At 43.6% G+C, this 288358-nt stretch overlaps 6 protein-coding genes, 2 long non-coding RNA genes and 1 pseudogene across 16 annotated transcripts; 5 read left to right on the top strand and 4 right to left on the bottom strand.

Annotated features, from left to right (window-relative positions):
• Positions 1-50690: 50690 nt before the first annotated feature.
• Positions 50691-58683, top strand: LOC142071373 (uncharacterized). The gene is made up of 9 exons (XM_075126178.1): positions 50691-50722; positions 50810-50880; positions 51012-51104; positions 52519-52646; positions 53678-53824; positions 54951-55022; positions 57223-57390; positions 57473-57569; positions 58448-58683. Exons 1-9 carry the CDS (start codon positions 50694-50696, stop codon positions 58681-58683), a joined length of 1041 nt encoding a protein of 346 aa, XP_074982279.1. The 5' UTR covers positions 50691-50693.
• Positions 58684-64876: 6193 nt separating this feature from the next.
• LOC142071372 (zona pellucida sperm-binding protein 2-like) lies at positions 64877-67104 on the top strand. Its single transcript, XM_075126177.1, has 7 exons — positions 64877-65258; positions 65895-66012; positions 66091-66257; positions 66331-66431; positions 66513-66640; positions 66767-66817; positions 66902-67104. The coding sequence occupies exons 1-7, from the start codon at positions 64989-64991 to the stop codon at positions 67102-67104; spliced, it is 1038 nt and encodes a 345-aa protein (XP_074982278.1). The 5' UTR covers positions 64877-64988.
• Positions 67105-67182: 78 nt separating this feature from the next.
• On the top strand, positions 67183-71113 carry LOC142071384 (uncharacterized). The gene is made up of 4 exons (XR_012667418.1): positions 67183-67298; positions 69731-69833; positions 70080-70187; positions 70803-71113. It is a non-coding gene; the product is annotated as an uncharacterized LOC142071384 (long non-coding RNA).
• A 4725-nt stretch (positions 71114-75838) lies between these two features.
• Positions 75839-79898, bottom strand: TTC32 (tetratricopeptide repeat domain 32). 2 transcript variants are annotated; one of them, XM_048845596.2, is made up of 3 exons: positions 79585-79898; positions 78020-78186; positions 75839-76932 (listed from the first exon to the last, which is right to left on the bottom strand). In XM_048845596.2, the coding sequence occupies exons 1-3, from the start codon at positions 79731-79733 to the stop codon at positions 76805-76807; spliced, it is 444 nt and encodes a 147-aa protein (XP_048701553.2). In that variant the 5' UTR covers positions 79734-79898; the 3' UTR covers positions 75839-76804. The 2 variants fall into 2 exon arrangements, with proteins under 2 accessions (XP_048701553.2, XP_048701554.2); XM_048845597.2 differs by having other exon boundaries at positions 79621-79895.
• LOC125634609 (uncharacterized) lies at positions 79571-89166 on the top strand. Of its 3 annotated transcripts, none has more exons than XR_007355973.2 (4): positions 79571-79700; positions 85619-85722; positions 86796-86898; positions 88106-89166. It is a non-coding gene; the product is annotated as an uncharacterized LOC125634609 (long non-coding RNA). The 3 variants fall into 3 exon arrangements; XR_007355974.2 differs by having other exon boundaries at positions 86796-86902; XR_012667548.1 differs by lacking the exon at positions 79571-79700 and adding an exon at positions 81823-83022.
• Positions 89167-96132: 6966 nt separating this feature from the next.
• On the bottom strand, positions 96133-178782 carry WDR35 (WD repeat domain 35). 4 transcript variants are annotated; one of them, XM_048845586.2, is made up of 28 exons: positions 178623-178781; positions 177538-177655; positions 161956-162027; positions 160328-160420; positions 158363-158491; positions 156841-156974; positions 154663-154828; positions 153594-153739; positions 150869-150994; positions 141318-141503; positions 139813-139845; positions 137676-137736; positions 129431-129575; positions 127782-127851; positions 124566-124619; positions 119780-119889; positions 118295-118505; positions 115353-115433; positions 115090-115226; positions 108034-108237; positions 104563-104709; positions 102369-102501; positions 101591-101701; positions 99782-99946; positions 98167-98307; positions 97541-97697; positions 96624-96864; positions 96133-96303 (listed from the first exon to the last, which is right to left on the bottom strand). In XM_048845586.2, exons 1-28 carry the CDS (start codon positions 178644-178646, stop codon positions 96153-96155), a joined length of 3546 nt encoding a protein of 1181 aa, XP_048701543.1. In that variant the 5' UTR covers positions 178647-178781; the 3' UTR covers positions 96133-96152. The 4 variants fall into 4 exon arrangements, with proteins under 4 accessions (XP_048701543.1, XP_048701546.1, XP_048701545.1 ...); XM_048845589.2 differs by lacking the exon at positions 99782-99946 and having other exon boundaries at positions 178623-178782; XM_048845588.2 differs by lacking the exon at positions 124566-124619.
• Positions 178783-179425: 643 nt separating this feature from the next.
• LOC142071674 (U4 spliceosomal RNA) lies at positions 179426-179505 on the top strand (annotated as a pseudogene).
• A 10592-nt stretch (positions 179506-190097) lies between these two features.
• LAPTM4A (lysosomal protein transmembrane 4 alpha) lies at positions 190098-209084 on the bottom strand. Of its 2 annotated transcripts, XM_048845595.2 has the most exons (8): positions 208848-209084; positions 199357-199477; positions 197284-197360; positions 197074-197196; positions 196168-196263; positions 192795-192893; positions 190817-190907; positions 190098-190266 (listed from the first exon to the last, which is right to left on the bottom strand). In XM_048845595.2, exons 1-7 carry the CDS (start codon positions 208950-208952, stop codon positions 190833-190835), a joined length of 696 nt encoding a protein of 231 aa, XP_048701552.1. In that variant the 5' UTR covers positions 208953-209084; the 3' UTR covers positions 190098-190266; positions 190817-190832. The 2 variants fall into 2 exon arrangements, with proteins under 2 accessions (XP_048701552.1, XP_048701551.1); XM_048845594.2 differs by having other exon boundaries at positions 190098-190907; positions 208848-209083.
• A 2733-nt stretch (positions 209085-211817) lies between these two features.
• Positions 211818-246908, bottom strand: LOC125634605 (uncharacterized). Of its 2 annotated transcripts, XM_048845590.2 has the most exons (10): positions 245948-246908; positions 239288-239347; positions 236120-236213; positions 234037-234105; positions 231811-232050; positions 229736-229810; positions 228803-228901; positions 217698-217804; positions 214692-214821; positions 211818-214174 (listed from the first exon to the last, which is right to left on the bottom strand). In XM_048845590.2, exons 1-10 carry the CDS (start codon positions 246284-246286, stop codon positions 214119-214121), a joined length of 1269 nt encoding a protein of 422 aa, XP_048701547.2. In that variant the 5' UTR covers positions 246287-246908; the 3' UTR covers positions 211818-214118. The 2 variants fall into 2 exon arrangements, with proteins under 2 accessions (XP_048701547.2, XP_048701548.2); XM_048845591.2 differs by lacking the exon at positions 239288-239347.
• Between the last annotated feature and the right edge of the window lie 41450 nt (positions 246909-288358).

Genomic DNA, 288358 nt, shown 5'->3' with positions numbered 1-288358 from the left:
TGGCTGGAAGTTAAAGCTAGACAAATTCATATTGGAAATAAGGTGTAAATTTTTAAAACGGTAAGAAGAATTAAGCATTGGAACAACTTACCCACAGTCATGGCAGATTCTGCATCACAGACAATGTTTAAATCAAGATTGAATGTCTTTCTAAAAAGATATATGTTTTAGGATTATTCTGGGGAAGTTCTGCGGCCCGTGTTATATAAGAGGTCAGACTAGGGGATCACAATCTATGAATGTTCAGTACAAATTGCAGCCCTTAAAATTCTGGATGGATCCAAAAGATACAAAGTCAAAATAAGAAAAAAAAATAATGTTCCAAAGATTTTTCTGGAGAATAGCCAGTCACCAATGGAACTGGAGGAAACCCTATCATATGAATCATTTAATAAACAGGACCAGTCTGGACAAAGCACTGGAAAATATACCATAAGGAACAATTTTGTATTGGCAGGGGAACAAACAAGTCTTATTTTGTTCGTCTTTTTCATCTCCATTTTCTATGGGCCTGATCTGCAAGGGATCTCACAGGTCAGGCCTATGGCCTGTAAGATTGCTTTAAAGCAAAATTAATAAAAGTTTTATCTAGAGCTGCAGTAGGTTAGATACACTATTTGATTTCATTCAATAAGCCTCAGAATGTCTCAAAGTTAATAAGATCTTGTCTGAAAGGCCTAAGAGAATGCATTATATGCACTTAATACAGGGCAAATGAGCAACCATCTCTGCTTTGGACTCCATATGGGCTCAAGCCTCAATATCCATATCTAATATTCAACAAAGATTAAAGCTGTTTGGATCCAGGGGTTGGGTTCAAGTTATCAGAGAGACAAGGTCCAGCTGCGAAACTCTGATCTGGATTCAGACTACCACAGACTCTGTTTGCCACCAGGAATTTGGTTTGTAAGATTATCTAGTCAGAAAATACTGGCAATGTGTGTGTTCAATAGTAAAGTCATTCCATAACTATGGGACACTCTCAGCAACCCAGTACAGAAGCAAAACAAATACATCAAAGGATGCTTGCTACAAACAGCGATAAGAGGTTTTGGCAAAGGAGAAAGGTGAGAGCAAGAGATACTGAGTTTTCTTCCTAATCACCATCTTATAAAGAGAACTAAGCACAGTTCTAAACTCTTCCCTCTCTTCATGACTCATACTCAACTCTGTAACATGTAACCTTGACTGGAAAGGCAAGTTTGGGCCTTTTAACATAAGCATACTTAAGTTAGCGTTATGCCAAATGGCTAGAAAAGGGGGACAAGGAGACAGGAGATCTGGGATCTATTCCTTGTTCTCATCATCACTCACTGTATATATTTCAGCAGAGCTCCTTAACCTCAGTGTGCCAGGTTCCTCTTGCATAGAATGAGTGTAACAGCATTCACCTTTGCAAAGCTCTTTTAGATTCTCAGCTAGAATCACAAAGTACTATTACAAACAAAAGGAAAGGAAAGGAGTTGCTGAGATGGTGCAAGTGGGTATAAACTGGAAGCAATGGGATGAAAGTAACCAAAGGGACATTTTAGGCTAAATAGCAGGAAACACGAAACAATGAAGCCCATTAGACTGTGGAATAGACTCCCAGAGGGAAGTGCTGGCAGCCCCCTCACTTGCGTAATTTCAAATAAGACTAGACAAAGCACAAAAAAATATACTGTAGGGAATAGTCGCGGGCTATGCTTTGGGGAGCCGGGGGGGAATGGGCTGGATGACTTAACAGGTCTTTTCCATCCCCAAATTCTGTTAATTTATTATTGGCTGTTGCAGATTATGATGTAACGGCAGCCTGCAGTGATTGGCAAACCAAAGGGAGGTCAGAAGTAATTTTTTGGATGCCTTCAGCCTGGTGCACGTCCCAAGCGCTGACCGCACTCATTCGGCATGTTTAGCCACCTGGCAGCCCCACTGTAGCCAACCTAAATATTTCATATAAAGTTGAAATGAAATAGCAAACAACCATCACTCTCAGAAATGTTAATTTTTTCTAGGATTTCTTTTTGCAGACAAATCTAAAAACAAGAGATTGAGCCGAGGCACTTACTAAGCGAGCTCCAGACCCAGCAGATTCCATTGGAACTGGTGGAACTGCTGTTGGAAACAGTTAAGCATTAACAAGAGGGGGGGGAAATACACCTGTTGTAGTCGGCTACCAGCTCAGGCTTCACCTAGGGTGACAGATTGCACCTGATCCAATGGAGCGAGATACATTATAAACATAGGCTAGAAAAAAAGTCAGGCAATTTCCCTCTTTATGGCCATATGTCGGCCCAAGCTGCTCAGGTCTCTCTCACACTCCCACCTCTGTGCCTTTCTTTTTTCATGGAACCCTCTGAAATAAAACCAACAGACAAGAGCAGATGAATCTCACACACACACACCCCCCTCCTTGGAAACCTCAGGCTAGAATTTACACCCGCATCAGCTCCCACATCGGTTTCAATGGCTATTTACAGTACTAGGGCCCTTTTTCACCCACTGTGGGCCAACCAATAGGTGGCAATGTAATTTACTCACATACTTTTTACTGGCTTTATATATTTCACCCCTATGCCGGGAACACTTTTCTAGACTTCCTGCGGGGAAGAGGTAAGATGAGCTATTGCTGAAGAGGAGACTAACAGGAAAAATAGACTCCGAAGGTACTGGAGGAAGGGAGAGTGAACGGCTGAGGAGAGAGGTTGAATCAACTGATTGGGGGAAAGTGGCAAAATTGATCAACCAAGGGAAGCGATAGGACGAATGGATGGACTGGGATGGAGGGAGAAGAGGTGTATTAACAGAAAATTGATGAAGCAAGGAGGAAACTGCAGAGATAAAATTGATGTCACATAGTCAGAAACGTGTGGAATACAATTGATGAAGTCTGCTGGATTACATAGGAAGGCATCTACTTTGGAGTCTTAACCAAATGTTATGCAAGTTTTATTACAAATTTTAGTCCATGTGGCCAAAATTGAGCCCATGTGGCCAAAAGCTGATGAACTGGAAAACATTCTGTCCCCAACTGTCTGAACTACACTTTGCACCTCCCCATATTCTGGGGCAGCCCAGGAGCCTGCTAGGCCCCTGACATATTTTAGAGCAGCCATGAAGCTGCTCTAACTTACAGCTAGCTGCAATAGCCCCCAGAGGCCTTTGCATCAGCTGAGAATAATCAGGAGTGCAACAGTTCTCCAGCTATGCTGCCTCCCTCAGCCATGCCCACACCAGAGGGCATAGAGCTAGCAAAGCTGGCTCTACATCATCTAAAAAAGTTGAGATCCATTGTGTTTATGTCCCCTTTACAGTCTGCAAGCAACAAGGAGCTGTAGGGCAATGGAGAACCACCCATTCTATGAACCTTGCCTAGCCCCTACTAAATTCCAGATTTCTATCTTTCTTCTTCAAGTCAAGAAAGATGGAGGCAGTGAAGAGGATAGCTGTTTCCCCCCTTTCCAATGTTAGCTCCATACCTGGCAAAGTGTCCGTATCTTTATTTTCTTTACCTGTGGTTTTATTTGTCAGCCCAAGCATGCAACATCAAACATAGGCTTTGGAAAAGCCTGTTTTCAAGGAGCAAACGATACTTTAGCTCAATATTTTTATCGCTGAAGAAATTAAACAATGGATTTGATTTCAGTGCCACATGCAGCAAGTGATGTGGGTTGAGGGATCAAATGGTGACTGGTACAGACAAAATTAATTATGTGCTCTGAGACCACTGAATCAGTAGGAACAGCAGCTACAGGCTGGAAAGAGCTGATCTGCACTTAAACATACATGAAGCAGGAAACACAGTGCAACACTGGCAATGAATAAAAAGAAAAGTTTCATTTTTTAGATGTGGGATCTTCAAATAAACACATGGCAGAACCACATGTATCAGGATTAGCCTGCACGTGCTGATTTAAAAAAAAATTACTACTTGCTTATTAGAGAAGTGCCCCTTCTCTAGAAGTAAAATTCACATGAAGTTATGACCCTGACTAAAGTACAGAGAGAGGTTGGATCCAGGCTTTTAGTTCTGTTCATTATACAGAAAGGCCCACTCCAATGTTGGATCCAGATCCAAACACCCCAAAATCCTGGATCCAGATGCTCCAAGATTATGATTTGGGCCCATCTCTAATATGTCTTGCCAGTGTGGAATCAGGTAACTATGAGCAGGATACATTACAAAAGACAGAAAAACTGAGCTTGAATGTGAGCTGTACAAGCCCTCCCAGAACTCTGGGTAATTACTTGCAGGGCTAGCCTGTGCTGAAAGCAACTTCATTGAGCCAGTACCTGAGCTAGCTAGGATTTGCCGGGTCGTGCAGCAGCCACACCCAGTGATTACAGTCTAGACATAGCCATTGCCATTAATCACCATGGAACATCTTGCAAGATATTTGCTCGATCCTGCTCCCACTGAAGTCCCATGGAAGTCTCTGATTTTTGTTCTATTGGAAGTCCCCTCCCTTTAACAGAAAGCTTCTGTATAGCCAACAATGGTTTTCATTGCATTACAAAAGCAAACCTGAAGCATTCAACATTCTATAATAGATCACTGCTCTGTAAGATGGCATGCCAGTTAGAATCCTCTGTTCTATACATTACATAGTCTTAATGTGTGAGATCTAGTGGCTAGAGCACTGGACTAAGACTGGAGACACTGATCTATTCCCTGCTCTGCCACTGGTTTGCTGGGTAACCTTGGGCATGTTGCTTTGCCTCTCTGTGCCTCAGTTTCTCCATCTGTAAATGGGGAGAAGGACAATTTCCTCTTTTGTAAAGCACTTTGAGAACTACTGGTAAAAAGAGTAAGGTATTACTGGATGTCTCCTGCTAATGGCTATCCCCCAGCAACTGTAATAGTCTGCTACTTACAGTTAGCAGAATTCTTCCTTAGCTCAGGCTGTAGCAGTCTAGGTTTTTAGAGCTGAAGATCCTGCGTTCCTATCCCCACAGACAGGCATGCTGTTTGGATGCACATACATGCAGTTTGTTATGCTTAAACAGAGCTTCCAAAGAGGAATGAGAAGCTTTTTATTGCAGGACAGTCCTGGGATAGGAGACTGAATGTGAATCCCTGTCTGTTCAAGAGTTCACAGCTAATTCGGTTTTAAATTTTATTGACCATATAAGGGACAGAGGAAGAAGTGCTAAGAAGTTTGTATTCTCATTCTTTCCATATCTGAGCACACGTCCCATAGACATTCGGACTCCCATTCCTCTTTTTCAATGTAATTCTCTCATTCATCAGCGCACTGTGCTGAAGTCTGTTTTACATTTGATAATTACTTACATACCATCTTTGGATATAAATCTCTCTGGTTCTTGTTTTTGGTGCATCAGGGGAGATAGACTCTCCCCCCGCTGTTATGCCCCATGCGAACAGCATACCCACTGTGAGCCAGTTACTAGTGTCATGTGATCAGAGCCTGCCACCTAGTGCACCCAGATGTGTACTGGATCTAGAGTGTTAACCAAACCGATCAGGATTTACTAACCATGGAAAATCTGATTTTTCTACCAAGTGTTTTCTTGGTGTGGCTGGGAAAGGAACACTCGGCCACCACCAGTATTTAGCCTAGAAGAAAACACTGTATGAGCAAAAGAATGGAAGGAAATGGGAGAAGTAATAAAACATCAGATACATTAATTAACCTCATAGACCCTATTTTGCTTTACAGAAGAGTTAAACTGCATGCATACCATTCTCTGGCCATGATAAATCAGTCAGGGAGATTCTGCAACTGAGTCAGGAAACTGAGCCTACTGTGTTTCTTGGGTCATCTGCCATAGCCCCAACAGTCAGGTGCAGTATCTGGCAATCAATAACAGAATGTCTAAGGGCTCTTGTAAACTTCTGAGCTTCCCTTTCCATTATTCAGTAGGGGCTTGATTTTGGTCTGGGTCAGGAAGGAAACACTATTTCACACAGCGTGCAGGGAACCCTGGTGTATTAATTTACTTGGAGTAAGTGGGCCAAAAGGTGTTAACAGAACCCAATTATTGTCCAGCATTAAACAGTGTTAAACAAGGTTTGGTATACAGAGAGCTCAGCCTGTTTGGCACCATGGCAATCACACCCTTAAAACGATCCTATTTATTAAAAATACAGAAAAGGGAAAGAAACAATTAAAACATTTGAAATGTAAAGTATTAAGTCAGGCTTTCATTTGAACAACGTTACTTCCTCCCTTTCCCTTTAGCTGGAGAGAGTTTTTAGAAGGAAAACCCCACCCCCTTGTTTGACAGTCTCTTAAATGGTATCAAAGATGGTAATCACGGTCCTTTGGGGGCAAAGAAAAGAAGCGAGTTGAGATAGGCGAGGGCTGTGGTTGTTGCTGCTACTGGTAAAGTCAGATCTCATTTTATCTCACACGGTGTTTGGGATTCAGCTGGAGCTAGCCAAGGTGGCGATGTTATCGGAGTCCCTGCCTTTGGCCCATCTGGTCAGGACATCCCTCCAGATTAGGACAAAGGTCGTGGGTTTCCAGGAGGCATGAGGGTGGCAGCCTTGATGGGGAAGCTCGCTTCAGTAGCCTCTGTCTGTTCTTCCACCTTTTCCTCCCAAAGGGAGTGATGGGTGGAATAGTCCTTCCCTTTATTATTTGTCCACCAATTAGGCTTAATAATGAACACCAATTTGGGTTCATTAATTTCTAGTTCCACCTCTGTTTTTATCAAGCATGATTTCAACACAGTCCATGAGTAGGGTCCTACCAAATTCATGGCCACAGAAAACGCATCACGGACTGTGAAATCTGGTCTCCCCGGTGAAATCTGATCTTTTGTTTGCTTTTACCCTATACAATACAGATTTCATGGGGAACACCAACGTTTCTCAAATTGGGGGTCCTGACCCAAAAGGGAGTTGCAGGGGGGTTACAAGGTTATTTTATGAGGGTCGTGGTATTGCCACCCTTCCTTCTGCGCTGCCTTCAGAGCTGGCTGACTGGAGAGCGGCGGCTGATGGCCAGGTGCCCAGCTCTGAAGGCAGCGCCCCGCCGGCAGCAGCAGAGAACTAAGGGTGGCAATACCCTGCCATTCTTACTTCTGCACTGCTGCTGGCAACGGCTCTGCCTTCAAAGCTGGGCTCCCGGCCACCAGTCACTGCTCTCCAGCTGCCCGGCTCTGAAGGCAGCGCCACCGCCAGCAACATTGAAAAAAGGATAGCAGTACTGCAACCCCCCTACAATAACCTAGCGACCCCTCCCCCCACCCACAACTCCTTTTTGGGTCAAGCCTCCTAAAATTACAACACTGTGAAATTTCAGATTTAAAATCGCTGAAATCAAGACATTTACAATGTTTTTAATCCCAGGACTGTGAAATTGACCAAAATGGACTGTGAATTTGGTAGGGCCCCCTATCCATGAGTTATATCAGCAGGCCTTTTTGTTTACAGTAATCCAGTTTGTCTCCCTTTCAAACCTTTTGCCCCCCACCAGCATTGTTATTATAGGTTATTGTGTCATTTTATGACCTTTCACATACTTTTTACAATTGAGCTCACAATTAGAGTAAATTTGTAGGTCCATTTATCACAACAGTCCATTGAGTTCTCTGCTCAAAGGCAGTCAATAAGTCAAATATAGTTGCTTGATTGTAAAAAGGGCAGGATAATTACATGACCTATATCTGTTCTTGAAGTACTGGCAGCTCCCATAAATAAAATGACACTTCATGCTCCAGGGTATGAACCAGCAGTCCAGGGTAGACTCTGGTTAACTGAGTTTACTCACTTCTAAACTAAACTCCATATTCCCCAAATTTGGTCAGTTTGCCCACTTTTTTTTTTTAAACCATTTCACCACTGGTTAGCACTGGTTCCTGACATACAGCACTGTGCAGTTGGCTAGGTGCAATATATCAGGGATGCTCTTTGCCTTCCTCTGAAGCCTGAGGTAAATGGATCATTACAGGTGCAGCATCTGCTATTTCACTTCTCTGCATTCCTCAAACACCAGAATGCTTTGTAGCCTCAGTCCCTGCCCCTCAGCACCGGGCTGTAGAGACTTCTTTCACTCCATATCAATGATTGCAACCTCTTAGCACCGGTCCCTAATTAGCTCCCTGATTCTTTTCAAGTCCCATCTCAGCACCCATCTCTTCTTCCCTGCCATATAGCTCCTAAACCCTTCATCTAGAGAAGAACATATTTTATACCCTTTGCTTCCCAGTTTTTGTATGGTCAACCATTTTTTCCCAGAACTTGTGCCTTGTACCCCACCCTTACACTATGCTCTTACACATCTGAAACATAGAATCACAGAAGATTAGAGCTGGAAGAGACCTCAGGATGTCATCTAGTCCATCTGAAGGTCCATCAAGGTCACCTGAAGTTAGATACATTCCAATTAGAAATCAGGGGCACATTTTTTTTAAACATTGAGTTAATTAACCATTGGATCAATTTACTTTACCAAGAGATGTGGTGGATTCACCAACACTTGAAGTATTTACATCAAGACTGAAGGTCTAAAGATGTACTCTAACTGAACCAGAAGGGTGGATGCAGGAAATCCCTGGGTGAAAATTTATGTCCTGTGTTATGCAGGAAGTCAGACTAAATCTCCTGCATGATTAAAATAAGGCCTGGCCTTATAATCTGTGATTCTACAGATGCTAATAGTACAATATATTGCAATCTATTCGTGTATGTATCAATCTGTCCTTTCCCAGGGGACTGCACATTGACTTGGTGAGAAGGTTTGTGTGTTTCGATGACCCTGAGAGATATGCCAGCAGGATTTTAACTCCTGGTAGGGCAAACCATGGTGGACATATCAAAGTGCAGGGACCAATCAAAGAGCAGCCCACTGGTCTTCCAGGTTGGGGGTTGGCCAATAGGCCAACAACACCCTATCATCATCAAAAAGTTATAGAAACACAACAAGGTAGATATTCCAGCAAACAGCACAATGGACTGTGGATGGAGGAGCCTTGTTAGTGCCCTAAGTGATGTCCAACTGCAATGGAAGGATTCAGACATATGTCTTGATTAGTCATCTGTGATACTCTTAAGACACCAGCACTAGACCAAAATAATTGGGTTTGTACCAGACAAGTTTCATACCCATGAACTCTCTTCCCAGTATGAACTAGCAAAAGGCCAGTGCACAAGGAAAAATCCCTGTGAAAGCTTATTTTTGTAAGAATTACGCAGTGACATTTTCAGCAATATACACTGTGTTGTCAAGTTACGGTTAGACAAGCCAAATATTTGTGTAATTTCTGAAATAAAAATATGAAAGCAGCAAAATTTAGACAGACTGGCTTTTGTTAAAGCTGCACTCCAAGAATAATAGAAGTTTATGTGAATTACCAACAAAATTGTTTTGGGGAAGAAAGTTGCTTGATATTCTAGGCAAATTCATTAAGCCAAAGTTTACATGAAAAATATTCCTGTAGAGGCGGCCCTATAGATTTATGCATCTGGTATGTACCATATGATGCTGATCACTGGACCTGTCTCAAGCACTCTGACAGAGTAGCCTACAATTTCTGGGGCACTTGTGCATTTTCCAACAGTTGTTATGATGATTTATGACTTACATTTATTCTATACACTGTGGCACACTTACAACTAATTTGAGGTATATACTTGCAAGAGTCATTTCACCCACCCAGATCATGGCTGAAATGCAACTACTTCTAGGGCAAAATATGGCAACTGTTATTGTGTGCTGTTCAAACAGAATACAGGTGTTTAGAACAAGAAATAAATACCATCATCTCTCCAGGTATTCCTACGGCCCCAGCAGGGTAGAATCCAGGCACCTCACAACACCCCTGCGAGGTACAGCTCTGCAGCAAGCCTGGAAGTCCAGGTACAAGCTCTCAGGGTCAGGTTCTGAAGCAGCCCTGCCATGTGGAATGCCCTGGGCAGGGGACTCCAGGGTTTCCACACTCCTGAGCCAGCTGGCTCCCCACATTGGTGAGCCGGCTGCCCCTAGAGTCGGACAGCTTGACGAACCAGCTGGCCAGGGAGCCCTGGGGACCATTGCCCCAGAGCTGCAGACTCTGGAAGACCTGGCAGCTGTTGAGTGAACCTGACATGATTCTTGTCATTTTCACTGCTGCCCACCACTGAAGAGCAGTAGGGAAATGTTTCACAGCTTCTCTTAAGTGGTGGGCAGCAGTGAAACTGATAAGAATCATGTGTAACCCCCAGATTTTGTCCCTGTTACTTGGGAGCAGGCAACACTCACCTGTGTGCCTGGGCGCCTGATGTTGTTGATATTAAAGGAAATCCTGAGTATCCCAGTGGTGAGGTTGGGTAGGTGGGAATCCTCTATCCACCCCTCTGCTGCAATCCCTTTACTCCTAAAGGAATTTAAAATTGACGGTGCCTCCCCCTGGCTGGCCCCTGTATACACTCAGTGGTATGCCTTGGGAACCTCGAGGAATAAACCTATTCTAATAATAACCAATCATCTGTGGCATGGATCTAATTCAAAAATACCAATTATAAATAATATACATCCAATATACTTAATTAGAATTCACATATTTTACTTAAAAAAAACTTAAAGAAACAGGATATAACAGACTACGATTAAATGTCACTACTAATTTAAATCCACAGGGGTCAGCTGAATGAAAATCAATTAACAAATACAGTATACAGTGATAAATGAAACTTATCTCACTGGCATTTACACTGCCACCATTTACCCCACCCCGGAGCGTACACTCCCCTGGATTTTAGAGTCCCAGACACTTGATTGCGTGGGTGCGCTTGAAGACCTGAAGCTGGAGACAGCGCTCTGTTGGTTCTGTGTATCAGTCCAGCCAAGGCAACAAGCTGCACAACCCCTCTGACGATTGGACCTGACAGCAGCTCTGGGTCCTGGTTCAGTGGGAAGACCACTCTGCCTCTCTTCAGACTCAGACTTTCTGCTGTGCCCCTTCCCTTGCAAGTACTTTCCCAAACCAGAGTGGGGGTTACTCACGGTTCCTTCACTGCAGCCCACCTCAGTCAGTCTAGGCACAGCAATAGTCTCTCCTCAGCTCCAGTGAAGTCATCAACCTCCTCCCTAGGTTACCAATTCCAGCACTTCACCACCCTACTAGTGAAATAGTGTTTCCTAATATCCAACCTAGACCTCCCCCACTGCAACTTGAGACCATTGCTCCTTCTTCTGTCATCTGCCACCACTGAGAACAGCCGAGCTCCATCCTCTTTAAACCCCCCCTTCAGGTAGTTGAAGGCTGCTATCAAATCCCCCCTCACTCTTCTCTTCTGCAGCCTCTCCTCATAAAATCATGTGCCTGAGCCCCCTAATCATTTTTGTTGCCCTCCGCTGGACTCTCTCCAATTTGTCCACATCCTTTCTGTAGTGGGGGGCCCAAAACTGGACACAGTACTCCAGATGTGGCCCCACCAGTGCCGAATAGAGGGGAATAATCACTTCCCTCAATCTGCTGGCAATGCTCCTACTAATGCAGCCCGTACGCCATTAGACACACTGTTGAGTCATATCCAGCTTCTCATCCACTGTAATCCCCAGGTCCTTTTCTGCAGAACTGCCGCTTAGCCAGACGGTCTCCAGCCTGTAGCGGTGCATGGGATTCTTCCATCCTAAATGCAGTACTTTGCACTTGTCCTTGTTGAACCTCATCAAATTGCTTTTGGCCCAATCCTCCAATTAATCTAGGTCACTCTGGACTCTATCCCTACCGTCCAGCATATCTTCCTCTCCCCCCAGCTTAGTGTCATCCATAAACTTGCTGAGGGTGCAATCCATCCCAACATCCAGAACATTAATGCAGCATTCAGTCAGGTCCATAGGCATTAAAATTGGTGGTGATCTCTCATTCTCAGACTTTGACTATGCACATGAGATTCTTCTAGTACAGAGCGCTGACAGGTTTCGCGAGGCACTGCAGCAAATAGGAGAAGGAGTTTGTGATGTTACACTCCATATTCTTTATGGAAATATGCTTAGGATATGGATAGGACATAACTAAGGTATGTTTTATGCAAGATGGGTCATGTGAGATATCGTTGAAAAGGTTATGATTTACTGAATGAGATTATCCAATTTGTATGCCTGCGTCATTTCTGTATCTAAAGTTAGGAATATGGAGTATATAACTATTACAACTGAGTGTGCATTTGGAAGACACCCACCAGACAACAGGCCATCGGATTTGATGGGCCATTAGGAAGAAACAACAAGACTATGAAGATGCTAATCTCTCTCCTTCCTGGGCGGTAGCAAACACTACTAGGTCAGGTGGTCTTGTCACCTGATACTAAACATTATCTTGGACTTCTGTAACTTTCCACTAAAAGGAAGGGAGGGGGGTCAAGTTTGAGAAACAAAAGATTCCCACCTTATGTAAATCTTATTTAAAGGTGGGGAGGAGGGAAAATGGGACTCTCCTCCATTCTTCTTAGGTAGGCAAAGACTGCTGAAAGTACCTGAAGGGACAAAGAAACCAACCTGAAGGGAAAGGCAGAGGTCCAGTCTGTAAGAAAATAACGAACTCTGAGCTACAGAAACCCTGCATCCTGCCTAAATTCAACATTTAGGGGGAGAAATTACATTTTGTAACCTGTTTCTTTAGTGAATCAAGCTTAGTTGGCGTGTTTCGTTTTATTTGCTTAGTAATCTGCTTTGTTCTGTTTGCTCTCTAACTACTTAAAATCTGCCTTTTATAGTTAATAAAATTTTGTTTTGTTTATTATTAAACCCAGTTTATGTAATTTCTAACTGGGGGGGGGGCAAGAAGTTGTGCATATCTTTCTTCACATTGAGGAAAAGGGCAAAATGTTATAAGCTTGCACTGTGCAGATTTTTCTATACAGCACAAGACAACATACCTTTGGGTCTGCACTTCAAGGGAGGTGAACACTGGAGTGCTGGGGCAAGACCCTTAAGCTGAGTCTTCCCAGAGCTGATCTCAGTGTCTGTATCTTTTTGAAGAGTGGTGTGGTCCTGTCTGTGTGTGTGCTAGAGGAGGCTTAAGAGCCTGGCTCAGCAAGACAGGGTAAAAGGGGGCCCAGGCTGGCAGAACAGGCAGGCTCAGCAGTATCCCAGTACATCAGATGGCACAATAAAGGGGCCAACCCGTCACAGAGTTGTGTTTTGTGATCAAAGACAAAGCTGCAAAACCTAGGAGCAGGTCCATCTGCAACTCCAATCTCTGAATAATGCAACCGTCGAAGTGGTCTCCTTTTGCTATTTGGGTTCTGTACACACCAGTTCCTCCAGTTTTCATACAGAGGTTCTTCACCGGATTGGCATTGCAGCATCTGACATGGATCATTTACAACTAATATGAAATCAACAGCATCTTGCCACATCAACCAAATTCAGGATCTAGTTGACCAGTATCTTCTCCCTACGGCTGTACAACTGAGAAATACCGACACTATGCCGCTCAGACTGGGCAATGCTGGAGGCTTTCCACACAAAATGCCAACATCACATATTGGGCATAAAGTGGAACGAATTTGTAACACAGACGTTTACAGTTGCTCCAGTCTACAAACTAATGGTGGGAGGGATAGCTCAGTGGTTTGAGCATTGGCCTGCTAAACCCAGGGTTGTGAGTTCAATCCTTGAGAGGGCCATTTAGGGATCTGGGGCAAAAATTGGGGATTGGTCCTGCTTTGAGCAGGGGGTTGGACTAGATGATTTCCTGAGGTCCCTTCCAACCACGATATTCTATATTTCTATGATTGTCCACAGCTGGTGTGTTACGCTTTTCAGACATGTAGCCAGAATGCCACAAGACATTCCAGTGAACGCCATTCTCTGGGTGGCCTGTAAAATCCAAGATAAAATTGCATCAACCGAGAGGTGGAGGCAGCCCAGAGCCAACCCCCAATTACATGGGTGCATCAAGTCTGTTCCAATGTTGGACTTTCAGCCCATCAAGCCCTTGTGGCCACACAGGAACGGACCAAATGATCACTGATCGCTACAGCCAACCATTCAGCTCGCATGGAAGAAGACCTTACCACCGGTCCATATACAATTTATATTTAGTGGAACCAACTTTGTGACAAAGAGGAGACTCCACAGATAAGTGTGAATAACTACAGTAATCCAGTATCCTAACAAGGATACATTTAAGGAGTATCATCATATCAAAATGAATATTTCATCTCTGCTGTAGTTTATGGTGGGGGAGGGAATCAAGCTTGGAGTAACAGATATGCTTAAACAAACAAAACAAAACAAAACCCCTCAAGGTTTACTATAACCCCCAGGTTCTTGGCGGAATCAGCTGCCAAAAATCTGTCCTATCTGCAGAGAAAGCCAAGGAAGCTTACTCCTACCTGTCACTGTCTTTGCCTTAATCCAGCCAAAATATAACTACTCTTGATTGGTAAAGCTGCATACAAACCACTGGAGACAGACTATCAAACAAACCTTTAGACAGCATGGAGACTGCCATGGCAGGATCGGATACAAAAGACAGATCCATATATTGTATTTGTAACAATTCGTGCTACCTAATTTTATTTAGCATGTGCCTAGCCGTCTAGCCAAGCGATGGCATCTTCAGTGCGTGATGTAGTTCTTCTAGGCCATCGCTGACCCTCGTCAGCAGGCATTCCTCGACAACGTGCGTCATTGTCTGTGTTGCGCCACAGCTACACAAAGGGCTGTCACGAAGGCCCCAGTGATACTAGTTGGCTGCACAGAGACCTTGCCCGGTCTGGAACCTGTTCAAAAGGGATCATTGGCGATGGGGCAGGTCAAAACCAGGTGGGAAAATTGTGGGGTCAGCGACAAGGGACTGGTTGGGGATTATAACAGATATCCATTCCTCTCACCAGAGCGTTTCCGCTCTAACATCCTGGCTTGGCAGATGAAACCATAATGGGCGACATGACAGCAAACGTGCAGCCGGTGGTTTAAAAAGGTCACTGTGCAGCAGCAGGCTTGGGTTGGCGTGTACTTTCTCCAGTAACTTGCCAGTGGCAACCTCTCGTCTGATATGAGGAGGAGCAATACTACTCAGAACTGGAAGCCACGGGAGTGGAGTCAGAAGCAGGGTGCCGGAAATGATGCACATGGCAGCATGTAACTGCGTATCCACCAGTTTGGTGCGCGATGATAGATTCCAAACTGGTGCGCAGTACTCCACCACTGAATACGCCACTTAGTAATAGTTTGAATCAGCAGCAAATCATAATGATATTTTTTTCCCTTCTGGGAACAGGTGTCCGGATATATCCAAACCGACCTCTCCTCCGGAGCTTTCATCCACTGAGTGATCAACTGGTTTCTCATATTGCACTGGTTATTGCCAGTGCTTCCTAACCCACCTGTTTCTCCTTATCTATGATAACATTGTGGTGGGTTGGACCCCCCTTCTGGGATGCCACCTGATGTACTGGGATTTCACTGAGCCTCTCCTGCTCCATTGGCCTGGGTTCCCACTCCCTGTTTTGCTGAATTAGGCTCTCAGGTCTCTTGCAGCACACACACACACACACACACACACACACAGACAGGGCCACACCCAGCTGCAGCCACAGACTGAAGTCAGCTCTGTGGGAGAGGACTCCCACAGCATTCACATGCACACCCCTTTTGGGAGATAAACCCAAAATATTACAGTCTTCCACTGTATAGAAAAATCTGCACAGCACAAGCTCATAAAAATCTGCCCCCTTCCTCAATGTGAAGAGAGATGTGCATGACTTCTTGCCCCCCTCCCCAGTTAGAAATTACATAAACTGGGTTTAATAATAAAAAAATAAGTTTATTAACTACAAAAGGCAGATTTTAAGTGATTAAAGGCATAGCAAACAGAACAAAGCAGATTACCTTAGTAAATAAACAAAAGCCACACACTGAGCTTAACACACTAGAGAGGTAGGATACAAATCACCAAATTCTCACCCTGAGTGATAAACAGGCTGGCAGATTCTTAAGGCGCAAGTTGCCTTGGCTTTCCCAGGTTTTCTTACACAGGCTGAAAATCCTTCCAGTTCCCACAGTTCAGTCTTTGTTCCTTAGGTGTTTTCAGGTGTGTTGCTGTAGGGAGAGTGAAGACCCTTCATGTTGTCATTGTCCCTCTTTTATATCTTCCCCCCACTTGCTGGAAAGCTTTTTTGGTGTGGCCTGGGTCAAACAGTTCCCATTGTGTAGAGCTATCTCTGAAAGGTTTCTATTGTACAGAGTTCCTGAGGTAATCAATATATGCTTGTATGCATTTCTTCAATAAGCCACTAATATTATTTGGCCTCATCCAACGTAGAACATTTGAAATACGGAGACATGGTCAATATTCCCAGCTTCAGATACGATACATGCATACAAACTGGATAAACACATTCAGTAAATCATGACTCATGTAAGGTATCATTGGAAAGATTATCTTGCATAAAGTACATCTCAGTGAAGTCATATCCATATCATAAGCATATTTCCATAAAGAATACTGAGAGTAATATCACAGATATCTACTCTCCCAATGTCTCATTGTGATATTTCCACACTTATAACTGCTGTTTGTTGCAGGGAGAATTGGGTGGCTCAGGGGATTAGTAGTGGGATATGGAGCTCTTCACCTTCATGTTGCCGTGTCAAACCTGGCCAAGGTCATTGCTGTTTGACGAAGTGCCAGTGACCTCTGTCCAACTGCTAGGGGAAAGGCCTAGACATCACAAGCCAGAGCCACAATTCGCACCCTTGCTGTCATCCCCAAGAGAGATATCATGGATTGAATGGGTCCAGAGACGAAACTACAACGGTCATCATTAAAAGCCATAAATTTACCAACGGTCACCACAACATGGTATCTGAGAAAAAGAAACAGACTGTGGCCACTATTGGTAAATTATGACATTTTAATGGTGACTATTGTACCAGGTCAGCCACACTGGTACGGCAGCATGAGGAAGTACGCACTACCACTACGCTTGCTGCACTTGTTCTGTGGATAACAAAGGAATTCAACCCCCAGGGCTTTCAATCGGTCGTATTTCATTAGCACTAAATGCACTAAAAAATAACCATATGAATTACAGTCATAGTTCAAAGTTAAGTTATACTGTTCGTAGAGTCAGTATATCTTGTAGTGAATGGATCAGTGCTCATGCTCTGGAATTTGTTGAAGGGCTATAACCTGTCATTTGTCTCTAGAATAATCTAGGAAACTTCTGCTACAAGGAAACGAAGGAATAATCTTGGGTTGCAGAAATCCCTCTCTATTGAATCCCTCCATTTACCTACTCTCTCTGCCTCTGCTTCCATGTGAGAGAGTTGAGTTCTGGCACCTTCATTCCATCTTCAGATCACATCATGGGAATGCCAACCCCTTGGTTCTGGCATCAGCAATTATAACATTTCCAGACAGTCATAAATACACAAATTAGCCTTTTCTGCATTTTAACGCATAAAAACAACAGCAGCTTCGAAGCCCACTGGCATTAGCACTAAGATTAACTACTGCAACCTGCCATTGCTGGCAGAGCCAGACTGGCCTCTCTGTTTTCCCCCGCCTTCTTGTAATTCTCTGTCTTCCTGGAGCAGAGCTAACTGCTGCATCCATTCGTGTCACCACAGAGCAGTCTTGGCAGATGCATGCCCTTAGTCTGGGATGATTTTTACAAGCATCATTTTCATATTTTCATTGTTTGCCTGGCTGGATATTTATCTGTTCTAGCAGTTAAACATACTGAACACTCTGTCAAATAGTTACATATTCCATGCTGAATTGCAGGCCATCAATATACTTCCAAACACCGCCCTGGTCTAACTCTGCCAACTTCTAACTTCAGCGCAAGACCAGGAACGAAGCCGGTGCATAACCTTCTAAACACCAGCTTTTGAAACAAGCATAACAGCAAAATCACAGGTAATCTCTCTTGCACTTCGTACACCTATGCTCTTTTACACAAATAGGGTATGCTGTTGTGACCACCACTCAGTGGTTTGCATCTCAAAGCTACAGAGTCACCGGTGCTCACATGACAGGCCCATCTTTGCATGTGGTTCATATTTTAAAGGCTGAGAGTATTTAGATTTAGCTGGAACAGCTCTCAGGCTCTTGATGGCATGGGAACCAGTGCTGTTTACAGTGCTCTCAATCCCTTTCCCTCATTTCAGCCACAGATCTAGGCTAAGGTTAAAGTTCAGTTGAACAAAGATAGGGGTCCTAGAACCAGAGTTCATTTATTTTCTTCTCGACTCGGAAGCAGCCCTTCCTTGGTGCTCACCCTCCTCCTTGCCTGACGCAGCGAGTCCCCCTTCCTGTTTAGAACTGGTTGAAAAACAAACAAACAGTCATTTGACTTTTGTGGGAAATTTTGAAAAAAAAAATAAATAAATTTTTCCTCAAATTTTCCCTGAAGATCCAGGAGAAACACAAATTTACTCAGAAATATTCATTAAAAAAGGCCATTTCCTTTAGAAAAACATGGCAAAATTTTGCCCAGTTCTACTCCAGTTTCAGCCATCTATAACCACTGGAGCTAGGCATGCCACTGACAGTCTTAAGAAGCCAGTTTTTGCAGGGTCATGGCTGAAGTTAAGGAGGGAATAGATGCAACTAGATTTCAGGAAAGGATTCCCTTTTCAAATGAATACGAAAATTCAGAATAATGGGTTAAAGGAAGTAATAGAAGGAGGCACCACTGATGTTTTTAAGGAAACACTAAAAACATGTTTTGCACTTATTTAGCTTGGGTTTCAAAGTACTTAACAAACATTAACGTAAGCCTCACAACCTTCCTACCAATGAACACAAATTCATAAAACAGGCCAAACCAGTGGAAGATGGCAGCAGAACTTGTGGAATGAAAAGTTTTCAGCAGAAAAAAAAAAAGGGTTAAATCTACACAAAAGAGAAATCTTCTGCTCTGTCCAATCCTTCAGTCATCCCTACCTCTCCTGACCCTGATAATAGTTTGCTGAGACTCACTTGTGAAAAGTAATGAACCAGGTCCTAATGGTGGTGGATGCCTAGCTGGGTTAAAGTGCAGTTGTCATTAGAAAGTTGACAAAGATTGACAAGGCCTTTGCTGTTTCTCATCAGTGATTCCATTTCAAATCGCTTCAGTTAACAAAACAAAAATATGATTTTTCTAACTTCTAGCTTTTCAAACTCCACCAGGGAGTTGATCATCAAACTGTCTTCTTTCTGCCACTTACCTCATTCTCAGTAACAAGATATTATATTCAGAACCAAGCTGGCAATGTTGTTGGTGATGCATTTGGAGGAATAAGGTCCAGGTCACACTTCTGGAAACATACTAGTACTGATACTCCTGCACGAGGGAAAAAATAGAGCTGGTTGGCAAATATTCCTCACCCCCTTGGAAAATGTCAACTTTTTGATGAAAAACTGGAAACCAAAATATTGTGGCTGAAAACTGAAACCTTTTGAATCTGACATGCCACTATAATCCTTCATAGCAGTTGTTGTTCATTATAGACTGGGCTTCCTGGTTGAACTACATCTCCCATGATGCACCATGGTCTCCCTTCTTGGTGAGAGGGAAGCAGTGCATCATGGGAGGTGAAGTTCAGCTAGAAGAGAATGGGGACATGCAGCAAGTGAACTAAAACTGACATAAAAGCACTGCAGCAGCAACCTTTCTTAATCAAAATATTTGGGTTTTAGTCAAAACATTTCAGTTTTCGGGCATGCAGGTTTTTTGGATGGCACCATCTGAAGTGGGAATTGCATAGCCAGAACTGCCCCATCTCCACTCCCAGAACCTAGACACCAGTAGGTAGGAAAACCTTTCCACGCAGAAACACAAGGCACCCAACATCTGCATGTGGACTGAGGGAAAAGGGAACTACTTCCTAGAGTGGGGACATCATCTGGTAGCCAGACACCGCACCATTAGCCCCGGCCATTAGAAATCATCTCTTTATCTGTATTTTGTTTGGAAGGCCATGAAGATACGACGAACATAAGCTCCATGAGTTCAGTTCCACCGCTGCTTTTCAGGATAAATCTTCATTTTCAAGCCACACTATGACTAGTTTTAATGTAAGCAGCTCTTACTTTTCTGCTGGTTCTCTTTTCACAAAAGCATAAACAGCAGCAAGTTGCTCATTTCATCATGTGACAGCTGGTTATACCTAGACAGGTCCTGCCCTCTGTACAGAGTACCTGTCACTGCTTGGATGGAAAGGCTGAAGTTACAGAAACCCTCCCCTTGTCCATCTCCTCTTCTGTATCCCCATCCACACTGGGTTAAGTTTTGCACAGTCCAGCTCCTAGAGGCACTGTTCCCATGCACCTCCCCATCCCCCACACAGGCCACCCCTGCCTGCCTTTCGGGCAGAGCTCCTTGAGAGTTAAAGGGTTTGTAAAAATAGTTCTCTCTGTCTGCCCCACTTCTGATTCATGGTCCACTTAGGTAATGTCTCTTTCAGTTACATGGAACAACTGGGCCCCCATTGACCCCAGAGACATTACATCTTCATAAATAAGGGGAGTTATATTCAGAAATAAATCAAGACAACATTTAAAACATGTTACAGGGAAACAGTAAAATGCAAGGAGACAAAAAAGCATAATCAAAATTCAAGGATTCAGGCCAAATTCTTCATAAAAATAGCTCTTCCAAAGACAGAGTCTCAAACGCACACTGGATTTCTCTACAGCATCTTGGCTGACTCATTTTACGCAGACTGGGGAGTAACAGTTTCCTTTCCTAGCCACTGACTGACAAACATGGCTAAGAGTAAGCAGATATAGCTCAACCCACTTTGATCGATTGGGCTACTCTTCACGGAAACAATGCATTTCCGAAAATGCTACTGTACATCAAAGTTTCATGGTCAAGAAAACAGTCAGGTTTTTGTTTTTTTTAAAGCACTTTGTTCCATAGTCAGTTCAGCACCTGCCGGTGTAACATATACACTCAAGCAATTACAAAACAGACATCTGCTCAGGATGTTGCTCATTGGATTGATATCTTCCCTTTGAGATGTATCTGCAAGTCTTTTTAAAGCTTCCACATGCTAGTCCTGTTCCGTCTGCAAATCTGGGACTAGCCAATGGTTTGTCTGTACAGATCCCTCATGCTGACATGGATTTGGGGGGATTAGACTAGATTCCACACTTGGGGCAGGTGGGCTCATCAGCCTTGGCAGCCAGCTCAGCAAGGAGAAGGAAAAGTCCAATTTCAAACCAAAGGTGTTGGGTTTGTACAGCTGACCTGTAAAGCTTGTTCTACAGCTAAGTTCATGTGAACTGAGGTCCATGTCAAGTGTACCCCAGAAGGCTAGGATGTTCCCTACAAGTGACATACAACAGCGCTTCCTGACTGTTATAACTGGGCAAGGGTAGCTAAAGTTAAAGAGTGTAATGCAGGTTTCTCCAACTGAAGACAAAAAGTTGAGGGAGGCTAGGCTACATTGATGGTGGATATATATGGAAGACGACCAGGATGGAGACCAAGGACTCGGTACATGGACCTGATATCAGTGGATCTCCGAGAGACCAATCTGCAGAACAGCCTGGAGTATAATCATGAGTTTTGGAAGAAGGCTATAAATGTCGCCAACTCTGAATAAGGAAGTGGCAAGCAAGATAACGACGACTGTAGATTCTGCACTGAATCAACTGTTCTAGCGGGAAAATTCATCTCCTAGGCAGAAGGCTCAAAATAGATTTGATGTTTTAAGATTAAGGCTAAGTGGGACATAAGTCCTGCAATGGTCCTTTGCACAGGAGTGAGTTTTACCCATAGAGATTGGAAATCCAAAAATTGGTCAACAAACAACAGATGAGCTGTATAGACCATGGCCAGAGTTTCAGGGATAGCAAACTAATGTTTCTGCATAAACCAAGCCCTCGTAAGGAACAGGGTCTCATCTAAATTACACCAGTCAGAGAAACATGCCACAGAACTGATGCCAAACCACAGCATTTAGTATTCATTATGAATCTCAAATATAGGCTGACCTAACTCCCATTAAAGTCAATGGTAGCTTCTAGAGATTGGCCCAAGATGCAATGAAAAAAATTGAAACATACAACAGTTGCCAACAACTGGTAGAGATCCAAGTCAAACCCCACCTCTATTGTCCCTGTTATGTTCACGGCATGCACACAGAGAAATATTTTATGCTTTTAATCTTTCCAGAATGTTGGAATATAATGCTACTTCTCAGAAGTCCGAACCTGAACCATCCAAGAACCCAAAATGAGAGAGACACAAAACAGCTGCTCCCTAAAACAGAGAGGCACCACTCACCCTAGGCTGGCTTTCTGCAAAATGACTACTGAGGACAGTTCACATGCTTCCCTACAGAGCCTCCTGCCCTGCAAGCAGGACCGGGAAACCTCTTAGAATTTCAAAGTTACAGCTTGTAACTGTCCAACACAACATGATCCTCACCCACTTATATGTGTCCATTCCCCCTGTGAAGAAAAAGCCATTTTGAACAAGTGTGAGCTGTACATTACCCTTTAAAAAACAAAAAGCCAACAAGCTTGACCTGTGGTGACCATGAAGAGATGGACATCATAGAGCCAACGACTCTCTGCACCGAGTACCCTTCCACTCAGCCCAGTAGCTCGGCCTCGTGCATGTATTTTATTTTAAAACTGAGGCAGCTGCACACAAAAGGAGTATGGCCTTCAAGCTCTTGGCCAGTTGCTGGTATGGCCCCTGCTGTAGAAAGACATGAGCACCCCGGCTGCTTTTCCATGTTGGTTGCCCAGGCTATATGTTTAGCCTGTGTGGATGTGTAATGACCCGTGAGACAGCCTGGTCTCTAAGCCATTGCCATTAAGCTGTGGTGGCTGTGGGTTGCGGCTTCGCTGCACTGACGCTAACAGGATGGCTGACACTCTTGCTCGATGGATGTAGGCTTCTTCCAAACCTCAGACTTTGAAACAAGACATTGGCAAGCCCGTTTAGAAAAATGATTTCATGCGTGTACACATTAAGCCAAAGAACACAATACTTGTCCCTTTGGTGTTTATTTTAAAATAAATTATTCCATGTTCTCTTTTCTATCAGAACATTAAACACGACGCTGTGCAGGATTGTGCTCAGAAGGCTACAGACAGCTGTACTGACGAAAAGTCAGAGGCATAATACTGACACATTATGCACCATGGCACATACTCAAGAATGGATTCCCCTGTCTCTTCAATACTAAATACTATGAAGCTCAGTGCTGCTCCCTGGGAAACAAAGATCCTCAATTGCTAGCTGATTTACAGCATTGCTGAGTTTCTCTTAATGTACACAGTTTTCCTACAATTCTGTTGTATTTCTGCTCTATTCACTGTATGGTTATTTACAATAACATGCCAGCTCTGGGTAGAAAGGGGTATGTCACTCAAGGAGCTTCTTCTAGGAAGCATGACGTGATTTGAAAAATGTGCTTATTCAACACGGATGATGTGCACAGTAGTTATTAATGTTCACAAGAAACTGTGAAACTTCAGCTCCGTTGCGGTCACACTGTGATTGGTTCTGCATGCTGAACCAATGTTTTCACCCTCAGATTAAAATCTAGATATTAGCAACACTCCTGCTGAGGTACAGGTAGTTCTCAGAATATCCTTTCCAGTTATAAGAAGAACATACATGGGCATTGGAAAAAGAATTTCTTTTATCTGAGTTGAACTTGGACACAGACTGTGGAAGGAATTTTAAACAAGGCTTTATTTTTTGGTCAGATATTTCATATGGACCACGTCTCAGTCAAAAGGGGATCAAAAAAAGACAAACTGTCCAGAAAAACAAAGCAGCCCAGCCAGTTTCACAGATATTTGACCACGAGACAGTCCCACTTTTGGAAAAACTTATTCCGGAGCTTGTCAGCCACGCCCCAAAGCTGCAAAGTATGCCCATATGGGACCAGGGCTGTTGGTTCTACCAAGAGAGAAAATGAATGGAAAAAAAGATAAAGAATACCAGGAAATGGAGCAGCAAGGAGTATCATTAGGCCAATGCTGAAGTTATTGCAAGTGCCAAATTTCTGATTAAATGACTGTGATCTTTATAAAGTCCAAGCTGTGCAAGGAATGCTTAGTATACATGCCTGGGTGGAAATTTACCAGCCCAATGGGTAACATGCAAGGTCAATTTTAATAAAACATTGCTGTTTAAATATGAACACCAAAGTTGCCAGACAGTCACAGACATACAGCATTGGAAACAGAATGTGTGACCTTCAGCTTCAAATAAAAGAATCTCTACTTGGCAAGTTACCATGAAGGAGCAATTCTAAGAGTTCAGACAATAGAGGGATTTGCTAAGCACCTGAACAAGTCTGATATACATTCCATCTCTAATAGAGGTCAGCGACACACATAGGCAGGCAAGCAAGCAAATCACGTGATCTCCCTAGTTAAAGCAGAGTTGCACTTGGTTCAAGGACAAAGTATCAGGAGTTCACAGAAATTCAGTCCAACAGTTAGTCCATGACCAATGGCTGTAGATGTGACTAGGGCCAGATTAATTTACCGCGGGCCGAATGCGCCTGCTGCTTCTTTTCATCCGGCCCACAGCAAGTCTCCATGCTGCAGGCCAGACACTGGTCCCTGAGCCTCGGTGCCCCCCCCTCGGGGCTGGAGCCATGAGCTCCAGCTCGCCGATGTGCCCCTGCAGCCCCTAGGCGAGGGGCGTTCAGGAATCTCTGCGCACTGCCCCCACCCCTGGCTCCACAGCTCCCATTGGCCGGGTACTGTGGCCAACGGGAGCTGCAGAGGTGGCACCTGCAGGCACGGGCAGTGTGTACTGCACAGAGTGGCCTGGCCCCTCTGCCAAGGGGCTGGACATGCCAGCCACCTTGGGGAGCAGAGCAGCATGGAGCCAGGGCAGGCAGGGATCCTGCCTTAGCCTGGTGCGCCACCAACCAGGAGCTGCCCAAGATAAGTGCCTCTCAGCCAGAGCCTGCACCCCGAACCTCCTGCTGCACCCCAACCCCCTGTCCTATCCCTGGCCCCACCCCAGAGCCCAGCCCACCCTCAGCGGGAGCTGCACCCCCTTCTGCACCCCAATCCTATGCCCCAGCCTTGAGCCCACTCCAATCCCCCAGCGCCCCACAAAATCTAATAGCCCTGAGCCCACAGGAGAGTTAATCCGGCCCTGGATGGGACAACCCCATAACAGCATACATACAGGCACGACAGTTGTCAGCAGGAATCAAAGATGAGAGCTTCAGCACCAAAAGCATAATCCCCTACTGCTTGAACAAAAGGAGTGTCTCCACTCTCCAGCACGCCCAACCAAAAGAGTTCAAAAGCTATGAGTCAGACCCCCAAATCATGAGATTTACAAAAAATAATCTCATTATTTTTATGTCAGTTGGGTTCCTTTCTATTTACCTTCTGGATTTTTACCCTCCAGGGGACATTTCCAAAGGCTTTCTACATGAAAAAAAGAGGGCGAGAAGTTTATTATTTTTTAATTAAAAGCTGAGATGTTCATATATTCACCTGACTCCAGGAGCTGGGGGTTTAAGAAACATACCAAAAATCAAGAGACTCACAATAAAATCACAAGCATTTCCAACACTGTGTCCATTGGCTATGAGTAGTTACCAGGTTGTTAGAGTCGCTGGGGCTAAACATTAGAGACACGTGTGATCACACATACACGCACACACACACTAAGCCAGAGAATCATGCACATAGATACCATGAACATACAGCACCAAGAGCAGAATGCACAGTATTCCAAGGCCACTGAAGGAGTACCCCCACTAGCCTAACAAAGGAACCATCAACGTAAGGAAGTCAGCACTAGGTTTGGCCATTTTACAAACAGAGTATTTTTGTTAGACTGTAAAAATACATAACAGGCAAAAGAAAACCACACAATCTATGAGTTACACTGACAAAAAGGAGATAAAGTACAATGTGCTGGAAAATAAGTGTGTGTGGCGCACACACACACCCACACACGATTATTTGAAAATTCTTAGGCAATCTCTCAACGTCACTCATAGCCTGCATTTTATTTGGCGTTCAACTCACTATGAACCATTTTTTACATCAGGTTTTAAAGCAGAATACCGCATTAAAAACATCAAGGATACAATACGGCCCTATCTATTTTTCATCTGGTAAAAATATTGAAAAAAATGGATCTGGGGACAGGAACTTAATTACTTCTTCCAGCAAAGGAAATATGTTTACATATACACATATCTCAGTTTGGACCTAAGCCAACTCCAATGAATTCAATGGGAGTCTTTCCATTGACTTCAGTGCGCTTTAGATCAGGATCTCATTTCTCTTGTAAATATAACAAAGGTGCTAGACACCAAACACGATGGGCACAAAATACCAGAAAAGACCGGAGAGCGATCTGGTCTCTTTGTGCATTTTCACCATTAATATCAAAGGCAGTTTAGGTGCATGTATCAAGTGAAATAGTGACATCAGAACTACTTATGCAGCAGAATGGGAAGTACAGTAAAGTGTCTAATGCAGGGGTGGCCAACCTGAGCCTGAGAAGGAGCCAGAATTTACCAATGTACACTGCCAAAGAGCCACAGTAATACACCAGCATCCCTCTATCAGCTCCCAGCACGTCCCAGCCACAGGCAGCCCTGCCAGTCAGCACCTCCCACTTCCTTCTCTGCACCTCCTGATCAGCTGTTTTGTGGAGTGCAGGAGGCTGGGGGAGGAACGAGGGCATGGCAGGCTCAGGGGAGGGGACGCGAAGGGGTGGAGTGGGGGCAGGGCCTATGGCAGAACCAGGGGTTGAGCAGTGAGCACTCCCCGGCACATTAGAAAGTTGGCTCTGGGGCTGGAGCTACAGGAGTTGGTGCCTATACAAGGAGCTACATATTAACTTCTGAAGAGCTGCACATGGCTCTGGAGCCACAGGTTGGCCACCCCTGTTCTAATGGTTAGGACTTCTGGGTACTTATTGTACATTTGCCAGTCTCTTGCTGTATGGCTTTGGACAAATCATGTCACTCAGTTTTTCCCCTCTATATAATGGCCATAGTGTCGTAATGGAACAGCTCACTGGGATTTTGTAAGGATTAGTTTACATTTGTCACAAGCTTGGTCATCCCCAAACAAAAGCCACAATATAAACAATGGTGTTACACTGGTCTTTAGCAATGGGGCGATACATTTATTCTCACACAACGGCATGATCGCCTTTACTCCAAGACCTGGCCTTCCAGAGAGAAACAAATGTACAGCACTTTGTTTCTCTACTGCTCTATCCATGTCACCTTTAATTACAAAAACATATATTGCAAATAAACTGATGTGACCAAGTAAATCTGTATCTGATTTATGGGCAATTTTAAGGGAAATAGACCCTATAAAAATGTATACAAAATGTGTAGTCTTGCACACAGGGTCAGATAGACAGTTTAACAAGGAAATAATTAACGTGAAGTGTGCCTCACGAACTGCCAGGTAGATATTTTGATTGCCCAGATTTTCACTAAATTCAAAGCTGAAAAAGGTTATAGTTTTCCAAACATTCTTTAACTCTATCAAGTGGGTCAGTGCACTGCTGCCGATGACAATATATTTCATCAGGGTTGCCAAAAAACTGTTTAATTTTAAATGATCCCTGTATTGCATTACTTTACATGAGTGGAGCCAACTTGCGGGCATGATCAATTTTGTCGGGAAGGGAGTCTATTGCCAATGCTTTTAACCCATCCAAGGAACAAATTTCACACTGTGTTTCTTTAAAATAAATTTTAAGAACCCACAAATAATAAAACAACCCCTATTCTAACCCTCTGGTTGGAGGCCCTTAAATCAGTGTTGCTTTTCCCAGCCTCACCATTCAGCTCAAGCAGATTGAAGCCTTACAGGGAATGTCTGTGTTGCCAAGAGCTATTTCCAGTGGACTTTGATCAAGTGATGCTGTAATCCCTGATGGGAAGCATACTTCATTTATAAGGTATTCTTTGGTGTCATTCCCAAGGAGTATGCAGGCATACGTGTTTTGTGAGCAGAAGAGATCTCTCTCTCTCTCTACTAAGCAACAGGACAGCACTACCATGCTCAACCAAAGTGCACAAGGTTGGCTAGATGTGTACACTTTCAACATTACTCATTTATATGGTCTGAACATGCTTGTATGGTCTAATCAGATAGACAGAAGGCCAAGTCTCAGTCCTAGGATTTCTTCAGACATTCCCCTCAATCCAAGAGTGATGATTAACACATCATAAAAGTCTTATTCTCTGCCTTTTCCAGGGATGAGCGCAACAATAAGTCATTCTGGAAAACATTGGGATTCACATTAGAGTGCGATTTCACTGATCATTGAGATGCTGGTTATCACAGGAAAAAATTATTTCTGAGTTTTATGACATGATTAAGGTCAATTACCTCCTTTTCAACGGAGAAGCATTTGAAGAGTGTAAGGGGCTGTAGAATGATTTAATGCTATTGGGAGAGGATGTAAGTGAAAGTTCACATTTCCAAAGAGAGATTTAAAAAAAAAACCCAACAATTACGTTCAAGTTCAGTTTGCATCCCGATACTTCTTCCTCTTAAAAACTCGTTCACTTTTCCCTACAATGCTGCTGTGCAACTTACAGTGATATAGCTAAAAGGAGTACTTGTGGCACCTTAGAGACTAACCAATTTATTTGAACATAAGCTTTTGTGAGCTACAGCTCACTTCATCGGATCTCACAAAAGCTTATGCTCAAATAAATTGGTTAGTCTCTAAGGTGCCACAAGTACTCCTTTTCTTTTTGCGAATACAGACTAACACAGCTGCTACTCTGAAACCAGTGATATAGCTGGCTCTTTTGAAACCTCATCAACTTCACCCTAATTTACTGGTCACTGAGGTCTAACATACTTTCCTGATCAGCTTAATAAATTCCACTAAGATCAGGCTAAGCCTTCAAAGTAATGGGAGTGCATATGAAGAACCAGGTGCGCAGATGGGAAACAATGACAGAATGCTCTTTTAGAAAGCAAGATGTCCTGGCCTCACACCCTGAACCTTTCCTGTTCTGCATTTGTACAATTTTCTAAGTGTAAACAGTTTCTAAAAATACTGTTTATAGCACTTAATCTTTATCACTCCCCTCTTTTTTAAAGAATGAATCTATATGTATCGATATACAGGCACACACATGCAGCACATTCTCAGTTTAGGTAACAACATGCATTATAACATCAATGCAGAAAAACTTAATAGGATCCTATGTACATCTGTTTTCTAGAAAGTAGGGTTTTTTTTTGTTTTTAAAGGAAAGTTTGTTTCAATTTCCTATTTCCTTAGTAAACGATTCTTACTGATTTGAAGGAAAATATTAAATGCACTGCTTCAAGGGTATTTTCAATTAATAGATATTTTCAGTTAATTTCCTTGATTGAGCTGCCTGTCAAAATTATATGGATTGTTCCTTCAATCTACATTTACAAACTGATTCAAGAAGGTTTAAAAGACACCAGATGAAAGTTAAAGGATTCTGATGTAAATCAACAATAAGATTAGTGTTCCGATCCCCTTTTGACAGGCAGGCTGTGCCACAGCTGAACGGATTAATGTTTCAATTTCTCTTCTGTTTTGCTTTAATATCCCCATCGCAGTATGAGTGGCAGGTCTTGTGGTTCTGTAGAAGGGCACTCTTAAGGAGATAATGAGATATTTCCAGATCTTAAGGTACCATAACTCCGCAACTTGCATTTAGAAAACGAGAAGCTAAGTTTTATACATTGGGAAAGCGTTAAATGTATTTAAATATCTGAAACCGAGGATAAAGCTTGAGGGAGTTTCTCAAAAGTTGTTTATATATGATAGAATAGAAATCTAAACAGAAATCAGCTTGGAGTACAGAAATGTTATTGATTTTGTTATGAATCCTCGTTTGAGACCCAGCAAATTATTCTTTTTAGAGTTGTTCTATCATCCTGTTTAAAATGTTCCTGGCTTCCTTTTGGTAGTTATGCTGAGTTTTTTCTAATTTTTGTATCAGAGTGTTATAGAGGGCTCTGTTGGATTTTGTTTTCAGCAGACACGTTTCAGTTTTTTAATATCTCCCTATACTTTAAAATCAATTCTCAAGGAAAAAAAAGACAACAGTAATAGTTCTGAAATAAATTATGTTAATCTGTAGTATTCTTGTTCGGAGGGGGAACATTAATCTTGAAACATGTTGATCTACTGCACTATGTTTCTTTCATAGCTTTGTTTTAGATATCAGTATATTCTTTAAAGCTGATTGCAATATTCAATAAAATGCAGTTTTTGTTGTTTTTCTGTCAGATTTCCTATCTTTTCCAATTTATTATGAATCATATTTCTATATGTTACAAAAATCTGCATTAATGAGATAGCATTTCTTCCAAGTTAGTCAATAGCTATTTTAAGAAAAATATAACAAATTATGTTGCAACGAGTTTTTCATGTACTGTACCTGGAAAAACAATTTATTCCACCTAAAAACATTTTATCCTTTTTTAAAATTGTGCTAGATATTTCAGAAAGTATGCTGAAACTCCTGAAGTTTATATTTTGTAAATGTCTTACATTAATTTGTATTGAACCGCACAGCTCAAGATATTGTACGTGGAGATACGCAGTATCTGATTTTTCAGTAGGTAGAAATGATAAGTTAAAAATAATTTTGTGGCCCCTCAGCAAATAACATATCTAATGATTACATGACTCTTTACTGGGGGAAAAAAAAATCTCATATTGAAGGCACATTCTTCTACATGGAGAATTTGAATATTAAGGCTCTGACTCTACAGCTGACAGCAGACTGGCTGACTGCTATGGGCACACAGAGCCTGACTCAAGCCTAAGATCCTGATCCTTCACTGAGCTCAGTGCAGGATGGGACTTAGGGGCCTGAACCTGTCCTGCTGGTACCCTGCGGAGCTTTGGGTGCAAAGGAATGTAGGAACAAGCGCTTTGGGAATTTGTATTATTTAATTAACAAACCTCTATAAGTTACTCCCCCAGCTGCTTTTTTTTTTTTTAAACAATTGTTGGGACTTTGTTTGTGAAAAGATATCACAGAAGACATTCTATTTTCTTTTAACCTCCTAGAAGATTTTAGGACCCTATTTTCCATCATTGCTTATGTATAACAGCCGCCACAAACTGTGTTACCCAGTTCAGCATGGCACTTAAGCATGTGCATAGGCTTACTGAAGTCCATTCAACTACTCAGGTGCTTCAAATTAGGCACATGCTTAAGTACTATGCCAGATCAGGGCCTGAAAACACAATTAAGTGTAACGCTGACAGACCCCGGTAGTCGGCATCAAACGTAGGAACTCTGGAGTTTAGTGTGTGAGCCTCTACTGCATGAGCTAAAGGCCAACTGGCTCTTAGCTAAGGCTGTAGAGCAGACTCATTAATCTCCAAGTGGTCTCAGTGCTACTAGAGGGGACAGAACACCACATTCAGGAGGTGTGGGGGTTACAGAAGTAAAAACCAAAATCAAGCAAGCTACAATAACCATTTGTGCAAGAGCAAAGGGTAGCCATTTCAAGAAACATAGGGCCAAATTTGGAGGTGCTTGTAGGGAAACCTAAGACTAGAGAGAGTTTAGAAGAGAACCAAAGCCTTGCCTACAGGGGGAATAGCCTCAGTGCAGCTGCACCAAATGCTGCATCGAGCCTGATGCTAAAGTGTAGAGACGGGCATGATGGTCGGCGCCGACTGAGCTGATCTTAATTCTTGCTTCAAGTGAGGGCAAACCCTGTTTCATTCATTTAGTGTAAACCCCATTTTCCCTCAACTACCAGGCCTTGCTAGCTCAAGGCTACTTCTGAGCACCAAGGCTTCAACTGAGGAAGGTTACGCCTTCTTCTATGGTAGGTCGGTTCTAGCATCTTGGACTCACCCCCCTTGGATCTACACAAACCCACTTACCAAGAAGCCTGATTGGTCTTGTCCACACTAGCATTTTTCTTCAAGTCTCTCCCTGTTGCACTACCAGCAGTGCAGCTCAATGAGTCAGAGGAATAGAGGGAGCGCTGATGCAAATAGATGGCTAGTGGCCATTTGTTTTAGCTCCAGTGCTATCTACTGTCTCTAAACCATGTTAGTGGTTAAAATGCCAGTAGCCAACAGCAGTGAAATTATTCGTATGACAGCATCATTAGAGGCACCAAGCGAGAACGGATTGCCATTGTACTGTGCGTACACATCATAAGAGACAGTCCCTGCTGCAAGGAGCTTACAGTGTAAACAGGCAAGAAAACAGGTCGGAAAGAAAACTTACCCACAGTCACTGGCAGAGCTAGGAATGGAACCCAGGATTCCTGACGCCTAGGAAAATGCCCAAACCACTGGACCACATTGCCTTTCACTGGTGGAACACAGAACGGGAAGATTTCACTAGGAGGGTGGTGAAACACTGGAATGGGTTACTAGGGAGGAGGTGGAATCTCCTTCCTTAGAGGTTTTTAAGGCCGGGCTTGAAAAAGCCCTGGCTGGGATGATTTAGTGGGTGTTGGTCCTGCTTTGAGCAGGGGATTGGACTAGATGACCTCCTGAGGTCTCTTCCAACCCTAATACTCTATGATTCTATTCTAGGATTCTAAGCGCTATTGTAAACACAGGCACTGGATATAAGGAAGTCAAAGCTACTGTTGGTGTCTAACACCCCCTTATAAAACACCTCTGAACGTGACAGGAAGGCTTTTTAACAAGACACAGCATGGAATGTTAAACGGATACCAGAGAAATTGTGTCTGTGTTTGTACAGCACCAAGGACAATGGGGTCCTGGTCTACGACTAAAGTCCGGTCCCTGTGCCAATCCAGTATCCCTGGGGCCAGTCCCCCTACTGCAATCACGCTTTGATTATTTATTCACAGTGGAACAACTTCAACAGGAGAGACTGAGGGAGCCCACATCCAAATCTCTTATAGCTCAGCTGTTAGAGCGCTCTCCTGAGAGGTGGAAGACCCCTATTCAAATCCCTTCTCCCCCTCAGGCAGAGAGGGGAACTGAACATGGGGCTCCCACATCCCACTGGGCTAAAAGTTATAAAGTGGGTGCCTCCTCCTCTGGCTGGATTTTGAATGGGACCCAATCCGGTAGGTGTACTCAGAGGCCACCTACTGGGTTGGGCCCTGCACATGACTTAGCAGGCCCAATGCCTATCTTCTCCTGGTTAGTGAATTGCTCTGGGATTAAGGTAGGAGAGAGGCATCTAGACACCTAAAGTGGAGCAGCCATGTGCATGCCCCAGGGCCTAAAACATAGGCCTGTAGGGAATTTTTACAGCAGAAAATTAGGTGCCGAGTGAGTTTAGGCAGCAGTTAAGGGGAGTTTTGTGGATCACAGTGGTACCGTATACAGGGATTTAGGTGTCTAACTCTGGAGTTTTAGGCACCTACGTTTCTTCATGGTTCACACCCATAGTCCAATCATAGCTGTGCCGTTCAGTGGTCTGGTGAAAATTAGTACCAAGATGTGAAGATTGTAAAAGGGTTTTTTTAATGTGCGCGTGCACTGGGTTTTGTAACACAATCTGCTAATGGTCTGCAAATATTCTCCTGATTCTGCATAAGGGCATATAGCTTAGGAAAGTTTGTAGGCTCTGCTGTGTCTTTCCTAAAGTTAGTGAAAGCGCTCGGGAAGAAGGCAGGACCTGCAACAAAAGAGAGAGGAGTGTTCTGCAGCCTAGACGAATCCACTACACAACCCCTTCTCCATCCAGCATCAGCAGAGTATGCTTGTTCAAGACAGTACTCCAGTGTGTGCATAAGTGCTCTGAAAAGGGATAGATTTAGGGAGGTGCTTAGGTGCTTTCTTGATTTGGGCCTGGAAGAAAAACAGCCCATGCATTATAATTCATAGCCATGCGGAAGCAGAGTTAAGGTTGCACAGATCCTTACTTTGTCAAGACCTGACTTTTGATTTCTTCATTTTGCAACCTTAACATTCTTGTAACACAGAAGCTTTTTAAATGTGGAATATAGAATTAAACTGGATGAAACACTAGAGTTTACTGTAGGAGACCATGCTACTTTGTCGAGATAATGTAACAGTCTTCTTTCTCTCTAATTCCTATGGGTCAGATTCTCCACTTACACAGTTTTCACACCAGGGTAAAGCCAGTGACAACAATGACTTTACATGCATCTGAGAGTAGAATTAGGTCCAATGATTTCAAAAGAAATCTGATGAGATTCAACAAGGACAAGTGCAGAGTCCTGCACTTAGGAGAGAAGAATCCCATGCTCTGCTACAGACTAGGGACCGAATGGCTAGGCAGCAGTTCTGCAGGAAAGGAGCTACGAATTACAGTGGACGAGAAGCTCGATATGAGTGAACAGTGTGCCCTTGTTGCCAAGAAGGCTAACGGCATTTTGGGCTGTATAAGTCGGGGCATTGCCAGCAGATCGAGGGACGTGATCGGTCCCCTCTTTTCAACATTGGTGAGGCCTCATCTGGAGTAACTGTGTTCAGTTTTGAGCCCCACACTACAAGAAGGATGTGGAAAAATTGGAAAGTGTCCAGCGGAGGGCAACAAAAATGATTAGGGGACTGGAACACATGACTTGTGAGGAGAGGCTGAGGAAACTGGGATTGTTTAGTCTGTGGAAGAGAAGAATGAGGCGGGGTTTGATAGCTGCTTTCAACTACCTGAAAGGGGGTTCCAAAGAGGATGGACCTAGACTGTTCTCAGTGGTAGCAGATGACAGAACAAGGAGTAATGGTCTCAAGTTGCAGTGGGGGTAGTTTAGGTTGGATATTAGGAAAAACTTGTTCACTAGGAGGGTGGTGAAGCACTGGAATGCGTTACCTAGGGAGGTGGTAGAATCTCCTTCCTTAGAAGTTTTTAAGGTCAGGCTTGACAAAGCCCTGGCTGGGATGATTTAATTGGGGATGGGTCCTGCTTTGAGCAGGGGGTTGGACTAGATGACCTTCTGGGGTCCCTTCCAACCCTGATATTCTGTAATTCTAGAACATAAAACTGAAGGGCTCCACATTCTATTATCAGTGCTTAAATACCAGCCACCTAGCACAGAGAGATAGCGCACACCCTAAACTAGCTTGTCTCTATAGGGTACGTTATACACAATACAGATCGCTCCGTTCTTTGACTTTGCTGATGCCAGGAACAGAATACATTTGTCAGTCATTTGCAACGTACTGATATTTACAAATTTTCAGTGGGATGTTAGAGAGAAATATCTGAAGAGACACATTTAATTCCAGGGATACCACCACCTTTTCAGCCATTAAGCTTCTCCAACACCACCCGTCATGCTAAAAGGAAAAAGACCACCTTGGCAAGTGTGATCCCTGAGCAATCACAGGGATGCTTTTTAAGCAACAAAATATACATCTTTGTTTGGGGGCTTGCTTAGAAAAATAATTTTCCCCTTTACAAGCCAGTCCAAGACCCTTACATTAGGTCTGTATTTTATGTGTAATCATGGCAGAGGATGGAGGGTACAGTAGTTTAAATGAGTCAGGGCTTGCAACATAGTCCAAGACTCTACATCTTGAGACTCTACTGTCATGCTGAAACACAGACGAATCACAGGAGATTGTGCTAACAGAATGCCGCAGACTGTTTGCCCTCACACTTAACCACTTTGTGCTTCCTTTCATGCAGCAACCAGCAAGCTTATAACAATGGAGTTTTTGCCTCTGCTCTTACATATTATTTTACTTCAGTTTTTCCTTGCAGGGTTTGGGGTTTTTTTCCCCCTTTTGTAATGAACGTGGTAGTTATGAAAGGTGAGCACTTGAAAACAATACAGACTGGAGCCTTCAGTTCAGCCTCCCAATGGCTACTTCAGGGAAACGCAGTGATCTACACCTATGCTATGTGAGGCTCACTCTATTACGGCCTTCCAGCTCGAGAGAAAACACAGGCTGCTTGTGCAAGCACAGGAGTGAGAGTTAGGAGATCTGGGTTCTGTTTCCCAGCTGTGCCACGGACTTGCTGTGTGGCCTTGGTTCAGTGACTAGAGATTGCTAAATCAGGCACCTATCCCACAGAGCCTCGCCTGAAGGTTCCAGGGCAGTGGTGTCCGTGGCAAGTCTCTGCTAGCTTGACTCCCCTGGAACTGTGGTACCACCAAGACACAGGAGGTGCCACCCAGGACCTGAGCCAGCGCCCAGACAAAAGACAGTAATGTAGCTGGCCCTGGCGTCCTGCAGAAGCACCCAAGTCTGAAAACGCTGGCCTTTGTTCTCTCTGGGCCTCCTGCCATGTAAAATGGTGACCGCGTGCTGTGTAACCCTTCTGCCAGGGTCTCAGCAGCAATAAGGGACGGGTTCAATATCTAGGGGCTCCTCTTAACAGTACAAGACAGAACCACCCCCACCTAGAAACCTGGGAAAACTAATCATCTCTGGGTTCCTATAAGCGTATGTATACACTGCAAAAAGAACCCACAGCAGTAAACGTTCTCGTTCAGCTGGACCAAAGCCTCTGAAACCCAGCAAGGAGGGGGTAGATCTCAGAGCCTGCACTCCACCCCAGGTGGGAACATCTACACTGCTATTTTTAGCTCCTTAGTGCAAGCCCTGCAAGTCTGAATCAGTTGACCCAGGCTCCGAGGGTATGTCTACACTGCAACATAAACCTGTGCTTGAGCCCAGACTCAAGCCTAACCCCTCCCCTTGTGTCTACACTGCAATTGTGCTAACCCAGAGTTCAGACCCAGGATCTCAGGGCCCTGCAGGTTTGGAGGGTCTGCATTTCAGTTATGCCCTATTGCTTTGCAGTGTAAATGCAGCCCCACTTGACTGAGGTCCCGTGAGTCAGATGGAAGTATCCCACAATTCCATGGGACAACTTTCTTAGTCCTCTCTATCCCAACAATCTGCAATCCACTCTACTGAAAACAGAATCCCCCACCCCATCCCTTTATGAATGGCAGCAGCTCAAATCAGTGTTAACCCCTTCTTTTCTGATCACCAATCTGCAAACACACTATCAGAGAGCCTCCTAGGTTTGCAACGGAGAGCGAACCAATCGAGCCTTTTGCAACGTGAGCTGCTTCCTGGTAATGTGCTGGCTAGGCAGTAAAGTTTTCCCACAGTACCCTATGGACTTAGGGCTAGAACGGCCACATTTCAAAAAGAGTGGGTGCCGGGGACTCTGGGATATGGCTAATTTGACTCAGGTCTGCACTCTGCAATTTGGAAACCACAGCTCTAGGTTCAAGCATGGGTTAGAAAAATCTTAATGTAGGGTTAAGATACAATGTAGACACTCAAGCCTTCCATGACTTTTCAAAGATAATTGCTAATGGCTCATATCTCCTCAGTCAGCTCCTGGGGCATTCAAGGATGCATTTCATCCGGCCCTGGGGACTTGAAGACATCTAAGTAAAGTTAACTTGTTCTTTCCCTCTTTTAGCCTCTGATCCTACCTCATTTTCACTGGCATTCACTATGTTAGACGTCCAATCACCATCAACCAAAGGAGGTGCTGTTGTCATCATGAATAGGTCGGAATATGAACAAGAGGCTGCTCGGCAGCTCTCCAACACCACTTTCTACAAGCCATTACCCTATGATCCCACTGAGAGTTACCAAAAGCAACTACAGCATTTGCTCAAGAAACTTCCTGAAAAAGCACAAGTTCAAATCCGCACAGACACACCCCTGGAACCCCGACCTGGGATATTCTATCTACTACCCAAGATCCATAAACCTGGAAATCCTGGGCACCCCATCATCTCAGGCATTGGCACCCTGACAGCAAGATTGTCTGGCTATGTAGACTCCCTCCTCAGGCCCTACGCTACCAGCACTCCCAGCTACCTTCGAGACACCACTGACTTCCTGAGGAAACTTCAATCCATCGGCGATCTTCCTGATAACACCATCCTGGCTACTATGGATGTAGAAGCCCTCTACACCAACATTCCACACAAAGATGGACTACAAGCCGTCAAGAACTCTATCCCCGATAATGTCACGGCTAACCTGGTGGCTCAACTTTGTGACTTTGTCCTCACCCATAACTATTTTACATTTGGGTACAATGTATACCTTCAGATCAGCGGCACTGCTATGGGTACCCGCATGGCCCCACAGTATGCCAACATTTTTATGGCTGATTTAGAACAACGCTTCCTCACCTCTCGTCCCCTAAAGCCCCTACTCTACTTGCACTATATTGATGACATCTTCATCATCTGGACCCATGGAAAAGAAGCCCTTGAGGAATTCCACCATGATTTCAACAATTTCCATCCCACCATCAACCTCAGCCTGGTCCAGTCCACACAAGAGATCCACTTCCTGGACACTACAGTGCTAATAAACAATGGCCACATAAACACCACCCTATACCGGAAACCTACTGACCGCTATTCCTACCTGCATGCCTCCAGCTTTCACCCTGACCACACCACACGATCCATCGTCTACAGCCAAGCTCTGCGATACAACCGCATTTGCTCCAACCCCTCAGACAGAGACAAACACCTACAAGATCTCTATCAAGCTTTCTTACAACTACAATACCCACCTGCGGAAGTGAAGAAACAGATTGATAGAGCCAGAAGAGTTCCCAGAAGTTACCTACTACAGGACAGGCCTAACAAAGAAAATAACAGAACGCCACTAGCCGTCACCTTCAGCCCCCAACTAAATCCCCTCCAACGCATTATTAAGGATCTACAACCTATCCTGAAGGATGACCCAACACTCTCACAAATCTTGGAAGACAGGCCAGTCCTTGCCTACAGACAGCCCCGCAACCTGAAGCAAATACTCACCAACAACCACATACCACACAACAGAACCACTAGCCCAGGAACCTATCCTTGCAACAAAGCCCGTTGCCAACTGTGCCCACATATCTATTCAGGGGACACCATCACAGGGCCTAATAACATCAGCCACACTATCAGAGGCTCGTTCACCTGCACATCCACCAATGTGATATATGCCATCATGTGCCAGCAATGCCCCTCTGCCATTTACATTGGTCAAACTGGACAATCTCTACGTAAAAGAATAAATGGACACAAATCAGATGTCAAGAATTATAACATTCATAAACCAGTTGGAGAACACTTCAATCTCTCTGGTCATGCAATTACAGACATGAAGGTCGCTATCTTAAAACAAAAAAACTTCAAATCCAGACTCCAGTGAGAAACTGCTGAATTGGAATTCATTTGCAATTTGGATACTATTAATTTAGGCTTAAATAGAGACTGGGAGTGGCTAAGTCATTATGCAAGCCTATTTCCCCTTGCTTTTTCCTACCCCCTCCCCCCCCCCCCCCGACGTTCTGGTTAAACTTGGATTTAAACTTGGAGAGTTGTCAGTTTGGATGAGCTATTGCCAGCAGGAGAATGAGTTTATGTGTGTGTGTGTGTGTGTGTGTGTTCCCGGGGGGCGGGGGGGTGAGAAAGCCTGGATCTGTGCTGGAAATGACCCACCTTGATTACCATGCACATTGTAGGGAGAGTGGTCACTTTTGATAAGCTATTACCAGCAGGAGATTGAGTTTGTGTGTGTGGTTTTTGGAGGGGGGTGAGGGGGTGAAAGAACCTGGATTTGTGCAGGAAATGGCCCACCTTGATTATCATACACATTGTGAAGAGAGTGGTTACTTTGGATAGGCTATTACCAGCAGGAGAGTGAGTTTGTGGGGGGGGGGGCACGGAGGGTGAGAAAACCTGGATTTGTGCTGGAAATGGCCCAACTTAATGATCACTTTAGATAAGCTATTACCAGCAGGAAAGTGAGTTTGTGTGTGTATGGAGGTGGGGGGGGGGGGGTGAGAAAACCTGGATTTGTGCTGGAAATGGCCCAACTTAATGATCACTTTAGATAAGCTATTACCAGCAGGAGAGTGAGTTTGTGTGTGTATGGAGGTGGGGGGGGGGGGGTGAGAAAACCTGGATTTGTGCTGGAAATGGCCCACCTTGATTATCAGGCACATTGTAGGGAGAGTGGTCACTTTTGATAAGCTATTATCAGCAGGAGAGTGAGTTTGTGTGTGTGTTTTTTTGGAGGGGGGTGAGGGAGTGAGAGAACCTGGATTTGTGCTGGAAATGACCCACCTTGATTATCATACACATTGTGAAGAGAGTGGTCACTTTGGATGGGCTATTACTAGCAGGAGAGTGAGTTTGTGTGGGGCGGGGCGGAGGGTGAGAAAACCTGGATTTATACTGGAAATGGCCCAACTTGATGATCACTTTAGATAAGCTATTACCAGCAGGACAGTGGGGTGGGAGGAGGTATTGTTTCATGGTCTCTGTGTGTATATAATGTCTACTGCAGTTTCCACGGTATGCATCCGATGAAGTGAGCTGTAGCTCACGAAAGCTCATGCTCAAATAAATTGGTTAGTCTCTAAGGTGCCACAAGTACTCCTTTTCTTTTTGCAAAACAAAGAAGTTATTAAGCACCTCTGCTATTTGCACATTTTCTGTTATTGTTTTCCCCCTAAGATGTACCCTACATGGATGCCAAGAGGCAATACTTTCCCACTCGCAAGCACTGAGTCTGTGCATAACAAAGGAAAACTTGTTAAAAGGGAGAGGGAATGCAGCATTAATTTGGGAAAACACCCCAACAATGATTCAAAAGCATGCAAATAGAAAGTAAACACCCACTCCACAGCACCCGAGGCAACAGAGCTTCCATGGTGAAAGTCTGACAGACTAATGTCCCTTTAACCCACCACTGCCTTTTTCCATCTGCTGCATCCCATTCACCACCAGTTATCCGAGGTCAGCCAAGTCCCAGAAACCAGGGGTGCATTCAGGTGGGTTCACATCCTGCTCCTGGGAGGTGGGGAGTGTCGAGAGATGTCCCTGCTTCTGCTGGTGTCACCTCTGCTTGCTGCCTCTGCCACTGCCTCCTAGTATCACGGCCATCTCTGCACCTACTTACCCCTGCCTTTAGCTGCAACACCATGTACAGAGACTCCACCGCTTAGCCCACTTTTTAGTGATTGCAGTGAGCAGCGGGGGACCTCACTGCAGCTACATTCTCTAGATTGCTTTTCACCAGAACATGGTCCAGGTCTAAGTCTTAGCCCCCTAGACTAGTTTATCAGTGGTTTCAGCTATATTTTACACACTGGAAAGGAACAAGGACTCTCAATTGAGAGTGATCAGCTCTCCTTTTAACACTGGAGGAGAAGGATCAAAAAGGACCCTTTAAACAGAGTCCACACATTCCCTTCACTCATCCTGCACCACACCCTATCACTACCCCCTGCTTAACAAATGAGGTGAGTTTGGGTGACCCCCCCCTCCATTAAGTACAGTTCTGCTGCCTTTTAGTCATACAAAAAGGATAACAATGTTGCATTACTCCTGCATCCGAGGCTTAAGTGAATTTCAACCCAAAACTGATCGCTTTGGTAAAGCAGGTATGTCTGCAAATCACCTAGGGCAAAGTAGGTGTTATTATGCAAATAGAGTCTGCTCCTGAGGACTTTTCCCCCAGTTTATCTCTAGGTGGCAGAGGAGAGCTCATTCCAACCCTGTCTTATGTAGTGTAAGCACTAAGAGTAAAATAACGCTGTTTGTTACAGATGGTATAGTGTCATTTCAATTCCCATGCAGCCTATCTTGCAAACCATGGTAGGGATTCCACCACTGTAAATGACTCACAATGACATGCACAGTCCAAGTTGAAATATGCTACTATTAGCCTTCAGAAACTGCCATTTTATGTGCCAAATTTGCCAGCTCTAGTAAGATCCTGAATGCAACACAATCAATCAGTATGGTTCTACTGCCGGGTGCAGAGCAGGTGTGGAGACACCATGAAAGATGGTTCCAATCAGTTACAGTGGAGAGGGTTTCTGAAGGTGCAGAAATCAGCAATGGAGTGGAGAGGCAAGGGCTACCAGGGAAAGGAGAGGAGAGGTCTCTGCGGTTGGCATGAGTAGCAGTGGATCATATGGTGTCTATGCAGCCCCATCACCACTTAGGGCCTGGAGAATCAGGGTTGGTCATTCTCCCTTCATATTAGAGTTTGGAAGCACGATTTCATGTTCCGATTGTCTGGTGGACCCAGCAGCTTCCACGCTTGGCCTGTCACACGGACTGCCCTCATATGGTTTGCTGCTTCACAAGTTGGAATTTAACATGCCACCCTACAATACATTGTGGGGTGCCTCACAGCATGCCTTAAAAATACACAACATGGTGCTGACTTTTGAATGTGCTACAAAGGGCGGTAGAGGGCAGCCAGGGCAAGGTACCACCTCCATACAAACACCCATCTCTTAATCCTCCCGTTGGGCCTCCCTCAGTTTCATGGAGGCCTGGGATCCCTTCCAGGCAGGGCTCAGATGAACCAACTAGTGGAATCTGTGTTTAATCTTTCACTACCTGGATGGATCTTGTGAGGCCTCCAAAATAACCCCAGTGGCCTCTCAGAAGATCTCCCTGGCAAGGGTTGTCAATCACCATCATACCCTTCTGTGGGTGACAGAGCTTCCTCAGGTAGGCCTGATTTAAATTTTCTGAGGCTATAGAGAACCCAAGAGGAACACTTTGAAAGAGGCATCACTGGGAGCAGGATAGGCATTAGTACTCCATATGGGGATGGGGAATGCTGCAGCAAAGCCTTTAAAATGCATGGAGTGGATCTCTTTAAAATTAAAAGGCCACCGGCCCTCAAAGCTGAGGCTTCAAGGGCAAAGTTTCCATGCAGTTTACTGATTTCAGCATGAACGTCTCCTGAATGAAAACCAGTTTCACTCTCCCATTTACTAACCAGCACCTGAGAGGATTCAGAAATTCAGCCCCAGCATGAAAGAGGGGGTCGAGCCACAAAGTTCTCATCTGAATCCCTAAAGTGCAGGGTGGTTTGGGCCAGAGTAGCAATTGGAGTAAGCTGCATATTTCAAGGGATCATCGGACGATGGCTTTTCTCAAAAGAGAAGAGAGACACCCGATGGAGAAAAACAAAAGTGCACCCAGAGAATAAGTGAACCACAGGAACAGAAAACAAAGTTCATGGACAAAGAAGTCATGCACCCAACCTCACCTCCAGTGGCCCAGAGAAATGAAAGCCGCTTGAGAAGAGGTAACTCTGCGTGACCTTCTCTGCTGCTGGAAGTCTTGCAGCCGTGTGAGACTTCTGCAGCCTGCCTTGAGCTGCACCAGAGCCTGGCTGGACACAGTCAATCCCACAAGGAGCCACTGCAGTTGGGACAGTACAAGTTTGCTGAATTATCAAGGCAGACCTACATTGTGGCTGCCTTCCCAGGAAGGAGACAGGGGCAAGAGGCCCCAGAACAGGTATAGAAATCCAGGGCCTCCATGTGGATTTGACTGACCTTCACATTCTTGCATGGCCCTGTGAACATTTCTCAACCTCTCTCCCCACATTCCCTTCACTGATCAGAGCACTGTGCACAGGGCTGGCCTGGGGAGGATGGGAGGGTCAGCAAGAGGATTCTTTGGGTTCACTCAAACATAACTAACTCATTTTCTACAAAAGAGGGCATTATAAAGAAGCAGGGCCCAACTCTATTGTGCTGGGGCCCATGCTGTCAACAATTTAAAAAAAATCCACAGGCCAGCTTTCCACATAAACTGGCCCATGGGGTCTGTGAGGTTGCTAAGCCTCCAGTCACTGGAAAATCATGCTTATGTGCTAGTGAATCTTAGCACTTTTATAGTAGCATTTTGCAAACTTCAGCTAATAATTCACCACAACCCTCCTCTGAGGCAAGTACTACTGTCCCCATTTTACAGATGGAGGAACAACCAACATCTCTCCACTCTGCTTCTTGAGACATTCCAGAAGGCTAGAATAGCGCCAGGCATTGACAGAGCTAGCACGTGCCCACCCAGGTGTACGGGGACTGTTGCCCCCTTACTAACACTCACTGGGGCTGTTTTAGTGGCTAGCTCCCAGTACTCAAAGGGGGAAGGGTCGATGGGCAATCAGGACCCTGAGACTGACAGTCCCCAGGAACAATGGGGAGAGGCCAGTGCTCCAGGTCAGCCTGAATGACAGGGCAGGCAGGCTAATCAGGGAGTCAGGAGGCTCCCATGCTCTGTGTGAGCTGGAATTGCCTGGGTCAGACAGAGTGGGGCCGGGCTAAGGAGAAAACAGGGGCCGAAGCTGAGCTGGGGAGCAGAGCCGTGCCAGGGCCAGAGGGACCAGAAAAGCAGCCCAGAGAGAGCAGACCCTGTCCTGGGAGCAGAGCTTCAGCAACCAGAGCCAGAGGGACCAGAGAAGCAGCCCACGAAGCAGGTCAGTGCTGGGAGCAGAGTCACAGAAGCAGCCTGCAGAGCAGACCCTGTCCTGAGAGCAGAGCTGCAGCAACCAGAGCCAGAGGGGCCAGAGAAGCAGCCCAGGGAGTGGAGGAAGAGCAGCAGCCGTGCTGAGGCAGAGTGGAGCTGGAGCAGTCCGGGGCCGGGTGTCATGAACAGCTGGGGAGAGCGAGGGGGGACCCTGGGCAGCAGGCCTAGCACAGGGAGACGCCTCAGCCAAGAGGCTCTACAGGCCAGACTCAGAGGGAGATTGGTAACCCTGACAGGGCGCGGCAACGCTGGGAAGAAGGGCCCTGCCACCTAGAGCCTAAGAGCGTGTGGCTACCACCAGAGCGAGTGTCCAACTCACAGCATCCCTGCAGCACAGCCAGGGCCGGAGAAGGAGGCCTGGGACTTACAAGGAGCAGACTGTGAACTGCCCTGACATTCCAGAGACACTGTTTGTGATGTTCCCTGCCACAGAGCAGGGTGATGTGTTTCCTTTAACCTTTCCCATTTTTCGTTATTCTTTTTAAAATTAATTGTTGATTAAATAACTTGCATTTGCTTTAAATGGTATGTAATGATCCGTGGGTCACAGAAGTGCCTAGTGCAGAGAGAGTACCCCAGAGTGGGGACACCCTAGCCCCTGTCCTAGGTGACCACAGCAGGGTTGGGGCTGGAGCCCCCCAGGAATCCTGGGCCCAGCCTTGTTGGGGTTACGAGGACTCTGCCGGACAGGAGAGAGGAAGGGGAGTCCTCGAGGGCAGGGAGACCTCTGGGTAAAGGAAGTGGGAGCGAGGTCTCAGATCCTTTCTGAGCCCACTTCACTGGGGTATTGCAGAAGCCAGGAAAGTTCCCCACAATAGCGGGACTGTTCCCCCACTTATACAGGCACTTACTCTGTAGAATAGAAGAGCAGCAAACACAGGCTCCAAGTGGCTGATTCACCTCAGCAGCCAAACAAGCCTCTGCAGAAGGAACTATTTTGAAAACAAGCAGCAGCCACGTGATCAGAAAGTCATTGAGGGTCAGAGTTCAGAACCAGTGACAAATGCCACATAAAAACCAGAATAATCCTCATTGGTCTCCGGGGGTCCAGGTTGTCTACCTTGACCTCCATCTTAGCGCTCTCTCTCTCTATACTTTGTTAACTGATAATATTAGTTTGTCCGGAGTTTAAACATTCTGTAATCCAGACTCATGTCAGGGACCTGGGGACAGGAAATATAGAGCAGTCTTCTACCAGCACTTCTGAATGCTCTTCAGAGTAAAGACTACATATTTCTCTATGTCCATACAGGGCCCAAAATGTTTTGGGCACCACTATAATACAAATAAATAATAGAGAGAATTGTGCTCTCACTCAGGCACTGGACTGGGAATTGGATCAGGGTTAGATTTTACACAAGACGTTTCAGGGCCCAGTTCAGGAAAGCTCTTACTCACATTCTTAAATCCCGTTGAAATCAATAGGATTTAATTACATGCTTAATTTTTGCACTGAATAGGGATGCTTTCTTGACTAGGGGCCCATATCACTTTGTGCCTGTAATAAGGGGTTAATAGTATCTCCCTACCTCACAGGGGTAATGTTCATTAATGTTTGTGAGGTGCTCGGATACTAGGGGTCATATAAATACCGAGATACGTTCCGATTATTATTGACCTTTGGGACCAGATGCTGCCACTCTTGCTCCCAAGTAGTAAGTTACTCCAAAATAGCCTAAACAAAACAATTGGGGTCTATTTGCAAGTCAGGTAGTACTCAGTATGAGGAAGGAGGACAGAACCTGATCCATAGATTGCAACCTCCTTTTCACAAGGACTTCACAGACAAGCATGAAGACAAACTATCTAGCATCCTGTTGGCACTATGAGACACCTCCCCACCACCACCTGCCTGAAAAAACTCCACCCAACTAAATACCAGAGCAGAAGGGTTGGGGGGCGGAAAGACTACAGATTAAATAGATGCATCATATTCCAACATACCCTGCAGGTCATGAATTCAGGCTCCGATGGACAGAGGGAGGAACAGAGCTGCTGTTCCTGCAGTAAGAATGCCAGGATACTAGCATCTTGGAGAGTAATAGCAAAACACTTGAGCCAATCACAAATGCTCTGATGGGGCATAGAGGGCATATATAAGGGCTATTAGTCATCCAGAAGAATTTTGTTTTTCTAACCTCTGTTTCTGCCTGTCACTGTTAGGAATAAATTTGTGCTCCTGCCAGTTATTTGACATTACACTTGCTTTGGATGATTGCCTTTCCCAAATATTAATAGTAACTCATTATGGACACAGCATTGGTATTTAGTTAGATCAGACCAGCTTATTTTTAAAAAACAACTATTTCATATAAGAGAACAGATGTTTTTAATTTACACCAAGAACAAAAACAAAGTCCTATTGTTCAGTTACAAGGAATACAAACATTGATGGCTCTTTAGAAATTAACACCAACAGAAACTTTTTTTTTAAGCCCCTTGTTACATAGGTCCCTTTGTGCCTAATCCCCTATATTAATGGCACATAATTGTTATGTTTTGTAATACAGATCAACATGAGTGCATCATTTACAAAGACAATAGAAAATTGCATAAGCATAATGATTTAAGTACATGGTAGACAGACAAGGATATTTTTACAAATAATTAAGTAGGGATATAAACACTAGCAATTAGGAGCATAAACCACTCACTGGCTCATGGGGATCCATAACAGGATGTCTTATACCTTTCTCTGAAGCATCTGAAAGTGACCCTTGTCCATTGACCATTGTCACAGAGAGCAGACTGGAGTAGATGGACCACTGCTCTGATGCAGAATAGCCATTAGAATCATAGAATATTAGGGTTGGAGGAGACCTTATGAGGTCATCTAGCCCAATCCCCTGCTCAAAGCAGGACCGACACCAATTAAATCATCCCAGCCAGGGCTTTGTCAAGCCGGGCATTAAAAACCTCCAAGAATGGAGATTCCACCACCTCTGTAGGTGACCCATTCCAATGCTTCACCACACTCCTAGTGAAATAGTGTTTCCTAATATCCAACCTAGACCGCCCCACTTCAACTTGAGACCATTACTGCTTGTTCTGTCATCTGCCACTACTGGGAACAGCCGAGCTCCATCCTCTGGAACCCCCCTTCAGGTAGTTGAAGGCTGCTATCAAATCTCCCCTCATTCTTTTCTTCTGTAGACTAAATAACCCCAGTTCCATCAGCCTCCCCTCTTACTGTTCTACTATCATTCCAGTTCCACTGTATTTTCTTGTGTCTACACCCACTCTTGAAATGGCACACAGCTATGGCAATTACCTGCCCACGACTGGATTTCATGCCACCTGCCCTCCTTTGTTGTCTGTACAGCGCAAGTGTCATGTAATGGTGGGTGCATTTAGGCCTCTGAGAAAGGAAACCCTTTTGTGCATGTACGAGAGAGAATTTTATCTAGCACAATGGAGTTACCTTGTAGTAGCATAGGAAGTTAAATAATTATTATACTTTTATAGCACCTTTCCTCTGGGGATCTAAAAACTCTTTGAAAAAACTCCCCTGAGAGGTAGGTGTTATCATTCTCCCCATTTCACAGATGGGGAAACTGAAAATTGAAGTGATTTGCCCAATATCACACAACCAGAGCTGGGAACAGAACCCAGATCTCCCAATTTCCTGCTTTGTGAGTTAGCCACTACACCCTACCCCCCCCCCAACTCCCATCACTTATTATGCCACCACTTTATAGTAAGACACTATTCTATACAAGAACAAGTACATTTAATATAGCCAAAATCTTTACCCTGTAAACAGAAAAAGAAACTAAGGTTAGTCACTCTGTTATATCAGCATACGGAATCTTCCTGATGGTGACGAGGATACTTCTAAATTCACTCCATATTGAGAATGCGCAAGGAATATAGAAGCACGTTTTATACCTCAGGGTGGATTACACTATCTCCCAGTAGCACCACAATTGCCAGATATCGTGCTCTCTGCTGCCACCTTAGGGCTACATTTATTTTAACATGGCCTAACAAAAGCTGAGAGAGAGAAAGCATACAAACAAACATGCAATATTAGTAATAAAGGGCCCAAAAGCCTACCCCTTTGTTACTCCTCTTCTTGCTTCTTCACTGGCTGCAGATTAATGCGATGAATGTGCGGTGCATGTTTTGGCCAGCTCGCAAATGCGTGCTGCACAGACACCCAATGGGAAGGGCTATGTGCTGGAACTCATGGGTCATGCCTCGTAACTCAGCAGTATCACTATACTCATGCCCCACAATTCCCTTCCTGCCCCTGGCTTTTCCAGCATACATAGCAAAGAGTGTGAATTTGGCTTATTAAATCAAATTTCAGAGACCCCTATCTTGTTATTGCCAACTAGCCCATCCCAGGATGAGCACTGTTCTACTCCATACTTATCTCTCCCAGCCTCTATGGTGTTGTAGTATACCAGAGCACCAGGCTGACTTAAAATGATGCTGAGGGACGTAGTGAAAACTACTCAGTGCCTTCATTTTAACCTCTCCTATAGCAGGAGCACAAGGAGGGACAATTCTCTAGGGCCAAAAAATATTTACTTAGGCAATCTGTGCGATTCATTGTTGCAGAAGGAAAGAAAGTTAAACACTGGTTGAAAGGATTGGACTTTTTTTAAGTATTTTTAAATCACTAAGAGCAAGTCTGGTTGAGAGAGTTACCGAGTATTTCCAGCTCCCATTAAAGTCAGCGGTCAGTGTTAATTTTCCAGCTGTATTATACAATGTGAAACTCAGTTCCAGCCCCACATGGAAACAGAGTTTTAGTTACACCGTCCCTTTCAACTCAAAGGACTCCAAAGCACTGTACACATGAATCAGCTCATTGACCACTGAAATGCAGCCTTTTCCGTCATTGTTCCCCCATGGGTCAATGGTAAGTTCGCTTTCTCCACCCTGGTTTCCTCAGACTTAGATTTACAACATGACAGGAAGCCTCTCCGAAGCTGCTTATTGCAACGTGAACAATTTGCTCTCCCATCACACCGACATTTTCACTCAAAGTTAAAAAGCTGCAGGCTCTTACGTCATACTCACTGCTGTAGTATCTGAGCACATTCATCTCCAGCACAATTCCACGTACAATTGCTTTGGTGAAGAGGCACTGAGGTGAATCAGTGCAGGCAGAATTAGAATAGACCCTGCTTAGGCCCAGAGCCTGCAGTGAGCTCGATGTGGGCAGACCCCTCTGCTTGGGTGGAGCTCATTAAATTATTAGGGCCTCAGGCACTACTGAAGGGAAAAGGGTCCTGTGGCCAAAGCACAATACCGGGAGACAGGTAGGTCCCCACTGTGCCCAAGGATTCTTGTATCTCTTTATAGAAATCATTGAATGACAGTGTGTGTCAGTTTCTCACCTACATAAAGGGAGTACACCTACCTCACAGGACAGTTGTGTGAATTAATCCATTATTTTGGAAGTGCTTGGAGATGGAAGGGGAGGTAGACATGCAAAATGTCATGTCCTGGATGCAAATGGCCTTCCTTTTCTCCAGCATAAAAAGAAACAATTATAAAACTGACCTCCTTGTTTAAAAAAAAAAAATCTAGTCAAATGAGTGAATTTAATGCTCAAGGATGAGGCCCCAGCTGCATTAAGGGGGGTTCTATTCCCCCAAAATGAGGGGGAGACCACCACTATTATTCAGATTTTACACTCTAGTTCAAAAGAAAAAAGAACATTAACCTTATTGTACTACCTCAACCCCCCTTACCTGCCTATATATATTTTGTCCCCCACACACATACACCTGGGGAAACCACAGGTGAAACTCATTCAGGCCACTGCAAAAGTCCTGGTTTTGACTTATCAGATTGACCCCACATACACACTTCCTGAATTCCCCTCCCCAGGTAGCAATCCCATTTCCACAGGGGGATGCTGTTGTACCCAATAATCCAACTTCTAATAAACCATCCTCTGTCTTCTCTATAACATATTTAGTTTGGCTGATCACTGACCAGATCCACACTTGTCTGACTGCCTTGATTACAGCAGAGCATTTCAGGAGGGAGTGAAAAGTTTTCATAAAAACACTCGGCTGTGATCAAACAAATCAAAGGGCAAGCATGACTGGACTCAAAAGCCAAGGGCAGCCGTCACAGAGCTGCTGTTATCTCTGGCATTGCTGGGTCACCAGGATATTTAGCAGTAACATGAAAAACCCCTGGGGAAATGCTACATAACTACTCCAGACCGAATGGCAAAACAATAGGATTTGCAAGAATTGCTTCTAATGGCCTGCTCCGGGTATCAATGCCTCCTAGCACACTAACCTTGCAAACACCTAGTTGTGGGGAGTTTCTCTTCTGCTGCCCCAGATAAGGTTAAAGGCTCATCAACAACTCATACAAGAGGATTCAACACCCCTCCAGCCCCCAGTACAAATGCCTGTTCCCGGAGTCACAGTGTGGGTCCAGGAGAGAGAGCGCCCCACACTCTAGAACAGGGCCCAGCAGCAGTTCCCCCCTTGCCATTCCTAGGGTGGCTCTGCCTCCAGGTGGAGCATGCCAGAGAGAGGAGGAGCTTTTGCAATCCAGCCCCACTGCCACATTTATCAGGGCCGTGGGAAAGCATGGAGGCTGCAGGCAGATTGCTCTGCAGGTAAAGGGACTCTGATCCCATACCCCTACCTGCCTGCTCTTTCTGGTCTGTTTGCTCTATTCACCCCTGTACCGGTCTGTATTGCAGAGTCTCGCTGCTCCTTCTGTGGCTCCAGCCCGGGCTAGGGAGGACTCGAGTGGTGCAGGCTGCTCCCCCAGGTTGGTGAAATGAGACAACAAGAGATTGTCAGAAACATTTCCCTTTTCTCTGCGGGGGAGGCCTGGGCCTTGGTGTGCCTGCTCTGCAATCTAGCCCCCGTTGCTTCTCTGTTCCTCTGCCCGCACCCCAGGTTTTATAGAGAGCAGCTGCCCTTCCAGGATCTTTTGGGTGAAACTGGACAAACGCTTCCTGCAGGGAAAGTTCTTCAGTCTGGAGCTCGTGGGTGAGTAGCAAAGTGACAGATCTCAAACCAGGGGTGGACTGGGGAAGTTCTCAAATTGCCTCTAAATTCAGAACCGGTGTGTTAGCTGCTGAGGGACTTTCTCTTTAAATGTTCGCTGGTGACTTATTTTAAAAAACTGGCAGGATGGTGGGACCAGAGTGATGTGACTTACCAAGGGTCTAATAGCTGTGGCCTTGGCCAATATCTGTACAGATGGGTGTAACTAACAGCTCCAGGAACCTTCTCCTTTGTGCCTTACATCTAATGTAACTAAGAAACAGGTGGAAGGATGGTCCAGTGGTATAGGTACTTGTGCAAGGCTTTGGAGACCTGGGTTCAATCCCCTACTCTGGTGCAGAACTTGGGTAAGTCACTTAGTTTCTCATCTACAGCTAGGGACAATACTACTTCCCTACATGACAGGGGTGTGAGTTTGACGTGCTCAAACTCTCCAGTAGTGGGGACTGTAGAAGAACCAGGCATGGCAGCTAGTTAAACAGTGTCTGCTAGAACCAGCATTTCTCAAATGTGGTGCATGTGGCCACCAGGGGCTTTTCTTGCAGCCACACCATCCTGGGCTGTGATGGGGGGGTGTAGTGGCCACTCCCCCTCCCAGGTGCTCCTGGATACACCACCTTGGTGTTGGTTTCTAGGGCCACCAGCAGGGGTTGGGCCCAGCCCCCATTTGGAGACACCTGGGGCACAACACTAGAGGAGTACTGGTGAGTTCCCTACCTTCCCAGGGGCAGTGGGACTCAGATTTGGCCTTCAGTCCCGGGGTGGTGGGGCGGCAGGCTCCAGCTCCATCCTCCAGCCACGGGACTTTGGGCTCCACCCCCACTCCCACCCTGCTGCCTCCCTGACCCCCCATCCAGGGCTTAATTTGTCCCCAAACTTGCCAGAGATTAGTAAGTCTGCTGTGAAAAGTGATACTTGTATGTTTGTTAATCACTTTTCACAGCAGACTTACGAGCTCCCAATAAACAAATTACAATGCTTTGGATGTGTATATGTGCATATTTATTTTTTTCCTAACGTTAATTAAGTATTTTAGGAAATATTGTCAGAGCGGCCACCAGCAAAAACTGTCCTGAATGGCTCCTCAAGGCATCTGAGCTACAGGCTGCTATGTACAGAGAACTAGGTTCTAAGATAATGTAATAGGTGAGTCTTGTGAAAGTACAGGGCTGTCACATTCACCCTAATGGTGTGGTCTTACTGGCTTCTTTAAGGAACATGCTGGCTTGACCAATTTAGACCTACCTTCTGAATGGGGGTGAGGATTGTAACTCCATCTAAATATCACGTGGAAAGTGTGACCTTGATGTACCTGAGTCAGATGAGTTACTTAAGCTTTTTCCACCTATATTATGTTTCTTGTCAATAACTAGATGTGTCCTTTCCTTGTCATTAGACCCCTCTGGTGGCACAGTCCTGCTTGATGAGAAATTGGCTGCTCGCTGTGGCTATGTTCTGTCAGTAGATGTGTGGGGCAATCCTATCTTCCGGGCTTCTGTGCTTGGCTGTCATGTGGCAAACAAGGTGAGGCCCAAAGCCTACCTGGGAGGCTTGGTCTCCAAACAGTCACTGTAGGAAATGCGGACTGATCACATAAGACTGTGATGCTATATGACTTCTCAATGGGGTATGATGGGAACATGAGAAGTCGTGCTGACTGCATGGAGGAGGGAAGATTGATGCCTCTGCACACCACCGGGAGGACGGGTCAATTTGCCTGGCATGGGACTTCCTCTGCTCCAATAAAATGACACTCCAGATTGTTGTTGCTAACTGGCTGCCCATTCAAACTTGTCTTTGCTGCTGCTGGGGAGTCTTGAAAGTCTCACTGGAAAGCAGTAGACTTGTAGGCATCTGCTGAAAAGGCCACCAGGTGTAGGTCAGTCACAGGCTTGTGTGATTTAGAACCATAGTAATAATGAGGGGATGAGGTACTTGCCATACTTGGGCTACAGTACATCACCTGCTTAAGTGCTTGGCCTAGAGCTGGGAAGTCACAGAAGCCCTGGGCTCAAGTAAAGTAAAATGTTCTGGTTCAATCCCACTCTGCTATAAAACAGGGTGAAATGGTGTGAAGAATAATGGGCCAGCTTTGCATTCTACTAAGGTCTTTGCTTAATTGTACTGTAAGTACTGATTTCTGACAAAAAAACCTTTCCCTAGATGGGAAAGGATTTCTTCCATTGGGATAGCTCTCTCTGTGTACTATCCAAGCGGAGATGAGGCACCAGTAGTAGTCATCTTGGTGAAGCCAGTTGAGGTAAATGCCAGGTGGGGGTTACAGGGTTTACCATGACTGGCTACATCCAGATAAATACTACTAGTGACTCATCTCCACTTGGACAGTGCAGTGGGATAGTGATCCTGATGTAAACACCCCACTCTTGTAAGTGAAGACAGCCTATGACTGACCCCAATTTTTTAAGTGTAACTTGCTGTAATACTCTGAGTCTTGTGGCAAGAATACTAGTTACTGCTGAAGTCGTTTCTTAAATTACTAGAAGTCGTTTCTTAAATTTCTAGAAAACTTACCTTGTACACTCTGTTTCTTCTAGGCAGATGAATTGTTTTCTCTTACTATAAACGTAAAGGTGTCCTCCTCTCCAGACATGAGGCAAGCTGCAACCTACACCTATCCTATGTACTGTACATACTCTCCATGGGCTCCAAGAGAAATTGTATGTGAAGAAAATTATATGGAGGTAACTTATCCATCAAAAGCTAAAACATCGAGGCTCTATGCAAATCAATGCAGTCTCTAAGTTAAGACACGTGTGAGCAGTTTACTCTACCCTAACAATATCCTGGGATAAGGGAAAGCTCTCAACTTGAGCAATAGGGACATCTGCCAATTTCACATATGTACTAAAGACGAAGTGCGTCCGCCAGAATGCTTACTAATAGATTAAAATATGTAAGGTTCTGTATCTTGGGTATTCCTGATCTGTGACCGGTAACACTCAATTCCTGCTGGGAATGCCATATTTTGTGCCACTGTAGTGGGAATCGAAAGCCTCAAAAGCATCTCTGTTAAATCCCCAGTTATACAGGGCAGGGAGCCTTAATGCAAAAGTGCTGCAACATCTAGTAAAAACCTGTTACCCTTCTTGGTTCAGGAAGGGTAACGTTTGGGGGTAGACCCCTTTATTTTACAAGACTGAAATTCTGGTGCATCTCAGGGATTTTATCAGCAAGGAGGCCAGCCTCCTGCTGGATATGTCAGATGCTATGTTACAAGCATCCAATTGCCACAGTAGAATCTTGCACCAGTCCCAAACATGAGCCAACTTCGTATACCTCTTTTTATATTCTGGTTACATAATTATCTCAGGGGCAAGGCTGCAGTGATATAGTAAGTCTTCTAGGACTTGAGATTGTCCAGCCTCATGCTAAAATGTCTGGTGCCAATGGTGAGCACTGCACCACACTTACGGAGTGGCAGCTGTTTACTACTAGTGAATCCAAACCTTGACTTCCTGTCTGGTAAGTGATGGCTAGCATTGCACCCTGAATGTTTAACAGCAAAAGCATCACATGCACTTTGGTTTAACTGGCTGGATCCTGAGTTCCAAACTCATGCAGTCCTCTACAAACCCTCGCTGTACTCTTTAAAACACTATAGAGTTAGCCAATTGTTAATTACTATGAACTGTGTGTTCTTAAGGGGAAGGCTATGAAGATTGTCACTAACGTCCTGTAAATGTAGCCTGATCAAATGTTCCATATGTAACTGAGATGCTAATAACATTCCTCCAAAGCTCCCTGCCTTCTCAGTACATATAAAAGCATGCTGCAGCTCATGTTTGCCCATCTCTGCTCCACTTCCAGGTGTCGGTGAAGAGTGATGTTCCTGCAATTTCAGACGATGACACTGCAATATGGATGTCAGCTCTGCCAGAGGTATGGAGGAGCATGTTTTCTAGTGGCTTCTCTTTGCTCTGCATCATCATAAATCAGTGGTTTGGGTGACGATGCTGTCATTCTTGGAATCTGGCTCAATCTGTGTCCGCCTACAAGCTCGACTAGAAATGCATATAATGCAGAGGTTCTATCAAACATAGATGCAAGTCAGCCTTCCAGGAGAGGAAAACTTTCCTAGATGATAAGGGATACTGATCAAATCACAGCAAGCTCACTAGACTGCGGAGGAGAAAAGTGGATGCAGTAACAAAACCTGGCCACTTATATTCTAAATGTTACTCCTTAAAGTAGTCTGGCATTTGATCTCTAGGCTGCTTCAGCAATAAAAGCACACTAAAGTAGTCTAGTTACCCAAAGCAGTGTTTCCCAGTGACCCGTCTATGGACTGGGGCTGGTCCCTGAGATCTCCCTGACACAGTTTAGGAAGGCAGCAAGCTGGTCCCTGGTATCAAAAAGGTTGAATCACAGTGTCCTAAAGCACTAAGGGCTTCTTAATTGTGGGGACTCTTTCAGGGCCACAAACATAAGTTTCCTCCAAAGGTAAAGACCATATGGCTTCTCTAGGAGATGCCTGCAATAGCTGCATGCTGCCTTGCCTTCATGTAAGGCATGTACATTTCTGTCCTAGGATAGGCTAGCAGTGTCCTCAAGTCTAAATCAGGGGTCGGCAACCTTTCAGAAGTGGTGTGCCGAGTCTTCATTTATTCACTTTAGTTTAAGGTTTCGCGTGCCAGTAATACATTTTAACGTTTTTTAGAGGGTCTCTCTCTATAAGTCTATACATTATATAACTAAACTATTGTTGTATGTAAAGTAAACATGGTTTTCAAAATGTTTAAGCAGCTTCATTTAAAATTAAATTAAAATGCTGATCTTACGCCACCGGCCCGTTCAGCCCGCTGCCTGCCTGGGGTTCCGTTCACCTAGGTCAGCAGTGGGCTGAGCGGGGCCGGCGGCCGGGACCCCAGACCTGCAGTGGGCTGAGCGGCTCAGCCCGCTGCTGCTCTGAGGCTCCGTCCGCCGGCTCCCGCCCACCAGGGTCCCGGCTGCTGGCCCCGCTCAGCCCGCTGCCAGTCTGGGATCCTGGCCCTGCCCACGTAGAGTGGGTACCTACCTTCTCCCTGGTTCTAGCCCATTCTCTTCCTCTCTCTCTCTGCACTGAGCTGAGGGTGGGAGTGCACTGAGCACAGCGCTGGGGGTGAAGGAGCAGGCTGGGGGTTGGGGTGCAGGGTCTGGCCAGGAGCTAGAATGAGGGAGGGGGCTCGGTTGGGGCAGGAAGTTTGGGTGTGGAGTGCTTAGCAGGGCAGCTCCCATTTGGTGCGAGGGGTGCAGGTGGAAATGTGGGGGGGGGAGGTGCAGGAGCTCCCATTTGGTGCTCAGGGTGGGGGTGGGAATGTGCGGGGGTGTGAGGAGGGTGCAGGAGTCAGGGAAGAGGGCTGGGGGCAGGTGAGGGGGGTGCAGGAGTCAGGGCATGGGGAGGGGGGCTGGGTATGTGTGCGGGGTGCTGGAGTCAGGGCTGGGGTCGTGAGGGGGTGCAGGGGTCAGGGTAGAGGGCTGGGTGTGCATGAGGGGGGTGCAGGGGTCAGGGTAGAAGGCTGGGTGTGCGTGAGGATGGTGCAGGGGTCAGGGCAGAGGGCGGGGAGTGTTTTGGGGGGTGCAGGGGTCAGGGCAGGGGGCTGAGGTGTGTGTAGGGGTCAGGGAAGAGGGCTGGAGGTGTGGGCTAGGGTTGTGGGGGTGCTCCCAGCCCCCTGCCCAGAGTGGCTCATGGCACCCCCTTCCCCATGGCCCCTTCCCCACCTCTTCTCTGCCTCCTCTGCGGCTCCGCTTCTCCCCCTCCCTCGCAAGGGTCATCAGCTGATGGCGGCAGGGAGGGAGAGGAGGTGGGGCAGGAACCCAGCACGCTGGGGGAAGAGGCAAGCGGAGGGGGAGGGCCTTGCCTGCCCTGCAGCAGTTGCCGGCAGGATCAAGCTTCTTCACTCTGCCCCCGCTCGGCCCGCTGCCAGGGCCGGTGGGTGGGACCCGGCAGGCAGGCAGCAGCGTGCCATTAAAAATCGGATCACGTGCTGCCTTTGGCACACGTGCCATAGGTTGCCGACCCCTGGTCTAAATCTTAATGGCAGAATAATTGGGTCACATGTCCACCTATATCTCATCTCATCCAACCATGTTTCTCTTTCAGGTTCAAAAAGTGGAATACCAGGTATGGCAACTGATCTTTCTTTCTCCTTCAGGGAGAAAGAAAATAATGGTAAGCGACGCAGCCAACCTGGGTTACAGCTTCAATAATACACTGGCTCGAGTGTTCCTGCGTGCTCCATATTCCAGTAATGAATCTAAACTTGCAGTGGTGAGTGGTATGTCTTGTGGTGGGACTGAAAGGCACTGTTTCCAGTTTCTGTCCAGCAACAGTATTTCTTAACTTTCCATAGGTTAATGGTGTGAATATGAACTCAGTCAGTTCCACTTCCATGTACAAGCAGAGGTGGCTGCTTCTCTTGATTGACACAACTGTCTCATGTCCTATCGGTAGGTATCACTTCACAATTTACCAAGCCTACCAAAAAATAGTCACTTGCGCAAGCTAGTAGAAAACTCTTCCTTCAGGCCAAGCTGCAGCTGGCTCTTCAAGAGAAGCAATGTAAAAACAAACCTCTCCTAGATGCGTTCCAAAGTACGATTTGCTTAATTCATTTTTTCATTTCTCCCTCATTCCTATATACACCTTTACACAAAGGCAATAAGCCATCAAAAAAGCTACATCAGACTGTCCTTCAACTGAGTATCAAGACCAGAAAAACCCTATTTCTACCACCGGGCCAGGAGTCCTATTTAGATAATGCATATGCAGAGTTATAACACCCGCAGAAGGTGGGATTTCTTGCATAACATAAGGGGTTATATTTTGTGCCACTGCAGTGGGAATCGAAAGCCTCAAAAGCATCTCTGTTAACTCTCCAGTTATACAGGGCAGGGAGCCTTAATGCAAAAGTGCTGCAACATCTAGTAAAAACCTGTTACCCTTCTTGGTTCAGCAAGAGTAACATTTGGGGGTAGACCCCTTTATTTTACAAGACTTAAATTCTGGTGCATCTCAGGGATTGGGGGGTGCGGGATATAGAGTGGGTTTAAGAGGGAGAGTGGGTTTAAGAGATAGGTAAGTAACACGGCTAAGGGGTATCTTTGTAAGAGTGGTAGTAACTCATCTGAAATGATCAGACTACTTTGAATGCCATGCTTCTAGGGAAGGCTATAGAAGTTCTTGGTGGAATGGGCTGGGGGATAAAGAGGAGGAGGAGGTGGTGGTGGCAGCAGCCATTGTAGAATGAAGCTCAGTCCTGTTTCTTTGGAAACACAAACTCTTGCACTGAAGAATGGTTTAATCTTCTGATTATCTGAATCAACAGATGGCACCAGATTCACTGATACTGCTATAACTTGGACTGTGCCAAGCATTATCCCTACACTAGTGCCTCAAGAACCCACCTTCGTGTCCAAAAACATTTCAGTGGGAGTCGATGGCCAAAGAATAATGCACCCTGAACAGAATTATATTCTGGAACACAACAAGACACACATTCAAATGACTGTCCCCATTGGAGCAGCTGGGGGCAGATTAAAGGTTAGTGAGAACCTATCATAATTTAACACCCTCTGGAGACTAATAAAGGAGATCAGAGACTTCCAAACAGGGGTCCATCGAGCAGTTGCTGGTGGAGATGTGTTGCATGATGCAAGCTTCTTCAAGATATTAAACTGGATTAAAAGACTATTAAAAATCTACTAAGGGCTCAATCGCTCTCTCAGTTTGAGCAAAGCTGGGGTGCACTGGAGAAAGGTATCAGGAAGCCAGTCCCTCAATCTTGATTGCCTGCCCAAATATAAGTTTATGCCGAAGCTGCCCTCTGCTCCAAGTGCAATGCATATGATGCAGCAAAGAATTTGCCATAGCCGGTCCTCACTTTTCCATTCCCCCAACTGCCTTCCCCATTATGCTGGGCGGTGCAGCTCTTGCACAGGGATGGAGCTGATGTAGAAGGCAACAGAGCCAGCTTTTAACTAGCAGAGGTTCCCCTACACAGGATTAGAAAACAATCCTAAATATTTTTAATACTGCTGTGGATCCACAGAGGTGATATAAAGAGTTGACTCAAAAAGGAATCCTACAAAAAGAAGAAACATGGACTAATTGCTTAGGAGGAGTACCAAAGAATAGCACAAATATGTAGAGACCAAATTACAAAGACTAAGGTACAAACTGAGTTACGCTAATCAAGGGACATAAAAGGCAAGAAGGAGAGGTTCTTTAAATATGTTAGAGAAAGTGAAAGATGAAGGAAAGTGTAGGTCCTGTAGTTAGCAAGGAAGGATAGCTACTAACTGATGACATCAAGAAGGTTGAGGTGTTTAATGCCTATTTTGGTTCAGACTTCACTTAAAAGGTTAACAGTGACCAGATACTCAGCACTATTCATAATAACAAAAAGGGGGAAAGGGATGCAAGCCAAATAGGGAAAGAATATTTAGATAAATTGGATTACTCAAGTCATCAGGGACTGATGAAATTCATAGTAGGGCATTTAAGGAACTAACTGAAGTAGTCTTGGAACTGTTAGCAATTATCTTCAAGAACTTATCTAGATGGGTGAGGTCCCAGAGGACTGGAGAAAGGAAAACATAGTACTTATCTTCAAAAATGAGACAAAGTTTAGAAAACCTGACCTGTAAGGAAAGTTAAAAACACTGGGCATGTTTAGTCTTGAGAAAAGAAGACACGGTGGGAGGGGAACCTGATAATAATCTTCAAATATGCTAAGGGCTGTTGCATAGAGAATGGTGATCAATTGTTCTCCATGTCCACTGAAGGTAAAACCAGAAGTAATGAGCTTAATCTGCAGTAAGGGAGATTTAGGTTAGATATTAGGAAAAACTTACTAACTGTAAGGGTAGTTAAACTCTGGAATAGGCTCCAAGAGAGGTTGTAGAATCCCCAGAATAGCAGGTTTTTAAGAACAGGTTGGACAAACACCAATCGGGGATGGTCTAGGTTACATGGACCTGCGTCAATGCAGGGGGCTGGACTTGATGATTTCTCCAGGTTCCTTCCAGGCCTACATTTCTATGATTGTTTGAGGAATGGGAGAGGAGGTGGGCCCATGAGCCCATTCATTTAAAATATGGTCCATGCTGAAGTATGGACCCTTGGAGTAATAGTTCCTTCCTTCAGAACACTTTCCTCTCAAGCTTTCTGTTAGCAAAAGATCTGGATCTAAAAATTAATTAAAAAGAATTATCTTGTTAACAGTCTCTTAATGATGTATTCTTGCCCTGAAAGGGCCTAACCAGGAAGCAAGGGTGAGTGCAGCATTACAAAGCAAGAGGGAAGCAAGAATGTCTCCTTTGGATAATCTGCCAATTTACTGTTCTGTCTCCGTAGTTTAAAAGACCTTGCTAACCCTCCCTCGATGGCCTAAGCAGCTGTTAGAAGTACATCCTGACACAGCTTCACACCTTAGATGCAAGCTTGACTCTACACATGCCATGCGTACAATCTATGTGTTTTAGGCATCTGTCTTGACTTGCACTGGATTCTGAAACGCATCACTAGAATGACAAATTGACTGGTGAGGGGGTTATTATCAAACAAAAATGCACATGCAAAGAATGGTTCTAGATGGCTACAGAAGGGACCTAACAGCCTTTCTACAAGACACTGTCTAAAACTCTTAATGGCTGTTATAAATTTGATATTGATGAAACTGCTAATCACCTGCAGCAACCTAACTTTGCAGTGCGTCTGCAGGATACAAACTGTCTTGGTGCAAGGTGTAGCAAGCCAGCTCTACTCTGAAAATGATGACCCACCCTAGCAAATTACCAGGGTTAAAGGACAAAATGGGAGACATCCCTCCAATCATAATGGAGGGTTGGGTCAGACACTATGACCTAGAGCACCCAGAATGGGGAGCGGGACCCAGCCCTGTGGGGCAGGAGCCACCACTGTGGGGGTGTCAAACACAGAAAAGTCATGGACAAATGGGAAAATCAGGCTGTCTGTGACATTTTTCCCCCACTGTGACAAACCTGCAGCCGTATCCATGCTCAGTACTACTTGGTATGTCTAAAATCTTGTCTCCTAGAGCACTGTAGCCAATGGAGTCCATGGAGTAATCTACAGTATCAACTTATTCTTGGAGCATACTTGGACAGATGTAGATTGGCATATGACTAAGTATACTGTGATCAAGCCCATCACTACACCTTTCATGCCTCGAATACCAACAGTCATCAACAGTAAGTCACTCCTCTGGCTAGATCAATAATAAGATGGTGCTCTTTTTTTTTTTTTCTTTGTCTCTGAGTTATTAGTGTGGCCTCTGCTGTGAAGTTGTATCAACCAAAATACTTCACTTAACTGGGAAGTTTAATTTAGTTAGCTAGCTAGCTCTCAGGTGAAATGAATGTCTAGATCTAAATCTTGATAAAACTAAACAATTCTGTTACACACAGATATTCCCTTATGGTTAAGATCTGCAAATAAGGGGCAAAATGGAGAATAATCACTAGGGATTTGATGTGAGTTGCTGATTTGAACACCAGATTCTGCCACTCTAAGACCTTGTCTACACTAACGTGATAAGTTGATCTAAATTACTCTATTTAAGCTACGTAAGTTACGTAACTTAAGTCGATGTAGCTTAGATCTGCTTACAGCTGTAACTACACCGCGCTATGTCGACAGGAGAGTGGCTCCCATCAACATACCTTCTGCCTTTTGTTGAGGTGGAGTACTGAAGTCGACCAGAGAGCACTCTCCCATCGACTTATCGTGTCTTCACCAGACCCATTAAATTGACACTGCTGCATCAATCACAGCCGCACCGATTTAGCCTGTAGCGAGGACAAGCCCTAATTCCATCAGTGTCTTCCATTGAGCAAAGTGTGACTAACCTACTGCAGGGAAAGAATGTCTGCGGGGTGCATCAAATGAGGAGGGATGTCTCATCGTCCCACTCCCAACCTCAAGCCTACACTCATTAGTTTGGGAGTAGAGTGCTTGCCACTCAGTTTTCAAAAGCTCCTCTCTTGTTACATCTGTAGACAAGCTATGACTCAACATCTTCATAGTTACCTGGATAATTTATTTTTAAATCAAAATGGTGCTTTAATATAGTAGCACTACCTTATTATCTGTTTAGTCTAGATTCCCTGCCTGTCGCTGGACTCTTATAATAGATCTCTAGAAAGTAATTACACTCGCATTCCTTCAAGCGTGTTGTATATATTTAATCTTCTATAGCTTGGGGTGAAAATTCCTGTGTAATCAGAGTATCTCAGATCTGACTAAACGTTAATAATAGAGCCATTAAGAGCTAACCTCTAGATAATCTTGCTTGAGCACAGCAAAATGGGAGGCTTCTAACTGTCCTACAGTACTAGATAAGCATTTGCAGTAACTATATGCTATCAACCTAACAGATACTCTTCCAGAGAAGAGAATATTTGATGTTGCATTTGGATCTTTTCTTCCTGACGTCTCTCTGGTGACAATCACAATAGGAAATGTGCCACTTTCCCCAACAGAGGCAGAGCATCATGGGTACAAAGTTTATGAAATTACTTTCCCCAATGGAACAAAGGGATTTAACTTAGAAGTGCCTTTTGATGATCCTACTGTTCTGAAGGAGGTAAGATAAGGTGTCTATGCTGTTGTGCTCAGTAGGAAACTCTTCTTCCCATCCCACAAATTTAAGATCTTGAAACTTTCAGGGCAAAAATTAAAAATCTCAAATACTCATGAACCCCAAATGCCTCACTTTCATTTCAGCCATTTTAGATGTACCGTAATTTAACGTAATGCTACATCTACACTATGAGCTAGGCGTGTGATTACCAGCTCATATACGTATGCTTACGCTAGCTCAATGAGAGCTAGCACAAGTATAAATAGTAGTGTAGCTGCACTAGTGCATGGCTTGGCTGTACCGCTTATGTACCCATGAGATTCAGGTGGGTTTGCACTCGGCATGGTGAAGCCATGCTGCTGCCCATCCTTCTGTGGCTTCACTACTATTTATACCCTCGCTAGCGCAAGTATGTGTATGCTAATTGGGAATCACACCCCTAGGTCATAGGGTAGACATAACCGACATTTAAAAACAAAACTTTTTGACACTTCAAAACACTTTAGAGTCAAAATTCATTGAAACCAACCCTTTCCTGTGAACAGCTCTGGGATTGGTGAATCATCATTTTAACTTCCAGCAAAAACCACCTTGTTGGATAATTCCCAACCAGCTCTGCTATGATGTGGAAGATCATGACACATTATGACTGTCATGTGAACATGTTAGGGCAGCCATTGTTCAAAACCTAGATCTGGCACCACTAACCACCAACCATGCAATGTCAATGAAGGTATCACTCTCCTGACCTGAGTTAATATTCTGTTTAGAAAGTCTTGAGCAGCTGCCCTGCCCCGTATAGGACTATGGGCAAAATGCAACTTCAGGTGTGATTAAATGACCTACAAACTATGGCGGCTTCTGATGCTTCTGTTAACAGGGATAGGACTCATGCATACATTGTTCAGCAGCAGGATCTTATTCAATCAATTAAATAACTGCCTGTTGGGATAGGACTGCTTAACTTAGAAAAACAGAGTGATCAGTTTTTGCAATACTGCAATAAATCTTGTCCAACAAACATCCAGCCATTCATGAACCAGCTTTTTACGTAACGCAGTTCAAACTGTGACTTGAGCAGATGCTAGACAGATTACAAGAAGACGTGGAAGCCTGGAGCTGGGCACGTTTGCAGCACAAGTTTGTAAAATAGCATGAGTTTAGATGGGTGATCTAACCTCCTTGTGTTTGAAAAGGGTGGTAAAGTGCAAACACTTCAACACAATCTTGGACCAGCTCATACAGAGCTGTTATATGAAGCAGTAAGATCAATGACATTTTCTGTTGTGGGGAACAAATACACAGCAAATACATTCTTGTTTATGCTGGAAGCAAATGCTGCTGAAACCTCACTCTCTCTTCTGACTTTCTTTTCAGTATGTGAATCGAAATGAAACAAAATATACCCTCCGTGTTAACTATACGTTACATGTGGGTCCTGAAATGAAACCATATAATCATCCAGCAGAAGTAGAATGTGTGGTTGCTGATATTGGTAAGCTTCCTCCCGTACTGACTGATTGAGACTGGTATAGTATGGGTAGGATTTTCATTGATGCCAATGGAAACTAAATTAGGCCAATGATGAGAGCTTTTTGGAAAAATCCCACTCAATAATTGCTCATTATTGGCAATATGGCTAGCTCACTGCTTTTCAGATGGCAGCTCTTCTTCATTCTGTCAGGGCTAATTATCTGCCCTGGAGACCCCATAAGCAGTAAAAGCTAGTCATGGGTCAGGCAACATGTTTAAAAGAAATGGCTAGCCAAATCCAGCGAAGACCTGAAACTAGCCAAACCCAGACAACTTTAGTATCACTGCATCTACCGGTAACACTTTTCAGATATTTACATTAGGACAAGCTGAAATCGCTTTTACGTTCAGGGTAAAGTTCAATTGGCCCAAACACAGCTCTGTAAACTCTAGAAATGGCAAAATTGCACAAAGTAGATCAGATAGTCAACTACTAAGACCTACTACTTGACATTCTCTCCAACTTCTGGGTTTTACAATGTGCCCGGCTACAGATCCTTCTGACTGTAGTGCCTTTATCTTAGAAAACATGTCTTGAGTTGAAGTGAAAGGAGGCTGAGATAAAATAAAGCCCAATTAGTCTTACCAAAGTTGGAGTTTAGCCGGAAGTCAGTCGGGCAGTTGCTAATCAACTGGGACTTTTGACCATATCTTGGATGCAATACCTTGAAGGCTAAAATGATACTAGGTATCTAATACAATCTATAGTTTCAATACAAACAATTTCTCCATGGTAAGAATTAATGCCGTAACTAAAACTGTGTGTCCAGTCTACATCCTGGCTTCTTTCACAGAACTACCAGAAGCAGTTGGTTACTGTGATAAAGAGAACCTGTATCTAGCAGTTCCCATTTCAGCTCTGTATCAGTACTGGAACCTGTACATTGGTAACGAACTTCTGAATCAGCAAACTGTGCTCTCAAATAGGTATCTCCTGACTACCAATTCTACCCATCTGGTGTTGCAAGTACCTCTGTTTACTATGGGGATTATCTATGAGGTATGTAGACTATATTGTAAGGCTTTGGTATCTAAAAGGTTTCTTATCAGGAAGGAAAGGCATTTCACTCCCAAGCTTGTCTTGTAATGTTACAGTAACCATTTCTAATGCGGAAAATATCAAGGGGAAATGACTTTCCAATAAGTAAAGTAAACACAACCACAACAAGAGATCTGACTCCTGACCTATGAATGCAGTGGAATCATTTACCCAGTGCAATGGCTCAAGTGGTCCCCATACATGTGAAGCAAACACAAAATTTGTCAGGTGTTAAGGCAGATGACCTGTCCATATTGGGTCAGGCACCATGTTTAAACATGATTCTTGCTAAAGAATTCCTTCTAACAGAGTGACTAGGCTAAAGTTGCATTTAGCCCATGTAAAACTCTAGATTATAATACACATCTAGGCTACTCTACAATAGCCAGTCAAAACATATGCAGCTGGTACCATGCCTAACTAGTCTGCACTCGTAAACTTGACTTATGACCCAGGTTGGACCAGGCTTAAGTCTTCACACTTGTCTCAAATGTTATATCTTTGCTAGTGTTTAAAGTAGCATCAAACTAAAGAGAGCAGTCTCTCTCTGATCAGTAAACTATTTTCACTGGAGAAATATTGTCACTTTCTTTACAGGAAGTGTCCTTTCAAAGACTCAAAACTAGGTTTGATCTTGCACTCAGGAAAGCAAATACTCTGGAGACCATAAAAACATTCTCTGTGAGCTGCAATTTTAATTCTTCAGAATTTATAGGTAAGCTATTTAGGTCTTGATCTACGAAATGGAACTTGATGGCGTTCCTGAATCTAACGGCCTCTCTGACTTTCTTAGTGTGCTACCCTAATGGAACTGTAACAGTATCTGCCCCAATGAAGACAATTCCTTCCATTGATATGGGCAAAACAAAACTGAAAGACAGTACCTGCAAGCCCAAAGACTTTAATGAGGAACAAGCCTTCTTCCAGTTCCATGTCTCCACTTGTGGCACTTTACTAAAGGTAAGCAACTGTGAAGAGTGTTTTTTCACTCTCTGAGTAAACTCAAATTCTAATCAATTTTTGGTTTGCACAGTTTGAAGGTGATCACATTATTTATGAAAATGAAATATCTTATGAGAAAAAGATTCTCCCAGCATGGGGACCACCTAGAATCACAAGAGATCCAGATTATAGGTAGGACTCCTACTCACTGACTCCACTAAGCATAGTGATGGTGCCTGGAAAGTGTCAATAATAATAATTCTGTTATTGTAGATTGACAGTCTTGTGTTACTACCCAACAAAAGAGAGACTGATGCATACTGCTATGGTTAGCAATCTACCTACAAATGGATCCCCTCCTTTTGGCTATGGTACAATGATGGTGAGATCAAATGTTGCAGGTAATGACTCTTTTTTTTTTTCCTCCAGTTTATAACATTTGTGTGACTCTAGTGGTGGTAAGCACTCTTATCTCAGTGCTTTAATTCCTTCTTGTAAAAGACCATCCTTAACTTTATCTTCTGTAGGACACAGAAGGACCAGACAAGTTCTGAATATAATTGCAAGGGTATCCAAAGGTAAGTTTCCTTCTTTGAAAACTAGGATAGTATCAAATGAGTCTTAAATTGATTAACAAAATCCCCAAACCCATTCTTTTCAAGATGAATCTTTCATGGAACTTTATGAACCAAATTTGACAATAGTTAAACCTTCCTTGGAGCCCATATTTTTTGAGGTAGAGCTAAAAGATGAGGAACCCAATGTTGAATTACACTTGAATAACTGCTGGATGACTGGGTCTTCAGACTTCAAAAGCACGTCACAATGGAACATTACTGTGGATGGGCAAGTAGAACTAGCTTAAATGACAAAATTGTTCATCAGAAGCATCTTGATCACTTCTAACTGTGGTGTTGCTCTGATCTCTCAAATAGCTGTGGGAACGAAAACAACAAATCTGTTACAGAGTTCTATCCAGTATCTGCTAGTAGAAGAGTGAAACATCCCGCTCACTTTAAAAGATTGGCAGTAAGGATGCTGATACCTCTGCTGGGACAGGTAAGATTAAGAGAAGTTAGAGAATCTAGGCTGTGAAATGATACCCTAACACTTGTGTGCTCTAAACTGAGGAAATTTATACTGAGGAATAAACTTAAAAGTGCTATCCTAACTTCCTCTCTTGAAAGAGGCCCAATTTATGCACCTCAAGGGTAACGCTGAGCTTATCACTTAGCCAGCTGAGGAACTGCTGACAGACCAATAAGCCTGACTGGTGTGCACTTCAGTTTTGCTGGTTCCTCTGAAGCCAAAATTTGCTTTGCACAGCTTTAGTGACTTAAAGGAGTTGGCGGATGTGATTGCAGAACCATTGGCCATTATCTTTGAAAACTCATGGCAATCGGGGGAGGTCCTGGACGACTGGAAAAAGGCTAATGTAGCGCTTATCTTTAAAAAAGAGGAGGAGGAGGATCTGGGGAAGTATAGGCCAGTCAGCCTCACCTCAGTCCCTGGAAAAATCATGGAGCAGGTCCTCAAGGAATCAATTCTGAAGCACTTAAAGGAGAAGAAAGTGATCAGGAACAGTCAGCATGGATTCACCAAGGGCAAGTCATGCCTGACTAATCTAATTGCCATCTATGACGAGATAACTGGCTCTGTGGATGAGGGGAAAGCAGTGGACGTGTTGTTCCTTGACTTTAGCAAAGCTTTTGACACGGTCTCCCACAGTATTCTTGCCAGTAAGCTAAAGAAGTATGGGCTGGATGAATGGACGATAAGGTGGATAGAAAGCTGGCTAGATTGTCGGGCTCAACAGGTAGTGATCAATGGCTCCATGTCTAGTTGGCAGCCAGTATCAAGTGGAGTGCCCAGGGGTCGGTTTTGTTCAATATCTTCATAAATGATCTGGAGGATGGCATGGACTGCACCCTCAGCAAACTTGCAGATGACACTAAACTGGGAGGAGAGGTAGATACGCTGGAGGGTAGGGATAGTTTCAACAAGGACAAGTGTAGAGTCCTGCACTTAGGACGGAAGAATCCCATGCACCGCTACAGACTAGGGACTGAATGGCTAGGCAGCAGTTCCGCAGAAAAGGACCTAAGGGTTACAGTGGACGAGAAGCTGGATATGAGTCAACAGTGTGCCCTTGTTGCCAAGAAGGCTAACAGCAATTTGGGCTGTATAAGTAGGGGCATTGCCAGCAGATTAAGGGACGTGATCGGTCCCCTCTATTCGACATTGGTGTGGCCTGGAGTACTGTGTCCAGTTATGGGTCCCACACTACAAGAAGGATGAGGAAAAAAATTGGAAAATGTCCAGCGGAGGGCAACAAAAATGATTAGGGGACTGGAACACATGACTTATGAGGAGAGGCTGAGGGAACTGGGATTGTTTAGTCTGCGGAAGAGAAGAATGAGGGGGGATTTGATAGCTGCTTTCAACTACCTGAAAGGGGGTTCCAAAGAGGATGAATCTAGACTGTTCTCAGTGGTAGCAGATGACAGAACAAGGAGTAATGGTCTCAAGTTGCAGTGGGGGAGGTTTAGGTTGGATATTAGGAAAAACTTTTTCAGTAGGAGGATGGTGAAGCTCTGGAATGCGTTACCTAGGAAGGTGGTGGAACCTTTGAGGTTTTTAAGGTCAGGCTTGACAAAGCCTTGGCTGGGATGATTTAGTTGGGGATTGGTCCTGCCTTGAGCAGGGGGTTGGACTAGATGACCTCCTGAGGTCCCTTCCAACCCTGATATTCTATGATAGTGGCACTTGCTGGAGTAAACTAAAGGGCTGGTATGGAAATATAACTCATACAGTTTCTGACTTTTCTTTTTTTTAATAGGATCAGACTCTTGGTGCTTCAACTCAAATATCTGGCACAAAGTCAACCAGGCAAACCAGCATGTGCCATAACTGCCATATGAAATATCACTCAGCTCACTTGCATCTGTTCCATCCCCTCCAACTGTCCACTTAAATGCCTGGCTAGTGGGGAAGGCAGAGGAAAAGGTAGATTGGCAGGATGCCTAGAATGCTAACCTGTGCCTCTGGCAAGCCTGGTGAGAGAAGGAAACGGGTGACAGTCAAGGGTTGTTCACCTTAGGATGCCTTGCCAGTAGCTCTTCCCATTCTAATCTGAGTGGATTCTAGCACTGCTAGTAGCTGCCTCAAGTAACCAGGCCAAAGAACAACCTGGCCATTTCAATCTCTGGTAACATCTCCTGCGCTCAGTGGAAACCAATATGAGACAGTTTTGGCATGAGCTTCTTAATAAGCAGGCAGCCACACCTGGCACTGTAGATTCAGTTTCTGTACAGCCTCTGCATGGCTAGTGGGTTAAAACCTCCTGTCTCAACCTCTCTCGTACAAAAAGATCCTTAACACAGAACTACAAATCCAATGCCAGCTCCAATAGACGTTTCCCTTTTAAGTTTGGTAAGTGGTAGGTGAAAAGCAAACAGATCCCTTACTAACAAGAAGTTCTCTCTTGTCAGGTGCACTTGCACTGCACGGTCACAGTCTGCTCTCCTCCTAAGGTGTCGTCTGGCAACATTTGGACCTGTGGAGGCCGCTGTGACCCTACCAGGAAGAGGATAGGTATGTTTACACTGGGGGCATTTGGCCATGCTTAAAATACTCTGGCCTAGATTTTTAAAGGTAGCAAGGTGCCTAAATACCTTTAAAACTCTGATCCTCTATGCTAACTGGCTCCTGTGACCTTGAGCTGATGATTTAAAACACTGGTACTTGACAACTTCAGAATCTCAGTAGATTTAAAGCCAGTCAGAGTACAGTATCTATGGTCCTTTATTCTGTCAATAACAATCTTGTAAAACTTTCCAGATCAACACTCTGAACCATATTCTGGTCTCCATGGTTATGTATTGGCTGGGCCAGTCTGGATTGTTGATCCTGAACCAACTGAGGAGAAAAACATATAGACCAAACTAGGTGAGAACATTAGGCCTTATTGCCTGTATTCATCTATACAATTTACAACTGGCTTGTAGCCAAACAAACATGGGGCCTCAACACTTTTAACTAAGCTTCAGGCCAAATTTACACAATGTCTCCATTTAACTGGAGCAGAAAATGCCACTAAAGAAAATCAAGACATGTACATTTAGACAGACCTCTCATTTTAATGGAAGAGATATCTTAATCCCCCAGACTGAATTGAAAATTTCAACCTACAGTTTCTTCTGTCTCGGTGAAGGACTGGCTTCATACAATCGTTCTCTGGAGCAGCCAGACTTCATTGACCAGTTGATCTACATGTGTTTACAATAGGGTTTAGAGACCCTGAATTTAGTCGGAGCTCTGCTGGGCTAGGTTATGTACAAACACTTAGGCCCTGCATCAGATAGTGAGACAGGGCTAGCTTACTATCTGTTCTTGAAGGTGATCAGAACTATAGCTTTCTAGAAGTGAGACCAGACTCTCGGACCCATGACAGCACTGCAAGGCTGATGAACTGCAAATTACTAGTATATCAAGTGCCATGTTTCCTCTTGGAAGAACTCTACAAAAATCAAGCAACAAAATAACATTTTTCCTCTCTTCCAGATGCTGACACGTAACTTGCTGGCCCCTGGACTCCTCCTGTGTGTGATCATGGCTGCTTTATTATTATTTCATAAACTGATTTTCATGAAGGGTAAAGAGCAAATGTCAAACATCAGCTAAAAGTATTGCTTCAATACACACAAGCTATTGTAAATGAGTAATTACACAGAACATGTGCCGAACAGGATCCCCACGTTTATGGTTTGTTCCCTGTAAAATTTAACTGGCTGTGCTCTCCTCTCTCAATACAAACTCGAAGCCTGGATACTGATGCATCTAGTGCTGGCACAGGCTTAATATAAACTAGATACTCAAAGAAGGGATCTCCCTTTCCTGTACCTGTCAGTGTACAATAACAGCAACTGTGCAAAAGGGAGAATGGATTCCTATCCTCACTAAAACACCAACTCATCCACTATCGAGTTCTCTAGAGACTGTGTGTGTGAGAATAGACTTGGATATACCTTTAAACTGGCTGTCCAGAAAATAAATCAGATTCAGTACAGGCTACAACTACACCAAGGGCTGGGGCTGGTATTTCCAGCTCATTTTCACATACTCGCACTAACTCCCATCAAGCTAGTGAGAGTGTAAATGGCAATGTAGTCAAAAAGCTGGACCCAGTACATACCCATCAGTTTTAGGCTGTTTTGTACTTGACAGGACTAAGTCATGCCACTCCTGTTTATGCTATTTATACTCACGCTAGCTCACTGTGTATACAAGCTGGGAATCATAGCTCATAGTGTAGATGTAGCATCTGACTAGTTATCCTATAGCCTTTATAGCTGACCACTCTGACTCCCCCTTGAGGGGCTGGGGGGAGGCTATGCATTAGATGTACAGTAATGGGCACATAAGCAATTCCATGAAAGTCTGCTCCTCATGAAGCAATTAACTGGACTTTGAATCATCCTAGTATCTGATCAGACTCCTTCACTCCAGTGAGAATGGGAAGTAGCCCACCTCCATAACTTGCAGAGGGGGAGCAAACTCTGCCTAAAGTCAGGCAAGGACAAGGGTCCTGTAGGGAAAACCCTAATAGTTAAACTTGGGGAGGGAGTTCAGACCAGCTACACAATGCCCGTGCTGTAAGGAGCAATGTGAGAACTCCCTCTGACCTACCATATTGGAGAGTTTTCCCCATATACTATAGGCACTCTTCAATCTCCAGTAGGAGTGGGAGTCTTGGCCTAATTCTGAGTCAAGTCTCCTTTCCCATAGTCTCACTGTAGTAAAAAGATCTGGGTGGTATTGAGTGAAGTGTTGCTTTCCTCTGAAGGTTGGCAGCTCCTGCTGCTGCAAGTAGTAGGCATCCTTCAGCCTCAAGAGACCATGGGTCTGTGCCCCTGAGAGGTAAGGGATTTATTTAGTTGGTTTTATGACAGCCGTGAACGTGGCTGAAGAGACGTGCTTGAGAGAGACAATCTCTCCCGCATCTGTCACATTTAAAGGTGATGTTTCAACCCTTTGGGCTCTGCCTTCTGCGAGCTCTTTTCTCCTCTGATAAGCTGGATGGCTTCCTCACAACGCCGGAGACCTTTGTTAAGCTCTTGTTTCCAAAGGCTGCGGTCTTGAGTGTGATCTTCCCTTTGTTCAAATCCATATCCATTTCTTTGAGGTCTTGCTTGCACATATCCTTGAAATGCAATTTTAGGCATCCTTTGGGTCTTTTTCCAGATGCCAATTCGCCATAGAGGATGTCCTTGGGGATGTGCCCATCATTCATTCAGGACAGTGGAGGCATCTCTGTTTGAGGAGTGTTGGTATGCTGGCCCGTTTGAGCACCTGAGTGTTCGTGACTCTGTCCCTCCAGGAGATTCCAAAGATTCGACGAAGGCAACACATATGAAGGCTGTTGAGCCTTGTTTTCTGATGAGAGTATAAGGTCTATGTCTCGCTCCCATACAACAGTATACTGATAACACATGTATGATACAGATCGTTGTGTGTTCTGTCAGCTTGTTGTTTTGCCATACCCTCTTCTTCAGTCTAGACATTGTTGTAGTGGCTTTTCCCATGCGGATGTTGAGTTCTGAAAGGTTGACTGCGATAGTGGACCCCAGCACAAGAGTGCTATCTGACCCTCCCCATTTTTGAGACTCAGGACCAGTATTGCACACATTATTCCAGAGCAGACTCAACTAGTAAGTAATGGTATTATTCACCATCCTATTCCATATGCATCCTAACATCTGGTTTTGTATTCTTTAATGATAGCTGCACACTAAACAAGAGGTCTCTGAGGTATCCATAGTCCTGTTAATTTATCACTCTGCAAGGCTTTGGTTAAAAATCTTTCCCTCCAAGATCCACCAACTCTGAAGTTCTTTGTCACTTTCTGAGTTTAAAAAAGCAGTTGGGAGAGGAAAACATGCACCACTCCCTTCTGGGAAAAGTTAACTGCACATCAAAAATGAGTGTAGTAGGGTACAACAGAGGTCTATGATATTACTCTTTTCCATGTCTCTGACCAAACAAGAGAATAGAAAGAGATGATTATTCCAGATACTGGAAGAAACAAAACATTTTGTAATGCACTGAAGGGACCAAACACTAAGTTTATAGGTAGAGAATCATTGGGTGAGAAGATTGTTATTCATTGCTGAGATAATCCCAGCCCTGGGGAACAGACTTAAATAGAGGTCGGCTAGTAAAGTAACCTGGCCAATGTGACACCTGCCTGAGGAAAACAGGCTTTTTGGGGCTTGTAGAAAACCTTGGAGAAGAGGTTGTGGATTATTAATGTCTGAAATGTTCCTATCCAAGAGAGACTGTGCCAATCCAGGCATGTTAGCAGCAACTGCCTGTTGGATTTACTGGTGCAGCACCGTGACCATGAAAGGGGAATGCCTAGCCAGGGCTCTAAAGGGAGCAGCCAGGATCGCTTCAGACATTCTACAATAACTTACAATTTTCAGGCAGACACATCTAAATCTGGTGAAGGTGTAAACCCCACAGTACCATATACCTTTCTATAGTGTATTGTCTAAAGATTACATTGTGTTCATTTTACAAGTTGGGAGAGATTTTGAGTTATATCTGGAAACACTAAAAATAAAATTTTATTGTCCTCTGCTATTTTTATGATTCATAAAAGATGAAGAGTAGCAAATATTTCAAACCCAAGGAGGGTTACAATGTGTATCCCTCTACTTCAGTTTACGGACAGGGAGAAGGGTGGCTTCCTAACACCATTTCTACAGGCCCGAATGGCTGAAAATGCCACACAGCAAGGTTTAATAACTTTAGATTGAAAAAGCAGACTGGGTTAGATTGACTGGCAGCCAAAGACATCTGGATATCTTATAGGCTAGAGATGCCTGAAGAATTAAAAAAACAAAAACACACAAATATAAAAATACATTGACCAGGACATCTCTATGTCTTGTTGAGAAAAGGAAATACTGTGGAAAAACTGCTGCGTAAGGTTGTTCCCAATTCAGTGAAACATTCCTACGACGATGACGCAGACAGTATAAAAACCAAATAGCAGCATCTATAAAACGAAATGGTTGTGGGAGAATGAGCAGGTCTATCAGAAAGGTCCTTGTGTTTTTGTTTCCCAAAACATACATGATAGGACTCTTCAGGTTTTTTTTTTCAGTGCTTGTATGTTGTGTTTAGAAAGGACAGTGTCATGGTTCGGGGTGAGATGCACCTGTGATCTCTTTGCCTGCTCTCTCTATAGACACTGTTTCCCACTGATAGAGTGTCTTTCCAACTCTACCTACACTTCTCCCACAGAGCAACTCTACAGTTCACCCTATTTTAGACTGGAGCACCAGCCTACGACACCCTGTTCCCACCCTACTCATGATTGCAAAGCAAGTGGTGCCTTGTACTCCTTTGCAGGCCCTCACAAGTGCACCCTTCGCCTGACACATTTTGCTACCTTTACCTCTGAGTGGAATTCTGCAGTTCTACCAATTTTGGACTGGATCCCAAGGTGGCAGCCACCCTGCTTCCAACTGCCTTAACACAAGGCACTTGCAAGACCCTTCCCTGGGGAAGCCTGTGATCACCAGCTGGTTAATGTGACTCAAAACAGCTCCTTCCAAACAGCCACTGCCTATTCACCCACAGGCCCACAACAAGCATTGAAAAAGGTTACAACACAAAAGGTCTGCATTCCTATCTTGCCTAAACTTACCCCTTTTCCCTCAGACCAACTACCTCTCTTGCATTCTCTTTCCTCCACCCCCTCCAGTAGCTGCTGACCATTCACCCCTTCCTTTCTCCAGAGCGTGCTTGATAATTTGGATTTGCAGGCTCTGGTCTTAGCAAAACAGCTGTGCAACTTTTGGCTCATGCCTGGGAAGAGCATCTTCCTTATTTACTGGCCTAGTCGCTGGTTACTTGAAATTGTTTGCCCAGAGCGGTCTTGTCTGACCACTGTTTTGTTTTCTGCTTGCTCTTCCTAATAACCCTCTTTCATTCAATCCACATAGACAGGCACAATAGCAAGCACCTAAACGGAGGTACATATATTATTTTTATGAATAGTCTATCACCCTCATTTGCCACAGCCTTTTTGTCCCCGTTATGAAATGTGAGTCTGCCGTAGGTAGAAAGCATTCCTCCCCAACACATGCTTTTCATGGGGAAATGAACACAACTAATGGCTACAGGGAAACTAATGGCTACAGGGATCTTCATTTGAATACCAAAACTGAGACTCTTGAAAATTTGGACCCTACTGCCACAGTATGTCTGTTTCTCCACCTGTAAAAAAGGTTTGGTGGCATTGTTAGCCTAACAGGTGTGTCATAAGGCTAAAACGATTGTCTGGGAAGCACTATGGGATTGTATGAAATTGTGTGTAAGGGGTGTTTCACCCCATATCTGGAAGCAAATTCCGTAATGAAAGTGGTAACTGTAGATAGAACACAAAGCAATTTAAGGGCTAAACCCCAGGCCCTTTACTTACCCAAGTAGTGCTGTAGAACTTCCCACTGACTCTCACAAGTCATTCCAGTGATGTGGCCTTGCATTTGTAAGGAGCTGTGAGATCCTCAATGAAGCAATATACAGTATAAAAAGAACCTTAAAGTGGTCTTCTTTATTCAGAATACATTTGAAGTTGATGCCATGCTTGCAATTAAAAACTTTTTTTTTTAAACCAGAATTTTATTCCTGTGCACAACACAATGGCATAATAGACCCAGAGTTCTTGACTTGAGCTGCTGCTTCTATAGTCTAATCTGACCGAAAAGATGCACCAGTTTGCACTTACCCTTATAGCTAGTTAGATCATGCTTGGTTTTTTTTATGTAATAAATTAATTTTTTTTTTCAATAAACAGGAAAAAAAGCCAAAAAGATAATTGCTATGAACAACTCAAACAATTACAATCCTTGTGGTTTCCTGCAGATGATACAGAAATCAATACAATATATTCATTTAGTATACACTCAGCCATTACAATAAAATATAAACTTTATCCTATACTCTCCCTCCATAGCCCACTGCCTTTGTGATGGACATATTGGAAATCTATAGGCAGATGTTATACTCCAACCTACTAACATATTGTAAAACAGTTTTAACAATGTTAAAGAAATTATTTCGACTAAACAGCTAATTTCAAGTACTGAAACTTGCTATAATTTGTCTATTTCCTCCACAAAAGACTTATTAAATAAATCTGTGCAAGAGTATATATAAACATTTCTTTAACAATCAGACTTTAGTAGTAGTTACTGAACTTCCACCAGCTTTGTATATATTATAAAATATTTCAACACAGAATGACCAACATCATAGACAGGTTTAACATTGTGCTTTTGTTCAACACTGCAATTACAGAGCTGTTCAAAAACTATAGTTTACTTGGCAATTATAGTACATACCTACTTTGATTATTTATCTAAAACTAAGAAAATTTCGTTTCCCCAGAGCAAGATAAAATGTAAACAATCTTGTGTTTTATTCATCAAAGACTAAAATCTCAAGTCGACTAAGTGTTCAAGAAAACATTTTTTATGGAGCTAGTGGGATTTTTAATATGTCCTTCTTTGTTTTTCTTCTTTGTCAAGAATAGTCTGTTTTAGACTCAAGGAAGCATCTTCAAACTCAGGGTTTAATGCTAAAACTTTCTTGAAATCTTTCAAAGCCTCATCATAGTATCCTGTGACAAAAAGAGAAGAAAATGTGTATTACTTGTTTCTGCATCTAAGCTATTTGACAAACAAACCTGAAGAATGATTCCTGATGGTTTTACCAAACAAAACTCTCAACTTGAAAACAACAGGAGCTGAAGATGTTTAGTACTTCACAGGAGGCTCTCTGTCTTCTCAAGATCAGGCTCTGTATTCTAATTATTCATATTAAAGCATAATGGTTCTGATAATGCCATTTGATTATAAAACATGCAATAGTAATACCACTATGCACATCCGCAGAATCACTGTTAGTAGTTTTGTCTCCTTTCAGCAACATACATGAGTATTTTAGATTTTTTTGGCTTTGAAAACACTTACAGAAGCTATAGAACTCATGAAACTATAGAATGATGGTGAGACTTACTGGGAGATGACTGAATTTTGCAAATTGCTGAGCAAATTGAACAAAACAACAAGGATAATACATAAAAGCGTACTTTGATCTTTCACATTAATGGTAGTTTAATTTAAATATAATACCTTTAATGTCTTTATTGGTTTTTCACACTTAATATTACTCAAGTGTGGTTTTATATCTGATAGACAACCATGGTATACTATCAGGAATACATCCATTGAAAGCAATGGATTTCCCCAGTGCAAAAAATGTTGTTTGAGCAGAATCAGGGCCAACAACTCTATCCCCAAAACTTTATCCAGCAGAAATAAACTAAATGACAGAAACAAATTAGTCTGGAGGTCTTTTTACACAGATTAAGTTACATTATGAAAGGCTAACACTTATTTGGTGGGTCACTTGGTTTGTTCAGCATCCCAATATCATATAAACAAACCTGCTAAAAAAACAAGTTTCTTGTTTATTTTTAAAGCAATTACTTTGGACAGTGATTTAAGGGGGCTGATTTCCCACTATTTTACAATGGTATAATTCCACTGGCATGAAATTGGAGTAATGCAAGTTAAAGTTCGCAGCACATTAATAGTATTATGTTTATCATGTTAGTGCTTAAGGGCCAACCAAGAATGGGGCACCATAAGCAGTCTGCAAATGCAATATACTAAATTAGAAAATGAACAATGTTTTTTCCATACCTAGCCTGTACAATATTAATCCTCGGTTATAATATGGGACTTCAAAATCAGGTTGGGTTTGTATGGCTGATGTGTAGTCATCCATTGCTTCATAAAAGTCAACCCGCATGTACTTGATTTGTCCCCTGTTGTTGAATGCAGTGGCGAGATCATGGGTGAGGCATTTCCTTGATTTAAAAGAGAGAGCAGGCACTGAATACCTAAAGAATCAAAAGTCTGGTCTACATCACATACCTTTATCAGTATAACTATGTCGGTGAGCGGTGTGATAAATCCACACCCCTGAACAATGTAGTTAACCAACTTAACCCCTCATGCAGACAATGCTATGTTGGTGGGAGAGCTTCCCATGCCAAATAACTACTGCCTCTCGGGGAGGTGGATTAACTACACTGACAGGAGAACTCTCTCCCATCAGCATAGAGCAGGGGTTCTCAAACTGGGGGTTGGGACCCCTCGGGGGTCAGGAGGTTATTACATGGGAGGTCACAAGCTGTCAACCTCCCCCCCAAACCCTGCTTCACCTCCAGCATTTATGATGGGGTTAAATATAAAAAAAGTGTTTTTAATTTATAAGGGGGGGTCACACTCAGAGGCTTGCTGTATGAAAGGGGTCACCAGTACGAAAGTTTGAGGACCACGGGCACAGAACATCTTCTTTCAAGCACTACAGCTAGGACAGCGCAACGTTTTAAGTGTAGACATGCCCACAGATACCCAGGCCAGAGGGCCGACTATGACATAGGCGCCGAATCCATGGGTGCTTCAGGGCTGGAACACCCATGGGGAAAAAATGAATGGGTGCTGAGCACCCACCAGAAGCCAGCTTCCCCTCAGCACCGGTCTGCCGGCAGCCCTGCTGAGCAACTCCTCCCCCTCCCTCCTAGTGCCTCCCTCACTGTGATCAGCTGTTTCCTGGCAAGGGGGAGGTGCTGGGGGAGGAGCAGGAACAAGGCAGGGCGGGGGCATGGGGTGGGGCAGGGGGAGGAAAGCGGGGGGCGGGTCTGGGGGGTTGAGCTGGGGTTGAGCACCCCCAGGCCGGGGGAAGGCGGTGCCTGTAGACTGTGATCATCTAGTCCGGCCTCCTGTGTAACACAGGCCACAGACCTTCCCCCAAACAGACCCTTTCAGGGAAACACCCGCTCTGGATTCCCGCCCCGCCCCTTGGCCTGCCCGCCTCAGGTCCCTCCCGGTTTGCGCCTCGTTCCGCGCAGAACACGCCTCCCCGGGCCCGCGGGTGCGCAGCGCCCCACTGGCTCTGCCCTGCTGGGGGAGGGGGAGGGGCGGACCCGCACAGCTGGGAACGGGCAGGACTCGGGGGCGGGGGAGCCCCGGCGAGGGGGCGCTCCCGGCCCCGCCCAAGGCAGGCGACTCCCACGCCCCGCCCGCCGCAGCCTCGCGGCCCATCCCATTGGCTGCTGGGCGCGTGGCGAGCCAGAGCTTCCTCCCGCTCCGCCGTCGAGGGGCGGAGCTGCGCCCCCTGGCGCGTGCCCCGGTTAAGAACCTGCCCGCCCGCCTCCCTCCGCAGAAACGCCAGCCCCGCCCCCGGGCTACTCCAGACACACCTGGTGGGGGCGGGGCCGGCCGACGAGCGCACGCACCGCGCGATGAAGCGGCTGTATAGCTCCTCCGCCGGGCCGAATCGCTGCTCCCGGAAGTGCGCGTGCGCGGCCGACAGCAGGTCCGGGGGCGCGCGAGCTGGCTCCTGCTCCATGACGGCGTTACATCCCCATAGCAACCGCCCAGCTCGCCCCAGGGTTCGGGGGCGGCCGCGCCGCGGGTGTCGCTCGCGCTACAGGGGCAGCGCTCCACGTCCGGCTGTTGGGGGCCGGAGACGTGACGTCACGGCACCACCCGTCGTTGCGCTGTCAGGCGCCTGCGCAGCAAAGGAGCTACCCATAATCCACTGGGCTCCCGAGCCGCCCCTTACCTGTGGCCTCGAGCGGGCGGGCGCCTTAGGCTTGTCCCCGACCTTCCCACAGCCTGCGCGCCTCCGCCTTCCCGCTCCTTCGCCCCGGGCCCGCTGGGCGCTTCCCGGCCTGGGCCTGGCCCACAGCGCCGCTCTCTGCCGCCCTCCCCGCTAGGTGCACGCAGGCTCGGGCCTTTCAGCTCCGAAATACCTGTCCCGCTTGTGGGGGAGGCTGAACGCCTCGACCCCCCGTCACGGGGTGGGCTCCCCTTGGGGCGTCCCACATCCCCTCCAGCCCGCGGCCGCGCTGGGGCCCGCTCTGTCCTTCCCGGACTCTCCCCGCCCTGCTCATCCCCACCCCAGCCAGGGCAATAGCAGTGCCAACTTTCTACTCCCCGGGGTGGCCAACCTGAGCCTGAGAAGGAGCCAGAACTTACCAGTGTACCTTGCCAAAGAGCCTCAGTGATCCGTCAGCAGCCCCCACCCCTGCTCCCAGTGCCTCGCGCCCACCCACCGGCAGCCTGGCCGATCAGCACTGCCCCCTCCCTCCCTGCAGCTCCCGGCAGCTGTTTCTTGGCGTGCAGGAGGCTCTGGGGGAGAGGGAGGAGCGAGGGCACGGCTGGCTCAAGGGAGGGGGCAGGAAGGGGTGGAGTGGGGGCAGGGCCTGTGGCAGAGCCCGGGGTTGAGCAGCGAGCTCCTCCTGGCCCATTGGAAAGTTGGTGCCTGTTGCTTCAGCCCCGGAGTCGGTGCCTATACAGGGAACCGCATATTGACTTCTGAAGAGCCGCATGTGGCTCCAGAGCTAGAGGCTGGCCACCCCTCTTCTACTCGCACAAAACCGAACACCCTTGCCCCACCCCTCCTTTGAGGCCCTGCCTTTGTCCTGCTCCTTCTCCAAGGCCTTGCTCCTGCTTCCTCCATCCTCTCTCCCTCGGTTACTCACTCTCCCCACCCACAGGCACTTGCTCATTTTCCCCCAGCTGACTCAGGGTGTTGGGGTTCAGGAGAGGGTGAGGGCTCCAGCTAGGGGTGTGGGCACGGGCATGGTGCCAGAAATGAGGCATTCAGGGTGTGGGAGGGGGCTCCAGGCTGAGGCAGTGGGTTGGGATGCGGGAGGGGGTGAGGGCTCCAGCTGCAGATGCAGGTTCTGGGGTGGAGCTGGGGATGAGGGGTTTGGGGTGCAGGAGCGGGTTTTGGGGGGAACTTAGGGCTGGTGTGCGGGCTTACCTTGGGCGGCTCCCAGTCAGCAGGGCTAAGGCAGGCTCCCTGCATGTCCTGGGTCCGCGTTGTGCCGTAGTTCTCGGCTAATGGGAGTGGGGAGCCAGTGCTAGGGGTGGGGCAGTGTGTGGAGTCCCGTAGCCCCCCTACCTAGGAGCCGGACCTGCTGGGCACTTCTGGGGCATAGCATGGTGTCAGGACAGGTAGGGACTAGCCTGCTTTAGCCCTGCAGCACCACCAACTGGACTTTTAATAGGCCCAGTCAGCAGTGCTGACTGGACCCGCCAGGGTCGCTTTTCGACCAGGCATTCGGGTCGAAAACCAGACACCTGGCAACCCTATAGGGCAAACTCATGCACTGTGCTACATCAGATGTGTTTTCCCATAGATTACAAAAAGGAAAGAGAAATAAGTGCAGTAGAACCCCGTTTATCCAACCCTCCCTTATGTGGCTCACTGTATTAACCAACCAACCAGCCTTCTCTTTGGCTATCCCTTGATGCGAGTAGTCTTCCAGAGTATGCACTGGCACAGCGGATCCTGTATTCAATTTCTTTGTCAATGCTGGCTGTTTGAGAGAGGTGGCTGCCCAGGTGTGGAAAATAGTCCACATTTTCCAGGGGGTCTCTGCCAGTGGTGATTTGTGGAGTACGAAGAGTAGTTTGTGCAGGTGAGGGCTGGTAGAGTACCTGGGTTTTCCCAGTGTTGAGAGAGAGACCCAGGCTCTGATAGGCATCTGCAAAAAGATTTAGGGTACTTTGCAGGTCAGCCTCTGGGTGTGCGAGAATGACAGAGTCATCTGCATACTGAAGGTCAGTGATGCCAATTCTAGTGATCTTAGATTTTGTTTGGAGATTGAGGAGTTGACCATCCATATGGTACTCAATCCTGATTCCATCGGGAAGGTGGTCACGGATGAGAATCAGAATCACGGCAAGGTAAATGGAGAAGAGTGTTGAAGCAATGACACCAATGCGAATGATGAATGGTTCGATCCCTGAGCTGTTGCACAGAATGGTGGTAGTCATCCCATCATGGAGTAGTCTGGTGATGGAAATGAATTTCTGTGGAAAGCCAAACCTACACAGCACCTTCCATCATGATTTATAGAGTCACAGGCCTTGGTTAGATCGATGAATGCCATGAACAGTTCCTGGTGTTGCTCTCTGCACTTTTCCTGAATCTGTTGTGCCACAAAGACCATGTCAGTTGTGCCTTGGGATGGCCTGAAGCCACACTGTTATTCGGGGAGGAGTTCCTTGGCACGGGGGAGAAGGCAGTTTAGTAGGATCCGGGCAAGGATCTTCCTTGTGTTGGAGAGGAGGGCAATACCTCTGTAGTTCCCACACAAAAATTTGTCCCTTTCTTGAACATTGTAACAGTGTTGGCGTTCTTAAAGTCGTGTGGAATTTCTTTGCAGGCCCAGATTTTGTCTGGGAGTTGGCAAAGTCTGTGCTGGAGTGTTGTTCCACCGGCTTTAAAAGCCTCAGCTGGGATGCCGCCTGGGCCTGCTGCCCTGTGACTTTCTGTCTGCATGATACCCTCAGAAGATGCGGGATCAGCAGGGTGTTCCATTGCTGAGTGTTGTGGAATAGGTTCAATGGTGTCTTCAGAGACCGTGGACTTGGGGTTTAGTAGGCTCTCAGAGTGCTCCTTCCAGCGTTGTTTAATGGCCACATTGTCCTCGAGGAGAGTGGAACCATCCTGGGAATGTGGAGGTTGGGCCTTTGGAGCTTGGCCCATATATAGCTTTTGTTGCTTGAAAGATGCTTCTCATGTCATCCTGGTCTATGAAATCCTGGATCTCAGAGGCCTTCTCTTGCCACAGCTTATTTTTGATGTCTCACAGCCTCCTTTGGACTTCGGCTTTGAGCAGGTGATAAGCCTTATGTTTTCATTGGTTAGAGGAATCATTTTCCAGCTACAGAATGCAGTTTTTTTCTGTTGAATTAATGCTAGGATTTAATGTGGGGAAACCGGTGCACAGGAGACTTGACAGGAGGAAAACGCCAGTGGCAAGGAGATCCAAGACAACCAGGGGCAGCCCTCATCCGCCTTCACGGCCACAGAGTACTAAAAGGTCCTCTATATGTGCCTGATCCACCATTGGGGTCTTGTGAAGTTTGGACAGTGGTTAGTCAGGAGCTTCGCCTCAGACCTGCTCACCAAGGACCCTAACAGAAGTATGAAAGCTCCAGACAATGTAGCTCTGAGGTCTTTAGGCCACGCAAGCCTCTCCACCATGACAAGGGTGTGGTCCACCAGAGAGGAAACAAAAAACAACTAGCACACGCAGGTCCAGAAGAAGGCAAGCTCTCCTGTGGCTGCTAGATGGCGCTGCAGCTTCGCACTTTCCTACCCCCCAGATTATCTGAATGTTTGATTATCCAATTTGGTCTTGGTCCTAGTTAGATTGGATAAATTGGAATCTGCTGTACTAAGTTTTATTCTATAGTAATTGACTAAAATGAATTTAACTAGCCTTCAGCTTCTGCCTGAGGAAGACCATCCTTCACACATACCATTCAATCATTTATGAAATTGATCTGCATTATCCTCCACCATTCCCTTTGAAAAATAACTAAGGAATCATGATTTAAAATCCAAGTATAATTTATGCAATAAAACATAATGAACAGTAGATGGCAATGGTATGCAGATGTTCAACTGGCTATTTAAATAATCCTGTGTTGTGATATGAGCAAAATGCAGCTACGTAATAGGAAATTGAACTCTGAAGGGATTAGGCCACCACCACCACTATGCTACCATATGCAATGGTCGGAGTGTGGGATAAGAGGTGGGAAGAGGAGTGCTTGAGTGTTAAATGCCAAATCCTTGTGAATTAAAACCAGTGAGCTGTGGTGGCAGTGTAACAGTGGGAGATTATTTAGATTATTAGTATTACAGTAGTGCCTAGAGCAGTGGTTCTCAAACTTTTTTTTTTTGTGGACCACTTGAAAATTACTGAGGGTCTCGGCAGACCACTTAATGATCTTTCCAAATGTTGTTTGTACCGTTAACTAACTATTGTAAAGCGCTTTGGATAAAAGCGCTGTATAAAAAAAACCTTAATAATTTTTTTGCAAAAAGAAAAGGAGTACTTGTGGCATTTAGAGACTAACCAATTTATTTGAGCATAAGCTTTTGAGAGCTACAGCTCACTTCATCGGATGCATACTGTGGAAAGTGCATCCGATGAAGTGAGCTGTAGCTCACGAAAGCTTATGCTCAAATAAATTGGTTAGTCTCTAAGGTGCCACAAGTACTCCTTTTCTTTTTGCGAATACAGACTAACACGGCTGTTACTCTGAAACCAATATTTTTTTTGTTCTACAAATAAAAGCACACAACTCATATTTTAATAGCAGTAGTCTTACCTTTCTAATGTGATGGATATGCCCTCTCTCCCCTGCCGCGCAGCCCCCGAGCTGCGGCTGGGAAGGAGGGGGGTTTCTCCCTCTCTCCCCCACCACAGCAGTCCCCGAGCTGGGTCTGGGATGGAGGGGGGAGGTGTCTCTTCTTCTCTTCCCTGCCGCGGCAGCCTCCAAGCCCTGGAGCTGGGGAAAGTTGCTTTTTTCTCTGGCCACCGCAGCTCTGCATGTCCCAAATTTCCCCCACCCCCTCTTCTCACCCCACTTCCCCCTCCCAGCTACCCCATACTCCCCCCAAGGCCACCACCTCACCTTACATGTGCGTCTTTTCCAGGGTCCAGGCACCTAATTAAGTGGGTGACCCTTCATTCTCTCGTGTGCGGCTGCCCAGATGCGCACCTTAGAGGGAACTACCCACGGACCACCTGAATGGCGCTCGTGGACCACTGGCAGTCCACGGACCACAGTTTAAGAACCTCTAGTCTAGAGCAGTGATGCTCAGCCTGAGGCTCATGAACCACAATTGCCTCTTTTAAAGTGTCTCCTCTGGCTCTTTGCAGCCAGTGGCGGATTAGCCACTGGGCCAACGGCCCATGCCCATACCCTGCCTGCTCGGCGCTCCCATTGGGGAGTGGGGTTGGGGTGTGGGGGCTTGCCCCTCTCTGCTTGACCGGCACTTCTGCCAGGAAGTAGGGGAAACCTCCCCACCCCAACCCCGCTGCCCGGCAGGAATGCCAGGCAGGTGGGGGAAGACCCCGCACCCCGACACCATTTCCCTATCAGGAGTGCCGGGTGGGGGACGGGGCGACTGCAAACAGAAAGGGTGGGGAGGGGGCCCTACTAACCCCTAATCCACCTCTGTTTGCAGCACATAATATTAAAACACTATGAGATTTAATTATTGATGAATCTAAGTTACTAACCAATCAGGATGCTTTTACAATTTAATTGTAGTTGATAAAATAATAATAATACCTGGGCAGTCATTTTGCTGTGAGAATTATATAAAATAAATATTTCCCGTCATACTGTTTAAATCTGAATATATAGTACTATAGGAAATGAAACAACGAATTCACACCACTGTGGCTTTTTTAGGTACTGCTGATCACTAATTTGGCTCCTGAACCACTGAGGTCTGAGTATCACTGGCCTACAGATTACCCCAGAAGACTCACAGTCTAATTTGAGACAAGGCACAAGTAAGTATGACAAAAGGAGGGAAAGGGGGATAGAGTACTAAGCATAGGCACTGCCCCTGTGGGTGCTCCAGGGCAAAAATGGTGGATGCTGAGCACCCACCGGCAGCTCCCCTATCAGTGCCTTCCTCTTCCCACCGGGCCTCCTGCCCGGCAGTGGCCCTGCTGATCAGTGCCTCCCTCTGCCCCCCCACCCCAGCACCTAAACTCCTGTCACAATCAGTTGTTCCGTGCGGCGTGCAGGAGGTGCTGGGGGAAGGGAGGAGCAAGGCCAGGGCACGCTCGGGGGAGGGAAGAGGTGGAGTAGGGGCAGAGCAGAGGCAGGAAGAAGCAGGGCAGGGTGGGGCCTTGGAGGAAGGGGTGGAGTGGGGGTGGAGCCAGGGGGAGCACCCCCTGGCACATTAGAAAGTTGCACCTATGGTACTAAGGAAATGAAAATGAGATAATGCAGTTGTTACACACATGGTAACTATTGCACAACATGATGATTCCTGAAGGAACCAAATCTTTTATTTAAAATATATATATATTTTTAGAGTCATTGAGTTTAAGGTCAGAAAGAATCACCAGATTATCTGATCTGACCTCCTGTATATCACAGGCCACCAGCACCACCTAGCACCCACATACTAAACCCAACCACCAAAATTAGATCAAAGCGTTACAGCCCAAAGGAGACTAGACCAGGGGTGGATAAATTGCAGCGCTTTTAAAGTTAAAGTGCGGCCTGCAGAGCTCCCCACGCTTCCCTCCCCATTCTCCACCTACCAGACTTGGGAGCAGGGAAGCTCAGGGCTTTTGTCCTGCTGTGGGGTTTGGGGGTTAGGGGCTTCTGCCTAGCAGGAAGGAGGGATCTTGGGGCTTTCAGTCCCATGAGGCATGCCTTCTGAGGTTTGGGGCATCGGTCCTGCTCCTGCTGAAGCTCCAAGCCCTGGTAAGCACCTCCTGTGGGGCTGAAGCCCTGAGACCGCCCTCCCCACAGGGCAGAAGCCCTTATCCCCACTACCACACTGTGGGGCTGACACCCTGGCAGGCGCCTCCCATGGAGCTGAAGCCCCATCACTCTCTTCCCACAGCACTGAAGCCTCAAGCCCCAGCAGGGCAGCTGGCCGACCCCACAAGCTCTGGGGTCTGAGGCAGCCACACAGCGGAAGTCCGGGATGGATGCCAGCAGAGGTGGTAGGTTTGTATAATTTTTGGTGATGCCCAGAACAGGTCCAAGTCCTGCCCCTCCCCCCATCTACCTGAGGCTCTGGGAAGGAGTTTGGGTGCGGGAGGGGTGCAGGCTCTGGGCTGGAGTTTGTGTGCTGGGTCCAGGCTCTGGGCTGGAGTAGGGGGTTGGGGTGCAGGAGGGGATGTGGGCTCCGGGAAGGAGTTTGGGTGCAGCAGGGGGTTTGGGGTTCAGGCTCTGGGAGGGAGTTTGGGTGCTGGCTCTGGGCTGGGGCAGGAGGGTTGGGTGCTGGATGTGGGCTCTGGGCTGGGGCAGGGGTGCAGGAGGGGATGTTTACCTCAGGGGGGCTCCCCAGAAGCGGCTGGAATGTCCCCGCAGCTCCTAGGTGGATGGGCCAGGGTTCCCGGCCAATGGGAGCTGCGGAGCTAGCACTAGTGGCAGGGGCAGTGCACAGAGCCCCCCGACCTTCGCTCCCCCAGGAACTGCAGGGATATGCCGGCTGCTTCCTGGGAGCCACACAGAGCCGGGTAGAGAGCCTGCCAGCCATGCCAACCCTCCCTCCCTACCAGCACCAGCAGGGGGCCTGGTCTGTGTGCTGCCTCCTGTCCCCGACCCGCACCCCCAGCACCAGGGGGGGTCCCAAGCCACCCCCTAGCACCCTCATGGGTCACCCCTCCAGAGCACCTGCAGCCCCCCAGCCCAAGTTTTAGTTGAGAGTATATAGTACAAGTCATGAACAGGTCATGGGCCATGAATTTTTGTTTACTGCCCACGACCTGCCCATGACTTCTGCTGAAATTACCTGGGACTAAAACATAGCCTTAATCATTACGGTCACATGCTCCAAGTTTAAGAAAACGAGGCCCAAACCAGTTTCTTAGAAAGAAAGGACAGACCAGCACCCAGGCAGGTGTTAAAAGAGTATTGCCTGCTTAAGCAGCCATTTTCTGTCAGAGTGAAGGTGTGAATAAGAAATTTACATACCATCACAGGGATGGTTCAGACCTCATGTCCCTAAGGGACTACTTGTCACCTGCAGCCCAGCTGGGGGTAATCTTCAAAGAGGGGAGAGTGTCACACCCCAAGGCCCCCCCCCTCCTCAGGGGGTCCCCTGAGGGAGGCAGATCAGCATTGTATATTGCTAACGCTGTTGCAAGCATCGCAGGGCAATTTGGGAAGGGTCAGAGGTGTGAGTGGAAGATTTTTTTTTTGCAGGCTCTGAGGGGGGAAGAAGAAAGAGTAGAGAATGGGTTACCTCAACACTGCAGCTAGCAAGCTCAGTCCGACGATAAGACACTGGCCCCAGTCCAAGGTCATGGCGCTAGAGGAAAAGTCTGAAGCTGCCTTTCTCTCTCACCCAGCCACAGCCAGCCATGAAAAAAGAAAAAGTACACTGAACCAGGGCTGCAGAAATGGAAAACACCAGCGAGATGACGAGGCGGGGGAGCAGAGATTTGTGTCCCTCGAGCCGTTGTGTTTTGGGAATGCGGAGAAGACCACAGAAACCCAGTTTGTACTGGCACAAAGAGCACCAGGAACAGAGGTCGCGGAATGGAACACCCCCAAAGGAGCCCAGGACTTAAAATCCTCCTGAGAGCTGGAGCAATTCGGAGATTGGCAGCGGATCCTGGATGATCTGTGCACACAGGACAGAACTCCCTCCCACCCTCTTCTTCTTACGTTACACCCAGGCTTGGCCAGCCTTGGGTAGTGCATGAGTGAGTATGAAAGTGGGTTATGGCTTGGAACACTAATGCTTTCTTCCTTCCTCTGAGTGACGTGGGGAACCCCTCCTCCCCCAGCACTCTCCGCTATTATTTTATTATTTTATCAATAAAGCTTTAAAACTCAGTTACGTAGTGTGCTCACTCATCTCCTTCCTAAAGATCCTACGGCCTCAGCCTGATCACCTGACACCCCAGGCAGATTAGTAACAGAAATCTGTCACAAGACTAGTGTGAGAATGAGAGGCAGTGGCCTCCAAATCACCTCTTTCCCCCTCCATCTCTACTCTGGCAGCTACAATGCTCGAAAGACAAAGAAAGCATCATTGAACGGGGGTGGTTCCTGGCTGGAAGACTTTTCAGCCAGTACAGATTGCTGTAAACAAATGGTGAGACAAAACCTTTTTGCTTTTAAGTTCACTTAGCTTGTTAAGTTAGGCATTAGCTTGCATTTTACTCCTTTTGTAACCAGTCCTTTTATGCATCATTACTTGTAATCACTTAAAATCTATCTTTCTGTAGTTAATAAACGTATCGTATTGTTTTATCTTACCAGTGTGTTTGGATTAAAGTGTGTGGGAAATTCCATTTGAGATAACAAGGCTGGTGCATATCATTCTTTATTGATGAAATGATGGTCTTTATGAGCGCCTCCTGCATTGTTCAGTACTGTGCTTGACAGTACAAGATGAACATTTCTGGAGGAAAGTCTGGGAATAGAGAATCTGCTCGTGTTCTTCTGCAGTGTAATTCATGAGTGGCTAACTAGTAGCACTCAGTGCAGTGTAGTGGGAGCAAGTTACATGCTGGAGGCAGTGTGTTAACTGGCCAGGAGTGGCTGTTCACCAGTAAAGCAGTGTAAAAGGCATCTCAGGTTGGAGAACGGAGGAGACACAGCTATTCAGCAGTCCAGATTGTACCCTGGGTAATATCAGACCCTCCCTGTCCTATGTCCCATCTCCAGCTGTGGCCATCCCTGATACTTCAGAGGAAGATTTAAAAACAAAACCAAAAAACCACCAAATACATGGGAATAGGGGAAATTCCCTTCCTGAGCTCTGCAGATCTCTGGCTGAAACCCTGAAATGCTAGTGCAGAAAACACCTTTGAGCAAACATCCAGGGGCACAAATAGTACAACTTCCCCACCATCACTGGCCAAAATTTCCTTTTCCTTCCCACCGTTGATCTGAGTGCTGGCTGGCTGCTGCTCTCCTCAGAGGGGACAGCATTTCAGTGGTGCTACGTGTGTATTTGGGAAGATCTGTAGGATAGCTCGTTTTGACAGGCCCTCTAGAGAAACAAACCAAAAAAAAAAGGCATTTATAAGTTTGTCCACTTTGATGCTACTTCTTGTGTCATTTTTGTTGTATCTTCACAGAATGACATGGCCTTATATAACTCTGAATTACACTGTTAAAGAAACAAATTAAATCAGTATCTATACCTCGAAAACCAAAGAAAAGAGAGCTCATCCAAGTATCAGTGTAGAAAATCAGATTTTTATTTCATGGTATATTTTTCACATATAAAGTTTTTCCATACAGGAGGAATAAACTACTCAAAAGAACCAAAGATTTAACTTATGGATATTACAAAGGTAATTTTTCACCCAGAAAGACAAACCAAGAGAAAACAAGACTCCTGACAAGCTTTCCTCAAAAATATAATCCTCCTTAAAGTGAATTTAGTGCTTGTGAAAGATACCAGACTGACAAGACTGAACACTGAAGTGCTCTATCTATTTGAAGAACATGCACAGCTGCAGTGCAAGCTTCCCCACACTCTGCCTGCAGTGTGGCTCAATTCTACAAAGTAGGAAGGATGACAGACTAATTCAATCTCCATATCCCTTCAATCGCCATTCATACTGCCAAACAAGGATGACAGTTATGACAGTGTGATATGAACACATTATCTGCCTACCAGTTGATTGAGGCTGCTAATTTGTATCATATAGTTCACTAAAAGCTGTCAGCTGGTAGCTGGTTTCTGTTATTACTAACCATGGGTGATTCAGCCTGGTTATATAAGTGTGAAACAAACAGTTAACAGATCCAAAAGAGAGAGAGCCCAAGAATTCAGATTATAAACCCTAGTTTCTTGACAGATCACCTCTTAGAGGTCCTTTGTCGATACTGTACTTGTAAATATGTGTTTAGAAAAAAGTCTGCAGCATAAATATTTGGTTCTAACTATAACTAGACTAGAATATTTTCATTGTAGTAAAAAAAAAAGTTATAGGAAAATGTACAAAAGAATGATATCAAGGTTATAAAGGCTGCTCCTTCAATATTGGTCCCATCTGGAAATTCTTTACTCCAAGAGTCCATTTGTGTATTTTGGGAAAACCAGTGTTTTTTCTACTGAATGTATATTATAAAAATGAAGAATGAAGCTCCCATAACTAAGAGCTTGTCTACACGGAGCAGTTAATTAACAGCAAGCTAGGGTGTTACAATGCATTCATTGTTCTGCACTAACTCCACATGTAGACAAGCTTACTGTACACTAAAAGTGCCTTTGTGCACTTTAGCCTAATACATTTTAAAGCGCATTAAGCTTAAACACCCCATCGTGGCGAGATTTTTGCCTCCGTTGCCCAAAATGCTTTATCAAGCTGTAAATGGGAAAATCTGCAGAAAAACCTCAGAAGGGGGTTAAATTCAGAAAAATTATAAAATTGTTTAATTGGAGATAAAATGAGTGGGGGTAGTGTCCGGAACCTTTGACATGCTTAGAACAGTGATTAGATTTAAAAATAAAGCTTTCATTAAATAAAAATTAATAATAGCTTAAATTAGAAAATAAAGTAATGGTGGCCATAGGGTTATGTAATGTAGTGGGAAATCCCATAGGAAGACATGGGAGCCCACAGAAATGAATAGGGATGATGCAATCAGGGCAAGGTATTATATCACTTCTGATGGGGAATGACTCAGCAAAACCCCATAGGAATACTAAAACTAGACAAGCCATTTACAACGCACACTTTGCTTCTCTACAAAAGAAAAAGGACACTAAACTTTCTAAACTACTACATGCTACAAGGGGCCACAGCAATGGTTCCCTCAACCCACCTAGCAATATTGTTAACCTATCCAACTATACTCTCAGCCCAGCAGAAGCAGCTGTTCTATCTCGGGGCCTCTCCTTCTGCCCCTCCACCCCCACGAACATGATACAGTTCTGTGGTGACCTAGAATCCTATTTTCGACATCTCCGACTCAAGGAATATTTCCAAAATACCTCTGAACAACATACTAATCCACAGAGGTCTCCCTACCAACACTACAGAAAGAGGGATTCTAGATGGACTCCTCCTGAAGGTCGAAACAGCAGACTGGACTTCTACATAGAGTGCTTCCGCCGACGTGCACGGGCTGAAATTGTGGAAAAGCAGCATCACTTGCCCCATAACCTCAGCCATGCGGAACGCAATGCCATCCACAGCCTCAGAAACAACTCTGACATCATAATCAAAAAGGCTGACAAAGGAGGTGCTGTCATCATCATGAATAGGTCGGAATATGAACAAGAGGCTGCTCGGCAGCTCTCCAACACGAGTTTCTACAAGCCATTACCCTATGATCCCACTGAGAGTTACCAAAAGCAACTACAGCATTTGCTCAAGAAACTTCCTGAAAAAGCACAAGATCAAATCCGCACAGACACACCCCTGGAACCCCGACCTGGGATATTCTATCTACTACCCAAGATCCATAAACCTGGAAATCCTGGGCGCCCCATCATCTCAGGCATTGGCACCCTGACAGCAGGATTGTCTGGCTATGTAGACTCCCTCCTCAGGCCCTACGCTACCAGCACTCCCAGCTACCTTCGAGACACCACTGACTTCCTGAGGAAACTTCAATCCATCGGCGATCTTCCTGATAACACCATCCTGGCTACTATGGATGTAGAAGCCCTCTGCACCAACATTCCACACAAAGATGGGCTACAAGCCGTCAAGAACACTATCCCCGATAATGTCACGGCTAACCTGGTGGCTGAACTTTGTGACTTTGTCCTTACCCATAACTATTTCACATTTGGGGACAATGTATACCTTCAGATCAGCGGCACTGCTATGGGTACCCGCATGGCCCCACAATATGCCAACATTTTTATGGCTGATTTAGAACAACGCTTCCTCACCTCTCGTCCCCTAAAGCCCCTACTCTACTTGCGCTATATTGATGACATCTTCATCATCTGGACCCATGGAAAAGAAGCCCTTGAGGAATTCCACCATGATTTCAACAATTTCCATCCCACCATCAACCTCAGCCTGGTCCAGTCCACACAAGAGATCCACTTCCTGGACACTACAGTGCTAATAAACAATGGTCACATAAACACCACCCTATACCGGAAACCTACTGACCGCTATTCCTACCTGCATGCCTCCAGCTTTCACCCTGACCACACCACACGATCCATCGTCTACAGCCAAGCTCTGCGATACAACCGCATTTGCTCCAACCCCTCAGACAGAGACAAACACCTACAAGATCTCTGTCAAGCTTTCTTACAACTACAATACCCACCTGCAGAAGTAAAGAAACAGATTGATGGAGCCAGAAGAGTTCCCAGAAGTTACCTACTACAGGACAGGCCTAACAAAGAAAATAACAGAACGCCACTAGCGGTCACTTTCAGCCCCCAACTAAAACCCCTCCAACGCATTATTAAAGATCTACAACCTATCCTAAAGGATGACCCAACACTCTCACAAGTCTTGGGAGACAGGCCAGTCCTTGCCTACAGACAGCCCCGCAACCTGAAGCAAATACTCACCAACAACCACATACCACACAACAGAACCACTAACCCAGGAACTTATCCTTGCAACAAAGCCCGTTGCCAATTGTGCCCACATATCTATTCAGGGGACACCATCACAGGGCCTAATAACATCAGCCACACTATCAGAGGCTCGTTCACCTGCACATCCACCAATGTGATATATGCCATCATGTGCCAGCAATGCCCCTCTGCCATGTACATTGGTCAAACTGGACAGTCTCTACGTAAAAGAATAAATGGACACAAATCAGATGTCAAGAATTATAACATTCATAAACCAGTCGGAGAACACTTCAATCTCTCTGGTCACGCAATCACAGACATGAAGGTCGCTATCTTAAAACAAAAAAACTTCAAATCCAGACTCCAGCGAGAAACTGCTGAATTGGAATTCATTTGCAAATTGGATACTATTAATTTAGGCTTAAATAGAGACTGGGAGTGGCTAAGTCATTATGCAAGGTAGCCTGTTTCCTCTTGTTTTTTCCTACCCCCTCCCCCCCCCCCCCCCCCCAGATGTTCTGGTTTAACTTGGATTTAAACTTGGAGAGTGGTCAGTTTGGATGAGCTATTACCAGCAGGAGAGTGAGTTTGTGTGTGTATGGGGGTGGGGGGGATGTGAGAAAACCTGGATTTGTGCAGGAAATAGCCCGACTTGATTATGTAAAGAGTTGTCACTTTGGATGGGCTAGCACCAGCAGGAGAGTGAATTTGTGTGGGGGGGTGGAGGGTGAGAAAACCTGGATTTGTGCTGGAAATGGCCCACCTGATGATCACTTTAGATAAGCTATTACCAGCAGGACAGTGGGGTGGGAGGAGGTATTGTTTCATATTCTCTGTGTATATATAAAGTCTGCTGCAGTTTCCACGGTATGCATCCGATGAAGTGAGCTGTAGCTCACGAAAGCTCATGCTCAAATAACTTGGTTAGTCTCTAAGGTGCCACAAGTACTCCTTTTCTTTTTGCGAATACAGACTAACACGGCTGTTACTCTGAAACATAGGAATACACTGTTGCCCACAGAAACCAATGGGACTTCCAGACAGGAAGTAGCTAGGGTTCCACCAAAGGTCAGCTGAAAAACCCCATAGGGATGCATTGAGCCCATAGAAGTCTATGTAACAGGGAAAGAGCTTTCGGTACATGTGACTAATTAGCATATGCTAATCTCTGGAAACTGGCTGAGCTTGAGGGTCATGTGTCGATTCACATGCCATGCATTAGCATATGCAAATCCCTGAAAGCTGATTGGCTGAATTACGATAATAAATTAATAGCTAACAAGCTGAAATCATATATAAAGGCAGCAGCCAGCAGGCTACAGCTCTGTAGGGGACCAGGACCAGCAAGAGAGCAGAGGTCTACCAAACACCTCCAAGGAATAAAAGCGCTTACAGGACAGCGGCTGCAGCATCAGCAAAACCCAGCAAAGAAGAGGCTGCTTGAAAGGCAGGTATAGCAGCAACAGCAGCAGCCCACCCAGGAGTCCAGGGTCGCCCCCTGGCAACGGCCATTTCTGCCACCCAGCCAGCAGGAAGCCTCCGCAGCAGCCCAGCAGCAGTGACCAACAGGCTTCTGTCTCTCCTGCCTGAGGGGAGACACTACCTCAGGAGAAGGCAGCAGCTCAGAGCCCGCTACCAGACCACACTCCCGAGGCACCGCACCCTAGCCTCAGACAGAGCAGGAGAACCTTTGTAAGACGATTCAGAAGGATTTTTAAGAAGGCTTCTGTACATTTAATTGTCTTTTATTTTAGCATTCTAGAGCGTGTGGGTTTAAAGTGTAAACAAAGCTTGATGCCTCTGTCAGAGTGAGATCTCCCTACCCATCTAATGATTGTCTAATCAGCACTTGGTGCATGTTTAGTTTTTAAGTATTTAATGTTAATTCATATACTGTTATATGTTTGTTATACGATATAGAGTATTAAGCGTGTGATTATATTGTTATACTATATGTGATTGTAGTGCTGTCTTTATTTGCCATGCCGCTTCATGTTTATATTGTAACTTTATTACCTCTCTCTCTACTTTTACTGTAACTAATCACTTCTAAACAAATATTATTCTTGTTTTCAAAGAATTTATTGCTTGTTGCCTACTCTTGATCGGAGGGCTGTATCCGTGTCCTTCAAGGGAAAGTTGGCTAACTGTGGCTTTCCCTGAAAAATCCCTTAGGGAGGGCCACAACCTTTAATACCCGAATAGATAAATTGGAAATAAAGGGTTTCAAATTAAAAGCAGTGTTTCTAAGCAACATCCCGGGCTTATTATAATTGAATCAAATCAAATCAAAATCTTCCGGCAACACCATGGGCACTCTCAGTGCTCAATAAGAATATCCACATGGGGAGTTAAGGCAGAGTAGCTACTGAATTTTAAATTTATACCCTAGCTTGCTGCCTACTAACTTACCTGGTAGACAAGCCCCTAGAGTGTCTCAAAGGAAACACAGATAGAGATAAGCATGCATTCATTTTGTTTGTTTTTAGTCTTAGAAAAGATCCTGTTAACTCATTTTTATAAAAGAGGGTTCACAATTACATCTTTTTCGGGACTCTTGTCATTCTAGTTTCTTTCTAAGAAAGATTTTTCTCTATAATCTTAGTAGCATCTTGTAACAGTATAGTGCCTGTATTACATTTCATAACACACTTTGAAATCTTGAAGTCTTTTTTATGTTTGTAATGGTACATATACAAGGACACACTCACAATTCTTTTTCTTTTACTATGTCACTGAACTATGGCACAAAGGACAGAAGTTGTAATTGCTTATTTCTTGGGCCTGCACACAGTGCTTGCACACATTGCACATCCAGAATTGATACTCTGTGATAGATCTTCCTGTTGCAACACACGTTGGAAGTTTCCCTTCTCCACTAAAAAAACAAAAGAGAAAAAACACAGCTTTAGATGAAACCTGCTTGAGTAGTTTAATAATTTGCAAAGCTTTCTTTGGCCATCTGTAACAAATTTAAGCTTTTCTCTACTTAGGTCTGCATCATTTTATTAGTACGGCATAATTAAATCACGTGTTAGTGTATATTATTAATAGGGCCAGGTATGGTAATCTTCCTGGTATTACACAGTATATACATTAGTCTAGCATCAGCACTTAGAGCCAGCCGCTCCCAATATCAAATGAAAGGAAGAAAACTTCTATCATCATACTAACAAAACCAAAATGTAGTCAGCCTACCCCTCCAGAAGACCATCCAGATCAGATTTTTTGGTATGTTTAGGACAGTGTTTAGTGAATATCTCCAGTGCAAGATCTTCATATTGCTGTCTCTGTTCAGGGCTAAGGGTTTCTAAGGATTCCAGTTTAACAAAGGCTTTTGAACAAGTACCAAATGCTCTGTTGGCACATGCACAGAGAGCCAAAAGGGAATAGGTCTCAACTGCAGGGATAATGTCTTCATAATCTCGCAGGTGAAGAGCTAGCAAATGAAAAGATTGAGAAAGTTACAACATGTCCCCTTGAACACAAAAACAACTTAATTGTACTAGTAAATTGTCGTCTTAATATCAATTACCTGATTAAATAAAACAAACAAAATAAAGCCAATGAAAATAGTAGAGAGCATAGATAGTCCTCCCTATTTTTAAAGAAGAAACTTTGTATTTAATTGTGAATTGAAAATGAAGTGTTTGAATTAGGCCCTTCAATACGGAGAGAAGGTAGAAGGCACAACTTACCCAACTAACATCTATCGATTCCTCTGCAGCCCCGGGGCTCTGATGTGAGCTTCATGGAAGCATCATTCAATGCACATAAGTGTGTGGTCAATAACAACCCTATGGGATTTGTTATCTAAACTTGTCAGATAGTGACAAGTTAAACTTCAGACATCTCCTGGTAACCAGCCCCTAGATGTTTTGGTAAAATTGGTAGTTATTCTGTAGAACTACCTGATGCTCAAACTGGCAACTAACTTGGCACCTGCTGATGATTGTTCCAACACTGTTAATTATATTTCTCATGTTCTACATTACATGGATCAGGTAATGGGTGGAACAAACATGACAAATGTAAATGGAATTAATTTGTTTACAGATTTGTGTGGCTTAGACTGATTTCAGTTTTCATGCCATCTGTACTGTAATAAATCCTACCTGTTTTCATTGCCGTGTCTACATAACCTTCATAGAGCTGTCTTTGTGCAAGTATAAAAAAATGATAAGCCTCAGCTCCTCGCCAGGCATTATCTGTGAGGCGATTAGCTGAAGAAAGAACATCTTCCTCTAGCAAACCAGCTAAAGCTGAAGTAGCCTAAAATCAAAGGAATATCACAGGTAAAAATTTCTGTTTAAAACACACAGCAAGATGAGGGAAAAGAGATTTTTCTAGTCACTATACCTATTTTCTATGTTAACTTAGGAAAATGTATATATATATTGTCCTAAAATGAATTTCACTATTTATACTATATAGTACAAATTTTCAGCCATGCAAAATCATTCGTATCTGTGTAAATTACAGAGTTTCAGTACATGTCTGAAAAGCTGGCCCACAATTTGTGCTTGAAATAATGTTTTAGTGACAGAGTTACAAAACTCAAATTAAATTGCTCCAGTTGCTTCAGGTCACCTGAAGACGAGCTCAGTGTAAGCTCAAAAGCTTCATTCTTTCACCAACAGAAGTTGGTCCAATAAAATATATTATCTCCCTGACCTTGTCTCTCTAATATCCTAGGACTGACATGGCTACAACACCATAGAAAGCATTTGAGACACTTTACCTCTGAACTCTTTCCTTTAACTTTTCCCCTCTGTGCATTTTTCACTTGTTCATGGTACTGTTCTACAAGTAAAGCTGACAATACATACAGCTTTTTGACTCGTAAAGGTTTAGTCCTTTTCTTTGCCTCTTCATCTGCAATCTTAAAGAAATAAAGAACATGAAAAATTATGTCTCTAAAAATGAAAATGCTATTTCTTTTTTTACAACGATATGCTAAAATTATATTAAAGATCTTTTATGTACCATAGGAAGCTATGTCAAAAGTCCATTTTTACTTGAATATTAGAATTTAATTTACAAACAAACCAATATAGCTGAACTTCATTCTCAAGATTTTAAGTGCAGAATTTATATATTCTAGGTCTGTGGCTAGCAGGTGTCTAAAGCCAGTCCTCAGCTGGTGTAAATCAGTATAGTTTTATTGAAGTCCATGAAACTACACCTATATACACAAGCTGAGAATCTTCCCCAAGATGGCAACCTGAACTCTCTATGATAGTAGACTCCTTTCAGCAACAATTCAGGTATAAAGACCTGACCGTGCAACTATCTTCATGCAGAAGGACCCCTGAAGTCAGTGGTACTCTATGCAGGGGCAGAAACATGTTGTACAATTGGGGCCTAAACAAAAAATGGAACTGTATGAACAGGTTAAGACAAAAATATTGAGTTTAGGAATCCAATAATGTTTCTAAACATGACAAGAATGTGTATTATTCTTCTATTCCTTTGAAGGGGAACAAACTTGAAAGAAAACATTTATTTGGTCAGTTATTCCCGAATTCTCTTTGCTATTATTTCTGAGTGAATAAAAGCTCATTCCCTTTAGTCTAGCTAGTCCTTTAGCTTGATCCTGTATTGAAGTCATCACTGCAGTAGATACGCTTGGCTACAGTTAAAGAGGTACTTCTATTAAACATTCTTATACGAACGTACTTAGAACTTTCTAAAAACATTACATTTTGAATTGAAATTTCTCATATTTGTTCTAAGTCAAGAGGTAAATTTAGAAAGTTTGATAAAAAATAATATAGCCATTTTTCTATTACCTTGCTGGAAGGAAAAAACAAAACTAAAAATATATCTGCCTTTTATAAAAAATATGTTTTGTAGACTTTTTTTGCATTCATGCAACTAAAAGTGGCTGGATTTTTAAAAGTCAAATTTGACAAATGGATAGCCATCAGTGAGGACTAGGGTTTTTGCCATGAGAGGAGAAACAGTTTTAGAAATAATATATTTGTAAACATTTGTTGTAACAATTATATTTATATAGTGCCTGTCACCAAAAAAATGTCAAAAGCACTTTATAAACTTCAACTTGGTTACAAACTGATTCAGACTATACACAGGGATCATTGCACCCACCTTGGAAGCTTACCAGCACAGAGCAAGAGTTTTTGACAGGAAGTGAAGAAAAGATATCTAACTGGCATTACTTGTTAATATGATAGTTCTGTAGTTATGGTGGTTTCCGTATAATGATAACTATTTCCAGGGAACAAATAGCTAACACTGGAAAATTTGAACACTACACAAAAGCAACTGATGCTCGCTAATTATAATGTTATTTCTGACTGGTCCATATCACATAAAATAAAAAACCATAATACCTTGAACATGAGTTTAGCAGCATCAAAAAAATAGTTGGCTTTACGATAGAGTTCTATGGCATCAAGGATTTTATTCTTTTCCAGTAAATGAGATGCATATCTAGCTAGCAAGGATCCAATCTCTTTCATATTGTGATTTTTAGCCAACTCAACGGCTTTATTCCACTGGAAATAAGAATAGTCAGAATTATTCAATTTCATGTGTTTTCAAATATACACTAAGAGCCCACTTTTCATGTGTAACAGCTAAAACATCATTTTAGAACATTACTACAATAATGTCAAAGGAACGGGTAAATACAATACAACTACAAATATTTATGCCATCGACAACCTTGTGTTCATTTCTGTAGCCATTTGGAATGACTATTTCCTTATAGTCAAAATATCCTATCGTGTTTTACGCAGGGAAACAGAAGTTATGATTTTAATAAGCAAAGTACATAGCAACATTTTTTTTTATTGTCAGAATTGGCACTGACTGTTGGAAGCCTCTGAAAAAGCCTCAACGTGTAGCCGTCAGAAGCACACTGGTTTTTGTGGATCATATTTGTAGGCATCTCTCTCTCCCCATGTTTTGTATAGGGAGCCTAGGCATTAACTCAGGCTTTGTGGTTCGCAATGTTGTTCTTGAGATTTTCTGGGCACCTAAAAGTTAGTCATTGTGTCACAATACTGAAGTCCCTTTGTGGATCTAGTTCTCCATGTCTATTCAGTCCCTGGCTTCTCTCCTGAGATAGCTAATGATGATCCTAATTGGTAAACGGATAATGCAGCCGTGCTGCTGTAGCATAGATACTTACAACAGCGACAGAAGGGGTTCTTCATTGCTAGAGTAAATCCCCCTCTCCATGAGGCAATAGCTAGGCTGATGGAGGAATTCTTCCATCAACCTAGTGCTGTCTACACTGAGGCTTAGGTCAGCTTAACTTACATCCCTGAGCAATGTAGCTAGGTTAACCTAACTTTCTAGTGTAGACCAGCATGTAGTATGATGGCATTTTGGGATGTATAAGTAGGGGCATAGCGAGCAGATCGAGGGACGTGATCGTTCCCCTCTATTCGACATTGGTGAGGCCTCATCTGGAGTACTGTGTCTAGTTTTGGGCCCCACACTTCAAGAAGGATGTGGATAAATTGGAGAGAGTCCAGCGAAGGGCAACAAAAATGATTAGGGGTCTGGAACACATGAGTTATGAGGAGAGGCTGAGGGAGCTGGGATTGTTTAGCCTGCAGAAGAGAAGAATGAGGGGGGATTTGATAGCTGTTTTCAACTACCTGAAAGGGGGTTCCAAAGAGGATGGCTCTAGACTGTTCTCAATGGTATCAGATGACAGAACGAGGAGTAATGGTCTCAAGCTGCAGTGGGGGAGGTTTAGATTGGATATTAGGAAAAACTTTTTCACTATGAGGGTGGTGAAACACTGGAATGCGTTACCTAGGGAGGTGGTAGAATCTCCTTCCTTAGAGGTTTTTAAGGTCAGGCTTGACAAAGCCCTGGCTGGGATGATTTAACTGGGAATTGGTCCTGCTTTGAGCAGGGGGTTGGACTAGATGACCTTCTGGGGTCCCTTCCAACCCTTATATTCTATGATTCCATGATTCTATGATCTGCCTCTCACAAAGGTCTCATACCCTAACAGTTGGTATTGGTTTAAGCACTAAGGCATGAAGTTTTGAAGGGTACTGAAGAGCCATCAGATGACCAATATGAAATGAAATCTTACTGGGGACTAAGAGGTAAAAATCCCATTGTTAATCCTTTTTTTCATTCCAAGACCACATTCTGCCAGCTGCCAAATTTCTCACCTGGTTGAGATGTACACAGGTATCTACTGCATCCTTTGGTCGATTACATTTCAGAAAGGCAGTCACAGCTTGTTCACACATGCCCACTCTGACAAACATATGAGCTATGTCCTGCAAAAGACATCACAATCTTGTTACCATTTATTTCCAAATCTTCGGGACAGTCCTTTAGTAACTGTAATCCTATTACAAGCTTCTGAAATTTTATTACTGATGCTGTTTACAGATTATAAAGAGAGAAAACACACTGCAGTAATCTAAAGAAATATATTCTGCTCTTACACCCTGTTTCTCAGATCTACATTGGTTTTCAATGAAAAGTGATTCAAGGCAGAACATCATCTTTTAATTATGGGGAGTAGGGATTCTTCCTCCTAGGATTCAGTGCATATATTGGAAAATTTAGCAGAACAGAATAGGGTTGGGAAAGAAGGGGGTTATGGCTGTGTTTGTCCAAAACAGTGTAATAAGCCTAAAGGACATTCAAGTAACATGATTTGCCTTTACCATCTACTCTGGAATAACAAACAAATCAAACTAATTTTTAATTAGCTGTTACTCAGTGGATCACTTCAGTTCATACTGATAGGGTCTTTCCCTCTTTCAGGATCAGGAATAACCCCAATCTTCACCTTTCACTAACATTACCGCTGTTGCTATTGCCAGGGGAGCTGAACCAGTGGTAGCAACCATGAGAAATTTGGGACAAAAAAAGTCTAGTGCAGACAAGGTCACATGTTGAAAACCAAAATAACCATAATAATTTTCTTATACTTACAGGAAGTAACTTGTTATTTTCTGGAAGTGAGTTAGCCAGATTCTCTAGTCCTTGGTAGTCTTCTAGCATGTAGTAACATTCAGCTAAACGTTCCTGGTTTCTTCCTTGTACATAATATTGTACAGCATTTATCCTAAGGAGGAAAAAAAAAAGCCTACTAAGACAAACAAACTTAAATGTTAATATAGTGCCATCTGACTAAACACTAAGAAATAACTTGTTCACTAAGTATATATTTGTAAATAAAAAAATAATATTTTTACCAGTTGGCTACGTTTTCTGGCATTATATAAATAACGGAAATACAGCTGTTATAGAATGCTCAAGAAATTTAGCTTCATTATGTTGCAGCAGTAACAGGATCCAATGGCTAGAGCAGAGGTGGAAAGTCAGAAAACCTGATGTATATTACTCCATCTACAATGAGTGGACAAATCATTTATGCCATTTTCAGAAGTTGACTGTTTGGGTGCCTCAATTTAGTTGCCCATAGTCTGATCTTCATTCCAGCTGAAGTCAATGGAAGATGCAAGTGCCTAATATTTCTGAAAAATGAGGCCCCATGATCTGTGATAAATGAAGGGGGGGATAAGCTCCTTTTTATGGACCCCCAGCCAGCCAGTTAGCTATAAAACCCCTGTTAGTAGCTTTTCTCTACTTGATTTACCTGTAAAGGGTTAAAAAGTCCATAGGTAAAAGGAAGGGAGTGGGCACCTGACCAAACGAGCCAATGGGAAGGGTAGAACTTTTTAAAATTGGGAAAAAACTTCCCTTTGTCTGTCTGTGTTGTTTTCCCGGAGAAGAGTCTGGGCTGGAACTATGCTGTAAAAAGCTTTGGGCCAGGTATGAAAATCATCAGATCATACTTAGAAACTACTCATTTGAAACCCCAGATATGTAAGTAAATCAGGAAATGTCTAGGAAGACGCGATTAGGTTTATCTCTTATTTCTTTATGGTTTGTGGACTCCTCTGTGCTAACCACAGGTTCTTTTGTTTTGCTTGTAAACTTTAAGAGAGCTACCTTGATGCTTAATCCTTGTAATTGTTTTTTTTAAATCTAGCAAAAAGCCTAAATTCCAAATGTATTTTCTTTCTTGTTGTTTTTAATAAAATGAACCTTTTATTTTTTAAGAACAGGATTGGATTTTTGTGTCCTAAGAGATTTGTTTAATTAGCTGGTGGCAACAGCAGATTTCCTTTCTTTTCTTTCTCAGCTGTTCCCCGGAGGGGGGGCTGAAAGGGCTTGAGGGTACCCCACAGGAACGAACTCCCAAGTGTGCCCTCCTCGGTTCTCAAAGGGGTTTTTTACACTTGAGTGGTGGCAGCATCTACCCATCCAAGGTCAGAAAAAAGCTGTAACCTGGGGAGCTTGACAAAGCCCTGGCTGGGATGATTTAGTTGGGGATTGGTCCTGCTTTGAGCAGGGGGTTGGAGTAGATGACCTCCTGAGGTCCCTTCCAACCCTGACATTCTATGATTCTATGAGTTTAATACAAGCGTGGAGTGGCCAGTATTAATTTTTACAATCCTTGCAGGCCCCCACCTTCTGCACTCAAAGTGCCAGAGTGGGGCAACAGCCTTCACATCTAAAGTTGGACACCCAAAAGTGTGGCCTTTAAATTCTCTGGGAGCTGACTCCTTTACAGGGGCAGAGTTAATGTAGTTTTGGTGGCCTTAAGCGTGCAGTTATATACTGTGAGAAGTTTGGGTTTAAGATTAACCTTAGCTCTGAAATTCCTCAGTCTTCTCTCTCTTTTTTGTTTTGTTTGTTTGTTTCACTACAACATACTTGTAAGGTTTTTGGCCATTCTGTAACTAATATTTACTCGTAACTTTTAACTGTAGTGTAACAAAATTGTTTGCCTAGGTTGATTTTTTCCCCAAAGTTGAAGAAATTGTTTAGTGATTGGATTCCTGGCAGAGCTGGGATTATTGCTTTTCTGTTCTCCCCACTCTAAACAACAGTTCTCTGTGGAATTTCAAAGCTGCAAGTAGTGGTGGGACACATGCCCTCTGAAACTTACTAGCTCTTCAAGGTGATAGGGCTGGATCATGCCAGTTCATTCCACATTCACACACTCTGCACTCCAGCTCCCAAATGTGCCCCCCATACTCTGTGCTGAACTTTACGAGGAGAGTCTGAATTCTGAGACAGCTACCACCACTTCATTATTTCCTGCTATAACACATACCATTTTTGTCTGTCTGCAAAATAGTCTCCAATAGCGTTATGTGCTTGTTCAAGAAGAGTATCATCTGCATCGCCTGAGCCTGTTTTCAATAGCTGCAATACTCGAAACCAGTCTCCCAGTTTTATCCGTAGACCAATAGCAAGATCTCTATAAATATCAGAACATATTTGATGACGATTAAAAAAGGAAAATAAAATAGCTGCAGAAATTCTTGACAAAAGTGTTCATAAATACTACCCCTGCAGGTGAACATAAAGGAAAAATGAAAGACTTATGGCCTGGAGACTGCATAAATCTTAAAGGAAAACTACCCTGATTAGTTATTATGCCTTAGACAGCTCAATAAATAAGAATATATGTTTAAAAAGACCTTTAAATATATTTGAAAGAGAAAATTACTTACTTTGAGCTAGATTGTGATGGTCTTTATGCAGCTTTCATAGTGGTGGGGAAGGGAATAATGGACTGCCCAGAATTCCAGCCCCCTGTGTAGTGGCTGCTACTGAAATGCTCTTCCCCAGAAGCGGTCAGGAAATAAGCAGAATCATGGTCGTCCACCACTGGTTAGTTCCACTGTACAGCCATAAGGAAGGGTATACATTGTATCCCTTAAGGGGGTGTCACATACTGTGCAAACAAACAGCTCTGGGAGGCATTCTGCCTCACTGACACAGAATGCCCTCTACAGGTTAATCATGTATTGTGTAAAATGTTATTTTCTTTATCAGCTTTAAATTTGTTCCCCTTCAGTTTTATTGGATGTCTCCTTGTTCTTCTAGTATGAGAAAAGCTAATGGAAGCTTCCCACTGACATACCTTATACTATTTGTTATTTTAGATACCTCTTTCATGTCCCTTTTTATCTAAGCTTGAAGTCCCAGTCTATATATAGAAGACTTCCATGCCTCCACTCATGAGAGGCTCATGCCTCACATGAGAGGAAAGTGATCAGGAACAGTTAGCATGGATTCACCAAGGGAAGGTCATGCCTGACACTTGTTGCCTTCTATGATGAGATTACTGGTTCTGTGGATGAAGGGAAAGCAGTGGATGTATTGTTTCTTGACTTTAGCAAAACTTTTGACACGGTCTCCCACAGTATTCTTGTCAGCAAGTTAAAGAAGTATGGGCTGGATGAATGCACTATAAGGTGGGTAGAAAGTTGGCTAGATTGTCGTGCTCAACAGGTAGTGATCAATGGCTCCATGTCTAGTTGGCAGCCGGTATCAAGTGGAGTGCCCCAGGGGTCGGTCCTGGGGCTGGTTTTGTTCAATATCTTCATAAATGTTCTGGAGGATGGTGTGGATTGCACTCTCAGCAAATTTGCGGAGGATACTAAACTAGGAGGAGTGGTAGATACGCTGGAGGGCAGGGATAGGATACAGAGGGACCTAGACATATTGGAGGATTGGGCCAAAAGAAATCTGATGAGGTTCAATAAGGATAAGTGCAGGGTCCTGCACTTAGGACGGAAGAACCCAATGCACCGCTACAGACTAGGGACCGAATGGCTAGGCAGCGTTCTGCGGAAAAGGACCTAGGGGTGACAGTGGACGAGAAGCTGGATATGAGTCAGCAGTGTGCCCTTGTTGCCAAGAAGACCAATGGCATTTTGGGATGTATAAGTAGGGGCATAGCGAGCAGATCGAGGGACGTGATCGTTCCCCTCTATTCGACATTGGTGAGGCCTCATCTGGAGTACTGTGTCCAGTTTTGGACACCACACTACGAGAAGGATGTGGATAAATTGGAGAGAGTCCAGCGAAGGGCAACAAAAATTATTAGGGGTCTGGAACACATGACTTATGAGGAGAGGCTGAGGGAACTGGGATTGTTTAGTCTGCAGAAGAGAAGAATGAGGGGGGATTTGATAGCTGCTTTCAACTACCTGAGAGGTGGTTCCAGAGAGGATGGTTCTAGACTATACTCAGTGGTAGAAGAGGAGTAATGGTCTCAAGTTGCAGTGGGGCAGGTTTAGGTTGGATATTAGGAAAAACTTTTTCACTAGGAGGGTGGTGAAACACTGGAATGCGTTACCTAGGGAGGTGGTAGAATCTCCTTCCTTAGAAGTTTTTAAGGTCAGGCTTGACAAAGCCCTGGCTGGGATGATTTAGTTGGGGATTGGTCCTGCTTTGAGCAGGGGGTTGGACTAGATGACCTCCTGATGTCCCTTCCAACCCTGATATTCTATGATTCTATGGTTCATTTGTCCTCCATCTCTGAACCCCTATTTCAGCTACATCTTCTTGAGATGGGATGACCAGACCTAAACAGTATTCCAGCTCAGGGTGTGCCCCTGGTTTATAATATTTTCAATATTATTTTCTACCTCATTCCTTTAAATTCTAAAAATTTGTTAGTCCAAAACAAAAGCAAACAATAACCCTTAAGCAGAAGTTTTCATTGAGCTGTCCAAATGTCATCCATGGTGTGCTCCCATGTGATTACTGCTAATTTAAAAACCCAGCAACATGTATGTGTAATTCAAAGAATGTAGGATTTAACTAACTAACAGCAACTAGTTAACTGGTGTGAAAGTAGAATGAATTATATTTAAATTATAATTCGTTAAAGAAATGCTGCTTGAAGGGTTTGTTGAAATATAGTTGTCAGGAAGAGAAACATTAACGAAGTGTGAGACAATGGGTCCTCAAACTAATTAACTTCGAGCTCCTACTGAGCTAGGAGATTGGCAAACGTTCGTATGCAAATAAGATAAGATATGTATGTATATTTGTCAGTTTCTCTTCCTTTTGTCTCTTATGTTAAATTGGCTTTGGCTTATCTGTATAAATAAGTTAGCTTGAGCTTTTGCAGGGGGCTTACATATCTGGGTGCATTGGCAAAGCGCTTTGCTAATAAACAGAGTGGTCGGACAAATTCTGTGAGCCTTGAATCTGACTTTGATACTGGCTAACTAAGTTTAAACTGTTCTTTATATTTTGGAATCTTAACTAAAACATCTACAGACTAACATTCAAAAGTCTATGAAGATTTAAATTGGGTACGGATTACTATATAGATCAATTAGAGAAAAGTGGAAGTAACACTGTTTGGAATGTGTTAACATAAATAATAAAGGTTTCAGAGTAACAGCCGTGTTAGTCTGTCTATGCAAAAAGAAAAGGAGTACTTGTGGCACCTTAGAGACTAACCAATTTATTTGAGCATGAGCTTTTGTGAGCTACAGCTCACTTCATCGGATGCAGTTTCCGGTACGTAGCTCACGAAAGCTCATGCTCAAATAAATTGGTTAGTCTCTAAGGTACCACAAGTACTCCTTTTCTTTTTGCATAAATAATAAAGGGATTTGTAATCTACCAGTACAGCAGTTTTCTCTATCTAACCTTGTTCTCTTTTTCAGAACTTGAAAAAGCCCTCACTGCTTAAACATTCCCATTTTTTTTAGTGCAAGCATTTATTTTATCTATATTTTCTTTAGTTGTTGCTGGGGTTACTGCATGCAATTACCTTCTGTCCATATCCAAATACATTCTTTCAGCTTCTTCAAACCGGCTAAAGTAAGCTGCCACTTCAGCTTGCTTCATTGATTCGCTCTGCAGATTGCCTAGGCACTTCACAAATTTAATGCCTTGATAGTCTTTGCAGCGCACAAATGCTTGTTCAGCAGTTTGTAGGTCTAGCTTCTGAAGAGCGGCTTCGGCCAGGAGACGCCTATATGATAAGCACAGATAGAGTCACAGAGTTTAAGGAAGGAAGGGACCACCAGATTGAATCTGACGGCCTGTATATCACATGCCACCAGCACCACCCAGCACCTGCACATGAAATCCAACAACCAAAATGAGTTCAAAGCATACAACCCACAGGAGACTAGACTTATGTGTCACAGGCAAAGAATAGGAGTTATAGCTAGAAAAGCAGCCGTAGTAGGAAGTCATATAAGGAATCATTTACTTAGTCAAGTTAAAAAAAAGACACCTAAATTAGGGCTAATTCAGCACCCACTTCTAGAACCACTAATCTCAATATGGGTGTATGCCACCTGCATTTAGGATGGAAGAATCCCATGCACTGCGACAGCCTTGGGGGCTGACTGGCTAAGTGACAGTTCTGCAGAAAAGGACCTGAGGATTACGGTGGACAAGAAGAGGGATATGAATCAACAGTGTGCCCTTGTTGCCAAGAAGGCCAATGGCATATTGGGCTGTATTACTAGGAGGATTGCCAGCAGATTGAGGGAAGTGATTATTCCCCTCTATTCGGCACTGGTGAGGCCACATCTGGAGTACTGCATCCAGTTTTGGGCCCCCCGCTACAGAAAGGATGTGGCCTATGTGAAATGCACTGATGGTCTTTGTTCAGATTCATGTTGACATCTCTCCCACACACAAACCACAGCTGACAGCCTTGATGGCAGTCTCAGCCAGGGGTAACGGAAGCTCCCTTAAGTGTGGGTGGGCCACCAGTGCCTGAACCCTGGCCCTGCCCCATGCACCATCCCTTCCCCCTGAAATCCTACACTCATACCACCTCTTCCCCCTGAGGCCCTCACCCTTCCGCCGCCTCTTCCCCATAAGACCCTGCCCCCTGCTCACTCCGCTCTGCCTTCTCCCCACATCGTTTGCCCTTACAGCCGGAAAAAGTGATGGGGCTATGGCTCCTGGCCGCGCCTGTTCCGGTGCCTGGTCTCATCTTGTAGGCCCAGAAGTAAATGCACCATGGAGAGTAAATTATCCCTCTCCATCCTTATGGGTAGTAGCTGCAGGTTAGCACTAAGGTACAGTGACAGGGCAGTGTGGGGATGCTGTCACTGCCACTGCCCATGCTGTTCTGTTCTGAAGATAAAGAAAGGATTTCTACCTCCTTGTCAATCTGGTATTTGAATGAGCTCTAAAATGTACTACAAAAACAAAACTAAGTAGGTCTGGCTTAGACCCTCAACATATTGAATGACTCAGTACAACTAGAGCACTAACGGCATAGTGCTCCAAGATTACTTGGCAAAAACAGGACTACTACTGTTCCTGTCACTGGACACCCATAACAGATGCATCAAGCATGATCAACATGAGGGGTTCTCAACCTTTTTCTTTCTGAGCCCTCCCCCCCCCCCCCCCCGCAAACGTGCTATAAAAACTCCATGGCTCACTTGTGCCACAACAACTGTTTTCCTTCATATAAAAACCAGGACCAGCGTTAGGAGAAAGCAGGGCAAGTGACTGGGGCCCCAAGCCACAAGGGGCCCTTTGAAGCTAACATGCTCAGGCTTCAGCCCCAGGTAGTGGGGCTTGGGGCCCCAGGCTTCAGTCCCATGCAATGGGGCTTTGACTTTCTGCTTTGTGCCGCATAAAGTCTAATGCCAGCCCTGCTTGGCGGAGCCCCAGGGGCCCCAGAGCCCTGGTTGAGAACCAGTGGTCTACATCAACCCAATATTTGCTGCATCAAATTAAGAAGGATAGCATCAAATTCAATTCTTGTGCTAGTCCCCAGATCTTGGGACAACCAACACAGAAGGGTTATCTGGCAAGTGAAGTGGATCTGCTACACACTCATCTCATTTCTCAAGTTGCAGCAATAAGTGCATTATCCTACCTTTATCTATAATGTATTTGCTCTATATCCAGTATTTCTATTTTCAAATTGTCAATCTGTTCTATATAAACTTGTATCCAGATCCTGCATTTATTTGCATATTCAAAATTCCCATTGAAGTCAATGGCAGTTTTTGCCCCAGTAAGATCAGGAGGATTTGCTCATTCTTTATGAGCCTACTATATGAAACTTACTGGGGCATGGAGAGTTATAAAATAATTGGTCCCTTTTCTACTGAAATAAATACTGGGTACTAGCCAAAAATAGCTTAGCTACTTCAGTAAGATAAAAATTTAGCAAAAATTTGGATAATTGTATTTAAGTTTTGGGTATCAATCCTATTTATGAATATACAGACTTTGAAAAAAAACACGCACACACATAAGCCCACGGTAAAGAGTGTTTCGTAAAACTTCATCTTTTACAGCAAGTCTGCTTCAGCCAGTAGTTTAATGGACCCAAATTCTACTTTGAACTGTTAGAAGTAGCAGAGAATGATCAAATTTACTTTGGGCTAGCTAGGTCTGCTATGCAGACACAAATCATTTTAATAGTTTCAAAACAAAACCATAAATAACTCAGGAAATAGATAAATGTAGTAAATCTCTGGATCCTTAAAATGGGCTGGCATAATTCCATAGTATCTTATTAAGGAAATTCTAGTCTTAGCTACTGACATTTCATTTTTCCTTTAAATTGTTTACTATGGCAATTACACATTCAACCTCTGAGACATGGGCTTTCACAGGTTTCTTTCTTTGTTCACTATTATTGCTTTTATACAGCATACTGCGTAGGATTTTGAAATTCAGTTTTAACCTTTGGGTCTGTGTTTAATTATAGTGTATAGAAATCTCCTTTCCATCCTTTCCTCACACCATACACTGTGCAAAATCCTGTTCCATGTCAGAGTCATCTCAAAACTTAACCCCGCTACCCTGCTTTCTCTTCTTGCCTCCTTCCAGGCTATTCAAAATCCACACAAGGCCCTTGTCTTCTCATTTGTTTCCCAAAGTGCTATGTACGCTTACAGTACTTGATAAAAATGCAATGTTGTTTAAAAACAACTTTAAATATTCAGACCTGTCATAAGGTTTGATTTCCATTGTTCCTACTAGCTATTTTATTTATATTACATTGTAAGCTCCTTGAGGCAATGACTGTGTCTTTATATATGTTTATACAGCACTGAGCACAAAGGGTGTTCTAGTCACTAATGCAATAAAAATATTAGTATAACGTTGCTCTTTTTATCTATGTCTTTATAGTTATTCATTTTATAGATTAAATGGTCACTGCTTGGTTAGGAGACTTCAAAGGAACTCTGAGATGCTGCACAGGAAGTGGTGGTAATTCAGCAGATGGCATTCCTTTTCTACACAGAACTGAAAAAATGCCTCAAATCCGGTCTACACTACAGACCTATATTGGTATAACTACATTGCTCAGGGGTGTGAAAAATCCAACCCCCTGAGTGATGTAGTTAACCGACCTAACCCCTCGTGTAGACAGCACGATGCCTGCGGGAAAGCTTCACCTGCCAACCCAGCTACTGCCTCTGGGGGAAGTGGATTAACTATGCCAATGGGAGAGCTCTCTCACATTGGCTTAGAGCGTCTTCATTAAAGTGCTGCAGCTGTGCTGATGCAGTGTTTTAAGTGTAGATTTGCCCCGAGTGTGACATTATAGGACACCTTGCTGTAGGCAGAACAGTCTTTCAAATGAGAATGTAAAGAGGAGGTTCTGATCATGTTAAATCAACAAACAGCCTCTTGTTGTGGATTGGGCAAAATGTCATTGAAGCTAGTGAGCGTAACCACCACCTTAATTTGAGATAGCTGTAAGAAATAGTTAAAACTCGTTCATAGCAGCAGCACCTAAAACAAAGGCATACCTGAGGCTTTGTCTACGTTAATTAGCACTTTTGTCAGCAAAACTTTTGTCCGTGTGAAAAAACACCCCTCTGACTGACATAAGTTTCACTGACAAAAGTGCCAGTGTGGACAGTGCTATGCCGGCGGGAGAGCATCTCCCCCCAACACTGTCAATCAGTCAGAAGAGACAAGACTAGTTTAGCCTCTACCTGTAAGTTTGTCTTCTTATAAGAGGGAATCCATCAGTCCAGAAACTATTGTAAAGCTGCACCAAATGAAAGTTAAGACACTCCCTTTTCCCTTTATGCCAAGAATGAATCTTGGCGGGAAAGCAAGCAATAAGTGAGCAGCTAAAGTACATTCCCAAAAAGGAGGTACTTTAGAAAGTTTTGTACTCTGCAGGATTGCAAACAAACAAACAAAAAAATACAGGGTCTCTGGATATCACCTGTATGCTCAACCTGGGGGGGGGGGGGGGGGGCGGGAATGAAGCAGCGGGTGTGTACAGAGAGGACGCAAACAAGCCTCTTGCCTGACTGGGTCTGATTGTGCTTCAAAGCTATCAAAAGAAGAGAAATCCCATTGTTTGGAATGGCAAGATAGTATGTATAAAACAGTGGTCCCCAAACTGTGGGACGTGCCCCCCTAAAGGGGTGTGGAGGAACTTTGGGGAATGTGGGGAGGCCCAGGCCAGCTCTCCCCTCATGGGGGCTGGGGGGTGCAGAAAGGGAGCGCCACCCAGCCCTTCTCTGCCCCCAGCTCTGCTCCTGGCCCCAGCCCTGACCACAGCCCCACTCCCAGTCCCAGCTGCAGCTCTGGCCCCAGCCCCAACCGTGGCCCCACTCCCAGCACTTAGCTCTGACTGCAGCCCCCAGCTCCTGGCCCCCATCGCGGCCACGCTCCCGGCCCTGGCTTCTAACTGCAACCCTGGCCTCGGCTCCCCACTGCGTCTCTGGCCCCAGCCCTGGCTCCCAGTTGTGGCTCTGGCCCCAGCTGCCGATCACAGCTCTGGCCCCGCTCCCGGCCCCAGCTCCTGGGGGTAGTGAACCAGATAAGGGGGGAAGGGGTACAAATGAAAAAGTTTAGGGACCACTGGGTATAGATCTGCTAGGATGCTTGTCCACCTACCCACTCTCTGCTCTTATGACCTGTGACATAGAAACATGCAGGCCTGTTACCTGTGTGTATTTTGATGGCAGATGGACTGGCAAGACCGTAAGCTTTTCAAACCATTTTGTTTATTCTGGAGTGTGCTAATGCGACTAAAACAGTAGGTAGCTGGAGCAGTTCTCTAATCTCTATCATGATATTGTTTCACAGCAAGTGCTGTGTAAGCAACTTGACCGGCAATCTCCCTGTCAAAGGCCAGTTCTGCACTACAAACTTTGGTTGATGCAAGTTATGCTGGCACAAAGCCACTCCAGTTCGTATATCATTCGTGCGCACGCATATTTGGTTCCTTGTGTCAGCACTGAACATACCCACCAGTAGTGCTTGTGTTGATGCACAGTGCAGTGCACCATGGGTAGGTATTCCAGTGTGCAACTCACCATCATCCGGTGCACTGGCTTTTGGGAAAATTTGGCAATACATGGCAGGACAGAAAAGTCATGCTGGGGCGACTAGGAGCAAAGGGTAACATTCCCACCATGCAACTTTCTCCATCCCATAATGCCATCTATATCCATACCCATAATTTTCATGCTTTTAAAAAAAAAAGCCACAAAACTGCACAGCACTTCTCACTGTCTGCCATCTCTGACAGAAGCATGGAGCTCACACAGTCTACCCTATAGTTGTTGCAAACACAAGATGCATGATCCTCCAAATTTTGGAGCGCCACAAGAAGAACCACAGCATCAGGGAACATGACGATTTTGTGGATGACAAACTGCTGTGGGACATGGCAAAAACCAGTTCAAAGTTGTTGGTGACATTCATGGAGCAGCTGCACATGGTGGAGTGCTGCTTCTGGGACTGAGAAACAACTACTGACTGGTGGAATTGCACTGCAATGCAGATTTGGGATGTTGAGCAGTGGCTGCAGATCTTTTGGATATGAAAGGCCATATTCATGGATCTGTGTGCTGAGCTCGCCCCAGCCCTCCAATACAGAAACAACTGAATGAGCTGCACTGACAGTTGAGAAGCGAGTGGTGATTGCACTATCGAAGCCTGAAACGTCAAATTGCTACTGGCCAATGGGAAATCATTTTGGAGTTGGAAAATACACTGGAGGGGCCTTTGTCATGCAAGTGTGCAGGGTCGTTAATCGTCTTCTACTATTATGGACTGTGACTCTCGGTAATGTGTAGGACATAGTGGATGGATTTTCAGCAATAGAGTTTCCAAACTGTGGTAGGGTGATAGACAGCATGCATATCCCTATTTTGGCACCAGTCCGCTCTGCCACGGAATACAGCAACAGAAAGGGCTACTTTTTTATGGTTATGCAAGCACTGGTGGATCCCTGGGACACTTTATTGATACCAGTACGGGCTGGTCACGGAAGGTGCACGACATTCGTATCTTTAAGAATACAGGACTGTTCAGGCTGCAAGAAGGGGCATTCTCTCCCAACTGGTGGTACCATTGGTGATGTTGAAATGCCAATAGTGATCCTGGGGGATCCAGCCTACCCCTTGCTCCCCTGGCTCATGAAGCTCTACACCACCCACTTTGACACCACCAAAGAAAGATTCAACTACCAGCTCAGCAGGTGCAGAACAACAGTTCAGTGTGCTTTTGGTAGATTGAAAGGGAACTGGCATTGTTTACTCACAAGATTGGATCTCTGTGAGAAAAATATCCCAGTGGTTATAGCTGTCTGTAGTGTCCTGCATAATATCCATGAGGCAAATGTGGAAAAGTTGCCACAGGGGTGGAGAGCGCAGGTGGAGCAGCTGTCTGCCAAGTTTGATCAAACAGACACAAGGGCTATTAGATGAGCTTAATATGGAGCTATGTGGCTAAGGGAGGCCCACGATGTGTTTTTACAGTAAACTAGGAGACTTGATTAAGAAGGAAAAGCAGATGAAAAGACAGGTTTGTAATCAATGGAAGCAGAAGAAGAAAGGATTTTGAAAAGGGATTTTACCAAAGTCTTGGATGTGGATTATCTTCTATGAATTGGGAAGACTCTTCAATCCCGACCTCCTCAATCAATGCTCGACTGTCTCGTAGTGATCGGATCTCAAAGTTAATTATATATTCTTTGTTAGGATGTTCAGGATTCTAAAAGAATGAAGTAAAAGACCAAATTTTAATCAATGCCATTACCACCCCTTAGAAACTGCTATTGTGCAAATCATGTTACATAGACACTAAGTTTTCATAAAACAGAAATTAAATTACACTTACTTTCAATATTTCATCCAAAAGAACAGATTTAATTTCTAAATCTTCAAAGTTGCAAATATATCCAGAAGTCTGAATGGGTTCCTTAAAATAAATATGGTTAAAAGATAATGAACAACTTTACATAAATCTGATAAAAGTTTCACATTTGTTTGCAGTGCTGTTGTAGCTGCATTGGTCCAAGGATATTAGAGAGACAAAGTGAGTGAGATAATATCTTTTACAGGACCAACTTCTGTTTGTGAAAGAGACAAGCTTTCCAACTTCTGCAGAGCTCTTTTTCAGGTCTGGGAATGATACTCAGGCTATGTCTACTCTAGTATTACAGCAGAACAGCTGCAGCACTGCAGTTGTTCTGCTGTAGCACTTCAGTGTAGACTCTTATTACAGCAACAAAACGTGTTCTTCCAACACTGTATTAAATCCACCTCCCTGAGAGGCAGTAACTAGGTTGATGGAAGAATTCCTCCATTGACCTAGTGCTGTCTACACTGTGACTTAGGTTGGCTTAACTACGTTTCTCAGGGGTACGGATGTTTTGCGTCTGTCAGCGACATAGTGTAGACCCACCCTAAGAGTCACAGCTAAATACAAGGTGGAACCAATTGTTTAGCATAACAAGTTAACATGTTGTAAGGTACTGCTCCAGGTGAAGTTAGCAGTTAACGCCTCTACAGTCATAGGACAAGAAGGGTTAGTGGCCAAAAATCCAGTGTCTTTATTGAGTCCCTGATTTTTTGTGTCTAAGGGCTGATCTACACAGAAAACTTACAACGGCAGAGCTTCATCTCTCAGGAGTGTGAAAAATCCACACCTCTAAGAGACGTAGCTATGCTGACGTAACCCCCTGGTGTGGACAGTGCTAGGTCAACAGAAGAATCCTCTCTCGGGGAGGTGGAGTTACTACAGTGACGTAAGAACCCTTTCTGTCGCTGTAGTGTCTACACTAGAAATGCTAAAGCAGCACAGCTGTAGCGCTCAAGCTGTTCTGCTATAGCATTTCTAGCGTAAAACATAGCCTAACAAGGTTTCCTTTGAGGATAAGGACTGAGACGTGGGCGAACACTTTTCAGAAAATCATCACTTCATAACTGACCTCTCAGTCCTCACCCTTAAAGGAAACCTACACAACACCTTCAAAAGATGAGCCTGGCAGCTTAAATTCATAACTTAGCTACACACTAGAAATCATGGACTTGGTAAAGACACTGGATGAATGGCTCTTTACAACATTCTATAACCCATCAACCCTCCTTTGTCCTAGTGACACTCTGAGTATCTTGCCAGACCCGAAGAAGAGCTCTGTGTAAGCTCAAAAGCTTGTCTCTTTCACCAATTGAAGTTGGTCCAATAAAAGATATTACCTCATCCACATTGGCTCTCTCATAGTTTAATATATGTAAACAGACTTCCTTCTTCCCCAAATTAAATTTTAATGACATTTCTTATGAGAAACAGATGCACAATAGAATAACCAGTCTTTCATATAGATGTACAGCAATGGTCACCAACCGGTCGATTGTAATCTCCGGTGGCGCAGCGGGGCTGCTGCTAAGTCAGGCTCCCTGCCTGCCCCAGCCCTACACCGCTCCTGGAAGTGGCCAGCACATCCCCGTATCCCCAGGGGAGAGCGGGTAGGCAGGGGTCTCCGTGCGCTGCTCCTGTCTGCAAGCACTGCCCACGCAGCTCCCATTGGCTGGGAATGGGAGCTGCGGGGGCAGTGCCTGAAGAGAGGGGCAGCACGCAGACTCGGACTCACATGCTTCCCCGCCTCCCTCAGGGGCTGCAGGGGTGTGTTGGCCCCTTCCGGGAGCAGCGTGGGGCCCGGGCAAGCAGGGAGCCTGACTTAGTCTTGCTGCACTGCCGAGGTAAGTGCTGCCTGGCGGGAGACCGCACCCCAACCCCTAGCCCTGAACTGCCTCCCAAATCCAGCATCCCAAATCCCCTCCTGCACCCCAAGTCCCTGCCCCAACCCTAAGCTCCCTCCCAGAGACAGCACCCCATACCCCCTCCTGCACCCCATACCTCCTCCTTCACCCCAAACCCTTGGCCCATCCTGACCCCCTCCCAGAGCCGGCACCACGAACCGCCTCCTGCACCCCAAACCCCCTCCTGCCCCCACCTTGACCCCCCTCCCAGAGCCAGCACCCCATACCCCCTCCTGCACCCCAACACTCTGCCCCAGCCTAGAGCCCCCTCCTGAACCCAAACTCCCTCCCAGAGCTTGCACCCCTCACCGCCTCCTGTACCCCAACCACCTACCCCAGGCTCAGCCTGAGCCCGCCCCCAAACTGCGAACCCCTTGGCGCCAGCCGAGAGCCCGCACCCCCCCCCCCCCCAAACCCCTGCCCAGCCTGGTAAAAGTGAGTAAGGATGGGGGAGAGCGAGCAATGGAGAGAGGGGGGATGGAGTGAGCAGCGTGGGGCTTTGGGGAAGGGGTGGGGTTGCCCTTAAATTCAAAAAGTGATCTTGGGCATAAAGAGGTTGGAGACCACTGATGTACAGACAATTAAAATCTATATATTATTTAGGACAAACATGTTTTTCTATATCTAGATTTTAACAAAAAAAGTCAGATGTGGATTTAACTCTCCATGTTTTATCATTAATTTCTACTAAAATCCTAGCCATGATGATATCTAAAATAAATATCGATAAGCACTATTTTTTGTAATCTCATAAAAGCAGAATATAAGTAAAATCAGATGTTCCTTTTTATTTTTCTAATATATCTGGAGTTTGGTCATTTATTTTTTGTAAGCAGCACTTACACAATAGAGCTAGCTGGTTTTTGAGACTTCCAGATATAGGCCCTGAGATTCAGCAAGGTATTTAAATACCTGCTTAACTTTAAGTTTGTAAGAAGTCCTACTAGTCACAGAATTCCAAATGTACAATATGGAATACACTGTAAGTGACTCATTTTCTTATGCGGATTGTTTTACCTCAGGATCCAAGTTTCTGAAAACATACATTCTTGTTTTCTCCATCATAGCAAATAAATCTGGATTATCTTTGGCCCATTTCATATCCCAGACATCTTTGCGCTCCAACTTCAGCTGCTCGCCTACGACTTGCTGTCCTGTACTATCTGTTACCCGTGTATCCAAGTCAAAGAAAGTCAGAACTCCAGAAAGGTCTATGATAGCAAGACGACTAACAGAAAATGGTGGGGGGGAGGTGAAATGAAACAGCTGATTAGTACTATTCAAATCTGTAAATTTACAATAATTCTGCAACAGACAGACTAAACTAGATGCTGGAGGCCTGATTCTGCTCTCTCAGTAATTTTACACCAGTGTAATTCCACTGATTTCAATGCAGCTACACCTGATTTATACCAGTGTGAGAAAAGAGTAAGGCCACAGGGTGGAAAGAATGAAATAAAGACATACACAGTTCCAAATGGCAGACATTCATCTACACATCTAGGGCCTACTCCTGCAAGGCACCGAATGCATTCAAATCCCATTCAATGTGTATGGGGGCACTCAGTACTTTACAGGAGCTCAGCAAATTGTTAAATCTGACCCTACACAGTTGACTTCGTAATTGCCATACCAGTAAGATGCATCATGTATTACACCCAAAACCAAATGTCATACATCTTACAATAAACATTAACTAGCAAATATAATGAAATATTCCATTGCAGTAAAAAAGGTTCACACATCTCTGCATAACTGGAAATCATCAACATTTCTTAAAGTTTTTGACAAAAACTTTAAGAAATTATATTTTAACTGTATTTTAAACAATTGCAGAGATTAACTGGATTATCCTTCAAGATATTAGCTTGACAATCCTAAAGAATTTCCTGTATAAGAAAAAAGAGGAGGTCCCATGTGTGGTGAAGTTTCACACTAGAAGATTAAAACAACCAGTTTTGAAAAGCATAGCTTCCGACTATAACTTCTGCATCTTTAACATAAAAAGAGTAAAATGAGAAAATCACCACATATCATCTGTCAATCATGTGCTAATAATTCCTATTAATCGGAATGGGAAGTATGTATGTGTATCAGTGGGAGAGGAGAGCCAATCAGGATACAAGAACACCAATGTTAATGAACAATAACATTGTTAGTGAAATAAAAACATTTGGCACATAAATAGCACTTTTCATCCATGTATCTTCAAGTGCTTTACAAAGGGGAGTTAGAATTATTATTCCCATTTTGGAGATGGGGAGAAAGAAGTACAGAGAAATTAAGTAGTAGCACAAGGTCACATTGGAAGCCAATGAGAAGCAAGTAATAGAAGCCAGGTTTCAAATCCCAATCCAGTGTCCTACCCATTGGACTATACGGCCTCCTAGATTAAATAATATATTTTAAACCCATGAAATAAGTCCCAAATAAACCATTCCAATCAATTAGAATATTATTTTAAAATCAAGTGGCTATGTTAGAACCAGATCTATGACTTACCTGGAGTTGCAATTCAAAGACATTTGATAGGCCCGACAGTTCAGGACATACTTCTGAACTAATCCAACGTTAGGAAGACTGTATCTCTGAATGGTGCCAGATTCACGCCCCTAGAAAAAAGGAGATTTTGCATATTGAGGCAGCCTATATAATTTGCCTAATATTAAACTGTTTAACAAACATTGCCTAATATTAAACTATTTAACTTTCTTTATAAGCTGTCCTAAGACTAAGATTTGTTGGATGAAGAACAAACCAGAAGGAACACAGAGAGGGAACAGCAACACAACATTAAACAAAAAGACAGTTACCCTTTTTCATAACTGGTATTCTTTGAAATGCGTTGCTCAGGTCCATTCCATTCTAGGTGTGTGTGTTCGCCACATGCACCAGTGCCAGAAGTTTTCCCCTCAGTGGTATCTGTAGGGAACTGGCTCTGGCGCCCTCTAGAGTGGCGCACATATGCCACGGTATAAGGGGCACTGCCGGCTCCCCTCACCCTCAGTTCGTTCTTGCCGGGAATCTGACAGTGGGGAAGGAGGGCAGGTCATGGAATGGACATGAGCAACATATCTCGAAGAACACCAGTTACGGAAAAGGTAACTGTCTTTTCTTCTTCGAGTGCTTGCTCATGTCCATTCCATTCTAGGTGACTCCCAAGCAGTACCTCGAGAAGCAGGTAGTTCATGGACAGGTAGACTGTATCACAGCCCTGCCGAACCCAGCGTCATCTCTGGCCTGCTGGATGATGGCATAATGTGTGGTAAATGTGTACACTGAAGACCACATTGTAGCCCTGCAGATGTCCTGGAGAGAGACATGGGCTAGGAAGGCTGCCAAGGACGCTTGGGCTCTGGTTGAGAGGATTTTCACAATCGATGGCAGCTGGGCCTGAGTCAGCTCATAGTAGGTACAGATGCAAGAGGTAATCCAGTCTGAGATCCTCTGAGAGCACACAGGAAGGCCTTTCATTCTTTCTGCTGTTGATATAAAAAGCTGAGTCGATCTGCCGAACGGTTTGGTGTGCTCCAGATAGAAAGCCAGCGCATATCAAATATCCAACACGTGTAGCTGCCTCTCCTCGCTAGAGAAGTGTGGCTTGGGATAGAACACTGGGAGGAAAATGTCCTGGTTGACATGGAAGAAGGACACCACCTGGGGCAGAAAGGCCGGATGGGACAACATTGGTACCTTGTTTTTGTAAAGGACAATATATGGTGGCTCCGACGTGAAGGCCCTCAGTTTGGAGACTCTCCTCGCTGAGGTAATGGCCACCAGAAAAGCCACCTTCCACGAGAGATGAGAAAGGAAGCAGAAGGCCAAATGCTCAAAGGGAGGGCCAGTGAGCCTCGAGAGGACCAGGCTGAGATCCCATTGAGGAATTGGGTCTCTGATTGGTGGGACGAGCCTTTCCAGGTCCTTCAGAAACCTGATCGTCATGTCATGTGAAAACATCGACCGACCTTGAACACGCCGATATGGCCTACAAGTGGACCTTGATGGAGAAGAAAGTGAGGCCCTGATTCTTCAACTGGCAGGTAATCCAGGATGGATTGGAGAAACAACTGGGTTGGACAGATACCCCGCTCCGCCGCCCAGCAGAAGAATTGCTTCCATTTAGCCAGTTACGTAGCTCTAGTGAGGGCTTCCCACTTTCCGAGAGAATTTGCTGCACCTGACTGGAGCAGGCCCGCTCCTCTGGGTTTAGCCATGCAGCAGACAAGCTGTAAGGTGAAGCGGAGCAAGGTTCTGGTGCAGGAGCTGACCGTGATCCTGGAACAGGAGATCCGGGCAGTGGCCACGGCTAGATCCATGAGCGTGCCGTACCAGTGTTGGTGAGGCCATGCCAGGGCGACCATGATGACATGAGCCTTGTCCCTCTTGATCTTTGACAGAACTCAACCATCCCAGAGTTGGTTACCCCAGGGATCGGTGGGAAAGCATACAGCAGATCCCTCGCCCATGACAGGAGAAACACGTCTGAAAGGGTGTTCTCACCTAGACCCTGCAGTGAGCAGAAATGAAGACATTTCTTGTTCTGTTTGGTGGCAAACAGGTCCACTCGGGGAGCTCACCACCTGTGGAAAATCATCCGGGCAACCTTGGGATGGAGCTCCCACTTGTGATGAGCTGAAGGTGGTCCACCAGTGTGTTAACACTAGGGAGATACGCTGTCTCCATGTGGATTCTGTGCTGGATACGGAAATCCCACAGACGGATGACTTCCTAACAAAGAGCCAATGATCACCCTCCCCCCTGTCTGTTCACACAGAACATGGAGGCCATGTTGTTTGTCAGGACTCGCACCACTTGACCCGACAACTGGGGAAGGAAGTTCCTGCAAGCTAGGCGGATGGCCTCAAGCTCTTTGACGTTTATGTGCACCGCACGCTCCTGCAGGGACCAAGTTCCCTGGGTCCACATTGTCTTGAGATGTACCCACCATCCAAGGTCTGAGGCATCCGATATCAGCGAGACCTCGGGCCGAGGATTCGCAAATAGCACTCTGGCCATTACCCCCTTTCGGTTGGACCACCACTTTAGGGAGGTGAGTACACTGCACGGGATCATGACAACCTTGTGCAGGTGATCTCTGGATGGGGAGTAGGCCGTTGCCAGCCACACCTGGAGGGGACACATTTTGAGCCTTGGGTGGCGGACCACATAGGTGCATGCTGCCTTGTGGCCTAGAAGCCGGAGACAGACTCTGGCTGTTGCGATTGGGTGCACGAAGAGGTTGGCAGTTAGCTTTGACATTGAGTCGAACCTGTCCTGTGGTAGAAACGCCCTGGAGTCAGTAGTCTGGCACCACACTGATTAATTCTATCCTATGGACTGGGACTAATGTTGACTTTTGCTCATTTATCAACAGGCCCAGAACTCAGCACGAGTCCTGCAGCACTTTGACATGGTGTAGGACTTGAGATCTGGAGCAGCCCTTGACGAGCAAGTCGTCGAGGTACAGGTAGATCTGGATACCCCGACGTCTGAGGTAAGCGGCCACCACCGACATGAATTTGGTGAACACCCTTGCACTGTTGTAAGGCCAAAGGGAAGCACCGTAAACTGGTAGCTAGCAGTCCCCACCAGGAAACAGAGAAAACATGTGTGCACTTGGAATACTGATATATGAAAATAGACGTCCTTCAAATTGAGGGCGGCATACCAGTCTCCCGGATCCAGGAAAAGGATGATGGAGGCCAGGGAGACCATGCGCAACTTCAATTTGTTGAGATATCTTTTGAGGTCCCGCAGGTCCAGATTGGGTGGAGACCACCTTTGACCTTTGGAATGAGAAAATACCAGGAATAGAACCCTTTTTCCCTTCGATGGGCAGGGACTTCCTCCACAACCCCGACTTGCAGAAGGGCCTGTACCTCCTGTCTGAGCAGCTGCTCGTGAGAAGGGTCCCTAAAGAGGGATGGGGAAGAGAGGTAGGATGGGGAAGAGGGGTGCGAGGGAGGGGTGGAAATAAACTGCAGGGTGTACCCTATTGCACAGTGCTGAGGACCCACCGGTCCGTAGTTATTGCGGCCCAAGCGGGGAGGAAAAAAGAACCACTTAAGCAACTATTTATACACTATGCAGAAGAAAACCACTAGGTGACACAACGCTTGCCGAGGCAAGGAGCAGTGATTATTATGAGACAGACCTCTTGGAAAGCAATATAATACTTCATTTTCCTTTGCCAATGCTCATGTACTACTTTTGTAAATAGATGATAAAAGATCTAGGGCATCATATGAATAGCGACTTATGACAAAGGCTGATTGTCAAAAGTGAAAACTATCCTAGCAAGAATGAGCCCATACTCAGAGGTCTTGGATCCAATACAGAGGACACTAAAAAGGTCAAAACGAGACAGATTAATCCACCATGAGATTTTTTCCAGTGTCCAGTGACACTTCAGTTTTGAAAAGTTTAAAGACAAAAATATAGGACCACATTTTCAGCCAGACTCAACCCAGCCTTCAGTCTTGCACATGCAGTGAAGTATTTGCACGTACAAATGCAAAATTACAAGTACAACATGAGATGCTACTTTCTGAAAATGTGTCCATTTATTTTAAAAAAATTTCTAGGTGAAAACTGTCCAAAAACAAAGTTTTCAAAAGATGACGTGAGCCTCTGCATTCCAGCATAGTTTATATAGAATATTGTTTTATTTACGTTATATCTTGTGAGGCTGAACAAAATGGTAAATTTGAGCTCAGAGCCTTTAAAAAAAAAAAAAAGCCACAACATCACCATTTTGCCAGTCTGGCAATGTATAAATACATCATAATATTTCATACACAATTCTATTGGAGCGCATAGGCTCATTTGCCTTTGGCAATGAATCAGCATGTTTTTTCAACTCTGTGCATACATGCTTGAAGCATAGCTGGTGGGCAAAGTGAGAAGACATGTGTTCTTTACATGGTATAAAACACATGCATGTGAGAAACTGTGTATTCAGTGTCCCATCAATTTTACTTACATTGTGTCAGTGATGTCAAATTCACTCTACAGTGAGGCCAAAAGACACTTTTCATTTCTGGTTCACAAGCCAGGTTTACGAAGTTGGAGCTAAACTTGCTGTCTTTCCTCATATGCGTGGCCTCAATATAAATCAATGGCACTACAGTATTCATGTGAGTAATGCAAGAAGGATTTGATCATGGGATAGTAACTCAGTTCAGAAAAAGTTTCAGATGTTTGAATACTTATTCAAATCCTTGTGAAGGTTTCTTCCAACTTTACTTGTGACTGCCCAAGGTCAGCTTATTTAAACTATGCCACTTACCACAATTAGTGTCTTATCAGATGCGGTTATTGCACAGATTGGATCCCTTGTTCCCTGAAAGCATATAAATGCCACCAGAACACCAGTTTTAATCACCTCGGTAAGAATTCATTGTCAAAGAACAGTAGCAGAGCAACAATACAATTAACTGCAAACTAGAAGACCAAAAGCTGGGAATGGATTTGTGTTTTTGCCACTGAGGAAAGGCAAAATGCATCAGAGATACTCCCTAAAAAGAGATTGGTTCAGATCAATAATTTAAACTTATTTGAAACTACCAGGAAGATTTTCAGTTTACCTGGAATTAATTTACTGACTTTATGAAAGACTGTTCTTACTCCAAACATCCCTTAAATAGTATAATAAAAAAATTATGAGGGAGGTTCTCCCATGTGTAGTCCTATTTGAAGGATTCATACAAAAATCTTGGTAGGAGGCAATACGGCTGGAAGTAGTATTATCTCCCTGTGATACTGACTATTTCCTGCAACATCCTGAATGAACTTTATTGAATTAAGTTTAACATCTTTGAAGTTCACTGTATTAAAAATGCAAACATTTATGTGCTATTGTGAGACTGTATGGAACTTCTTTACAGGAAGACAAGATTAATGCAAAAAGAAAAGGAGTACTTGTAGCACCTTAGAGACTAACCAATTTATTTGAGCATGAGCTTTCGTGAGCTACAGCTCACTTCATCAGATGTATACCGTGGAAACTACAGCAGACTTTATATACACACAGAGATCATGAAACAATACCTCCTCCCACCCCACTGTCCTGCTGGTAATAGCTTATCTAAAGTGATCATCAGGTGGGCCATTTCCAGCACAAATCCAGGTTTTCAATCTCTGGAAGGAAACTCTTGACCAAAGATCCTTGAAATGTATAAAGGGTGAACTAAACATTTTATGAGCGTGCTTGTTCTAAGCTGAAGCTGCGATGAACTTTTGACCACTAAGGAATCACACTGGGCGGGGGATGGAAGGACTGCATCCTGACAGAACCGTGTTAGGGTTGAGGTTAATTCTAATAAGCTTATTAGTATGCATGTTGGTTCTTTATTATTTTTAATATGTTTTCGCTGTAATGTTTTTTACCTTAAGAGTAAAGTAGGCTTGCAGAGGAAGTGCTGTGTGATAGTTTATATCTGTAGTAATTACACTTGTTAACCACCTCTGAAGAGAAAGCAAGCAGGCATCTCTGGGCAACCCGCCTGTGCTGGGAAACATAGTGAAAGCAGGGAACTGTGCAGCCTGGAAATATCCCAGTCAGAAGGGAGAGAGATGTGTGTTTCCACCCAGAAAAGCAATGGCTGGGGAGATGGAAGCCGAGAGTGGGTGCCCTTGCTGGGCCACTGAGGGGACATACAGGTGCAGTTGCACTGAACTGTGACACTCGCCCTGGGTTCCCTCCACTGCTACTGAGCAATTGAAGGAAGACCAAGCCAATGGCAGTGAGACTCCCTTCCCCTGTGTTTTGGTATGTCTAAACTGGACACACTTCTTACGTTCATCAACGCTGCATAGATTATAGCCTATGTTTAAATATATGTGGGGTAAGAGGGGAGGCAGGGGATAAGCAGGGCAGCATCCATTTCCACAGAGGAGATCTGAGATTCATCGAGGTGGAAAAGGGCATGTCCTCTAAACTCCATGGCCCCAAGTCCCTCCCACCAAAATCATAATTCCAGGAAGTTCTACAAGGTTTGTTTCTCTGAAATTTTCTTTACACCTTCCCCTTCTCGAGTTTTTCCCCATAGGAGGCAATGACTTGGTCCTTTTACCCTTTGTTTTGGTCACAGAATGCCTAGTTATGAAACTAGTATGAGCTGTTGCTCTAGCTTAACAGTTAGACTGCTCTATTTTCATGCCACACTGAGGTACAGAAAACACACTTAGTTTTAATAACAAAATGTAATGCATTACTTCAGTAGTCAGTATTTGGTTGTTTCACATTACACTGTTTTGTAATATTATTTATGGTGCCCTGAAGGTGCCTTTATTTGTATTTCAGAGTGTCTCATTTACTGTTCATTCAGGATAGTAGTACTGAGCTTCACTACTTACTCCTCTGCCCTGGAAGTAGAGCTTTCCATTCAATGTGCCATGGCAGAAAGGCTCTCAGTGTACCATATTCATTTAATAAATAAAACTATTTCCACAAATCAGATTCTCCAGTCTACTTTAAATTCTCATTAGTGGCTGAACTGTACGTGATATCTCTATGAAGAGAACACTCTCACCGTTTTACAAAATTCGGTGATTTTGCCCTATGAGAAAATAGCAGCATTTCTGTGTTTTATTTGCAAGTCAATAAATAATATTTCTCTTTTATTTAAAACACAGCTACTTTCAATTTAAAATGTTTTAAAATGTGTGTTGCTTTGCTTTAGTAAGAGACAAATCTCAGCTATTTTATTTGTTCATGTCAATTCAAAATTTCATCTGTATTCTATATTTGGTCTACTAAGTAACTTCACCTGTCTTCCTTTATAACTTCTTTTCCCTGCAGTCTAAGAAGCCACAGGTGAACTGCTCTGGCAGCTTGCCTACTGTAAATCTACAAGAAAGCAGCTCAGAGGGGATTACCAAGCAGCCACAGGGTTCAGCTGATCTGGGAAGAAACTATCAAGCATCACTCGTAAACAGTGATGCTTATTATGACCCTGAACTATGGGAAATGTAGTAGTAATAGTACTAATAATAGCTCCCAAATTTACTGAAGAAATAAGATGACAGTCCCTGATCTGAACAGCCTACAACTGTAGTTTTAGACATGATGAAACAAGTAAGGGTAATAAAAGGTGAAGGAGGGAGAACAGGGACGAGGAAGAACACAAGCACTATACAAAGATCTCAAGGTTATTCAGCGTAAGCATGTGTACATCTGGATAGCGCAGTTAAAAGAGCAGCTGGCAAATTTTTGAATTCTTGAGGTCTCATGGGCATCGTGTTTGTTTTCTTTCTTTCTAACTCTCTAGGGCAGGGACCATGCCTTTTCTATGTTCTGTAAAATTCATGGTACTGTATTAACATATGATGATAATAAGCAGTAGAAAGAGAGGAAAAACACACGTGCAGGAGATGGGAATACAAGAAAGTTCAAACAAAATGGCTACACACATTTTAAAATGTATTAATCTGAACAGAGTAATGCTCACAATTATTAAGTAAGCAATGACAGTATAATATACTGGTTAAAAGGGTCACTTACTTGAATGGCCTTGCTGTAATCAAGCACTCCATCTGCAGCTCCAGAAGGGATATCATCAATGTGATAAATCCTATACAAAAGAGTAGGGTTTCAAAGGAGAAGAGATCAGTTTGGGTGAAAAACAAGTATCTGCAATCTTGAAAAAAAGTGCATCAATTTGGGGAAAGATTAAAAGTAAGCCAATTTTTAAGCTCTGGCAGTGTCCCTTTAAAAAAGACAAGGTGGGTGAGGTAATATCTTTTAGTCCCTTTAAGTCAATTCAAAGCAGAGTTATTATTATTGTTCTACATGCAGTACCAAAGATTAACATGGAAATGTGGGAATAGAGGATGCTGTGGAGACAGTGATAGTATCTATGTGGAAGGAGGATGGAGTGCAGTGAAGAAAAAAAAAATCACACCAAGGTTGGGAGGAAGAATAGTGAAGCTATTGCCAATGATGGAGACAGAAGCAGGAAGGAAACATTTTGGAAGAAAGATGAGGAGTGTAGCTTTTGACATGTTGAGTTTGGCAGGCCAGACAGGAGTAAAGGTGAAAGATACAGTCTGAGATGTGAGTTTGTTTACAGTGAGACAGGTCAGGGAAGAAGCGAAACGTAACTGTTGATAGTGGGGGGGGGCACAATTTAAAGGTTCGGAGGGTGGCATGTAACCACCTCATGCGTCACCTCTGGATCTAGAACAGAGATTTTCAAAGTGTGGGGCTTGCACCCCTGGAGGAGACACAGAGGAACATTCAGGGGGTGGGGCAAACAGCAATGCCAAGCAGCTTGGGCCGGGGGCACCAGGCTGTTGTTAATGAAAGGTAGGGCAAGCCCCACTGCTGTGAGAGGGGAGCAGTTTCCCACGGGGCAGAACCCCTGCTATAGGAGTGGGAGAGCAACCTCTGCCTTGGAAACATGCCCAAGGCATGGTGGTCTGCAAAGCGGGCAGCAGGAAATGCTGGGACTCCAGCAGCAGGGAAGGAGAAGCAGCCCCATGTAGCAGGGCTGGGGGACGGGAGAAAGACTCAGCCCACATCCAGTCACCCCACTGCTTCCTCCCTCCCCATGCTGCACAGATCCATGGTGAGTGCCGCTGCCAGGGGGAGCCGCTGCTTCCTCACTGCTGGGCATCCCGAGGCCTTGCCCACGCTCACTGCTCTGTGGAGCAGAGTCTGCAGTGGCCCCTCTGGATGGGTCCCCTCAGAACATTTAGCTGTTGGCAGAAAATTGGGGGGGGAGGGGTGTCACATGACCCTCCCCCATGCGTTGCCTCTGGGTCAGGGGTAGAGAGATAGCTGTGGATGTCATCAACAGGGAAACAGTCATGGGAGCGGATAAGCTTGCCTAGGCATAGTGTGTATAAAGAAGAAAAGAAGCCAAAGACAGCGCTCAGAGTGGGAGAGGACAAAGGAGCCACCAAAGGAGACATTGAACAGGAGGTCACAGAGGCAGGAGGAGACTGTGAAAATGCTCTAACCAAAAGTAGTTCTGGATAATGACTATGCATTTGTTTAAAAACTATTCTTGTTCATTTACTTAGATAGGTTTATGAGTCAGCAAACTGAAGTCATAAAAATGATGAGAGGAGAGGAGTTGATATTTCCAGGAAGGCTCTCTTAACAATCATGTTGTGCTAAAGCAAAAAAATACAAAAACTGAGACAAACCTCTCTCTGCCTTCTTTTCTAGTCCGTGCTACCTGATTAATTTCCATTGCTGTGAGCTTCTTGGCAACACGGTATTGCCAGATATAAAATGCTTCTTTTGAAGCTGCTATCACATGGGTTTTGGTCATTGTAACAAATAATGGTCCTGTAATACAACCCAAACAGTAATACAATTAGAATGGCAAATTAAAACATGGACCAAATTCATCAAATGGAAACAAGTGAAATTTTGCTCAAGTGGACAGAATTGCATCTCTAATCCTATGGAAAAAATAGCTAAAGAATATATTTCATTCATTACTGAGTTACTTCACTGTAGCTGTACATACACAGGCAAAAGAAGTGTGTTTTTCAATCACGTGAGCTCAATCAAGTTAGCTTAAATCAACTGAATCTCCCCTACCACTTCTTAATACCTGTGCACACACAGTTTAACACACAAAATCTTGCACTCAGGGACACTCAGGAAAGCTAATCCAAATGAATTTTTAAAGTGGATTAGGTAAACCTCATTAAACCTCTGTGAGGACACACTTATTGTGTGTCTTTAATTCAGTTTAGTTTAGTTTAATTCACTTTGGAAATGTATTAAATTGTATTACAGTCACTTTAATTCTGAAAAAGAGTGTCCACGGAGGAGTTTAATGTGGTTCGACTAACTGAATGGATGAACTATCAAGCTACAGATCAGTAAGGAGATTCTAGGGACATCAAGCAAAGCTCTAATGATGTGTATGCAATAAAATCAATATTCTCATCTTGATTTAGGATTAACTATTTGTATTATATATTCAACCCTACCTATTTTTATATATATAAGTCAAGAAAACATTTGAAGTCGCAAATAGCATTGCCCAAAGAAGATAAAGCACTATGCAGGATTCCTTGACTGCAACTAGGTGCAAACAATTAGAATTTTGAGCAAAACACACAAACTTGAAAGTGCTGTACGTATGACAGTCTTGTCTTAATTATGAAAGGGCCAAATCCTGAAATCCTCCTTCATTAATGTGGACTTTATGATTTGACCTGAGGAAAATATACATTTTGCCTTACTTTAAAATTTACAACCAACAGGACTTTAAATGGAAATTAAAAGGAACAGCCACAAGGGTGAAATGCTTGCAAACTGCATGGAGACTATTTAAAAATACCATAACTGAGGCTCAAACTAAATGTATACCCCAAATTAAAAACAAATAAACAGTAAGAGGACCAAAAAAGCCACCCTGGATAAGCAGCAGAGTAAGAGAGGTGGTTAGAGGCAAAAAGGCATCCTTTAAAAACTGGAAGTCAAGTCCTAGTGAGGAAAATAGAAAGGAGCATAAACACTGGCAAATCAAGTGTAAAAATATAATAAGGCAGGCCAAGAAAGAATTTGAACAGCATCTAGCTAAATAAAAACAATTTTGCTGTTAATTGTTGTGTAAGTAAATCATAAACAGGAAGCCAGCCAAACAGTCAGAGGGGCCACAGGACAATTGACTGCTAAAAGGAAAACTCATGGAAGATAAGACCACTGCGAAGAAGGCAAATGAATTCTTTGTATCGGTCTTCACTGCAGAGGATATAGGAGAGATCCCCACAGCCAAGCCAAATGAGAAATCAAATTCAAGAAATTCCACATCTCAGGCTAGAAACGAAAGGTTCATTCACACAGGTAACATAGTGAGAACTCAAAATCTGATTCTTTGGCATTACATTATTCCAAATTCTTCTACTGCATAACACTCATGCATAACTCTGGAGGGAGCTACAAGCCTTTCACAAGCAGAAACAATATTAAAGCAGACAGATGGGTAAAGAATGGCTGAATGAGTTTTCACCTTTCTGAGTCTGAGGGGGATTAGACAAGGTAGCTCCTGGCTGTACAGTATTGTAGAAGCGTAAATGTAGGCTGAGGAAGCCAGCTGCTAATACTTAGGGGTATCTGAACAATATTTTTAAAATATACTGTTTAAATATATTTTATTGTAACTGTTTATATTTTATGTATTCATTTACATGTCTATTTCTCTACCTACATCTGAAGATCCAGCTTCACCAGATTCAGTCATACTATTCACTGAACTCTAATCACAGGGGATTGAGTTCATTCTATTCTTCTAATTAGTGCACAGCTATAAATCTCACAACGATCTGAATGCTTTCATCCTTTACAAATAAAATAGTGACCAAATTTTTCTGACTTCTGAGGAAGTAAAAGTATCTTTCATTGCAAATCAGAAGTTTTAAATTTAGAACACACTAAATAGTGTCAAACACATCATCCCACAAATTCAGATAACTGCATTTGTTGCACCATTAATTTCAGGACCCAGCTCAAAATTGCCCTCCATGAACTTCCTCCAGTCTCTCTCTCTTCTCTCCCTCAGCATCTTAATCACTGCACCTTCACCTACTCATCTCATCACTATTCACATGAGGACCTTCTCTTCCAAACATTGTGCAATCTTAAAGCAGCCTTCTGTTATTCCTCCACCTCATCAACTCTTCCTCTCATTTCAAAACACAAGTAAAAACACAGTCTTCTCTTACCTACCCTTCTTCAACAACAAATAATTTCTTCTTCTGCCACTAACTCCCTAATTGTATTACTTAGCTCTGTGAAAAAATCTGGGATACAGTTTATGTGAAACATGCTATATAAAAAACAAACAAACGAAAAGGCAGTTGTTCAGTGCAGTATTGAATATCAGTGAGATTGAGATGGGCAGGGATTGAACTGGGCCAGGATATTGCCACATGGCACATGGGCACGCCTCCTATGCCATCATGTTCTTCGGAGTCAAACCCTTGAAAATGTGAACTGTTGCAGCAATGCTTGCCTGAGTTTGCACAAAGCCTGAAATAATATCTTTGAGAGACTGGAGCTACCCCACTCATCTCAATGGGTGTTAACACTGATGCCAGTGATGATGAGGGGTCTACTTAAATAGAGAAATCACACAATTTTTGAAGGTTGGTCACGGTATAAATAGCAAATTTCGCAGATCTGTTACATAGGGAATGCAAAGAAGCCTTTTCCAAATTACTTGAACTTTCTTTTATAATTCAGGCCTGACTGGACCCATGGCAGTATACTCAGTTCAGTGGAGTTCCTTCTTTTTTTTAATGACTGAGAATTTAAGAATGGGATTTTGTCTTTCCTTTCTTATGTGCAATTGTAAAGAGGTCTGTAAAAGACAGACTGAGGACAGAAACACTGAAACCCAATCTTCAGCTTTTGTCTATCTGGATTTTAAACTGTGACTTAAATTGAAACAGAGAGTCCATAAAAAACAACTTCTATATTAAACAGAAGGTTACAGTTGCATGGATAGGCACTCAAAAGTCAGAAAATGCAAACTGAAAGGTTGCAGGAAGAGATGAAGATATACATGCAAATTTAACTTTGGTTCCTTGTGACTCAAGTGCTTAACTGCGTAACCTCCATGTCCATCAGTGTAGGTATGTGGTATGGAATTTCTTAGCCCTTTTAAAAAAAGGACGGAAAAGATAAAAAACACAAAAGGGGGATTCACTCTCCTGGATTCTGAAGCACTGCTGCTTGCAATAACTGTGAATAGTACATCAAAATTACATAATCAGGAACTAATTGGCTGGATGGATGTTGGAGTTGGCAGATGTGATTGCAAAGCCATTGGCCATTATCTTTGAAAACTCATGGCAATCGGGAGAAGTCCCGGACGACTGGAAAAAGGCTAATGTAGTGCCCATCTTTAAAAAAGGGAAGGAGGATCCTGGGAACTACAGGCCAGTCAGCCTCACCTCAGTCCCTGGAAAAATCATGGAGCAGGTCCTCTAGGAATCAATTCTGAAGCACTTAGAGGAGAGGAAAGTGATCAGGAACAATCAGCATGGATTCACCAAGGGCAAGTCATGCCTGACTAATCTAATTACCTTCTATGACGAAATAACTGGCTCTACAGATGAGGGGAAAGCAGTGGACATGTTGTTCCTTGACTTTAGCAAAGCTTTTGACACGGTCTCCCACAGTATTCTTGCCAGCAAGTTAAAGAAGTATGGGCTGGATGAATGGAATATAAGGTGGATAGAAAGATGGCTAGATTGTCGGGCTCAACAGGTAGTGATCAATGGCTCCATGTCTAGTTGGCAGCCGGTATCACGTGGAGTGCCCCAAAGGTTGGTCCTCGGGCCGGTTTTGTTCAATATCTTCATAAATGATCTGGAGGATGGTGTGGATTGCACCTTCAGCAAGTTTGCAGATGACACTAAACTGGGAGGAGAGGTAGATATGCTGGAGGGTAGGGATAGGATAGAGAGGGACCTAGACAAATTAGAGGATTGGACCAAAAGAAATCTGATGAGGTTCAACAAGGACAAGTGCAGAGTTCTGCACTTAGGACGGAAGAATCCCATGCACCGCTACAGACTAGGGACCGAATGGTTAGGCAGCAGTTCTGCAGAAAAGGATGTAGGGGTTACAGTGGACGAGAAGATCAATATGAATCAACAGTGTGCCCTTGTTGCCAAGAAGGCCAATGGCATTCTGGGCTGTATAAGTAGGGGCATTGCCAGCAGATCGAGGGACGTGGTCATTCCCCTCTATTCGACATTGGTGAGGCCTCATCTGGAGTACTGTGTCCAGTTTTGGGCCCCACACTACAAGAAGGATGTGGAAAAATTGGAAAGAGTCCAGCGGAGGGCAACAAAAATGATTAGGAGACAGGAACACATGACTTATGAGGAGAGGCTGAGGGAACTGGGATTGTTTAGTCTGCGGAAGAGAAGAATGAGGGGGAATTTGATAGCTGCTTTCAACTACCTGAAAGGGGGTTCCAAAGAGGACGGATCTAGACTGTTCTCAGTGGTAGCAGATGACAGAACAAGGAGTAATGGTCTCAAGTTGCAGTGGGGGAGGTTTAGGTTGGATATTAGGAAAAATTTGTTCACTAGGAGGGTGGTGAAACACTGGAATGCATTACCCAGGGAGGTAGTGGAATCTCCTTCCTTAGAAGTTTTTAAGGTCAGGCTTGACAAAGCTCTGGCTGGGATGATTTAGTTGGGGATTGGTCCTGCTTTGAGCAGGGGGTTGGACAAGATGACCTCCTGAGGTCCCTTCCAACCCTGATATTCTATGATTCTATGACAATATCAGAATATTCTACTTCATTTATTTGGGAGTCAAACACCCTTTAAAGAGGGATGAATTTCATTTTAATTATGATCTATGGACTTGGGCATAAATTTAGGAATACGTTCTCAATCCACAGCTAATCTCTTAGTGCCATCAATGTGAAGTTCACAAAATGGTAGAATAGGACCTTTATGTAGTAACTGAACTTTTAGGTATCAGTATTACATGTTAAGTTATGTTCAGCAGCATTAAGTGAGAAAATAAGCTTGCCTTTAGGATCACAACTATTTCTGGACCTTGCTTTTCTTCCTTTCCCATCTTCTTTTCTCTCTATTCTTCCTCCTTCCCTGTCTTTGTGTTCCTCCTATGGGCTTAACTACCACCCCTACTCCTATTTCACCTAATAAAATAGTCCACTATTAAATATTTAGTTTTGGAATTAATACCTAAATAAGATTAATGGGGGCAACGTTCATGATTCTTAAAGTCATTGTTTCAGACTCTCTGAAGACAACAATGCACTGATTTACAATCACAAAGTTCTTTTCACAACCAGGAGGGCTAGAAGTTAAGTTTTTGTTTAAAAATTAAGCCTAGATTCTGCAGAATCTGAAGATGCGGTTTCCAAAAATACAACAAGCAGACTGGGAATCTGACACCAGAGTCTCAAGAGGTGCACAGGAAAGACCCCTACTCTCCTGAGAATCTTATGAGTAAGGCTGCAAGTCAGTCACGGAGGTCACAAATTCCGTGACTTTCCGTGACTGGCCCAGGCTGCCTGACCCAGGCAGCCCTTGGGCCAGCAGAAGCAGTTTGGGTGTGTGGGAGGGGGCTCAGGGCTAAGGGCAGGAGGCTGGGAGGTGTAGGGAGGCACTTACCTCGGGATGTGGGGGCTCCCCAGCTCCCAGGCTGCAGCTCCTAGGCGGAGGAGGAGCCAGGGGGCTCTGCATGCTGCCCACGCCCACAGGCCCTGCCGTGGCAGCTCCCAATGTCTGCAGTTCCCGGGCAACGGGAGCTGCGCAGCCGGTGCTTGTGGCAGAAGCAGTGCATGGAGCCCCCTCGCCCCTCCGCCACCTAGGAGCCAGGGACACATGGAGCCGGGTAGGGAGCCCCTGCCAGCCCCGCCAACCCTCAGCACCAGTGGGGGGTCCCAGGCCGTGTGTCATGGCCCGGCCCCACACCCAGCACCAGCGGGAGTCCTGGACCACACACCGCTGCCCGGCCTGCCCCCAGCACCAGTGGGGGTCCCAGGCCATGTGCCGCTGCCTGCTCCCACAGCACCAGCGGGAGTCCCGGGCCAGAGCGCCCACAGCCCCCCCCACCCAAGTTTTAGTTAGGGGTATATAGTAAAAGTCATGGACAGGTTATGGGCCGTGAATTTGTATTGACTTTTACTAAAAAATACCTATGACTAAAACGTAGCCTTACTATGAGCAACTCAAACTCATTAACCCCTCCCAGTTTTAGGGCAATCTGTTTCAATATGCTTTCACTATCTAACTAAATTAGCTATGTGCGCTTAAAGAGCAAATCCTTCTTTAACTCTGCACTTAATGAGCTCATAAAAAGTAAAGTGCCACACATGCTCAGTAAGCTATTTTAAAAACTTCATAACATGGTGAAATTACAACCAATGTTCTCGTGAATAAATAAGGCACTTTGACTTTACTTTACTACTGCCAAATTTCAACTTCCAGCCATTGTGGCTGCAGAGCTGCTAAAGAGTTACAATATATATATTTTTAATACAGAGATATATTTTGTACTCTTATATTCAAAAATTACTGAATATTTTTGCTCAAACTTTTTTTGAACAATCAATCATTTTGGGGCAAAGAGCAAGCATGGGAAAACATCTCCTGAAAAATGAAAGTTCCTCAAGATACGAACAACTGAAAACAGGGATTTAGAATGTCACTGCCACATTTCAGTAACAACGATTGAATGCTGAATTGGACAACAGGGCCTTACTAACTGAAAAACTGTGAAGTCTGTCAGTTTATTTTTCTCTTTTATCTGTCCCAAAGCTTCCCTCTGATTGTTAGAGTGCAATGGACAGTCCTTACTGAGGCAAAACACCTCACTGGCTTCACTCGGAGTTTTGCCTAAGTAAAGACTGCAGGATTAATAGCATTTGCCAACCATTTGGAATATTTTTTTAATGCAACTCAACCAACTAACCAGCAGGGAAAGTTCACATCTGTCAGATGAACCTGACTTTCTAATGTTTAATTACGTTTAAATATTTAATGTTACAAAGAGGCACATATATTATCCTTAGATGACCCTGCAGATGTAGTTGACATTAAAGTAATGAGAGAAGTTGTTTTTAAAAGTAAAGGTTATTTGGGAAGCTGCAACATGTTTTAGTGAAAGTGGGAGTCAAACTATTTTAACAGATCTGAGCAAGGATTCACTCTTTAGAAATGTGCATTTGTTAATAATAGAAACATTACTGTAGCTGTAACGGAAAAAGTTTAAGTCATTAAAAATGTCTACTGAAAAACAGAGAAATGGTACCAGTTAAAAAAAGATCCCATTGTTAATAGGTTGCATTAATCAGCGAAGTCAGGGTAGGTTCAGCCTTTTTTGTGAGCAATAGAAGTGTGTTTATAGAAATGAAGTATTTACAACTACTTTATTAATAACAAATAGTGGTTTAATACCCAGTTCTTAATACATATCTCAGTTAACTCCACAGTGACCTTGAATTTCTATTGATTACTCTCCCATTATATTTAAAATCTAAGAGGAAGGCACAGTGGCTGATATAATAGAATCATAGTAGATATGACACAGAACAGAAGAACACAAAAATGGCCATACTGGATCAGACCAAAGGTCCATCCAGCCCAGTATCCTGTCTGCTGACAGTGGCCAATGCCAGGTGCTCCAGAGGGAGTGAACCTAAAGGTAATAATCAAGTGATCTCTCTCCTGCCGTCCATCTCCACCCTCTGACAAACTGAGGCTAGGGACACCATTCCTTACACATCCTGGCTAAATTGAAGGATTTGTAAAAACAAGATATTGTTGTCCTATTGAACAGTTTTACAGTTTAAACAGTAGTTTAAATGACCATTATAAGATATTTGGTATAAGAAGTGGGAAAAGCAACAGAACAACATTGTTAGTATTTGCTTACCAATGTCAATATATTTTGGATCGAGGGGTGTACCAATAGAATTGCAAAGAACCAGCACGTACTGTATGGAAATAAGAGCAAATATCAGTGCTACTATGTTTGTTTAGTTCGGAAAGTTAACATACTGTACAAGGTATTCCTTTTGTGAAATGCTGCTCATAACCTGTACATCTCACAGGATCACAATCCTGTTCAGCAGCATGGAGAGCTAAAGTACCAAAGCCATCAAACATAATGCAGTGCAAAAATGAGAATAATGCTACTCTTACCTCCTACCTCTATATGAGACTCAAACTATGAAACGGGGCTTGAAATAATGATTAACCACACACTATCAAAGGATTGCATCTACTAGTCAAAAGATGGCATGAAAGAACAAGAGTCTCCACCAGCAAGGGGTAATATGCTGGTGACAAGGCCAGTCTCCCATCCCAGTGTCTGAGAAGGTGTACTGTGCTGTGATTCCTTATAAGAGTCCTGTCCTGTCAGACATTTCTCAAGCTATGTTTACACTGCAACTAGACACCCCAGGCTTGTGGAGCTCAGGCTGTGGGGCTGTTTCATTGCAATGTAGACTTCTGGGTTTGGACTGGAGCCTGGGCTCTAGGACGCTGCGCTGTGGGAGGGTCCCAGAGCTTGGACTGCAGTTCGAGCCTGGAAGTCTACACTGAAATGAAACAGCCCCCCAACCTGTGCCCTGGCAGCCGCAGTCAGCTAGCATGGGCCAGCCGCAGGTCTTCCTTTGCAGTGTAGAAATACAAAAGATGGAGTCACTGAGGGTATCAGCATCAGGTTAACAGGTATATGACAAATTTGCAATCTGACATCTCTGTAGCTGCAAGAAGGCAGAGTTCTTGCTTTGGCCTTACCCACCTGACTTCCCAATACCACAGGATTCTAAGCAGCTACAGAAAAACTGACTAGAATCTTGCCGCTTTTACTCTGCTGCTGCTGCTTGGAAAAGCTATGAACATTAATAGATCGTCTGGATCAGTCTGCCAAGAGACTGAGGAAGATGTGACTCATAAACAAAATGGCAGCTTGGACCCCATTATCCAGAGAATGCTACCTATTTGCCATTCGGATGTTTATTTTTCAAACCCTGGAATGGAAACATTTACATCAAATAGTTTTACCATGATTGAATAGGAAAGTGATGGCCTATTAAATGAGACACATGAAAACTGACAGCAACATGTGCTGCAGGAGCTCCAGGTTCAAAAGCAGGATTTCTATGCCCGAGATCATCAAGGAGCTGGTATACTTGCTCTCCAAGATATGGAAAAGAATTAGCTCTCCACAGTTCTTTCATTTTGCTGACTGAGTCATGTGACTGCAGAGGCTATGGAAAAAACTGTATCACCTGCCCCTTTAAACTGCTGCATAAGAAGGCAAAAATATATAGCACTTAAAATGCATGTGGTGTACGAAAAGTCTGTTGCTCAGAAAAAGATAAAACATCTGAGCATCGAAAAAGAAAAGATCTTTTCAGCAGGTGATCCACCCTCCTCATTCTCTCAGTAAGTGGAGAGCAGGAGCTAATAACTTATGATTTATTTTTCTCTGGTTTTCTCATAATTGTTCTTTGTTAGTTTAAGCCAGAATTTTAGATTGCAGATTAAATACAATGATATTCCTTGACTTCACTATCAAAAATTGAGACTCCACACCTGTTATTTATAATTGATTTTCATCCCCTTTTTTTTGGGCAAATTATCCCCAAATTTTATCTACTTTCAGTTTCTCCACCATGTCCTTGTTGCTGCACTTCTAAGATTCTATGCTATGACATCAGAAGAAGGCTGATGGGACAAGAGTAAAGGCAGCATCGGAGATACAGACCTACCAGTAATAAGAGAAGTGGAGAAGAAACTGAAAGATAAGAGACATTTGTAATCCTGAACAGTTAAAAATAAAAGGGTTTTGCTTATTTATTTCCAAGAAAGAAGATCAAAATGCCTTCACCCACACCAGTAGAGCTGCAGATTTTAAACGATGCAGGAAAATCTCTCAGTTAATTGCACTTAAATTTAGTGGGATGTTTCTGGCCATTATCATAGCACCATATTTTCAGCACACACCACAGCACACTATTACTATACAATCAGTTGAATTAGCACTAAAATGATTCTTTTACCGTTGCACCAACTGACACCGTCTCATGCTCCTCCTTTGTAAGCAACATAAATATGATATAGAAAATAACTGAATTAATTCAGAAATGAATGCAGTAACCATTAAATAATGTAAATCTGGTAGTAAAATGTACATTTATCCTAGACACTTTTACAGCATCTATCGTCGTAGTATCTAGGTGCTAAAAAGAAAGTGGAATGTGAAATGTAAACGTATAGATAATAGGACCAGTTCATTGTACTAACCTTTAGCAACATCTACAGACCTTTTATATAGATATGAAAGATCATACCATGATAGAAAGAACAAACAATACAAGCATGATTTATTGTTATAATTCTGTTTTAAAAAGTTAAAAGAAGAAATGGTGCCTGCATCCCCACCTCACTCTCATTTTCTCTCTTCATATTCTTTAATTTTCCAGTGTAAACCAGTCTTTGGACTTGAAGTTGGACACTACATTTGGAAATGTACGTTTTATTCCATCTTTCCCCTCCTATTATTTGAATCATATTAGCTCAAATTCTTTTATTGTTTTTATAATTGAGAGGGACATATCTTGCACATTTTAGTATGCCCCCTATAAAGGTCTGATCCAAAGCCCATTGAACACAATAGAAAATCTCCCATTAAGTGCCCCAATTCAGCATGGTTTCAGAGTAGCAGCCGTATCTGTAAAAAGAAAAGGAGTACTTGTGGCACCTTAGAGACTAACAAATTTATTAGAGCATAAGCTTTCGTGAGCTACAGCTCACATTCCGCATGTACTTAAATCCATGCATAACTTTAGGCAACTGAGTAGCCCCATTGACTTCAATGGGACTGTACACGTGCTTTCATACCCTGCTGAATAGAGGCCTAAATTAATGGGTTTTCATTTATTTTAAAACAAAAGATGTCTAACATGTAGATTATCAGCTTAAGGTTGACTCAATAGATCAGTGACTTTTTTATTATTATTATGAAAGGATTGCTGTCAGATATGTCTAGAAAGACAAGTTGGTGAGGTAACATTTTATTGGACCAACTTTTTTTGGTGAGAGAGACAAGCTTTTGAACTTACTCAGAACTCTTTTTTCAGGTCTGGGTTTATAATAGTTATTTCATTTTCTGCTTTCCATTGACCAAAACAATCTTTAAAGTCTTGATTTTTTTCCTAAATACTGATTTTGTATCTCTTTGAAAATTGTTTTCAGTATTTCTAAAGCAGTAAAAGTTAACATTGCTCTTCTCCTTACACACCCATTAGCTGTTTGTAAGAACAGCGAGGATAGAGTTTGTTAGTTAGCTGCTGCTGCAATTTTTCTCTCGTTAAAGTGTGGTCCCATTCAAATGGTGGCGAGATTTAACTGAAGGTGATAGAATGGTGCAGATTCAGAAACTGAGGTACATTTTCCTACCACCTGACTGTAATTTTATGGTTGGCCACATTTGTGCCTGACAACATCCATTTAAAATTTGAGATTGTTTCAAGTGAGATTTAAAAAAAAAATAAAAAGATTTTACCTGAGGTTGGTTTTCATCAGCTTTAGTTGCCAAAATGCAGAAGTCTCCACAAGTGGTTATGGAAATCAGACTCTTGACATATTTCACATACTTTTCATTGTTTTTTGTATCCCAAAAAACCACACAGTATTCGGGACGATCCGGTCGGGTATATGCATAAACCACTGTGTTGGAGCAGTAACCCCACTGACAAGAAAAACAACATTGTTAATTTTGACCAGAAATTATGCAAATTGAGTGACAAGTAGTACATTGTTACTGTAGAAAAAGTGTGGTTCATATACACTACCAACATCTATCAATATTTCCCCCTTCCTCTCAAGTGAAATGCTGTATCAAAAATTGTAAATTTATTGCTGTTCTAAATTGCTGGATTGACAATCCAGGAGACCGAAGCCTTCTGTTAATTAACAAAATGGGTAGGAATTAGCTTTCCCACACTGCTACACCAACCCATCTCAACCCTGAACTGGAGTAGTCCCCCAGGGATGACAGAAGAGTTCACTTTCCACAATCTATTCTCTTTTGAGTTTGTTATAAGTACCAATTGCTGTGTTTATTTTTGTGATGTGAACACTTCCCTTCTGGGAATTGGACTTGGAATCTTAGAAATCATAGAAATATTGGACTGGAAGGGACCTCAACAGATCATTTAGCCCAGTGCCCTGCACTGAGGCAGGACTAAGAATTATCTGTACCATCACTGACACATGTTCTTAAAAACCTTCAATGACAGAGATTCTACAACTTTCCTAGCACTTTGTTCCAGTGCTTAACTACCCTTATTAGGAAGCTTTTTCGTAATGTCTAACCTAAATCTCTCTTTCTGCAATTTAAGCCCATTACTTTTTGTCCTGTCCTCAGTGGATAAGGAGAACAATTTATCTTCCTCCTTTTTATAACAACATTTTACGTACTTGAAGATTTATGTCCCTCCTCAGTCTTCTCTTCTCCAGATTAAACAAACCCAGTTTTTTCAATCTTTCCTCGTAGGTCATGTTTTCTAGACCTTTAATCATTGTTGTTGCTCTCCTCTAGATTTTCTCTAACATATCCACATCTTTCCTGAAGTCTGGTACGCAAAACTGAACACAGTACTCCAGCTGAGGCCTCACCAGGAAGGCTACGTTTTAGTCATGGGTATTTTTAGTAAAACTCACGGACAGTCATGGGCTGTAAACAAAAAATCACAGCCCATGACCTGTCCATGACTTTTACTAAAAATACTAGTGAATAAAACTTGGGGGAGTGGGTGCTGGGAGAGGGTGGCCTGGCTGCTTTCGGGGGGTGGCACACTGCCTGGGACCCCTGCTGGTGCTGGCTCCCTCCCTGGCTCTGCACCTGGGGGGCTCCCCGGAAGCGACGACATCTCCCTCACTCAGCTACTGGGTGGAGGCATGGCCAGGTAGCTCTGTGCTCTGCCTCCGCCTGCAGGGACTGCTCCTGCAGCTCCCATTGGCCACAGTTCTCAGCCAATGGGAGCTGTGAAGCCAGCGCTCTGGGCGGAAGCAGCATGCAGAGCTGCCTGGCCATGCCTCCACCTAGCAGCTGAGCAAGAAGGATGTCACCGCTTCCGGGGAGCCCCCTAGGTAAGCACCGCCACAGCCCACCTCATCCCATCAGGTGCCCCAACCCCGTGCCCCTCTCACACTCAAACTCTGCTACTGACGGGGGTAAGTTGGGGTACTTTGGCCTGAGACTGCTTTAGCAGTAGTCAGCATGCCTGGCGCAGGGGCTGCCCGGGCTGCCCTAGCCAGGAGCACCGGCCACTGCAAAAGTTACGGAGGTCATGGAAAGTCATGGAATCCATGACCTTCCATGACCTCTGTGACAAACTCACAGCCTTACTTATCAGTGCTGAGTCGAGTGGAAGAATTACTTCTCATGTCTTACTTACAAAACTCCTGCTAATATATCCTGCTAATATATGTTCTTTTGTTTTTTTTGCAGCAGTATTACACTGTTGACTCATATTTAATTTGTGATCAACTATAACCCCCAGATCCTTTTTTGCAGTGTTCACTCCTAAGAAGTCATTTCATCCAGTGCAACTGATTATTCCTTCCTAGGTGTAGTACTTTGCATTTGTCCTTATTGAATTTCATCCCACTTATTTCAGACCATTTCTACGGTTTGTCAAGATCATTTTGAACTCTAATCATGTCCTCCAGAACACTTGCAATCCCTCCCAGCTTGGTATAGTCCAAAACTGTATAAATGTACTCTCTCTGCCATTATCCAAATCATTTATGAAAATATTGAATAGAACCATCCAGACCCAAGCCAGATCCCTTTCCGCTTGACTATGAGCCACTGATAATTACTCTCTGGGAATGGTTTGCCAACCAGCAGTGCACCCACCTTATAGTAGATAAGTCTAGGCTATATTTCCCTAGTTTGCTTATGAGAAGGTCATGAGACACAGTATCAAAAGCCTTACTAAAATCGAGATATACCACATCTATGCTTTCCCCCTATCCACAATGCTTGTTAACCTGTCAAAGAAGGCTATTAGGTCGGTTTGATATGATTTATTCTTGACAAATTCACGGTCAGTGTTACTTATGACCGTATCTTCTAGGTGCTTACAAACTGATTGCTTAATTATTTGCTCCATTATCTTCCCGGGTACCGAAGTTAAGATGACTGGTCTATAAGATCATGTCTACAGTACAATCTTAAATCGACCTATATTAGGTCAACTTACAGCCACTGCAGAAATTACTGCAGTAGCTGATGTCCGCACTACCTTCCTTTTGTCAGTGGTGTGCGTCCTCAACAGGAGCGCTTCCACTGACTGAAGAGGGGTGCTCCACATTCCCAGCCAGGAGCAGGGAAGCAGTTGCCCGGGGCTTCTTGCCTCCAGCAGGTAGATCTGCACCCTGAGTCCAGTTGGCTGCTGTGCTCCGAGTGGGAAGCCAGGACCCTAAAGGGACCCTGGGTGGCAGTGTGGCTTGGAGCAGAGACCTAGCAGCAGCCCAGCTGGGGAGCCAGGATCCGGCTTTCTTGTCAATTTCACAGCTCAGGCAGAGCCAGAAAAATGACAAGAATGATAGCCAACAGCCAATGTAAAGAACACAGTGTCTACAAAGTCACTGTGTCACCCTGACTTACACCGACATAAGCCCTATGCCTCATGTGGAGGTGGAATTATTATGTTGCTGTAGTTACATCAGCAGGAGCAAGGCAGTACTGTAGACACAGACATAGTAAGGTCGACAAACTGCCTTACATGGACTTAACTCTGTAGTGTAGACCAAGCCTTAATCACAAATTGTCCTTATTCTGCATTTTATAGCTAGGTGTTGTATTTGCCCTTGTCCGGTCCTCTGAGATCTCTCCCATCTCCCACAAGTTCTCATTTCTTCAGCCAGTTCCTGAACTTGAAAACATCTAACTTGTCTAAGAGCTTGTCTACACTTAAAACGCTACTATAGTTCAGCTGCATGGCTGCAGCTACGCCACTGCAGTGCTTCAGTGAAGATGCTACCTAAACCAACAGGAGAGATTCTCCCGTCGACATAGGCACTCCACCTCCCTGAGAGGTGGTAGCTAGGTAGACAGGAAAATTCTTCCGTGGACATAGTAATGTCTACACTGGGAGTTAGGTCAGTTTAACTATGTTGCTCAGGTATGTGGATTTTTCACACCCCTGAGCAATGTAGTTATATCGACCTAATTTCCTAGTGCAGACCAAGCCTACGTAATTCTTAACTTGTTCTTTTTTTTAGCCTCCGATTATACCCCATTTACACTAATGTTCACTATGTTGTCCCATCACTGCTAACCTTTTTGGTGAAAACTGAAACAAAAAAAAGGCATTTAAAACATTTTCTGTTATTGTCTTTCCCTCCAAATTTGAGTAATGGGCCTGCCTGGTCCTTGGTCTTCCTCTTGTTTCTAATGTAGTTGTAAAATGTTTTCTTGTTACTCTTTATGTCCCTAGCTAGTTTAATGTAATATTGTGCTTTAGCCTTTCTAATTTTGTCCCTATATAGTTGTGTTGCTTTTTTTATATTCATCCTTTGTAATCTGACTTAGTTTCCACTTTTTGTATGACTCTTGAGTTTCAGATCATTGAAGATCTCCTGGTAAAAACAGGGTGGTTTCTTACCATACTTCCTATTTTTCCTACGCACTGGGATAGTTTGCTCTTGTGCCTTAATAATGCCTCTTTTAAAAACTGCCAACTCTCCTGAAATCTTTTTTCCTTTGGATTTGCTTCCCAAACACATAGCAAACATAATAAATCAAACAAATATCCCAAACCCTGCAATCTTACAAGACTGGGACAGGCCAAAATAACCAAGTGATTATTAAAGCATTAAAAATAACTCTCCCCACAATAATCACATAATTTCTTACAAAAATAAGACGACTAACTTCTTCATCCCTCCCAAAAATAAAGAATCAGTAGACGTCTGGGAATATGGAATCAGAGAGAAGACAAAAAGGCAAGGCCAGCAATGAAAAGGCCAACCATTGCAACTTAGGATCAACCAATGATTTTATATTAGCTAAATGGCCACATACTTTCAATTTGTTTTCATTATTTCTTAGGGATTATCTGAAGCGAAAAGATAGATATACCCCACCAGAGAAGGGAAAGAGTGCTCTTTAAGAGTGAGGCATGATGGGAAACCTCTCTCTGATATAAAGAAAAAAAGGAGTTCAGCCTGAGGAAGTTTTGATAGAGGCAGGACCTATAGGAATTGAAGATGTAGGGCCCATCTGAGAAAACAACTTCGCTGGTGGTTTTTCTTCCTTTGTTAAATATTTTTTTCATTATGTGCTAAGAAATAACAACTGTTTGGAAAGTGCACTTGGCTGGTTAGTGCATTCTATTCCAGGAATTCTGAGGATCCTCTTCACACTAGATTTCAAACAGCAACTGTCATATAATTAAATAATACCATCAAGGGAACTTGAATTGTTACATAAATAGTATTGTAAATTTTCAAGTCTATGCAATATTATTTTACTGTGTGTCACCATATATAGCAATGGTCTCAGTGAGTTAAGGGGTAAATTGTGAAAGTCCAGGAACCACCAAAATTGTAAATACTGCTACTTCTACTGATAACAATGGTGAGATACCAATGACTGACAGTGCCCAACGCATCTGAGTAAAATATTCCAGAAATTTTTTAAAGGAAAATTATGCAAATATCAATCTGATATTTGGTAGATACAATCTCCAGATTAGGTAATCACTACTATCCAAATAACTGACAAATCATTCTAAACAGCATCAAAAACTCTGAAAATGAAGCAATAATTCAAGGTTTTAACACTAAAAGAAATAATTAAATCTAGCTATTCTTAGAGAAATTCCATTCAATTTATGCTAAATAATAGTAGATGCAAGACCTCCCACATTCATTACTTTTACTAGTGGCAAGGAATATTAACTGCGTGTCATACAATTCTCAGCCTTGTGGCCACTTGTTATTGTTGTTAATAGTACTTAAAAGGAAAGATATTGGGGACTGGATGCTTTAGTAGACTGATAATGGGATACTAAGCCTTTCAACTCTAGGTCACGGGTTCAAATATGGCCCAAGTCAATAATGACTTTCAATCACTACCATCTGATGGTTGTTCAGCAGCCAGTGTGAATAGCTACTTCCCATTAGGAAGGTACTGATATAATCAGAAGGGCACACCAAAGTCATGAAAAGAAGTAATAAAATGTGCTACATATTAAAGGAAGAAATGTAGCTTTGAACTAGCAATCTTTAACATTGCCACTAAATATATTGTCAATAGATTCCATATGTTTGCTGGATTAATAAAGTAGAAAATAATTCTGAAAGAGTAATTAAATCCAAATGAGCAGCTAAGAATCTATATCTTTATGCAAGGACAGCTGTTCCCACAAAGACTCAGTTTTGCAAGGGAAAGAAATGCAGCTTTGACACAGAGGTCTTAGAACTCAGATTTAAAAAAATCCCTTTTTCCTTCATCTGCCATCTCTAACCCAGGTCTGGAAATACGTACATCCTGGGATGCAACCCCAAAATGTTTTTTCAGTGTTTCATACATACCAATGGTAGTTCTAAGAAAAACAAATACATATAAAAAGCCATAGGCATGTGTTCCAGTTGTTACAAATTTCCCACAGAACACACCAGGCAGCACTTCCTCTGAGGCAGGTTAGAATTTCCAGAGCTTCTTCCAGCAAATTTACAATGAACTATCTGGAGTCTTTTCCGAGGAGACACAAATCATTCTCCAGTGGCTTTTTACAACAGAGTGAAACACTGTCTTTAATTATAGTTGCAATATGTTCGTCTGAAAGTTTCATGTTATGCTCTTTCATCCTTGCAGCTTTATTTTACAGTCTATTTAAATGCTAGTTAACAAAAACTTGAATGGTTAACATAAACAAGCAATCTTTTCAATTCATTACTTCAATCATCCCTCTCCACTATTATGTTATCTTTAAAATTGAACAGCAAGGAATATTCTTTGTTTGGATCACAGTTTTTTCAGCATGCTGACAGCATACATTTGCTACGAGATAACATCAGATAGAACAGGCAAGCAATGCCTTGCTAAATTCTTAACCAGGAGCCCACTTTGTACTGCTGTGTTTGTCATCTTAAAAAGTCATATACAACAACATAGTGTAAAGATTTTATAAGTACTGTTTAACTGTACCTAAACATAAATGTCAGTCTACTTGCCTTTTAATAAGTGTACTACCGGTTTTATAATAATATGATTTTTTAACTTTACACAGGAAAACAAATGTAATATAATTGTACCAAATAAAGTTATTCATAATGTCAGATTTTCCCCAGAAGGTGAAATGGTTGAAGCAAATCTTTACAAATGAACCAACAGTCACTTACAATAAAACTTATACTATCCTAATGTGCTAGAAGTCTACACAGACTTCAGTGAGAGTGGGTTCTTTCAAGTCTCCCAGACGTATAGGTTTAAGCTATATAGCACATAGAGGAATAAAGCTAAGGCCCTTTTCACACTACTACTTTTAAATGTAATTTTGTGACCAGTTACAAATAGGACAGTTCAGTTTCTGTTCGTATAGCAGTATTTCTGCCATCAAAACGACATTTACACTCACTGCCCAATGGTATTTGTATAAGTGCATTCTGGGAAAATCTAGGCAGCTCTCTCATCATGTCTCCAGCACAGGACAGGAAGCCAAAGGAAACAGCCACTGTGATGCTGGCAGACTAGGTACCAGCTCATGCCAGGGCCCCTAGGCCTCACTGAACACTGACAAACACGTAACTGGAAACCAGTCTGGCTCACCTGTCTGTTAGCCTGGTTAAAATACATGTTAAGTTGATAATAATGTATCATGTAATAATGTATGGAGGATATGAATAAAAATGCCTGACGAGAAGGAAACAGAAGTGGAATTTGTACAGGGCAAAATTTCTAAGCATAAGAAAGGGATCCCCAAGCTGCTTAGATTAGCCCTAAAGGACATATAGAGCTCGCATATTACAGCGGTTTCTGTTACCTTTTTGAAATCTAAAACTATAACTCATTTGTGTTGTAAGTTTACCTGCTTTAACCTTGTAAATAACTCATTTCTTTTTCTTAGTTAATAAATCTTTAGTTAGTTTATTATAGAATTGGCAACAAGCTTGGTCTTTGGTGTGTGATCTGAGGTACAATTGACCTGGAGTAAGTGATTCGTCCTTTGAGACTGGGAGTAACCTGAATATTGTTGTAACTTGAATATTGTTTTGGTGTAAGGGACCATCTATATAATAAAGGCAAGCCTCCCAAGGTAACAAGATAGAGCAGAATACCCAAGGAGACTGTGATTCTACATGAAGGCTGTTGTAGTACTTGGTTGGTTAAATCTACACGCAACCAGTTTGGGGTTTGTGCCCTGTTTCTTAACAGTCTACCCTGAGGTTGGCACTCCCCGCTGTGAGACACTCTAGACAGCTTGACAGACATAAAACAGCATCATCAGCATGTGATCTAATTACTCTCTGGGATGCTCTACCACAGAGACTTGGTAAGAAGGAGAACCAACCAAACTGGTTACACAAACATGGTTGGAGAGCCCTGTCTGAGCTGTTTAAAAAAAAAAGTACAGAACTGATTACTGGGTTCCGGCCACGGTTTTTGAGAAGGGTGAAATACTCTTAGCTGCAATGATTACTGATGGAGTTTTAACTATGTGATGGGACCCAGCCAGGGTCTCCCACGGTCAGCCGCCTGGCTAACAAAATTGCGGTGAAAGTCTAATATTGTGGGATCTGCAATTTCTGCACTATCGCGAATTAAGCAGGGACTTTGTGATGGGCAGATACAAACCATGTTTTCAATCAACTATCCTGGTGACTGGTTACAAACTTTAGGTTAGGTCTTCACTACAGACTTATATTGGTACAACTACATTACTCAAGGATGTAAAGAATCCACACCCCTGAGCGACATAGCCAGAGACATCCCTAGGGTATGGCAAATCAGGGTGGCGGCCCCGGGCCCCGCACTTTGGAGAGCCCCGCGGTGGCTGCCCTGAATCACTGTACCCTAAGGATGGCTCTGTGTGCATGTCATGCCAGGGGCACTAAGCCAGCCGCAGGGGGCGCTAGGCCGGCCCAGGGGGGTGGGGTTAGGGAGACGGAGGGGTTAACTTTGCAGTCATATGATGCACCTACACAGGAAAAAATTCAGATCCATAATTTACCACCAGTGCTGCTTCATCAGTGGTAGCAGTGGTGGAAATGGAAGGGCAGAAAGGTTAGGGTAACTATCAATGAAAGCTAGCCCCATCAGGTAAAGTTTAACTAAACCACAATAGACACACCTGAGCCCTGTCTCAACTGTAACTTCCACCCTTGCTACAACTAGTGGTGCTTTACTAGTGATGAAATTGTTCAGTGTAAATAAAGTCAAATATGCTAAGGGTGGGTTACATTTTTAAAATAAAAACATGGATTGTTCAGAAACTGATGGATAAGTTCTTTCCCTCCCCCACCCCTGCCTCCAAAAAAGGAAGTTTCCTGCTCCCCTGCTAGCCCTGACAGAAGCGCTAATCACAAACATTAACACATTCTCATCTAAGTAGTCATGAAAAATTTAACAAACTCGTTTAGAAACAGATTTGTCGAAGTGTCTTAAAGTGCAGTAATGATTAGAAAAAGAGTGCCTGTGGAAATGACACTGCCATGGTGTGTATTTATTTCCCATTAATACCTTCCTTATTATATTTGGTCAGTTTAGAAATCAAAACATTTTTAGACTGTCAGAACTCCAAGCTTAATCTGGCATGCAAAAATTAAGCTGCATTCTTTTCACTTAGCACAAAATCAGATAATCAAAACTTAGTTATTTTGTTGACATATAAGACAGAACAGAAAATAGCTTCCTCTACTAGCTGCGCATTAATGACTGTAATCAAAGGTATGTTTGGTGAGAAACCTGTGTGGTGAATACATACACAAAGGGAGTGGATATATGCAATAACAAGTTAACATTTTTTCAGGTATATTTTCTGATAATAACCATGTTTTAAGATTTTCCAGTAAATCAAGTGCTATGTTACTACCTACCTTGTAATCTGGCCGAATGTTTGCAAAATATATAAAAGAATCAACAGCTAACCCAATCTTCAGTCCACCTCCCTCCCAGGACAATGCTGACATCTGCTTGCCAGGAACTTTCAATGTACGCAAATGCTAAAAAAGAGAATATTTAAAATATACCACAGAGTTACCAGCACTACCAGATCATTAGAGACAAATGGTTAGACAGCTGAGGCTAAATCCCACTCTCCGTTACGCCAGCAATACTCTAGAGTTACAGTGATCACAGAATTTGGCTTTTGTACTTTTAAACAGATCAAAACCAGAAATAAATTTAATTTGCATTACCATAAAGTATTATTTTGCCTTCACTGCACTGTTATTTTTGTCAGAGAGAGAAACCCACAAAATTGGCAATATATGACTAACTCATAACTCAAACTCACAAAACTAAATATTAAAACGAGAACGAAAGCACACGTGTCTTCTTTCAGTCCACAAGTATATGTTATTTGAGCCACTTTTTAAATAAATAACTTCCCATTAATAATTCAGTACTGACATTTGACATTTCTCAAGAATTTGGTTTATCCTGACATTGTAATCCTGTTTATCACAGCAGCAGATTGAGATGTTACTTCCAAGCACAATTGCTAGGACAAAGATGACAAATTTAGTCATTTGTCTTGATTTTTATAATATCCCCATCATGGGTATACGTACAATCAATTTTGTAAAAAAATTCTAACATACACACACAATTATATTAACATCAACAATAAATCCTTTCCAACCTTGTTAACTCTTTCCCTTCCCTTACCCCTATCCCATCATAAAAGCCAGAGGGCGAAAAAAAGAAAGTTAAATGTCCAGTTATGTCTTTTAATTGTTACATAGAAATAAATCATACAATTTATAACAGATGGTAAATTAATTCCCATTTTGAAACACTGTTTGAAGTTATAACCAGTAAACCTCTTGACATTCACAAGATGCCACGTTTGATATCCATATGTTTCTACAGATTGACTACGGCCCTAGTCCTGCAGATACGTATGCAGGTAAAAGAAATTACACCCAAGTAGCTCTATTCTGTATATAAAGTTACTCATATCTGTACATCTACTCCTGTTGGTAAGTTTTTGAATAATCAAGGCTTTAGTATGCTTTGATTTTATGTTATGGCTTCTGTTTATCTTGCCCATATGCTCAGGGTTTAGCTGATCGCCATATTTGGGGTCGGGAAGGAATTTTCCTCCAGGGCAGATTGGAAGAGGCCCTGGAGGTTTTTCATCTTCCTCTGTAGCATGGGGCACGGGTCACTTGCTGGAGGATTCTCTGCTCCTTGAAGTCTTTAAACTACGATTTGAGGATTTCAATAGCACAGATATAGGTGTGAGGTTTTTTGCAGGAGTGGTGGGTGAAATTCTGTGGCCTGCGTTGTGCAGGAGGTCAGACTAGATGATCATAATGGTCCCTTCTTACCTAAATATCTATGAATCTATGTTGAACAGATTGCCAAGGCATCTGAGCCTGATTTTCATGCCTCAGACTGGCTTACTTTTCGAGGGCATAACTCTTTGCCCAAATTAACAAAAGGTGCAAATTTTACTATTTATATGACTAAGTGTCCGACGGAGGGTATAATACAAGTACTTAGCTATCTAAATCCAAAATATATTGTGGACATAAATTACACTCACAAAAAGAGAGGACATTTCCTGAAAACTTGAGCCATTATCTGTGAGTGTTTGAATTAGTCCAACAAAATTTTCCACAGACCTCAAAATTAAAATGTTACTTAAGGATATTTCTGTATTAATCTGGAATGCTTGATTCAGTCACCCACGTAATGAGACTAGCAGGCAGACTAGTTAAACTGTCCCAAAGATTTGGGCACTAAATATTCTAAGTTGTGGAACAATCCTCCTCCAGAAATCAGGATGACACTGGATCTTATGTCTTCATTTTGTTCTGAAAGTATATCTCTCATTGTTATAAACTTATCACAGCTATCTTCAGAACTGGTCTGGCCTTCCTTCCCTATAAGAACTAGAAATTTCCTCATAGGTAAATTACCTCTACTTTACATAATTTTGCTGATGCCCAAATATCACAATGGCTAATATATCCATGTCTAACCTACTATGAGAGCAGCATCACCAACAAAAAATGTAAAAAAACCCATCACTTAGAAGGAGACTGGGTGGGTGGCCTGGCCTTAAGCTCTAGCTATATAAAAGACTTTTGGGCCAGATTTCTAAAAGTATCAGTTAAGCACCTACATACCTTTAAAAATCTGTCTCTTTGACAAAACTATGTCCCCAACAGACATATGAATGTTAAATACAATTTATTACTGCTTCCAGAAGTTTCTGGGCCCATGGGCTTCATTGATGTCAGGTACCATGCACTGAGTTTTACTGAATTTGGCCCATAAAAATATAGTTACAGCATAGTATACTAATGCTGTGCAGTAATAAATTCACACTTCTTGAATCATGATGATCAATACTGTTTTATAAGTACACAACCCATGCAATTAGTAGACTAATTCCCTACAAAAATAATATTTAGTTTACTTCAATATAATTTTAATATATTCAAACTACAATGCACTTCTGACACACTGATCATAGTTTGGGCAATTACCATACAAACAAAATGTATACCAAGGTTTGTTGTTGCGGTTTTTTAAACAGTGTGCATTTTACATCTAAAGTAGGATATTAAATATATTAAATATTTTTACCTCACCAAATGGAGTGTAGAATTGCACAAGATTTACATCTTTATCCTGAGTGGTTGCTTTTTGGAAGCCTGCCACAGCCAACACACTTCCACAGTGGTTCCATTGGATACTCACTACATTCATACCAGTGTCAATCAAAACAGGGTCTAGTTTTTAGAAATAAAAAAGAAGTGTAAGAAGTGTCAAAAAATTTTTGGACAAAAATGGCTCAGTGTTCAGTATCCCATACCTGAGCAAAAAGGCCATCAGTTCAAGTTTTAGGCACACCTAATTTTAAGTTATTCTAGATGTTATTACTAAAGGGTCACACACTGTTACTTCTGTAGGCCAAGGGCATTGCATACACCAAGGTACTCCTTGCATTTGTCCATTCCCCCCCACAAGCTCCTTGTGTGGCACCTTCCCAGTCTCCTCTATTTCAGGGACTCCCTACCACTCCTATCCTTGTACCAGGAGCTCTGTGTGCAACTCCATTACCCCGTCCACCACATAAGAGGGGCACTGTGTGCCCCCTCATTGCAGACACCCTGGCATATGTTCCCCCATCCCACCACATGCCAGTTGTGCTGTGTCCCCGCATGTTCTCCTCACTGCATATCATGGTCTCCATTTCCCCCCATGGCAAGGGCACTGTTTGATCCTTTGTTCCCCCAATACTCCCTTCCTTACCATGGCCAGAGGTCTGTGTGCCCCCCATAGCAAGGTCTCCTATTTTCTCACTATGCCAGGAGTTCTGTGGGAGCCTCCCATTCCCCCTACCATTTCTTTTCTTTCTGTCTGGGGCTGTCAACTGTTTTTTTTTTTAATCTCTAGACAATCACAGAGGTGGTTGAAGTTGCTGAGTCAGCCAAGCAGATGCCAGGGTCTCCATGTGTTCCCCATTTCCCCCTTACGATTTTCACCAAAAATCAGTATGGTTCTGGCTGTTGATGCCTTGAACATTCCCTGGAATTTTGGAATTGATGAGATGCAGCATTCAAAAGCTATGGCATTAGAGACAAACAGAGAAATTTCTTCAAGTTGAGAATAAGACCTCACTTTGCTCGGCTAAAAAGCAAATTGTACTTACTTTGGTCATTCTCATGTCTCATTATCTGGCATCTTCCATTGTCAAAACAGATAGCAAGGCAAGGGCAATCTGGCTCAGTATAGCCTTCTGTACCAGGGTACCAGTGTATTCCGGCAATACTGAATGCTCCAGTTATGTTCACCAAACAATTCAGTTTCATTTTCATCTAGAGACGGAATAGTTTAATCATTTAACAGCTCTATCACATATTTGACTAAGCTGGCCATAAATGCAATGTATATTTATACCAACATCTTACAAATTACTAGAGCTGGGTGGAAATGGTTCTCATATCCCAGGAAAATTTTCAAGATTTCAAGAAGATTTCCCCATTCTGATTCAGTACAAAAACTCAAAATCTTGAAAATCTGAAAAAAAGAATTGGTTCGGTCAACTGATACTTTGATAATTTCAAAATGTTTAATTTAGATTGCAATCTTTTAAAATTATTATTAATTTTTAACTATAACTTAAACTTCAAACAAAGTCATTTTGAACCAAATAAAGGAACTTTTCATTTTGAAAAGGTCAATGGGGACATTTTTACAATTTAAAAAACATCTTCCCCCCCAAATTTACTTCTACATTGGAAATTTGTCAAAACCCACCTGACCCTTTCCTGATGAAAGCTTTGGTTTAGATGAATCAGCATTTTTCAACAGAAAGTTTTCCAACCAGCTCTACAAAAGGCCCCCCTTTGTTTAAAGTTTGCAGATGTTAAGTTTTATAAAATAGAAATGTACTTACAAAGTAATTCAAGAGAGAACTGGAAAAAGCTAAGATTTTTATATATTTGTAATCCACTATGACAGCATGTTTTCAAGTGTCACCCAGGTTCACCCTTCCCCCACACTCTCAACAACATGAACTTTCAGTAATAAAGTACTGTACAAAAAAAAGACTCAAAACATCTGGAATTGTTTAATGCCTTTTCTACACTATCAAAAAGCTACACTGATTTTGAAAATGGTTTAGTGCATACTCCACATTACTGCTCCATAAACAAGATAGGAGGCCTTGTTTGAGTAACATATGCTAAACAATGCTAAGCCAGAACCACGTTTGAGACTAGATCCTAGCTGGATTTGAACACAGTTCTCCAAAATAGTTATCAGAGAGTTTTAAAATTGCATAGTGAGGACACAAAGAATGTTACCAACTTTTAAACACTCAAAAATGATAATAGGGCTAGAGACTGATAAAGGGGTAGTAGATATTTACCAAACCCTTCTTTCAAAGCTACTGCTTTTTCATCTATTTGCATCTGACCTCTTGTAGTTATCAATTTTTTTAAAAGAAAATTGAAATAAAAGGAATATATATTTTGTCTACAGAAGAATTATTTTAAGTCTTTTGGAACTTTTTTTAAAATGGCCTCTTCTCTTAATTGATACACCCACTTAATTATGGCAATAGGTTGTCCATCAGGATGGACAATTAGAGGATTTTTCTGTACTGTGTTGTTGCCTAAAATGTAATGGTACAAAGTCCAATCGTATCAAAAAATGAAGTCTATGTTTTTGTAAAGTTGGCACTTTACTACCGTTAAGTATTTTCAAACAGTTATTCCTGTACTCCACATAACTGGAAGATCAAACTAAACAATGGCAAGTAAAATACACACTGACAGAAACATAAACCAATAGTATACACACATATTTTCCCTCAAGGACTTGCTGATGAGATGTAATTCTTTTAAGAGCTCTAATTTAATATACTAAAATTCCGTCTCACTGTTAGACAGCCATGGTGGAAAAATGAAGGCCTGATTGATGCCTAAGATATGTTAGTATTAGTACTAATGATGCATTAGCTTCATTTCATTTACCTAGCATGTACATAAATGTTTTCAAATTTCTCTTTTAAATATGGATTGCAAGGCAAAGAATGTTTTAATTGATGTTATGTTCATTTAGCTGCTCGGAATGATGGTGTATTTAAATGTTATCAGAATATTTCCATTAGAAAACTTGATAATGTAAAAACCTGCATAAAATCAGAATAAGAAGTCTTCACGTAGGACCTTGCGTAATTCTGAAGATTCAAAACCCTCAAATGAATAAAAGATTATAGCTACTACTTGTAAAGTATGTCTGTTTTAACTTGTGATCTACAGTTTTACATTAAAAAATTAGATAGTTGACACATATACTGTACAGTACATAACTCTGAACTTACAATAAAATTCCCTTGGTTGTCATAAATATGAATTTCTCCATTTGCCATTCCAAAGAGTAGAATTTTGCTATCTGAGGACCATGCTACATGGCACAGTTGTGAACCTTTCAAATCTTTCCCCCAAATACGATTACCTATAAAAGAAAATTATTAAACTTAAGAAACATACCAGAGAATTGGAAAGATTACTCAGACACAAGAAACTACATAAACAGATAAAGAAATTCAAAGTTACAGTTTCCACGGTAACTAATTCAGTGATGTATATATTGAGGCAGAAAGTTTTGTAGTCAGTTACTGTGGGAAACATAACCTTGTATTTCTCAAGTTTTGCAAAAGTAAAATCTCAGACATAATGACACACCAAACAGAGTTTGGCTGTGGGATTTTTTTTAAATAAAGAAAAATAAACAGTGAGCAATATGCATGTCATGCCTTTAATTTCAATTACATGGGATTGTGCATTCACATAACCTACTTTTTGTTTATTTCAATATATGAATATCCATATATGATACATGCATATGGAAAACTACTCACAGTACAGGTTTGAATTAGTAAGGAAAATGAAGAGTTTGGCACATGCTATTTTCACACTTTATCAATTCTTTACTTCTCAACCAATTTTTCCAAAACTTAGCAAAACATTCATTTCTCAGTTACTATAACTGTGCAAAATTTGAACTTTTCAAATTAAATATTCAGGTTATCCTTATGCAAAAAAATGGTGTGTAAAAAGTATGAAAAAAATATAATTTTTCCATATTCGGGTAACTTAAGATGAATGGAATGTTATCAGACTTCAAAAAGAAAAGTCACCACTGGCTTGAGAACAAGGAACAGACATTTTTGCATGAAGGGTAATCTTTTTCTTGGAAAAAGTTACAAGTGCCTGAAAATAAGTTCTTAGAATAAATATGCTTTAAGAACCACAGCTATATCATCACTCTTGCCATACATGGAAAACCAGACATTTACTCCAATTGGAGTATCTTAATTTGGCTTACACAAGTTTTCTAAACAGAATTACTGAGAGTGAAAGCTACCCAAATCTCCAGAACACCACATTAGTTAACAAAACAGATAATCCAGCCTGTGATAAACCCACGATGACAGCCTCCATAACCTACTTCTTAAATTTTCAAACAATCACCTTAGTGCTTTCTTCTATGCTGCCCCTTAGCTTGGGAAGAGCACCACATAGACATGTGCAAAACTAATGCATTATCCTTCTTCAAATCCCTCCTTTAAAGCCTCCTTTGCTCTGACGACCACAAAAAACCTGGAAACAGTTAGGCAGCTGGGTGTGCTGAGACTACCAAGGTGACCAATATTGTCTCATCTGTCTGTAACTATCTGTTGTCTCTTGTCTTATACTTAGCTTATAAACTCATTGGGGCAGGGTCCATATTTTTTGTTCTGTGGTTGTACAGCATGTAGCACATTGGGGTCCTGCTTCACAATTAAGAATCATAGGTGCTATGGTAATACAAATAACAAATAATAATAGTAACAACTTTACCATCCACTGAACCAACAATCACAGCCCCATCTTCGTACACAATACAAATCTTTTGTCCATCAGCATTCCAGCTCATACTTCGAACAACAGATTTATTTCTATTGTTGATCATCTCCTCATACCAAGCACCTGTGATCAGAGAATGGATTTCAGTTGTACCTTTCACTTTGCAATCCTTTAAGTGAAATGTGGTTATTAGAAGTAACCCAAGATATACTCAGATGCGGCTAATCATTAAATGTCACATTACAAAAAACTGCAAATAGCATGATAATGACATTCACAAACGATAGTAACTTTGAGAAGTGTAACAAACACAAGAAAGAAGAACAAAGGAATACAGAGAGGTTATAAATATAATCAAGAAATAAAATTAGATTCTGTTTATCTGAAATACAGATATTCAGCAAAAGGGAGAAACTTGTGAAACAGTAATGAAGAACAAGACCTGAGCTGAGACTTGACAGAAAATTAGGTACGACTTTGCTATGTGATATGGCAACAAAAAAAGACCAATGTAGCATTGGGCTGCATGCACAGAAGTGATGTAAAACAGAAAGGAGAGGCTATGGTTCCCTTTCTGTAAAACACTGGTGAGGCAGCTCTTGGAAACTATATAGGCACATATAAGCCACCAATCACTGCAGCGTCCACTGTGTTGAGGCGTAAGCAGCTCAGTTCCAAAAAGATATTGACACATCGAATGAAATTCAGAGAACAGGTGTTGGAGGGCTTGACTTGTTAAGATGTACAGGTCAGCCAAATGACAACAACAGGAAGCGTAAAGGCATCATTACAAAACAACAAATATTAGAAAGTGCAGACACCAAGGATGGAGAATTAGTAAGGGTAGTCCAAAGAAGTAAAGTGATCAAGTTAAGAAAAGAGAAAATGTAGGATGTCTTTTTAAAATAACTGTGAGATTTACCTAGAGTCAGAGCTATTAGATCATGGAATAGGTTTTCCAAGGGAAGTAGTGAAAACTCTACTGCTTAAGACATTTAATAGACAATACATAAACAACACACTCTAGGAAACAATTTTCTTTGATAGGGTAATGAACTAAATGACCTAATGAGTATTTTCTGGCACTGATATACATGATTCTGCTATGACAGTAAAATTAATCCTAGGCAAAGTAAACCACCTGATTTGACGCATCCAAGATGGAGAACTGAAATGTCTCTCTATTTCTCTAGTAATTTGACAAAGGACTCTGTTCTTTAACAAAGATTTTTTTCTCTCTTTCTCTCCCACTATATATGTGTTCATTGGTTTGTTTTGATATGGTTGCTTGTGATAATTGGTGGACTCCTACAATTGATGTATTTTTAAATTGTGCTGATGCATATGTTTTTAACAGCTCAAATATTAAAACACAGAAGATGAATACTATAAATTATACACTACTTAGTTATGACAATGCAATAAATTCATGGAATAATTCTAGATTCTGTAGAAAAATTTACTCTATAATCTCTTGCTCTAGGCAAGGTCTCTAAGGCCTAACACCTCCACTAGAGTGTATCTTTTCTGCATTTACTGTTATAGCACAAAGGATTATTCAATATTAACATCTAAGACTAAACCTAAACCATTCTATTGTATATTCTTTGTATAGTTCAACAGGTTTTCTGCAAATATGAAAATGTTTGTTTGGCTATTGAGAAAAGTGAATAATAAGGTTTCAATTCTTTGCTGTTGAACAAAAACACTTGAAAACTGAGATCTTTTCTTAAGGCAGTTCTGGAAAGATGACTTCATTCTTTATACGGGATTACACGATGGAAAATGCGTACAATTAAGCCCGGTTATTAAACGCTTGTAAACTAAGAACTTCAAACATACCTTACACCTACTTTGAGCTTTGTAACCTGCAATTAAAGTCTACAGACACACATTATTCAATCTCAGAATCACTCACTATGGTATATTACCCAATCTCAGACTTGTCCCAGACAATACCTTTATACAACATCCACACAATGATGAGCCCATTTTGATCACTGGTAGTTAGCTTTTGATACTGTTCATTCCAGGTCACCACTTGCACAGAACCTGGAAAATTATATAAAATTCACTTTTTATATTAATCAGGAAATGGTCTAAGATAATAAAGATTATTACACCCTTTTTAAATTTTCAATCACACTTTTATGGAATCTCCTGGCTCTGCTGATTTTGATTCTGCTTTTTCAGCCACTCTTTTTTGTGACTGGCAATAAACGCTCTTCTTTCCACAGACCTCTACTGCATTGCCCCCACCTCTTCATCTATTTTACTCCCTTCAGTCACAGTCTCTCCAAATGCAACCTTAGATATTACTTCTATGAGAATAAAGCCCAAATCTGTATTCATTCCTGGTTTCTGTCCTCTTCTCTGTTTCTGCCTGCCTTACCCTCATTAACTCCTGGGTCATTATAGCTTTCTTCAGGTCAACAGATTGGCATTCTACTAGGGGGAGATTTTCAAAGGTATAAGTGGCAGTTAAGAGCCTAATTGCCATTTGTGCCTTTGAAAATCTCCCTCCTTATTACAAAGGACATCCTGCACACCACTACTCCATCTGAGACACAAATCTCACAATTACTCCTACTCTCAGAAATACAGGTGCTTGATTGACCTCAAAATTTTATTTACTTCCCAAATTTCCTAGTCTATGAAGCAGACTATTATATTGAATCCATATTAGAAATTAACGAGGCCACTTTTCAGTCAAAAATTTGTCATGCCTTCATTTCCTCTTACCTTGACTAACAAAATTCCCTAACTTGCAAATTTCGAATTTAACAAACAGTGGCTGCTTATCTCCTCACCTGGACCCAGGTCACGCTCATCCTCAAAAATATCTGCTGATATCTAACATCCTGGGACCAAGACGGCTACAACACTGCATATCAACTTCCTGTCTGTTTCAGAATCAAAGATATCACCCTTCTAATCTTCCACAGCATACTGGGATTTCCACCTATCTTTCTCAGAACTGATCTTTTCCATCACATTCAAATATGGCCCTCAAATACCAAACATCTAACAGGCCTCACTTCCAAATATTCACAGTGAGCAAAAGTCTATTCTCCTATGTTATCTTAATAACCTAAAACAGCCTCTCTTTCTCTTAAGCGTACCTAGTAGACCCCATGACTCTTCAAATTCCACCTTCCATGGTCCATGACCCTTTCTAATGGAACAGTTCAAAGAGTACTCTCTTGTGCTTCCAATTTCCTTATGATCATTCTCTTGGCACTGAAATTTTGCCATTCCACCCTTCTTCACCCCTGCCCTACAGCAACTACAAACCCTATTTGTATGATGTACATATATGTAAACTGAAAACTGCCATGCCAGGTGATAGGAACCCATTTAAATACTTATTTCCTTGGATTAATTAATAATAGTAGATGGCCAAGCCATTACATGACTGATATTTATGTTGGTAATCTCTATTCCAGTCTTATAGTAGGAAAAGACACAACAATAAAATTATTTTATCAATTTTATAACAGAATATTAACAGCTTGTATTTTTACTCCAACCTTTAGCTTTTTTAGTATTAAACAGAAGATGACAGAGTAGCATAATGTAACTCTTACCACTGTGACCTTCAAGGGTCTGATTCATTGAAAGATTGCTAGGAGCTGCAAGTCCCTTTAATTTAGCTTCATCTAAACAAAAATAAAATAATTTTATAAAAACTGTTTGTAATAAATGAAATACATCAACTTGTACATTTGGAATCAGATCTTGTAATCCTAACTCATGTGGTCAATCCCATTGACTTCAATAAAACTACTCTCAGAAGAAAATATTGCAAGATGTGGACCATTCTCTATCTACATCTCAGTTTGTTAGCTGCATCTGAACTCGCCCCAACTGCTCCCCAAGCTCAGACTCTCATCAGGATCCAGAGGCTTGAAGAGAAACCAAAGCCAACTCCCTTTGTTTATTTTCCATTTGAAAAAGCACAAGAACTTGAAAAAGCCTTATTATTTCCCTTTCCTAAAATTTACTTATCTTAACTTGTAAAATGCACTGAGCCTGCTCTCTAGGCTCCACTGTATAACAGAAGAATGATTAACAATAATCAGAGCAACATAAATTGCATACATGACTTACAAATATATATGCATAACCTTTACTCCTCACGCTACAGTTCATATTTAAATAGCAACATGCTGGCCAGCAGTCAATATTCATTCAGTTTAAAAAGAGTGAGCTACCTGGATTGAGTTCATATCTGAGAGAAATCAACCTAACAGTTTGAGAATTCATTTCAAAATAAATGTCATATTATTAATTATTTGTTAAGCACCAACCATGTGCTCAGAACTGCACTGGTACAGAACATAAATAGACATAGGGTAGGACTTTTAAAAGTAAATCCTAAATGGATTAGGAGCAAAATCTCATTGACAAGGGTTGGGAATTGTCGCTTAACAAATAAATAAAAATTTGACTAACATATTTATTTTAAAATGAACTCTCAAACTGTTTAACAGATTTCTCTGACATTACTTAGGCCTGGACAGTAGTGCTGGAACAAATTTTTATAGTGGGGCTGCTGAGAGCCATTGAACCAAATTGTAAATACTGTATATAATGGAAACTACCTCAAATCAGGGGGTGTGGTAGCAGCCCCATCACCCTTAGTTCCAGAATAGATGGGCCTGGATCCACAAAGAGGCTTAGACATTGCAAGGCTGAGTGTCCCGATGCCTAACTTTTAGGGACCTAGAAAAATCACTGGAACAACAATGGGATCCACAAAGCCTGAGTTAGGTGCCTAGACTCCCTATATAATGAATGGATAGAGACAGGTACCTTAGAATACAATCCACAAAATCCAGCACACTGGGGAGGGAGGGGCACCTAAGTTAGTCAATCAATCATCATCATCATCATGTTCCCATTATGCCTCTGGCGTTTAGGGAAGCAACGAAGCTCATCCACTCCTGTCTGTTTTTGGCAAGTCTTTCAGGGGTTCCCCAGCTGTGCCCCAGGTTTTGCAGCTCGGCTTTCACAGCTCTTTATTATGTTGTTTTCGGATGGCCTCGTTTTCGCTTGCCTTCAGGTGTCCATCTTATTGCTATTCTGGTGATGGAATCAGTTTCCATCCGAAGCACATGGCCGATCCATCTCCACCGCCTCCTGGCAATGATGGTGCTCATATCCTCTTGGCTGCACTGTGTCAATAGATCTTGGTTTGACATTGTTCTGGGCTAAAAGATACGGAGGATTTTTCTGAGGCAGGCTGTATGGAATGAAGACAGTTTGGACATGTCTTACTTTCTCATTCCCCAGCATTCTGCACTATAAAGTAATGCTGAAAGTATGCAGCCCTGATAAATCTTGAGTTTGTTTTTGGTGTTGCATTTTGATGATTTCCAGCCTGTATTTAAGCTCCTAAAGGTGTTCCTGGCTTTATTGATTTTGTTTCGGATGTCCTGGCTTGTTCCACCATCCTGGCTAATGGTGCTGCCCAAGTATGTGAATGTTTCTACATTGGTGGGAACATAATCCTCTATCTGTAATGGTGATGGTGAGAAAATATTAAAGGTCATGATATATGTCTTATTGCAGCTGATTTTCAGTCCAATTTGCTGGCTGAATGCATTGAGTCGAGTTGTTTTTTCTCGTATATGGTGTTGGATATGTGATAGGAGAGCAACATCATCTGCAAAGTCCAGGTCTTCAAGGCATGAGAAGGGTTCCATTTAATGCCTGTTGGCATGTCTTCTGTTGTACGCTGCATTACCCAGTCAACGGCAATGCTGAAGAGGATTGCAGACATGACACACCCCTGACGTACTCCTGTTTTGACTTCAAAACTGAGCACCCTGTGATCAACACTGCGTATAAAGTTGAAATAAAAGCTTTTAATAATGTTGATTATATGGAGAGGGACTCCATATGCTCGCAGAATGTGCCATAGGCTGGTCCTGCGAATGCTATCAAAAGCCTTCTCAAAATCTATGAAGTTTATGTACAGTTGCCGTTGCCATTCTAAGCACTGTTCTATTATGTTTCATAGCCTTTCCGAAAAATGGCTTGCTGTTTTCCGAGAACGTTATCAACTGCCTCTGATATATGCTGGACTAGGATTTTACACAATACTTTGCTTGGCACAGATAAAAGTGTGATACCACGCTAGTTATTACAATCACTGAGAGTTCCTTTCTTTGGTATCTTCACTATAACCCCATTGGTCCACTCATCTGTCACTTTTTCCCTTTCCCAGACTGATGTAAACAGAGGGGCCAGGTTAGATGCTGCTAACTCAGGGATGACACATTGAACAATTCTGTATTAAAGTTATCCTTGCCAGGAGCTTTTCCATTTTTTAAGGATTTGATGGCTTGAATGATCTCTTCCTTAGTTGGAGTGTCTCTGTTCATATCAAGATCTTCTTCTGCCTCCGGGATGTTTGTTTCCTCTTTAGGTGGCTCCCTGTTCAGCAATTCTTTTAAATACGCTATCCAGTGCATTTCTTGTTCCGTTTCTGTTGTTAGTAGGTGGCCTTGTTTGTCCCTGCTGAGAGTGTTTGTTGGTGTCTGCTGTTTACCACTAATAAGCCACGTCATTTTGTAGCTGGTTCCTTGTTCACCACGAGCAGCTACATCCTCTGCTTGTGTTGCCAGATTATCCATATAATGTCGTTTGTTCACTCTCACAAGGCATTTGACCTCCCGGTGTGCCTTGCTATACTGCTCGTGGTATTTGTCCTTTAACTTCTGGGATTTTGTATCTAAAACTTTTTTCTTCAGGGCTCGTCTGGTTTCTATTGTATTCCATGTGCTGGGTGTAATCCAATCCTTTCTTCTCAACTGCCTGTAGCCTAGACAGGCTTCACTGCTCTGTTTATAAATTGCTATTACTATGTCCCACTTCTTGTTGATATCCTCATCTGCATTCCCCTCCTCTTCATCAAGGTCTGTAAGTGCCTGAAACCTGCTCTTTAACTGCAGAACGAAGGCTTTCGGTATTTCAGGGAACTTTAACTTATCAATGTCACATCTATGTCCCTTGTTTGGTAGACCCACACTTGTCAGTTTTGGCTTGATGGAGGCTATCACAAGGTGGTGGTCGCTGCCAACATCTGCACTTCTTCTCACTTTCACGTTGGTCAGGGAGCGTCTTCATTTGCCATTGATCATCATATGGTCAATCTGGTTCTTATCTCTGCCATTTGGAGAACACGATATCAGCTTGTGAATTTCACAATGTTGAAATAGGGTTCCACCAATGACTAGGTCATTCATATTGCAGAAATCAACAAGCTCTCTCCATTTTCATTCATGGTGCCACACCCACGTCTTCCCATTGCTCTGTCATTGTTTGAGTTGTCCTTACCGACCTTGGCATTCAGGTCTCCCATGATGATAGTTAGGTCATGGCATGGTACTCTCTCTAACTCCTCCTGCAATGTAAGGTAGAATTTGTCCTTTACTTCTTCATCACTGTCATTTGTTGCAGTGTAGCAGTGAATCGGGGGATATTATTGTGTTTCCCTTTCAGTCTGGCTCTCATTAGTCTGCTGCTAATGGACTTCCATTCAGGCAGGGAATGCTCCACTCTCTTCAAAAGGATGTTGTTCATCATCCCGTCCAGAATACAGCAAAATTTCTCCCGAGGCTGTTAATCTTCCTGATTCCATCCGTCTGCTCTCGCAGATACCCAGGATGTGTAAGCTGTAGCATCTCATCTCTGCTGTGACCTGAGCTAGCTTCCCTGTTTCGTACATTGTTCGTACATTCCAAAAACCAAGTTTGGTTTTTGTCTTGGTGTTGAGCACTTCAGCCTTCATGCGAGTGGCTTCTTTCAGCTTTCACCACTGGCAGTCATGTGGGTCATTGACTCCTGAGGACCATCACACACAGTAATGGTTGATTTATCCATTGCTGTTTCCATAACATATTTTGTTTTTTATGGGACAGGGTTGTTAGCCTAACCCCCAACCTGGAGAACCAGGGTGTCTGTTTTGTTTGGCCCCTTCCCCACAGACCAATCCGGCATGGTTGAACCTACTAGGAGCAAAAATCCCCCACAGACACAGACTCTGGGGATGGTTGGAGCATGCAAGCTGTCCCGCCACGAGAAGGCACGGACACCAGAGGACAGAAGTTAGTCAATGGGAGATGCCAATGAGATGGGTGAGTTCCAAGCCCCATCCCTCTTTTGGATGTTGGTGCCTCAATCAGAGCTGAAGGAGGCACCTGTCTCCTCTTGTGATTCGTGACTGGGAAACCCTCTCCTAGAATCAGATAGTTTAGGTACCTATGTCACTTCTTGCAAGACAGAGTTAGGCAGGTATTAAAATCCACACAAAACAGCTGGGGGCAGGGGCGAAAGGAGAGCCTTCTTTACAACCGTTAGCCCTAACCACTGGACTATATACAGTGGCTGTCACCCTCTCTGGCCTAATTAATATTTAATTATTCAATTATTTAATTAAAGTGGAACAACTTCATCTGGAGAAATATTCAACAGAATATCCCATACTCCAGTGGCTAGGGCACTCATCTGAGAGGTGGGAGATCCTTGTTCAAATCTTTTCTAATCAGAGAGGTGAACTGAACTGGAGATCTCCTATATCTTAGGGAAATACAGTAACCACTGGGCTAAAGGTATAAGGGAAGGACTCCTTCTCCCTACTGGCTGCTTCGCAGAACGAGGGAGCCTATGAGTATACTTACTGGGTCAGGCCCGACAGGCACTCCTCCATCTATCTTCCCCCAGTTAGTAGATCATACTCGGGCCTAGGTGGGACATAGGGGGCAGACACCAAGAGTGAGGGTGCAGTGCCCATGCTCAGAGGCTGAAACTTGGGGCTTGTCTTCACTACTGGGGTAAGTCTACCTAAGTTACACTACTCCAGCAACCTAAATAACGTAGCTGGAGTCAACGTAGCTTAGGTCGACTTATCCCGGTGTCTTCTCTGCACTGCATCAACGGGAGGCACTCTCCGGTCAACTTCCCTTCCCTTACTCCATCAGAGAGAGCTCTGCCGTTGATTTAGCAGGTCTTCACTAGACCCACTAAATTGACCTCTGCTGCATCGACTGCAGAAGTGTTGATCTCCCCCTAGTGAAGACCAGCGCTTAGGTGCCTAGCGAACTTTTACAAGAGATATTTAGGTGCCAAGTGAGGTTATCCCTACAAGGTTAGGCGGTAGCCCAGTGGAGGTTTGGTGGATCACAGTGATGCCTAAAAATGGGCCTTAGGCACCTAATTACCTTTGTGGATCTGAGGCTTAAGCATTTTTGAAAATTCTAGGCACAGTCTCTGTTCCAAGGAATTTAGATCTAGATGACAGATACTAATCAGACAAAAATGCACTGAGATAGGCATATGATTGAAGTAAATTAGATTGCATTTTTTAAAGTATGATTTTAAGCGACAATGACATTAACTAATATGACTGTAAAAATGGCATCCTTTTACTCTATACATCTGATGTGTGTGTGTGTGTGTGTGTTTTCAGAGTCTTTATGGAAACCCACAATTAGGGCTGTCAATTAATTGCAGTTAACTATTAACTCAAAAAAATTAATCACGATTAATTGTAGTTTTAATTGAACTGTTAAACAATAATAGAAAACCATTTGAAATGTATTAAATATTTATGGATGATTGTCTATATTTTCAAATATATTGATTTCCATTACAACACAAAATATAAAGTGTACAGTGCTCACTTTACATTTGTATTACAAATATTTGCACCATAAAAATGATACACAAAGGAAACAGTATCTCAATTCACCTCATTCAAGTACTGCAGTGCAATCTGTTTATCATGAAACTGCAACTTACAAATATAGGGTTTTTTTTGTTACATAACTGCACTCAAAAACAAAACAATGTAAAAATTTAGAGCCAACAAGTCCACTCAGTTCTACTTTTTTTTCAGACAATTGCTAAGACAAACAAGTCTGTTTACATTTATGGGAGATAATGTTGCCCACTTCTTATTTACAATCTCACCTGAAAGTGAGAACAGGCATTCGCATAGCACTTTTGTAGCTGTCGTTGCAAGATATTTATGTGCCAGATATGCTAAACATTCATATATCCCTTCATGCTTCGACCACCATTCCAGAAGACATGCTTCCAGCTGATGATGCTCGTTTAAAAAATAACGTGTTCATTAAATTTGTGACTGAACTCCTTGGGGGAGAATTGTATGTCTCCTGCTCTGTGTTTTACCCACATTCTACCATATTTGACACTGTCTCCCACAGTATTCTTGCCAGCAAGTTAAAGAAGTATGGCCTGGATGAATGGACGATAAGGTGGATAGAAAGTTGGCTAGATTGTCGGACTCAACGGGTAGTGATCAATGGCTCCACGTCTAGCTGGCAGCCGGTATCAAGGGTCGGTCCTCGGGCCGGTTTTGTTCAATATCTTCATAAATGATCTGGAGGATGGTGTGGATTGCACCCTCAGCAAGTTTGCAGATGACACTAAACTGGGAGGAGAGGTAGATACGCTGGAGGGTAGGGATAGGATACAGAGGACCCTAGACAAATTAGAGGATTGGGCCAAAAGAAATCTGATGAGGTTCAACAAGGACAAGTGCAGAGTCCTGCACTTAGGACGGAAGAATCCCATGCACCGCTACAGACTAGGGACCGAATGGCTTAGCAGCAGTTCTGCAGAAAAGGACCTACGGGTTACAGTGAACAAGAAGCTGGATATGAGCCAGCAGTGTGCCCTTGTTGCCAAGAAGGCCAATGGCATTTTGGGATGTATAAGTAGGGGCATTGCCAGCAGATAGAGGGACGTGATCGGTCCCCTCTATTCGACATTGGTGAGGCCTCATCTGGAGTACTGTGTCCAGTTTTGGGCCCCACACTACAAGAAGGATGTGGAAAAATTGGAAAGAGTCCAGCAGAGGGCAATAAAAACGATTAGGGGACTGGAACACATGACTTATGAGGAGAGGCTGAGGGAACTGGGATTGTTTAGCCTGCGGAAGAGAAGAATGAGGGGGGATTTGATAGCTGCTTTCAACTACCTGAAAGGGGGTTCCAAAGAGGTTGGATCTAGACTGTTCTCAGTGGTAGCTGATGACAGAACAAGGAATAATGGTCTCAAGTTGCAGTGGGGGAGATTTAGGTTGGATATTAGGAAAAACTGTTTCACTAGGAGGGTGGTGAAACACTAGAATGCGTTACCTAGGGAGGTGGTGGAATCTCCTTCCTTAGATGTTTTTAAGGTCAGGCTTGACAAAGCCCTGGCTGGAATGATTTAGTTGGGGATTGGTCCTGCTTTGAGCAGGGGGTTGGACTAGATGATCTCCTGAGGTCCCTTCCAACCCTGATATTCTATGATTCTATTCTATGATTCTATGAACACTTTCACTGCAGATTTGACAAAACGCAAAGAAGGTACCAATGTGAAATTTCTAAAGGTAGCTACAGCACTCAACCCAAGGTTAAAGAATCTGAAGTGCCTTCCAAAAATCTGAGAGGAATGAGGTGTGAGGCACGCTTTCAGAAGTCTTAAAAGAGCAACACTCTGATGTGGAAACTACAGAACATGAACCACCAAAAAAGAAAATCAACCTTCTGCTGATGGCATCTAACTCAGATGATGAAAATGAATATTACTACTGGGCAGGGCTGGCTCTAAGATCTTTGCCACCCCAAGCAAAAAAATTTTTGACTGCCCCTGCTTTTTTTTTGTGCCCCCTCCACCCCCGCCTCAACTCCGCCCCTTCCCAAACCCTTCCCCAAATCCCTGGCCCCGCCTCCTCCCCCAGGCGTGCCACATTCCCCCCCCACACTGCTTCCTACAGTTCCCCCCCTCGCAACCCTCTGCCCTAGCTCACCTCCACTCCGCCTGCTCCCCTGAACAAGCTGCAGCTCCGCTTCTCCCCCCTCCCTCTCAGGCGAGGAAGAGGGAGCGCGTTCAGGGGAGCAGGCAGAGCGGAGGTGAGTGAGGGCGGGGGGAGCACAGGAAGCAACGGGGGGGATAGAGAAACCGCTCCCCGCCCCAGCTCATCTCCACTCCACCACCGCCGCCTCCCCCAAGCACGCTGCTGCTCAGCTTCTCCTCCCTCCCACCCAAGCTTGCAATGCAAAACAGCTGTTTCGCGCGCAGCAAGCCTGGGAGGGAGAGGGGAGAAGCAGAGCCGCAGCAGCGTGCTCAGGGGAGGAGGCGAAGGCGGAGCGGAGGTGAGCTGGGGCACATTTCTAGGGGCGGTATAGCCAGTGCCAGAATGCCACCCTAGAAATGTGCCGCCCCAAGCACCTGCTTGCTTTGCTGGTGCTTAGAGCCAGCCCTGCTCCTGGGGGAATTCTGCGCTACTGCGCACGTGCATAATTGATGACCCACGCATATTTTAAAATTTTTGCGCAGAAAAAAGCTTTTGCCGAAATGTTGCTGCAGTTCCACCTTTTGCCCACCAGACTGTGCTGTGGTGCAAGAACAGCAGCAGCTCCCAGACAGCCAGGGGAGAGAAAGAGCCTGCCTTCTTTCCAGCACCTGTCAAGCCAGGTCAGGACACAGAGGCTATTGGGAGACAGACAGCGTGGGGTGCTGGGGGGTCAGACAGGGGATCATAAGGGCTAGTGGGGGAGGACAGACTGGAGCAGCAGCTAAATGGGAGTGGAGGCACAGGGCCACAGGGAGAAGGAGGTGCAGGGCCACATAGTGATGGGGGAAGGGTACAGAGCTACATAGGGACAAGGAAGTGGCTGGATGGGGACATAGACACACGTGGAGACAGGGGGAGAAGATACAGGGACACAGAGACAGGGATGTGCTGGGTGGGGGCACAGAGACACATGGGGATGGGGGAGGAGGTATAGAGCCACATGGGGACAGGAGGAAGGGTACAGGGCCACATGGGGATGAGGGGAGTGGGTGTCCGAGTGGGGGTGGGGGGACATATGGACGGGGGTGCAAGGACACAAGTGGGTGCAAGGAGACACAGGGACATGGGCAGATGTGCCTGACTGAATGGGAGAGGCTAGGGGTCAGCCAGGGTCTGCATAGCGGAAGCTCCCTAACAATCCCTCCCCGCCCCCCCCCCCCCAAAATCAGTTCCACACTTTTCCCACCCATACCCAACAACCCTCCAAGTTCACACCTAGGCTCCTTCCCAGCAATTTACTTCCCTCTCCCTCAGCTCCTCCTGCTTCTGAGGGGTGCGGGAAATACAGTTCTTTATTGTAGTTTAACTGAATTATTACTCAGAGTCCTGTATTAATATGCCTAGTAAGGAATCTATTTGTCAAAAAGCATTTCCTGAATCTTTTTTGTTGTCTGTATTCTTACAGACATACTTGCTGACAGATATTTTGAAATAAATGACTAAAAATAATTGAAACTGGTGTGATTATATTGTTATTTTGACAAATAAAATATGCAGAATTTTAAAATACTGTGCACAGAATTTTTAATTTTGTGGAGCAGAATTCCCCCAGGGGTAGAATATGCGTCGTTCCGCACTGCTTTGGATTGTTATCTAGCAGAATCCATCATCAGCATGGACGCATGTTCTCTGGAATGGTGGCTTAAGCATGAAGGGACATACGAATCTTTAGTGCATCTGGCATGTAAATATCTTGCAACACTAGCTACAACAGTGCCACGTGAATACCTGTTCTCACTTTCAGGTGACATTGTAAACAAGAAGCAAGCAACATTATCTCCCGCAAATATAAACAAACTTGTTCGTCTGAGCAATTGGCTGAACAAGAAGTAGAACTAAGTGAACTTGTAGGCTCCAAAGTTTTATATTGTTTTATTTTTGAGTGCAGGTACTTTTATTTTTTTACATAATTCTACATTTGTAAGTTCAACTTTCATGATAAAGAGATTGCATTACAGTAATTGTATTAGGTATTTCTTTTGTTTCTTTTTTACAGTGCAAATATTTGTAATAAAAAATAAATACAAACTGAGCACTGTATACTTTAAGGACAGGTTTCAGAGTAACAGCCGCGTTAGTCTGTATTCGCAAAAAGAAAAGGAGTACTTGTGGCACCTTAGAGACTAACCAATTTATTTGAGCATAAGCTTTCGTGAGCTACAGCTCACTTCATCGGATGCATACTGTGGAAACTGCAGAAGACATTATATACACAGAGACCATGAAACAATGCCTCCTCCCACCCCACTCTCCTGCTGGTAATAGCTTATCTAAAGTGATCACTCTCCTTACAATGTGTATGATAATCAAGTTGGGCCATTTCCAGCACAAATCCAGGTTTTCTCACCCCCCCAACCCCAAAACACACACACACAAACTCACTCTCCTGCTGGTAATAGCTTATCCAAAGTGACCACTCTCCCTACAATGTGCATGATAATCAAGGTGGGCCATTTCCAGCACAAATCCAGGTTTTGTCACCCCCCCCCCCCCACACACACACACACCATCACAGGACTTAATAACATCAGCCACACTATCAGAGGCTCGTTCACCTGCACATTCACCAATGTGATATATGTCATCATGTGCCAGCAATGCCCTTCTGCCATGTACATTGGTCAAACTGGACAGTCTCTACGTAAAAGAATAAATGGACACAAATCAGATGTCAAGAATTATAACATTCATAAACCAGTTGGAGAACACTTCAATCTCTCTGGTCACGCAATTACAGACATGAAGGTCGCTATCTTAAAACAAAAAAACTTCAAATCCAGACTCCAGCGATAAACTGCTGAATTGGAATTCATTTGCAAATTAGATACTATTAATTTAGGCTTAAATAGAGGCTGGGAGTGGCTAAGTCATTATGCAAGGTAGCCTATTTCCCCTTGTTTTTTCCTACCCCCCTCCCCCCAAGACGTTCTGGTTAAACTTGGATTTGTGCTGGAAATGGCCCACCTTGATTATCATGCACATTGTAGGAAGAGTGGTCACTTTGGATGAACTATTACCAGCAGGAGAGTGAGTTTCTGTGTGTTTTGGGGGGTGAGGGGGTGAGAAAACCTGGATTTGTGCTGGAAATGGCCCAACTTGATTTTCATACACATTGTAAGGAGAAAAAAGAAAAGGAGTACTTGTGGCACCTTAGAGACTAACCAATTTATTTGAGCATGAGCTTTCGTGAGCTACAGCTCACTTCATCAGATGCATACCGTGGAAACTGCAGCAGACTTTATATATACACAGAGAATATGAAACAATACCTCCTCCCACCCCACTGTCCTGCTGGTAATAGCTTATCTAAAGTGATCAACAGGTGGGCCATTTCCAGCACAAATCCAGGTTTTCTCACCCTCCACCCCCCCACACAAATTCACTCTCCTGCTGGTGCTAGCCCATCCAAAGTGACAACTCTTTACATAATCAAGTCGGGCTATTTCCTGCACAAATCCAGGTTTTCTCACATCCCCCCCACCCCCATACACACACAAACTCACTCTCCTGCTGGTAATAGCTCATCTAAACTGACCACTCTCCAAGTTTAAATCCAAGTTAAACCAGAACATCTGGGGGGGGGGGGGTAGGAAAAAACAAGGGGAAACAGGCTACCCTGCATAATGACTTAGCCACTCCCAGTCTCTATTTAAGCCTAAATTAATAGTATCCAATTTGCAAATGAATTCCAATTCAGCAGTTTCTCGCTGGAGTCTGGATTTGAAGTTTTTTTGTTTTAAGATAGCAACCTTCATGTCTGTGATTGCGTGACCAGAGAGATTGAAGTGTTCTCCGACTGGTTTATGAATGTTATAATTCTTGACATCTGATTTGTGTCCATTTATTCTTTTACGTAGAGACTGTCCAGTTTGACCAATGTACATGGCAGAGGGGCATTGCTGGCACATGATGGCATATATCACATTGGTGGATGTGCAGGTGAACGAGCCTCTGATAGTGTGGCTGATGTTATTAGGCCCTGTGATGGTGTCCCCTGAATATCAGATATGTGGGCACAGTTGGCAACGGGCTTTGTTGCAAGGATAGGTTCCTGGGTTAGTGGTTCTGTTGTGTGGTATGTGGTTGCTGGTGAGTATTTGCTTCAGGTTGGGGGGCTGTCTGTAGGCAAGGACTGGCCTGTCTCCCAAGATTTGTGAGAGTGTTGGGTCATCCTTTAGGATAGGTTGTAGATCCTTGATAATGCGTTGGAGGGGTTTTAGTTGGGGGCTGAAGGTGACCGCTAGTGGCGTTCTGTTATTTTCTTTGTTAGGCCTGTCCTGTAGTAGGTAACTTCTGGGAACTCTTCTGGCTCTATCAATCTGTTTCTTTACTTCTGCAGGTGGGTATTGTAGTTGTAAGAAAGCTTGACAGAGATCTTGTAGGTGTTTGTCTCTGTCTGAGGGGTTGGAGCAAATGCGGTTGTATCGCAGAGCTTGGCTGTAGACGATGGATCGTGTGGTGTGGTCAGGGTGAAAGCTGGAGGCATGCAGGTAGGAATAGCGGTCAGTAGGTTTCTGGTATAGGGTGGTGTTTATGTGGCCATTGTTTATTAGCACTGTAGTGTCCAGGAAGTGGATCTCTTGTGTGGACTGGACCAGGCTGAGGTTGGTGGTGGGATGGAAATTGTTGAAATCATGGTGGAATTCCTCAAGGGCTTCTTTTCCATGGGTCCAGATGATGAAGATGTCATCAATATAGCGCAAGTAGAGTAGGGGCTTTAGGGGACGAGAGCTGAGGAAGCGTTGTTCTAAATCAGCCATAAAAATGTTGGCATACTGTGGGGCCATGCGGGTACCCATAGCAGTGCCACTGATCTGAAGGTATACATTGTCCCCAAACGTAAAATAGTTATGGGTAAGGACAAAGTCACAAAGTTCAGCCACCAGGTTAGCCGTGACATTATCGGGGATAGTGTTCTTGACGGCTTGTAGTCCATCTTTGTGTGGAATGTTGGTGTAGAGGGCTTCTACATCCATAGTAGCCAGGATGGTGTTATCAGGAAGATCGCCGATGGATTGAAGTTTCCTCAGGAAGTCAGTGGTGTCTCAAAGGTAGCTGGGAGTGCTGGTAGCGTAGGGCCTGAGGAGGGAGTCTACATAGCCAGACAATCCTGCTGTCAGGGTGCCAATGCCTGAGATGATGGGGCGCCCAGGATTTCCAGGTTTATGGATCTTGGGTAGTAGATAGAATATCCCAGGTCGGGGTTCCAGGGGTGTGTCTGTGCGGATTTGATCTTGTGCTTTTTCAGGAAGTTTCTTGAGCAAATGCTGTAGTTGCTTTTGGTAACTCTCAGTGGGATCATAGGGTAATGGCTTGTAGAAAGTGGTGTTGGAGAGCTGCCGAGCAGCCTCTTGTTCATATTCCGACCTATTCATGATGATGACAGCACCTCCTTTGTCAGCCTTTTTGATTATGATGTCAGAGTTGTTTCTGAGGCTGTGGATGGCATTGCGTTCCGCATGGCTGAGGTTATGGGGCAAGTGATGCTGCTTTTCCACAATTTCAGCCCGTGCACATCGGCGGAAGCACTCTATGTAGAAGTCCAGTCTGCTGTTTCGACCTTCAGGAGGAGTCCACCTAGAATCCCTCTTTCTGTAGTGTTGGTAGGGAGCCCTCTGTGGATTAGTATGTTGTTCAGAGGTATTTTGGAAATATTCCTTGAGTCGGAGACGTCGAAAATAGGATTCTAGGTTACCACAGAACTGTATCATGTTCATGGGGGTGGAGGGGCAGAAGGAGAGGCCCCGAGATAGAACAGCTGCTTCTGCTGGGCTGAGAGTATAGTTGGATAGGTTAACAATATTGCTAGGTGGGTTGAGGGAACCATTGCTGTGGCCCCTTGTAGCATGTAGTAGTTTAGAAAGTTTAGTGTCCTTTTTCTTTTGTAGAGAAGCAAAGTGTGCGTTGTAAATGGCTTGTCTCGCTATCTTAAAACAAAAAAACTTCAAATCCAGACTCCAGCGAGAAACTGCTGAATTGGAATTCATTTGCAAATTGGATACTATTAATTTAGGCTTAAATAGAGACTGGGAGTGGCTAAGTCATTATGCAAGGTAGCCTGTTTCCTCTTGTTTTTTCCTACCCCCCCCCCCCCCAGATGTTCTGGTTTAACTTGGATTTAAACTTGGAGAGTGGTCAGTTTAGATGAGCTATTACCAGCAGGAGAGTGAGTTTGTGTGTGTATGGGGGTGGGGGGGGATGTGAGAAAACCTGGATTTATGCAGGAAATAGCCCGACTTGATTATGTAAAGAGTTGTCACTTTGGATGGGCTAGCACCAGCAGGAGAGTGAATTTGTGTGGGGGGGTGGAGGGTGAGAAAACCTGGATTTGTGCTGGAAATGGCCCACCTGTTGATCACTTTAGATAAGCTATTACCAGCAGGACAGTGGGGTGGGAGGAGGTATTGTTTCATATTCTCTGTGTATATATAAAGTCTGCTGCAGTTTCCACGGTATGCATCTGATGAAGTGAGCTGTAGCTCACGAAAGCTCATGCTCAAATAAATTGGTTAGTCTCTAAGGTGCCACAAGTACTCCTTTTCTTTTTGCGAATACAGATTAACACGGCTGTTACTCTGAAACCTGTCATTGTAAGGAGAGTGATCACTTTAGATAAGCTATTACCAGCAGGAGAGTGGGGTGGGAGGAGGTATTGTTTCATGGTCTCTGTGTATATAATGTCTTCTGCAGTTTCCACAGTATGCATCCGATGAAGTGAGCTGTAGCTCACGAAAGCTTATGCTCAAATAAATTGGTTAGTCTCTAAGGTGCCACAAGTACTCCTTTTCTTTTTGTGTATACTTTAGGAACATAAGAATGGCCCCAAGGGGTCAGACAAAAGGTCCATCTAGCCCAGTATCCTGTCTTCTGACAGTGGCCAATGCCAGGTGCCCCTGAGGGAATTAACAGAACAGGTAATCATCAAGTGATCCATGCCCTGTTGCCTATTCCCAGCTTCTAACAAACAGGTTATGGACACCATCCTTACCCATCCTGGCTAATAGCCATTGATGGACCTAACCTCCATGAATTTATCTAGTTCTTTTTTGAACCCTGTTATAGTCTTGGCTTTGTATTCTGTGTTGTAATTGAAATCAATATATTTGAAAATGTAGAAAACATCCAAAAATATTTAAATAATTGGTATTCTATTATTAACAGTGGAATTAATCACAATTAATTTTTAATTGCTTGACAGCCCTACCCACGATATCATATTCAAAGTCACTTTCAAAGAAGAGTACCACTTTAAGTGCTCAGAGACCTGGTGGATTTTGCTCCAAATTTCATTTACCTGTCTGTGTTTCTAATTTTAAAACTTTCAACAATCCATCTTCTCCACCACATGCTATGAAACCTTGGTCCTTGTTCCAAGATATACATCTTAGCCGAATGTTACCAGGAATTGCAATCTTTAAGAAAGAAATATTTTTCAATTTAATTGATCAATAACAACAATGTCTTATTTTGAAAATATCCCAACCACAAACACTAAGCAAATACACTTGGGTTACTGTGCATCATAATATAAATTCCTCCAGCAACTTATCAGAATTGTAAGCACATGACTACAATTAAAAGTTGCTGGAATACAGTAATGGCCATTCACGTAAAATTATACAACGATAAACAAATTAAGGGAATCAAATATAGAGAAGGGGAAGTCTAACAGTAATAATCAATAAAAATAGGACATTTCTTAAAAACACCTAACGTAGGGGTCCACTTATTTATCTTTCGCACCAACTGCTCTGATTGTGAGGGAAACACTAGGGGAGAAATGGATAAGGACACTGGGGATTTGCTCATCTTGGACTTACAGGGATCTCTCTAGGGTGCCTAAGGAAGGCAATATAGGGGCTCCAGTCTCCACATCTCTTCAGTGCTCAGCGCCATGCACTAACTCTAACAGATTGCAGGCTTGATGCAGAAATTACAGGTCTCTGCCTCTGGTCAGCCTGGAAGCCAGACTAGGCCAGTCTCATGGCCCTTCTGGCCTTAAAATCGGTCCGAGTCTGCCCAGCAGCCTGGCACCGCTGCTCGACAGGGCTCAGCTCCGAGCGGGGGACTGCCGGGAAGAGGCTCCGCACCCCGGGGAGGCGGGCAGGTCAGGAGCTTCAGCCGCACTCTGCAGCTGGGGGCCCGGAGGGAAGAGACCGGACCCAGGGCAGCGCTAGAGCGGATCAGATCCCAGCTCTCCCGGGCCCTTGCGGCTTTTGGGAGGAGGGGGCGGCGCCGCTGGGGAGCGGCCCCTGCCCGCGCGTAGCGAAGAGGGCCCGGCGTCTCCGCGGAGGCGGCTCCCACTAGGCCTGTGACCCCGGCCGCAGGGCGGGCTCGGTGCTCTGCCCCCCGGCTGAGACAGGCCGCCGGGACACTCACCTTTTTGCTCAGGTAGATGAACATCCTGCGGAGACCAGGGGCGGGGAAATGGGGGGGCAGCGGAGGCCTGGGGGTGCCTGAAAGGGGAGCGTGTTACCGCTGCCTCCCTAGCAACCCGGCTTCCCTGGCAACCACCGCCGGAGCCCGCCCCCGGAAGTAAACACGTTCACTTCCGGGGCGGTGGCGCGACTCACAAGTTCTGGCCCTCCCGGCTAGCCTGACGCCCCTCCCCGCCGGCGTGGTGAGCGGGGACGGGGCTCGTCCAGCCCCATCGCTCCCGGTTTGTGGCCGGGGCCGCCCAGAGCAGCCGGTGGGGGACGCTCCCTTGGGTGCTGCTAGCCCTGATCGCGGCTCCTTCCTGTCGGTCCCCGAGGGCGGTGGGATTTGGGGGGCGCCTCCCTCCCCAGGTCTGTGCTGAGCTGGCTCCGACTCAGGCCCCTGCTGCTCACACACCCATCCGTGTGGCTGGGGTCCGCAGGACCCCGCTGAGGGGGCGGGTCCGAGTCTGGACTGGGTCCAAGCCCTGCCGTGTTGCAGTGTGGACGCAGGTCAAGCCGCAGATCTGAGTCAGAAGCCTGTGTAGTGCGGCGTGGGCGCCCGCGCCCGGCTGTGAGAGCGGGATCTGGCCACTCGGAACCTGGGTTCACCATCCAGCCTGGCGCCTCTAGAACAGCCTTGGATACACCCGTCCACAAGCCTGCGTCCCACACACCCGTGCTTAATGTGCAGCGAAGACAAACCTTAGGGAGGCCCACGTGGCTCTAGGTGATCACCCCTCTGTTGTTCACATCAGGGCGATAGGAAGACAGCAGTGGCAGTATCGTAGCCAATGAGGTTAATCCGAGGCAAGATTATTGCTAATTGAAACTTTTCCCCAACTCCCATATGCTGCTAAAACTGCACTTTCCATCTCATCCTCACCCAGGCTGTCCCTGGCCCTGATCTCAAGTGGTTGGTGCCCAGGGAGCCCTGTATGACAACTAGCTGCCTCAGAAACCAGGCATGTAAACCTGAGGCAATATTGATTGGGAGGACCCGTTTTTGAGGCTCTAATGAAGCATAGCCCCCCTGAGTCATGCTGTGTCCTCTCACCAGTTGAAGATGGTGGGATTCTCTGGTTCAAGCCTCCTCACCAACCTCCCCTGACCACACCCTATATTTCCCATGGGTGCTGGTGTTGTATAGGCGTAGGTTAACATTTTTGCACCCACCTGAGACTTAGGGCCAGGTTTCTAGATATCTTTACAAATCGAACCTACAGGACAAGATTTTTAAAGGTATTTAAGCATAGGCGCTGAAGCACCCACAGAAAAAAATTAATGGGTGCTTAGCACCCACCAGCAGCCAGCTCCTCCCATCCATCGGCAGCCCTACTGATCCCTGCCTCCCACCCATCCCGATCAGCTGTTTTGTGGCCTGCAGGAGTGCTGTGGGGAGAAGGGGGAGGAGCAGGGACAGGGCACACTCAGGGGAGGGTGCAGAACTGGATGGGGAGGGAAGAGGCGGGGTGGGGTGCAGAAGTGGGGGGTTGAGCCCACCTGGGGACTGGAGGAATCTGGCACCTGTGTATTTAAGCATCTGAAGATGCAAATAGGTGCCTTGTGGGATTTTCAACAGTGTTTAATTCCATGTGTAGGAATAAGATAAACTAGTATTTATAATTTGTTAGAAGTCCTGTATAAAAAAACTAAAAACAACTGAGAATTTAAAACTTGGACAACAACAGACCACAAATCTCAGTGATGATTGAGCCTGGAGGTATTCTAAACAAAAATAGGTCTCAGCGGTGCATGTAGTGTTTTCTCTCCCTTCGCACTGACTCAATGTGCATTGGAGGCTTCAGGGTGATGTTTGTGGTCATTGTGTGTGTGGGTCATGTGGTTGTGCTGATTTTTGTCTGTGTGTGCTGGCAGCAGTGTGTTGATTTGTGTGTGTGTGTCCCGGTGTGGTGAGCAGCTGTGTGTTCAGGATTATTGTGTATACTGGGTGGGTGGCTGGTTGTGTTGTGTGTCTAGAGTGGTTGTGGTGGGAGATTTGTGCAAGTGATAGTTGGTCCAAATTATCCACCATCTGAGCAGTCTCCCTTATAAAACCAATGAAATTGTAGCACAGAAATTAGTTGCAGAGCAAGAGTTATGGCTGAGTTATCTTTGATATCACTCTTGGATGCTTGACATGGCAAAAATACATGCCTTACACCCATATGATGTACCACTAGAGTAATTCATAAAGTCAGAATGGCTGAGAACTTAAAAATCAGATAGCAACAGACTGAAAAACTCAGTGATAATTGAGCCTGGTGATATTTTGAACAAAAAGAGCTCTCATAGAATCATAGAATATCAGGGTTGGAAGGGACATCAGGAGGTCATCTAGTCCAACCCCCTGCTCAAAGCAGGACCAATCCCCAACTAAATCATCCCAGCCAGGGCTTTGTCAAGCCTGACCTTAAAAACTTCTAAGGAAGGAGATTCTACCACCTCCCTAGGTAATGCATTCCAGTGTTTCACCACCCTCCTAGTGAAAAAGTTTTTCCTAATATCCAACCTAAACCTGCCCCACTGCAACTTGAGACCATTACTCCTCTTCTACCACTGAGTATAGTCTAGAACCATCCTCTCTGGAACCACCTCTCAGGTAGTTGAAAGCAGCTATCAAATCCTCCCTCATTCTTCTCTTCTGCAGGCTAAACAATCCCAGCTCCCTCAGCCTCTCCTCATAAGTCATGTGTTCCAGACCCCTAATAATTTTTGTTGCCCTTCGCTGGACTCTTTCCAATTTATCCACATCCTTCTCGTAGTGTGGGGTCCAAAACTGGACACAGTACTCCAGATGAGGCCTCACCAATGTCGAATAGAGGGGAACGATCACGTCCCTCGATCTGCTCGCTGTGCCCCTACTTATACATCCCAAAATGCCATTGGTCTTCTTGGCAACAAGGGCACACTGCTGACTCATATCCAGCTTCTCGTCCACTGTCACCCCTAGGTCCTTTTCCGCAGAACTGCTGCCTAGCCATTCGGTCCCTAGTCTGTAGCGGTGCATTGGATTCTTCCATCCTAAGTGCAGGACCCTGCACTTATCCTTATTGAACCTCATCAGATTTCTTTTGGCCCAATCCTCCAATTTGTCTAGGTCCTTCTGTATCCTATCCCTCCCCTCCAGCGTATCTACCACTCCTCCCAGTTTAGTATCATCCGCAAATTTGCTGAGAGTGCAATCCACACCATCCTCCAGATCATTTATGAAGATATTGAACAAAACCAGCCCGAGGATCGACCCTTGGGGCACTCCACTTGATACTGGCTGCCAACTAGACATGGAGCCATTGATCACTACCCGTTGAGCCCGACAATCTAGCCAGCTTTCTACCCACCTTATAGTGCATTCATCCAGCCCATACTTCCTTAACTTGCTGACAAGAATACTGTGGGAGACCGTGTCAAAAGCTTTGCTAAAGTCAAGAAACAATACATCCACTGCTTTCCCTTCATCCACAGAACCAGTAATCTCATCATAAAAGGCGATTAGATTAGTCAGGCGTGACCTTCCCTTGGTGAATCCGTGCTGGCTGTTCCTGATCACTTTCCTCTCATGCAAGTGCATCAGGATTGATTCTTTGAGGACCTGCTCCATGATTTTTCCAGGGACTGAGGTGAGGCTGACTGGCCTGTAGTTCCCAGGATCCTCCTTCTTCCCTTTTTTAAAGATTGGCACTACATTAGCCTTTTTCCAGTCATCCGGGACTTCCCCGGTTCGCCACGAGTTTTCAAAGATAATGGCCAATGGCTCTGCAATCACAGCCGCCAATTCCTTCAGCACTCTCGGATGCAACTCGTCCAGCCCCATGGACTTGTGCACGTCCAGCTTTTCTAAATAGTCCCTAACCACCTCTATCTCCACAGAGGGCTGGCCATCTCTTCCCCATTTTGTGATGCCCAGTGCAGCAGTCTGGGAGCTGACCTTGTTAGTGAAGACAGAGGCAAAAAAAGCATTGAGTACATTAGCTTTTTCCACATCCTCTGTCACTAGGTTGCCTCCCTCATTCATTAAGGGGCCCACACTTTCCTTGGCTTTCTTCTTGTTGCTAACATACCTGAAGAAACCCTTCTTGTTACTCTTGACATCTCTTGCTAGCTGCAGCTCCAGGTGCGATTTGGCCCTCCTGATAACATTCCTACATGCCCGAGCAATATGTTTATACTCTTCCCTCTCTTACTCTCAGCTGTTCTTGTAGCTTGCTTCACAGCATGACAGTCCTGGAAACCTATTACATAGATAACTGCATTCACACTGGGGGAGGAACGGGGGGTATGTGGTACTGCTTTAACTATACTGGTCTGTATTTTTAATAAAAGGTTCAACTTTTAACACAGACGGGACTTAAATCACTTTTGAAAATGGAATGTAGACTGTCAAGTCACTTAGATGTGTTTGCAAATTCCCCCCATTGCCGAACAGTCCTGTTTCAGCAATCATTGGCTAGCACTCACTGTACTGACCCTTAATTGTAGACAAAAATAACACACCAGTTGAGCTTGAGTTGGGTTTAACTCAGTTACAAGTAGTGGTAAATCCTGATTGACTTATCAGTGCAACCCCCCAGATGTCAATCTACACTTTTTTTCTCAATTGTAATGTATATTACTCCCAGGGGAATTCTGTGCCGCTGTATGTGTGCAGAATTCATGTCCCCTGCAGATTTGCTTCCCTGCAGAAAAATGACTTTCTGATGGGGAAGTAAAGGTAAGCCGCAAGAGCAGTCATGCGCTGCTCCCGAGCAGTGTGGGTGCATCATTTCAGGCCCCAGGAGCACAGAGAGAAATCACTGGGCAGAAGCAGTGGGGTAGGGATGCCCCAGCCCGTGGCTTCCACCCTTTGACAGGCTCAGCTGCTAGTTCTGGCTAGCCTGGGGAGGATGGGACTTCCTCTTCCCCTGCAAGGAGCAGCCAGGGCTTTGTCAGATCTACCCCGCGAAACCTCTCCAGCTGCAGGAAGCTCCGCACCTCTCCACTTCCTGCCTCCATCGCTCCTCAGCTCTGTGTGTCTGGGGACAGGGGGCACTGTACCGGGAGCTGCTCCTGTCTGCCCAACCCCCTTGCATCTGGACTTGCACCATACCCAGATAGTCCTGTCAAAGCTCACCCCCTGCACCCAGAACCCTCCCCGCCAAACCTCACTCCCTGCACCCAGAACCCTCCCCACCAAGCCCCCTACATCCAAACCCATACCTCAACAAGCCTCACCGTCTGCATCCAGAGCCCCCTACACCCAGATTCCACTCTAAGCCCCACCTCCCTGCATCTGGGCCCCACCCCTGTACCTGAATCCTCACTGCAACAAACCCCACCCTACCTGTACCTACACCATTCCAACAAGCCCCAAGCACCCAGCCCTCCACCCCACTGAGCCACACCAAGCCAGCACCCAGAATGCCCCAACAAGCCCGTTCATCCAGATCCCACCACATCAAGCCGCTTGCACCCATATTGCTCCACACAGAACCCTATCATCCCACATGTAGATCTCCCCACACTAAGCCCCTCCACACTTGGATCCTGCTGGGCTGAGCCTGTCTGCCTACATTTAGAGTGCTTGGCACAGAGGGGCAGGGCCCCGGGCAATTTCTGGGGCAGACTTGGCCCTTGCACTATGTCAGGGTAGGGTGCAGCCTCACTGCCATGTCCATGTCCTGGGGGTTGCAGGCTGATCTCACACCTCTGTCTATGCTGCCCACTACCCTACTGCAGCCTCCACATTTATTTATTGACAACATTTCAGAATTTTAAAGTAGTGTGCAGAATTCCCTCAGGTGTAGTATATACACCACTTGCTAAATACCAACTCCTTAATCTGAGCTACTTCCAAGTGTAGGCTAGGTCAGGTTTCCCTCTAATGCTGCTGTCTCTATTACTGTATACCACCAACCAGAGAAAGGGAGAGAATATTCATTGGCAGGACAGCATGGTGGCTCCCAACAACAGTGGGGAGGTCTAGTCTCTGACTGCCCCTGAAGGAATCTGCCATGTTAGGCAATTCTATTCTCAGTTGCTCTCTATGGACCATTACATACAAATGAAAAGCAAATCAGAAGACTATCTCTGTGATTCACATATCTAGCTTAGATACTTATTATGGTCCCTATATACCATAGTATCTGAGCACCTTTCACTTAAGATTAAATACACTAAAACCACCCATGTGAGGTAAGCAAGTATTACACCCATTGTACACAGGGAACAAAGGCAGACAGTAGGCGACATGCCTAATAACACACAGGAAGCTTGAGAGAGAACAAGGAATTGAACCTGGGGTTCTTGAGTCCTAAGCTAACACCTTAACAACTGACAGGTTTCAGAGTAACAGCCGTGTTAGTCTGTATTCGCAAAAAGAAAAGGAGTACTAGTGGCACCTTAGAGACTAACCAATTTATTTGAGCATAAGCTTTTGAGAGTGATGAAGTGAGCTGTAGCTCACGAAAGCTTATGCTCAAATAAATTGGTTAGTCTCTAAGGTGCCACAAGTACTCCTTTTCTTAACAACTGAAGCATCCTTTTTCATGGGTGCAGGTGTATGCTGATTATATCTGCCTGCAATCTGAAAATTTAAAGAGACAGCCATTTTACCAAACCATAGGCCAAATACGGTTTATACCGTGTAAACTTCAGTGAAATTGCATGGGTATATAAATAAGCAGAATTTGGCCCCAGTGTTTACACTAAGGCATTTTCAGATTTCAGGCACTTTCTTATGAAAAAACTAAAGTGAAGCTGAATTGTTGAACCGGTCACAAAACTGAAAGAGGCCATATACTTATAAAGGTTGTTGGGCTTTTGGGATTTTTTTTTTTTTTTTAGTCAAAAGAATACAAAAATTAAAAATCACAAAAAAATAGCTTTAACAAAGAGTGAATAATTATATATAATCAATCATTCCATAGCAAGAGGCACCATCTTTATTCAGAATTCTAAGGTTAGGAAAGTTCAGTTAGTTACATTCTCTAGTTGAACATGCTGAAATGCTCAATTTTAAATAAAAATAAGAGTGTTATTTCTTATATTGTAACATTTGTTTTTCTACCACCAAATATATGATGCCCTGAGGTGTTTTCCTCAAATGCAAGCATCTGTATGTTAAAAGGAAATACTAACTTCTTGTTAGTGTATAATAAATTTAAATTATGCTCAGCAATGTATGTGAATACAAGGGCATACTTCTGATCCTATAAATCTAAAGTATGTGTAAATGGAGGCTACACAGGGATGTAAGCAAAGTTAATTAGATGTAAGATAGTCTCACTTCATTGTACACTTGGGCCCAGATCCACAAAAGGTACTTAGACATCTAAACCTCATATTTAGGTGTCCAAGTCCCCCATTTTGGCTCCATTGTGATCCACAGAACTCCTGCCAAACCTGGTAAGCACCTAAATTCACTTAGCACCTACATTTTCAGGGTAAAAGCTCCCTGGGCACTTAAGTTTCTGCCTCTGGGCATGTGCACTGCTGCCTCCCTATAGACATCTGGACACTTATCTCTTGCCTAAGCCCCAGAGTGATTCACAAACCAGAGGAAGATAGGCATGTGTCTGCTTGAGTCTCATGCAGGACCTGATCTGGTAGGCATGCTCAGAGGCCACCTACTGGCTCCCATTCAGAATCTGACCACAAGAAGAGGAAGTAGCCCTACCTACTTTGTAACTTTTAGCACAGTGGTTAATGCACTTGCATGGGATGTGGGAGACCCAGGTTCAATTGCTCAGTTTCTGCCAGACGAAGAGAAAGGATTTGAACAAGGGGAGTAGGGTAAATATGGAATTGGAATTAACCACATTTAAACTAAGAAAAATGTGTGTTGTAAAGAAAGGCCCCAACAAGGAAATCGAAGGTAAAGGTTATATGGTGAGAAGGAATGAAGTAGGGAGGCTGTCTGGTTCAAAGAATAAGATAAGGGAAAGTTTCTAAAAAGAAAGCCTCTGACCAATAGGGGTGACTGCAGATGGCTTTAAAGACAAAGAATCCGTCTTAAAAATGAGCCAACATAGGGCTTCCCAACCCATGCATCAGTGTTAAAGTCTAGGTGCAATGAAAAAAAAAAGTTGAGCACCAAGGAGGTGAGGAAAGGCCTTGGGGAAAAGGAGGTTGTAAATCTTAATTGGATTAAGGCTGAAAATAAGGGTGAACAGTCTAAAAAACTTTTTTTTTAAGTTAAAGTTAGTAATTGGCAGAGACATTGCTTGTTTGTTAAAGGGTATAAAAAAGTAAACTCTTAAAGGGTTCATTGCTAATACCTGGCTGACCATGTTGGAGGTGACCAATATGGGTCTAAGCACCCCTGGGAATAGCCCTTTGTAAGTATCTTGATCAAATGTTTTGTTACCGTTTGGATGCAGTAAATTGCTTATTATTTAGGCATGTTTAGAGCAATTGTGAAAGTACCATTTGGCCTTTGGCTTCAGTAAAGGAAGTTATGGTTAAATTGTTTGGTAGTTTCTCATATTAGTTTAAAATATTAAAATTCCAGCAGGGGAACTCCCACCTCTCAGGAGGTTGCCCTAAGCACAGAGCTCTGGGGTATTCTGCTCTGGGTGCTCCCTTAATCTCCAGTTGAAGCTGTTCCAGTATGAACCAACTAAGAGTGATTGAAGTACAGGCACTGGACCCAAGATCTCCCACCTCCCAGGATGCCCTAACACTGGCTTACAGAGTTACATTCTCTCTTCGTCTGTCTGGTCTAACAACTATTCCACAATGGATAAATACTTAAATAGTCATTAAGCCATATCAGACCCTGAACAGCAGTGTATTGTTGACACTATGGTTAATGTTTTAACAGCATTAAAATTGACTATGTTTTTAGATTTATATTTTGCTGCTATAAAAAGTGGGGGGGAAATCTTTAATTTAAAAAAAATCCAGTGTTTCTTGAAGACAGGCATTTTAAAAATTTACAGATTTTGGATGATTTTGTGCTAAATACAATTCATATCTTCTTCCATGACTGTGAATCAAAGAGAGTGTCTCACTGACTTTAATAAAAATGAGCCTGGAAAAACATCTAATGAGTCAGCAACATCAGTTCTTAATATAAATACTGTCTGAAACAGAAGAGAAAAGCTTTCAACATTAGTGTGCTGATCTTAAATTCACTTTTGGATATAGTAACTTTTAATAGTCCCATTTAATGGACAGATGCCCGAGGCATTAAATTCTCTACATCGAGTCATTTCATGGTTTTATATGATTTGGTACATTATATATCCAGTACAAGATGGATGTTTTTATTTTTTCCTGTATTTACTTTTAAATAGGGAATAAAAAAGTTACTGGAAAACTGACACACTGTACAGCTTATAGTACATACTGAAATACAGCTGATCTCTTTTAAAATTATCCTTATATAGCATGGTTGCTGTGACCATATCCTAGCACCTCTGCATAGGACACCAGTTTTATTACTAAGACCAAGGCATTCCTGGAGGTCTTTGACAAGTAAGCGGTCAATAATACCAAAGCAACTGTCATCAGATGTGCAAATTAAAATGACTAAGCACAATAAAAAGAACAATTGCTTTCAAGTGACACAAATAGTAGTTCTAGACAAGCTCCTGCTTGTACTGATACACTTGCAGGTTCTTGGACACATCTAGTCTGGTTGATTAAGGGCAACATAAATTAGCAGCTAGAGTTCTATCAAGCTCAATTTACATACTTTCTCAACTGCATTTTTAAAAAATAATAATAATCCTCCTTTCTAGACCAGAGGGATAAAAAGGTTTGAACAACTTACTACTACTACATCATATCTGGAGATCTCAAAGCACTTTACAAACCAAGTCTACAACACCTGAGGTACCCAGTTTACCTCAGAACCTGGTTCTCTTTACAGAGGTAGAATCTGGTCCTGTGAAGTGCTGAGCTGAGCACTTTATTTCAATGGAAATGGTGATCATTGCTACACAGTCAAGTCAAAGGTGCAAGCTGTAAGTTTTACTAGTAACCCTGAAAGAAAACATTAGCTATTTGCAATAAAGCTTATTCATAAGCTTAGCCATGTTCTTTTGTACAATATTACCAGAGAGATATATTGCCTGGTTTCTGAAGGACATACTACAACAGCTTTACCCCAAATAGATTTAGTGATATTAGCCTTATAATTGAAATACCTAGATTCCCTGGAACCACTGGTTCAAATCCCAGTACTGCATCCTGCTAAAAATAGCTACATTGAGTCCCATGCACTTTCCTAGGTGGGGGAGGGATTTCAGATTAGACCTTACAAAAAAGCAGCTGTGAATTTTGTTGGAGAACTGTGTATGTCCACCCTGATATCCTTGGTAAGTGTTTTCGTTCTGTTCCAGAAACTTTGGTTAATAGAAAGCCTAGTTTATCCCTATAAATTAGTTACCATATAAGTCTTAGATTTGTTGCTTTTGCTCTCCTGCCCACTCTTCTGATTGATCCTCCAAAAAATAAAAGCCCCACAGGATTTTGAGGATGTTTATCCAAGTAACAGTTTACTATACCCCAGAACTGGAGCCTTCACTTCTCTCCTCACATTTGTCAAGTGTTTAATAAATCTTTGCATAACAAAAAGAAAAATACTTCCATCAGAAATCCTTTGATACCCCATCACCTTTCCCAAAGGAAAAAGGTGTAAGGTGAATTGAAACAAAGTTGTTCATTAGACAGACTGGGGGATATTTAGTCACAACATCCAGAGGGGCACAGAAGAATAACGAAGAAAAGATAGGTGTCCTGTAACTGCTACTAACTTGGCAGAGTTGGGACAGATGCAAGATGTTGATATGAGGGCTCAAAACTGGACATCTGCTGGCATGCTTGCTCTATCAGTTCTAACATAAGCTTGGAACATGAGTGCCCTCAGTACCACCAGTTTCCCTTTTGGGAGTTTGTGTACATTAGTTAGGTCCCACCCAGGCCACTAAAACCAAGAGGACTAGCTACAATTAAAACATCTAGCCATACTCGGGAAAGCAGGGGTATAAATTAGGAGGAATGGGAGGCAATGAGAGCCAAGATGGAGGCAAAGGCAAAGTTGTGCAATCTTGGATATGACAGGGAATCTCAAACTTTGTATCCTTCTCAGAGAAGGAGGAGGTAGGGGAGGAAGGGTGAAACCATAAATTCAAAGTGCTGTGAGGAATTTTTTTTAAGCAGGGGCAGCATATCCCCTTATTCTACATTTCAGCTTACTGGAAAGATCACACATTTTCCTAGATACAGAAGGTTGAGATTTTGGAGAACGTAAGTTCTATTACATGGTCATTTTGTTCTTTTGACTAACGTCTCCTCTTTCTCCTAAGCCATGTGACATGTTTTTTGTTTTAAAAAAAGTTCCCCCTCCTACAAGTGAGCACATAATACAAAGTTTCCTTAGATTACCACCAAATCAGTAAACAATTTGTTTGGGAATTCCTCTCCATGCCACCTCACACAGTCAAGACTACTAGTCAACATTTCTTAAAAGATTTATTAAAGTATCATTTATCACAAATAGAGAAAATATACAGATTAGAAGCATGCAGCCATCATCTCCCACATTTAAGTAATTTCTGTGTGCATTTTTCTTGCATTCACAGCATGTTGTAAAACTTCAAATGTTAGTGCCAACTTCACTCTTCCTGAAAATGTTTCAAGGCAATAGATAACAAAAACAATAAGGTAAGATAGTGTGAGAAAAGTGCAAAGTAAAAAATATATATATACACACACCACATTCAAACCTCCCTCCCAACCTCTCCTCCCCCCCCCCCCCCCAAAATGATTAAAGAAAGGCAAAACACCCATTTTGCTGGTAGATCAGATTGTCTTTATGAACTACTGTACAAAAAAAGTACTCTACAAATTAAGGGCCTGACTTGCAGACATGTATGCCTGTGGCTAACTTTACTCATGTGAGTTGTTCAGTTGATGTCACATGAACTACTTCACTCACGTAGTTCTAATGTTTGCAGTACAAGACCCTAAGGCAACAAACATGTTTAAGACCATTAAAGAGAACAGAAACTAAAGCAAACAGAAAAAAAGTTACTGCCAGATGTGTTTTGCTTAGTAGAGTTATATCAAACATCTTTTAACAGGAAGATTTGCTCCTAAAGCCCTGAATATTTAAGCAATTTTGCAAGATTAAAAGGACAAAAACCCAAGAAGTTGGTACAGATGTTAACTAACGTCAAGTACAGTTGCTTCAGGCAGGTATGTAAGGAGGTGGGGGTTCCTTCTCAGGCATCTTCACTGCCATTTCATAGGTTGGCAGGACATACTAAAAAAACAAAACAGTGAGGTTAATTGAGATTGCAGAGGCTTTTAGGAGAGGCCATATCAACATGATTCTCTATTGCAGACAGATTTTAGAGTGAAACTCCCAGCAAATGTAATGCCAGAAGCACCAAAAGCAGCTTATTCTTCAGCTGAATCTAAATCTCAGCCACTACCTCTATTCCATTTTTATCCTTTTCTAGTAAGCAGTAAAGGAGCTAGCAGGGAAACAATTTCACCTCCCATCCTCCCAAGAAAAAAGGTCAAGAAACTGGAATTTTAAATTAAAAGTTGTTGAAAAGACATTTGTCAATATAAATTGACATAAGATTTTCCAATTCTGTGAGTGTTTGATAATTATGTTCAATTGTTTCTCTGCTAAAAAAACAAAACTATAAACCATGTAGGCTAGATCCACTTTGGGGGAGGATTTCCTGGGGGTGTGTGCACGCGTGTACGTGCGCGCACCAGAAGCGCAAAATAAAGATAACTAACAAACAGCTTGGTGTTGCAGATCTGCATTCCTGGCTTTGAAATACCAACTGACTGTCTGAAACTACTGCATTCTAGACTCTGAAAGTATGTTCACTTTGGTGAACTGAATTCACATCACCCTCTATGCTCACATAAATTTCATGCCACTATCTTCTCCAGTGGCCACTAGCAGCATCCAGTCTTGCAAAGCTAATGGAATGCTGCTACTATGTTTATGGGATAGTGGTTCCTGAACTATAGGAACAGTGTGCCCCAGAGCTCTCATAGGTGGCTCACAGAACAAAAACGTTCCGATAACCAAATCGCAGGGACTGAGGTTTGGGTCCTGATATAGGTTCTCTCTTATGAAATAGTTCATGGAACTAGAAGTCTGGAGAACCACTGGTACTGCTGCTGAGTCATACAGTACGCACTGTAACTAGAGCTATAATATATGTTAACTAATTTTATTTGCTGCTCCCAATAATCCTAAATTATTTCTCTACTAGATCTAATGATCACACTTCCACAGGAGCGTCATTCAGATGTTCAGGTACTATGGTGGTGGGGTTCATGTACGTACAGAGACAGAGATAGCACCTTGATATGGAAACTGATGTAACCAGATGAGTGTTTCTCCCCTCAGCTCCAGCATCCTCTCAGTTTTCCACAGTTAGTGCCTATATTATTCCATTTGTTTCTAATGGTGCATACTGGAACTGAGAGACAGAACTTCTGGCCAGCACTGAAGAGACAATGATCTGTTATCGGACAGCTAGTGCACCTGGATCGTAGTGCTCTGAAGTCCCATATCTACTAATCCAAAGAATTAAACCAAATGGAGTCTAGTTGATGGACAGGGGGTAGAAGCCCCACCATCTAGAAACTAATGCTATCCTTGTATGCCCAGGAAAAAGCAGAGGAAGCTCTGCTGTACTATTGACATTTTTCAAAAAGATCAGGTGCTGCAGGCCTTCTGGAAGTCCTGAAACAGCTGCCATTCAACAGTGGTCCTTTGTTTTCCCTGAGCAGTTGAGGCAGAGTCACAAAAATTCTAAAGAAATTTAAATAAAATCTGATGCCTCCAGATTGACATCTTCTGACCTATGATCAGAAAATTAAATGCATGATGCATTGTCCAACAGCCTCACAGAAATGTGAAATTAGAGTTCCAAAAGCATCTTTCATCTGAGGAATATTCTCATTTGCAGAGGCCTGTATATTACTCCATTCCCCGATTTGACTCATTTCTTTCATGTACCATCCATGGGGGCTCAGACAGAAGCCAATGCAGCTATAACTCAAACTGGTTCTCTTGAGGGGATAACATTGTTTAATTTTAGAAGTACATACGGACATCAAATCAATTTTAAAAATAACTGGCAATTTGTTCCTTTGTCTAAGGAAGAGACTTTACCTGTGGAGGAGCTTCAAATGCAGGGTACACGGCTATCTCAGGCAAGTTTCTGTTGCTGATGTATTTATAGCAGTTCCATACACAGTTAATTAGATAAGCCTGAGAGATGAGAGTTATATTTTAATAAATAAAATCAATTTGCTTTAAAAAAAATCAGCTGACAGAAGCAGTTGCAAACTTCTTGAGGTCACTGGAGTTTTTTACCCTCAGCAGTAAATATGGCCCAAGGTATTTAACCAGCTGGCCTTGTACATTAAATGTCCCCACCCAAATCACTTTCTTAATGAACAAAAACTACCAAAATTTCAGTATATGCTCTACATGTAGCTTACACATCTCTAGAGAACAAACATCTCCAGCACATCAGAGAACCATTTTAATCCCCTTCACCTGGTTGTAACACACCAACTCAGGGACTGGAGAACATGGAAGAGCAACACTGTAGTAAAAAGGACCTCACAGATAATTCCTTCACTGGGTCCCTGACTAAGCTCCCTCTAAACTGCATGGCCGTGCAGCTGCCTATTAAATGCCATGCAGGCACTCAGGGCTGTATTGGGGAGAGATACTCTCCCCAAGCCCCAGACCTGCTGTGGCCAATGGACAGGCACCCCTTCCCTAGCCCCAAACCTACTGTGGCCCAGGGGAGAGACACCTCTTCCACCCCCCCAGTCCAGGTGCTGCTTCAGAGAGCTGGAAGGGAGTCCCTCTCCCCACTGTAGCCCTGGGGAGCCCCACTGCACCCCAGACTCCTCATTCCCCAGAGCCCACAACCCCAGCTGGAACCCTCACCCTGTTCACCCCAACCCTCTGTCCCAACCCTAAGCCCTTCTCCCTCCCCCCACACCCACCACTCACTCACTCTCCAAACCCTTTGGCCCCACCCAACCACATAGATTTTGTGATGTGCACTAATATGGAGGTGATCTCAGATCACCTCCATATTGGTGCACATAAAATTCATTCTGCAGATGGGTGGGAAAAATTAGAGGGAACACTGGTTCCTGACCTGTGGGAGAGTATACAAAGCCTGAACATTAACATTTAATAGTTTTGGTGGGTTTATTATTTTTCTCACCTCCCCCTCACCCCCAAAACCATGTGATGGAAGGAGGCAGAGATGAGACTGTAGCGAATCCTGGCATCCTAGAGTGCTGGGAGATGAAAGAGCAGAGATTAAGGGTTTGGGGCTGACTTAAGTGCCCAGACAGGGGGCTAAAAGAAGCAATGCTGTGAAAGGCCAGGGAGAAGAGAAATTATTCTGTCAGGGATTGGAGTCTAGGAAGTAGGTCCCATGGGTGAAGGAGGCAGAGAGAAGGGGCACCAAAAATGTCTTAATAAAAAGGAAGCCACCATTCTCCCTATCCCAGAGCAGCAACACCACTGCAAAATGTAGAGGGATAGATTTGAACCTAGTTTTGTTAGGGACCTAAATTGGGAGTTGCTTTTAGGCTCTCAATACAGTTTAAGAACTTGAGGGGAAGAGGAAAAATCAAAATAAAAAACCCCACACACCAGCAGCTTTAACAGCCTGTCTTCTCTTATCTCCAGGAAACCTGATGCCCTTTTAGTACAAGTGTGTGGCTCAATCACCACTTATACAAAACAAATAAAAAAGTTTAACTTTATTTTATTCAGACTTTGATTATAAGCACCTTGGAGCAGGGACTGTCCTTTTGTTTGGCATTAGTACAGCGCCTGATAGTAATCTATATTTCAGGCTCCAAAGGGCTACCATAGTAGAAATAGTAACATTTGAAATTAGTGAGTTATATTCTAATAGAAAGAACCTACTCCAAGTTTGAATTACGTAGTTATTTGTGCACTGTTCAGGTGGCTGAAGGCAAAATGACAGACAGTTTAGTGAAGTTATGGCCCAATAGCCTACCAACGCATACCCTGTTGAAGCTTACTGAGATTTACATTCATGCACACATGGCAAGTGTTTAAGGCCCTGCTGTTGGTATGTACATCTGTTTTGTTCTGTTCAAAAAAGCTTCACTTGCAAGTTACTCTAATACAGCAGAATCTCAGAGTTACGAACCGACCGGTCAGCCACATACCTCATTTGGAAGTACACAATCAGGCAGCAGAGACAAAGAAAAATAAAGCAAATACAGTACAGTACTATGTTAAATTGTAAACTACTAAAAAATAAAGGGAAAGTTTAAAAAAGATTTGCTAAAGTAAGGAAAATGTGTTCTTGTTTCATTTAAATTAAGATGGTTAAAAGCAGCATTTTTCCTGCTGCATAGTAAAGTTTCAAAGCAGTATTAAGTCAATGTTCAGTTGTAAACTTCTGAAAGAACCAGAACATTGTTCAGAGTTATGAACGACCTCCATTCCAAGGTGTTAGTAACTGAGGTTCTACTGTATAGAGTTTCAAAGAAGACTCTAAAAAATATTAAGGAAAAATTTGCATTTGCTATTTCAATTTTTTTCCAGAAGACTTCCAGAGACTAATTTTGTTCATTCTGGTTCCACCCTTTCCACACCACTCAATGATTTTAAGACATGGTTGCACCCTTGTTCCAAAGTAAGGACTGCAACAGAAAGTCATAGCTGGTGACTGGGTTTGATCAGCTGATGCGAACACATGCATGCCCTACTCTCCCCTCTACTCTGACTAGCTTGTTCTTGTAGCTAGGCAGGGTCATAAAGCGTACATGTCCATAAATATATAGAGATCCATTATCTTCTGCTCACAAAAAGCAGCCATGAAGAGCACATGACTATGAACTGGCAGCTCTAGTTTTAGATGTACCAGCCACAGAAGTATTCCTTTATAGCATAAAGCCTTAATTCAGTTTCTTTCTTAAACACACTGGGGCATTTAAAAAAAACTACATGCATCTCCCCCACTCACATCACCACCCCTTTATATATGGGTACAGGGGCTGGGAGGGAATAGAGAAGGTCCAATCAAATTCAGGAACACACTAGAAAAGAAATTCAGAATGTGATATACAATATTAACTAGCAATTTTTCCCCACTTGTGTAAAGTTTAAAAACAAAGATCACGCATAAAGTGCTTTGTCTAATTATACCACTTCCTTGTGAGCTTTACTGCATACGGATGCAAATTTAAAGACAGCACTTGAAGGTTTATTTCTACCCCCTACTACACAAAAACCTGCTCTTTCTACTGCCCTATTCCCAATAAGCACAGCAATTAAAGAAGTTTAGGTATCAACTTCACTGTGCCAAATATGAAACTGAAGTCATCCTCCAATTTTAAAACCCTCAAAATATAATGCAAGATGCTTAATCCAAATTATGAATAGTTTGGAACTACGTATTAGTGACACTGCAATACACAAACTTTTGAAAAGTAACATTTGTTATTTAAATAATATAAAGTATCTAGTTTACCTTTAAAATGATAAATAAGGCAAAAAACACCAGGACAACGAACAAAAGACAGCTGGAGTCAAGTGCAAGGAGGTCATCTTTGTAAGGCAAATCTGGCTAGTTAAAAAGGAGAAAAAAAACAAACAGATATCAGTGTCAAAATCTGAAGCTATAGTCACACTGATGATTAGCTCAAACGGAGGGCCCAAATCTCCCCTTCATGTATTATTTATGTGAAAGAGCTAGGAAATGTCTCAAATTCTCACTCTCTTCCTCTAGGGATAATTTGTCCCACCTCAACCCTGAAGTGAGTCTGCAGGGGAACCACCAGAGAAAGGGTCAGCTGCAGAGAGGTCTTGTGCTTTCAAATCACCACCAAGTCCTTCCCTCAATCCCATGGCAACAATTCACCATGGACCACCTTCAAAAGCAGCTACTGACCCCACAATCCCACTCAGGAAGAGTGCAGAAGGAGAACTTATGCAAGTTTATGCCAACTAGGTCAGAATGATCTTGTGCCAGGCTGGCCTGCAAGTTGAGGGTGGAAAGCAGGTGTCCCCCACCCCTAATCTCCTACAAATAACAGAGGCCAAATTCTTTGGATCCGGAATTCCAGTTCCCAGGCCAGACCTGTATTTGAGTGGAACCATTATATTAAGTTAAGCATACACTTGTATACATCTAAAAACTGACCTGAGGGAGTTAATGATTTAAGTCATTTGAGTCTATGCCACCTACCAAATCTAGCTTGTCATTAGCTTTGTGCTCTATTTAATACCTGAAGGGGACTGAGCCTTTCTTGGACTGGAATGTCAAATGCTTTAGTGTATTAAAAAAAAAAAACACACACACAACCACAGACCACACTCCCCCTTATGAAAACCAAGATTGTCACCTGTAAATTAACCTAATTAACCAGACACTTACTAACTCATCCAGATAGTCTTTGATTCTTGGCATGTAAGTAAGAGAACTGATGGCAACCAGGCAACTGAGGACAAAGTTAAAGAGCTGGTAACAGAAGAATGGAATGAGCCAGCCCACTCGGTGCTGGGGGGGGGAAAAAAAAAAAAAGGAGTTTGTTAATCTGAAAGTCACATTAGCCAAGTTTAGAACCGAATGCCATAATATACTTACAGCAATTGCTCCATACACCATCATTGCACTTATTGTGAACAGGAGGAGTGAGATGGCGAAGAGAACACAAGCATTTTCTGAATTAAAAATGGGAAACAAAAGTTAACACACCACTTCACAGTTTTGGTATCTAACAGGCTTATAATTTCAGTATTTCCAATTTGAGCACACAAAATCTACCTGTTGACTAGCCACACCCCATAATCAGTTTATCCAACTGTTTTCACTTTGTTTTTGCACTCATAGCTACATTACAAATAAGCAACAGCAGTCTGTATTATAGTACCTTCCATACCATTCACCCAAACAGTTAATTTGGTTTTATTAAACCAATCCACAACAGTAATTGCTCATATGAAAATAGGACAACTTCCACCATACCTATAGCTTTAAGTTACTTGATCTCATAAATCAGTAGCCATTGAAACCAAATTGCTCTTTAACAGAGCATAATGCCATCCTCTGTAGAAGGTATTGCTGTTTAAGTAGCAGAAGAGGCTTAAATTCAAACGAAAGCCACATGGTGGTAGTATTCAGGCTATTAATGGGGGTCTGAATAATGAAGAGTCTTCTTTTGTGTCATGTAAATTGAGGACATACAATTGCCATCTGCAAACTACATTATGTTCATCCTTTTATTGGTCACATAAATAATTCCTTATTTTGATCAGAGACAGAAACTGATTTGACCCAGTTTAAGGAAACTGCAACAGAAAGATTAATAGCCTTATTTTTCTGAAGTGTTGATCTATACTTCCCATAGAAGACAAGGGGTGCTTACATGACTTCACATGGAAATTCCAGGTGCTCAGCACCTCAGAAAGTAAGCCCATAACAGGTCAGATCAAGAGTTTTGGCTCCCAGGTTTATACTCATGATACTACCTCATCCACTACATCGGCCTCACCTCATTCCAATCCAAACACATTGCCATCTTTCCAGCAATTTTTTTTATGAGTGGGGAGGGGGGAAGAAAGCTTACAAGTTATGGAACCATCAGACTATATAACTGACTAACCATGTGGTTTTATAGTCACCCTCATCTTTACTCTTCCATCTGTTCTTGAGCCTCACTTTTTGTATCATCTTGAATTCATATTATAAACTTTGGGACAAGGACTCTGACTTGCTTGTTTTTGTAAGGCATCTGGTACATTAAAAACCACCACACAACTCTATATACCCAATACTGGATTATATAATGTTACACAGTTAAGCAAATGATGAAGTCAAATACCTACAAAGGTGCAATCATTAAACCATAAGCTTTGCTACTGGCTCAATGATTGCATCTTCAGATTATACACACACCATTTATTTTTCTTTGTGATTCTAAAACAAATTTTTTAAGTATCAAACTATTTCTGCTATGAATTCTCTTTTAATAGTTTTCCCTGTGTACCATTTCATTCTTATTAGTTCTTTGATTGTGTCAAGATGACTTTAGTGAATCTGTCCTGCATCTTCTTCAAGTGTTCTTAGCATTCAAAGCTATTGAAGTTTTCTATTTTCAGTACATTTTGTTCTTACATAAGTTATTCAGACTCATGCACAATAGCTAAAGCTGGCTTCTGAAAAAAGAGCCATGAAGTCTTTGACGATCCAGATCTTTCTGGAATAAGGTAAATCAAAGTTCAGGAAAAGAGACAGCCAATTTGGTTTCCAATGTAATTTAATCAAATTAAAGTTACTGGTAGGTAGAAAAAGACAAGGATAGCAAATGTCTAATTGGAGACTACAGGTATCTGCCAACCTACAAAGTGGTAGAGAAAACAGCAGAATCTACCCCACAGATTTGCTTTCAAGTGTCTAATATGTTGAGAGAGATATGAAGTCAAAACACAGTATGTAAGTTTTACTTAAGAGGCTTTCATAACACTGATTTTTTTTTATTTTTTTAAAGCCACAGCAGAGTAACCCCTGACTTATGATAAGCATAGGTACACATTTGGCAGATGAGACTTATTTGAATAATGAATTACACAGTAGCAATGCAAGATGTACTAGGAGAATGCACACTTGCCCTAGTTTCTGCTAAGTAGTAATCTGGGCACTTTGAAGTTAGACACATACCAGCCATTCTCTCTGAACCATAGTAATTACCAATGACTTCATACTGTATGTCAACAGTTGGCACTGAATTAGGGTGGGTCATTTCCACAGTCAGCAAGATGCCCATCAACAAGTTCACCACCTGAGAAAGATATTGCAGTTACTTAAGTTATTTAGAGTTACAATATGGCAGATAAAGATGTAATGTGTGCTTCAGAAATCATTTTTCTGATGAGAACACAACCAACTCTGGCCTAGTCTACACAAGAAAGCTGCACACAGTCAACTGAAGGTGTTATTTTAAGCCAGTTTGAACTGGTACAAAAAGCTGGGTTGGACACTCTTGTCTTGGTTTAAGAGTCACCCCTTAACTTCAGCCAGTGCAACTTTGTTTAGAAGAGGCCTTTGACTCCCCACACCCTCCCACTTCAGATGAAATAAGGAGGCAGGGTACAAACTTTGAAACAATGCAAGGAAGAAGAAATCCATCTCATGAGCTGATTAGAAAGAGTAGAGTGAAACCAAGGAAAGAAAAGAAGGTATAAAACATGACACCGTAAGATACTTTTTAAAAAGGTGTTTCTATTTAATGCACCTAACTGACAATGTTACAATTAGATATGGCACAAGAGTAGTTTACAGCCATTCTACTATTCATTTAAATTGTAGGGGGCATAGCAGCACAAGTATTTTTCCACCCTAGCTAGTAGCCTTAGTGGAGGGAGGCAGGCTTTGGGGAGGGGAAATTAGATACTATTGGCCCAATCCACCTCCCGTGTAACTCAACAGAAAGACTAACTTCAATGGGAACTGGATCAGAACCTATATAAAGGAGGTCAAGAGAGGGGATAAATAGCAAAAATTTAAAATAAGTGAAGTCTTACCCCCACAAGATTCAGTAAGACTTGATTAGATATACTTCATATACTCATGGTTGTACGCCCAAATGCTTGATAACATTTGCTTTCTTTATAGTATTGCTGCAGCCGGCTGAATCTCTCATTTAAAGTCACTATTCTGGTTTAGAGTTACTAGGTCCCAGTGTTTCAAATAAATACTGTTTAACTACAGTAACTCCTCACTTAGCATTGGAGTTATGTTCCTGAAAAATGCGACTTTAAGGGAAACTGGATTTGCTTAACAATTCCCCATAAGAATTAATATAAATATGGGGGTTAGGTTCCAGTGATTTTTTTTTGCCAGACAAAAGGCATTATATACATTTTAAACAAGCAATTTAACACTACACTCATTGCCAAGTATGAAGTTTGGTTGAGGTGGTGCAGTCAGAGTGGAAGAGGGTGGATTGTCCAGCGCTCCTCTTGCTGAACTTGAAAAAACACATCTAGAGATGGTTGTTTTGCTTTCCTTCACGCCCCCACCCCCTTTGGTAAATTTCTTTATAGCAAGTCATTAGATGACCAACTCCCCTAATCACTTTGAAGCTGTGTTCCCTGTCAGGATCACCACCACTCAACCCTCGGCCCCCCCAATCCACCCCTTCCCCCAAGTGCCCACCCTTGACCTGCCTCTTCTCCCTCCCCCTTTACTTTGCACGCTGCATCCTTGCGCCTCCCCAACACAGCAAGCCAGCTGATTGCCACAGGCAGAAGGTGGGGTGCACGGTGGGAGGGGGAGCCTGCATGGCAAGTCCTTGCTCTGGGCAGGACAGAGGGGGGAGAATCAATCAGCTGGCTTGCCCGTGTTTAGGAGGCAGGGGGAAAGGAGTGATGACTCAGCATGCAGGCACCCCCCCCTCCTGTCCAGGGCAATCAGCTGGTTTGTGGTGTTCAGGAGGTAGGGGAGGGAGTGGGAGCCTGCGTGCCAAGTCCTTGCTTCTCCCCCCTCCTAAACACTGCAAGCCAGCTGACTGCCATGGGCATGAGCAGGAGGGGGAAGGTGTTGATCTGTGGGGTCTGCTGGCGGGTGGGCGGCACTGTGGGGGGGGGGGGGTAGGGCACATGCAGGGAGGCTGCCAGCTGTGGAGAAAGCAGGTAGCCAAACATAATAGTGGAGCATTGCATAACTTTAAATGAGCATGTTCCCTAATTGATCAGCAACGTAACAATGAAACCATGTTAACTGGGCCGACTTTAAGTGAGGAGTTACTGTACAAGGAAAAAAGCCAGTTTCACTGTGATTAGCCTAGAGTAAGATAGGTTTCAGAGTAGCAGCCATGTTAGTCTGTATTCACAAAAAGAAAAGGAGTACTTCTGGCACCTTAGAGACTAAAATTTGAGCATAAGCTTTTGTGAGCTACAGCTCACTTCATTGGACGCATTCAGTGGAATGCATCCGATGAAGTGAGCTGTAGCTCACGAGAGCTTATGCTCAAATTTGTTAGTCTCTAAGGTGCCACAAGTACTCCTTTTCTTCTAGAGGAAGACAGTTTGCAAAAGCACCCAACAGTATTAGATATTAGTAATTAGTTGTTAGAGTATAGTTTCTGATATTCATCTCTAATGTAAACAGGAAAAGTCAGTTTGAAAGCGGTTTCTTAGATGACAAAAATTGACAATTTCCCATTACTCATTCAGAAAGACCTGCCTCCACTGGGATGTATTTTTATAAAGGCGGACCAGGAAAGCGTGGGTTTGCAGTTTCCAAGTACTTAAACCGGATTTTCCCTTGTTTGCTGGTCAAGCTCTGGGAGTCTGATGCAATGGTAGCAGATTAATGCACAATTACAGAAGTCTTCTGTAACCAGAACAGCTCATTAGGAAACTGAAGTTGCTTGTTAAAATGTTAGACACCACAGTTCATACCAGTTAGATGTGCATTTCCCACATTTTGAAAGTTAAAATGCATTCGCTTAAGTTTTGGGAGGGGCGGGGGGGAGGGGCAGTACACATGCTGGTTAGTTTATCCATTTGCATCGTACGAGTCTGCTATTTTGCATCTTTCTGTACCTTTGTTCATCTGTGTCCTCACTGCTCTCTCATATTTCCCACCTTTTCTACTTTCCCATGATAAGCATCATCTCCTCACTGCTGCCAACACTGTCAGTAGTCTCACTCAATCTAACCCCTTCATACGGAGAGGCATTTTTAATAAATAATATTTATAATCAGGGTATCTGCACTCTGAATATCTATATACTAGGAAACTAGCTTTTTGGCTTTGAGAACTTCTTAACCCCACCTTCACAAAACTAAAAGGCTCATGTAACCATTGCCACTATTTAAGATTCAGTTAAAACTTAGGTTAGCAGTATAAATAAGCTTCACAATAATACATTAAAGCTCAGCTTCCATCATCCGCTATTGTAAGCCAAAGCTTTACAAACACTTCAGTTGTAACACCTAAAGTAAATCAGTGGATTTGCACTCAAAATGCTCATTTCTAGTGCATTAGAATTCAGAAGTCATTACAAAAGCAGGTCAAAATGTGTTTGTAGAGTCATGATTCCAGTATCCAAACACTACTCAACTGGGACAAGCGGTCAGATAAGTCCTAATATTTCAGTGAAAATTACCTTTGGTTTCATTAACTGCATTCTAAGTATTGTAGCTATATTTTATTTTGTCCACCCAAACTGATGCAAGGAGGGTGACAAAGATGGGGAGTATGAAGTCTTACAGATTTTATTTCTGATCAAGACTGACATTTGGATTTTGGACTCTTTGTGACTAATAAAAAGTCACAACCCACCCATCTCTCAAAAATAAAATATAAAAAAAGTCTGGTGTGGTGATTCTATTTGTACTGCCAATTGAGACACCCAGATTAGATTTCTAGCCCTATTTTCTTGTTACCTAAAAAGTCAGACTGGGGGTGAACTACATCTACTGGGATAAGGGAATGACACAATGCTCAACAGAAGCTTTTCAATTAAGGAACACGAATGTCTCCAAATGAAGAGTCCAGTCTTACCCTCCCCATCTGAAAGAAGGGTAGCTTCTGTTAAGATGGAGTTGTAATAGCTGTGAGTCACTGTATGTTCTGGACTACAAACATGTTCAGCCATGGAGTCCACACACTTTAGGCCTGGTTATTAAACTGAACATTTTTAGGTCAGGTGGGAAGGGAGCCAGAAAACTACTGCAGGCAGCATGCGTGTGGAATCTATAGAACTGAAGGACGACCTCATCCAATTTTATTATTGCCTCCCTTGCCCCAGTTTGTGGGTGTTGAGGAAACACTTTGGAATGCACAGCAGCTTCCCTACCCTATTCTCGCTAAGGAGTAAAAGAGGCTCAGTTTTGTGTTCAGAGCTATATTATATTAAGATGAAATCAAATTAATTTCATACCTAACACTTTAAGACATTTTGTTTTTAAAAAGTGGTATTTCACTCTGTACATGTATTCAGAACCACCACCAGTCTCAAAATAAAATAGTCTGCACATATACATAGCTCAAGAAAAAGATGACTTACCTATATTTTTACACTCAGAAGCCAGTGGATAACAGAAGCTATTAAAAATGCAGCAGTTCCCACAAACTGATATGAGGTATCAGTTTCTCCTTCTACTTAAAAGAGGAAGGACAGTGTGGTACCTTGACAAATGCCGACTTATTAATGGATACTATGGTCTCACTCTTGGGCCAGTGTTTCCAGTTCCTAAGCAGACAAGTACTTCACTTTCATGGATCAAAAGACCTAAATTTTAGGTTCCTCCAAGCATCAGATTTACCCCATGATAACATAAGTAACTAAGTTAAAAAGTGAGGGTTCTTATTTTCCTATGAGGCAGAAGAGAAAGAACCTTCTACTCCTCTTGCACTCCCCTCCACCTCTCCTTATTTAAAAACTAATTTTCCCCTCTTAAAAAAAGATTTTCCACTGCATGCATCCAATGAAGTGAGTTGTAGCTCATGAAAGCTTAGACTAACAAATCTGGGCATTAGGTGCCACAAGTCCTCCTTTTCTTTTTGTAGTTATTTCCCTGCATCTCAGACCAAAAAAACCCATGTTTGAAATAAAAAAAATATTTTTGTAAATTGTTAAGATTTGCTCATTACTGAATGCAACTGAACCTTCAGAAGCGGAGAAGTTTAACTAAACAACTGGATGTTCACTAGAGGGCTCAGACGAATCCTAAAAACCAGGTAGTAACTGCATCACTGACTGAATCACCACAGCTTGTTGCCAAAAGGAGATAGCATTGTTTCAGTGGGAGTAGCCATTATTTTTAGTCTGTTTATTGATCCCACCAACACAATAAATATATGTTTCCTGTCTCTGGAAGCTGCATGCCCACTGAGAAAGCCTGTGGGAAGAAGGAGCTTTAAAAGCTACATCTTATGATCATTTGGGGGGGAAGGGAAGGAAAGCCTCCTAGCTGTCACAAATGGTTATTTATAGGGAACTATAATGATCCTGAAACTCAAATTACTACAAATCTCCCAGGAAAGTCCCTGGGCATTGTTAAATATCTAGGTGGTGGGTAGGAGAATTCAGGCCCAGATCTTCAAAATGTATTTAGGCTTCTAATTTAGACAGATTTCAATGAAAGTTAGGAACCTAAATAGCTTTGAGGATCTGGGCTCCACTTCCTAGTGAAGAAAATAGTAAATTTTAGAACTAGACTTCCGAGAGCAAATGTTTTGAGTATTTGTTTACCATTCACTTATTCTGCTTTTAGGCATCACCTTTGTTTGACATATATCCATACTGGTTAAGTCCCAAACTACCTAAAACAGTGGTCACCAACCCAGTTGATCATGATCGACTGGTCGATCCTGGAGACTCTCCCAGTCGATCGCTATCTCAGACTCCTAAAAGTCTGTTGGCGCAACAGGGCTGCTGCTAAGGCAAGCTCCCTGCCTGCCCTGGCCCCGCTCCGCTCCCAGAAGCGGCCAGCACATCCCTGCGGCCCTGGGGGAGGAGGGGCAGTGCACCCCCGCAGAGACGTGTAGTGCACAGAGCCATGTTGTCCCCCTCCCCCCGCCAGGGTCTGCAGGGGCACCCTGACCCCTTCTGGAAGCAGCATGGAGCCAGGGCAGGCAGGCAGCCTGTCTTAGCCCTGCTGCGCTGCCAACCAGAGGGAGCCTGCACCCCAACCCCTTGAGCCTCCTCCCAGAGCCTGCACCCTATACTCCCTCCTGCACTCAAACTCCCTGCCCCAGCCCAGAGCTCCCCGCCACTGCAAACCCCTCAGCCCCAGCCCAGAGCCCACACCCCCTCCTGAACCTCAACCACCTGCCCCAGCCCAGTGAAAGGGATTGAGGGTGGCAGAGAGCGAGCAAGGGAGGGGCAGGGGAGATGCAGTGAGTGGAGCGGGGCCTTGAAAAAGGGTAGATCCTGGGTTACCCTTAAATTTAAAAAGTGATCTTGTGCATAAAAAGGTTGGCGACCACTGACCTACAGTGACTTCTAGTCTCTAGACAGATTACCAGAATAGAGAGAGTTTTCCTCATTACAGCCATTGAGGAAGTATAAAATCTGAAACAAAGTTTAACACTGGAAGAACAAAGAATGTCAGAAGTTAAGAACAGCTTGTATTTCAACTCTATTATAATTTGATCTGACAGCACCACCTATAATGAAGATTGCCTGACACTTTTCATTACAAGACCCTCAATTGCCTTTAAAATTTGCCACACCAAACGCTTGGATTTAAGGTTTTCCATGCCAGGTATCTGCAGCTCCAGGCTTTGGAGCAAGGATGTTGCATTATTGGCATGGATGTGCTTTTTGTAAGCCTCAAGGAAATTTGAGGTGTGATGGGAGTAGAGGGGGAAGAAGCAAGAGCTTGGGGGGGGGAGGAAAGGAGGTGAAGAGGGGGCAGGGGAAGACAGACAGAAGCAGACAAGGACATCCTACAGGAATTGAGACAGAAGGAAGGGATTATAACCACTAGAGCAGAGGTTCTCACATAGGGGTGGGTGTGAGAAATTTAACAGACACAAAGAAGGGGGACCCTAATCAAACAAGTTTGAGGACCACTGCACTACAGTACACTTCTCTCCACAACCTGGAATGGAACCAAGCAGTCATGGTTCTCTACACTCCTTTGCTGTCAGCAAACAGCTGTGAAGCCCACAAGCAAAATGTTGATTGCCCCCACACTAGTGGCTGGTACACACTGAGGATGACAATTAGCTAAGGTGCCAGAGGTGATGGGGATCGAAAAGGTCCAAACTCCACTGATGACCCAAGTTGTAGAACCAGACTGCCCCCCTTCCCCTCATGACAAAAAACCATCCAGAAATTCTAGGAAATTAGGAAATCTAGAAACAGATACACCAAGAAGCAATTTTGACAGGAACTGCCATTTTAGCCCTTCTGTCTGTATATTTTCTCCCACCCATATTTTCAGTTCCTCATTCTCTCTGCACACTCAACATTTTGTATTAGTACCCCAAGCTTCTTTATAATTTTCCCCTCATACTCTCTCTGACCCCCCCACCCACTTCCACTATCTGCTCTTCCCACCCGTCCTGCAATGCCAGCCTCAATGACACAGAGGCTGGAGCAACAGTTCTGGGCTACTGTTTTCCATTTCCTCCCCCAGCCCAGAAGTTGGGTGAAGGACTCAGATTACACCTCCCAGGAGACTAGTTACTTCATAACCCTACTTAGCTCACTCCACAATAGTTTCTCAAGCCCCGGCCCTAACTTTTAGTAGCGTCTTCAGATCACCGTCTTATTCGTGACACTGCCTCACCTCCCCCAACCCACATCCAGAGCAGAGGTCCTACCTGTCTGACCAAAAGCACCAGAGACTGTTTTGGAAGGGCAAACAAATGGCAAATTGACAATATTGGCATCTATTCCTCCTCCCCTCCTAGATTTCATCAGTGTTCCTGAGAGATCTGTCGGTGGCCTTTTCATTCTCATTTTCTCTTGAAATCTGCACCTATTTTCAGAGCTTTATCAGTATTACCCTAATATTTAGGAGCACCAGTCATGGACCATCTGTTGAAACAGATGAAAAAATCTACATAAAAAAAACAAAAAACAGACAGAGGAATAGAAGAAAACAATGAGGCAATATTGATCAGCATGAGAGTCAACGATATCAACACACCAACTGCCAAACCACTGTCAAGTTTTTGTAAGCATCTCAGCAAAGGAAAATAATGCATTAGTTTTGCATTTTTTATTGGAAACCTCTCCCAAGCATGATGCGCAATATGGAGTAACCACAAAGGTGCTTTCTGGAAAATTTAACAAGTGGCTGACTGACAATAGCATCACTAGCTGGTTGGAGGAGGGGAAATTTACATTTTGATAGCAAAAGATGACAAAATGCATTTAACTTGTCCGGTATTATAATCTTTTAGCCACTCTTTAAAAAAAAAAATACTTACTGCTAGCTCCCTATCACCTCCTGATGAAATTTAACCTCTGGCATAACTTTCATAACCCTTCACAATTTAGCTGTCTCTTATGTGTCTGCTCTTTCCCTTGTGTCTCCTTCACTGGTTTCCAATGCTTGCTTCACTCATGGTAGTTTGCTCACAGAGTGACCCTACATGTCCTTTTCCTTTCACCCACTTACGCATATTTTCACGCTGGCTTTTTTGGAACTCCCATTCTGATCCTGTCCACCAAAACATCCACTCCCTCCTCCAGGGCCCTACTCAATCCTTAATTCTTCAAGGTTTATATGCTTCTAGACATTCATTTTAAAAATCTCATCATGCTCGCAAATGTTACATCCTAGTCATTCAAGCAACCACACAATCTTACTGTCCTACCCTCCACCTACTCAGACCGCCCCCCCCCCCCCGTGGGTCATGTCTCGCGGTTATCATTTAGTAAGACAACGTATCCAGAGTTGCTGGGGACACAGAGAACAGTCCCTGCCCCGGGACACCTCCACTAAGAAACAGGCCAGAGAGTAGGGTGACCAGATTTTACGGGGACAGTCCCGATTTTTGGGTCTCTCTTATATAGGGTCCTATTACCCCCGTCCCGATGCTCCGCACTTGCTGTCTGGTCACTCTCCGAGAGCAGCACGAGGGGCTCAGGTGAGTGAACAAGTGCGGCGCCACTTTTTCCTCCTCCCGTGAGGTAAAGCGATGCGGGGGGCGGAGGGTCCCCCGCACTCTGCGGGAGCGGCAACCCGGGGCCCTGCACAAGCAGCGAGTCCCCGGGGGCGGGGGGCCTGAACGTGAACAGGGCCCGGCTGGCCCGCAGCGACTCTGGCCCCGCCGGGCGCCGCCCAGCCCGGAGCCTGGCGAGACGCGCAGGAAGAGCTGGGCGGCGACTGGCCGGGGCAGGGGCGAGGACACAGGCCCCCTCCCGAGGCAGGAGGGGGGCGGGGGCGGAAGAAGGCCGGAGGAAAGAGAGGATTTCACGCAGTTTCACAAAAGGACTAGCCACAGCATACAGGCCACCAGGCACCGTCCGCGCACCACAACACGGGCGACCACGTCCCCGCCCCAGGCACGCATGCGCTGTACTGCCTACTCCTCGGGTAGCCTGCCGGCCCAGCAACGGACGAACTCCACACGCATGCGTAGTGCGAGACACAGGGAGAGCGCCCCCTCTCCACCGCACAAGCGCGCTCAGGCTGAGGGAGCCCCCTTCTTTCCCCGCGGGGTGCGGGGCCTCTTACCATGTACCACGTCCCCAGGATGATGGTACCGGTACGGACATGGCAGCAGCCGCAGCAGCGGGTGCTGTAGAAACGGCCCCGGGCCCGGCTCCCCTTGAACGTCATAGCGGCGGCAACAGCGCTTTTTCCTCACACGGGACACTCGCTCGCTGTCTCAATCAACGAGGCCCTTCCCCCTCTCCTGTGGAGGAGAGAAGCGCCGTCTCACCGCCGCTCTGGCCAATCAACGGCGAACAACGGGGGCGCGGCGGAAGAGGGGCGGGGCGTTACCACGGCCACGGGCGATTGGCAGCCGACTCCGCCAATCGTCGCACAGCATCTCTAATGCGGATCAGCTGCCTCCGGAAAAGTTCATCAGCGCTCCTGGAGAGCAGCCAGGAGCGGAGCTCGGAGGGAAGGGGCGGGGCTTGCCTGGGAGGGGGCGGGGCCCAACAGGGCAGGGAGGGGATACCTGCATAAGGTGAACTCACCTCGGCAGGGGGAGGGGCTCTGTGGCGGGGGGGGGGGGCGAGGGCAGCTGGGATGCAGGTGACTGGTCCTGTTGGTATCCAGGAAGTGGGCGGGCGGAGCCGCCTGGGCGGGGCAGTGACTTTAACTCCAGCCCCTGGATCCAACAAAGGGGACGCGGGTACACAGCTGTGCCCCGTTCCGTGCACACAGGTATTCTCTACGTGGGAGCCATGCCACCCCGAGTCTCGGCAGCACCAATCCCCGTCTCCCAAAAAGGCTGAAGGTGGTTCCTTCAAAAAACCCAGCTCCTTATTTTATTAAATAAACAAGTAACTGCTAATGTAAATGTTTATCAGAGTCAATCACATTATTTGATGAAATGTGTAAATATTTAATCTTACAGAAAGATAGTGGAAAGAGCGGGGCTTTGAGTGTGGACTGGACTTTCCTTAAAATGGACACAAACTTTTAGAGTAAAAGCAAAATATGAATACTGTATATCATAGAAAGGAAACCCTTTAAATAAATTACCCCACAGGGAAAATGTTTCTGTAAGTGACTTGCAAGATAAAATTCTAGCTTCACTGAAGTCAGTAGCAAAACTCCCACTGAATTTAATGTGACCAGGATTTTACGTATAGTTTATTAGGAAACTAACCTTTCCACTGAGATAGACTCTTTTGGAAAGAGAGGGGGGAAATTATGTTGTTCTGAGTTCAGGTATCTCTTGCTTCAAATTCCCTCATAAAAATCAATTGCTCACATCAAAAAAAAGAGACTAATTCTGGAAAACTTGCATTTTTTTTAATGTTTGTCCAAATAAAATGAATCACATTGAACTTTGTGGCTTTTTTATTCTTTTTTTACTGATCTAACACTGTCACCTTTTGAGTCCTTTAATGTGATACTCCAATCCCATATACTTTATGTAGTTAGATTATTATACCTTGCCTTTTACTGGTAAGAAGCCATTTAACTCATCTCCAAACTACTTACAACAGCTGGATCTGAAGGTGAGGGTTAGTAGGCAGGTGAAATACGAAGTGAGCTGTAGCTCACGAAAGCTTATGTTCAAATAAATTTGTTAGCCTCTTAAGGTGCCACAAGTACTCCTTTTCTTTTTAGGTGAAATATGGGAGTTTTAGGTATAGGGAACGTACGACAGAGGGTCATGTAAAGCTTTAATTAACATGAGGTTGGATGCCTACTTTATTCACCATATCTTCAGGATTTTTGGATGTGACACATCACAGAAAAATTCTCTTGCAATTGTTTTATAATTTCTAAAAATGTTATTCAGACTATTTTTCATAATGCCTTGCCTGTAAAGCTTTAGTTACCATGTGTCAAACTGTATAAGCCTGAGGAGGAACCATAAAATCCTCTAAAAATTATCTGATAATTTTTTTGTACATAAAATGTCAGAAATATAAACTCAGATATCTCATCTACTGCATGGCTAGAAGTGAGCACTGACTCCCCTTGGAAACTGGCAATTGCTCCTCAATGGTAAGATTACTTTTTCTAGGCCCGTGGGGCCACGAGATAACAGACTTTACAGTCATGACATTTTTATTTATAGAACACAGGCACTGGTACAAGGCTGAATCTGGTCTGTCCTGGGTGTCAGACCACGGTAATATAGCTGGCTGTGAGGGTCAGAATTCTGCATTTAGGAGTAGTAGGAAAAGTCATTTCTGTGACAATTTGATTTTTTAACATTTTGATTTTCTCTGGCTTGTGGTTTGGAATGTTGAAAGTAATCCTGGTAGAGATGGATTAGTAGGTTGTGCAGTTCCACACATGGTAGCAATAAGGGAAGATGTAATTAAGACAGGGCTCAGGCAGTTTTACCTGCTATGTAACCTGACCCTTAACCTACACTAGCCCTTCCACCGCTCATACCAGTAACACTGACACCTTTGGTGGTGAATTATAGCCAAAGTATACTAGTGTACAAGCAGCCTTGAAATTGTTCATGCATACAGCAGGGCATGCTCGATTAATATTGTAGTCTTGGGGACATATACTCCTCACTATGGCATTTTGTATAACTATTCATTTCCACATTAATAGTACGTAAGTTTAGATGACACAATAGTATGAACATCTGAGCCCTGTCTACATTACAGTGACCACTTACTACCACTGGGGAAGCCACACAAGTGGGGAAATATGGTTACAAGGTTTGCTAATGTGGCCACGGTCCAGCTGACTTCAGTGTGAGTTGTATTATAATCTGTTTCTTGTTACTGTCAGACTCTCAGCTGTACAAGTGAATGTCATTTGCCCACTGCATGTGTTCTTTTATTCTAACAAAAGAAAAACTTCAATACATTTTCCTTAAAAAAACACTGTTGAGAGATTTTTCCATTCTTGAAAAATGGCTTCACAATATCCCTGTGGAAGCCTGAAAATGAAACATTTTCTCACCGAAAAGCTTTTTTCCTCCAGCTCTCTTTCTCTCTAACACACACTTATTACTGGAGGGTTGCTCAGAAGTTACTCGGCTGTTGCCAGTGATTTTAATATTTTTTATTAGAAAAATAAGTACAAATAAAACATTTCACTTTGGAAATAAAACAACATTACACAACATTGCAAAGTTTGCAGACAGACACATAGAAAAAGGTTGGTGAAATTCTGAGTCTACCAACCTTATTAACTTCTCTTACATCTTTTATTAAGATATTTTTCTTTGTATTCAGCAATGGAAATTATCTTCTGCTGCTAAATAAAGATTTCAGGTAAAACCCTGGCCACAGTGGAATTAATGGGAGCTTTGCCATTGATTTCAATGGGGCTAGAATTTTACCTGTTATTTACATATTTAATTAATCCATCCTCTAAATCCTAATCCTTACCAGATTTGTTTTCCCAATAAGGTCAAGTATTTTCTTGTTAGTTTTATGCATATGTATTAACAAATTGCTTGTCAGGGAAGATATTGTTTGCTTTATTAGCCTCATTCATAAATTGCCTATATTTTCTCTTAACTGATATGTAAGCATTAAGATATGCAAATTCTAAAGTGTACTATTGAATGAAAAATATCCTATGTGATGGGGAAAAAAGCCCAAAACTATGTGTCTGACTCTGAACTAATCTTATTTTGTTCACCTTCAGGGCATATTGCAAGGCTCATTTATTATCTCTGGTTCTGTGTGAGGAAGGGGCTAGATGGGGCGCTTGTCTGTGGAGGGAGGGATGTTTTATGGTAGTAGGTTAGCTGCTGGTATTACTTTGATTAACTGTATCTTTAATTTGTGTCAAAGGTGCTTAGCCCATAGGATAATTGCTCTTTTAGAAAACTGGTTAGTCTCCTAGGTGCCACTAGTACTCCTTTTCTTTTTGTGAATACAGACTAACACGATTATAAATACAGTATTTCTGTGCAGTAGTTTCTTTAAGGGATACTAATGCTTTAAATCCTACAGCATGGGTGAAAGCCAACATGTAACCATTCAGGGTTTTAGATAAGATTACATTTACACAAATACATTGGCAACAGGGACTGTGTGGTTCAAGGTATTGAGGTATGGAGCTTTTTACCTCTAGCTCAGTGGTTCCAGTGTGATTGTAGCTGGTAATGACTCCAAGCTGTTAACAGCTGACGGTGGCCTATGTGAAATGACTTTTGTGATGTCAGACCAACTGGGAACAAATGTCCATTTTACACCCAACAGTAACTGGAACCCTTTTTAGCAGTTTCATCAGAGTTCAATAGGCACAGAGACTGAATAACTATCATCTCACCCATCGAGATGGCCTTGCCAAGATGGATCAGGGTTGAGGCACATTCTCTGGGCAGTACAGGGCAGCATTACTGCTGTGTTGTAGAAGTTCTGTGGATAAAGAGCCACCAGTGGTGTCAACCTTACACCTTTCACAGACTCCTGGCATTTAAGGTAGAACAATTTGCTTTTCTTTACTGGATATTTTCTGTTTTAAATTGCCCTTTGAAGATGAGAAGTATATGCCCTTCACTATAAAAAACATCAGATTTTTTTTAACTTTCATCTGGATACTTGGCTTATGATGTTAGAAATTAAGTAATAAAATGGTAAAAACTGCCAAACTGCAGGTTGGAAAAATATACTCAACAAGATCTCTCTGGCTAAAATACAGTTATAGCAAAAGGATCATGCTTAAAATGTCACTGTGTTAGGTAAAAATCCAACTTCAACAGCTGCAAGGGGTTAAAAAGATTCAAGAGAAGATTTGCGGGTGAGCGGTGCTGTTCTTCGTAGGTCTAACAACTGCTTTCTTATGACTTACATCTGCTTTAGCATGTACTACCCACCTTGTGTACATTTTTAACCTGTCAATGAGCACACCTGCTCACGTCACATTTTAAATTGCAAATGGAGGCTGGAATAAAGGGTGGATCCTCTATAGAATTTAAATACAATCGTAGTCATTTATGGATTTTGACTAATTCTGTAATGTCATACAACATGATAAGTTGATAAGTAATAGGACACTGAAGGTTTTAATGCAAATGGGCTAAAACCTACTCAATAGTTTTCTTTAAGTGATCAAGGGCAGTGGGTTGTTTTTAAACAGCAATTCTGTTTCAACACCAGCTCCTGCACACATTATCATGGTTCATTCTCTCTCTTCTCATACACACACACACACACTCACTCTCCCTCTTCTTCTCCCACTCACTGTTCCTGTTCTCCTCTTCTCCCATTTATTGGGATTCTTCTAGATCCTCTCTTTGCTTTGGGCTCAGTGCATCACCACAGAAAGCAGAACTCTTGCAGCTAATCAGCACACGTGCTATTTGGTTTTCACACTGTCAGCTACACAGCCCCATCAAGTCTCTCTCCTCATTTTCTTCCTCTTCCGCCTCTCCTTTTTACCAGGTACATCTGCCATACAAACAGCAGCACTGATTATAAAAAGCTTCCACACCAAAATCATGTTGCTGGACAAAACCCAAACAATTTCCAACGTATGATCCTTCTTGTTGTTCATATGTATTTCTCAATGGACACCTGCTTACCAGGCCTGAGCCAATGCCCACTAAAATAAATGGAAGGACTTTCAGTAACTTCAGTGTGCTTTGGATCAGGTACATATCTATCACTGTCACCCTGTTTCATTTAAAAAAAAATCCTGCAGAGGTCCTGATCCTACTCCTATTGAAATCAATGGGAATTTTGTCATTAACTTCAATAGGAGCAGATGCAGGCCTTGTCAAAGAACAGCTGATTAAACAATGTTATTGTGCTTTTCTATAAAAGTGAACATATACATCTAAAGAAAAAGGCCATTAACATTTTAGTTAAAAAAATTAATGAATAAATAAATAAATGGATAAACACTCCTGGGATTACCAAAAATTCTGAAATCACAGTTCTTTAAAGTGCAAAAATAATCACTTACCATTATGGGGTAAATTGTTAGCAGGGTGCTCGGGTATTTTGAAAGAGGTACAGATAGCATGACTACTGTGTTTCATAGATATCAGCTCCCTTGGACCTTCCTCTGTTCTCATTTCCCAACCTTGCTGAGGCTTTAAGGATAAATATGAAATAATATGCTTAACTAAGCGTATAAGTTAAATGAGGTATATGCAAGTATAAAATATGAAAAAAATGCAAATATAATAAGCAATTCAAGTATTTAAAAGAAACATAGGACAAATCTAATTTTAAAAGGATTAGACTTAGCAGCATGTCATCTACCCAGCTACTATGTTTGTTTTAGACAAGAGTCAAGTGTTATAACCTTTTCTCATCGCTACCTTTGCCCTTATTATCCTCAGTGCATGGAAGAGGAGTAAAATGCTTTCAGGGAGAGCTGTAGAGCAGTCCAATTTTTGTCCACAATCCTGCAAGTTGATAACTGGCAACAGTCCACAAAACTCACTGAGGAGGCACAGAGATTCTCATGAGCAGCTATATCTGGATCTCGACTTGTACGTTTACATTATTTATATCTATTTCTGTATGAATAACTTGCACAGCAGCCAGCATCAACATTTGGGATTAGCCTGAAAACCAGTTTTTGCCACTTTCTCCCCCAAGTGTAACCAACTTCTGTTCCCCATGATCACACCAGTATACATAGGGCAGGCCTAAGGATTCTGGAGTGATTTATGAAGGTAGTTCTTGGAGATACATGCCAAACTTAAGTGACTAAATTGACACCAATGTTTGTGTGTATGAGAGCTCTTTTAGTTCTCCAACCTCAAAGCTTCCTGCTGCAAAAGTGGAGTCTAGCTGCTTGTTCCTTCCAAGTCTAGGAATCATGTAACACTGGTTTATGTTTCCAAAGCTATCTTTGCAGCAACACAGTGGACAGCTGAGGATTCCCTTGCATAGGGGAAGCCTCAAGTGGTGTTGAGTTATCATAACTGGATCTAGGGGTGTGTAGGATCTCAAACAGGTTAATGCTCAGGGTAGCTAGCCCGCTGCAGTTACATTTGTATTTTTAGCAGGCTAGCTCTATCACAGCTAGCGCGGATATGTCCACTTGGGCTAGAAATTACACCTTTCAGCTCCAGAGTAGACATCCCTTAAGTCACCTCCTCACCTTGCAACTGCCAATGTAGGGGACATGTTGAGGGGAAAGGGCATGGCTGTACTCCAGAGATTCCTGGCTGTTACAATGACCCTTTGGGGACCAATACCAGATGACATAAATTGGAGCACTCTAAAGGTTGCTCTAATGTAAGCTGGGGACAATATCAGACACTGCAGCCCAAGCAGTTGAGGGAGCAAAAAAGTCCCAAAGGTTAGGTCTTGCATACACAATCCCACAGATGGACTCTTATAAGGTGTGTGAAAGGCCAAGAATATTGTACTGCTGTAAATGTTCAGAGTTAATTTACTAAGTCCAGGTGTCTGTTGTTAAAGTCAATTAAAAACTCAATATATTTTGGTTGGTTTTCTCCACATCCCTTTCCTCAGAGTAGCAAGTACTTTTCAGACTGGTGGGCGAACCGGTACTCTCACTTCATAGTTGTGACTTTTAACACCAACCATACCAAGTGTGCTGAGATGACATTCTCCTCACCCTGCAGGGCTCTCTATGGGAACTCTCGCTGTGTAAACTTGTAAATGGCAGAATCTTAATTGGTGTTCCTGTTTAATCTTAATTGGTGCCCAAGGTCTCATCTATACTATGGAAAATTCTGTCAGGTGACCTGGTTACAACACTGCAGCCCCCCAATTCAGTTAAAACCCAGCTCAGGATTGCAGTGCAGACAGAGCTGAAGTGTGTTTTAAACATGTCTCAGAAACATGTTACAGCACTGGATTTTCCACAGTTAACACAGCCTGTTCCTATCTACACTGCAATACTGAACTATTTTATAGCCATGTTAGGGGAATACCATGTTGTGACAGGGTCCCCTTGACAGTATACTTGCAACTTTTTGGGGGGGGGGGGCCTCTGATCCTCACAGCAGAGAAGACTATCTACATCCATTTTTAGCAATTAAACTCAAAGGTGTCACTTCAGCTCCACCCAAGTTTTCCTGGGGTTCTACTTTCTTTCTTGCCATTTCAGAGAGACAGGAACAAATTTCCTCTCTGCCTTTTGGCAAGTCCTAAGCAGCACTGAAGACCCAGTATCCTTTGTTAGAGGAGGCTGGGGATAGCTTTCTCTAGAACCATGTGCTGATGTAATGGATCTGCGGGTCCTTTTTCTATGGAAACTCTCTTTAGAGCCTCTGACTTGTGTTCAAGCAGCCCAAGTGGGATCTAATAGACTGGTCTGAGAGAGCTGCCTGCAAAGAGCTCCGAAAGCTCTTCTCCATCCACTCTCAAAGAGTCCTGCCTGGACTAGTTGATAAACTTGGCAGCCTTTGCCTGGGTTTCTAGTAGGAGAAGGAGTTTAGTCAGCAAGCATTGTGCCTTGGGTTGTCTGCCCAAGTTGTGAACGTCAGTTTAACTGAATGCTCTCATTTGAATATGTACCTGTGAACAAAATGGGAAGGTGTGAAAATAGGTTTCTTGTGTTTGCTGTGGACTTTGATCAGTTAGGGCTCAGACATTCTGGAATGTCAGCCTCAGTAGGAGTGCTTTTCTGCAGCATGGCAAACAGACTGAACACTGATTGCACGTAACAGCACCACCACACTGCTGATAAACTCGCAGAAATCAGCTGACTTCAGATTTATGAGGCTGGATTGCAACTAGTCCCCAAAAGTAAACACACGGCAGTGAGAGGAGGAGGAATTGGCACAAGGAGCCTTTTCCTCCCACTGTGCCCTTGGGTCAGTCCTAGCATGACATGGGAATGCAGTGCCTGTGCCCACCTGCAGCACTAGATACCCCAAACAGGTCGCGGAGGGGTGATCTCACCGTCCAACCCAGGCTCTCCCTTGATTGCTTTTCATTGAACGTGGCAATGCTCACACATTCACGTATGTCATTCCCTCACCTTCTCTCTCTCTGGTCCTGTGCACGTCTCCTCCTCTCCCAGCCAGTTTCCCCACTCCTCTGTGGGAGCATTCCAATCGGAATTGAGGTCAATTGCTAAGGGATCATCTGTTAATATAACCACATGAATGAATTACATTCAAATCTATAATATTACTTCCTCGGCCTGTACTAGCAAAACAAACATTACGTAAAACATCTAACATCTCACCGTCTGCACAAGGGAATGTGTGTATTTGTATCGTATTAAAAGTGTGTATCAATTGAAGGGATTAAAGGGATGTGTAACAACAAGGGATTAAATTCTTCAGGCCAGAAGCACAATTAAAGGAAGACACAAAAACATGCAGACAGTCTGTAAAAGTCTCTTTCACCATCCCCTTTGGGAAACAGGCTTTACAAAACCTGATATTAACAGAAATGTTTTCAAGGATTTTTTTTTTTTAATTTCATTGAGAACATTTTATTTTTAGGGGATTCCCTGAAGTGTTTGCAGAGACTGCAGCATGATGTTAGTGCAGGGGCTGGCACTGCGATGTGGTCCACATCTTAACAGACAGATTGTTTCCTGGACTATCTTCTCTTCCATTCACAATGGTATAGATTCCCTGTAGCAACTAAAGCAATTGCTCTGAGGGAATTGTAATATTAGGAAAGGATTTAGGCATTTGTAAATGTCCTCAATGCAATGCATCTTTTCCTTTTCTGAAAGAAATTTAGTCACTCTCTTGATTTCATCTCCCTTTTCCATCTATTCCAGTGGGCCGCATGCGGCCCATGAGGGTAATCCGCTGGCGGGCCGCCAGACTGTTTACATTTGCACAGCCTCCCCCAGCTCCCAGTGGCCAAGGTTTGCCATTCCCGGCCAATGGGAGCTACGGGAAGCAGCTCCCCATATCTGATGGCCTGCCAGTGGATTATCCTGACGGGCTGCGTGCGGCCCATGGGCCACAGGTTGCCCATCACTGTTCTATTCTGTTTCTCATAGTTGTAAATAAAGAGAAGTAGCTGCAGCATCATGAGCCAGATTTACAATGTTATTCAGGAGCCTAAAGATGCAGATAGGCACCTACTGGGATTTTCAAAGGCACCTACCTCCCAATGATTTCAATTCACTGTATAAGAGTTAGGTGCCTAATGTGCGAAAGTACCTTTGAAAATTCCCCCTGGCACCTATCTGGAACTTTAGGTGTCTAAAATCTTTGAAAGTCTAGCCAGCTCAGTCACATGCCAGCTCTTCACAGACTACCAGCAAGTGGTCCACCAACCAGTCTGAGAATCACTGTGCTAGTGACCGAAAACCAGAGAGCAAAACAGACCAGTCTAATTTCTTTGTCCAAGTGAAGGGCAAAAGGCAAACAAGCAGCATAAAATTGTGAAAGTTCTTTTTGATTTTTTGAAAACCCCTTTTCAGTTCTAAAATCCTCAGATCTTAACAGAGATAAGGATTTTTGAAACATAAAAGAAAACTTTTAACCTACCTTGTCTCCTGAAATAACAACAAATTTAAATAAATCCTGAGCTAGCAGAAAAAGTTTCTTCAAACTGAAAAGGCATCAGCATCAAAACACTGCTACCAGCAATAAAAGAAAACTTTCCCAAAAGGTTGCTTTGTCCAACTTAATGCCAATTTAATATAATGATGATAAACTTATTGCTCAACTAATTTTATATTTTAAAACATCCTCTTGACATTCACATGTATTTTCTTAATCAAAAGGAAGGAAACATTTTCTAATACATGTTCTTATAAAAAGTCAATCTGAGTACATATATGTTGGGTAAATGAACACATCTAGAATAGATGAAGGCATGTCCAAATGAATGATCTAGACAAAGATAGTAATAAGCGAACATAAATTGTGAATATGAGGCAGCCATTCTGTACAGCTACACTTAACTTTTCCCTGCTATATTACTTACTGAACTGCAAGTGAACACCAATGGGAGGAAGAAGTTTGGTGGAATGAATATACGATAAGATGCATGTATTATAAACCATCATTTTAATAGTAATATATTAAATAAGGCCCTGATCCTGCAACTACCCACCCACTTGCTTAACTTTAAGCATATGCGTAATCCCAATGGCTCACTTCCCTCCAGGAATGATGTATATGCTTAAAGCTAAACATGTGGTAAGTGTCTGCAGGATCAGAGCCTTAGTGATACAGTTATTACTATTATTTACCTCAAAGTTACTGTCCCTAAATCTGTTAAATCATAAGCTGTTTAAATTCAGCTCACAATAAATTGAATTTCATTATAAAAATTTTCATAATTTGTTAGATTTTACAGGGGAAAAAAAAAGAATTAAATGTACTTATTCTAAAGCTTTGGCTTAAGACCCTTTCAGTTTTACTGCACATTTAGCTTCCAGCTGCATTAAACCCTCCTGCAATAGTATTATAAACATTACTTGTAACACAACCAGTGTTTTTAGATCTGCAACTGTACCATCTTGGGCCATCTCTCAAAAACTAAACAGGGTAAAGCCTGGCCTAGTCAACAATTCAATGGGAGACTTCCAAGAAAACCAAAGTATTTCTATGGGAAGTCTCTGGTGATTCAGTATGCAGTTGTGATAGGGTTTGGGAGTGCAATCCAGACCAGTGAAAGGTTGTGTCATCACTTGCCCTGCAACCTTGGGTGCCTCAAATGCTTTGCTACTGTAACTCGCTGCCTGGGATATTCATAACCAACCTACAAGCATGCAGGTCACACCTTGAGTGTCTATGTATAGCTGCAGCCCTGGTCCAGTAACTCTGACCACAGCAGCCTGCCAGTAACACTTCACAGTCACACTCTGGCTTCCACCAGCCTTGGTTACAACCAGCAAGGTGATTCCAACACGCTCACAGTCTAAAATTCGCACAAAACCGTGTGCTCTGCAATGTCCAGCCCTCTCGTGGACGGTTCAGAGAAGTGATAAGGCCCATTTGGTCCTCTAAACACAGAAACCCCTCGGCTTGCCACTTTAACTGGAGTTAACATTCACTTTCATTCAAACACAGCTCTGTTGGTTTTGATTATTAGTAAAACAAGTTAATTAACAAAAGAAGACAGGGTATTAAGTGAGTTCACGTGTACGAGAGAAAGTTAAAAATGGTTACAAGCAAATAAAAGTGAAAACATGCATCTAAAAGTCTAAAAATTAATCTAGGAAAGTACAATCTTTGCCTCAGCAGGTTTCTCACCTATATTCAGTCTCCAGAGTCTTCAACCTCCCTTTGGTTGAAGGACCCATCTTTCTCAGCTTGCAAGAGCTCTGTTTCCTTATGTCTGTCTAGTGATGGATGCCAAAGATGGCTTCTGTCCTTTCTTACATTTCCCAAAGTTCAATGACTTTGTTTCAAGAGGCAGGATGACCTCATGCTGTTCTTCCCTTCCTGTGGGCCTCCCATCCCCCCTGTATGTAAATGGTCCTTCCATTGTTTTGATTCCACCATGCTTAATTTACATAGGAGACAGATAAACAGGCTGCCGTCTCTCCTGTCTGGGAAGGAATTTGTTTATCCCTGTTTGGCCACAGACTTTAAAACATAATATCATTAACTATCCACATTTCCTCATAATGTTAATACAGACATTTCACAATGGTATTAATCACCAGTGTGTCATTAGCTTTCAGAAAAGACCTCACTCTACACACTTTTATAATACAGTAACATTGTATACAATCAGTTGATTCAATTGCTTATCACTTGAGGTTCGGCCCCCTTTGTCTTTACAGACCAGCAAACTTTTGGAGTATATTCTTCTGTAGGTTGCTCCTGAAAGTAAAGCTTATTCAAGTTGTGAGGGAGGTGACAGAGTCTGGTGGTGAAGGAAGCTCCATGCTCTTTCCTCCCCCACTTGTGTTTGCTGAAATGCAAATTGTTCTGTTTCCTGCCATCTCCTCCCACTGCCGTCTTGATGGTCCTGTTTACTGCTTATATGTAAATATGGACCTTTGCAGTTTTTGCCTGAAGAAGATCGGGCTGGTGAAAGGATCAAATACACATTCCTTTGTCTAAGCAGACCTGTTTACCAGCTCCCACGACAAGCTTGGCTTATACACACTTTAGTCATAAATCTAGTACCTATCTTAATACCCATTATGTGCATACATCATGCAAGAATATTTATGATCAGTGAGTTACTGGTTTTCAAAAGATACCTCACAAGGCATATTTCATTCAGAGATTGTTACAATTCTGCGCAGTGTGTGAATACCGGGGTGCTTAGCATAGGCACAGTTTGACTGCTATATTTGGGGAGGCAAAGCGTGCACGCACACATGTGCACACTGAAGCCAGTTCCCTTGGCTCACTGATTCTCTCCCCCCGCCTAGAGTTACACCGGGGCTGCCAGAGCTGGTGGGGACGGGACAGCCCAATGGAGGAGCCCCAGCTGCTGCAGCGATGTCGCTGCTCTGATGCTGCTGCGGCCGCCTCCCTGCTAGGGCTGCTGCTTCCACCAAGGGGACGCCACATGCCAGGCTCCTGCTGACCCCTGCCCATTCCCGTATCCCCCTACCTCTCCCCACTGTCCTCGACCTCACCCGAACCCCCAGCCCCTTCTCTTCCCCCTTCCCTATCCCAGAATCTTCCCCCCCTTGCACTGCATTTACCCCAGCCCCACCCCGGCCCCCTTGCCCTGCCCCCCCTGCACTCACCATTGTACAGGAGAAAGGTGGGCACTAGGACCCAGGAGGTGGCGTTGAGCTGCCAAGACAGTGACACAGAGCGCAGGAGAACAGTTGCTCCATCGCACCCATCTGCTCCTTGCCAGCCAAAACGTGCGGGGGGCTGGGAGGGAGGAGGAGCAGCATGGGAGAAAGAGCTCCACTCCCAGGCAGACCGAGCAGAGCAAGCCTTGCAGGGCAGCTCAGCGCTTGCAGAAATGGGGAGAGAGTGTCATGTGACCCTGCTTGACACCCCCATACCCTTCGCCTCTGTTTGGGGGGGCAATGCCTCCCTGTATCTGCCCAAATTACACCCATGGTGCTTAGTGTCACATTAGTATGCTTCCCTCTGGGTCAGTAATGAACCAATTCCCTGTGGCACTGGGGGTACTGTGCTGCTAAACGTGCTGTCTTCTGGATATTATGTAAAACCAAGATCTTGATGATCCCTTGTGGTCATTAAAAAATCCCTTGAGCACTTTCACAAGAGCAGGTCCATTAACTATGATTAGGACCCTACCAAATTCGTGGTCCATTGTGGTCAATTTCACGGTCATAGGATTTTAAAATATTAAATTTCATGATTTCAGCAATTTAAATCTGAAATGTCACAGTGTTATAATTGTAGGGGTCCTGACCAAAAAAGGTGTCGGGGGGAGGGGTGCAAGGTTATTGTGGGGGGCTTTGCGGTACTGCTACCCTTACTTATGTGCTGCTGCTGGCGACGGTACTGCCTTCAAAACTGGGCAGCTGGAGAGCAGCGGCTGCTGGCAGGGAGCCCAGCTCTGAAGGCAGAGCGGCCGACAGCAGTAGCGCATAAGTACGGATGGCAGGGTACGGTATTGCCACCCTTACTTTTACGCTGCTGCCTGCAGAGCTGGGCCCCCAGTCAGCAGCCGCCACTCTCCAGCTGCCCTGCTCTGAAGACAGTGCAGAAGTAAGGGTGGCAATACTCCAACACCCCTAAAATAACTTGCAACCCCCTGAAACTCTCTTTTGGGTCTGGACCTCCAATTTGAGAAATTCTAGTCTCCCCCCATAAAATCTGTATAGTATAGGGTAAAAGCACACAGAAGACCAGAATTCATGGGGGAAGACCAGAATTCATGTTCCGTGATACGTTTTTCATGGCCGTGAATTTGGTAGGGACCTAACTATGATGTTCTGACTTGTTCCAGTTTGTTTAATTACTTGCTACCTATCCACATTCTCCTGCAGTTTCAGCTGGACATAGCAGGATTCTTTACTTTCTGCCCTAAACTGTTGTGCAGTGCAGTGTTGCTGTCAAAGAGCTAGAACATGCCACTTGGGGAGCTTTTCAGTGCTGGCTGAAGTGTTTTCTGTACACACTCTGTAATTTGTTACGTGCTTTAAGATCCTTCAGGATTACTATATAAATAAGGTATTACAGTAGACCCTCAGAGCTATGAATACCTCAGAAACGGAGGTTGTAGGTAACTCTGAACAAAACATTATAGTTGTTCCTTCAAAAGTTTACAACTGAACATTGATTTAATGCAACTTTGAAACTTTAATATGCAAATGAAAATTGCTGCTTTCAACCATCTTAATTTAAACGAAACAAGCACAGAAAGTTTCCTTAGCTTGTCAAATCTTTTCTTTAAAAATAATGTTCTTTTTTTTTTTAGTAGTTTATATTTAACACAGTACTGTAGTGTATTTGCATTTTTGTTTTGTTATTTCTGCTGCTGCCTGATTGCATACATTTGGTTCCAAACAAGGTGTGTGATTCACCAGTCAGTTCATAACTCTGGTGTTCGAAACTCTTAAGTTCTATTGTCTAAATATTATCAGAAGTTACTGACTCTTGTGAGCAGGAAGCTGTTCCAAACTCAAGCAAGAAAAGCTCCTTACTTTCCTGTTATTTTACCACTGCAAGAGGGCAGTTAGCTACGCTTCAGGCTGGCAGGCAAAAGAAGTAATAAGAGATGGAGTGGGAGGGCAGATCTATATTACGGGGTTAAGTTGACCTAAGTTACACAACTCCAGCTACGTAAATAATGTAGCTGGAGTCAACAAGCTGGAGTCAACAATACCTTAGGTTGATTTACTGCAGTGTCTGCACCTCGCTGGGTCGATGGGAGAAACCCTCCTGTCAACTTACATTATGCTTCTCATTTCGGTGAGTACCGGAGTAGACGGGAGAGCGATCGGCAGTCGATTTAGCGGGTCTTCATTAGACCCGCTAAATCGACCCCTGGTGGATCGATCATCGTGTGTTGATCCCCTGGTAAGTGGAGACAAGCGCAGAGAAGAAGTACTAAACGGGCAAGGGAACAGATGCAGTGGGATCTGGTGGATAGGTGGGGTGGGAGGAGCCAAAGAGGATGCAGCTTGTCTAGCCCAATGGCTGGGAAGAACGGCTGTAGTGCTGAATGGGTGGAATGTAAGGATGTAGCTGGATGAAGCGGCAAGATAGAGTTACAGCACACTGGGTGCCACCCTTTGATGAGAGAAACTGATTCTGATGCGTCACTATAGTGTTTCAGGAAACCATTTAAAAGTTTTACACTCTACAGGCTTCAGCCAACTGCTTTTGACCCTATGTAATCAGGGTCTCTTCTCCTCAAGGTGACCAACTTGTTCCTGTGAGATCTTGATTTGCTGAAACACAATCCTCAGTACAGCTGGAGCAACTGCTCAGCCAATCCATTGCAGTCAATCTTTATGTGGTTGCTGCAGTAATATCTGGGAAGGGCAGAGGGCTGTATTACAGAGAGTGTAGAATACTTCCTGCTAGGACAACAACACCAAAGTACCAAAGAACATTGACTTGGAGAGCTACTAGGATCCATTTAGCACAGGCAGGAAATTCCCATCTAAGGTTTACTTATAAGTAAGGCTCCATGTTTGTCATGAAGGTCATGGATTCCATGACTCTCCGTGACTTCTGCAGCAGCCGGTGCACCTGACTTGGGGGCCACCTGAGCAGCTCGGGCAGCCCCTGGGCCAGGCGGACCAGCCGCTGCTGGGGCAATCTTGGGTCCCCCCGCCCCCACCAGCAGGAGTTTGGGTGTGGGGGGGCTCAGGGCTGGGATGCGAGGCTTACCTGGGGGGGGTCCCCCAGAAGGGCGACGACAATTCCCCTCCCTCAGCTCCTAGCTCCACGTGCTGCCTCTGCCCACAGGTATCGCCCCCGCAGCTCCCATTGGTCATGGTTCCCAGCCAATGGGAGCTTCAGAACCAGGGCTTGGCGTGGAGTGGAGGCAGCACGTGGAGCTAGAAGCTGGGGTCGCCGCTTCCCAGGAGCCATGTAGGGAGCCTGCCCCAGCCCTGCCAACTTCCCCACTGCCCCGGGCCACCCTCCTGAGCTAACCCCCCACCGCCTCTCAAGTTTTAGTCAGGGATATTTAGTAAAAGTCATGGACAGGTCACAGGCCATGAATTTTTGTTTACTGTCCATGACCTGTCCATGACTTTTACTAAAAATACCCATGACTAAAACATAGCCTTACTTATAAGTGTTACAGATGAAACGGTTTCACTAAAAATGTTTGAACTAGTGTCAACCAGATAGAAGGTGTCCTCACTCTGCATGTTCCTTTGGAATAATTTGCTACATATGAAAGTCATAGGTGAATCCAAGACTGGAGACTTTTCTTTGTCTGAATGGATTCTGGTTATTCTCTTGACATGAAAGAATTGAAATGCATTTTGACTTCAGTGCAGAATGAAGAAAGCAAGTCATGAGACATAGGGGTAGCCTACAGGTCCCCAAGAAAATCTGCCTTTAGCAGACATGATGGGACAAGGCCAAGTCACCAGTTAAAAAGACAAACTGCATGAAAATGAAAAATGCTGTATTTACTTAGTAGAATGTTTTACATTCTCCAGAGTTATCCTGCCAGATGAGCTGTTACACTGATTGCAGTTTGGATGCAAGTCTCAACCCTACCCACCCTCTGTGCAATAGGTCATTATTTTTATCATGGATAAACTGGAGCAGAGAGGGTGACTTGTCCATGAGCCAGTGGCAGAGCTAATAACAGAGCCCCAGGCTCATGACGCCTAGTCCCTTGTTCTAACCACTATGAAGTCCTACCAAAAAATTGCTAGGGAAATTAAAAGAAATTGATTGACTGTATTCCTCTGGATGTGTCGAAGTAACATCTTGTGGTCTTCAAGTTATAAGTAACATTTTTAGTCCTCATATCTGAAACAGTTAATAGGCCTTGTTTAAAGAGCTAAGTCACTTGCCAGCACAAACCCTAATGCCAGGCATTATCTCAGCTAAATCGAAGGAATACATGTTAGTGACTTCCCCTTCATTTTGCTATCTGATCAATGCTGCACAATGCAAATCAAAAATAGTAATAAAGAATAATAATAATTACAAAAAAGCTGCTGTATGCAGAAAACCTTCCATTTCCTCTTTCAATTAAATGTACAGTGAATAGCAACAGCTGCAGAGTTCACAGCTATATATTCAAGCTGTCAGTTAAACGTGATGCTATTCCATGGAAGCAGAAAAGCTCTGTTTCCCTGTCCAACTGCGAATCAAACACAAAATGCTCAAACAGTAGCATATGTCAAATAAAATACAAGGAAGTACCAATGGAAAAGCCACCTATGCTGCCATCCTCCTTACTCATGTGTAGCCAGGACTATGCTCAGAAGTTATAATGCCAAGTGTCTGGCATATCTAAACAGCTCCATCAAGATAAATAGAGTGCAATGAGCTGGGAACACTTGTTTTTCTTTAATAAAATATGTTATTTATAAAATCCAGTGACAGGCAAGCTGTTGTGTCTGTTCCAGAATCTTAATTAGTGCTGGGCAGAAATGGAAAGATGGCAGCAGATTAATATCTGCTTCCTCTATTCAGGAAGTCATTCCGGATTCCTTTTTAGTTAGGATGACCATAGAAGTTAGAGATGAAAGAGGTCATGCAGGATAGAGTACCCCACCAGCAGAAGTATAATTAGATACTTCACTGGATCTTAGCCAAAAGGTGCAGAGAAGAAGCTACCAGATACCCATACCACTTGTGCCAGCCTCACCTTCCAAGATCTATATAGGTCTTTCCCACAGATTCTAAAATTCAAACACTATCCAGTAGAAAACCTTGGTTGAAATCCTGCCTTCAATTAAATCAATGGGAGTTTTCCTACTGACTTCAATGGGTCCAGGATTTCTCCCCTTATGTTTTAAGGGATACTAACAGGATCCCAAATTTAGGTTCTGGTTTTTAAAATAAGTTTCTTGACAGAAGTTAATACATTTTTAATTATTTTTTATAAATATATCAATGAAGCCATTTTCCCCCAAACATTCCAGCATCGTGCTAGTGCGTGGGAACCAAGATGCCACATCAACTACAAGCTGTCCACTTTAGTTTCACCATCTAAGTTGAATGAAGCGAGAAAAGTAAACAAAATACATAAAGTACATTGCAAAAAGAAAAGGAGTACTTGTGGCACCTTAGAGACTAACCAATTTATTTGAGCATGAGCTTTCGTGAGCTACAGCTCACTTCATCAGATGTTAATAAATAAATATAGTACATTGATAAAGTACATTGATCACAATGATCCCTTCTGGCCTTAGAATCTATGAAATAATAAAAAGCAAATCTAACTTTAACTTGTTTTTAACATTAATAACCTATGTTGACTAGTAACACATTCTTAAAATACAGAGAAATCATATCCACAGTGTTTCTTTAACCCTGTAGTTTAAACAAACAAAGCTCAAAATTCATGCTGAAATTCTATTATTAAAACAAATCTTTAAAAGAGATACTGTCAAGTCAAATTTACTCCCAAATTTAGATTTTGCAAAACCCAAGTTTTTATGAAATAAAATGTTTCTGTGAATTTAAAAAAAAAATCCCAACCGAAACTTAAAAACAAAGAGATGAACAATTCCCTGAAATGTCTGCAACCCAAATACTGCAGCACTATGCTAAGAACCTGGAAAAGAAACTGATTAGAAATGTATTGTAACTAAAGTAAAAATGAACAGTCTTGTTCAAGATGATAGACGTGCACAAAGTAAACAACCAGGATAAATGCTAAAAAGAAAATCTGATTTGTAAACTTCATTCAGTTCTAATAAACTAAAGTGTTATTTATAAAAGAAGCAAGAAGGAACTTTTCAATTACAATTAACGATATTATTAACCATCAGCCAGATTTTTGGAGGTGTAAAGCACTTGCACTTCTGATTCATTTCAGCTAGAGTTGGGGGTCCTCAGCACTTTGTAAAATCAGGCCCCCATCTGAATTTTACCCTGAGTGCGCACTGAATTCCGCTCACCTTCCTCAAGCAAGCAGTCCAACTGGCCAATAGATACTTGGTAGATAGTCTCTTATTTCTTTATGCTCAAACGACAAAGGCAAAAAGCAACCTGCATTCATCTCTCCACAGACAATAAACAAACAAATAAATCAATCAATCAATCAGAAAATTGAACATACGCTGCCCAAGCCATGCATCATCCACTGTGAGGAAGGGTAAGCTGGCATTCCAATTATATTTGGAGGGGCTGTCCTGAGATGATTTACTCTTCAGATTACCTGAATAGAAACAAGTATGCCTTTTAATAAAAAACAAAAACAATCACTTAGGTATATTCACATTGTTAAGGCCAATTAATACTTTCCTGATCAGCACAGCTGCAGCATTATGGAATTTAAGCTGCAAAATTAATTTATGTTGCTCATAACACTGAACTTATTTTAAAAGGCTGGACAAGAACAGTACATGATTAAATTACTATCAGAATATCCCTCTGAACAGTGATTGAACATGTATTGTTCAAAGTCGTAATCTGTTCTGCTGGCAAATGACTTTCAGAGACATCAAATTGAAGTTTTAGTTCCTACAAAACAAAGACCTCATCCATTATACACCTGGTAAAAAGCCAGATCCAACTCCCTATTCAAGTTAACAGTAAGACTCCTATTGACTTGAAAGAGAGGTGAATCAGGTCCACAGTTATCCCTTTTTACACGTAATGAAAAGTAGGACAGAGAGAAAAAGCTCATAGAAAGAAGGAAGCCAAAGCTTTGCTTGATGATTATTTGTAAATAATTGAAAGTGCAGAGTTCACTCATACAAGTGCTGAGTAACTCCTTACAGCACATCAATCTTTTAAAATACTTGTATTATGGATTAGCTCTTCTCATAATATTTTTTCTTGTTTATTCTTCTTCATGTCCAAGATTATGGTTTTTGTGGCCTTTTTTTCAATCTTCCCCTAAATATTTGTTCTGTTTGTGCAGTTCTGTCCTGTAGCAGCTTGCCTTTTTGATGCTGTCATCATACAATGTATGTGCACATCTGGGGATATGGGTGATGGAAAACTCACGAGGAAGTGAATCAAAAGTGTCCACAGAAAGACCACTCACTTAACTCCATGGACAGCTCTGGTAAAGTCCCAAAGGTCACAGGATAAGCTTTTGCTTCTGCAACGTCCCATGTTCCTGGATTAAAAAACAAACCCAAACAGGGCATTCAAAATTGGTGCATGTGGCTTCAAACAGACACATTCAGAATGTTTCAGTCTCTCCTCCCCAACCCTGTGGCCAATGCTGCTGCTGCTGGGAGGACAATCAAATCTGAAAAAGTTAGCCTCTTAGGATATGTCTACACTGCAACCTGACCTGTGACTGCAGCACAGGTAGACATACCCATATTAGCTTTATCTGTGCTAGCCTAGCTAAAAATAGCAGTGTAGCATGGGCTTCAGTGTGGGCTGTGCAAGCACGCAGGGGATTCTAGGTATATATGGAATAGCCCACACTGAAGCCAGTGCCACCACGTCTACGCTGCTATTTTTAGCCACGCTAGCATGGGTAAAGCTAGTGTGGGTATGTCTACCTATGCTGCAGTCCCACCTCAGATTGCAGTATAAAAATACCATTAATCTGGAGGAAGTTTACATCTTCTTCTGATCCTCTCAAAGTGCACCAACTTAGGCTCATCATGGACTTGCTCCGATTTGCACTCTCACCCACTTCCACATACATTTGCACGCAACCCTCCTTATATATCAGCTGGGAATTTGGCCCACTGAATCTAAGGGAGTATGAAATGGTGTTAATACACACACACATCCCTCCTGATGGGGCCAGAGAAAAGAGTGGAGCAAGGAAAGCAACTGACACTGTAAGAAAGTGAAAATTAAAGTAGGGTAACAACTTTGTGGCTCCTGAGTGTGTAGGTTACATCAACATTCCTTTCATATCAGTACATCTTTTAAGTTTAATGGAGTCGTAGTGTACAGCAGTCTTAAGTTACACCATCTTACATCTCTGGCCTGCTGGGTTACTGAAGACAAGTCACCTTACTGACTTGTGTATAATTCAATTCAATAGGATGGACCTTAATGAAAATCATATACTGATTTGAATTAAGTAGTAAAAATAACCATAAAAAGAGGCATTACCTAGAGCAAATCTATTTTGTTTTATTTTTCAACTTTCTTATCACACACTGTCAAAACTAGGAAGAGAAAGGTCTTCCTAAAGATCAAACTTTTAGCCTTGCCTTACTATTATTTGTATCACAGTAGTGCTTGCAAGCCACAACCAATATAACGTGGTGCGACACAGTCCCTGCCCTGAAGCCAGACCAACAGTTAGAGACAAAACAGATGTACAGAGAGCAGAAGTGACTTGCCTAACGTCACACAGCAGGTCAGTGGCAGAGCGGGGAATAGAAACCAGCTCTCCTGAGTTTCAGTCCAGTGCCCTACTTGCTAAATCATGCTGCCTCTTGACTGGGCTTTGACCTTTCTGGGTTCAGTTTAGCACCTTTGGTTTAGGACAGGTAGGAGTCTCAGGGTGTATCTTCACTACCTGCTGGATCGGTGGGCAGCAATCGATCCAGCGGGGATCGATTTATCGCATCTAGTCTAAACCCCTGAGCGCTCTCCTGTCAACTCCCGTACTCCAGCACTGCAAGAGGCGCAGGCAGAGTCGTCGGGGGAGCGTCAACAGTTGACTCACCACGATGAAGACACCACGGTAAGTCGATCTAAGTACGTCTCCTTCAGCTACATTATTCTCGCAGCTGAAGTTGCGTAACTTAGATCGATTCCCCCCCCCCCCCCCCCCCCGTGTAGACCAGGGCTAACTCTCTGATTTGCAGGTGCAGCTATGGACTTTGTACTCTGAGTTATACTGTGAGCACAAAACTGCACCAACAATGCATCTGAAATTTGCATCTACTAAAATGGAAGGCAACATCTAGAAATCTGTCCTCAAGCTTTGACACAAACAGATTCCCGCCACAGAGTTTTTTTGCTCCCCAGCTGTTTTTGGTTCTTTGCCTTAATGCTAGAGAAAAAGTCTAGTGTGAACACTGTTCAATGAACAGGCTGGAGGAAAATGCCATAAAGGTAGGTTAATAGAACTGGCTGAATGTTCCCTTGCCCAAAGTCTGCACTCCTGCAGTGGGCTGGTTTACTGGGGACACTCACCTACATTGGAAAAAACATCCTCTTCAGATCGTGTGGGCTCAGATTCTTCTCCTGTGGCTTCCGAGTTCCTTACAGCGGAACCATCGTCTGTCTTTGTCCCTGACTCACAGAGAGCTCCCTGTCCACTACTGCTGTTGTCCTCCGTCCTACTCACAGTGTGTGGCCAAACAGTTCCTTTCCCATTCCCATCACAGACTGCTTCAACCACCAAGGTACCGGGTGACACTCTGCTAGGGTTTTCTTGAAAACAAACATTTAAAATGGATTTTTTTTAAATAGGGTTGGGACCTTGTACAGGATAAACAAAAATGTAAGGCCTGATCCAGAGTCAATGGAAAGACGCCCTTTGACTTCACTAAGGACCTGATTCAAAGCCCATTGAATATATTTACACACACAATAGCAAAAAGACAGAGCCCCACGGTCTGGGACTGGCAGAAGCTGAGAGCACTTGGAAGGTGCACATTCAGCCCATGTGGGAAAGAACGGCATCACACAGCTCATCAGTGACCCCTTCAGAGGTTTAAGGAACAACGGCGGAGGAGTCTTGTCCATTCTTCCTTGGCTGGAAAGATAACTCAAGGTCATAAAGGTACAGATGGGGGCACAGAGTGTTAAAGGAAGAGAAAGAAAGGGAACTTCAGGTTTCCTTCCTGCATATGGAGCACCATTCATGGGAAAAGAAAAATAAACACAATTTGTTGAACATTGGTATTTTCAAGATTGCCAGAGAAACAAGCACTCGGAAGGACATTTATTAAGATAATCATGATGGTGATGATTTCATAGCGCCTTTCAGCCAAAGGATTTCCAAAGCAATTCACAGACTTAAGTTAAGGGTAAACAAAGCACCTCCCTAGTTTTTTGTGTGGGGAGAAGGGGACACAAATGATCCTAACCCCACCTCCATACAGCTTATGCTGCTACTGCTGCCTCCCTGCTATGAAACAGCAAACAGCACTCAGCAGGATTAGGGCTTATTTCATAGCTTCATATATTTTAATGCCAAAAAGGGACTATTATGATCATCTAATCTAACCTCCTGCATAACTAAAGCTGCTGAATTTCTCCCAGTGATTTCCAGTACCCCAGTAACGTGGTTCAATTAGGATTGGTCCCTGCTTAGCACTCTAGCCCCAACTCAGCAAAGCACTTAAGCACATGCTTAACTTTAAGCATGCAAGTCGCAGTGATGTAAACAGAGCTACTCACGTGAGTACAGTTAAGCATGTGGCCTACATGCTTTGCTGGACTGCAGCCAGAGTGCTCAGCACCTCCCAAGATGGAGCCTCTGGAGCATACCTTCTGTAAGGACATCCAGTCTTGATTTAAAGACTCCAAGCGATGGAGATGGTGGTCCCAAAAATATCTAAATATTTGTACAGATCACAGTTCATCATTTTCCTCCTGATCTTCACTTTTAGAGAAATACCCAAGGACACTTTGAGGTGGTGCCCCTTTGTAAACAATTCTCTCCTTCGCCACGAATGCCCATGTTTGTGTCACTTTGGGTCACAATTCTAACTTCGCATCCCAGCCTCTAAGATGTTCTGCTGTATTTATCTTTGAGGATTTCTTTGCTGTGTTAATACATTTACTGAAGAGAATTAAATTGCTTGGGGTTTTTTAAATGCATAAATTTCATGACCTGCTTTCACATACCAGAGTTATAAGAACATAATTAGCATAAGTACATAGGTCCTTCCTAAATAAGTCAATAGAAAGCACTGTGAGATCACCAGAGGAAAGGTGATGTGAATGCAAAGTATTATATAATTAGCATTGGTAATGTTGTGTCTCCCTTTTTATAGCTGCAAAAGAAATGACAGCTTACTATAAATAGCTCTTAATTTCAGAAACCTTTTTGAAGTAGGCAACTATGTAGGTTCTATAAATCAACTGTTACATACAATTTTTTGGTAAAGTTATACAAATGCAACAGGTCTGCATGATGACCTAACTGCTGCAGATCTCTTATTCACCTCATCAGTCAATCTCATTTGTTTTCAAAGTCCTGAGAATATCTTTGTGGGCTTTCATGAAAGCGTGGGGTAAAAACTGAAGCTCTTTTCCTTAGCAAATGGCCTTTTATGGAAAATGTTTACTGTGGAATAGTAAATTGTCAGGCAGTTGAGGGGGTAAATAGGCCCTAGGGGAGAAAAAGAATTGAGAGTTCCAGACAGAACATATATTGTATATGCACGTAAATACATATTGGAGAGTTACCTTTTTGTTTCAGCCGTTCTTTCCTTAAGTGTCTTTTTTCTCGGCTACTGATCTTGGTCTGCCAAACACCTGCAACACAGAACAAAGTTCACATTCTCCATGCCACTAGTTGCTATGAGTGAATGAGAAATTTCCTGTATGACCCGTATTTGTTTACAAGGCAAAGAAAAGGAAATACTTTCACGTACATGCTATCCAGTGATGATTATAAAATCGATGTTGCAACCATCTTGGTAATGGCCAAACATACAAAACACAATCACTGCGGTTAGTATCATGTACAATCCTAGGTATTGTAAGCCATTAGAGTCTGCCCATCCCTGTGGCACCTTGGACTTCCAGAAACTCAGGCTACAATATATAACTACTCTGCAAGGCAATACTGTCTGTTATATGGGCTGACTGATGTATCGCTACATAATTTACCGCCCTTTATGTAAGTCAAACCACATGACACTCCTTTCCTCAGGGAAGATGTCAGATCAGAAAGCCAAGTGCCCTGTATGCTTGATAATTGCTTTGGATGACAACGTCAATGAAAACATTAACTAACAAAAAGAGCACTATCCTATTGCTGTCTCAGTTGTCAATTAATCTGACTCATAGCATGGAGCCATCATCCAGAAGCTCCTGGGCTCAGCTCTGTGGAAGAAAACTATTTACCTAATATTTGTATATAACACTAATTCTTACTTAGTTTTCTAACCTAGTCCCTGACTAGATAATTAGATCTACTCGGGGACATGGCTCCCACACGGGGTTGACTGTTCACATCCAATGACCCTTGTACATATTGGACCAAATTCTGTCCTGACTTATACCCTGTGCAATCCATGTTAAGTGAATGGGCCTGGCACACGCTGTCAGTCAAGGCAGAATCTGAGCCTTTGATTTTGCTGAGCCTCCCACTTCTTCCAGGATGTCTCTGCACAGGATGAAATAGCTCATTATCTGCTCAGTCTGACTAAAAACAACAAAAGTCTGTTTGAATGAAGTCCTTGAAATTTCCTATTTTTCTTCTACGCTCCAAGGAACCACTGTTTGATATTAACACAATATCAATGTGGCAATGCGAAGGACTCCAACCCAGTGATGGCCACAGTAATCACATTATAATCTTTTAAACCCAGAAAAGCTCAGGATTTGTAATTTTCAAAATGATCTGGGGAAAAGAATACAAGGTATTTTCCAGTGAAATTGTAGCTAGCCAGAACCTTGCTGGCCTCTGCTGAATCTTTGGGGAGCTCCCACAGCTCCTGTATGCCTTCTGTGCAGATCGGTTTGTACCCACAGGTTTCTACTATACTTTTATCACTCTGGCCATACTGTGATGCTGCTCTGAGGGCCTCAAGCACAAGCCCAGCAAGAAGCAATGTGGGAGAGAAAAGCCATACTGTGTCAATGCTGGAGAGGCCAGAAGGAAATGCAAACATGGCAAGATCCAAAGGCAGGACCCTGTTATTCCCCTGGAACTGTGCCTCTGGCAAGAATAAGCACACCCCCTCTCTGGCTGTTTTGCCATGCCACCAGCCCCACTTCCAAGAACAGGCCACTGAGGGTATGTCTACACTGCAATGAAAAACCCTGTGCCAGCTGATTTGGGCTCAGGGGGCTCAGACTGTGGGGCTATTCCACTGTAGTGTAGACTTCCAGGCTTGGGCTGGAGCCTGGGCCCTAGGACCCTGTGAGGTGGGAGGGTCCCAGAACTTGGGCTGCAGCCCAAGCCCAGACGTCTACACTGCAATGAAACAGCCCCACAGCCTGAGCCCGCGAGCCTGAGTCAATTGGCATACACAGGCCAACCATGGGTGTCTACTTGCAGTGTAGACATACCCTTAGGGAAGCTGTGGCCTGAAAGAGATGTGGTTAGCAGAACTGCAATCCCCTTCTCCTTGGTCACCGGTGGGAAGGGAGGGGTTAGTCCAAAGACATCTGTCAAACTTGCAATTCTTTCGTAATGTTGTTATTTTAAATGCCAACTACCAAACAGCGCCTGTTCTGTCCACTCCTATGAATATGTTTAATCACCACAATTCTCACTTCTTTCTGGCAATACGAATCGGCTAATCCGCACATTTATTACCTTCCTCTTCTTCTGGCAATTTGTCTTCTTCAGCAGAGACGTGGTCTTTTGATGCCCCCTTTTCTGCGCACTGGGTCTTCTTCTTTTTCTTAGACTACAAAAAAAAATACACACACACACACATATATATATATGTATACACATTTCTCAGCTCGAGGCTTATTAGAGAGAAGAGAGGATGAGACTGAGTGAGGACTAAGGGCCTCGTCCTTCAGTGAGCTCACACAGAGTTCTGTTGAAGTCAGTGGGACTCCACATGGGTGCAAGGGTTTGCCCAGGTACAGCTTATTGTGGGATCGAGGGAACGACCCTATGACAAACTCCAGAGAGTTGAATATTATACCCTCTGTACTACAAAATGATATTTAGCTGCAAAGTTAGAAACTGCGCATTCAAATTCAGACACCTGCTGTATATTGATATTTAGCCCTTTTTGTCTTCAAAGCACTTTATAAACAGTAATTATTCCTCAGAACAATGAGATAGGAAATACACACTATCTACCCTATTTACAGGAAATACACACTATTTACACTGGGAAAACTAAGGCAGAGAAGACCAGGCCACACAGATGCTTAGAGTTTGGCACTACAATAAGTGGTTTGATTTTCAAAGGTACCAAGCACCCATAGTTTCCACGGACTATAATGGGTGTTGCAGGTGCTCAGAATCTCTGAAAAGCAGGCCACTTTCATGTAGGAACCTAAATATGAATTTGTGTGACTAACTTTAGGCCGCAAAGTTTAAACATTTTAGTTTCACTTAGCAACCCTCGACTTTTCCAAGCTAGAATACCCACCTCCTCAAACATGCTTCCTAACTTGCCAGGGCCCTGCTCTCATTGAGAAATATGGGAAGGGCAGATTGTCATGGCCCCCAACATCTGTTCACAACCCCAAGGATGAGAAAGCCAGGCTAAGTGATTTGTCCAGAAATCTCCAGTGTCAGAGCTAGGATTTGAATTCAGGAATTCCTAGCTCCCAGTTCTGTGGTCAGACCACTGAACTATGTCCTTCTTCTTACACTATAACAGAGTAAAAAAATGCATTCACTGTGGTAACATGAGTGAAACAAAGGCAGCAATCTGATTAGCTAAGATTCCCATGCATGCAATAATGGGTTAACCACCAAGTAGGATGAAATCTCTAATTCATACCTCACACAAATCCATACAATCATGATAAAAAAAGAGGAGAGGAACAATATGCTTGAAATATTCATTTGAATCAACTGCAAATGAATAAAGAAACAGGAGCTTGTGTTTATTGAGCTGTGCCATCTGTTACAATTAGAAGCTTTTCAAGCAGTTTCAGCTCAGATTGAAGACACTTTCAACAACTGGGGAGACAAACTGGCAGTTTAAAATAAGAAAGAAAATAAAGAAATGTCTATTCTGCTTCCAGTTGGCTTTTAAACTTTATTAATCTGGAAGGAGAACAATTTTCTATTTTATGAACTATGGGTTTGTCTCCTTAGTTGTTCAGAGCAGCTTCAAGCCAAGCCTTCACTCACTACACAGTAACCTCAAATGTGCATCCTACCCTGTTGTGGGTTGTTGTTTATAAAGCATATTGGGAAGATGTCCAAGGTGACTTTCTTTAAGACCGTTTTGAAGTGAAGTCAGGACTACTACATTGGGAGGGTTAATTACACGTTTTTCCAAGTTAAACGTATTGCTGAAAAATTCATGTAAAAATACGCATTCCATAGTGATCCCTGAAGATTGGGAACATTCTTTGGCTTAACATACATGGGAAATGTGCTATTACATTCAAACAAACTACATTAAAAGAAGGTAAAATCAAACACTCTAAAGTTAGAAATTGCCAGAATTAAGGTTTAATTCAAGCCCCATTGTGTGTACACACTGATACAGTCTTCATCTACATGATCACATACTACTTATTCCATGGGACTCCTGCCTCATTCAAGTCACCCAAATACTGAGCTGAATACAAAGTTATTAATTTCTTAATGGGCTTTTCTATGGTGCTCATGTGAGCTCTTCACAAACATTAATGAATTTATGAGATTTAAGTCATTATTATCCCCAGTTTAGCTTGGGAACTGAGGCACAGAGGCTAAAATTGTCAGCAGTTTCCACTAATTTTGGGTGAGCAACTTGAAACACATACACGGATTTTTCAGAATACTTAGTATTTTATAGCACTTTATAATTTCAAAGAACAGCTCTCATTGACCTTAATTGCAGCTGTTAGTGCTCAGCACGTCTGCAAATAAGACACCGGGGGGGGGGGCGGGGGAGGCCTTGAATGGGTCGGGGGTTCTGAGGGGGGTGGGAAGTGGGAAGGGGTGGATGGGGGCGGGCGCCAGGCTGTTTGGGGAGACACAGTCTTCCCTACCCAGCCCTCCATACAGTTGCGCAAACCTGATGTGGCCCTTGGGCCAAAAAGTTTACCCATCCCTGCTTTAGAGCAAGGACTTGAAATTTGGAAGGGGATTCACTTCAGTAAAAAGGAGTTGCCTTTTGCTATTCCTATGAAAATCTGCCCAAATTTTGCCAAGTTATAAACCTCTGAAAATCTCAGTTTGTGCATGCTTACAGACTTGTTAGAGTTAGGCAACTAAGTTTACCAAATATTTGGTCCGAACTGAGCATGTTCCACTTCCCAGTCACCGTTTCATCTGTGACCAGGAAGGGTCAAGCAACCTTAACTATAGGCAGAGCCCACAGTCCTGTCAATAATAATAATATGACTGTACCACAGATTTGCTCAGTTCAGGCCTGATCCAAAGCCCAGTGAAATCAATGGAAAGTCTTGTATTTGGATTAGGCTTTTTAGTTATCATAATTATTGTCAACAGTTTTGGAAGGGACATTAAAACTTGTGCTTCTGGGCTTAAACCACTCTCTAAGTATAACACACTTGTGTGAGGAGGCAGATTATCCCATCAGTGCCTGAGGAGGTCACACACCTTCCTCTGAAGCATCTGGTGATGGCCACTCCTGGACATGGAATACTGGACTAGATGGACCTTGGATCTGATCCAGTCTGGCAACTTCTGTGTTCCTAACGGCAAGTCTTTAAGTCTTTCAGATAACAGGAACGTGTTATGCTTACAAAAACCATAATAGAAAATAAGAATATTCTTAAAACAAATATCATTTTAGAAATACTGTGTAAATTCTGGAACTAATAGTGGTACCTTCAGTAGCTTTTTTTCTCTCATGCTGACAGAGGTTAGAAGCTGACAATTCACTGGAACCTAGAACATGGATATTCAAAAATGTTATATTATGGGGAAAATACATTCCTATAAGCACAATGTTGCAATTCTTGTAATACACCTCTATGGGATTCAGTCACATGTGATCAGGCTGAAAGAATACACAGAAATTAACAATAATCCCAAGCTAGGTCTAGACTTGAGTTTGTGGCCTTGCTACAACTTAATTAATTGATTGCCAATTGATTTGAATGAGTTAAAAACCTGTATTAAAGATCGTCTAGAAAGTCTACAAACATTTGTCCCAAGACAGAAACATTTGTGGTTTGCCCGAGAGTATGTCTAGACCAGGATAAAAAGTGTCAGGCAACACATTTTAACACAGACAGGGTGACTGAAGGCTTGGCTCCCAGATTATTGACTGCTCGACCCTGTCTGAGGGCCAGAGCCCTAAACCATTTGGGGCTCCCCATTGTTGGAAGGCTTGAGGCCCAGAGCGTTATTGCTGCCCAGCCCTGCTCAGAGAGCCTGGGCACCAAAGACCGCTAATTTCCCCTTTTCAGAGTAGCAGCCGTGTTAGTCTGTATTCGCAAAAAGAAAAGGAGTACTTGTGGCACCTTAGAGACTAACCAATTTATTTGAGCATAAGCTTTCGTGAGCTACAGCTCACTTCATCGGATGTATTCAGTTGAAAATACAGTGGGTCCATGGGATTTGGGTCCATTTATTCTTTTACGTAGAGACTGTCCAGTTTGACCAATGTACATGGCAGAGGGGCATTGCTGGCACATGATGGCATATATCACATTGGTGGATGTGCAGGTGAACGAACCTCTGATAGTGTGGCTGATGTTATTAGGCACTGTGATGGTGTCCCCTGAATAGATATGTGGACAGTTGGCAATGGGCTTTGTTGCAAGGATAGGTTCCTGGGTTAGTGGTTCTGTTGTGTGGTGTGTGGTTGCTGGTGAGTATTTGCTTCAGGTTGGGGGGCTGTCTGTAAGCAAGGACTGGCCTGTGTCCCAAGATCTGTGAGAGTGATGGGTCGTCCTTCAGGATAGGTTGTAAATCCTTGATGATGCGTTGGAGAGGTTTTAGTTGGGGGATGAAGGTGATAGCTAGTGGCGTTCTGTTATTTTCTTTGTTGGGCCTGTCCTGTAGTAGGTGACTTCTGGGTACTCTTCTGGCTCTGTCAATATGTTTCTTCACTTCAGCAGGTGGGTATTGTAGTTGTAAGAACGCTTGATAGAGATCTTGTAGGTGTTTGTCTCTGTCTAAGGGGTTGGAGCAAATGCGGTTGTATCGTAGAGCTTGGCTGTAGACAATGGATCGTGTGGTGTGATCTGGGTGAAAGCTGGAGGCATGTAGGTAGGAATAGCGGTCAGTAGGTTTCCGGTATAGGGTGGTGTTTATGTGACCATTGCTTATTAGCACCGTAGTGTCCAGGAAGTGGATCTCTTGTGTGGACTGGTCCAGGCTGAGGTTGATGGTGGGATGGAAATTGTTGAAATCATGGTGGAATTCCTTCCAACACACCTCTGAACAACATAGTAATCCACAGAGACCTTCCTACCAACACTACAAAAAGAAGGATTCTGGGTGGACTCCTCCTGAAGGTCGAAACAACAGACTGGACTTCTACATAGAGTGCTTTCGCCGACGTGCACGGGCTGAAATTGTGGAAAAGCAGCATCACTTGCCCCACAACCTCAGCCGTGCAGAACACAATGCCATCCACAGCCTCAGAAACAACTCTGACATCATAATCAAAAAGGCTGACAAAGGAGGTGCTGTCGTCATCGTGAATAGGTCGGAATATGAACAAGAGGCTGCTAGGCAGCTCTCCAACACCACTTTCTACAAGCCATTACCCTATGATCCCACTGAGTGTTACCAAAAGAAACTACAGCATTTGCTCATGAAACTCCCTGAAAAAGCACAAGAACAAATCCACACAGACACACCCCTAGAACCTCGACCTGGGGTATTCTATCTGCTACCTAAGATCCATAAACATGGAAATCCTGGACGACTACAAGCCGTCAAGAACACTATCCCCGATAATGTCACGGCAAACCTGGTGGCTGAACTTTGTGACTTTGTCCTCACCCATAACTATTTCACATTTGGGGACAATGTATACCTTCAAATCAGCGGCACTGCTATGGGTACTCGCATGGCCCCACAGTATGCCAACAGTTTTATGGCTGACTTAGAACAACGCTTCCTCAGCTCTCGTCCCCTAATGCCCCTACTCTACTTGCGCTACATTGATGACATCTTCTTACAACTACACTACCCACCTGCTGAAGTGAAGAAACAGATTGACAGAGCCAGAACTCCTTTTCTAATTTCCCCTTGTTCCTGACTGCCTTTCGCAGAACGTAACAGTGAGGGGACATGGCCTCCCTTTGAGATTGACAGGAAGGGTCGCCACGCGCTCTTACATGTACACACTTCAGATGTGCTGAAGGAGAAATTCTGACTTGGTTCTTTTCTTGATGCACAATATTTCTCTTGAAGCTGGTGCTCATGTCACCATATTACTCTGCAGTATGAAAGACAAACAGATGGCCAGAGGGACTGACATTGTTAGAATCATAATGTGACTGCTCTTGAGCATGTTCACATAGGTTAGAGAGCACAACCACAGGAGCATCACAGCATTGCCACTGATGCTAGAATGGATGAGGCCATGTAGCTGCCTTCAGGGTATGTCTACCTAGCGATAAAAAGACCAGTGGCATGGCAGCGTCTGGCCCAGGTCAGCTGACTCAGGCTGTGGGGCTATAAAATTGAAGTGAAGATGTTCGGGCTTGGCGGGACTCAGAGTCAAGGATTCCAGCCCAAGCCCAAATGTCTACACTGCAATTTTATAGCCCCGCAACTCAGCTGACCCAGGCTCTGAGACTTGGTGCAGCAGGTTTTTTTTAATCACAGTGTAGACATACCCTTAGCAGCCAGGGCAGGATTTTAGGGGAGGAGTGGGAAGTGAACTGGTGGCACTCAGGGTTGCGGCTGGGAGCAGAATGCCAGCAGGGAACAACGGAGGTCAGCAGGGGGCATTGTTGCGCTCTCTCTCTCTCTCTCTCTCTCTCTGTGGAGTGCCGTGACAGTCTGAGGCACATGGCACGCACAGCAAGCATGCACTAGCTGAGTTCCCAGTGTATTAATATGGAAGCAATTAACTGAACCTCTAACTAGCAGGGCACCAGCTAACTGGGCAAATGTAACAACGCAGACTCCCTGGACAGGGGACCATGGCCTGCCATGCACACATTCCAAAACTGGAAAAGATAATTAACCACCTTGGGGTTTTTTTAAATTAAAAATCTCAACTTTATCAGCAGAATTACACACTCCAGGATATGCAGATGTTTGGCTGCTGTGATATATCAACACACCTGAGTGCTGGAGGCATTTTGTCTTTGGCCTCATATCTCAGCATGCACCAAAGATGGGGTACTATCATGTAATATCTGAACACTCTGGCTTATGCTATTTCTTACATCTTGATGTTTCATTATTGTGAAATTCTTTGCTTTTTACAGTCTCTGGCACTGTTTTAATATAGTTCTTGATATGCTAATTTCAGTATATTAAAGTATAATTTCAGTATATTAAATGTTCTGCAACTTCAGCATTAACTACTGAATTCTAAATGATTATCATCATTCAGTTTACATAGACTTGGAAGGATTAGATTTTTATCGGTAAACGTCAATTTCACTGTATACACACAAACCAACAAAAAAATACTTCCAACAATAATAATCTAAATTTACAGATAGACGAAGTGAAAAAGATGCTGCTTGAGAATTTATCAGAGTTTTATTTAAGGCTCTTTACTTTGCACATTTTGACAGATGCTGTTGACTACGTATGTTTTAATGGTTATAAAGATTTAACTTAACGTTTTGAATCTCAATCTCAAAATCTACTGTACTTAAGTAATTAACCACATAACTTCCCGCCCCTATGAAAATTTAAAATAAATAAAAATCAGAAAAAATACTTAAAACCCATAATTTTGCACAATTTTGAACATTTAAATTGATAAAAATTAAAAAATGATTGAAAATAAACATCAAAACTATAAAATCAAATACTGCCAAGCCTAGTTAATATGTGGTTCTCTAGGTGCACACTGCACTTTACATACATATTAGAAGATAAGGTTCCTGCTTCAAGAATGTTACATTCCAGATTATACAGGTAAAACAGTGAAAAATGACAAACGACAGTGTGGAGTGGGGAAAAGAAGAAAAGGAATGGAGGCCAGCAAACAAAAAGAAAGGGCAGATTACAGTTTTGGTATGAGCACTATTTTTCATTTAATCAAGCATGAAAGGTTTCTTTTCTTCTTAGGTTATTTTTCCTGTTCTCCCTTTCTTCCCCAGCCCCATCCCCTTTAGGTCCATAATTTGCCACATGTACACTCAGATCAATTTCAGTGGGGCTCCCCACAGAATAAGGTGCTAGTCAACATGAGTACAGTTGGTAGAATCTGACATTTAAGGAGCCAGTGTGAAAGCAAGAACCAATTGCACCAAAAAAAGAGATTAATGATGGAAACCTTAGCTTAGTAACAGCATGTGAGCAAATGTATCATTTTAATTTACCTTCCCCCCCCCCATTATTCAGACCTATGAAGTACCTGCTCAAAAACATACTTGCCCCTGGGAATAATGTATATCTCCAGTACCACCCCCCTCCAGCTCCAATAGTCAGTGTTTCTGCCCAAATTGTATTTTCAGATTATTTACAACCAGATCAAATTTTTCAGCACTGATGATAATAAAACAATGATACTACTTCGTATAAAAAAGGCCTACACTCACAGTAACATCACCAGCAGTGTGCACGCTGGGATGACTCATAGAAGCATAAAATCCGCCAGTTTTGAGCTACACTCTGCTGATCTGAAAAACAGTTACAAATGTTGAAGTAACATATTTGCTGAAATTTCTCCTCATTCTGTTTACATAGGTAATTACTTTAGGATTACTTCAGTGATATGATCATTACAAATGCCCACATATCTATTAGTTCATTATATCCGGCCAGTGTTCTGTTTTCATTTGCAAAAGAAAAAAAAATGCTTGAAAAATGAACTAATGAGTTAAAATATAATACAGCCAAGATTCAGCCTGAAGGTAACTTTTATGGCCAAGTAATAAATCCCTGGAAACAAGAATTATGATGAAAATATTGACACATTTATATCTATCGGCAAGAGCAAAAGATACCACAGAAGTACCATACTAAAAGACAAATTCAGAAAATATGCTTTTTTTCCCCTCCTATCTTCCTGAATGAAGCAGCTAACAAATAATACTAATAGACCAGACTGTTCAAATTATGTTGTATCTATTCATTTGTTTTATATACAATGTGTGCCATGACAGTTTACATTTTGTTAACATACTAGTGTCTTTACCCAGCTGTTTTCTGTAAGTCCTGAGGGTTTCTGCTTTACACAGTGCCTAATGGAGCAAGCTGCAGTGTCACAGCAAACTGTGACAATGCTGCATCAAAACTCCATCCCATTGTATCAACACCCGACCACGATGATCAGTATTGCTGCAAAACCTCATCACATTGCAACCAAGATCAGGTGGCCATGCTATAGAATGAAGTTTTGATGCAACATGAATAGAAACTTTTAGTGCTTAGGTCCGCCATCCTACTACCATTGAAGCCAACAGAACTTTTACTACGTACTTCAATGCAACAGGACTTACCCGTTATTTAGCAATAAATAATAGGTATATGAACAGTAGGAAAAGCAGGACGATACCAGAAACCATGGGAAAGGTGGTAACCCTGTCTTGTCCCATAAATTGTTTGGGGGATATAGTTAGTGTACAAGATAAAGGCTCAGGCCCTGATCCTCTAAAGTATGTAGGTGCTTAACTCCTATTGATTTCCATGGGAGATAGGCACCTAAATACCTTTGAGAACTGTGTCTCAGTCCTGCTCATAATACCTAATTAAGCAGTTCCACTAACTCTTATGTTTGTGAATAGAGGTTACCCTATGAATTAGGGTGCAGAGTCTAGCTCTGACATTGGACTATGTATCTTTATCGGGAAGAGAGTAGGACAGTTCTTTCTAAACACACACTTTGAGGGGTGGGATCTGACAACTGGCCTGCCAGTGAGAGTGATACCCTATGCTGGAAAGTGGGATTGGATGTGGTGAAAGGATAGGATGGGCCCCAGGCCTGTAAATGTAATGGGGGAAAGAGAAGAATCCCACACTTCTGTGCAGGGAATTATGCTAAGAGGGAACCTTGTGCTTGAGATGGATAGGGCCCCCTGTGCAGGGCACTGGGTTGGGAGATCAAACGACTGTATGAGCCCCCAGTAGAGGGGATGGGAGATTCACTACTGGGATCCCCTTGTGGAGAGGAGTGGGATGGGGGGGATGCTGTGTTGGGGGTAGTGTGGGAGGGGGCTGGGTCCCCTGGAAAGGGGAGTGGGAGAGAGGAATCCTGTGCTGAGAGTAGGCTGGGCCACCTGCAGTAGGGACTGGGATGGAGGAACCCTGTGTTAGGGGTTGGGTTGGTAGGAACGGGCAGACCCCCTGTGCAAGGGTTAGGGATGGGGGTAGGATAGGGGAAGGGCTGGTCCTTACCTTTGCCTCGTGGCTCTGCCTCGCCCTTTGCTCCTGCTGCCCAGCTATCCCGTTCTGGGTCCGCGGGGCCCGCGCTGGCAGCCGTCCGGCCTCGTAGCTGGCAGACCCAGCGCCACCCTCCTCGCCCGCCGCGCTGCGCTGGGGGCCCGGCCGCGTCCGGCCCCAGCGCCGGAGCATCCCCAACAGGACAAGCAGCGCCACGGCCCCTCCCAGCAGCAGCATGGGCCAGAGGGAAGCGAGCACCTGCGCCTGCAGCTCGGCCAGCCGCTCCGAGAGCTGCGGTCCCGGAGCCACCAGCTCGCCGGCTCCCAGGGCCAGCCGCACCGCCGGCTCCAGCATGTCTGCACCGGGCGAGCCCCTCTGGACCCCGCTGGCTGGGTTCTAGAGCTGCCCCCTTCCCCTGCAGAGATCGGGTCCCGGCGGGGTCTAAAGCGGCTCAGCGCCGATCGCTGCAACGCGGCTCGTCGGGCTCCAAAATTGCTCCACCTGCCGCGGAGGCGCTAAACCTCGGGGCTTTCCGGCTGGGTTCTAGAGCGGCTCCCTGCGCCCTCTAGAACGTAGCGGGTCCTAGAAGCGGCAGTGGCGTCTGCCTTCTAGATCGCACTGCGCCGGGTTCTAGCACTGCTTCCCCCAGCCCGGGGCTGAGGGGCGCCACTCGGATGCGAGTCGGCCGATTTCCAGCACTGCACATGGAGCTGGAGCAGCGGAAACCCTCGCTCCCCCCCCCCCCCGCGCTTAGAACGCACTGGGCCGGGTTCCAGAACCCCTGCGAGCTCCAGCGGGGTTCTAGAGCGGCATGTGCCCCTGTAAATGCAGCCCAGATCGCAGGACCCAGCTGCCCGCTCTCCCCCTGCCCTAGAGCACACTGCGTGGAAAGTTGGTGGCGGAGCCCCAGGAGCGACAATAAACAGATTCAGCCTAATCGCGATGGGGAAGAGCTCTGAGCCAGGCTGGCGGGGAACTGATCGGGGTGGGGGGGTTACGTATCTGATTACAAGAGTCTGATGGCAGACGCTTTACGGTGGCCATGACAGACCAGAAATGTTTTTGCAGCGAGTTTAGGTTAGACATGCTGGTTTATGTGGCTGCAGATGGGTCCAACGCGGAGAGGGATGTTCTGCAGGGCAAACCCTGTCTACTGTGTTAGGGCTGTAGGTAGAAGCCCACATGGTGAGAGAGAAAGATATAATGGGGTAATTGTGACTAATGTGTTTCAAAATGTGGATTCATGTACAGGTAGAGAGCACTGATTAAATGACCCCACTAAAAGTCAAAATGGCAGGTTTATAGGCTCCTCACTGTGGGATAGGAATCAAAGAAAGAATCAAGTGATCAACTCAGTCTCTGATAGGTTTCAGAGTAGCAGCCGTGTTAGTCTGTATTCACAAAAAGAAAAGGAGTACTTGTGGCACCTTAGAGACTAACCAATTTATTTGAGCATAAGCTTTCGTGAGCTACAGCTCACTTCATCGGATGCACTGATGTAATTTAATTCAAATCAGTGGAGTTACATGCAGCAGGGATGAATTTGATCTGAAATGTGTATTCTAGAATTAAATGCACCATGATGTGTTTTTAAAAAATAATTATACAGTTTTGTCTAGAACAGTAGTTCTCAAATTTTTCTTTAGTGCAGACCACATCATAATATAGAATGTCTCATGCACGTACCTCCCCTCCTAAACACAGCTGAATAGAGACCACTTTTGCTATAATTCACAACTGAATAACATCTCTGTGGCAGTTACAACAATTGCATATCCATGTAAAATGTGTGTTGCGTTCCTCTCCAGGGCAGATAATTTAACAACCTATTACAGCTAATAGGTAATGGCATTACTCCTTTAGCTCAAGCAGTGCAGGTCTCTGTGCTGGTGATGAAGGTCTTAGGTTTGAACCCAGGGTGGGTTGTTACATTTAGAAAGAGATGTCCAGAAAGTATCTTATATATTTTTACCTGCTTTTAATGTGACTTTCCAGGTGGAGATAAATTGAATTAGCATCATGGGACCAGCTACCTCTTCATGATCCACTGCCCATAGCTTGAGACACTCTAGTCTGCGGGCTGGTCTACACTAGAAAATTAGATCAACTCAGCTACATCCACAAAATCCACACCCCTGAGCGTCACAGTTAAGTCGACCTAAGTCCCAGTGTAGACAATCCTCACTCGATGAAAGAATTCTTCCTTCGATGTAGCTGCCACTTCTCGAGAAGGTGGATTTACTACGACGGCCGATGGGAGAACCCCTTCGGTCCTGTAGTGTCTACAATGAAGTGCTGCAGGGGTGCAGCTTAGCCTTAGAAACAAGGAAGAAGCTATGTGCTATTGGCACTGCAGCCTTCCTGATAATGTCAGAAGACAATAGCCAAGACAAGGAATTATTTGTGTGATTCTTACTAAATCACTTCCCGCCTCAAAACACTGAATCACACTGATCCTAGGTTTAAGTCCACTGGTGTCTATAGCAGGGGTTCTCAACCTTCTTCTTTCACAGTCCTGTCCTCCGCCTCCCCCCGCCCCCTCAACATGATATAGGAACACCACAGTCCACCTGTGCCACAACTGGTTTTCTGCATATAAAAGCCAGGGCTGGCGTTAGGGAGTAGCAAGCAGGGCAATTGCCTGGGTCCCCACACCACAGGGCCCCCACAAAGCTAAGTTACTCAGGCTTTGCCTTCAGCCCCATGTGGCGGGGCTCTGAGCCTTGGGCTTCAGCCCCATGTAGTGGGGCTTCGGCTTTCAGCCCTGTGCCCCAGCAAGTCTAACACTGGCCCAGCTTGGCGGATCCCCTGAAACCTGCCCATGACCCCCCAGGGGGCCCCGGACCCCTGGTTGAGAACCACTGGTCTATGGAATGCAAACAAATTTTCCCACTTAATTCATATTGCTCTGTTTCATTCCACATTGTCCCCCTTATTTTGTGTTGCTTCTAACACAGGTGTTCTCTCAGTTAACAAAGCGCTTACACCCAAGCTTCTTGGAGCCTTTACAAAGCTTAGAGGTGGAATTAATATTCGCCTCAGAGATAAAGACCTATTTTCAAATATTCTTCTAACAGAATAACAGAATAATATGCTAACAGAAAAATACCAATATGGCCACTGAAGAGTACCTTCTCCAGGCCTCTCCCACACCATCCTTGCTGTGTTATGGCCTGGGGAGAAGGAAGCAACAAGTCCCACTGCCAAGCAGAAACATGCTGCACTCCCCATGACAGGAACAAGTGGGCAGTAAATGCAGAGAAACACTCACAAGGAATTCCTCCACCAGTCACAGGCAGCTTGAGAGGTGTGTCTCCATCAGACTTCTGCAGCATGGATCAGAGGCTTTAGCCACACAAAACAGGCTGAAATAATGTATGTTACATCACATCCCTATAACACAACTCAATATGTTAGCAGTGTGAGCCAGCCTCATCAGACAGCAATGAAAAGACTTGCACCAGTAGTGACTCCTCCTAAAGTCTTTATTCACAGGTGTTAGGGGGGCCTAAATTGTAGCTGATGCAAAGCTAAATAAAAGGTTTTTACATAAAGGGAAAAACAAAAAGCCAATCCAGCCTTTCAACTAGTCAGAAACAAAGCCCCATCCTCTGAAGCGCCCCATGCTGGGTTATTTTTAATATGAATCAACACAAAGGTTCCCAGAAAACCTAATATATCCAACTAGTTGAGAAATGCAAACCAAGGATCCTGTCCTGCCAAGAATTACGCATTGCATAACTTTGCACAGTGCTAATTCTTCCATCGGTTCCAGTGGTACTATTCACAGTAAGTGAAGTTAAGCATGTGCATCACTCTTTGCAAGATTAGGGCCCAAATGGCCCTGGCAAAACTCTTTTTGATTCCAGTGGAGTTGCTCTATGGATGAAGGGCAGCCTAAAAAGAAAAGAAATGTCTTTCCTTAGCTGGACTGTTCTGAATGGGACAGCATCTTCCTAGAAACAAGCAAGGGAAGAAATGAACAATATTGTAAGCTCTTTGTGGCAGCAACCATGGCTCCGTATGTGTTTACAGGAACTGGCGCAATGTGTTTGTGTGGATCCTCACTGAGGCTTATGGCACTACTGCAAAATAAATATTAAATAAAGATAATTTATATAAAGAGTGGTATGAACAGACAAGGTTGTAATAAAGATCTGACAAACAGGAATGCTGTAGGAGAATGATCTTTATTTCCTGGCGCCCGTCTGTGCTTGGCTGGGATCAATATCCACTAACTCCTGCCATTGCCTGGTTCTATACCAACCTATGCCAAAGACTTCCTGAGGGAACATAGGTAGGTCGGTTAAAGACCTAAATCCATGAGAAGGCACCTAAATAAAAACAACCTGATTGTCAGAGGCGTTGTGCTCCCATTGAAGTCAATCGTTAAAGTTAGGTGCCTAACTTTTGGGCGCTTATGTTCATTTTAATTTCTCTAGTTGTAAAATGTAGATATATTTCTTCTTTTCTCCTTCCCCATGAATGACATACAGTCCATGCCTTAAATTATAAATATAATTTGTTTCTGCCCTTCCAGGCGTGGCTGCTTTTGCAAGTAATACACAGACTGAAAAGATCATTTTAGGGACCACTATTGCCGATTCTTTGTGGTCCGAGAAGTTGCTGTTCTGCTGCATTCTCTCTCGATTTTTTTTCAACAAAGGCAGCCTGTGAGCCTGCTCACCACAGAGAGCCCTCGTGCTCTGATTCTGAGGAATTAAGCTCGCATCAGTTTATAACTTTACTAAAGTAGGCCCCAGTCCACCAAAGCACTTAATCACGTTACATTTTAAGCATGTGAATAATCTGATTGACAAAGATAAGCACATGTTTATGTGCATTGCTGGATTGGGGCTGTACCTGCTAGTTATTTAACAGTGGAGGTTTCAGTTTCAGGAACTGGTCTATTAAATACATACAAATTATCATTGATGTCATATGTGAAATCTGAAAACTTTTGACAAATTTGGGGAAAATGCCCTTTTGAATTATGACATAACCTTCCAGCTCCTAAGAGTCTAGGAGGAGCTTATTGCTGGTCAAGTTTGTAGATGAAATTCAAGAATCCATAGGTAGTACCTCAGGCTTGTTGCAAATCTAATATCATTATCTTTCCAGTAAAATATGGAGCAAGCTTCCACACCTAATAATCAGAAGGTGTTTGAACATGACTGTGTATATATTCAGAATTAGTTACTAGAGCTTTTTGAATTTTTTTTGCTAAGTTGTTTTTAATGCAACTTCAGTGAAATTGAAATGTTTCCTAGAACAATTTGATTTTTGACAACATTTTTTTTAATGAAAATATTCAAAATGCAACAAAAATTAAAATTGTGTTTTGTTTCAAATTGAAATGTTAATGTTTTGGTAAAATAAGGGAAAAATTGCAATTGTTTCAAACAGAAATTTTCATTTTGTGTTGGCTTTTGAAAATCAAAAATTTCAGCACAAAATGTGAAGCAAAATGGTTTTGTTCAACATTTTTGCAATAATAAAATTGAACTTTTTGACCAGCTGTACTAACTGTTGACTCAATGAGGCACCTATTGAAGCCAATGGAATTTTACAGTATTAAGATACTGAGTATTTGTACCCCTGATATAGCTTGCTAGACAGAGGGTAGTCAACAGTAACTAATTAAGGGACAGGAAAAAACCGTGGCAGAGATGTAATCAGGAAGCTTTCCCACTGACACAGCAGACAAACCTGTTTGTAATTACTTAGCACTTTTAAATCTCCTTCTCTGGGTTGATAAACTAGGATATATCTTAGAGATACCGGAGCTGAAGCAAGAAAGGCAGGTTTGATTAACAACATAGCTGCTCTGAAAGCCTTTGGTAAGGTGAGAAAAGGCACACGAACAAATATTTCTGAGAATGTTTAGAACAGACTGTACTATTAAAGTTGCAGGGCCTGATTCTCCACTCATACTGGTGTGAATCAGGAATACATGGAAACTGATTAACTTAACACCACACTGGTGTCAAACAGGTGTAAGTGAAAGGAGAATTAAAACTTTCTCTAAACCACTTAGCCAATTTTCTTCCATCTTTCCTAAAATATTCTCCTCTGGCCAGAGACTAAGCACAAGAATCTTCAGCTCCAGGGGAATGGCACTGGATGGCAAAACTACCATTGAGAGACTACCATTGGAAGCAGGACTGAGCTCCAAATGAGCCCTCATCCATGAGGGAAGATACAAAATAGGGCTTAAAATGGAATATGGGTGATTTAGGGCCTGACCCAAAGCTCACTGGAATCAATGGGAGTGAAAATAAGGGAGCAAACTGATGGGCTGATGAAAAGTCCACAGATTTGTTTAACTACACTGGTCAGAATGTGGGATCCTTAATACTCTCCTAATGAGCCTAATGTAACCCACATGCCTAATAGCGAGATATCTCTTTAAGACACCTATTGGCAGGGCCAGATTAACCTTTTGTGGGCCCAACACCAAACGTATTTGTGGGCCCCCATGGGGGCAATGGAGCATGGCATGGGGAGGTCGGTCCTCAGAGTGAGGGGCAATCCAGGGGCAGTGGGCCATGGCATGGCAGGGGCAGCCCTGCTCCACCCAGCCCAGCGCGAGGGCACTGTTTACAAACTGGCAGTTGCCAGACGTACACTGGCCCGACCGGCCCTGTGCTGCCAGTGTGCCCCTTCCCCTTGGGGGGCGGGTCTGTGCCATGCCACACAGCCCCCCCGCTCAACACCCCCCCGATTCCCTATTCCCAGTGCCCCAGTCCTGCCATACCCAGTGCCCGCCCCCACAGATCCCCCCCAAAAATGCACAGCGCTCTGCACGCCACCACACCTACCCAGCACCCCCCTGCCCATAGCCCCACCACAACTGCCCAGTACCCCCCAACTACACAGCGCCCCATACAGACCCCCCACTAGTGCCCCAACACACGCAGATCTCCCCCATCCCCACTGCTCTGCCCCACCACCCTACCTACACAGCACCCCACACAGACCCCCCACTGCCTAGCACCCAAAAACACACAAATCTCCCCCACTGCCCTGTGACCCCTTCCACTCACAGCCCAGCACCCCCGTCCCCACATACCACCAAAGACCCACTCCCCACGCCCTGCCCCTGGCCTCACTCACTGGCCCTGGTAAGCCAGCACAGAGCAGTGATGCCCCCTCCCAGCACAGTGCTAGGGGCAGGACAGCTGAAGCTCAGGAGCACAGAGTGGCTGCAGCCCCGTCCCCCAGAGCCCCACCCAGCCCTGCCCGCCTGGCACGGGTGGTGCCCGTGGTGGAGAGGAGGCTTTTTTTTTTTGCAGGGGTGGGGGGAGTCGCTGATTTCCCCAGCCCACCACTTCTGCAGAGCAGCAGAGAGAGGTGGGCCTCGCCCCCAGGAGCCTGAAGCGGACGGTCACAGGCCCGGAGGCTCGGAGCAGCAGTGGCTGAGGCCTCCTCTCCGGCCCCATCACGGGCAGGCAGCCGCCGAGAGGAGTGAGCAGGTGGCGGGGGGGAGGGACCAGGGGCAGGGAGGAGCCGGCAGGCAGGAGCCAGTGGGCGGGGCCAAAGGGTGGAGAGAAGCCTTGGGTGGGCTGGCTGGCGGTGGAGGGGGAGGGCCCAGAGGGTGGAGAGGAGCCAGCAGCTTGGGGTGCAGCACTGGAGGAGCGGGCCGGGCCCCTTTTGAGTGTGGGCCTGGTGCCACTGGCACCATTGTAAACCCAGTACTGCCTATTGAACTATGTCTAGATCATTGCTGCTCGGCAGATGCACCATTAGCACTCCACATCAGGAGGTTTCTGGAATTGGCTGTGGTCATTTTAGGTTCTCTGTAGCTGGACTCAGACTCCATGAGAGCAAGCAGCCGGCTGCTTTACAAAAGGCCAGGTGCCCTGTGTGAGCTGGGAGAAGCTGAGCCAGGAGCAGAAAAGCAAGCTGTTTTCCAGAACTCTGAAGCATTTTGCAGCAGGTTAGTGATATTGTTAACCCTCCCACAGGGAAGCCCTTGGCCATGTTAATTATAAAAGGGAAAAATAATTTCTTTTATTTTAATTGTCTACTTTGAATGATGTTTGATTTTAGCCAAACCGTTTTAGTTCGATTGTCCCTGTCAGTACCCGGCCTGGGTCGGGGAAACTAATGATCCAACCAGTGGACTAAATTTGGTGATGAATCCTGGCCACGTGCCAGCTGAGGCATGTTGCCCATATGCTAAGAAGAAGTATGATTCACCAACTTTTCTTTAAATATGATAATGGGGAAAGAGTTATTTATGTTGCTATTCTCAGTTTTGTGTTTTAAAAAAAATCTATATACTTAACTGGGTGGTTAGTTAATCAATTAGCTGACTGGCTACCAGTGATTTCAGCAGAGGAAGAGGCAGAGTCTACATGGATTCCAACTGAAGATTCCTACAAGCAAGTGCAGGGAAGACATTGCTTTTGGCTCAGCAGACTGTATAGTTTTGGTGATCAAGGATTCTAAAGGCCTTGTCTCCACTATGCAGTTTTGTCGACAAAGTCGTCTTTCGTCAACCCAAAAGTGGAGGTATACACACTGCAATGCTCCTCCCACCAATTTAACTCTCCTGCGATGCCGACATAATAAAATCACCTCGATGAGAGGCAAAGAGCTTTTTGCGATGAAGTTAGAGCAACGCAGTGTCAGTGTAGAAACTGTGCTTGCTTATGTCACCCCAAGTGGCCTCCGAGTGGTGTCCCATAATGCCCATCATGACTGCTCTGGGCAGAAGTTTCAACTCTGCTGCCCTGCAGCCAGGTACACAGATATGTGTCCCTCCCCCTTTAAAGATCTGGGACATTTTGAAATTCCACTTCCTGTTTGTTTGGCATTGAGAGTTCACATAGCATCTTCCCAGCTGACCATGCCAGCTTTCTGCAGCAAATGTGCTCCCGCCTGGAGTACACTGTTGGATCTGCTGGGTCTGTGGGGAGAGCAGGCTGTGCAGTTGCAGCTCCGATCCAGGAGCAATGTAGGAACTTTGATACCTACGAGCAGATTGTTTGTGGTATGGAGGAGAAGGGGGACAAAAGAGACACACAGCAGTGCTGTGCTAAGATCAAAGAGCTGAGGCAGGTGTACCAGAAGGCAAGGGAGGCCAACCATTGCCCCAGTTACAGCACCGAAGACATGCCACTTCTACAAGAAGCTGCATACCATTCTTGGCAGCAACTCCATCTCCACTGCCATTAGCCTTGTGAATACTTCAGGGGACTGGAGGCAGCAACCCGTGGAGTCAACTGCGAGGACAAAGTGGTGGACAAGAAAGTGGAGTTGGAGGAGAATGTGGCACAGGTGACAGTGTCATCCAGTGGTGTAGAGAGCCAGGATCTCTTTTTGACTCTGGAGGGCTCTAGCCACTCCCTGTACTCTGGCTCTAGTGCATAAGAAGCAGGAGAGTGGAGCTTTGATACTGCGCAGTGACATGAAGTAGAGGTGTCTTTTATTTTGTTATACATGGTAAAAGTGGAAGCTACACAGTGGGGGCCCTGTGGAAAAGTTTGTGAATGCACACTTGGATCTCCTGGGAATCCTCTATAGAGATCTCTAGGAAACTTTCCTGGAGTTACTCTGCAATCCTCTGCTAAAAGTTCCTTGGCAGAGATGCTTTGTTTCTTCTCCTGCTGTAGGAAACTTTGCCATGCTAATTGGCAATTACTTCTGCAGGAACCAAAGCAACACACAGGTGAGCAGCATATGGACCCGGTGTGAAGCTGCACACATGCAGGAGATGCACCCTTGCATCCTCGGTTACCCTTAGGAGTGAGATATCAGCTTCAATCACCCCACCTGTGGGAAATGGTGCCACTATTCAGAATTTCCCTAGGCTCTTGTAGTGATCCCCTTCTGAAACCACCCAGACCTTTTCTCCCATCTTTCCCCTTTGCCCCCTTTGCACCATGTTAAGGGCTGTCGCCGTGCTGTGTGCTTGCCAAGGGAAAGAGAGAAAAAGGTGTATGTAACTTTTATGATTCAAGGCTGTGAGTGCACTCACAATACTGACTCTATGTATTGTTTCTTTTGTTTTTGCAGATGTGCCCTTGAAGTCCGGCTTCTACACACTGGCGGAAAGCCTCTGTCAGATAAGGAGGGGCATGAGAAGGAGTAAGGAGGACATGTTTAGAGAAATGCTGCAATCATCTGATGCTGCAGATAGCGAGCACAGAGTGTGTAAAGAGACAAAAAACAAAAAACTCAGACTAGATAGTCAGGAGAGGGACGTGTATCATAATGATAACTAGACTTACACACTGCTGTGAGAGCCTCATTTGAGAGAGTGCTCCTCAGTGTCATGTCCCTTATAAGAAATGGAAATCTGTGTATTGCTGTTTAATAAAAATTTAGAAATACAATGAAACTTTATTTGTGTCCTACACATGGTGGTTGCTGCAGAAATTCATACATAGTGGCAATCAGAACTACAACTAGTGCTCAGGCAGCAATCATGACAGGGGTCATTCAAGGCATCAGGTAAACAATGCCTGGCTGATTGAATTACAGAAAGACACATTACTGGGGCTCATTATCAAAATGCTGTTTCAAAGCCTCCCTGATGCAAATAGCCCCCCCCCCGTTGAGCCCCTCTAATAACCCTGTTATCTGACTGCTCAAAATCAGTTGCCAGGTGATTCACTTCAATGCGCCATTCCTAGGGAAACGTTTCCCCCTTGGCTTCACAAATGTTATGCAGAGCACAACAGACTTCTATGACCATGGGAATTTTCTCCTCATATGCTCCTCATTCTCCAAAAAGGCAGCGCCAGTGACTCTTTAATCTGCCAAACGCAGATTCAGTGGTTATTCTGCACCTGGTGAGCCTGTTGTTAAAGTGCTCCTTGCTGCTGTCAAGGTTTCTGGTGTAAGGCTTCATGAGCCACGGGAGTGAGGTATAGGCGGGGTCTCCCAGGCTACCTACGGGCATTTCCACATCTCCTAGTGGAATCTTCTGGTCTAAAAGAAAGCCTCTGCATACAGCTTCTTATACAGGCCAGTGTTCCTGAAGATGCGTGTCATGCACATTCCCTGACCACCCCACTTTAATGTCAGTGAAACGCCCCCGGTGATCCACCAGCGCCTGCAATGCCATAGAGAAGTAGCCCTTTCTATTGATGTACTCTGTCACAAAATGGTCCAGGCCAAAATTGGGAGACGCATGCCATCTACTGGCCCGCCACAGTTAGGGAATCCAGCTGCTGCAAAGCCATCCACTATTTTCCACACATTGCCCAGGGTCATGGTCCTTCATAGCAGGAGGCAATTAATGGCCCTGCACACTTGCATCACCATAACCCCCACAGTGGACATCCCAATTCCAAACTGATTTCTGACTGACTGGTAGCTGTCTGGAGTTGCCAGCTCCACACAGTGATCACCACTCGCTTTTTCCATCATGAGGGCAGCTCTCATGTTGGTGTCTTTGCACTGCAGTGCAGGGGTGAGCTCCTCCCACACCTTCCAGGAAGGTGGCTTTGTGCATCTGAAAGTTCTGCAGCCACTGCTCGTCATCCCATACCTGCATCACAATGCGAGCCCACCACTCAGTACTTGTTTCCTGAGCCCAATAGTGACGGTCCACCATGTGCAGTTGCTCTATAAATGCCAACAGCAATCTTGAATTGTTTCTTTCCATAGCACCCAGGAGGGCAGGCACCATAGATTCATTTTCAGATTCGCAGCTCATGGAAGACTGCAGAATCAGCCACATTGTGTTCATAACGCTCATCACAAGACTGGAGAGCAGTGCAGGATCCATGCTTTCAGACAGAGATGGCAGGCGCATAGTTTACAGTGGCAGTTGAAAAACAGCATGAAACATAGTTGGAAGCCAATGGAATGATGGGATGGGAAAAAACTTCATCATGTATCTAGAGCCTAAGACTTAGGTGAACTCAACCTAAGCTTTTGGGGAACTCTGAGTTTCTTCTCACTGTGTTTTTGTGGGGACTGACTGGTTTAGATTTAACTTGTTTTCTTTATTTATGTTTATCTATAACTGTGAAGATAATGTATGGGGCTTATAAAGTAGCTATTTTATGTTATAAAAATTAAGTTATTATTATTTCTTTATCATAGGATTTTTATAAAGTTGGTACTTAAATATTTTGCACCTGATTGTGGGGAGGTTGACCCTGTGCAATCCTTGCTGAAAATCCTCAGTGACTGAATTCTGAGTGTCCAGGTGTTTTTCTATGGCAGTTGGGGGGGGAGGGGGGTTAGGCATTGGAGAAGAGCAGCGAAGTAAACTCTACCTCACCAAAAGGTTACACTTGCTCCCCTTGAATCATTCAGTTTTGTGATGAATCAATGGCTGTTCATTTTTAGCTTGCACACTGCTGTGTTGCAAATCTGAATATTGCTGCTAAGGCAAAGGTATTATTCAAATGATTACACTGAGATATTATACACACATAGGAAGGAAACGTTTCACATGGATACAGAGCAGGATACTTTTGTGCTGATTCGCTTGTTGCATATCACTATAAAGGATGTCATCTCATCACAAGTTAATAGTTCTGTCCCCGATGGCAGTATTGGCGAATGGAAAAACATTTTCTCACCCTATACTTTTTGGATGATCTCCAAATGCCAAATAAGCATTTTTATCCTTTAGAGCTAAACAACGAATTCAGACTTGGTCTAAAAGAATGGAAATCCGTTTAAGGCAATGAATTTGCATCCACTTACATCGCGTCTATATGTCCCCCCTGGAGTTATTAGAAAATCAGTTCAGATTACTTGTAGATAAAATTCCCAAGTCTTAATGCAGTTTTTAGGCAAGATGAGGCGGGAAAGTCAATTCCTTTCTGTGTGACAATAAAGTGAGGCAAGATATACAGTCCAGGTAAAATCTTCGTTGCATAAGTAAAATTATCATTCCTGGGAGCAGAACCGAGCTGAAGCCACTCCTGGTCGCTGCCTCTGTGCAGCATAGCAGCTGCCTGTGAGAGAGGCTGGCTGGGGAGGGGCAGTGGCCCGCTCCCTGCCCAGGCTCAGCTGCCGGAGACAGGGGCCAAGTCCGAGCATGCAGGGGCTGTGGGCTCTGGCTCACTCAGCTCCTGTCTCTGGCAGCCGGGACTTGGGGGGGGGGGTGGTCTGTCACCCCTCCCCAGCCAGGCTCTCTCACAGGCAGCTGCTGTGCTGAACAGAGCAGTGTCCCAGCAGCCGGCCGGTGTGAGAAGAGGCTCTGGTCCTGCCCCTTCTGCTCCCTGCCCGGGCCAACTACTGAGGGGCACTTGACCCCGCATTCCCCCCCCATGAATCACCTCTGGCTGGCCTTGGCTATATGATGGGTAATCTTATCATCAGTTGTTGCATTCTGTGACGGCATACTCACCAGGCAGCAAACTTCTCCAGAGCCTTGCAAGGAGCATTGTTGGTCTTAACAATTGGGTGGCCATGCACAGGCTGTTCAGTTTTCTTTAGCCCAATTGTGAAACAACAATGACTGATTGACTGCATGAGTGAAGCGATCAGTTATCGAGTGAATGTCATCAGCTGAGTAAGCAACAGTGCACTGTCATCAGCAAATAAAAGCTCCTTATGAGTAGAATTGTGTGAGCATGGAAGCACTGCAGATTGAACAACTTCTCATGAGTATGGCGGAGCTGGATAAATGTCAATGTCAATCCATGAGCATAGCCAAAAAAAGGATGCAAAAGAGTGTGGGAGCCAGCAGCCAGCCATGTTTGGTGCCACTGGTGAGCAAAAAGGGGTCCAATATCTCACCATTTTCCACCACTCTGGCCATCATCCCACCATAAAAAGACCAAACAACAGAAACAAACTTTGCAGAGCATCCAAAGATGAACAAAAGTTCCCAGAGTCCCTCATGATTTACAGAATCAAAAGCTTTCGCTAAGCTGATGAACACATAAAGACCATAGTTTTGCTCCCAACACTTTTACTGAAGTTGACAGGCTGCTGAGATCATAGTGTCCCTTCCAGACCAAAATCCACACTGAGATTTAAGTAAGATGGTTTCCACAAGAAAGGGTTCTGGATGAATAGGTCCATGTGAAATTGGGTAGTTGCCAAGGGACTGATCCAAAGTCAGTTAAATGGAGAGGACCCCCCATCCCCGCTCCCGACCCCCAAGTTCCATAGACTCTGGTTAAGACCTCAAGTAAGTTCTTACTCAAGATGAGTAAAGGAATGTGAATCTGTCTCTGTGTTAGCAGTCCAGCACTTTGCTAGTGCATGAGAAACTGAAACAGGCTAGAAATTGCTGTATTAGAAAATGAAAACTGTCTAGTCTGGCTTCAGAATCTGAGCTGAGAAATACAAAAACCCAAATCAATGGTGCGTAAAGTAAAAGGGATTTTTAAAACAGTTTCATTCTAATAATGTGTGTGTTGATGTAACTTTAAAGCTATCATCTTTCACCTGAAAGTCCCTAAAACTAAATAGGGCCTGGATCCACATGTCCCTCTAGCTGGGCTCATCCTCCCTGACTTCCTTATCCCACCCCGAGAAAGGAACTGTTTTCCAAATGACCTTCCATGCACAGTGTTGATTGTTTTTTTCCCCTACTACTCAGAATGCACAGGTACATAGACAAATTCTTGAGCTGAAGAAGTATGTTGTTCATTTGCTTCTTCAGTGAGCGATCAATCCACTGAAACAGGGACAAGCATAAGGTTAAATGCAAGCGCATGTGTCAAGGTTCCTCCCCCACTCTGAACTCTAGGGTACAGACGTGGGGACCTGCATGAAAAACCTCCTAAGCTTATCTTTACCAGCTTAGGTCAAAACTTCCCCAAGGTACAAAATATTACACCCGTTATCCTTGGACTGGCCGCTACCACCACCAAACTAATACTGGTTACTGGGGAAGAGCTGTTTGGACGCGTCTTTCCCCCCAAAATACTTCCCAAAACCTTGCACCCCACTTCCTGGACAAGGTTTGGTAAAAAGCCTCACCAATTTGCCTAGGTGACTACAGACCCAGACCCTTGGATCTTAAGAACAATGAACAATCCTCCCAACACTTGCACCCACCTTTTCTTGGGAAATGTTGGATAAAAAGCCTCACCAATTTGCATAGGTGACCACAGACCCAAACCCTTGGATCTGAGAACAATGAAAAAGCATTCAGTTTTTTACAAGAAGACTTTTAATAGAAAATAGAAGTAAATAGAAATAAAGAAATCCCCCCTGTAAAATCAGGATGGTAGATATCTTACAGGGTAATTAGATTCAAAAACATAGAGAACCCCTCTAGGCAAAACCTTAAGTTACAAAAAAGATACACAGACAGAAATAGTTATTCTATTCAGCACAATTCTTTTCTCAGCCATTTAAAGAAATCATAATCTAACACATACCTAGCTAGATTACTTACTAAAAGTTCTAAGACTCCATTCCTGTTCTGTCCCTGGCAAGAGCAGCATACAGACAGACACAGACCCTTTGTTTCTCTCCCTCCTCCCAGCTTTTGAAAGTATCTTGTGTCCTCATTGGTCATTTTGGTCAGGTGCCAGCAAGGTTACCTTTAGCTTCTTAACCCTTTACAGGTGAGAGGAGCTTTCCCCTGGCCAGGAGGGATTTCAAAGGGGTTTACCCTTCCCTTTATATTTATGACAGCATGTACACACATATTCAGATGCTCGCCTTAAATACTTTGTTACAAAACTATTCATTATATATTGTTGTGATAAATGAAAGGGGGCAGGGAGAAGCTCTCTTTTATGGACCCAGCCAGCCAGTTAGCTATAAAATCCCTCTTAGTAGCTATTCTCTACTTGCTTTACCTGTAAAGTTAAAAAGTCTCCCTGCAATGCATAGGTAAAAGGAAGGGAGTGGGCACATGACTAAAGGAGCCAATGGGAAGGCTAGAACTTTTTAAAATTGGGAAAAAACTTCCCCTTTGTCTTTTTGTTGTTGTTCTCGGGGAGAAGCAGAGACAGGGCTGTAACTATGCTGTAAGAAGCTTGGGGCCAGGTATGAAAGATCATCTGAATCATACCTAGAAACTGCTCACTTGAAACCCCCAGATATGTAAGTAGATCAGGAAATGTCCAGGAAGATGCGCTTAGGTTTATTTCTTTTTATTTCTTTATGGCTTGTGAACTCCTCTGTGCTAACCCCAAATGCTTTTGTTTTGCTTGTAACCTTTAAGCTGGACCTCAAGAACATTAGTCTTGATGCTTAATCCTTGTAAGTGGTTTTTTCTTAAAGCTAGCAATAGCCTGAGTTTCCAGATGTATTTTCTTTCTTTTAGTTTTTAATAAAATTTACCTTTTTTAAGAACAGGATTGGATTTTTGTGTCCTAAGAGGTTTGTGCACATGTTGTTTAATTAGCTGGTGGCAACAGCTGATTTCCTTTGTTTTCTTTCTCAGCTCTCCCCTAGAAGGGCTTGAGAGTACCCCACAGGAAGGACTTCCCAAGTGCGCCTTCCTGGGTTGTCAAGGGGCTTTTCGCACTTGGGTGGTGGCAGCATCTACCTATCCAAGGTCAGAGAGAAGCTGTAACCTTGGGAGTTTAATACAAGCCTGGAGTGGCCAGTATCAATTTTTAGAATCCTTGAGCACCCCCACCTTCTGCACTCAAAGTGCCAGATTGGGGAATCAGCCTTGACAATTGTATAAACACTTTCCTGATTAGTTTGCTAATCAGTACTTTACTAGATTGGACTGTTGACCAAGTTGTTTACCTGATCAGGTTGCTGGCTCAGCTTTTCACCTGGCGGTTCTCCCTCCCTGACAGACAAGCAGGCATCTTTTCACATGTTCCAACACCTAAAACATACATTCTACACATCACATCCTACACACAGGTGAAATTTTTCCCTCTCCCCACCCCTATATCCTTGATTATCCTACCAAGTCAGGCAGCCAACTGATAGCAACTATCAGCTCCTTCTATCCTGTCTGCAGGCTCATTCCAGCCCTGTCCAGGCTCTGTCCAGGCTTCATTTGACAGAGTGAACCTTTATGCCATAGATCTTGCCTTATTCTGTCCCATCAAGTTAAAGGTAGTATCGAAAAGACTGTGGTCAGCTTTAGCTGATTTGAGGATTCCATAGTTTTCCTGCAGAAGCTAGTGCTTTTGCTTTTCATTTTATGTCATCAGCACAGTACGAAGTCTCTGCTTTCAGCACCTCTCAGATGTGTTATTCCAGACTCTCTGCACTGGTTATACACGGTTCACACTGTTTCGTTTTTCCCTGGAGACTTTTTCAGCTAGAGACTTCAGAGAGGAAAAAAGCTGAGAAGGAGAGCAAGATAATAGCTTCAGAGAAGTGCCTGTACAGCATATGGGTGCTCATTAGTTGTTTCTGGGCCCTGGTTTTGTATAAGACAGGCCAAAGATAAATGTAATGCCAAAAGTTGGAAATGCAACAGTAGCTAGCCCAAATAGCTGCCCTTGCTCCGTATATACACTCCCATTGACACTAATAGTAGTTGCACAGTGACAGAGGGAAGTGTTTGACAGGCAGTTTCTTCCCAGTGGCTTGTGTGGCACAGTGAAGGAGTAAGTCTCTTGTCATAGGTGGAGGGTGTAACAGGCCAGGGGAGGCTTAGCCTCCCCTTATGCAGCCATCGCTGCCGGATGCGAGGTTGCAGATTTTGGCGGTTTGCACAGGCTGGGCTCCTGCCGGAGGAAGTTTTTGCTTATTATCATGCGCCAGGCAGGTTCTGGGGTGGCTGAGGAGGTGGTATATTCTATTCAGCTTCCTGGGTTCATCAGTAATATCCCTGGACTCCAGAGAGATGACTGATGAACCCAGGAAACTGAGTAGCAGATACTGCCTCCTCAGCTGCCCCAGAACCTGCCTGGCGTGTACAAAAAGCTCAGGTTCTTCAGAAAGAGCTTTTGCTTTTCCTGCTGGGCAGCCCGGGATCTCGGGATGGGAGGCGTGGCATGTTTTCCATTCAGTGGCTGGGCTACTCCAGCCATGGCCGGGCGGGGCTCAGAGCTCCGGCTGGCCCGGGGCTCCTCTGGCTGCAGGGGGAAGGGTCTTTGGCAGAAAGTGTAGGGTCCGGGGGGCTAGCCTCCTTGAAGGGGGGCCAACCCAACACCCACGTCTCCTGGTGCAGCACTCATGGACCTTTTCAAAGCCTTATTCATAGCTCTTTGTGGTTTTCCAGGAAGGGTCCCATGGCACTTGTTGTAGGAGTAAATATTTACCTCAGGGTCCTTGGCTAAAGTTTCTCCTTTCCCACTAGTGTGTCTGGCACTGGCTGGTTGACAGCATTCACCTCTGAGGGTCACTGTGGTAACAGTTTGTGCAGTACTCTAGGATCTTTGAGGACAAAAGGCATTATATGAAAATACATTCTGTAACACACCATGGAACAGGGCCCCTTTCAGTGGCTGGTTACTGGATTCTTTCTTGTAAGTTGTGTCCTTTTGACAGGGTAATCCGCTGATAAACATCTTAAACACACAGGAGGGACTCCCCAAAGGCCTAAGGCTATGGCTACACTAGAGAGCTTTCATTGGTGCAGTTGCACCAATGCAGCTATGCTGCTGTAAGCTCTCTAATGCAGCTGCTCGAAGCCAACAGCTTAGTCAGTCTCCCATTGGCTTCATTACTCCACCCCCATGAGCAGCGGTAGCTGTGTTGATGGGAGAAGCTCTCCCACCATCATAGCACTGTCCACACTAGCGCTTAAGTCGGCATAAGTTATGTTGCTCAAGGGGTGGCTAATTTGCACCCCTTACTGATATAACTTGTGCCAATTTACGCTGCAGTGCACAGGGTGCGGGAACAATTTTTATACTGGGGGTGCTGCTGATGGAAACCAGGCAGCTGGTGTCTGTTATTACAACAGCAACTCGGCACCCCTAGCTCCAGCACCACTAGCAGCGTAGCCATAGCCTAAGTGAGTTAGAGCATGAGTCCCATTTCCGTCAGGGAGACACATAGAAAGGGAGCAGTTCTGTATAGTGACTTGTACAATGGGGCCCTGATCTCAGACGGAGCCCCTAAGCTCTACTGTAATGTAAATGATTAAAATAATAGACCAGGGGTGGCCAAACTTAGTGACCCTCCGAGCTGCAGACGATAATCTTCAGAAGTCTGAGAACCCAGTACGCCTGCCAGTGATTGGGGCTTCTGCCCTATGGTGGGGTGGGGTGGGTCTCGGGGCTTCTGCCCTGCAGGAGGCACCTGCCAGGGCTCAGGGCTTCTACCCCACTCCCATTGAAGCCCCAAGCACCAGCATGCGCCTTCCACGGGGCTGAAGCCACAAGACCCGCTTCCCTGATGGGCAGAAGCCCCTAGCCCCACCACCCCACTGCGGAGTTGAAACCCCGAGCTCCCCCCACCCTGTCTGGTAGGTGGAGAATGGAATGGGGAAATGAGGGGCTCCGTGAGCCGCACTTTAACTATAAAATAGCCACATGTGGCTCGCAACCTGCGGTTTGACCAACCCTTTAATAGACTATCCGAGATGAGATGGCAACTGTGCCTGTTAAGCTACTAAGAAGCAGAGTTAAAAGGGGCAGTGACCCCAAATTCCAGAGTATCCAGTGGTCCACTATCCTTGTGCAAAGCTAGGCTACAGTTAACTATAAAACTATGAATGGTAGTGAAGCTCTTGGCAAATCAGTGGTGGGTATTTAGTTGGCAATGGCATGCTAACCTGGTTTGCATTGCATGGTTTCATCCTCACAGTCATGCAGAACTTCCATTACAAACAAAAACATACTACCTGAGTAGCAGATTTAGTTTGTTTTAATGTTTTCTTGTTAGATTTACAAATGGTTTTCCATTCTTGTTCATTATTAAAACAAAGTCTATGGTAGTAACTTTCACAGCACCCAGGTGAAGCTGATGATGGGCGGCAGTATTGTACAGATGGAGAAACTGTAGTTGAAATGACTAAAGTAGTTGAATGACTTGCCCAAAAGAGACGATTGTTCTCTCTCTGTATCCCAGTGAGCAACTGGCCTCTCTGCATGACTGCCAAGAAGGCAGAGCATTTGCTATTAAATCAAATGAACTTCTTGACAAGTATATATTTGACAGAGCTGGCTAACAGCTCCTGTCAAAATCTATGTCTGCTGTTAGGAATGCAGGTTTATAGATTTTCTACAACTGTCTTAACACTAATTCTACTGTACAGTAGGTTCTGAATCTCTTGTTTCAGTACAAGGAACTAGTGTTAATTACAGATCTTCACCATACCTTTCTTAATTGATTCCTCTAACAAACATGTTTGCCACTTGGTTTCCTACATGATTCACTTATTTCATTTGGTAGATGACCCATGTCTGTCAACCTCCAAGCCTTTGAAAAGGAAGGATCTTGATCATGCTACTCAAGTCTTCTCCCTAACTAGAAAATTTGATGGAAGAAAATGGCCACACAATCACAATAGTCAAGGCAAAAATGTGACCTCCAGCCTCTTTCTGGTATGTACCTGCATGGGTCTTGTAAAATTGGAAGGAAAGCAGAAGTACACAATTGAAATCTTGCAAAAATCCTGCAGACTAAAAAACATAACCCTTGAAAGGCAAGGGAAGATGTCCTTTCTCCCCTTATACGTTACCTGGGAAGATCAGTCACAGAAAATTGCTTCAAATGAAAGAAGCAAGCAGTAGACAAGGTGGCTGCTACTGCTGCTGCTTTTGCTAGGATACTGCAACCACCTGAGTGATGGGGAAAAACAATAGCAGACATTATGGCAACCTAATGTTAATCCCAAAGGCTAAAAGCTGGAGAGGGAAATGCAAATATTGAATCGCAAAATTACTACAGTAGCAAAAGCTATGCAGGTTGTCAGCAACAGAAGATGACCAAACACTTGATCACACTTTGCTTCATAACTTGAGAACCATAAAAATGCTGGAACATAAAATGAAAAGCCTTGAGAGCTGAGCAAAGGTAGGCATAAAAATATGCATAATAAGCTTTTCTGAGGGCCAGGAGGCCTCCAATCCTGTGGAATAACTCAGGGAAAGGTGCGGGAAATGGCTGTTAAACACCTTCAGTACTAATGCCTACCACCCCTTCCTCTGATTGAAAGGGTGCACGGAACTGCAGGGGGCAATGAGGGGGGAGGGTGGTTAGCAGTTCTTAATTTGTAATGAAAGAGGTGCTGCAGCTCAAGTAAGGGTTTTATTTTTATAACTGATGTGGTAAGCCCAGAGGTTCTGGGGCTATGAAATGCCAAGCCTAGAGGTGCAGGGCTCAGTCCTGGCAAGCCCCGGCACAAATTAAGCACTGGGCGCTAGGCAACGGCAACCACAAACCCCTGACAGCATAATGATTGGCAGGGGAGATCAGGAACTGGCAACAGAATTTATTTTCTTGGAAAGCTTACAGGCCCAAAGGGGCTAAGTAAATCCATCTACATATGCATGGTCACATGACTTTCTTATAAACAGTTTTCATTTTAGACAGCAAAAATTGGCTTGGTCTTGCAGCAAAAGCCAGAAATGTACTGGTGTTCTTCTTTACTATTTTTATTCAGAGTGTTGTGCACCCCTGTCTCTGATCACATTTGTTCATTAACTGAGAGTTCAACTTTTGGCCTTCTGTATCCTTTGGCTTGAGACTCAACTTCTTGTTCAGAGGCCGTGTGACTTTTAATCTCCAGATCACTAGCACATACAGTATTCCAAGATAACGGTTTCATAGGGGGTGAATCTTAAATATATCAGCAAAGACTCTTCAGATCAAAGATAGGTGACAGTCCTTGCTTTATTCTGAACTGGCATCCTAAACAGGGTGTGCACGGAGTGAACAATGATATACAATGTGTTGGTACTGAGAGCAACTGGAGGCATACAATTGATGTATCATAGGCAAGCAATCACTACTTTCAAGAAGGCTAAGCTGATTGTGACAAAGAGGCATGTAAAAGTACCCACTGCCAACAGAAAGAGAGTGCAAAATATGCCTGAGATTTTAAAGTCAGAAGGGACAATTAGATCATCTAGTCTGACCTGCATGTCACAGGTCATTAAACTGTCCCTGTGCTGGGCCCAATAGCTTGTTCTTGGCTAAAGCGTATCTTTCAAAAAAGCATCTGTCAAGGTTCCTCCCCCACTCTGAACTCTAGGGTACAGATGTGGGGACCTGCATGAAAACCTCCGAAGCTTACTTTTACCAGCTTAGGTTAAAACTTCCCCAAGATACAAATTAATGTTATCCTTTGTCCTTGGAATATCCACTGCCACCACCAAACTCTAACTGGGTTTACTGGGAAATGTAGTTTGGACACGTCTTTCCCCCCAAAAATCCTCCCAACCCTTGCACCCCACTTCCTGGGAAAGGTTTGGTAAAAATCCTCACCAATTTGCATAGGTGACCACAGACCCAAACCCTTGGATCTGAGAACAATGAAAAAAGCATTCAGTTTTCTTACAAGAAGACTTTTAATAGAAATAGAAGTAAATAGAAGTAAAGGAATCACCTCTGTAAAATCAGGATGGTAGATACCTTACAGGGTAATTAGATTCAAAACATAGAGAATCCCTCTAGGCAAAACCTTAAGTTACAAAAAAGACACACAGACAGAAATAGTCATTCTATTCAGCACAGTTCTTTTCTCAGCCATTTAAAGAAATCATAATCTAACACATACCTAGCTAGATTACTTACTAAAAGTTCTAAGACTCCATTCCTGGTCTATCCCCGGCAAAAGCAGCATACCGACAGACACAGACCCTTTGTTTCTCTCCCTCCTCCCAGCTTTTGAAAGTATCTTGTCTCCTCATTGTTCATTTTGGTCAGGTGCCAGCGAGGTTACCTTTAGCTTCTTAACTCTTTACAGGTGAGAGGATTTTTCCTCTGGCCAGGAGGGATTTTAAAGGGGTTTACCCTTCCCTTTATATTTATGACAGCACCCCATCTTGATCTGAAAACATTAAGAGTTGGGGAGTCCACCACTTCCCTTGGTAGTTTGTTCCAATAGTTAATCACCCTCACTGTTTAAAAAAAAAAAAAAAGATGACTTCTTTCCAGTTTGAATTTGGCTTCAGCTTCCAGCAGTTAGTCCTTATTACAACTTTTTCCACTAGATGGGAGAGAATCCTTTAGTACCTGGTATTTTTCCCCCATGAAGTTACTCAAACACTGTAAATGAGTCACTTTCAGTCTTCTTTATAGAAGCTAAACAGACTGAGCTCTTTAAATTTCTCACTGTAAGGCATTTTCTTCGCCCTCTAATTACTTTGTGGATCTTTTCTGCCCTTCTCATGCAATCACCCTTTTACATGTTGGGCCAAATTCTGTCTTGATTTATACTCTGGGGGAATCCCACTAAACAATGTAGGACTGGTTTAAGTTGTCAGTCAAGGCAGAATTTGACCCTCTTTTTCTTCTGAACCATCCATCTCCTCTAGACTGTCTGAATTATTTGTGGAATAGATCAGCATCTGCTTAGTCTGTCTGAAAAGGGAAGTCTGTTCAAATGAAGCCCTTGTGCTTTCTTTGCTCACATGCCCTAAGGAACCACTATTTGTTACTAACACATGTGGCAACGCAAAGGACTCCAAACCAACGATGGCAATATCATCTCCCGCTCTCACAGCGACACATTAGGATCTCTTAAACCCACAGAAGCTACAACTTGGTAATTTTCAGAAGATTTCTTTACACATGATAGAACACGGTAACCAGAGCCTACTGCCTGGAGTATGACCTTTTGAAATTCATAGCCACACTATCCTTACACAACACGGACAGCTGCTCAAAACTGTAGTGTTTTGTTGCAGCACCAGTACTAGACTATTACATCTAAATATCATTCTTTTTTCCAGATTTGCTTCCAACTAGTATGAAACTTGGAGGAAATTATATTCCTATTGACATCCAGTTGACATTGGATAGAGAAGGCATTGCCATTGAGAGGAGCCCAGTATACCCTGGAGTGATCTTGGACACAGAACTGTGGTTTGGGCTGCAAGTCAGAAAGACGGGAACCAAAACAAAGAAGAGATTGAATCTCCTATGATCTATTGCCCATGCCAAATGGAGTTCATGTGTTAGGACACTGAAAACAATATACTGCTCGACAGCTTGTCCAATGATTAAATATATCTTACCTGTCTGGTCACATACTGTTCACAGTAATCATGCTAAGATCAACATCGTGCAATCGTCTGCAGTTCACATGGCAACTGGAGCTGTAAGATCCGCCCCAACAGCAATTTGTAAACAAGAGTCTGATGTTCAACCTCTTGAGAATTACAGAAAAGTTCAGCTAATTAAATATGGAAATCATCTTCATTCCTTACCTGAAAGTCATTACTGTTCAGGTCTGTTCAGAAATTGGAAAAGCAAATCAAAGCTGAAGTGATCATTTTGTTTAGAAAGGTGTGTAAGGGCTACTGAAGAAATGGAAGCACTTGATGATGTTTGGAGGTTGGAATGCATAAAGAAACTTATGCCCAGTAATTCCTCCACAGGAACATATTTGATTTAGTAAATGTATCTCCCTTTTGGAACCTTGCTCAAAGGAACACACACTTGGCCACAGTAAGGAAAACTGTAGAGAAGAACATCCAACTCTATCAGTCACTAGGCAAACAGATTCAAATGTACACTGATGGTTCGTCAGAAAAATCCTTTAAGAATGATAGCTGTGTATCTCTTCATTAGGTCCTATAGCCTAATGGAGAGAGAGTACAAGAAAGAACACTAGTTCAGTGTATATGAGCTTGAACTATATGGCTGAACGGAAAGCTACTCTCACTGTACTGCAAGAAATAAACAGAACTCAAATAGAGGTGGATGTTGTGATGTTTGCTGACTCGCAGGTGGTGATCCTTGGTTCCTTTAGGAGAACTCTATCAACAATGCAATTCATAAGGAGGCTCAGAGGGTCAGAAAGCAAGGCAACAAATTGACTTTTCAATGAATTCTATCACATATTGGTATGTATGGGAGTGAGGAAGCTGGCCAAAATTGGAAGATCGGAAACTCAGGTTGAAATGGCAACAGTTGAGGATGTTGACACCCTACCAAGGTAAAAATGAGCTGAAATACATGGTCAAAAGAGGAAGATCCTCAGATATCAAAGCATTTCAGAAAATAACATCCACTGTCATCAGATTGCGGACTGGCACACTGCAGGAATGAAAATCAGTAGAGCTGGGACCAGATTATATCATCTCTGCAAGATGTATCAGGAGCAGGCTTGAACATCCCCACACTTTTGAATGTAATATAAGTAAAGTGAAGCTCTTCAGATTGGACATCATGGATCAAGCCCTTACAAAGGACCCTGTACAAATTGCCAAATTCATTCTCAGACTTCATGGCTTGATACGATCGCAGGACAAGACGACAACAACACATCAAGAAAAGGAGTACTTGTGGCACCTTAGAGACTAAAGAGCCACAAGTACTCCTTTTCTTTTTGTGGATACAGACTAACACTGCTGCTACTCTGAAACAACACATCAGTAATGACTGGAGGAGGGAATTTCTTGGAATATAATGACTTCCTAGAGAAATTGAAAGGCCAAAGCAAAGCTGAATGACCTCTGCTCCTCCAGCTGGTCACTAACTTTCAATAACTGTCTTGCCCATCAGTCACTATTGCTCCTAGAACTCATGGAATTGCACAACTGTAAAGCAAAAATAAAACTTTATAGTGGGTCGGTCTATAAAACTCTTGCTCCCATTGGTGACTGACTTCATTGACTTCACTGGGGCTACTGATGTGAATAATTGCTTAGGAATAGGGAGAAAGGAGTTCACGCCCTGGCCTTTCATGTTGAAAGCTCAACAGTGGAACTAAGCATTGTCATGCATAAGGCATTCTGTTCAGAGAACTGTTCTTTCCCCTGTGCCTATGTAGCAATATTAATATATAGTAAATTAGGATTGGCCTTTAAATATTCCATTTTGTTTATGGTAGTAGGTAGTGCAATTTATGGACCTTATTACATTTTAAAGCTGAGCCTAGGCACTTGGTGCATGAATAACTTCGTGAACAAAAATCCAATCAAGAAATGACAGGTAGCTACTACAGGGCAGGAGGATGCTGTTGATTGTGGATATGTTGCCATTGATTGAGAATTGTGGTGGCTTCAGAGGAAACAGAAAAAAAATGTGAATTTAAATACACTATAAGAACAGTTAAAATTAAGTCAGCATTGACAGTGTAATCTCAAGGTCGTCTCCAGAAAGAATCCATTTCCCATCAGAGCATATTCCTGATGAAGATCTCATGGTCAAAAAATCATTGATGATTTTATTTCCTGTTTTCAGCTCTCTTGTTTCATTTGTAGCCCTGTCACTGATTTAGGGCCTGATTCAAAGGCCATCAAAGTTGTGACATTTTTAGCTTCAGAGAGAACATCTTGACCACTTTTTCTATAGCCAAAAGAAGGGAAATATAACACTATCTTGTATGGAGAGGGGCAGCAGGGAAAGCAGCCTCCTTGGACAATGGTTCATAGTGGAAGGTCCAGCCCAGATGAAGGGAAGAAATAAAGTAATGGAAGAAAGTAACCATCGTTTATTTTAAAGGGACACTGTCAATGTATACATCACACTTCTTTCTGAAAATATTGTTACTTACTGTTACAAGGAATTCCTGACCTATCTTTAACTGAAAGATCAGAGACAAAAATACCTGGCACTTTTTCAGCCGGTTAACTTTGTGCTGTTAACTTTGTGCTGTGGAGTCAGTTTTGTTGTCTCCTCAGTATTTTTACTCCTTCCTCAGAGCAAGGCTAGCTTTGTGGTTAAAACTCTGCCAGAGACTTCCCATATGATTCTGGGCAAATCATTTAATCTCTGAAGAGAAGTTTATTTTCCATACCTTTTTGTCTGCCTTGTCTATTTAGACTGTAAGATCTTCAGTGCATGGGCTGTGTCTGACTATGTGTATGTGAGATACCTAGGACACTGGGACTCCGATAGTGCTTGGGGCCTCTAAGAGCCACTGAAATACAAACAATAAATATTAATAATGTTTGCTTATGGGGATCTTTCATGCAGCAATCATGAGAGAGAGCGAGAGAGCACTTCAAAACAGTCTCATGCAAATATAAAGCCACAAGACTTGGTCAGGACTGTTAGGGGCAGATGAGAGAAAGGACAGTCTAACGGTTAGGGGGGTAGCCTCTGATATAGGAGACTTGGATTCAATTTCTTCCTCCATCACTCAGAGTTCCTGTGTGACCATGAGCAAGTCACTAGCTTGCAATTTATAGCTTAGCTGATGTGCAACGGAAAGTTACTGGCCAATATGGGGTCCAGGGTCACATGAGCATGGAAAGTTACTGGTAAAAGATGGAGTCTTTGATCACATGTCTCGCTGAGTCATGAGGCATTCATTGAGTACGTGCTTCTTGAGGAATTTTTGGGAGGGTCCCTGGAATAATTGATTGTCCTTAATGGGTCATCAAGCAGGCTGGCCATTAATGGAGATCTGTCTGGAGGAGGTGGTGTCACTCAGGAACACAACACATGTTTGAGGGCAAATACATAGCAAATATTCTTAACTTCAGATGCAAAGATGATACATGCATATAAACAGGATTATCATATTTAGCAGACTATAACGTTTCCATTGATATCTTCCATGACACACTTGGTACAAGATTTATTACAACTTTGTAACAGTGGTGACTGTATCAGTATAACTAGTTATCTTCCTTTTTGTACAGCATCACATCCTCCCTCCCCCCCTTTTTTTTTTGGTAGTTCATCTACATGCCATTGTCTTTCCCCTCTGCGTACTCTCTTGAGTCAGATTCAGTGTGACTTTTATTTGCTGAAGTAAATAGGCTCTGAGCACACTGTACCAATTTTGTAGTGATAACCTAAAACACCCTACTTGTTAAAATTGTGTCTCCAAACTGAAAGGCAGGCTGAGATAACTTCCTTGTCTTACTGCTCTCTGGGTGCTGCTAAATCATCCCTGACTTGCCTCTGGGGCTCAATAGTTCTGGAGTCAATATTTTTCCTTTGGAATGGACCACATGGTAGTTTCAACAGCTTTCCCAAGGGAATTTACCCCATAACCTGTCTAAACTGTACTAACTGAATATTATGGTAGTGGTGCTATGGGGTAGTGCTATGGTTAACAGTGCAAAATCACTTCCATTAAAATCCCTCTTTCAGGGCCTGATTTCAAATCCCAGTGAAGTCTGGGAGTCTTTTCACTGAGGTCGGTGGGCTTTGGATCAGGCCCTTACTCAACATAATTTTCAGAAGTTTTGTGGTTCTGATACCATTATAAACTGCACAAACTATTGCATAATCCAGTGGCCAGTGTGTTACATGTCCCTTGCTGTACCCAGCCATGGAGGATTTGAGTCTGTTACAGCCCCTCACTACAGAACCTGTCTCTTTAATTCAAACTGTGGACACTCATGCTCTTAGCTTTGAAAGTGCCTGTTCCAATGGAGGACTTGTGGCACCTTAGAGACTAACCAATTTATTTGAGCGTTAGCTTATGTGAGCTACAGCTCACAAGACACTACTGTTATGCTAGCACAAACTCACTCTTGGGAGGCACTTGGATACTGTGCTGATGGGCATGAATATAAGAACCTAAACAGGAAATACTCGGCTAAACGGCATTTTTTCCTGAGACCTAATTTTACAAAGTTAAAAGTTTCAGAGTAACAGCCATGTTAGTCTGTATTCGCAAAAAGAAAAGGAGGACTTGTGGCACCTTAGAGACTAACCAATTTATTTGAGCATGAGCTTTCGTGAGCTACAGCTCACTTCATCGGATGCATCCGATGTAGCTCACGAAAGCTCATGCTCAAATAAATTGGTTAGTCTCTAAAGTTAAAAGTGTTGATAGTAGTCTGATCATTCTGTTTATAGTTGTTTTCCATCTAGAACCCAGCCCACACTGAGGGCCTGATCCTGCTAGGTGATAAGCATCCTTTGTTCCCAGCACTTAGCACCTCTTGAAAACACTCAGCATCTCACAAGATCAGGCCCTGAGAGCAAACTGTGCTAGCTATGCTTGTGTTTAAACTTAGCTGCTGCTAGTAGGGGTCTTGTACACTTTCTCTAAACAGTATGGACTGGAATTGTTTTAGCCTGAGTACCATGTTAAGTCAATCCTACAAAGCCTGCAATAGATGTGTAGTCTGTACCATGATCTTTAAACAAAACCCTTTCCAACTGCACAGGTAGAACTGCAGTATGGACAGGACCAAAGATTATAGCTTTGCTATTGTACTATTATAGCAAGGTGGATCCTGAGTTAGGGTGGACAAAACTAACCTTGTCCAAGGGACCATACTTGTCCTTATGTAAGGAAAAAACTCACATGAGGTGGGGAATTCCATGAGTTTCTTCCACATTCCATCAGAGGTCAGAGTTGCCCTCTACATGGAATGGGTAAGGGAGTTGGCTCCCTAATCCATTGGGTGTCCCAAGATTCATGGTTGATTTTAGGGCTTTCTTGGAGTCCCAGTGCTTCCACACAGCTGCGCTGGGAAGGAGTTGTGCTACTCTTTGTTGCTTCCTCTGTGGCTGTGAAGTAGCAACCTCAGCCTGGACCCACTCAGTCTAGAGTAGGAAATTCTATGCCATGAAGAATGGCTTCTTCCTTCCGTCTGAATTTACATGGAGCCCAGATGCTATAGGGTTTCTGTAGAAACCCTTACAACTGGATGAGGGGAAGGGGAATGTGTCCTGGGACTGACATTACCCCTCATGCACCTGTGTCTCACTAGTGCTGCTGGGTTTGGATTGCTTGTGCTCATGGAAGTGGAGGGCAGAATGGAACAGAATGATATGGGGTCAAAGCTTTTTCACCTCCTGCCTTTGAGGATGTGATCCCACATTTTTCTTGGGTAAAATTCCACTTGGCATAATGATCCTCAGCAAGAAGCACAGGATTGAGCCCTAGGAGGTTTGTTCTGACAGAGGATGCTTTAAAATTATAGACTTAACTCTTCTGGGGATGTTTGAGCCCCATAGGAAAGCAGAGCCATTCACCCTCAAGCTTCAATCTAAGACAGGGGAGCAGATTCAGCACCTGCACTGCCAGACTGTTTTATCTGGTTTTGCTGAGCAGTTACAATACGTGGACTCATTCACAATTCCAACAGCAGATGGCATAGTCTGAAAACTAAAATCAGATGTCTGAACATATTTCTACTGGAGGGCTCCTGAGAGCATCGCACTGAGTCTGTCTGTTCATGTGGTCACTTGGCAATACAAAAAAACTGGCTTTTTAGATTATGTGTCTTCTCTTTGCTGAAATGTACCTTGAGAGGAGAAACGTAGCAGAGTATTGAAGAGAAGCAACACTGCAGGTTATAGTCAGAGCACTGAATATTGAGGACGTTCCGAAAGTAATTAAAAGTTGTTTGACTGTTGTGCCTCAGAAAACAACGTTTTAACTATTCCCGTATATTGCAGACATGCCATAGAGTAACCGCAGACTCAGTGGAAGTGTACTGAAATGAAGGGGGAAGAAAATCCAGAATCAATTCAGTGCACAACAACGTTCAGTTGTAGCTCTGCTGCTGTGTGAGCCCATCCCTCCCTGCTAATATTGCAGAGCCAGCATTCTGCATCTTGCAGGATTTAGCCTGAAGCGCGCTTCCTCTTCTGCTGAATAAAAATTGGATTCTCCAATACGGAAGGAAACCATATGCTCAAGAAGACTAACAGTGCTAGAAGCTTACCATTCTAGTTGCAGGGCACAGATAACATGCTCTTTTATTGCACTTTCTTACTTTAGCACTCTGGGTATTTACACTAATAAAACAGAGGTAGCAGGAGTTATGGTATAGAGCTAATTTGGTTTTAAAATCAGGGATGCCCATGTGAGGTATGGTGCATGTAAAAGGACGCTAGCCATTTGAAATGTTAAGCAATGGGCTGAGGTCATTGTCTAGTGGTTACAGCAGGAAACCAAGAGTCAAGACTCATTCCGCCACTGAATCACTTCCCACCCTAGAAGCTCCACCATGTGCCCACATAATGGCCAGGTCTGGCCCTAACTAAATGAAAAATCTTACTGAGTTCATGCCCATGCTGCTCCCTATATGAGAGCTTTAAAGTGGTGTAAAAGCTGAATGTTTACAATGTCAGACTAGAAAGTAATGTGAATAACTTGCACTCTCTTGTACGGGTTTTACTTTGACAAGCTCTGTTGAGTCTGTAGCCCTATTATTATTCAAGTTGTAATACTACCAAGAGGTCCTACCTGAAACTGGGACCCCCGTTGTGCTAGGTGCTGTACAAACACATTGTAACTAAGAGACATTCCCTGCTCTGAAGAGCTCATGATCTAAATAGAAAAGACAGACACAGAGAAGGTAGGTCATTTTCTGAAAGCAGTTCAGTGACAGAGCCAGGAATAGAACCCATGTCTCCTGATTGCCTGTCCAGTGCCTATCCAACCACATTGCCTCTTCAGGCACTATACATGCACTTCTGCTTCTGTGTCATGCGTTCACTACTGCATCTGATGCTAATACTGTTTCCACTACCCCTTTGTCATTGCAGTTCCTGGAACCCCTGCATTTGCGACTGCTGTTGATGCTGTTCTGTCCAGCATCGCTTGTCCAGTAGCCAGCTGCTCCAGAAGTACAGTGATGCTTTTGGTTGCCAACCTGAGACCCACTGTAATACTCCTCTGTCCCATTCTTTTCTCTCATCCTGTCCCATTGCTCAGCAAACAACAAACATACTCCTACTGCTGAGATAACAAGGATTAAAGGTTTGATGGATGTTTACACAGAGGCTGTGAGCATTCCATTATTTGTAGTACTTTCAGTAGTTTCTTTCCCAATTCTCTATCCAAAAGGACAGACAACCTTTACGATTCAGGATCAGGAAATAAGAGTTATGGTGATAAAACTGTAGAATATAATTAGCTAACGCTTAACTATGTTAAGTGTCAGAGGGGCAGCTGTGTTAGTCTGTATCCACAAAAACAACTAGGAGTCCTGTGGTACCTTAAAGACTAACAGATTTATTTGGGCATAAGCTTTCGTGGGTAAACAACCACTTCTTCAGATGCATGGAGTGAAAATTATAGATACAAGCATAAATATACTGGCACATGAAGAGAAGGGAGTTACCTTACAAGTCGAGAACCAGTGATGACAAGGCCAACTTAACTATGTTGGATTCCTCCTTCTAAAAATATCTGCATCATACAGAATATCTCACGGAAGTGTTCTCTGGGAGAAATCCTACCACCTGTGTTATGCAATACATACAACCAGATGAATCAAACTGATTCCTCCTGGCCTTAAAGTCTCTGATCAGTGGATTATTAAGACCATTTCTCTCCTCCCCCTCAAAAAATTAAAATAAAGTAAAATTAAAAAATCCAACTACTTCTGTCCAGTTTACAGCATCAAAGCCTGCCAGATAGATACATCCTTCTACTAATCAATCTGCAGTGGATGCTATATGCTGGATGCTGTGGGCCACTATTCAGCAAAGCACTCAAACATACCTTTAAAGTTAAGCACAAGCTTAAGTGTTTTGCTACAGAGGTCTGTTCCTTTTTTTGTTTTTTAAAATAGTGGTAGAAAAACTACTTTTTCTTTAAGATTTTGTAATGTGTCTTGAGTTTTCATAACTAGATGTATTTTATTAATAGGAAAATGAGGTATAAATTGTGTTTCATCCAGGACCACTCTGTTATGCCATCAGTGCAAGAAATAATGCCAATCTTCTGAATGGCAGAAACATGGGTTGCAAAATTTTTGTCCTAACTTTCTGGATTGAACCATGAGACTACAAATAGTCACAGTGATTTATGAGAAAGTAGATTCATGCTAGCACAAGTAAATAATTCTGGTAAGTTATTGCCAAATATGTGTGTTCCATCTTTTTGACAAGTTTTCAGAAATAAAGGAGTGAATAAAAAGTGGTTGTTTTACCTGGTATAGATGTCATGATATATGCATTAAAGGTATCGCTGTGGCAAGATAATAAATGTAAATACAAGCAATATTACTTTATTTTTTGCAAAAAATATTTACCATGTAGAACATACTTCCGTATTTAAAGAATTTAATATATGGTAAAATTTTAGGAGTTATTTTCAATATAAACTAACACTCAACAAAGGTAGTTAAAAAGCTTTTCTTGCATAATTCACATGGTTTCTCAATTCTCTAACAATCTCCTTTATATAAGACAACAACCCTTAGTCATAGACCTCAGGCATAGATAGCTGCATGTTCATTTGTGCTCAGGAAACTCTGTGCTTACCTGACCATGGTCATAAGATGATACACATCCAATTGTATCACAGTTTGTGAGTTATACATGCATCACATACACCTGATCACCATAGACAGCAAAATTGCATAACGTCTTTGTAAGTCTTATTTGAATAAAATACTGAGTTAAATAATTATATAAGGCTCAGTCCTGCCCTCTCTTATGTACTATGTGTCATTGCACACCTTGAAGAATCAACAGCTGTGAGAGCTCAGTAGCTATTTTCCCGAGATACATTGGAGGGCATGACAGTCTTCTGTAGTAAATAATTACCAGGAGTAAGGTGTCTTTAGGACACTAGAATTCAGGTGCTTTAAATAGGGCTCTGTATTCCCTTGTACCAAATGGCCAATTCTAGTTTTTTATTTTCTTTTTCTTACAACCAAGTTTGGGATCATGTTGATGTTTCCCCCATAATGGAACTGGTATAAAATCAAATATTGTAATCTCTTGTATGGCAGTAATCTAACATTTCTATACATGTATTAATGCAATTCTCTCTTTGCCTTTCCAAAGGTGTCCACTTCGCTAAAAACCACCTCCCTATCTGCATTAAGTGGCACGTTTGTTAGACCCAGTGGTGAAGCCAAAAACTGACTGTGTCATGGACACTGAATTGTCCTCTGCATACCAGAAAGTGGTCCATCCAGATCAGAGGTGAGGCAAATTGGTATGGCGGCATAGAGCAGCTCACACTACTCTATTGCTGCCTGTGCCCACCTGTTTTGTGGCAACGCAGGAGACTTCCAACTCCAGGGATGTCGGTCTGTCACCTTTCATCAGCATTAAATTCACACCAGAATGACTAGGCTGGTTACTAAGATCAGATAGAAAAGATTGGATGGGAGAAAAGGTTTGGATAAAATAAGAGCCAGATGAAACCTTTGACGAGCCCTCAAACCAAGTCTTTAAGGACAAAGAGGGTGACTGAGCTTCCTTCCCCTCCCCACCCCTCAAATTTTACATGCCCATTAACCTGGAGGTGCCACTCAGTACTGAACAGGAAAGTTACTATAGGAAAGGGTCATTCATCTATTTTAGTACATATACATGGCCCCTATTACTGTAGTAACTGAGCTAGTCACAATCTGTTATGTATTTATCCTCACAACACCCCTGTGAGATAGGGAACTGTTGTTATCCCCATTTTCCAGATGGAGAAGTGTAGCTACAGACAAGCTAAGTGACTTGCCTAAGGTATCACAGGAAATCTGGGGTGGAGCAGGGAACTTGAACAGAGCCACATGTATCAGATACATTGCTCTGCAATTAGAAATAGAAATGTCTGATGCAGAAGGTACCATGAAACTTAAATCAAGGAGTGTTTAATTGACACTGTATATTTGCCGCTGTTCTCTATATTTGGTGATGGTCAGAGTGGTGGTGTTGGCTAGTACTGTGGGGTTATCTAGCAGGACTAATCTTATAACATCCAGTAGAGCACAGAATGTAGGACTTGCCATACCAGATCAGATTACTGGTCTGCATAAATAGGTGAGTGGCAGACACCACTAATTTGGTCAATTTAATGTACCCTCTACACCAGTGGTGGGCAACCTGCGGCCCATCACAGTAATCTGATTGTGGGCCATGAGATATTTTGCTGATGTTGACCATCTGCAGCCATGGCCCCCCACAGCTCCCAATGGCTGAGGATTGCTGTTCCTGGCCAATGGGAGGTGCGGGAAGGGGCAGCCACCATGTCCCTACAGCCGGCGCCACTTCCCACAGCTCCCATTGGCCGGGAACGGTGAACTGCAGCCACTGGGAGGTGTGGAGGGTGGTACCTGCGGACAGTCAACGTCAGCAAAACGTCTTGCGGTCCACAATCAGATTACCCTGATGGGCCACATGCAGTCCGCAGGGCACAGGTTGCCCACCACTGCTCTACACCTCTCCCATCCCATCATTTGAAAACTTATTATGTCTATTTTAAGGTGAGGTATAATGTGGAGGTGTCAAGTGGTGACATTTTCATAGAAACGGGGATAAACAATTACCACATTATCAATACGATAAAATGACCACTTTGAAATATTTGCATTTGTTTGTTAGTTTAATAATTACGAATTATTTCAGGACATAAAATTGGATTTTTTTGTGGTGACCTCAAAGCACCATCACAACAATCTGAATGGGAAAAACAAAATCTAATCATAAATTTGTACAGGTATCATTGAAATGTAATAGTGCTATGACAGGTCTAGTAAATATCAGAGATCATGATGATGAAAATGTCTAGAATATATGGGTTACCACAGTCTTCATTGTCTTGGCATGCACACAGTTCTGTGTAGGGAAGATTGCTCTGAATACAGGCACAGTGGATTCTGCAACGACCTTTCCTGGTACAGGCACAGATAAGGTCCTGTAGAAGCACAGAGGCCATTGGGCCTTTAAGAATACAGGAAGTAGTTCATCATCCACATTGCAATGGTGATCCAATATCTGGTTTATCTATGTGCAAAGACATCCAAATCTGTGTTTGCCAAACACTCTTTCAGCATACTTTTCAAAACTGTCTTCATATGGTGGGAGTTTGGCCAGTGACTTGTCCTTTTTGATGGCTAGATTGAGATGCAAGCAATTCAGTCTCTGTGGGTTTCCTTTCTTGCTCTGGATTGATAGCTGCTGTGACTGTCCCTTCCTTGCCAGACTTAAATTTGGTCTTCTGGGCCATGTCAGCAAATGTTTTGATGCCAGATTTCTTGACCGGGCTGAAGAAGCTACATGTCCCATAAGAATCGAGTGCATCTCTCACAAATCTCTCCATATGTTCTCCACCAACATCCGTTATTTTTCTGAAAGACTCTTATACATCTGATGTTACATGCAATCCAGGAGATATGTTGATACACACCTCTGGAGGTGATTCAGGCTCAAATGTTTTTGTCATATTGTTGATGACAAGGTTGGTAAGAACTCTAACATGCTCTTCATCCCTCTTCAGTGCAGTCAAGGACTTGTTTGTGGACTTTGCCTTCACTACTCCTTGTTAGGCCACTTCTTTCCCTCAGGGCTTGTGCATATTCATAATGTGAAGCTGTGTATTGCCATCTGTGATATTATCTGATTAAAATATGACCATGTAGATCATTGCTGCTACTACTGTTATATAATTGCAACAAATCTTGTGCAAAGTGTGTCAAGTAAGGTGTCAATTGAAAAGTTATGATTTGCTGAATATGATTATGCTAGTTGTAAGCATGTATCATTTTTGAATTTGACATTATGAGTATTGGCTCTATACCTGGATTTCAAATGCTTGCTCCTGAGTAGCACCCACAAGGTATTTAGCCTGCACATCTTGAAGGGACTATTCAAGTTAAATGACCCATCAAAGAACACTTAGCTCACAATGGACCATGGGAGACGCCTATCTACACTTAATGGACTTCCCTGTGAATGTTCCATCTGGAGAACAGGTAATGGCTTCTGCTGTACCTAAGCGAAATCATGCATGGACCTGTGACTTGCCCATGTGACCCCAAACAGCATCTTGCTACCTGTAATGTTCCACAGTGAAAATAATGGGACTTCCCTTCAATTGGCAGAAGCTATAAAAGGGGCTGGAAACATCTCCATGCAGCATCCAGCCACCTCCTGGAACACTCACAGAAGGTATTAAGTTCACTGCTCCTTTAAAGAGACAATGTGTTGCAGCTCATTAGTTTAACTGGGAGTTTGACAAACAGTCTTATTTCAGTCACAGCCCTGAGTTGGTTTACAGAAAAAGTAGAATAAGTTTATTAAACACAATTTCATAGGTCCAGGGGTGAAAGCAACTTAAAGGACTTACCGGTACGCCAGAGTCCTGAGTGGGGGCGTGGCCTCAACTGGAAGAGGAGCTTTAAAGGGCCTGGGGCTCCAGCCGCCGCAGAGCTCCGGGCATTGTAAATCTCTGCTGGAGCCCAGCTGCTGGAGACCGGCGGGGATTTAAAGGGCCCGGTGCTCCTGCCACTGTGGGGAGCCCTGGGTCCTTTAAAGTGCTGCCCAAGCCCCGCTGCCGGAGCTCCGGAGGTGATTTAAAGGGCCCGGGGCTCCCCACAGTGGCAGGAGCACCAGGCCCTTTAAATCACTGCCAGGGAAGCAGTTTGGTCCGGCACGGTGTACTGGCTCTTGCTAGTACACTGTACCGGACCATACCGGCTTACTTTCACCTCTGCATAGGCCTAAGTGATACCAAGTATAATGAATGAAGATAGCAAGGGTTACAAGCAAACAAAAGTAAAAATATGCTTCTAAGACTAAAGCTTTATTTCAGCAAGTTACAATCTTTGCCTTAGCAGTTTCTTACCTAAACTCAGTTCCCAAAAAGAAAAGGAGTACTTGTGGCACCTTAGAGACTAACCAATTTAAGAAAAGGAGTACTTGTGAATACAGACTAACACGGCTGTTACTCTGAAACCTGTCATCAGTTCCCAAAGACTTCAGGGCCCTTGGTTGAAGGATCCAACTGTCTGGCTGCCTAGAGTGGATCATGGCCGTGAGTGCCAACCTCAGGGCAGACTGTCAAGAAGCAGGGTAGAAACCCCAAACTGGTTGTGTGTTCTGTAATTTCGCCAACCCAGTAACAAGTGAGAACTCCTAAAGCACTATAACAGTCTTACCATGGAGTCACAGACAGTCCCCTTGGGCATTCCAGTCTATCTTGCCACCCAGGCAAGCTGGATTTAGTGATAGATGGTTGCTATACACCAAAGATCTCAAAATACTCAGGTTGCTCCCAATCCCAAGAGACTAGTCACTTATCCCATGTCAATTTGTACCTTAGCTCTCACATCAAAGACAATGCTTGTAGCCAATCCTACAGTAAACTATCTAAGGATTTATTAACTAAGAAGAGAAGTGAGAGAGTTATTACAAGGTTATAGCAGACAAACATATACACAAATAAATTGGTTTCAAAAGGTGACAGACTTGTAGTAATTTGTCAGCTCTAATGGCTTTTAGGGCTAACCCAAGTTGACCCCAGGGATCTCTGCTTCTGTTTTGTAGCTTTGCCCTTGAGAGAGTCGAAACAACAAAAGATGAAATTTTTTTCCTATCAGATATTTTTATTTCCTCCTTCTAGAATTCAAGCTGATGGGGACAAGCCCTTTTGCAGATATCCTCTTTGTGGGTGTGAAGGAGCAATTAACAAAGTCTTTGTATTGTAATGTCCCACAATGGCCCATTTAGTTTTGATAGGCCTTCTTGATGGGCAGGAGACAATCCTCCTGACTGGATTCATAGTTTCAAAGCAAGCTTTCTTTTTCAAAGCAAAAACTTAAATATTACCTTATAGCATGTGATAAAGATATTATAAGTGGTATTAACGCAAGCAACCATTTACAAGCATTCCATAAAGTCTAAACACATTGTGATAAGTCAAATACCCATGTTAGTGATACTTACACAGGTGAAACTGACTGGTTTCTAGTAATGAATTTCTCAGTGCTCAGCTGAGGCCTAAAGCCTTGGCAAGAGCTGGCACCAGGTCTGCCAGTGTCACACCAACATTTTGTGATTTCAAGAGCTTCAGCCCCTTGAATTCCCAAGTGATGATTAACTATGGGGTTCCCTTCCCTTTCTTTTTATAACCCAGCAAACCTATGAAATGTATTCTTGAAAAGTAAGCCCATAGAAAGCTTCTCTCTCCTGCTGGGGTAGAGATGCTATGCTGTCTTCCCCAAGTTCACTGACCATCCTTCAAGAGGCAGGAGGCTTCCTGCTCTTCTTTCCTTGCGTTGACTTCCCATCCCACTGATGATTCATATATAAATGGGGCTGCCATTGTTTTGATTCTATAATGCTTAATTTACATTGGAGACAGGTCCCAGATATTAAAGCATAGTATGAGTGATTATCCATAATTCCTCAGATAGCGCTTGTGGATCACTATGGGCAGTTCACAGACATTAATGCAGGCTGGTCCGGAAAGGTGCATGACGCACGCATCTTTCGGAACACTGGACTGTTCAGGAAGCTGCAAGCATGGACTTTCTTCCCAGACCAGAAGATCATCGTATGGGAAGTCGAAATGCCCATTGTGATCCTGGGAGTCCCTGCCTACCCCTTAATGCTGTGGCTTATGAAGCCATACATGGGGCAACTTGACAGAAGCAAGGAGCAGTTCGACAACAGGCTAAGCAAGTGCAGAATGACTGTTGAGCGTGCTTTTGGCTGTTTAAAGGCCTGCTGGCACTGCCTGTATGGGAAGCTGGACCCTTCTGATGACAATATTCTTATGCTTATAGCCGCGTGCTGCATGCTTCATAATATTTTGAAGGGAAGGGTGAAAGCTTCACTCTGGGCTGGATAGCAGAGGCTCAGTGCCTGGAGGCTGAGTTTGAACAGCCAGAGACCAGGGCTATTAGAGGGGCGCAGTGTGGGGCCATAAGGATCAGGGATGCCTTGAGGCAGCAATTTGAAGCTGAAAGCCACTAATATTGGTTGCTATGCTCGGGAGTGCAGTGCTTGTAATGCTAGGAGGTGATTGTGATTGGTGCAGACAATGCACTATGAAGGTTTAACATAATTGTCTGTTGCTTTGCAGGGCTCTGTTGGCTTTCAATTAATAGAATAAAGATTGCTTTCAAGCCAACACAATTCTTTTATTAAAAAACAACAACCGGAGGAGTGAGTTAAACAAAAAGAAAACATCATCAGTGAGGGGGATGGGGGAAGGGAAGGTCCTAGGAGGAGGTGGGGTCCCGGGACGGCTAAAGATTTGTGTATGTCCAGGGATCATATCCAACCTTCGCCCTTGGAGTAAAATGCAGCAGGTACTGTACTTCAGCAGGGCCAAAGTGCAGAGGGACGGGTGTTGAGTGCAGTGGGTGGTGGGAGTCTGCAGGGCTGGACTGTGATGGGGGAGGAATGGAATGCAGGGGGTACAGACTGGAGCCAGGAGGTTGATAAGAGGGTGTTGGTGGTGTCTGGGGGGAGCATGGGAAAAGAGTTTTGCGACAGCAGCTGCAGGGGAGGGCGGGCACAGAGCTGCTCGGTTTGCAGAGCTAGTATTGCCTGGAGCGTGTCTGCTTGGTGCTCCATAACCTTTAAGAGCCGCTCTGTGGCTTCATTCTGGCGTGCCATGTTCTCCTTTCAGTCCCTCTTCTCGCTGTCCCACCACTCCTTCAGTTTCTGTTTCTCAGCCTCAGAGTGCATCATAACATCATGCAGAAAGTCCTCCTTAGTTCTTCTTGGCCGCTTTCTAATTCTGTGCAGCTGTTCAGCCGCCGATAACAAAGAGGGAGGCTGGGCTCCGAAGGTCATCTCTGTGACGTTTAAATGCAACATTTTACAGAAGCAGTATTATTTGCAGCACACACAACACTGATTCAGTGATTTAAAACACAGCCAGTACTCACACGCCTGTCACTAGCTGGCTGACCCCAGGCAAGCACACATAAGCCACGAGACCCCCAAAATGGTGAGTAGTCACAGGGGCAAGGTAAATCACTGTTCCCAGACCCTGCTGTACACTGGGCACATGGCTCTTAGGCACTTGGGGAGAGCCAGCACTGTAAGGGGGGGGCCTGATAATCATTCCTGTCCCCAAACTTTCCACAGGATGTGATCATTATGGAAGATCTCGCTGCTGAGGGTGAGCAGGGAATCAAGGTAGGGTCTTCTCCAAGACTGTGGCTTCTGCCCTGGCCCCTATGAGGCTCGCCTTTGTGTAGCAAGGGTGCATCTCCCCCCCTGCGACGGCACATTGGCATGGGAAAGTTACCGTTAATGGGGCAAGAAACAAAGCAGCTCTGCCAAAGAACCTGCGGCAGCGGATTGCCCAGTATTTCCATGAGAGTTTCCTGGAGATCTCTGAGGGAGATTCCTGTGAAGTGAGGGAGTCAATCAACAGCTTGTTCCGCTGCTGAGACAAGGTGTATGGTGGGAGACAAGCCTGCTTTCTGCAACCTTCCTGCCCCCAACAACTCACTTCAGTGATTCCCAAAATCAAAGCCTTTCCTGTTTGCACTTCACCAACATCCAACAGCTGTAACTGGCCAGTCTCCTCCAGGGTAGAAAAGAGCTCCTGGCTGCACGTGTCTCTGACCTCCGAGTTGTCCTCTGCCTCTGGGTCCCCCTTCCCCTCCCCCTCCTCATCCAAGATTTCCTCCTCCTGGCTTGGTCCACTCTCGACTGGCACATGAGCCACTGAGGTATCCACAGTGGCCTCTGCAGTGGAGGTAGGGTCACCGCCGAGTATCATGTCCAGCTCTTCGCTCCTTCACTTTGACCCTGCAATGTGTCCCGGTCATGGCCCCTTTCTGTCATGCATCGTGAAATCTGTCCATAGGTATCATAATTCCTATGGCTGGAGCGCAGCTGGGACTGGAGAGTCTCCTCTCCCCAAATGCTCGGCATTGCTCCAAGCAGGGGATCGCCTGGTGTGTGGAGCAGGCATGGTCACCTGGAAAGATGCTCTGAGACCACTGCACGCATCACAGAGCAAACAGGAAGGGGACTTTCAAAATTCTAAAGGCATTTACGGGGTGGGGATGACAGTTGGTTATCTGAGGGCAGGACGGTAGAGTTCAAACCAATGACCAGAGAGGTGAGAACAGGCATTGTGGGTGTCAAGGCTGATACCCCACTCTGGCATTTCGAGTGCAGAAGGTGGGAGCCCACAAGGATGCTAAATATTAATACTGGCCACTCCAGGCTTGTATTAAACTCCCAAGGTTACAGCTTCTCTCTGACCTTGGATGGGTAGATGCTGCCACTACCCTAGTACAGAACCCCCTTGAAAACCCAGGAAGGTGCACTTGGGGTACTTCCTTTGGGGTACCCTCAAGCCCTTTCATTCCCCCTCTGGGGAAGAGCTGAGAAAAAAAAAAAAAGAAATCAGCTGTCGCCACCGGCTAATTAAACAACATATGCACAAACCTCTTAGGACACAAAAATCCAATCCTGTTCTTAAAAAAGGTAAATTTTATGAATTAAAAAAAAGAAAGAAAATATATCTGGGAACTTAGGCATTTGCTAGATTTTAAAAAACAACAACTACAAGGATTAAGCATCAAGAATAGCTTTCTTGAGGTCCAGCTTAAAGTTTACAAGCAGAACAAAAACACCTGGAGTTCGCAAGGAGGAATCCACAAGCCATAAAGAAATAAAAGAGATAAACCTAATCGCATCTTCCTAGACATTTCCAGATCTACTTACATACCTGGGGTTTTAAATGAGTAGTTTCTAGGTATGATGCTGATGGGTTTTCATACTTGGCCCAAACTTCTTACAACGTAACTGATCTGTCCCTTCTCTCCGGGAGAACCACAACAGACAGACAAAGGGGAAGTTATTTTTCTC

This window comes from Caretta caretta, chromosome 3 (genome assembly GCF_965140235.1).
Source record: "Caretta caretta isolate rCarCar2 chromosome 3, rCarCar1.hap1, whole genome shotgun sequence".
In the NCBI taxonomy this organism is placed as follows: domain Eukaryota; kingdom Metazoa; phylum Chordata; order Testudines; family Cheloniidae; genus Caretta; species Caretta caretta.
This window is presented reverse-complemented; position numbering and strand designations above follow the sequence as displayed.

Bases quoted from the DNA above. Each gene is read 5' to 3' on its own strand.
- LOC142071372 (XM_075126177.1), top strand. From the start codon at position 64,989: ATGGTAAGAATTAATGCCGTAACTAAAACTGTGTGTCCAGTCTACATC. The intron at 66,013-66,090 runs GTAAGCTATTTA...TGACTTTCTTAG, and splicing joins TAATTCTTCAGAATTTATAG to TGTGCTACCCTAATGGAACT. The intron at 66,258-66,330 runs GTAAGCAACTGT...TGGTTTGCACAG, and splicing joins CTTGTGGCACTTTACTAAAG to TTTGAAGGTGATCACATTAT.
- TTC32 (XM_048845596.2), bottom strand. From the start codon at position 79,733: ATGGAGCAGGAGCCAGCTCGCGCGCCCCCGGACCTGCTGTCGGCCGCG. The intron at 78,187-79,584 runs GTGTGTCTGGAG...TTTTAAATCAAG, and splicing joins GCCGGCCCCGCCCCCACCAG to GAAATGCCTCACCCATGATC. The intron at 76,933-78,019 runs GTATGGAAAAAA...TTTTTGTCACAG, and splicing joins ATTAATATTGTACAGGCTAG to GATACTATGATGAGGCTTTG.
- LAPTM4A (XM_048845595.2), bottom strand. From the start codon at position 208,952: ATGACGTTCAAGGGGAGCCGGGCCCGGGGCCGTTTCTACAGCACCCGC. The intron at 197,197-197,283 runs GTAAGTATATTA...TCCCCCCCCCAG, and splicing joins TGGTGTATGGAGCAATTGCT to CACCGAGTGGGCTGGCTCAT. The intron at 196,264-197,073 runs GTAAGTGTCTGG...CTTTTTAACTAG, and splicing joins AAGACTATCTGGATGAGTTA to CCAGATTTGCCTTACAAAGA.
- LOC125634605 (XM_048845590.2), bottom strand. From the start codon at position 246,286: ATGCTGGAGCCGGCGGTGCGGCTGGCCCTGGGAGCCGGCGAGCTGGTG. The intron at 236,214-239,287 runs GTACCACTATTA...TTTTTTTTGTAG, and splicing joins GAGAAAAAAAGCTACTGAAG to TCTAAGAAAAAGAAGAAGAC. The intron at 229,811-231,810 runs GTGAGTGTCCCC...TTTTTAATCCAG, and splicing joins GGATGTTTTTTCCAATGTAG to GAACATGGGACGTTGCAGAA.
- WDR35 (XM_048845586.2), bottom strand. From the start codon at position 178,646: ATGTTCATCTACCTGAGCAAAAAG. The intron at 115,227-115,352 runs GTAAGTGTAATT...TCATTCTTTTAG, and splicing joins TTTTGGATGAAATATTGAAA to AATCCTGAACATCCTAACAA. The intron at 99,947-101,590 runs GTGAGAAATTTG...TCTTATTTCCAG, and splicing joins CCTGTGTACATCTCAACCAG to TGGAATAAAGCCGTTGAGTT.
- LOC142071373 (XM_075126178.1), top strand. From the start codon at position 50,694: ATGGAGGCTGCAGGCAGATTGCTCTGCAG. The intron at 55,023-57,222 runs GTATGGAGGAGC...TTTCTCTTTCAG, and splicing joins GGATGTCAGCTCTGCCAGAG to GTTCAAAAAGTGGAATACCA. The intron at 57,570-58,447 runs GTAGGTATCACT...CTGAATCAACAG, and splicing joins AACTGTCTCATGTCCTATCG to ATGGCACCAGATTCACTGAT.